Source organism: Polyergus mexicanus, unplaced genomic scaffold (genome assembly GCF_030449975.1).
Source record: "Polyergus mexicanus isolate NDT 795.1 unplaced genomic scaffold, iyPolMexi1.0 SCAF_6, whole genome shotgun sequence".
Lineage (NCBI taxonomy): Eukaryota > Metazoa > Arthropoda > Insecta > Hymenoptera > Formicidae > Polyergus > Polyergus mexicanus.
In genome coordinates, this window is record NW_027223326.1 from 3127396 (window position 1) to 3362736 (window position 235341).

The 235341-nt window shown below is 37.5% G+C and overlaps 5 protein-coding genes and 1 pseudogene across 5 annotated transcripts; 2 read left to right on the forward strand and 4 right to left on the reverse strand.

Annotated features, from left to right (window-relative positions):
* Positions 1-24506: 24506 nt before the first annotated feature.
* Positions 24507-31448, reverse strand: LOC138934010 (uncharacterized). The gene is made up of 9 exons (XM_070297370.1): positions 31399-31448; positions 31120-31224; positions 30807-31033; positions 30680-30709; positions 30531-30605; positions 30381-30455; positions 30231-30305; positions 29682-30162; positions 24507-26210 (listed from the first exon to the last, which is right to left on the reverse strand). Exons 2-9 carry the CDS (start codon positions 31188-31190, stop codon positions 25583-25585), a joined length of 1662 nt encoding a protein of 553 aa, XP_070153471.1. The 5' UTR covers positions 31191-31224; positions 31399-31448; the 3' UTR covers positions 24507-25582.
* Positions 31449-35363: 3915 nt separating this feature from the next.
* LOC138934158 (uncharacterized) lies at positions 35364-36830 on the forward strand. The gene is made up of 3 exons (XM_070297606.1): positions 35364-36105; positions 36279-36515; positions 36802-36830. The coding sequence occupies exons 1-3, from the start codon at positions 35364-35366 to the stop codon at positions 36828-36830; spliced, it is 1008 nt and encodes a 335-aa protein (XP_070153707.1).
* Positions 36831-37709: 879 nt separating this feature from the next.
* On the reverse strand, positions 37710-39002 carry LOC138934195 (uncharacterized). The gene is made up of 4 exons (XM_070297676.1): positions 38722-39002; positions 38374-38645; positions 37977-38284; positions 37710-37913 (listed from the first exon to the last, which is right to left on the reverse strand). Exons 1-3 carry the CDS (start codon positions 38810-38812, stop codon positions 38003-38005), a joined length of 645 nt encoding a protein of 214 aa, XP_070153777.1. The 5' UTR covers positions 38813-39002; the 3' UTR covers positions 37710-37913; positions 37977-38002.
* A 2249-nt stretch (positions 39003-41251) lies between these two features.
* LOC138934025 (uncharacterized) lies at positions 41252-154757 on the forward strand. Its single transcript, XM_070297393.1, has 7 exons — positions 41252-41513; positions 61517-61724; positions 69338-69528; positions 121001-121196; positions 131052-131258; positions 151488-151730; positions 154490-154757. The coding sequence occupies exons 1-7, from the start codon at positions 41301-41303 to the stop codon at positions 154627-154629; spliced, it is 1398 nt and encodes a 465-aa protein (XP_070153494.1). The 5' UTR covers positions 41252-41300; the 3' UTR covers positions 154630-154757.
* A 4473-nt stretch (positions 154758-159230) lies between these two features.
* Positions 159231-161035, reverse strand: LOC138934159 (uncharacterized; annotated as a pseudogene).
* Positions 161036-171853: 10818 nt separating this feature from the next.
* LOC138934161 (zinc finger protein 853-like) lies at positions 171854-172476 on the reverse strand. The gene is made up of 3 exons (XM_070297615.1): positions 172470-172476; positions 172104-172331; positions 171854-171999 (listed from the first exon to the last, which is right to left on the reverse strand). The coding sequence occupies exons 1-3, from the start codon at positions 172474-172476 to the stop codon at positions 171854-171856; spliced, it is 381 nt and encodes a 126-aa protein (XP_070153716.1).
* Between the last annotated feature and the right edge of the window lie 62865 nt (positions 172477-235341).

Here is a 235341-nt window from a genome sequence, read left to right on the forward strand (position 1 = left end):
AGCAGTGGTATCAACGCAGAGTACTCGTGCTTTATATATAAATATAGTATAACTAAATATAATAAAATAACCGAGAAAAAGAGAGAGGAAAAGCAGTGGTATCAACGCAGAGTACTTTTAGAATAACTTTTTTTTTAAAGCAGAATATTATATAATTGTTTTTACTTCTTCTTGTAAGAAGTAAAAACAATTATATAATATTCTGCTTTAAAAAAAAAGTTATTCTAAAACATCTTTTTTAAAGCATCTATTCTTTTCCTCTCTCTTTTTCTCGGTTATTTTATTATATTTAGTTATACTATATTTATATATAAAGCACGATAAATTATGATTTATAATTAGTAGTAAAGCGCAGCGATATATGCTAAAAGTGACAAATATTTTGGCAAAGCATTATTGTTTGCTCCGACGTAACAAACAGTAAGTACCGAAATCTTGCATTTTTTCAGTATCATTTAGATAAAATTCGTGGTTTTGCTTTTTATTTTTTTCAAGACACAAAGTAATTCGTGCAAAGTTAAAATGTAATAATTTAATAATAAAACTCATGAAACAAAATACGGGCGGATACTTAATTTTGCAAATTATAATTCTTTGAAACTCGGTTATATACTGTACATATATTTCAATTAAACAGTAATGATGGAGCGCTTATGCGCAAATGTACGTTTAATCAAAAATTTGAAATTCAATATTGCTTTAATATTTTGTGAACACGTATATATATATCATATCTTTAAATTATTGTTAAACAAGCTGAAAATCATGCAAATTAGAAACTTGCGCATTACTTTCTCATTATTTTATTTTATCTCACAAAACTTAAGCTCCTTAAAGTAAGCGGGTTTTTCAATTTTTACTTCCCTATAGAGGAAACTTTGTGAGCGAAATAAAAAGATATAGAAGATAAAGAAGCAATATGCTATTTTCTAATTTACATACATTTTATTTTTATATAATTATACATTATACATTTACATTGTAGATTATAGATTCTCAGAAATATAAAAACTCATTTAAGAAAAACTTAATTAATTTTATTATAAGAAAAGATAACACACAAGAAACATTGATAAACAGTTGCATTTTAATGACTTGATAGCTGTTTCAATACTAATATTCCGTTGTTAACCAAAACATTTTTGCACGTGCTGGAAATTATCTTCACTTTCAGCGTTTGTGATGATACTCTATTTATGTAAAAAAATTTAACCCGATATCTCAAAATTTGCGAAAATTATTTCCGAGTATAATTACGTATACAAACATTTTTCAAAAAATTCAAAATTTTATAGAAAATGGACTTTTTCACTGATGCTGACTCTGTCACCAAATTCATAACCAACCATCCTTTTATAATAATCTATCCATATAAAAAAATTTAACCCGATATCTCAAAATTTGCGAAAATTATTTCCGAGTATAATTACGTATACAAACATTTTTCAAAAAATTCAAAATTTTATAGAAAATGGACTTTTTCACTGATGCTGACTCTGTCACCAAATTCATAACCAACCATCCTTTTATAATAATCTATCCATATAAAAAAATTTGATCAGATATCTCAAAAATTGCGGAAGTTAAAGGTTGTACAAACATTCCGTACATACATACATACACAGATACATACATTTTTTAGGAATATAATTTTTTGACGTTTTGGAACATTTTGAACACATTGGCATAAAAAAATTCGAAAAAATACTTTGTCACAAAAACAAAGCTTCCTCTATGAGGAAGCAAAAAAGAATAATTATACGTTTTAAACCGCAAAACTTTTTCAAGATCTCAATGAAATACGGTAGAAAAATAAAATATAAATAATTTATTGCATGAATATAAACAATTTATTTCGTGAATCTTTCGATTAATGAACACAGATTCCAAATTTGGACAAGTTACATAGAAATAATCGAGAAATGTTTTGCCGACGAAATATTCTCAACCACATTAATTTTATACTCAATTTTCATCGATGATATATATTTATATACACATTATATTCAATCTTCTTTAATAAAGTATTTTTATATAATTTTCTGACTTAATAAAGATAATAATGATATAAAGATCGTGTCAATAAAATATTTGTCAATGTGTGAGTGTAAAATTCAATTTTACAAAGTATTTATAATAATTTACGCATTACATATTTGGTAACTTGGGCTGTTTAATATGTTTACAGGCTACAAAAATAGACTTAATCTTTTTGATATTGTGCGCCTTGTTCGTAGTTTTAATAATTCCCGCAATTATATCGATAGTACATCATCAATACGTTCTTCGACAAAAGCTCAAAAATATTCCTCAGATCGGTAGATTTCCTTTTGGCATGGCATTTAAATTAATGAAGCAAACATATTATTATATGCTTTTACAAATATATGTTTATATATTTTTAGTAAAAAGTTTAAATGAATTAATAAATGAAAAAAAAAAATGTCATTTACTTTAAATCAGTATAATAATTAGTAAATTTTGTCACAAAAACAAAGTAATACTAAATATCTAATTATGTGCTTATCGTAGAACGCAAACAATGGCTTGAGCAATATATGTTTCATTCTAAAGAAGGTATTTTTATAATTAGGGTTTGGTATGAAACCGTTCATTAATATCTATAAACCCGAATTTTTAGAGGTAATAATGAAAAGAATCTTACTAATAGTATAACAAAATCTTATAGTAAAGTATTGGTTATATTTTTTGCGATGTAAATGTGTGTGTATAAATAGTAATTTAATATCGTAAGAAAACAAAACTTTTTTTTAATAGTTAAATAGAGTAAACTTTCACAAACATATCATTATAAATTATTAAAATGTTTTTTGATCTAATAGAGAAAAAGAATTTTAATCAGTAATACAATTGTTGTTATTGCATATATGTCCATATTTTGCTATTATAATGAATTATTTAATATTATAACAAAATAAAGAAACAAATTTAACAAATAAAAATTTTATTAAATTAAAAATTTGTTAAATTTAACTAATTTAACAAGTTTAATGTTACAACAAAACTTCTTTTTTTCGGTGAAATAGAACAATTTTTGCTGATTCAATTTATTTATTTAAAAATACAAATTATAATTATAATTTAGTTAAAGTAAAATAATTTATTTTTGATAAGTGCTTTTAGCCGTTCATTGTTTTGGTGATTGTAAAATAAACAATAATTTATTATTTTAGAAAACAATATTATTTGTGTGTGTTGTATCGTATCGAATTTGTACGTGCGCAGATAGAGTCGATACATCTTACTATTTATTTGAAAAGACTCTCTTGTTTGATGATTATTTGAATATGTTTATTTGAAAAGATAATTCGCTTGATGATCTTTGCATCTTATATAGGAAGAAAAATATGCAGACTTAGCGGATGATATTTCACATCGCGGAAGTAAATTTAGATCTATAATATTGATAATGAAAAAAAGATTTGGTTGAACAATTAATTTTTTTGTTAAAAATAATTTTGGTAAATTATGACGCGATAATCACGAAATGCGCGAATATCTCGAAAATCATCCGATGGTGGAAACACCTCCGCTCGATCCTCGCGATGCATTTTTCGGCGGCCGCACGGGAAATATCGTGACTCGTTATGAGGTTACGGGTACGGAGAAAATACGATACGTGGACGTGAGCTCTTTGTACCCTCTTTGTTCCCAATCGGCCATCCGGATATTTACGTCGGCGAGGAATGTTCCGCAATAATCGGAAGGGCACCGAATTATAATTTCGATACACTTGAAGGACTCATACGTTGCAGAGTACTCCCACCATGCGACCTATTTCATCCGGTACTCCCATATCGTGTGCAGGGAAAATTGCTTTTTGCTTTATGCCGCAGTTAAGAATTTATTGTTAAATAAAGAGAGAGCACAGGAAAATGAAAAGAACGGAGAAGAATTGCCAAAAACTTCGATAAATCTATGCTTTAGAGCTATTCGTCGTACCGCGTTTCACGAGATCGTAACACGGGACGAAACTAAAGTATGCGCGCCCGTATTACTAAAACGTAGATTTATCGATAGTCGAAATTCGCTACCGTATGGTTATGTATCTGAATAATGATTTTTCTATTTTTTCTCGACACTCTCTCTTTTATTGCTATATTATGTAATATACTTTTGTGTACTTTTCGCAGCGGTGAAAATAATCTTTTTGTAAATAAATATTAAATTATATGTAAATTTTTCATTGTACGATGTTCCATATTCCGCATAATATAAATAATGATGTTTTTTATTTTAAAGCAACCAGGTGAAAATATTTTTCTTCCCTTCCTTTCTTCCCGACGTCTCAGTGACGTCATAGACTCTGCCCTAAGTCTCAGCGTCAATCAGTCTCAGGTACCCGTATATATTTCAAGACCCTTTTCTAACGTCTCCAGCGATGTTGTTACCGTATGTCCACCTGTGCAGCGGGGCTCACCCCCCTCGGACAAGCGTACCCGTACATGCACGCACGTGTTCGTTACCACGTCGTAGCATCTAGTTTATTCTAGCGGTACCTTATCCAATTTTTCTCTTTTCAACAGGAAGGGTGGAAGAGGGCGGGCGACATATAGCGTACATCTTCCCTGGTTTTCCTCTAAGGGGGGCGATGGGACGATGTTGTATACCGCACGATATCTTTCGGTTTTCTCGACGGTCGCCATTTTGTCAGTTGTTGTCTGCTTTCCGTCAGACATCTTGCCCGCTTTCTCCCACGCACTATTTTTTGGCTCGTTTTTCCAACCCGCTTTTTTAAATCGACGGAACCGACGGAACCAATCGGAGGACTGGGCACTATGGGGAGATCCAATCGGACCGTCAGGACTCCTATCTTAGCGCTGGACTATTCTCCACAAATACTACGTTTAACTTCTATTCTTATAAGTTTTCAGCTAGTTCAGCATACTAGGACCCTGTTTGGAGAGGCGGAGGACCCAGGTTCGAGCCCGAGCATGTTCACGCGACCGAAAAAATAAAAATTTAAAAAAATTAAAAAAAGTTTAAGGGAAAATTGTCTCGTAGATGTCCACGAGTCCCCTCCACTCTTTTTTTCCACAGACACCCTTAGGGGGGAGGGCCCCAGACCGTCACAGCAGGGGGTCGGCGCCAGTGGCCGAGGAGTGGGGGTTTGTTTTGACGCCCCATAATGCCCATTATCTACTAAGGTAACATTATTACAACATAAATAATTTTATGAAATATTTCATAGTTTATGTAAAATTATGTCGAAGTAAAGTAATAAAATATCTCATAAATTATTAAACTTTTAACTCATATTTCTATAACTTTTTATGCAGAATATTGTAAAGAATCGATTTATGTAAAAAAAATTGTAGTGTTTCCGTTTAAAAAAACAAGATTGATATTGAAATTTCCGAAGCGCCTTCACTCACAGTCAAACTTATGGCACCATCTTATGACCTCCTTAGAACCGAACAACTTTTGTCTGAAACATTTCTTTCTATGTTGCTTTATTTTTTAGATATTTAGGTATCTCAATATAAATGCCTCACCCTATATATGGCATAAGAGAGGATGTAGAACTTAAAATTGATTGTACAAATGTATAATCATTATATATTTTTACAATATTTATATACATTTATATACAATAATAAATTATTTATATTTAAATAATTATTCATATTTATTTAATCCAAATATACTCAAACGTATATTCAAGAAAAAAAATACAAAAAACAAAAAATTAAATTTCCAAAATTAAAAAATTTAAAGCTAAAAAAAAATTAAAAAGTTAAGATTAAAAGAATAAATATAAAAAAATTTCGTATGCAGAAAAAGCTTAGCACTGTTATTCTAATTAAAATTATGAATAAAATATAATACAACACTAAAATAACTTTACAAATAGCGCTAAGTAACTTTTGCACATGAAATTTTTTTATATTAATTTTTTTAATCTTTATTTTTGAATTTCTATTTTGTTAACTAAATTTTTTATTTTGGTTATTTAATTTTTTGTTTCTTGTATTTCTATTTCTTGAAAATATGTTTGAGTATATTTGGATTAAATAAATATGAATAATTATTTAGATATAAATAATTTATTATTTATATATATGTATTAAAATATTTTAAAAATATATAATAATTATACATTTGTACGATCAATTTTAAATTCTATACCCTCTCTTAAGCCATATATATTTTATCGCATTTTATTTGCCTCTTTATTTGCCTCATATAAATAGAATAGAATACAATGTTAAATAAATAAAAGAATGCAAAATTTCATAATTTTAATATTTTCTGCACCTTAAATTAAATAGATCTACTCTATTATAATAGATCTACTCTAGTTATAAAAAATAATTCAACTGAATATTATACATTATATTTTTCTAGATTTACTTAGCTAGATTTTTTTAATTTCACTTCTTTTTGATGTTAATATGTTAAGTTGTTTTTCCGTGTTATTAATACAGATAAATGTAATTTATAAATAATTTATAAATTATTGAGAAGATAATATTTTTAATGGCAATAAATTTTTGTAAAGGCTGTTTTGGCTGGTTATGATTATAACAAACTTATTCTTTATCTATTTATTTTCATTATCTTATTATGATTTTCCCTTTTTCTACCCGCTTATCCTTTCCTTATTTCTTCTTGTGTTTCTCTCTCGCTCTCTCTCTCTCTCTCTCTCTCTCTCTCTCTCTCTCTCTCTTCTCATACTATTTATTTTTAACCCGTAATAACCACACTAGTGCAAATTTGCATTATCTAAAATTTCTTGCTTCTGGATCTTTCTATCTGCATTCTGTAACGGCCTCCATCCACTACGACAAATATGCCATTACCCTTGGGCACTAACTGTACAATGAGCCGGCGTCATTTGTTTTGAAACCGCTGCAGCAGCAGTATCAAAACTTTGAGGAAATGCTTATTTTCACTAGTGTGGTTTGCACAGCAGCATGTGCAAAGTCAATGCTCGATAAAATAATTAATTTTGCATTTTCGTATAATAAACGAGTAAATTGCATTGAATGTAAGTATTTAAGGGGATCCAAGGCTTGTCTGTTTTACCGACCAAAACGATTATTATTTTGCACACCGAAATCTTTTTTTTAGTTGAATAGAATAATAAATCCTTTTCCACGATTTAAGTACACATCGAAACAAAGATGAGACTTCACGAGTTTATGTTAAAAACGGAAAGAAACTAAAAAATTACAGTTTTTTTATCGGCTTCTGGCGTCAGGTCGCAACAATACTTAATGTAATATAAAAGTTTTGCAATGTGTACGTGGAAAATAAGATACCTCTCCGCTTGGAAATGCCTGAAGGAATATAGGTGAACGTTTAGAAACGTGTTTAGAAGCCTAGTAAAAAAGATTACTGTCTGCAAAAATTTCGTGCATATGTGTATGTGCGAAATCGAGGCTCGAGAGTAAAACAGAGCAGTAGATTAGTTGCGTGATGTCGCGATAGACAGAGCTGCAATCGTACATGACAAAGACAGACATAATCGTACTATCTTCGTCTCTTTCATGTGTAGAGTAATATACATGTACGCACTAACATTATTGCTGTACCTTTCTTCTCTCGATCATACGCTCTGTCTCTTTCTAATTGCTCGCTCGCTATGTACTACGTATCGCTTAGCTTCATGCTCCTCGCATATTCACTTACGCGTTCATTCGCGCTTCTCTCTCTCTCTCTCTCTCTCTCTCTCTCTCTCTCTCTCTCTCTCTCTCTCTCTCTCTCTTTCTGCTCGTTCATTATTGTATTCTTTTATTCCCATTATTATATTCTTTTATTTGCTCAATTTTTATTCTTTCTATTCACGTCTCCCTACATGAAAATAAATAAATTTATTTATTTATGTTTATTTGATACATCATAAATGAGATACACAAGTTATTTTCTTTTTCTATTTAACTATAGTTAAATACAACACATGTACTTACAAAAATACACATAATTAAATACTTTTTCTATTTATGACATACACAATATCTCATTTATGTTGTATAAAATAAAGACGAATAAGTTAATGTATTATTATGTAGGAAGACGAGAATATAGAAATAATAAAAGTCGAAGAAATAAAAGAATATAATAATGGAGATGAAAGAATACAATAAAGAACGAGGAGCAAGCGAGATGACAAACATCAAAGAGTTCCGAAGTCTCGCTCGCGAGGCTCTCTTTATCTATAATATCTCGGGTTACATATCGTTCGTAAAATTTCTGTTTTTCGTATTTTATCAATATCAAAATAATTCTAATAGATTAATGAGATTCTTACGATTAAAATAATACTAAACATAGCATAAATCGGATAATTTTTAATCAATTATGTTATTAAAATTATGATTACTTATTTCATTTAAAATTATCCGATTTATGTCATATTTGGTGTTATTTTAATCACAAGAATCTCATTAATCCATTACAATTATTGTATTTTCAGATATATAAAATGCGAAATACAAAAGTTTTATTTTCTATAGTAAGATGACATATATACGTAAAAGATTACAGATAAAAGGAGTCACGCGAGCGAGGCTTCGGAACTCTTTCATGTTTGTCATCTCACTTATGTTTATATATAGTAGATAAGGAAAGATCCCCGCGCGATGCTGGAGAGTCAACAAAAGCGAAAGCGAAAAAGAATGAAGGAGCAAGCGAGACGACAAATATCGAAGAGTTCTGAAGTCTCGCTCGCGAGGCTCCCTTTATCTATAATCTTTCACGTTAGATTAATATATATAAATTAGAGGATTGTAGATAAATACGCGACAACGCGAAATTTTGTTTCTAATCTAATTTTACCTCAGAAGGATTTTAACTCACTCTCTTTTCTTGATTCCATGTTCTACAATTTTTATTTTATAATACTTTTTGATAAATCTAATAATTTTAGTGTTGTTTTAAGTTTTTTGGTGAAAATTATTTGTTTCATTTTTTGCGATTTTCTTCAAAACGAAGCAAAAACGAGCAAATCTCTAAAGGACTTTTTGTCTTAGTTTATCAGTCCCCTACACGCTCCTAAAGTTTTGACATTTAAATTGGGGACACCCTGTATAACGTATTATAAATGTTTCTAAATTTATATTACAAATATATAAACATTTATATACATACACAATTATATGTATAATATATTTACATATATATATATATATATATATATATATATATATATATATATATATATTATACATGTATAAAATATATTATATATATATATGCATGTATACAGGGTGACCCATTTTAACTTAGGCAGCCAAATAACTCGAAAAATAAGCACACTACGAAAAAATGTTTAGAATCAAAATTTTGTCATTTCGAGGGGGACGTACAATGACGTTAAAATGAGCCCCCCCACCCCTTCCCCTGGGCGGTGAGGGGGAGCAAGTTTGAAATCTTAAATGGGAACCCCTATTTTTTATTGCATATTCGGAATCTTTGGCTAAAAACACATACAATTTGTCTGAAACATTTTTCTCGATTCATGATAGATGGCGCTGTAATCGACGAAATTCAATTTCTTCGATTTCTCTTACTGAGAACCCATGCTTACGATTCTGCAATAAATTAACAATAAAAATACCACGTTTTCATTGTTAATACTCGAAATTAGTCTTAAAACAAACTTCTCATTATTTTTTATTACTCATTAATTACTTCTCAAGAAACTGCTTTTAGCGTAACCTGCCCTTTAGGCAACTTGAATGGTGCAAAGTACCGAGACATTTTGGACTTTCCATCTGATGGAGTTCCTCTAAGTATCCCTCCAAAATTTTGTCCATTTAGTGCCAAAGTCACAAGTGTTTATGTATTTTTTTAACATTTGTACTCTGATAAAATTCTGGTAAAATGGCAAATTATACGCCTACAGAAGTAGTCGATATTCTTATAACCTTTGGCGAATGTGGTAGAAATTACAGACTTACTGCTCGTACTTATGCGGAGCGATTCGCTAAAAGCAGTTTCTTGAGAAGTAATTAATGAGTAATAAAAAATAATGAGAAGTTTGTTTTAAGACTAATTTCGAGTATTAACAATGAAAACGTGGTATTTTTATTGTTAATTTATTGCAGAATCGTAAGCATGGGTTCTCAGTAAGAGAAATCGAAGAAATTGAATTTCGTCGATTACAGCGCCATCTATCATGAATCGAGAAAAATGTTTCAGACAAATTGTATGTGTTTTTAGCCAAAGATTCCGAATATGCAATAAAAAATAGGGGTTCCCATTTAAGATTTCAAACTTGCCCCCCCTCACCGCCCAGGGGAAGGGGTGGGGGGGCTCATTTTAACGTCATTGTACGTCCCCCTCGAAATGACAAAATTTTTATTCTAAACATTTTTTCGTAGTGTGCTTATTTTTCGAGTTATTTGGCTGCCTAAGTTAAAATGGGTCACCCTGTATATAAATATATACACATACACAAATGATCAAGTGATATTTCTCTTGAAAAATAAATGGAAAAGTACATGTCACAATATGAGCGATGTTGAAATTTTGTGTTCAAACTATGCAATAAAGACACATTTATCTTTTACTATCATCGACACGCTTAGATATGCTTCGATATCTGCGAGACGATACAGCAATAAAAATACGCGATATTGTCTCAATTCAATATATTGAACACAATGCAAAAGATTACTTTTTCTATTATGCATATGTTTCTAATAATAATGTATCGGTAATGGCGGAACTAAAAACGTCGGTATTATCGATATTTTTAGTTACGTTTGGATGAGGGCGCTAACCCGTCGGAGTTCGCCCGTCGCTTTAGGATCCCTTTAAGAGGATGCCGGAGCGACGGGCGAACTCCGACGGGTGAACGCCCTCATCTAAATGTAACTAAAAGTGTCGGTATATTACCAACGTTTTATGGTTACATTATCAATATCATTATGTAGAGTAATGGAGTCAAAGATATGTGCATACTTTGGAAAGAACAATAAAATATAAGCTTTTCGCATTGTGTTAAATATGTATAGACAGAAAATATGTTGAATTTCTACTCTATTTCTGTTCTATTGTCTCGTAGAAGCAACGACTTTACATAGATATCTGTTTGTGTCGCATAAATATTTTGAATACAAATCTATAATATTGGATGATTGCATAAATTCGTGCCCGATTTTCATAGATGGCATTAAGTTACTGCATGGCGGAGTTCTATTGTTTTCGTGTGGTAATTGTTGCTTACACCGAATAGATGACGTTGTCTTATGTCAATTTAGCGTCAGATATTGTTCAGATAAGTCCATTTGTGCATAAGAGAAATCATTAAAAATGGAGAACGAAAAGGTGCATTTGCGGCATGTAATGCTATATGAATTTCGAAAAGGCGTGAGTGTTGGGATTGCATAAAAAAATATTCAAAGCGTTTATTTGGACCGCGCTCCTGCTCTCCGAACAGTCAAAAAGTGGTTTGGCAGATTTCGAAATGGTGATTTCAACATGGAGGATCAACCCCGCTCTGGACGGCCTTCTGGCATTGATGATGACATTGTGCATGCCTTAGTGGAAAGAAACCCAAGGATTACAACTGAGGATATTGCTGAGAGGCTGAACATCGATAATTCAACCGCTTTTCGTCATTTAAAAAAGCTTGGATACATTTCCAAGCTTGATACGTGGGTGCCGCATCTCCTGACTGAAAGGAATAAGCTAAACCGCATGACTGTGGCTCTTTTTCTTCTCGAGCGTAACAAAAAAGAGCCTTTTTTAGATCGAATGGTAACAGGCGATGAAAAGTGAATTCTCTACAAAAACGTACAGCGAAAGAGGACATGGAAAACAGCAGCTGAAGGAGCAGAATCCGTAGCAAAGGCTGGCTTGCATCCGATGAAGGTGTTGCTGTGTGTTTGGTGGAATCGCAAGGGAATTATTTACTTTGAGCTGCTCCGACGCGGCGAAATAATCACGGCGGACAAGTACTGTGAGCAACTAACTAGACTCGCTGCAGCTATTCGAGAAAAACGTCCGATTTTGGCCAATCGAAAAGGCGTCATCTTCCACCACAACAATGCTAGGCCATACGTCGCTCAACAGACGCTGCGAAAACTGCAGGAGTTGCAATGGGAAATTCTGCAGCAACCGCCATATTCTCCAGATATTGCGCCTTCAGAATTTTATCTGTTCCGGTCTTTGCAGAATAGTTTAAATGGCAAGAATCTCAATTCCGAGGAAGCTGTCGAAAACCACCTTACAAACTTTTTTCAAGAAAAATCAAGTTCTTTCTTCAAAAATGGAATCGACAAGCTTATAGATCGTTGGAAAACCATTGTAGAAAAGAATGGAGACTATATAATTGTTTAATAAAAGTGTTATCTCTAAAATATAATCTATTGAAGTTTATATTTAAATCGGGCACGAACTTATGCAATCACCCATATGCTCATATATTATCTCTTTTGATTTTATCATAGTATATATATATATATATATATATATATATATATATGTGTGTGTGTGTATGTATGTATGTATGTATGTATGTATGTATGTATGTATGTATATATATATATATATATATACTATGATAAAATCAAAAGAGATAATATATGAGCATATGGGTGATTGCATAAGTTCGTGCCCGATTTAAATATAAACTTCAATATACAATATATGGTATATACGATATATATATATAATCAATTTTATATACAGGGTGATGCAAAACAACCTTCTGTCCTTACAATGTCATATACTTGACACTATTCTAAGACGATTTTTCCTTTGCCAAAATTTTTGTCGAGGCTTAGTTTTTAAATTATAAGCCAAAATAGTTAACGAATTACGGGCCGCGTACGCGAGGCAGGCAGGGGTGGCGCAACTCACCGTCCGATGCTGGTGATTACGTGAGGCGCTCGCTGCGATCAACTGTTTGCTACATACGATGGAGTGTATGTGTGAGAGACAACGTATACGCGTATATACACACATACACATTCTCTCTTTCTCTCTCTCTCTCTCTCTCTCTCCCTTGTCTCTTTTACACCCATCGTATGTAGCAAACAGCTGATCGCACACACGTACTCTCTTTCTCTCTTCTTTATCTTTCTCTTTTATATCCATCGCGTATAGCAAACAGCTGATTGCACACACGCACTCTCTTTCTCTCTCTCTCTGTCTTTCTCTTTTACACCTATCGCGTGTAGCAAACAGTTGATCGCGCACATGCACTCTGTCTCTCTCTCTCTCTCTCACACTGATTCTTACCTTTTATGTAGTAATTCGTTGCCCTCATACGACTCAATAAGTAATACTTCCGTATGCTAGAACGAGTAACTAGCAAACTTTTTTCACTCATAAATTGTACCACTTATTGAACTTTTACGAATTAATCTACGCACTTTATCGATAAATTGAATTTATTAACGATTATAACGGTTAATCACAATCTATCGATTACTACCGATTAATTATTAAAATATCTCGAAGAAAGAAACGCGTTATTCGATGCGGAAACTGCGCGACGACAACAAGCAAGTTATATCGGTACTAGCGTTGCCGGCTGCCGAACAACTGAATGTATCACATTACGCGTGATCGACGCGGACGCGTGTCATCATGTGTCCCGTGATCGGCTAAAGCCTCCGACATTGTAAATTCGATAGTTTCGAAAACATAAAACTATAAAATATGAAAATATAATGACGTATAATAACATCGTTTTTTTTTTAATAAATTCAGTTTATCGATAAAGTGCGTGGATTAATACGTAAAAGTTCGATAAGAGGTACAATTTGTGAGTGAAAAAAAGTTTGCTAGTTACTCGTTGTATCACACGGAAATATTACTTATTGAGTCGTATGAGGGCAACGAATCTCTACATATAAGGTAAGAGTCAGTGAGTGAGAGAGAGAAAGTGAGAAAGAGAGAATGTGTATTTGTGTGTATACGCGTATACGTTCTCTCTCACACATACACCCCATGTAGTAAACAGTTAATCGCAGCGAGCGCCTCACGTAATCACCAGTATGGGACGGTGAGTTGCTCCGCTCCTGCCTGCCTTGTGTACGCGGCCCGTAATTCGTTAACTATTTTGGCTTATAATTTAAAAACTAAGCCTCGGAAAAAATTTTGGCAAAGGAAAAGTCGTCTTAGAATAGTGTCAAGTATATGACATTGTAAGGACAGAAGGTTGTTTTGAATCACTCTGTATAGTATACTCGGATAAAAAAGAAATGGACAGAGAGAAAAAAAATATGAGTGTAACTGAGCAAGTATCTGTATAAGTGCTAAAAGTAAGAAAAAAAAAGGAAATAGTTATATCTTTTTCTGTAGCAATACTTTATGCTCACTAATGTCTAGTGACTGATGTGAATTATCTATCGATACATCATTTTACAGCCATTCCCTTGCTTACTCATTCCTATTCTCTTTGTCTCTCTGTCTCTCTCTCTCTCTGTCTTTATTTTTCTTTTTTTGGCCATATCTTTTTTGTCCATTTATTTATAACAAAAATACTATATGAGTATTAAATATTATGTGCATCATATATGCATCATGTATGTTTATGTGTATACAGTCATTCTAAATTCCATTTGAAGATCAATTTTATATTACAATTTTTTATATAAAAATTGTTATGTTGTTTTCTATTTAGGAATTGCTTTAAAGATATAATTTAAAAAAAAGAAATTTGGGATATTATATTTTTACATAATATTACATTATATTTATATTTGTGTAGACTGCATGGAAATAAAATTAAATAATATCTGCAACATATTAGTATATAGTATACATTAAAACAATTCCTTCTAAAATTATGGTATATAAATATACTAACTTTTTGACCCTTATTCTTTTTAAGTAATGTCTGCGGGCAAGCGTCTCTCGAAAGTTATATTTTCGTCCCAGTATGTGGGGGGACACACTATTAAAACACACTACAAAAACATAACACTCGTTTTTAAATTCAACGCGTTATAATGCGTTATAACAGTTGAGCGTACTTTTGCGGTGACCTCTTGTTACGCGTATGTACACAACACGCACGATTGAGTATCGGCCGCGCACTGATATGATCGCGTGTGCCTGCCTGCATGTGTGTGTGCATGGTACAGTCGATTTATTCCCCGATATATACATACATACTTACATACATGCATGCTACAATATCGCGGAATAATAAAAACAAATGCGCATCTTTATGAACAAATATTCTTTAACCAAATAAAAAAATTACTTTCATATTGATTAAAATTAATTCGATATATAAAATCATTGTTCATAAATATTTTACGACAAAAATTAAATTTCTAAATTTTTGCTTTAAAAAAAGTTCATTTTCTATAAATATAGGCAAACTTATATAAATATGCAAATGTTTGGTAACATAAGAAGATAAAATATATCAAATTTTCTTTTTTCATTTATATATTACTAAATATAACTATGAATAATAATAAATTATCATAAAGATTATATGTATATATGTATATCATGCTCCTCGCACATTCGTTTACACGTTCATTCACGCTGCTCTCTCCCTCTCTCTCTCTCTCTCTCTCTCTCTCTCTCTCTCTCTTTCTTTGCTCGTTCTTTTTATTGTATTCTCTCTTTTCCATTAGTATATTCTCTTATTTATTCGACTTTTATTCTTTTTATTCTCGTCTTCCTACATAATAATAATCATTAGTTTAATCATTAATTTATTCATCTTTATTTTATAGAATATAAATGAGATACTGTGTATTATAAATAGAAAAAGTAGTTAATTATGTGTATTTTTGTATGTACATGTGTTGTATTTAATTATAGTTAAATAGAAAAAGAAAATAACTTATTGTTGTGTATCTCATTTATGCTTTGTAAAATAAAAATAAATAAATAAATTTATCATATAGGGAGACAAGAATAGAAAGAATAAAAGTTGAGCAAATAAAAGAATATAATAATGGGAATAAATGAATAAAAGAATATAATAATGAACGAGCTAAGAGAGAGAGAGAGAGAGAGAGAGAGAGAGAGAGAGAGAGAGAGAGGGGCGAGTGAACGCGTAAGTAAATATGCGAGAAGCATGAAGCTAAGCGATACGCGATACGGAGTAGATAGCGAGCGAGCGATTAGAAAAAGACAGAGCGTATGATCGAGAGAGAAAAGATACTGCAATAATGTTAGTGTGTACATGTATATTACTCTCATACTCATGAAAGAAACAAAGATAGTAGGATTATGTTTTTGTCCTTGTCATATAAGATTGCAGTTCCGTCTACTGCGACATCACGCAACTAATCTACTGCTCTGTTTTACTTTTGAGCCTCGATTTCGCACACACACATATGCACGAAAGTGTTTCATCGTAAAATCTTTTTTATAAAGCTTCTAAACTCACTTCTCTAAGCTCACTTATACTCTTTGATGAAATGCCGAGTGCGGAGTTTACTGATTAGGCACGTGTAGATTACAAATTTGTTATATTAAGTAAATGTTGACGCAGAAGCCGATAACAAAACTGTAATTTTCTCTTTTTTTTTCACTTTTCATATGAAATCGTGAACTCCGCACTTCGTTATTATGTATACTTTAATTATGGAAAAGGATTTGTTGATATCTATAATCAACAAAAAGACTTTGCAAAATAACTAATATTCGCGTTCTGTCGGTAATCCGGCATCCTCTTAAGCTTCATTTAGTTGTTTTTAGCATAAAAATTTACAATTTTGTGTGATTTGGTAAATATGCATATTATCGCCGACTTCACCGATTTCAATGATCTTGACATATGTTATCAAGGACATGACTCTAAGTAACTTGCAAGAAATTTTAGCCATTGCTCGTTGTTTATTACAAAGTTATTAACAATTTAAGTTTATGACTGTTTATGCGAAGCGAGATACGATTTTTAATGGATTTGCAACTTTGAGTGCAAAGCGAGGTTCAATTCATATTGCGAAAAAAGTGGCAGTTATTATCCGCCCCCCCCCCCCTCTTACGAGGGAGTTTCGGAAGATATAACTTAACCCAAACCAAATTTTAGTTTTAAATCAGGAATAGGTTTGGATTAGGTTATTTCTTCTGGAAGTGGAACCTCTCCGTAGGGGGACGGAACCCACTGTTCTTTACGTACACTTTTTAATGCAAAGAAAGACATGGATTTCACATGGATTTACAGCTTTCCACGCGAAGCGAGGTTCAACACGAACCTGTCTAGTTTTTTGATAGTAGAGCCCCCGCCCCGTAGGGGAGAGGCGGAACCCACTGTTTCCATGCCTATACTTTTTAAAGCAAAGTGAGATTCTACATGATGGGTTTATACATGAATTGAACCTCGCTTTGTGTGAAAAGTTGTAAACCCATATGGAATTTCACTTCTCATTAAAAAGTATATGCGTGGAGGCAGTATGTTCCGTCCTCTACGAGAGGGCTCCACTTCCGGAAGAAGTTTTGTATCATTTTTTCTCTATCTTTGAAATATAAACTTGGTAATTCATGCCGAAATATATACAATTTTATGTCGCAAGTATCGATCTGTCACTATCTTTGATTGTTAATAACTTTGTAATAAACAACGAGCGACGGCTAATATTTTTTGCAAGTGACTTAGAGTCATGTCCTAGACAACATATGTCAAGGTCATTGAAATCGGTAAGGTCGGCGCTAATATGCATATTTACCTTTGTTTTTCATAAAACTTTTGTAAATTGACATTCTCTCAATATCATTGAACGGTTTTATGAATAAGTGTGAGACTTTTCAACGAAAAAGTGGAAAGTAAGAGATACTTATTTGGAATTCTTGCCGCGGCAATTATAATCGATTCTTAACAAGATAATCCTTTGAAACGTTTGATTGTACATTCTACAATAGACTTTAATATATTAAATTAATTCATAAATAAATTCCGCTATAGATTATGAATCACTTTTAATGAATCACTTTTTTTGAGAAACCAACATTATTTACAATATCTAATTATTTCATCTATTGCAAGTAATTAAGAGTATATCTTTTACAAGTACAAGCGAGTACAAGAAAAACAATCAGTCATCATCAGTCGCAACAATGTAATTTTGCTACACGACAATGATTGACCATATATGGTCATATAGCTAGAAAAACCCTCCAAAAAATGCTGGAGTTTTCATGGTCAGTTTTACTTTATTCTTCTTATTTTCTGGATAGATTCGCTGGTCAATTTGGAGACAATTTTTTTTCAGCGAAAATTATTGATGTTGCGACATCAATAATATTCGAGTTATAAACGATTGACAAAGAAGGGTTTTTTGCAAACTAAATTTGAGAGTTAAAAGATTAACACATCTACATTCTTCAATTAATTTTATATAGAGTTTATTTTAATAGAATTTTAATTTAAGGCTTAATTACAATGATATATAATATATGTGGCAAGAATTGGAAGCCTGCAAGAAATGATGACTTCTCTCGACATTTTCACTGAGGAAAGATCATCTCCAAATTGGCTGGAGAATCCGCCTTTAGAGAGAAATTCTGAGGTTTTGTGACACCCTGTACATATATCATTGTTTAATATTAACATTAAGCTTGTAACGGGGTTATTTTTCGCGAGCGCGCGCGCGGATGAACTCGGTCGGGATCAGGGCTCGTGAAAAGGTGAGACACACGAAAAGCTTGAGTATAATATAGCGTATTTATTCGCCTCTTTCGGCAATGGTCTATTTACAATATGTGTCGTGAAGCCAGCGCGCGGCGGATGATGTAACGCGTTAGATGCAATTCGCGTTCGTTAGTCGGTGCGCGATGTTCGATGTATCGAACCGCTTAAGATATTCGGCGGCGTACGGCAAAGCCGTGTTTATGTTGACGGCGCGCGAAATGCGCAAGAAACAGGGCGCGGTCGGTCGGCGCGTGTACGGCGAGGCCGTGTTTATTTTGACGGCGCGCGAAATGCGCAAGAAACAGGGCACGGTCGGTCGGCGCGTGTACGGCAAGAACGTGTTTATTTTGACGGCGCGTGGAATTATATCGGGTGATGTGATTACGTATCTCGGCGCGATCATAATTGCTGGATCACGGTACAACCGTGTCGGTGCGTTCGCGTGTTCTTATCCGCGTATTCCCTGGTGGGCGGAAGGAGGCGGCCGGAGATCGAGGATCCTCGATCGGGCGGAGAACTTTCCGTCCCTGCTTCCGTATGCGGATAGAGGATGACTAGCGGGAGTCGAGAAGCCTCGACGGAGCGGCGAACTCGCCGGCCCACGGTCCGTTTAGCGGTAGCGGTCGGATCTTACAAGGGGAGGGCCAGACGTGCCCATTTCAGATTCAAGCGGTGATTTTTCTATGAATAGTCCTTAATGAGAAAGAAATTGTGTTAAAGTTTTAGCGCGCGCTTTTCACGCATTCGCTAAAAAAAAATTATGAAAGATTTTCCAGCACGACTTAACCGCTTCGCGATAGACGATAATCGAAGCGACCGTGTGGCTGAGCGGGTAGCGCTCAGGTCTTGTAAGCGCGGGATCGCTGGTTAGAATCCCCGAGTGTAATTTTTTTTTGTATAATTTTATTTTTTTCGTTCTCAGCAACATTTTAGCATTAAATAAATAAATATTGCGCGAGTTTTTCATAATAACATAAATTGCTTTCTATAAAAAAACAGAAGGAAATGAACAATGTTTAATTTAATCGTAAGAAATATGTTAATTAGTAAAATAATAATTATATTGTAACGATGCATCCCTCCACCGTTACCCGGCCGTCGATCCGCCGGAAGTCCGCCGCCCGACAAACACCGGTCGGGCATAATGCGGAGGCGCCGAGCGCCCATTTTTAAGATATAAAGAAAAGCGTTCAAATTTATAACCGCCGTCAAGACGCGTTTGTTTACCGGGAACCGTCGCCGCGCTCGGGTAACCGTACCGACCGTTCCCGAAACCGCCCGAGTCGCGCGCGGCGGTTCAATCTTAAACAATATGCCTTAAAACAATCAGGCATATTACGCGCACCCGCCGGAGAAAGCGGTATAAATAAGGGCACATTCTCCATATCGAGACCAGATCTTCCGCAACCGCCAGAGTCTGTAAGACGCCTGGAAATCCGCTACGATCCTATAACCGCTCAAAGAGAGAGAAAACGGGGTTGGGAGTACCCAGCCTCCGCCGAGAGTTTGCGGCATCTCCACGAGCGATCCTTCCGATTTATTGCCAAGAGAGGAAAACGGGGTTGGGCGTACTCAGCCTCCGTCGAGAGTTCTCGACACCTCACCCGCATCCGTCCACCTGTGTGCAACGGCAATTATCCAGCGGTAGGGAGTTCCCTGCCGTTGACGGGTGTTCCCGTCGGCCGTTGCACTCCTGCATTCTACGGGAAAATCATCCCCGACGGAACAATACCGCGATACCCGCGAACTTGTAGTAATTCCGCGACCGCCATTACCGCGATCGGAATCACCATTAATACGGCGCGCTAAGTCCCGCTTAAAAGGGGAGGATCTAACCGGCCGCGACATCGATCGACGCAATCAGATCGATACCGACGCGTCTAAGGACCGCCCACCGACCCGACCGAAATTACCGCCCGGTAGCTAGCGGCTCCTGCCGAAATCCAGATCCGCGCAACGTAATCGATATATTCGCGAATCCGCCGAAATCACATTCCGTACCGTGCATATAATTCGGACGCACAGCGACCGACGCGACCGCCACTAGACGATTCCGACATTCACACATACGCGAGGGCGTTTGGCTGCATACACCCGATCACACACACATACTTGCGATATACATTGTAAATCCCACGCAGATATTACTCGCTCGCACACGCACTCGCTCGCTTATCACTCACTCACATGCAAGCGCATACACACCGACACACACAATAATCACACACACACGCACTCACTCTGTATACACACATATATTTAAACGCAATAAATTATATTCTACCTAACGCATCTATCGTTCGTCTCTCGATACCCTTTCACGAGCCCCGGATCCCGACCGAGTTATCCACGACCGCCTCGCGAAAGCGGTTTATTACAATATAAACAACAAATTCACAATGCCCTATAAATAAAAATATTTCGTTTGGATTTCATGCGTTAGAGGTTCACAATTTTGATATTTTTATTATTCCGTTTCGGATTGTTTTTCGTATACCTTGTGAGCAACAGCAGCTATAAGTTTCGAATAGGCGATATAGGGAACCGATCGCCCTGTTTTTACGATCAGTACCATCCGGCATCTTGCACGGGTGTTATTGATTCCACCGATTAATGTATAACAATTTTGTAATATGTCAATATTGACAATAAAAAATTTATATTATACAAATTTGTTTCATTTATTTTCGTTGCTCACAAGGTCAGGTATACAAAAAGCAATCCGAAACTAAATAATAAAAATATTAAAATTGTGAACCTCTAACGCATGAAATTCAAACGAAATATTTTTATTTATAGGACATTGTAAATTTGTTGTTTATATAATTATTATTTTACTAATTAACATATTTCTTACGATTAAATTAAACATTGTTCATTCCCTTCTGTTTTTTTATAGACAGCAATTTATGTTATTATGAAAAACTCGCGCAATATTTATTTATTTAATGCTAAAATGTTGCTGGGAACGAAAAAAATAAAATTATACAAAAAAAAATTACACTCGGGGATTCTAACCAGTGATCCCGCGTTTACAAGACCTGAGCGCTACCCGCTCAGCCACACGGTCGCTTCGATTATCGTCTATCGCGAAGCGGTTAAGTCGTGCTGGAAAATCTTTCATAATTTTTTTTTGACGAATGCGTGAAAAGCGCGCGCTAAGACTTTAACACAATTTCTTTCTCATTAAGGACTATTCATAGAAAAATTACCGCTTGAATCTGAGATGGGCACGTCTGGCCCTCCCCTTGTTAGACCGAATCTTAGATAGCGGCGAACTCTCCGCTTTCGTTTGATAATCGGACTATCGAGGATTTCGCAGGCGGCGAGGAGACCGAGAATGCTCAGCGGAGACTGCGATACTGCGAACGCGTCAATCTCACGCTCCTTCGTTTGTATGCGACTTTCTAGGATCGGTTCTGGTACCGGCTCGGAGCGTACTGCTCGAGAGGATTCAAGAATCGTTCTGGTCCTGAGATGCCGAAATGCTGCCTTTTTATCCCCGAGCGTCTAGCGGTAATTGCGTCGTTCGCCCCCGGGTGGGGATAACGATGCGTTGTTTTCGGCGGGTAATTATTACGGTAAACGCGTCGCTTCACCTGGGCGAAACGACACGGCATTTCGGCGGGTGACGCTCGGGATCTTCCGGCAGCATTCGGCTGTGCTCGGTTTTCCGTATAACGGCGCAACGGCGGCTGTATAACGGCCGTACGGTTGTTTATCGCAACGGCGGTAATTCGAGTATTAAAAAGGGCGCTAGGCGCCTCTGCCAATGCCCGGCTGGTGTTCGCCGGGCGACAGACTTCCGGCTGGTCTACTTGCCGTGTAACGATGGGGGTGCATCGTTACAAGTTTGTGTTTTATTGGCAGAGCCTGCTAACATAATGTGACGCAGATTGATGAAAGAGATTTAACAAGAAGTATCGAAATGCAGATTCTGTTCGATTTCTAATTCTAATTTACTGTATTGCCAATTTGCGTCAAATTGTGTTGCAAATATATGAAGATTTTCTTGATTTCTGCCATCATTTGCTAAGAACCGAACTGGAATCATTTTGTCGACAAAATTTGTAGTAAACGTTGTACAAAATCTATCTATGACTGCTTCGGACAAGTTATATTTTTACCAATTGCACATTATTTATCAATTGATAAATATTTATTTTGATTGTTTTCCCAAAGATGCTGTACCGTTTCGCAAACTATTCTACCGACTATAAATTTCACAATTATGATGCAATTCTTTCCTTATTTTGGACTCTCGATTTTAAAATAAAAATTATAAATTTGTAATTTAGCCACTCTCCAAAAAGTCTTATTCGTCGAATCTTAATCTAAATTATATATATAATCATACAATATATTTTCATGCTATTCAATATCTATATGCTATTAGGATAAGAGTGAAGATTGAGAAAGTTTAAAACAGAAGAAATGCTCGGTCTTAAAAAATATGAAATTCGATTTTAATCACAGACTTCTATATAATATACTAGACTGTGAACTCCTGCTGTGAGATGTACCCAACTTTTATGTACAAAACTTGTATATAGGTTAGAGCGCATGCGCCGAATAAGTTGATGGAATGTGGCTTTCTGCTAGCATGTCAAGTTAAATTATAAAATGTTTGTGGATGAATTGAACTAATGTAAAATAAATTCGATGAAAAATTGATAAAATCACAATAAATACAACAATATTAAAACAATTTGTTTTTTTTTAATATTCATATAATCTCTATTATAAATATAATTTGATGTAAAGATGATGAAAAATATTTCTGCTGTAATAGAGAAAGCATTTGCTAAAAATAAGTATGTTTATTTCTAAATTCCAGTTACATATATAGGATATATGGGACTTTGTGAAATTATTAGAATTTTTATTTTAAATGTTATTCCAGTAAAACACCAATCAACATCAGTAACTTTCCAGTCAGCAATAGTAGTGTAATATAACACATGTTACACATATAACAGTAACATTATTGAGTGAGAAATTATAACATTGATATATATATATATATATACATATTCTATTATAACATATATATATATATATATATATATATATATATATATATATATAATTATAATTCTTTATACACATATAACAGTAACATTATTGAGTGAGAAATTATAACATTGATATATATATATATATATATATATATATATATATATATATATATACATATTCTATTATAACATTGATATATATATATATATAATTATAATTCTTTATTATAAATATTATGCATTATATTTATTATGAATGCTAAATAATGTTTATATCATAAAGACTATAATAATATAAGCAAATTACGTTAATAATAAATAAAAACAATAAGAAATGATAATTATGGAATGCTTTATCAATAATAGGAACATTTTTCTTTCATATTTCATATATTTATGGGTAGTATTTGACAGGTTGACGAAGAAAATTTATTTAAAAAAGTATAAGCAGACAAAATAAACAAATTATTATTTATGTTAAAATGCATGTTTATTTTATTTCGAACAATATTACTATACATAAATAGTTAATTTAAAAAAATGAACATACATCATTGGAATAGTAAAAATATTGACAATATGAAACTAAAAAGTTACTCTTATTTCTAAATAAATAGTATCATATACATTAAGTAATGCAATAAATGTAAATGTCATTCTATACATCAATATGTATTATACTATTCACTTGAAAATAATATTAATTTTGTTAAACAATGTCTCTTTCTAATAGGTTTTATAATTTCTTGTATATAAAATTTTGCAAATGAATGTAGCTTTATATTTATATATTTTGATGCTATCAAAGTAATTAATAAAAGTTTATGTGGAACTTCCAGCAAATCAGTATCATCACATGTTAAATTTGGAAAAATAGTTGCATCTAAAGCTAATATACTTTTTACTTTATTTAAAATTTTCATATTTAAATTATCAATACATAAATTAGTTAAATTAATCGTATATATTTGTATTAAACGTTCGGTGGTTATTATAATTTTATATACACTTGAGGAAGGTTTAATTAATCCACCATTGTTACTAAAGTCTAAGAATTTTGAAAATTCACTGCTATGTGCATAATTATGATGTATTGGAACTGCAATCAAATTGACTGCACATATGTAACATTTAATATTTTGTAATTTTTTAACAATATATCCGCCTATATAATAGATAATATTATCTTGCAAAATTTTCAAATTTTCTGGTATGTTTGTAGAAACTTCCACATCATTATATTCATCACAGTCATTATCATGTTCTATATTATTGAAGAATGAATCCTGTCTCTTTTTTTTCCATCTAAAAGGAAGTATTGAGCCACTGGCATCATTGTCTATTGCAAAACAATTAATATTGTCACTGCATTTGATATTATTACGCAATAATATGTGTCGCATAGCGTATTTAAATTGTAAAACATTTGGATTGTTATTAAATCCATAACGACTTCTAATTTTTCCAAATAGAATCTCCAGATGATCCTGGGAAAATTTATATGTTAATAGATATTTATACGTATCATTTTCATTAAAAATATCAAAAGCAATCTCCAAAATGTGATTGCCAATCCATAAATAAAAGTCTTTCGACCGCTTTTTATGAGACAGTTTCCATCCTTCGTTTTTAAGCTAAACAAATATTCTGTATGTTGCTTTATCATCGAATGTAAAAATTCTAAATCTGCACGCACGATAGGTTTTTTAAAACTTTTTCCGAAGGGGTTTCTAGAATTCATAAAATCAAACAATCTATCAATAACGTGAATAAATTTTATGGTAGCTTTACTACCTTGGAATTCTGGAATATTCTCTGTTCTCAAAAAGTCAATTGCATTAGCAACTGATGCACTTAATGTGTGTGCTGCGTACTTGACTTTCATTTTATTTTGCATATAATTTATACACTGCGAACTAAGTTTGTTTTTAAACTTAAAAGTTAGTTTATTTTGCATATTATATAAATTTATAAAATATTGCTATTTTATATTACCTTCATTGCTTATAAATTCTTTATAGTCTGCCAATGCATTGCGCGCTAATTTTAACATGTGACATGCATCTAAAATTACTCGGACTTTATATTTATCTATTGGATGTTGAAAAGAATTTATAATATTATCGCAAGTATCAGCAAAAATGTTACAGCCAAGTTCCCGTAACGCACCACAGTTAGTGCTTTCCCCATCACAAGTTATTGAACGTACCTTTACATTTGCTTGTGATGTTAAAGTTAATGCTACTTTTATTAATTCTGCTAATACAAAGGAACTCATTCGACATTTAAGGAAATACCCTATTGGCCATTTCCATGTTTCTTTCAGACTTACCAATAGAAACACAAGTACTTCTTTAGCTTCGATGTCATTCCTCTCCATGTGGATGTCATGTCCATAATCGCAATATCCAACAAACTTTTTCTGCTGCTCATTCCATAACAGCTGTTTTCGAATTGACATACTATCAAAAATTAAGCTGCAATCTGTATCTTCTTTTGGAGTACTGTTCTTTAATATTTCTAAAATTTCTTTGTGGAAACCAGGCTCTGCATTTACTGTAGAAGTCCAAGCCCTAAGTGAACTTGGATGAGGTAATGTAAAGTGTTTTCTGTAAAGAAATAATAGTAATATTCAGGGTTGGGAAGTAACGCGTTACTTGTAACGCCGTTACCATTACAGTTACTTTTTTTCGGTAACTGTAACGGTAATGGCGTTACAAATTTTATTTGTAACGGAAAAAGTAACTTCATTACATTTTTCGGTAACGAGTAACGAATTTAACAGTTACTTTTATCGTTACTTTTTTCAAATTTTTTGATTTATTTAAGATATTATTCTTGCTATTGTGCGTGGTAAAATTTTTATCTTAACCGTAAAGCCGTAAGCAAATCGACCAATTAGCATTCTTAAAATGTTGTAAAAATGCTTGAATGTGATTGATCAACTTATGGCTCTTGCAGACCAGTGCGATGACGCGACGCGCGATATCCAATGAGAGCTTTATCTTTTCGGAAAAGCAGAGCTCTCATTTACTATCAGTTCTAAGTACCTTGCAACGAAAATTAGAAAATCTCAATAAATCTGACCTTATAGATTGCCATTCATTAGTTGAAGCTATTCAGCAAGGTTTAAATAAAAGGTAACTTATTAATTTGATTAATACATATGTTATTTAATTTTAAATAAGGATTTAATTGAAAAATATTATTTTATTTTAAACTATTGTTTCAAAAGTATTAATTTCAATAAAACAAACAATGTCGCTTAATTTACTATATTTGATTTTAAATTTCTTACAATATTTGAAACAAAAGAATTAATAATAGCAGCATGTTTACATCCAAAATTTAAGTTAAATTGGTTAACCGGAGAAAAAAGAAAACGTGCTGAAAATTACTTGGAGGATTTATTGGGAATCCGATCAACTGAAAATTCTTCAAATACTGGAAAATCTGACGATCACGATGATTTTTTCATTTTTGAGCAAAAAACGGTGCAAAATGAATCTGAACAAGAAGAATTGCAACGGTTTTTAAAATCAAATAATTGTAATATAGAAATGTTAAACGACTATCCAAAACTTAAAAAACTTTTTATTAAATATAATACAGCTCTACCAAGCAGTGCATCTGTAGAAGGAATGTTTAGCATCGGTGGCTCTGTATTAACACCACAAAGAGGGCATTTAAATGATGATATTATGGAGCAACAAATTTTATTAAAATTTAATAAAGAATTTCGATAAAATTTAATCATTTATTTTGTAATAAACCTTGAATGAAATCTTGCTTACAATTTTTTAAAAGTTTTTCTTATGCAAAATAATTTATTAGTTTGTATTGTAAAAAAGTAACGGAAATTGTAACGACTCGTTACTTTTTAGTAACTGTAACGGTAACGAGTTACTTTTTAAAATTAGTAACGAGTAACGGTAACGAGTTACTTTTTAGAAAAAATAACGGTAACGGTAACGAGTTACTTTTATAAAATAACTTTCCCAACCCTGATAATATTAATATAAACAATATTGCATGATTCTAGTAAAAGTACTGCACATTAAATAATGAACTATATAAAATGATTTGAATCATAAAATAATACACTTTTCCACTTGACGTTATTCTTTATGACATGAATCACATGTTAAAAACATACTAACAAATTAATACTTACCAATATTTCAAATGTAACTAACAATAATAATACACAGTAATAATGTCAAATAATATAACATGTGATTACAGTGATTAAAAATTCAAATTCAAACCTTTTTATTTCATTTTAAACATGAAATATTAATGTGATAATAAATTCTATTAGTGCTTGTATACAAAATGTTAAGAAGAAAGGTCGGAGGACATGCCTGGGTATTGATGTTATATACAGCAATTGTGAATCTGGTTAACAACCCAGTCAGCCAGGTCTGTTCTAACAGATATTGCCAAGTGCTTGCTACAAATTATTGTCAGCAAAAAGGCTACAAATTTGGTACAAAAGTTGTTATTACCGATTAAGCTGGCAGATTGCCTGCAAGAATCAAGCAAAGCTTGCTAACATAACTACACAGCAAATTGGCGGCAGAAACCGAGCAAAGCTTGCTGACATGATTGACATCAGATTGTCGGCAAAAACTGAGCAGGATCTAGAGTGCGCAATCTGATGGCAAATTGGCAGCAAAAACCGAACAAAATCTGCAGCTTATTACAAAGTATTATAAAATAGTTCAGTCGCTTATCGCTATGCGGCGCGTTATCCATTATCTATACCCGTATTCAAATTCTTGTCACGAGTGTATATAAAGCCTACAAAATGCTAATAATATTATAATATATATATTTCTATCAGTTCAATTTTTGACACAATTCTTATACAGGAAATTCAGATATTGAATTGATTTTTTGCAAATTGGACAGATAATTGTTCGATTTTCACTTATTCAAACAATTTCTGTCCAAAAAGATCTTTAATTTTATAAATTAAGTTACTTGAATTTACCTATATGTTTTAACATATTAACATATGATTTTATATAATGTCTAATTATCTAATGGTCATTTTATGACCAAAACTTATCATCATTTTGTTATTTAGGGTTAAGGCTTTAAATCTATTTAAATATATACTTTTATATGAATGGCCAAAAGCTGCAGAATTTGTTCGGTTTTTGCTGACAATCTGCTATCAGATTGTCTTGCGCAGATCTTGGTCGATTTTTGCCATCAATTTGACGTCAAATCATGTCAAGCTTTGCTCGGTTTTTGCCGTCAATTTGCTGTCAGGTTATGTCAACAAGCTTTGTCACCAAAACACAAGCTTAATGCGGACACAGATGGCACTGGATTTGTTACCAAGTTTTGAGCGAATTTGATGCCAATTTGGCAACAATTTGTTATCAAATTGCTTACTGGGAATATATTAGGAAATATGTGCATATTTATGTTCATCTACATCACACATTCAAACCTGCACGTTATAGAGATAGAAATATACATGCAATATGTGTATACATATACATATGTACAAGTTCATAATACTAATGACATTTGACATTATATTATATTTCACGTAATACGATTAATATCTTTGAAAAAACAGTGCAAACATAAACGTTAATATGGAAGACATAAAAAGAAAGAAACCATCTCATTAATAACAGTAGGTAACATTTCAGACAACATTATGAGTCTTAAAGATGTCTAAAAATATACATCTTTCAGACGTACATGTTGTCTGGAATGTTATAGCAAATTTGGTCACCTGCACTACAACGCATTAGTGCATATTAAATACTGCTATACATGTGAAGTTATCTAAAAAAAGAATGATATAAATATTTTGAGTAATTAAAATCCAATCATGATAAATTGTCATTTTATTTAATAGAACATATGTTATTATTTCATCATCAAAGTATTTATATATTATATCATTGCATTCAAATACTTCATAAATAGCAGCCTTTAATATGCATTAGGGTGATGTAATGCAAATGCGAATTCGCTATTAGAAAAAATGCAGACCTTTTACTAGAAGAGTCTAAAAATGCTCATGGGGAAAGGAAAGAAACATGCATACATACCTACAAAAATCATAGGCTTTAGGAGAATGGTAATATAACGTTATTGCAAATTTCTTTACCTCTTCGTTGTAACGTCTGCCGTAACATGCTTTATTTTTGTTTAATTTTTCATTTTGTATAATATATTTAAATGTAGCTTCAAACTCACTACTTAAAATGTCATAAGATTCCTCATGTAATATTTTCTTGCTCTTGGCCTCTTTTAATAAGTCGATCATTTTTACATTTAATCTTTGTTTTTGTCGATTCAATAATTTTACTTTAGTTAAAGCAGCTGTTAATTTATTTTTCATAAAATCCTTTTGCTTTCGTAACAAATGCTGAAACATATCTGCCTGATTTTGTAATTGCTTTATATGGTTATCTCTTAGCGATTGCACAAGAGCTGTCAAACGTTTATTTTCTACTTTGAGAGTTTTAATTTGTGATTCGGAATCATCTGCCTCATTTGTAGGAGCACATTTATTTATATACATAATCTCTACACAAACAAATAATATTTTAGGATTTTTTAAACCAAAATTGTAGGCATATGTACAGAGTACATACCTTCTACGAGGTCAAGTGCAACGTGTGCATCCATGTTGCAAATGCTGGAACTTGTATCTCTTCTTGCAGCCATTTCTGTCAAAACAAGTACTTCGTTAATATTTTCATTATAAAATTCGTAGCATATTAATATGCGTACAAAGTACATACCTTCTACGGGGTCAGGCGCAACGTGTGCATCCATGTTGCAAATGCTGGAACTTGTATCTCTTCTTGCAGCCATTTCTGTCAAAACAAGTACTTCGTTAATATTTTCATTATAAAATTCGTAGCATATTAATATGCGTACAAAGTACATACCTTCTACAGGGTCAGGTGCAACGTGTGCATCCATGTTGCAAATGCTGGAACTTGTATCTCTTCTTGCAGCCATTTCTGTCAAAACAAGTACTTCGTTAACATTTTCGTTACAAAATATATTTGTAGTAAATATATATGTGTACACATACTTTCTTTGCAACCAGTCTTGCCTTGTCCATCTATTAACATTATTTCAAAATTGGAAATTTGAAAATATATATTAATAAAGATTATTTGTATTTAATAAAATATAATATTTATATCATAAGTTCATACACTTATATAAATTTATTAGAGCATTTAATTCTTGCAATGGATCTACTTGCAGCGTTAAAAGTTCTGTTGGTATTGCATTTATTTTTAATCTTTTTCTTTCTTTTCCAGAAAGAAATTCTTTCTTGAAATGCCGTTCACAAATTCTGCTACAAGCAGTTACAGAGCAGTGTGTTTTATGAATAGCTACAGTCCATTTTTCTAATAAAATTTTGTCATTTAATGGAAATCTAAAACATTTTTAAATATTATATTTATATGTATATATTACAATTCTATATAAAACATTACAACATATATATCTCAATATACTTACTTAAAAAAAGAAATTCCACAATTCTTTCTTTGTACACTTTGGCACTCGTTTATTATACATTTTTGCGGCATGTTGACCTAGGTTCATCTCCAATATTTTGATGCGCTGCAATTTTATTCGTTTGCTTTTTAACATTAGGTTATATAATTCTTTTACTTCAAAAAATGCTGCTTTAGTTAAGTTAAAAAAATATATACCTAATCTTTTGATTAATCTTTTATATAAAGAAGATATTTTTTAATTTTAATATAAATTTTAATGTATTATATGCATACTTACTCTTCTATTTCTCTCTCTTCTCTTAAATTTCTCTCTTGTCATATGCGGCCGTATACGTGAATGTAAACAACATTCTTTGTAAGCTTATTTGGCGCATGCGCAATACAGCACTTTAGTACATACTTTTTCGGGACACGAATATACGACTAGTATATAAGAAGCTCGCAGTCTAGTATATTATATAGAAGTCTGTGATTTTAATCGATTAAATTCTGTTTGAACTATGTTTTTTTCAAAATATAATAACTATTGGTTAACAAGTCTTTTGACTCTGTTATAAATAAGCGAGTTATCGTCTCCAATTCCTGAGCGAGCGGATGTACTATACAATATTTACTATATTACCATATTATCTGACCGACATGCCAATATTCAAATTTTGTTTTCAACGATTCATGTGACAATTCCTAAAACGTAAATAAGTTCGCTAAATACCGTCGTAAAAACGGTCAATTCCAAATGATCTATTTATAAACGCACGAAAGTTATTTTAATTTTTTCTTCTAAACTATAATTACATTTTTACCAATGACTACATATACAGTTTTTCAAAGTTCTTAAAAACTTTTTTATAAAAGCCGTTTCTCTCTTTCTATTTTTCGGAATAATGTTACAGTATTATATTATGTTCCCGCTTTCATAAACCTGAAATTTTTAATTGTGCTATCATTACATGCTTGTTGCAGTATGTTTCTTTTGTGTTTTTGGTTAGTTTGGTTGCAAAATATAAAATTTAATGTTTATTTGTTATTCAAGCACTTTTTTAGTTGCAAAGTGATTTTATGCATACTTATAAAGCAAATTGCTGATATATTATTAAAAGTTATGAAATGGCTCATTTATATAATTTAAATTATTTATCATGCAAGGAAATAAAAGGCAATCAAGAGCGGTAATTTGCGCGCATATGTTTTATTACAATCAAATTACATTGATATTTTGACTACGTGATAGAAAAAATCACAGAAAGCATACGTTTCGGTCCCTTTTCTTGGACCGTCTTTAGCGCGATTACAAAGTATATGGAATATATTATATCAAGAATGTGGCAGTAATAAGACGCAGAACAAGAGTGAATCACCCATATTGTCAGATGGTAAATGTTATATAATGTAATTTCGAGACAGAAAGAGAGAGACTGTCCGATAAAATATACTACATTAAAAAATAACTAGCAATATAATTATACCTTTTGAGACGTGCGTGAAAGATTTGAAAAATAAGCTTCAATGGAGAACCATTGTCAAGAAGAATTCTTATAACCAACTCAATATTTTTGGAGTGAAACTTTGGATGTGAAAGTAAAAATGCTGTGTCAATGAGGCCAATAATTGTGCCTCTTTTCTGACAAATAGGATGTTGAGAGAAGAAATTCAGATAATCAAATTACATTGATATTTTGATTATGTGATAGACAAAATCACAGAAGCATACGTTTCAGTCCCCTTTTTTTAACCATACTCAGCGCAATTGCAAAGTATATGGAATATATTATATATCAAAAATGTAGCAGTAATAATACTGTCCATACTGTCCATTTAGAATAATAGTTTCTTCTCTAAACAGTCCATTATATCATTTAGCTTCTTACTTATACCAGATTATGTTTAAAACTTTTCCAACAGCTCATAGTAATATTTCAAATAGCTTCAAATTGGTAGAAAGACTTTCGGAGATTCCCCGAAAAAGTTGGTTTATGAGACCAATCATATATTATATAATTGTTATTTAAAATCATAGTGATATCTAGAAAATTTAATCTGTTTGTTCTTATTTCCAATGTGAATTTTAACTTGGAGTTAAATGAATTGAAAATATTCAATGTATAATCGATTAAAGAAGACGGGACAGCAACATCATCCACATATCTAAAATAAAATAGAGGAGTGAACTTTGATAACCCAAGCGCTTTTTTCTCTAAATCTTGCAGTACAATATTCGCGATAATAGGGAACAGAGAGGAGCCCATGGATATACCAAAGATTTGTTGGTAAATAATACCATTAAATGTGAAGAAAGTTGAATTCAAAGTAAATCTAAGTGCTATGAGAAATTCTGATTTAGAAGTTTTACAATTATCGGAAATATAATTCCATCTATCCGAAACACTGTCATTTCAATAAGTATAAAGAGAAAGATGTCTAGCAAGATTAGACTAAAGTTATCATCAATATGAATCTCCGAAAGTCTTTCTACCAATTTAAAGCTATTTAAAACGTTACTATGGGCTGTTGGAAAACTTTTAAACATAATCTGGTGTAAATAAGAAGCTAGATGGTATAATGGACTGTTTAGAGAAGAAACTATTATTCTAAATGGATAGTATGGACAGTATTATTACTGCCACATTTTTGATGTATAATATATTCCATATACTTTGTAATTGCGCTAAGGATGGTCAAAAAAGGGGACCAAAACGTATGCTTTCTGTGATTTTGTCTATCACGTAATCAAAATATCAATGTAATTTGATTATAATAAAATAACATATGCGCACAAATTACTGCGCTGGGTCTTGATTGCCTTCATTTCCTCATATGATATATTCATAAGAGTTTTGATTAGTTAATTAAATTATTTATGTAATGACATAAGAGTTGAGCAAAAATTCAATCTAATTGACAAATACAAATTACAATTACAATGTAATTCTTAATGCAATTAATAATTATATTTTATAATCGTTAATTATTGCAAACGATTAAATGAAGTAATTGCGAATAGTAATTGTGTACAAATAACAAATACATAATTGTTAATTGATTCAATGTAATTGTAATTGTAATTGTAATTAGAATAAGAGTGATTAAGAGTACGCGTCTTCTAAATAAAGGCACGTATGATTAATATCTTGAATGGAATGGGATCAAGTTCAATACATATTCATGAATCTCAGTTCAATTTAGTAATTAGATTTCATTCTATTGAAAGGAATAGTTTATAAAAAACATATGTATTAAATGTAATTATAAAAAACTTCATATAATTATGAATGAGACAAATTATGAACAATGAACAATTACAATAATAAATGATAGTAGGTACTACCCTAACACAATCTGGTTATATTTGCTGCGACAGTAAAAATGTGGCTAATATAACGTCCTGTCAGCCTTAATTACAGCTATTTGGCAATAAATGTTATTTTGCTGGACTTTTGACTGCAAAAGCGCTGTGACAGTTAATAAAAAGTCAAAAACGCAGCCACAGCTATTTTAGTTGTATTAATAGCTATAAAATCATTGTGACAGCAATCAAAAAAACCAAAACTAGCCGCAGCGATTTTATCTGCATTAATTGGTATGAAGTCGCTGTGACAGCAATAACAAAAGCCAAAATTTAGGCACAGCTATTTTAGCTGTATTAATAGCTATAAAGTTGCTGTGATAGCGATCAGAAAAACCAAAACTAGCCGCAGCGATTTTAGCTGCATTAATTGGTATGAAGTCGCTGTGACAGCAATAACAAAAGCCAAAATTTAGCCACAGCTATTTTAGCTGTATTAATAGCTGTAAAGTTGCTGTGATAGCGATCAGAAAAATCAAAACTAGCCGTAGCGATTTTAGCTGCATTAATTGGTATGAAGTCGCTATGACAGCAATAACAAAACCCAAAATTTAGCCACATCTATTTTAGCTGTATTAATAGCTGTAAAGTTGCCGTAATAGCGATTAGAAAAATTAAAATTAGCTGCAGCGATTTTAGCTGCATTAATGGATATGAAGTCACTATGACAATAATATCAAAAGTCAAAATTCAGCTATTTTAGCTGTATTAATGATTGTAAGTCAAAACTAGTCTCAGGCATTTTGCTACTTTTGAGATAGTACTTTTGAGAAAGTGAATAGTTGACAAGTCTTCAAGATGAAAAGAACATTATTAACCGACTTGCAAAAGTTTAGAAAATTCAAAAAAATAGTACGTTTTACAGGAAAATTGAACATCGTATAAAGAAAGCTGATATTATGAAATCTAATTTTGAAAAAGCTACAACGTTGGATGAAAAATATATCACCTCAACATCAAACTTACCGCGGAATATTGAAAAATCAACAGGAGCATTGGACTCTATTTTGTTTAAAGATTTATCGAAGCACGAAAATGTAAATTTTGACTGTTGGAGCAATTGTGATGCTGAATCATCAGACAATGATGATGTATTTGAAAATTTGAAGGCCGAGTGTATCAATATACGAGAGGCACTAAAAGAATGGGCAGTGACATTTTATATATGCCATAATGCAATAAAAGCATTACTGGATATTTTGATTCTTTCAAAAATACCAAATATGCCTCAAGATCCGAGGACACTATTGGAAACACCAAGAACAGTAGCTACTATAAAGATGGGAAGCGGACAATATTGGCACAATGGACTAAAGACTTGTCTTGAAAAGTGTTTATCTCATGTAGAGAACCCGATGGACATTGCACTTAATTTTAACATCGATGGATTGCCAATTCACAATAGTTCAAAGATGCAGTTCTGGCCAATATTGTTTTCGATACATGATTCGAATATTGAACTTATGATTATTGGAATTTATTGCGGAGAAAATAAACCTCCAACTCCTGATGAGTTTTTAACCCCTTTTGTCGATGAATTGTTAACCATTTTAAATAATGGCATTATCGTCAATGGATATAAAATTAATATACATATTCGATGCTTTATATGTGATACTCCTGCCAGGTCTTTTATTAAAGGTAATAAGGTACATAGAAAATAGATTTATTTAGACAATGAAATAAAATGAATAAAAATATTTATTATTAGAATAATTATGTGCACTGAATATTTTTAAATTATTTTTAATGTGCATTATTTTCTTTTAAATAATTATATTTAGATATTTATTGATTATAATCTTTTTTTACAGGTACTGTTAATTTTAATGGTTATAGTTCGTGTCTAAAGTGTATGACTACAGGTGAATATTATCATAAAGAACATCGAATTAGTTTTCCACGCATAGATATGCCTAGAAGAACTGATGCAACTTTCCGCAACAGAACCGATCCAGATCATCATAAAATGGATACACCTTTGGAAAAACTTCCAATTGACATGATAAAAAGTATTCCAGTATCCGATTCATTGCATTTATTAGACCTAGGTATAATAAAACGGTTATTAACTGGCTACGTATATGGAACCTTAAGCTTGAAAACTAAGTGGTCTGCAAATGTAACTAAATTGGTGTCTGATTTTCTCCTTCGGTGTAGAATGCCAAGCGAAATTCATCGAGTTGTTAGAGCACTTGATTGTTTAAAATTTTGGAAAGGGACAGAGTATCGAACCTTTGGTTTGTACTTAGGGCCTGTTATATTGAAAAATTATCTATCCAAAGAAATATACCAACATTTTATGTTATTTTTTTGTGGTGTTGTAATCTGTTATAGCTGCTCGTACTCAAACTATTTACATGTAGCAGACCAGTTATTTAAAACTTTTATAGAACGTTATATTAAAATTTACGGTATTAATTCTATTAGCAGCAACATACATAATATTTGTCATTTAGTTGATGAAGTAAAGGTTTTCGGCGATTTATCTACCTTCAATGCATATCCATTTGAAAATTGTTTACAAAAAATAAAAAAGTTACTCCGAACGGGAAACAAGCCATTGCCGCAAATAGCTCGACGAATTTTTGAAATTATTAATTTAAAACAAACTAAAAATTATAATAATAATAATTTCCTATTTTAAAAAATAAAAATTCTGGCAACAATTGTGATCAAAGTAAATATAAGCATTTTTTTTACAAAGTCGAATTAATGGACGGATTAACACTAACAAATGAAGAGAGAAACAAATGGTTCTTAACAAAAAAAAAAAAAATGAAATTATTGGTATGAAAAATGCAACGATCTTTGAAAATAAAATTTATATATTCGGTTCATGTTTGAAAGAAGTAGGTAATTTTTTTGAAACGCCAATTGCATCATCTTATTTAAATATATTTTATGCAAACTGCAAGGAATATTTGCCCAAATGGTATGATATAAAGGATATCAAATGTAAATTAGTGGCAGTAGAATATCATAAAGATACTGTATTTTTCCCGCTGATACACACTTTAGATTTATGCAGCAAATCAAATATATGATGTAATTAAACGCTGAACAAAATTGAATAATTTCTTTTTTTATATTATCATTATTATACAACAATATTTCAGAATTATCGTAATAAACATAAATAAACATTAAATAAACTTTTTCTAATCACTTTAAATAAAAAACGCTTTAAATAAAATGTAAAAAGTAAAACATTTTTATAATTTAATAATAAAACATAGCTTTTACTAAAAATGCACAGTGTATATATTATATAAATAAACATTCATCTTATAACAAATCAGAATTTTTCATTATCATTACCATTATTCACTTCAGTAACAACAATAATTCCACCAGTATTTTCAGCTGTTTTTTCCTCTACATTTTCATAGTGATTGTCATCGCATTCAAGGCTATCATTAGCTTCTTCAGAATTTTCATTTTGTTTACTAAAAATAATTATAAGTAATATATATATTCTTGTAAAAATTGTATTTCTAACTCCTACTCACCTCCGTTGTTTTTGAAGCTGCTTACTTCAGCTAACACTGTTTTTAAGAATCCGTTTCAAAAAACCAATGTTATCGTCAATCGTATAACGTGAGTCGGCTAAGTGTATAATTTTATAAATTGCTTTAGTTATTCGATTGTATTTAAAGAAAGCAATTTTCTTCATTTTTTCTACTTTCTTTTTTGTAGAACCAGTCCATGAACACATGGTTAACAATTGTCTTTCAAATAATCGATCCATCAATAAGTACGCTATTTTGTTTCCATCTTTCTTACCAGTCGTGCCTCCGATTTCACTCATCACTTTTATCTAAATAAGCATTAGTATTAGTACTTATTTACAAAATATTGAAAATACTTATTTACGAAATATTGAAAGTATACAAATAAGAAGCTTACAAATGCCAATTCGAATTCTTGATTACACAGATTTTTTTCTAAATTATTAATATTCGATTCTATTGCTAGTGATTTCATTTGTTCTATATCCCTTTCAAGGATTTCGCTTTTCAATGGATCATTTTCAGATTTCTCAATGACGCTGTTGGTTTGATTTTTAATCAGAAGATCGATTAATTTGTCAAATTTGACATGTAGCGCAGATATATCTCGACGAATATGATTTTTCAAATTTTCCAGGTTTGAATTTATTGTGTCAAATTTTTCTTGTACTGAAGAAGAAAACGTCAAAACATATTATTTTTCAATGTATTATACAACATCAAATAAATAAATATTTGAGCGTACTTTGCACAGCGTCTAACGGTTTCTGAGAATTATTCAAGGGCAATGTAGAAATTCCATCATCCTCAATCACAATTGCATCTGTAAATCCCATCGTAGTTTCCAATTCCTGTGAACTTTTTGGAATTTGAACAAAGGTTGGGACACTATCGACTGAATAATTTTCTATATTTTCAATCACGCTTATGTTATTATTTATAATATTATTTTTTGTTATTAAATTATTAAAATCGATATTATCCTTATTCTGGGAACGCTGTATTTGTTTCAAAGAATTCTGCGCCAAATAACTGTAAACAAATATTGTTTTAAGTAATTTTTAAATTTGATTTCGATCTATTTTTCAGGAATATATAGTCAAATGAATTTCGTCTGAAGGTACAGTTTTATACACATACTAACTTACATTCTTCGTCTTCGGTATCATCAAACCGACTTAAATATTTTTCTGCTTTGATAGCAGCTTGAAATGTAATAAAATTCTTCCTCTTCACGGTGCATTTTTGTTTTGACCAATTATTAAAATCTGGTAAAATGCTGTCATCTTTTCGAAGGTTCAGTCCTTTTCGTTTTGGTGGCCAAAATAATTCCATTTTCCTCCCAACTCTCGGGCACAACACATAAATTAACTTGGCCATCTTCAATCGTTTCTATGATGATAAACATTTTTAATCTTTTCACCACACAGCACGAAACGGTAGTCAGTTTTTAGGTTATGGCTGTCATCGATCACGTCGATCACATCAATCGGCGTTGTATATATGGTACATGTGCGCGGTGCGCCATGCACCATGTGCAATAAGTTTATCATGCACATGCACCGTAAGTCGCATGCGCATGGATAGAAAATATAGCCAAAATAGCTGTAATCTGGCTGTAATTTGTATGTCACAGCGAAAATCAAGAATAACGTGACTATCAGTTTTATATTAAATTTAGCATATGTCAGCAATGGTCAGCGGACCCATGCGTTCATTTATGCGGCTCTAAAATTATTATTTAAGGATCTGTGTGTAGTTCTGTAATCACTGTACTTGTGTAGTGGTTATCGATTTACACAAGTTACGTATAACAGTAACAATACTTTATTTGTACTTTAATACACGAATCGAAGTAGGATATATTCTTTGGTATTTATGCGATACTACGCCGGACAAGAACGAGATGATCCCTGTAGTACCCTGTCTCCGAGAAGAAGGAGAAGAAGATAAGATCACTAGAGTCGTCTCTCGCGTTCTCTCTGGAATCGGGCGGAGGTGTCGCCTCCATGTGGCGCTAGTGATTATCCCTAGGGGCCATAACGTCTCGCCACATACTTATATAAATTTGCGTCCGCTCTAGTATACTTTATATGTATGTTATAAATTGTAATAATTTGCAATGATTATTTAATCTTTAAATTTGATTTAAGTTTAGTAAGGCAAAGGTTTCGGGTTGTCAAAGGTTCAATACCAGTTGAAGCCAAAATTTTTTTTTAATACTCTTTTCAATCTTTTCACATAATTTTAAAATTAAAATTTAACTTTCATTGAATATAAATTTACATATGAAAAACATTATCCGTTTATTAGTTTGTTTATCTTTATTACTATCATTGCCGTAATGTGGCTATGACAACATCTTTACGGCAAAATAGTTGTGCAGCCAAATGGCTATGACAACGTCTTTATAGCAAAATAGTTGTGCAGCCAAATGGCTATGACAACGTCTTTATAGCAAAATAGTTGTGCAGCCAAATGGCTATGACAACGTCTTTATAGCAAAATAGTTGTGCAGCCAAATGGCTATGACAACGTCTTTATAGCAATATAGTTGTGCAGCCAAATGGCTATGACGTCTTTATAGCAAAATAATTGCGCAGCCAAATGGCTGTGACATCGTTTTCAAAGCCTAAAAATGTTGTCCCACTTTTGCTGTCACAACTTGATTAGAACGTCACAATGACGTTGTGGCAGTAGCTGTGATAGACAAAAATACTGCAGTTTAAGCTGCGACAACGTTATCGCAGACGTTTTAAAGCTTCATGTGCTACTTGGGTAGTGTCAAAATGTAACTGAAAGTTTATGAAATATACTCCAATCGTTTATAAGTATATACTTCGAAATATAACACTCTCTATGTACAATAAAAATTCTATAGTATGTACACATATACACATCTATATACAAAGAGGAGAAAGAGAGGAGGGAGGGAGAGAGGGGAGGAAGAGGGGATAAAATAATCTTGATTAATTTCAATGTGATATAAAATTAAAATCTACATGCGATATGACATTAAAATAAGAAATAATATTGTATGATAGGCAATTACAAGAACAAGAGTTGTATATATTTAAATTACACAATCGGGGAGACGTGTCACAATCTGCACATGTCTTTCTAGACGTCTCTGAATGATATTTTATGAGTAATGTTAAGCAATGGAACAGATGTAAAATTTTTAAAGCTCTTAATACTTTTATCTCTTTTTCAGATTTTTTAAAAATATTCCTTAATATGATTTTTACAATTTTTGTCTACAGGTATCAATTTGTGGTAAAAAATGCAGGTACACATTTTTATCATTCACATATATCGGTGCACATGATAGATGGACAGTATGGATCTTTTATCGTACGCGATCCGCCACTATCGAATCCGTTTTATAATTTGTACGATATAGATCGTCCAGAACACGTGATGGTTATCAGCGACTGGTTTCATGAATTATCGTTAGAACGTTTTCCTGGTCGATATAGAAACAATCTTGGGCAAATTCCGGAAAATTTTTTAATCAATGGTAGAGGAAATTGGACGGTAAGAAAAATCTCAGCTTATTGGAAACGTGATAAGATATAAGATACCAATTCGAAAATTCGGCAGTTGTAATATTTTAAAAGTTTATCCACAACCAAACTTGCGTAACTGTTTATACAATTATGAAAAATAATTGACACATACATGTCTATTAAGATGAACATAATATATATTACTATATTATAAAATTATTGGCAATGTCCTCATATTTTTCAATGTATCTGGACAAAAACACCGATAATCCAATATCAATTGAATCAATTAAGTATTTTTATTTGAATAATACAAAACGATTTTTCATGTATCAAAGAGTTTTCAGATTTCATATTATGGCACACAACCGGTGTAAACATATTTAGGACTATTGAACAAACTCTAAAAAAATTAAACACTGATTTTTCTAAATGCTTGGTTATTGTAACTGATAGCGCGAAGTCAATAACTTTAAAAATTTCTTCGGCCAAATAAAGTAGCAAGATTTAATATATTCCCCTTTATTTATTACATCATTTATCAATATAGGAAAGTAGTTAAACTGTGTACCGTAATACAGATTATAATAAAAATATTAATAAAATAAAAGGCGATCATAATTTTGTTAATCACAGGAAATGATCCCAGAAATTCCAATACTTTCTCAAAGAGGATAATTCAATTTATACAGATATGTCTCTATACTCAAGTTCGATGGCTCAATGCAGGAGAATTGTGATGATTTATGATTTTATATCCTTCTTCGAAGATTTATATATATATATATATATATATATATATATATATATATATATATATATATATTGTGAACTTGATCTTATTATAGATTAAACATCTTTCTCTCTCTCTCTCTCCTTTAAATAATTTAAATTTGAAGCTGGCAAAGACCAACCATACTATATTATAATAGTTGCTCGTATCGACTCATTCCGTAGGAAAATAATATTAATAAAAGATCACATCATCATTATCTAGAAAAATATATTAGCAATTATGCAGTTTAAGAGCGACCACACAGATTTCAATAGTCTTGATATTCATTATCAAGAACACGGTCCTGAATAACTTTCAAAAGATTTCAACCGTCGCTCGTTGTTTATTAAAAATTTTTAACAAAATAAATCTAATGTGAATAAGCATACACACGCACACAAAAATGCGCGCGTGCCCGCACGCACGCATACATACACACACACAAACTTCTTAAATGTATATGATGACAGAAAATTACGTTCTATTTATTAAACTTATTCTGCTAATAACTTTTTAATAAACAAGAAGCGACGGCTTCCGAAAGTTATTCAGGATGGTGTTCTTGATATCAAAGCATATTGAAATTTATGAGATTGCCCCTAAACTGCATAATTATCAAGATGTTTTTTATTTTTATTTATCTACCGCAAGATTCTCTTTGAAAAATACGATAAACATATGATTTTGAAAAACATCTCCACTTTATCTCGATTCGTCAATAATTTAGTTTGATACGTAATTTTAGTGATTTTAGAATGCTTAGAAAAAATCTAATTCTTGTTAAGAATCCTCGGATAAAGTTCCGAAAAGAGTTTACTTCCGATTTCGATGAAACTTTGTGAAAAGCTTTCTTTCAGATTAAAATAGAAGCCTATAAAGGGAATTTTGGCCACTCCAATAAAAAAGTCATTTTTTAAGAAAAAATGGTAAAAGTATAATAATTGTATATACAGGGTGACCTTGAATGTTCCAGCCAGACTTTGAGATCTTATAGGAAATTTAATTCTGAACAAAAAATTTCCTATAAATATGGGTCGAAGAATTCTTTCTTAAGAAGTTATCGCTGGAAAACCTCTGAAATCGCGATTATTTTACACATTTTTCCAAATATCATAGAAAATGTACGTTTTTTAACAAAAAGAACCGAAATAAAAGTTGTAGAAAATTAAATTATTTTTCAAATAATATCAAAATGATTGTTGTACGTTCTATAGATTTTGATATAATCAGTTTCAAACGTACAAAAAGTGCTTTTGTTATTTATTGTTAGACTGATTAAAGTTGAATCAGGAGGAAATTCGTAAAGCGACTAGATCGGTTATTTCTCAATATCGAAAGTGTATTGGAGCTAGGGGGGGGGGGAGGACATTTTGAGAACAGTCAGTTTTTTCACGTCTTATTCATTTTCTACTATTACATGCTATTTTAGTTTAAAAAAATTAATTTTATTTTTATAAAAGAAAGACTTATTTTTATCATTTTTTCAAAAAATTTATTAGGTTTTATTTTCTTTTCATTTTTTGCTCTTTCTCTGCATCAGACGTTTTTGAGCGATAACTTCTTAAGGAAGCATTCTTCGACCCATGTTTATAGGGAATTTTTTGTTCAGATTTAAATTTCCTATAAGATCTCAAAGCCTGGCTGGAACGTTCGGGGCCACCCTGTATATTGCTACATATGATACTTCAATTAGTATGCAATATAATTTGCTGATATATGTATATGTAAAAACAATATACATATATGTATGGGCTCCACCTTTCCCCCTACACCCTCATCCCGAAAAAAACTAACCTAACCCAATCCATCTTTTTTTTTGTTTTGCCTGGTGCGGTGGGAGAAAATGGCTTTCGCATACCCACGGGCCGGCCTGTGGGCTCGCACTCATTAAAAACTTCTCCCTCAAATGCAATTGCCTCTGATGATGCGGTCATGTCCCAAGATATAAATGTTTTTCAATCGATGATGTGACCCATCTGCGTTTTATTGCGCTCATCCTCCCTAAGCGTCCTTTCATGCACCTATGGTGGCGTATATTCTATTTTAGGAGAAAAAATGATGGTAAGAGCTAAGCCACCTCTATTACTTCACGCGCCTCATTAGCGACAACTCGTGCTTCCGAAATATCGATATTGGGAGAGGTCGGTTCCTATGCCGGCTCCCGGGGCCCCTTCGATGCTGGGGGTCTCGCATTTCCTTTTTCCCTCCGGGTTTGGGAAGGGGCATAACCCCTTGCCCCTAGATTATGTTCAGCCAGCCGGCCAAGGTCCGAACACAACAAACATTTTGCCACGGTCGCGCACTGGACCGTCTGATGGAGTCTCCGCAGCGGAAGCAAAGCCCCAAACGATCCGTCGCCACGGTGCATCGCTACCCAGTCAGCCAGGTCTGTTCTAACAGATATTGCCAAGTGCTTGCTACAAATTATTGTCAGCAAAAAGGCTACAAATTTGGTACAAGAGTTGTTATTACCGATTAAGCTGGCAGATTGCCGGCAAAAATCAAGCAAAGCTTGCTAACATAACTACACAGCAAATTGGCAGCAGTAACCGAGCAAAGCTTGCTGACATGACTGACATCAGATTGTCGGCAAAAACTGAGCAGGATCTAGAGTGCGCAATTTGATGGCAAATTGGCAGCAAAAACCGAACAAAATCTGCAGCTTATTACAAAGTATTATAAAATAGTTCAGTCGCTTATCGCTATGCGGCGCGTTATTCATTATCTATACCCGTATTCAAATTCTTGTCATGAGTGTATATAAAGCCTACAAAATGCTAATAATATTATAATATATATATTTCTATCAGTTCAATTTTTGACATAATTCTTATACAGGAAATTCAGATATTGAATTGATTTTTGGCAAATCGGACAGATAATTGTTTGATTTTCACTTATTCAAAACAATTTCTGTCCAAAAAGATCCTTAATTTTATAAATTAAGTTATTTGAATTTACTTATATGTTTTAACATATTAATATATGATTTTATATAATGTCAAATTATCTAATGGTCATTTTATGACCAAAACTTATCATCATTTTGTTACTTAGGGTTAAGGCTTTAAATCTATTTAAATATATACTTTTATATGAATGGCCAAAAGCTGCAGAATTTGTTCGGTTTTTGCTGACAATCTGCTATCAGATTGTCTTGCGCAGATCTTGGTCGATTTTTGCCATCAATTTGGCGTCAAATCATGTCAAGCTTTGCTCGGTTTTTGCCGTCAATTTGCTGTCAGGTTATGTCAACAAGCTTTGTCACCAAAACACAAGCTTAATGCGGACACAGATGGCACTGGATTTGTTACCAAGTTTTGAGCGAATTTGATGCCAATTTGGCGACAATTTGTTAACAAATTGCTATCTGGGTACTTGACATGTCCAAATGCCAGGCAGCGGTGTAGCACTAAATGGGACGAGCGCGGAACAACTCTAGGACAATCCTCCATTCTTCTACCTCGCCCATGGCGACCCCGCTTAGTCATCAGTTCATACAAATTTGACCTTTGCGAATGAGAGGAATAATCAACTATTGGTTCAATCCCCTCTATGCACATATGTCAAGGTCAAAGTCATTGGACTTGGATTTTCTTTTGTCGATTTTTACGATTTTCAGTGATATTTTTATTTATAGCTTTTGAACCATGCAAAATCCATATATACAACCTTGACAATTATAATAATATCTTGAATATAATTATAATATATCTTGAAGCTACCTGTAAAGTTTCATCCCAATCGGAGAGGTGCCCCATTTGGAAAAACACCCATTGTTTTGATTCTATAAGTTGAAATAAGAGGTGGTGTGATGGGAGCAGTGTACTTAGTCACAGTACAATTGAACACGTTGCAAACGGATACGTTGCAAATGGACACATTGCAATGGACACGATATTTTGCACATGATTCAATTGGACATGATGCATTGGAATACAATAATTTTGGATACAGTTTTTGGAAACGTAAGAAAATGTACAACACTGTCCAAATAAACAGTGTCTAAGTGAACGGTGTCTAAGTGAATGATGTGCATTTTCTTATGTGTCCAAAAGCTACTGTATCCAAAATTACTGTGTCCAAATGCACTGTGTCCAATTGAACTGTGTGCAAAATATTGTGTCCATTTGTAACGTGTCCAATTGTGTTGTGTCCAAGTGAAGGCCACTCGGTGTGATTTCGGAGTGACCTTTTCGCAGGACGGTTGTTTCTCCGCACTTGTCGAGTCCATCCTACCAGAGTTTTTTAACGAAGTAGCCTTGGCTGGTGCGTTCTTAGCGACCCTGCCACTCCAAAGAGTTTCAGAGTAGGGCCTTTTCACCACGGTGAGATGGCGCACTGTCGAAAAGAATGACCATATATCTATCCCGTAAATGTAAACAAACACTTTTTTCATGTCTATTTTACAATAAATACAATGTACACAAACTTCACTTTTCCCAATGTTACTTTATAATATCTGAGAAAAAACATTAAAACTGTGAAACTTTAATTTGTTATGTCTCTTAAACCAATGCCGTCTGCCACTTGATTCTTGCGGGAAATTATTCAGAACACTTTTCTCTACACTATATTTAAATAAACCGATTAAATCGGTGTGATCTTTTATGCATATTTACCAAAATATTAAATATATTTAATTATTCAAAACTTATAAATTTCAGTTCTCGAAATTTTCTAATGTTTGGATTCACATATTTATGCGAATGCTTCTTTTAGAAATTAAAATACACAAAAACCAGACGATGTTCGTGCTTGAGCGATGCATCATTAATGAATTAGTTCTTCGGTAAGACATCTATATCTGATTATCTTTTTTTGGGTGAGCCACACATAACCCCGCCTCGATAAAGCTCGAGGCGGGGTTATGTGTGGCTCACCCCGAACCTAAACAATCGGTCCGGGGATTATCCGCTAAAATCCCTCCAGGTGACCTCTTCCCCAGAGAGGACCCTCACCCGCGAGCATGGGTGAGGCCCCATCCCACTGAGGCCGGAATTTAAAGCTCTGGCCCCAGTATCCCGGCCGTTGGTATCGGGACTTCTGCTGCTTGTTTTGGTGAGGGGAGACCTCCCGTGGTTGTTGTCGGGAAGGTGTGGCCGGGCCCGAGTGCCTCATTCGGACATACCGGGGCTACCAAGCCCGACTCGGCGAGAAACGCTCCAGACAAACTATGGAGCGTGTACCCCTTATGCTCGGGCCCTGCGCGATTGCGGGTGGGATTGGCTGGGACCGGGTACGACTAGCTTCCGGCCTCATTACTCCGCATACGCCCCCTCCCCGTTGCTGGGGAGGGGTCTGTGGGACTTATGTTTCCCATTGCCCCCCATCTCCCCCGAATGTCCGTTGGAGCGATTACCCGCGCCGTTGCAGTTACGTGGCATTGGGGGTTTCCGGATCCGGCCCATAAGCCCCCTCTGCCCCTCACCGCACTATCCTGTCGGGGAGTCGCTTCCTCTCTCTCCCTCTCTGTCCTTTCGCAGCATTACTATCTCACAAAAGGAGGAGACCACCCTCCAGGACCCCTCGCTCTCGAGCATCGCTGCTATGACGCTCGGGAGCGAGAGGTCATGTTCACCAATTCTTTGGACAAGGACACGGCACTCTTCTGCCCACGCTTGGCAAAACTCCAGCATGTGTTGCGCCGTGTCCTCGTCCCCATCGCAATGATGGCAACGTGCGTCGCTCTCGCGCCCGATGCGACACAGATAGGCCCCAAAGCAGGCATGGCCTGTAAATATCTGTGTCATACGATATGACATCTTGCCATTGGCCTGTTCTACCCACTTTACTAAACGGAGCCGAATGGCCTCGATGACGCGCCTTCCCGTGTTGTCTCGGAAATTGGAGAGGTGTTTGTCTCACCTCTCCAGCATTCGTCTCCGAGCTTGGAGCTTCACGGTAGCCCTGACCCTGGCGATCAGCTTTATGCCTAGCCCACCGCGCTGTCGCGTACATACATCGCGTCTATACATTTATACATCTCAGCATACATTTTGGCGTAGCGTTCGATCGGCGGCAATCCTAACACTATGGCTGCCGTGTGCGATACAGTCCTGTACCCGCGGATGACCTTGATGGCCACTCTCCGGAATGTTCGGCTAAGCAATATTATGCTGCGCCTACTGGCCATCACTCCGTATCTGACCCTGGCCCGCTTTTGATGAAATTTTACAGGAATGCAGTACTTATTAAATATAGTCGAATGCCGCAAGTGCAAATATACGGAAAGTCTAGTTTCCCAGATATTCAAATTTTAATTATCTGGCTAAATGGAAAATTTTTTAAATTTTCCTATAAAAAAAGATTAAAATTAAAAAATATTTTGCTAAAATGTTTTGTTCAAGAAAGTAAGCGTTTTATAAAGTATATTATTAATTTTGTTTCTCGAACGTTCTAAAGCGAGACGTTACGTGCGAAGCCTTGTTTTCATTCCGTTTTTGCGGTTTCTTCGTATCGTTCGATTCTGACAAACACCTCGTTGTCGATAGCCGATTGGCTCTCGGAATCGAACGATCGAAATTCCTCATTTTTTGTAGTACCCGTATCAACCAGGACTATTGTACGTGGATCGAAGAGAAGGTTTTTCGTTAAGACACTTCGTCGCAAGCCTTCACCGGGAGCACACCGAACGCCTAACGCTCATAAAGTTATAATTAAACGATAATTCGCGTGTCCGCTCATATCTTGCTGTCGCGTGCGATTACCTAAGACGGTCCGGGAGTTGGTGTCGAAAAGAATAAATACTGTTCAACAAACTAAACCCGGACAACTCAATTACGTCCTATCTCTCCGATCGGCGAAACAAATAAATTCTGTTAATGTGGACGTGTAAATCGAAGGCGCGGCTACATTAAATGGTCCTTCGAGCCGGATTTTGGAAAAACAGATAGTGATTCGGTAATCAGTTCGCGGAGTGCGAGTGAGAACGCTGACACGCTAAGGTAACAGCACTTATAAAAACTATCGCGAGACGGAGACGGTGCGCGATATCAAAACATCTATCCGCATTCCGCTGCCGTAAATAATAACGCGAGTGCATTGAAAGGACTTCCGGGAAAATAAAGTGCGCGAAGTCAACCTTGCATCCCTTTGCATTATTAAAGTTGTGCTCTTAAGCACAACATATCATTATTATTTGCGCCCTGCGTAATCCGCAGTGCCGCGCAAATCTCGCGCTTCTTAGCGCTTTGCACAGCTTAAGTGCAATCTTTGTGCTCTTTAGCACTCCGCACCTCAAAGTGCGTCCTGCGTAATCCGCAGTGCCGCGCAAATCTCGCGCTTCTTAGCGCTTTGCACAGCTTAAGTGCAATCTTTGTGCTCTTTAGCACTCCTCGCCTCAAAGTGCGTCCTGCGTAATCCGCAGTGCCGCGCAAATCTCGCGCTTCTTAGCGCTTTGCACAGCTTAAGTGCAATCTTTGTGCTCTTTAGCACTCCGCACCTCAGAGTGCGTCCTGCGTAATCCGCAGTTACACATAGTTGTCGCACGCTTTAGCGCGCGGCACTGTTAAGTGAAAATTATAGTGCGTCTTCGCACATCCGCGTGCGACGGACCAGTCGTCACGCTTCAGCATCTCTACAACCCAAAGGTGGTGAATTGTTGCTGAAAGGCTTCATCTTATCGGCCTACCATCATGACGGACTCGCTGCAGGGCCTCCTCATCGAGCAATCTATTACAATAAGCTCGATGAAACGAGTGTTCCCCAACTTTAAGAAAATGGGCAAGGCCAACGTCACGCAATACAAGGCGAAGAGTCGACTGGACGCCTTGGAGACATTATGGGAAAGGTGTCAACGTCTCAACGTCCAGCTTCAGCAAATAGCAACGGCCGACGAACAGCGTACAGTCCCATACTTCACCGAGGAGGAATTCTTTACGGCCGAGGACGTCTACCACGAAGCGGCGGACTACCTCGCAGACGTGATAGGTAAATTCTCCCGGTGCGACCCAAATGCGGCATCAACGGTAAGCGACATTTCTTCCCGCGAATTGTCTGGTGCGGTTTCATTGCAATTACCACGCATCCCGTTGCCGAAATTTTCCGGTAATTTCGCGGAATGGGAAAACTTCCGCGGAATATTCGAATCGCTCGTCGCCTCGAAAGAATCGCTGTCGAATACGCAGAAATTACATTATTTAAAAGCCAGTGTCACGGGCGAAGCTGCTGTATTAATTAATCATGTTAAGATTGCAGACGCAAATTACGATGGTGCGTGGAAATTACTTATTGAAGAGTACGATAATCAAAACGCGATTATTCATGCGCATATTCATGCTTTCGCTGATTTGCCTATTATGAAAACGGAATCCGCTGTCGAACTCAAAAGTTTACGCGATACCGTTGCCGCGTCATTAGCCGCGTTAACAAATTTAGGCAGACCTGTTGAAAAATGGGATGACTTATTAGTCTATATTGTTTCGCAAAAATTTAGTCCACGCACACGTAATGAGTGGAATCTGCAACGCGGTAAATCAACCGCATCTCCGACGTATGAAGAGATTCGAGATTTTATGACGTTGCGAATTCGAGGACTAACCGATCATTCTAAGTTAAATGCCGATACTTCGTCTCATAAAAATAAAGGCTCTAATCGGGCCTCGGTGAATAACGTAGCCACCGAAAAATGCTTGAATTGTTCCGGCAATCATAATTTGATGTTATGCGACGAGTTTAAGCGTAAATCCGTCGAACAGAGAACTCAGTTTCTCAAATCACACAAATGTTGCTTTAATTGTTTAAAAGTCGGCCATTTCCCGATCTCTTGCAAGAGTAAAAAACGCTGTAATTTGTGCCGACGAGCACATCATACGCTCTTGCATCGTGCATCAAATATACCAGTACAGAAGATTAGTGAAAATTCTGTTTTGGAAAACAAAACTCTTAACGCTCAACCGAGCGGCTCGGCCACCCCTGAGATAAAGAACGAGACCGCCGTCGCTTCCGTTCAAACGATTCATTCGCCGCTGAAAAATCCGCCGAACGTGTTACTAGCCACCGCATGGGTAATACTGCGTACCATCGAAGGACGTAAATTTAAAGTTCGTGCGTTGTTAGATCAAGGCTCGGCTGTTAGCTTTATTTCGGAATCGTTGTGTCAAACTATGCGCACGAAACGTTCCCGCGCGAGCCTCCACGTACAGTGTTTCGGCGAACGATACAGTGGCGTAGCGAAATCTCAGGTGTCTCTTACTCTCGAGTCTTGTAATGGGCGAGGTTCCTCCACCTTTTCTTTGACTGCTTTCGTATATCAAAAAATTACGTCATACGCTGGCTCAAAGACTAAAACCGTAGATTATTGGCCGCATTTACGGAAATTATCTCTCGCGGATCCGGATCCGTTTAGCAATCATCCGATCCATCTGCTCATCGGATCAGATTTATATGGATCGTTATTAAAGCAAAAGGTAAAACATGGTCCGACCGGCACTCCGACGGCCCAGCTTACTGCTTTAGGATGGATATTATCCGGTCCTACCGGCACTTCTAATTCAATTACCGGTTCCGCGACTTCATTAAATTGCGTAACAATTCCTTCGCTCGATTCTCTCCTTCAAAAATTTTGGGAGATCGAGGAAATTTCTTCCGAACTTCCGCTGTCGGAAGAAGATAAAAAATGCGAACAACATTTTATCGAAACACATCAGCGTGCCGAAGACGGCCGCTATATAATACGGTTACCATTTAAAACCAACCCTCCGCTCGATATAGGAGCTTCGCGCGAAACTGCCGCGCTTCTTTATTCGAAATTAGAACAACGCCTACGAAAAAATCCGGATCTCGCGAAACCCTATCATTCTTTCTTAAATGAATATAAATCTATGGGTCATATGGAATCTGTCTCCGACGAAAATCCGACGCTTAACCAAGCGGTGTATATACCGCATCATCCGGTACTACGCGAGTCTAGCAGCACGACGAAACTTCGCGTAGTATTTAACGCGTCGTGCAAAACGAGCAATGGTTCTACATTAAATAATCATTTAATGACCGGGCCTAAATTACAACGCGATTTGTCCTCAATTATCCTTCGTTGGCGTCAATTTCGTTATGTGTACACCGCCGATATCGAAAAGATGTTTCGACAGATCCGCGTTCATCGAGACGATGTCGATTTTTTGCGGATTTTTTGGCGATCTAATATTAATTCTCCGATACAATCTTATCGATTGCTTACAGTTACATACGGTACTGCTCCAGCTCCGTATTTAGCCATGCGCGTTATCAATCAATTAGCTATCGACGAAGGTCATTCCTTTCCAAAAGCACAAACAATAGTACAAGATTCTATTTACGTCGACGACGTTCTATTTGGCGCCGATGAAGTTCCGTCGCTAAAGGAAAGTCGCGATCAGCTTACGAAATTGATGGCGCGAGGCGGTTTTCATTTACGCAGATGGACTACTTATGTGGCGAATCGCGTATCGGAAGTACAAACTCGGCTGCCGTCGATTAAATGGAATCACGTCCCATCTAAAGAAAATCCAGCGGATTGCGCGTCGCGAGGTTTGTCACCCGCTGAACTCCGCGATTTCAAACTTTGGTGGGCCGGCCCTGCCTGGTTGAGTTCCCCTTCTACCGCGTGGCCGATCCATGATAAATTAAAAGATCAACTTGAAGCCGATCGTCAGATAATCGAAACCGAAACGCGAAATACGATCGTTTGTCATGCTCAACATAATCTGGAGTGGCAATTACCGAACGAAGTCTCTACATGGAGGAGGTTAATTCGAGTCACGGCACGCGTGCAACGTTTTATTAATAATCTAAAATGTCGCGCGACCAATACGAACGTGAATACGACGTGCTTGTCCGCTGCCGAACTCAAAGAAGCTTCCTTGTTTTGGCTCCGTTACGTGCAACAACGTCATTTTCCATCCAAATTCAAGCGTTAAACGATAAAAGTTTACTGCCAAGATCCAGTTCTTTGTTATCGCTTTACCCCTTTCTCGGGAAAGATAAATTAATTCGCCTTGGCGGGCGGATTGACCATTCGTCACTCAGTTATGATGAACGGCACCCTATAATTTTACCGAAACATCGAATTTCGGATTTATTAATCGCTCAAGCTCATAAAGCCTCTCTTCATGGAGGCACTCAATTGATGTTAAGAATTTTACGCCAAAATTATTGGATAATTTCAGCGCGCACCAGTGTAAAATCTCTTATACGTAGTTGTGTAAAGTGCGTACGCGAACGCGCATGTACCTCGCAACAGCTGATGGGGAATCTCCCCCAGCCCCGCGTCACGCCTTCGGCTCCGTTCTCGCACACAGGCGTCGATTACGCCGGGCCGATGAATATAATTCCGTCAGTCGGCCGCGGTCAACGATCCAAAAAATATTATGTTGCCGTTTTTATTTGTCTCTCGACAAAGGCCGTCCATTTAGAATACGTAGATAATTACGCTACTAACGGTTTTCTCTCCGCCTTTCGGAGATTTGCAAGCCGTCGCGGTCTCCCATCCGACATGTACAGTGATAACGGCACTAATTTTCAAGGCGCGGACCGCGAATTAAACACTACCTTTCAGCGACTTGTCGCCGACCCTCAAATACAAGACGCTATAGCTAATGATAACGTAAAATGGCATTTTATACCTCCCTCTGCTCCGCATTTCGGCGGACTTTGGGAAGCCGGTGTCAAAGGATTAAAGTTTCATTTGAAACGAGCGATTGGTTCCCGAACATTATCGCAGATCGAGTTCGCTACGCTGCTGTGTCAAATCGAGGCTTGCCTAAATTCCCGCCCGATTTCCGCGTTACATGATGATCCGAATGACTTTTCCGCGTTAACTCCGGGTCATTTTTTAGTCGGTCGCCCGTTAGTAAGTCCGCCTGAAGAATCTGTTTTAGATATCGATTCGAATCGGCTGTCTCGATGGCAGCAAGTGCGTACGATTTTAGAGCAGATCTGGCGTTCTTGGTCTTCTGATTATTTGCATACATTGCAACAAAGGCGTAAATGGCAAGAAAACAAACCGAAGCTCAAAATTAACGAGCTGGTATTGTTGAAAAATAATTTGGCACCTCCTTCGAAATGGGAACTTGCCCGAATATTAGACGTACATCCGGGAACGGATGGGCATGTCCGAGTAGTTACATTGCGTACTGCCAAAACCACTCTAAAGCGACCAATAACGCAGATCTGTCAGCTACCGATATCAAGTGACACTGGCTCTTAAATTAACTTGCGTTTTCTTTATGCGTTAATAATTAAGTTTGACTTTAATTTTCGTCACGCTGTATATGTACATATATCTATGCTAAGAACGCCCATGTAAATAACCCTATGCTAAGATTTACTGATTAAGTTAATTCATGTATTTCGATGATCTTTATCTGTACTCTTTTCCTATTATTGTATGTTGAAAAATTTGCTGTAGAGCTCTTCGGACCGTCTGATCGAGAATTATCATTAAGATGCCGTGTATCGATTATGTTGGTAGGATTTAACCAGTTATTTCGTAACCTACCCGGTATACGAGGCGAGCGGGATGTTCAAGAAAGTAAGCGTTTTATAAAGTATATTATTAATTTTGTTTCTCGAACGTTCTAAAGCGAGACGTTACGTGCGAAGCCTTGTTTTCATTCCGTTTTTGCGGTTTCTTCGTATCGTTCGATTCTGACAAACACCTCGTTGTCGATAGCCGATTGGCTCTCGGAATCGAACGATCGAAATTCCTCATTTTTTGTAGTACCCGTATCAACCAGGACTATTGTACGTGGATCGAAGAGAAGGTTTTTCGTTAAGACACTTCGTCGCAAGCCTTCACCGGGAGCACACCGAACGCCTAACGCTCATAAAGTTATAATTAAACGATAATTCGCGTGTCCGCTCATATCTTGCTGTCGCGTGCGATTACCTAAGACGGTCCGGGAGTTGGTGTCGAAAAGAATAAATACTGTTCAACAAACTAAACCCGGACAACTCAATTACGTCCTATCTCTCCGATCGGCGAAACAAATAAATTCTGTTAATGTGGACGTGTAAATCGAAGGCGCGGCTACATGTTTTATTTTATAAGTTTATTTGAGAAGGAACCAGGTGGAGTTCTGATTGGAGGTATGGTAGAGGAAAGAAAAACTTGTGACAAGAATCGCACTTCACTTTTAACTCAAGATAACAATTGTTTTGTTTATTTTTATGCCTCTCTCGGGGAGCCCATCCCCCATCACCCCCATCCCACCAAAAAATAAAAAAACCCCAAATTACCAAAGCAAAGCGAAGTCCACCACACAATTATTGTATGGATGGGAAAATGTATGCATAGACGCAGTGAGTTCCGCCCTCCCCCCCTACGGGGGAGGAGAGCTCCACTTTCGGAAGATATAACCTAACCCAAACTTATTTCTGATTTAAAACTAAAATTTGGTATAGGTTAGATTATATGTTCTGGAAGTGGAGCCTCCTCGTATGGCAGAACACACTGCGTCCACGCATAGATTTTCCCATCTATACAATAATTATAGGGTGGACCCTGCTTTGCTTTGTAAAGTATATACTGACCGAAAGATCCGATCATATTTATCAAAATTCAGAAAAGGCCTTATTTCAAATAATGAAACTAAATATTTTCAACAAGGTTTATGTTCGATTAGGACTGTATCCGATAGCGTCTGTATCCAATCGAGTTTGTGTCCGATCGAGTCTGTGTCCAATCGGGCCTGTGTTCAATCGGGATGGTGTCCGATTGCAACTGATGTGTCCGATCGGATCCATGTCAGATTAGATCTATGCCCGATCGAGCCTGTGTCCGATTGGGATTATGTCCGACTGCAAAAGTCTGTGTCCGATCAAGCCTGTGTCCGATCGGACATTTGTCCGAACGGGAAATATTGTCGTGTCCGATCGGTAATGTGCGCAATCGATCCTAATTAATATTAATTATATCAGTATTAGTAATGTATATCAAAACATAATCTTTTTTATTTCGACCAAATTCGTGTGACTCATCATATTATTAGCCGCAAGAAGCTGGAATCTATCTCGTTTAGAATCCTGCGCAATGATTTTCTGTGCAAACGCTCGATGCTCGATGCTGCCATGTAAGCACTTTAACATCTTTTATATAAACTGTTATTTTATCTACTACTCCATCGCATATACGCAAAAAAACCAAGCCCGAACAATAATGCTGCAATGGACTCACATGCATCCTGTGTTTCATTATTAGTGTGAACAAGAAGTAGTTAAGGAAGAGGGAAGGGAGGAAGCAGTGGGCGTGAATCACAAAATCTGGTCGAAGTTGCAAGTGAAGAACGGCATTGGTATAGAATTGTTTAAAATCCTATTTTTCCTAATAATAATATCCTATTAAAAATACCTCATAAAGGTAAAAAAATACGCCAAAGACATATCTAACAAATAACTTATAAAAAATTTTCTCTTAGAAAAATAAAAAATAAAAATTAAATATGGAATCAATAGTTAACTAGCTAAATACTTAAAAGCAATTTAGTTTGTGAGAATTTGTAATTTGAAATAGTATTTGTCATAAAATCAAATTTGTATTTATAGAAATGTTATATACGAATTCTCTCCATAAAATTAAAACGCATTTTATTTTTATTAACGGAAATTTTATTTTAAAAATAAGTTGAATACAAATAAAAAAATATAAAAAAATTTTAATTAAAAAAATAGTTCTTTTTTTGTCTTCAAATTTATTTGGGACTGCAGATGCGCTCTGGGAAAACTTGCAAGAGACAACAAGGTTGCTGTGGTGTGAGTGCCTGGGCATTCTGGCATTAGGGGCAACGAGGCGGCCGACCAACTTGCTAAGGCTGGTTCGGAGATTGATTTGGTGGAACCGGAGCCGACGATCGGTGTCCCCTGCTGCGTGGGCAGGGGGGAGATCAACCGTTGTCTGCGAGATCAATATTTGGCTGCTTGGGGAAGCATAGTCGGGTGCAGGCAGGGTTCTCCTCGGGGATTTTTTGAAGAAGGGCCTCGCCATCTGTATCAAAACTTTAAGCAAACGAGAGACTGGGCTAGTGACTCGCATATTCATAGGGCACGGCAACCTCAACTATCGTCTGTATAAACTGAGTCTCAGTACGAGGCTTAACTGCAGGAAATGTGGTATACGAAGGAAACTAGCCTGCATGTGTTGTGCTTATGCAGCAAATGCTAGGGCGAGGTTTGAACTGTTGGGCTCAGTTTTTCTGATGCCCCAATAGATAGGCAATCTCTCGGTCAGGGTTGTCCTTCTCTTTTGGAGGAAAACAGGTTTGAATTGAGAGGCCGCTTATCGGAGAAACATAATGAACTTTATCTGCGTGCCGTAGGTGGAGCTTTGCTAACTTCGAAGACCGCCCTCCGTTCATATATTTTATTTCTATTTCTAGTGTTTTTTTATTTTCCTAGGGGAAAATTTTTTATAAATTAGTTTTTAGATATATACGTGGCGTATTTTTTTTTTACCTTTGTGAGGTATTTTTAATGGGATATCACTGTTTTTTGTAATTATTCTTAATTTATATTAGTATATAATTTATTATTTATATTAGTATATTAATATATTAATGAAATTAATATCTGCTTTGATAAATAGCAATCGCTTGTGAATCGTTAATGATTAATTGTAATAGAGATCGAGTTTCAGACATTTTTTAATAACTTTCGCGATTGCGTATAACGAGGTATGTACATACAATGATGACACATGGAGCTGTTACCTACTAGCTCTTACTGTACGAATGACAACAAGATGAGACAATCCATACAGAATACAATAGCGCTATATACGCCGCATATCAATACGCGTCTTTGTCTACATATTTGACGGTATGTCAATGCGGCATAGGCAGTGAGGTAGTCCTAAAACTACCGGACTTCCTCTTAATGGCAGATTCCTTAGAACATTTCAAGACAAAAATCCTAATACAAAAATGTCGAGGATATAATAGTTTTTAAACGGAAAGCGATTATATTTTACGAATGATAGGCCTGAGATTTCGCGCGCTCAGGCACGGTGAAATAGTAGACACCTTCATGGTAACATTGATCGACAGCTTTGACAGCTGAAGTTGCAAGTGTGATACAGATTTTACTAATAAATTATATTCTCCATTCATTCATCCAATGGCACTGCAGCCCGTTTCTGGCCCTGGTTTCCTTCAATTTTTCATCCCATCCATCTCTGTCCATTGCCGCATGTTTCCAGTTGCGCAACTTCAACAGTTCCTTTGCATCCTTGTTAATTTCATCTTGCCATCTCTTTCTAGATTTTCCTGTTGGACTCCATCCATCCTTTCCATGAATACTCTTTTAGGGGTTCTCTGCTCTTCCATCCTGACCATATGCCTTGCCCATCACAGTTGAAATTTGATAAACTCTGTCAGTAGTGAGTCTTTGTATAGTTCATAGATCTCAGGGTTGTATTTAATTCTCCACAATCCATTTTCATTGGTAGAGCCGTAGATTCTATTTCCGTAGCATCTTCCGCTCAAATGCATCGATGTTCTTTTTGTATTAGAGTCCATGTTTCACACTCATAAGTGGCTATAGGTCTGATTATGATTTTGTATATTCGGAATTTGTTATTCCTGTGCATGTCTCGTGAGCGGAAGGTACGTGAAAGGGAGAAATAGGCTTTGTTGGCCTGACTAATTCTCCCATTAATTTTTACTTTCTTATCCACATCGCTAGTCAAGTTTATCTCCAAATATTTGAAGTGTTGAAGAAGTGTTTTACAACCTCTAAATTATCCTCCCCTATTGTTACATTCTGTAGTTGCCTTCTTGTTCTGGTCTATTTTATCTTCTAGATGTTTACATCAGATCTATCTCTTCAGATCGATTGTTTAGATCAATATATGTTTCTTTCGCTGCCACCATTGACTTGCCCATTATGATGATGTCGTCCGCGTATGCTGCTATTTGTACTAATTTATTTGTTAATATGTTTGTCGGATTTATTGAATTTTTTCTGATGATATATTCTAAGGCAATATTGAATAGTGCCAGAGCCAGTCCGTCTCCTCGCTTTAATTCTTGTGTGATTTTAAATAGATTGGTCAATTGGTTTTGTATCTGTACCTGCGCCTGTGCGTCATCCATTGTGGGCTTTATTAATTTAATTAGTTTGTTGTATATACCAATTTCCTCTAATATTTCGTACAGTTTTTGTGTATTGATAGAGCCTGTCATAAGCCTGTCTAAAATCCACGAAGATTTGATGGATGTCAATATTATATTCCCATGCTTTTTTGAGGATCTCTTTGACGCTAAAAAATTGATCTATCGTCGATCTATCTGGCCTGGAACCTGTCGGGTATTCTCCAATGGTGTTTTCCGGTTTTTTTAGTAGTTTTTGATTCAGGATATATGTGAATACTTTGTATGTAGTGCACATGAGCGATACATCTCGGTAATTCTTACATTGTAGTCTGCCTCTCTTTTTGTGAATTGGGCATATGATGTTTTTCTTCCAGTTCTCGGGCATGGTTTCTTCCATCTATATTTTCGCTATATTCCCATCCATATTTCCCTTATGCTGATGCCTCCTAATTTGTATAGTTTGGATGGAATTTTATCAAAACCGAGTGCTTTGTTATTTTTCAAGGCTTTAATTGCTTTATTGATTTCTTCAAATGATAGTGCGTCTATTTGTGGATTGTTATGGAGTTCATCTGTGTTTTCTTCTTGTTGTGCCTGGTGGTCTGAGTGATTAGATGCAATGTGCTCCTGTCCTCCCAGGAGCTCCTGTAAATAACTTTTCCAGTTTTGTTTGACGCCTGTTGTGTCGCTAATGATTCGGCCATTATTTCCCTGCTTATGTGGGGTATACATCCTTCTTTTAGTCCCTTTGCATTTCTATATGTTTCTCTAGTATTGAGGTTTTTAAATTGTTCTTCCATTTGCTTCAGCTGTTCGTTTTCATATTTCCGTTTTTTTCTTCTTGCATATCTTGTCAACCTTCTTTCTTGCTTTGTCGAATTTCTCTTTCCTCTCTTTGGTTCTCCTTTGTACATATTTTCTATGTAAGTTGTTTCTAATGTCTATCATTTTTCTACATTCCTTGTCAAATCAAATCTCTTTCCGCCGGTGTTTTTGCATAATTCGTTTCCCGTTGGTTCGTCTTAGTATCCGAAGCTTCTCTGAAGATTTAGAAACAGCTTTCTTTTTTCAGGGAATGGGTTGTTAGCCCATACCCCCTTATCGGAGGGCCATTTCTTCCTTCCTCGTTTGCCTTCTTTGCTTTCCCCCGAGATTGGTTACCCGATCTTCAACAAGCTTATTCAGATTACCGGGGCTCAGCGCTGGGAGGTTAGAAATTGAATAAGAGAGGTTGAATGGCTCCTGCTTGTAAGGAATCATACGTTGCGCATCTCTATCTCATTTGAGAGAGAGAGAGAGAGAGAGAAATTCTATTATCTCTCTCATTTTATCGTTATGTAAGCAAACCAAAGACATTTTCAAAACGGAAAATGGAAGATAGATTATACTTTAATAATAGAAATAGATTCACTAACGATATCTCTAGATGAGGAAATTGACATATAAGAGCCGAGGCGCGATTATTAATGCGTACACTTTTTGTTGTTTAATTTCATCGACAAGTATGTATTAAATATGAATATTTCGGACCGTTTTTTTATCTATCTTCAGCATAGATAACAATATATAAAGATTAAATTCATATTTAAATTTTAACATGCGCAATATTAGTTGTTACAATCAAAAATCAAAATTGGAATTGTTAAATGACAAGCGACACTGAAGAACGACTTATCAAAACCCGAGTAGAGTCTGTGCAAGCTAGTCGACAATGTCATCGTCACGTGTGTTTCTATCAGTGGTCCAAACCGCACTAACTCAGACGCACACTTATTGCATACTTGCCAATGAAATTAAACAACAAAAAGTTTACGTACTAATAACCGCGCCTCGGCTCTTATTTGCCAGTCTCCTTACTTAGATTATGTTTTGTGTAATCGTTTTGTATTTATAAGTATGATCTATTTGATATTTTTAAATCTTCCAAAAATGCTTTTTCTTAAGTTCCTACAAAACACTTTGTTATTATTTATATATTGCTGTTAGAATACTTTGTAGCATCAAATAAACGGGTAAAAATCACATTTTAAATGCTCAAGAGAATTTATGATGCAAATGCAGCAAACAAAATATACTTTATTTGAATAAATACTATAAAATTTTCAAAAAAAAACAGTCCAAGTTTTTAAGTTAACACTATCAACATATACTTCAGCTTTTTTTGAGTGTATTTAAAACTTATTTTTGTAGAATCCTTCATCTGGAGTAAGCACAAACGTTGCACTTTCAATGTTTATGGTTGAAAAGGGCAAACGATATAGATTTCGTATGATTAATGCATGCAGTACAGTTTGTTTGATTGAAGTAAAAATTGAAAAGCATCCTGTGCAGATAATAGCCACAGATGGTGAAAATGTGAAACCAATACAAGGGATAGATGGAATTACTATGGCTTCAGGTAATTTACTTTACATATATGTATATAAATAGTGTATTATATATATATATATATATATGTGTGGATATTAATTTGTATTATCTTAATTGAGAAATTTAATCTAAAAGTTATTTATGTGCAATTGATTTCCTATGTTACAAAAAAAGATCTTTTTATTTTATCTGTTCAAAGTTAGCCCTCCACTTTTAGAATTAACTAAATTTCGAAAGTTGTGCTGAATTGTGTTAAGTTTGTGCTACATTGTGTTTGAATATTAAAAAATAATATAAAAAATGCGGTAAAAATAGAAAAAAATGATTTTTTAGTTCAGCCCCCAGTTTTAATTTTTTTCCATTTTCTCAATTGCACTAAATTGTGCTAACAATAAGTTGTGCCAATAATGTGCTAAAATATTACTTTAAAAAATAGTAAGGAAAGAAATTATAAAAAATAATTTTGGATAATATTATATATAACTAACGTTTATATTTACATCAGTTATCCAAATGCCATATAATTGCATATCTGAGTTATGCTAACCTAGCACAAGGAAGTACAATTATCGATTTCTTCAGAACAGTGATATTAAGATATACTCTTGAGCGCGGCTCGGATTCGCGCTCGGATTCTATGTCGATATCCCATTCGATTTTGTAATTATCCGATAAAGAAAGTATCGCATATCTGAGCTGTAAAACTGTAAATTTTTAACTTCTTTTCCTTTTTTTATCTGATATGAAATTACCACTTTGTTATTATGTGTACTTTAACTCTTCAACTGAATATATGGGTTATTGGCGTTTGAGCCAAAATAACATTTACTTTTGTCGTAACCTGACCAATTTCTCAATAGTAAAATATAAAACAATAAAGTAGCACAGAAAAGATTAAGAAAGAGCTGAGTAAAGCAAAGCATTAAAATTAGGAAAAGAGCCCAAGGAAAAGTAATTGAGAAAGAATAAAGTAAAAAAAGAATATTAATAAAATAAAAATAAGATGGCTCCGGCCAGGGTCACCACACTCCTTCCTAATCAATTAATTAATTAATATATATTGAGCGCGAGATGCATTGACATTCGCTCATTAACATCACTCGCTCGCTCGCTCAACTGCATCTTCGAAAATATTATACGTATCGCGTCCAATTTTTATAACCGCGAATAAGTGAACAGTGTACAAATCTTGTGAAATATACAAATTTATACCCAATATCCGGAAGTGTCTTATTTCGAGCGTGGATTCTAATCCTTTGGGCTTTGGGCGTACAAATCCAAAAAAATCTTTTTCTTAGCGGCTAGAGGCACAACACTTTTATCAGCAAATTATAGTTAAATATATTCAAATTTATATATTATTTTACCTTTAACGCTGATTTATTGATTTTCGCTATTAAAAAAAGTTGTCCAGTTTGACCCTCTTGAATAATTTAACTTCTTTGCGGATATTGATCAGCACTATTTTGTTTCTTGAACATTGAGCCTTAAAATGAAAAATCTTAAAAGGATTTTTTTCTCTTCCGTATAGAAAAAAAGTTACATATTTTTAAAGAAACTCATCTCTTTCTTTCGTTTGTATTCAAAATTTATTAAAAATAAAATATTCAATAAATAATTTTTATCAAAATGAAATCATCAACTACAATGTAGATAGATGTTTCATGATTTTTTTCAGATTTTTAAAAATATTTTAAGATAAAGAAAATAGTGTCGAACTCAAAAGACTCATGTATTCACTGGAAAGGTGTCAAAAAATCGTATTCAGTCGGAGGGTTAATTGTGGAAAAGGCTTTATCAATCTGTATAATCAACAAAAATATTTTCTCTTTTAATTTATTTAATATTCAAATATTATAACTTAATTATTAATTAATAATTGCATTTTATCGGTAAAACAGAAAGTTATAACCGAAAGCATAACATGTCAAAGTGTGCCTATATATGCGAGCATACGTTATAAGCGCAACTAATATCGGATTCTACGAAAGAACATCTCACATATCTTAATTTCACACAGCTACTGCTTTATTAGTCTAGTTTCACACAAAAGAAATTATTCTCCAACACTACATCCTTCGAGATAATGTTATTAGATATTTCCCCGATCAGTATTACTAGACACATTTCGAAAAAGAAAAGATTGATGACTAATCGCTGCTGGAAGAAAATCCATCATGAAGCAACACACCAAGAGGTGAAGGACGTAAAGAATGAAAAGAAAAGATACTTCAGATATACAACTCAAAAACTGGGAAAAGTAAATAATTAAATAAATAAAAGTCAATTTTATTAAAAGATATATCCCTAACAGCACACATGTCCAGAGGACATCCAGAGACCATACAGAGGTTATCCAGAGGATGTTTGATACCGGAGAAGGTGTATCGTTAGGAATATATATATATATATATATATATATATATATAATTTTTAATATATATATATATAAATATATATATATATATATATATATATATATATTAAAAATTAAATACAAATAAAATAATAAATAGAAAATAAAAGTCAATATTAAAATCAAATTAACTAATAAAGGCTCTTATGAATATATTATACAAAAAAAATAAAAGGTTATCATGAGTCAGCGCGGTAATTTGTGCGCAATGTTTAATTACAATCAAATTACATTGATATTTTGATTACGTGATAGACAAAATCACAAAAAGCGTACGTTCCGGTCTCTTTTTTTGGACCATTTTCAGCGTAATTACAAAGTATATAGAATATATTATTTCAAAAATGTGACAATAATAATACACGGAACAAGAGTGAGTGTAGTACATTACGTACATAACATAAATTACATAACATTTACCATCTGACAACATGGGTGACTCACTCTTGTTCCGTGTATTATTATTGTCTTATTTTTGATATAGTATATTCCATATACTTTGTAATTACGCTGGTCCAAAAAAAGAGACCGAAACGTACGCTTTTTGTGATTTTGTGTATCATGTAATCAAAATATTAATGTAATTTGATTGTAATAAAACATATACGCACAAATTACTGCGCTGGCTCTTGATTGCCTTTTATTTTCTTTGTATCAATAATAAAAGATAAATAATTAAATAAAGAAAATAAATAAATAAAGGTTGATACTAAAAGAAAATACTGAGAAATCACATGTTAAAATTATAAAAGCTAAAAGTAAGTTCATTACAATCATAGATTAATACAGTAAGATTTTGTCGGACAATGAATAAGTACAAAAAGAATTCAGCCGTCTTTTAACATATCGAATAAGACAAGGCTTATAGAAAGAATGAAATAAGGGAATAAAGGAGATAATGAGTGGAGGGAGTGGAAAGAAAAGGAAAGGGAAAACTGATGACTACACATACACACAGAAAATACAGAAGAGTAATAAATGAGTCGACCGGTGAAAGATTTAAATCCGGGAATTTTTTAAGAATGGCTGCATAACAATCTTTAAGAAGCTCCATTTCACTCTGCAAATGCAAACCATCAGATTAATGTTATAGCTTAATGTGGATTATTTCTGAAATTTCACGACGGTAGCAATAAGGTTCCTCATCCAAAATAGGAACGTTATTCCAGTCGAAATAGTAATTAAAATTAATATAATGGTCTGTAATGACTAAATGCCGGACGCTATTGCAACTGATGTGGCTACGACGTTTTGAAATTCTAATTTTTAATTGCCTGCTCTGGGTTATATATCGATATATATATATATATATATATATATATATATATATATATATATATATATAAAACCGCAATCATGGCAATCGATTCTATAAATAATATGATGACCCTTTCAAGATGGAAGAAAGTCCTTGTGTGCTTGGATAACTTCTTATTGAGTTTATTAAGACTAAAAACCGATAAGCATTTATTGTATAAATGAGTAGCAGACTTAAATTTACTGAAAACACTAACATAATCAAAACAATAAAAAAGGAGATGAAAGATGGAGAAGTCTTAACGTTTGTCATTTTCATTCCCTTGGTACGTTTTGAGTTTATCAAAATTTTAATCCATGATTTTGTTGTTATAAAAATAAAAATAAGAGGGTAAATATTCTCTAATAAAATATCGTTCAATATCTCAAAATTTCTTTAATACCGCGGATGTAAAAATAAGAAAGCACGATCAATTAGATTGATAATAATGCTTCTTTTCTGTGTAAAAGAATGTTAAGAAAAGAAATTTAAAAATCTGTCAAAACGGCTATTGGATAAAATAATTGTCACATAGTATATTCGTCATAGTATATTCTTAGTGCCAAACTCCAATGTGAATCTCAACCTCCAGTGGAATGAATCGAAAGTGTCTAAAATCTAAAATTAACAATTAGGTGGGAAAACTGCGAGGAAACTGCATAAGAGCCAAGGCGCGGGTATCAGTGTGCGATAGAAATGTCACAGTTGTTCTCTTATCTTGATAAAGATATTTATTTAAATAAAATAACGGATATTTTAAGTAATGAAAGTACCTACGCAGCTGTAAATAAAAATCCGACGAGGCAATTGATCAATGATCTGCATGAGTTGTTGACGAGATGGAAAAGTCACAATTACATTTCGGATATAACAAGCGATTGAATTATACGGATGGCATTTTACCGAGAACCTATGGATTGCCGAAAATTCACAAATCGGACTGCCCGTTCAGGATCATGATCTCCTCGATGAATACTCTTCTACATCCCTTAACTACATTTCTGCATAACATTATTTACAATACTATTCCCAGAGCACATAGCCACATCTCCAATAGCTTCGAATTGGGTCAAAAACTATCAGGCACATACATTGATGACCAATTTAAATTACTATCGTTGGATGTCATCTCTCTTTTTACAAACATTCCATTAGATTTAGCTTCGGATATTTTGGAAAGGTGATGTTTCATTGGAAAAAAAATGTAATATCCCTCGGGACAAGTTCTTGACAGCGGTTTGATTTGTATTTAATTCAATGTATTTCATTTTCAATAAAAAAATATATCAACAAATGTTTGGAGCCCCCATAGGCTTTTTCCTGTCCCATTATTGCGGATATCATTTTGTAAGACTTGAAAAACAGAACATTAGATATGTTTCTTTCAATTTGCCTTTTTATTATAGGTATGTGTATGATACAGCTTTAACGATTCCTTCCTCTATGTTTACTGAGGTCCTAACTATCTTCAATTTGTTTCACTTTCTCTGAGAAATGAATTGAATTATAAATCTAACGACCCACTATGTTATAAGAGAGGAACAATTATTGGTTTAATAGATCGGGCCTTTTCATTGTCACACCCGATATTCCACAAGAAAAAGTTAAAATTGATAATCAACATCCTCCTAGACAATAGTTACTCCTTGGCCTTCATTTTCAGTACGATTCGTGAACGTATAAAATTCTTATTTACAAAAAATCAACCGAGAAATATGACCAGAAAGAACGATCAACCGGAGAAACCGCATTCATTCTTTACGGTACCTTATATTCCAATCTTTTCAGAACAATTTGAACAAGTTTTATACGATCTTGACACGAGATTATTATATGCCGGTCTTGACAAGCTTCATGGTTTTGTCAAAATACAAAAAGAAAAGACTCAATCTCTAAAGATTCATGCAAAACGACTCAGAATATAAAATTTTATATAAGAATTGCAATGCTTATGTCGGACAAACTTGCAGATAGCTAAAGAAAAGGATTTTCGAATACCGAAATCATATACATAGAAACACATTACGTCCTTATTTCATTCTGCGGCAAACATCTGTGCCACCGCGGATGCTGGTAATCTATCCACTAAAGACCGCTCCATGGCGACAGTGGAAGATCAGATTATTAATTAGGAGCAGAAGAGGGGACTGTTTAGGATGGTAGTTTAGGATGGGCTACTTGAAGAGACTTCCATGTATATTGGCGATCAGTCAAAACTCATCGCTGAGTGATTACAGGCGCAAATTTTCAATCGTCTAGTAGTCTAGTATGATTGGACCGCTCTGGAGACGTGCTGGATGTATTGTCTCTCTGTGGCAGTCGACATTGCATCAATTGAACGAGATTCCAGTATACGCTCTGGAGTTGTATATATTATGTTAAAGTGGCATAAGATGTGAGGTCTGAATAGCTTAGTAGTAAGAATAGTTGCCCGGAACGCAAAAGACTGTTACGATTCTCGATACAGCCACTTGTACCTTGCATATTTTTTCAAGTCCACAAATATTATTTTCTAATTATTTGTCGGGCTGAAGAAGTATGTAAATGCCCTATACAGATACGACAGTGCTGCTGCTGCGGATGGATGATTACTTGGTACGTGCCTCCTGTCGCCTTAAATCCCTTTCTCACTTCATTCTTACTCTCATTACAAATCACAGATTTAAGGCCAATCATGAATTTGACTGGGATGGAATCGAAATTTTGGATAGTAAAACTTTGTTCGGTAAAAAACTGGTCTCCGAAATGCTGTTCATTAAACGGCAAAAGAATGACTTGAACTTGCAGAGTGATACGAAAAGTTTACACCATGCATTTGCGACAATAGTAGAGAACTTGTTAAAAATTAAAAAAAAAAAAGATTGATTTGGAAATTTGAGTTTAAATTTAGATTTGAAAATTTGAATTAAAAATTAATTAATCTTGTCACATTTGTCTTTTCCTATTGTGTTCGGTTTTGTGATTTTGTTTATTGACTCGTTTTTGTGACTTGTATTTTCTTTATAATGGAGAACTTGCCAAAAATTCTAAAATTAATCGATTAAGAAACTTTTGAATTTAATTTTAAAGTTCGAATTGGATATAAAGATTAACTTAATTTCCTGCATTAGCCTTTATTTCGTTGTTTTTTGTTTTTTAACCTTTGTTTATGACCATCTTTATGACCGTTATTTTTGTGACCATACCGACCATACCGAATCATTGATATATCTAAAATATAATATATGAGTAAGTAAAAAAAATGGAAGCCTTTGGATTGCGCAATTTTCAAAATCTTGCAAAGTAAGTTCCAGAATAGACGATAGAGAGAAGACCATTAGAATGCATTCAAAAAACTGATACAACTCAAATTATGCAATAAAGATGTATGATCTCATATAAAAAAATGCAATTGAATATTACAAGTGTATAATTAAATAGTAATATCATAAAATATTAACTTTATATTCTTTCTTTTAACTATTTTTTCTGTTATTAATGTAAGAAAGATATAGTTTATATAAATGTATAAATTATGTGCTAGGAGAATAATATAATTCTGAACTTCTTTTAATATACACGTATATAAAAGTGGAATAGACTTTTTAAATATATGTAACAGTGGAATCTCATAATAGCGTACTACAATAGGATCTGGAATGCTATAGCAGGATATCTCCACTCTCTCCAAATTCAGAGCTATAGCAGTCACGTAAGATTTGCGCACGAATATGTCTTTTCAACCATATCGCCGGAAGAAGATATTACGCCCACAAATCTACCCGCTTGGATTGCTACTCCCACTCACGCTAGTCGGGAGTAACCTAGCACGTATGAAAGGGATTCTATTCTTCTTCTATTTTGGGATGCGCTATAATGGGGTTCCACTGTAATATTTTTTATATTCTGCATGTATGCAAATATATTTATTATTTATAATTATATGTAGGTGAACGTGTTGATTTTATTTTGAATGCGAATCAAACTGCGGGTTATTACTGGATACACGTACGAGGACTTGGAGAATGTGCAGAAAGGAATGCAGGAATATATCAATTAGCAATCCTTGCCTATAAAGGTAGTTCTAAATCGTCGTTATCATCGTATCCAGGATATTTTTTCGGTGTATCCAGAAATATTGTGAGTACAGAGAGTTTTACATGTCTAAGAGTTGCAAAATCTAAATAAAATGAAAATATCTATTCTTTTTTCATTCCAAAAATATTTAGAAAATTCTAATGTTTTAAAATCTGGAGAAACATGTTATATTATCAATCACATAATAATTGTCCGTTACGCGCGTGTTGTGTAAGATAATGACTCATATATTTCATACTACTAAAATTAATCTTATTTTCACCATATATTTATGACACGTCCTTAGCTAATACAATACATAAATTTATATATAGGAAAATGTATCGATATGTATCTCTGAATCTCTCAAAAGCAATATATTTACGATAGCGGTCCGCCGTTTGTTACGAATTCATTCGCAATCGTACAGTTTTGATATTTTATGCATTTTATTTTTATTGGATCCACCATTTTTAATTTGGACCATAATCAAAATTTACCCAGAAAATATTTATAGTCTATTCAATTTCGAAATTAAAAAAAAACTTTAAAATCATAGGCAATGTGCAAATTTCTTGAATTAACGATTTTTATTCGAACGTTTCGGTCCAATATTTTATACCATCTTCAGCATTAGAAATAAAATCAACCATGCATGCACATGTCAAGGACACTTAGTAACTCCCCCGACAGACAAGCGCATTCAACCTCCTTCCAATACCCACCACAAAAGTAGACACATTTTTATGGTTTTGGATGATAGGGACCATTGTAATTGTGCATACTATATCCATCGGACGAGATATCGCAAGTCAACGAGGAGCGAGATGCAACTCACAGAAATCATGCAGAAAATAATGTGTATTAGATATCTAGTGGATATTCTCGATGAGTATTAAGGATATCCATAAATATATAGGAAATAGCTATTACACATGCTTTAAATATCCAAATGTCCGCAATACGAGATCTCATAAATATCCATAGGATATGTAAGCCAATATTCACTGAACATCCACGTTAGAGTTTAATGGATATTTATGTAAATATTTATGGTATGTTTGTTAAATTTTAGTCATAAGATGACTATTTAAACGTCCTAAGTTAGGTCTCATATGAGACCGAAAAATAACGTCGATATGTCACATCCATGCGACGATTTTCTGACGTTTGTTTGACGTCAAAACCAATTACAGTAATAATACATAACAATACATATTAATGTATATATATATATATATATATATATATATATATATATATATATATATATAGGTATATTATAGATAAATTAAAATAATTTAATTTATCAAATTAAAAATTTTATTTATATGGAAGTGAATTTGTATCTTAAGTAGATAATAACGCACAATTTTTACTTATTTGGATAATTTCTGTTCGAACAAATGAAAATTGGACATTTGTCTGTCTGATTTCTATAAATGAGTTCAATATTTAAAATTTCCCTGTACCGAATTGTATTAGAAATTAAACTGATAGATATAATTACAATATTATTAGTCGCATTTTGCAGGTTTTATACACGCTCAAGACAAAAAATGGAATACGGGTATAGATAGTGAATAGCGTGCCGCGCGCGCGCATAGCGATAAGCGAATGAACTAGAATCCCAATACAAGTTACAAAATGACTTTATTTAGATGACCATAGGATGTCTTCAAAATGACATCTTTGGCTGGTCTAAGAAATGACATCTTTTAAACATCAATTATTAGTCGTCGACGTCATAGACCAAAAATAGACGTTATTATGTTGTTTTTTGAAATCACGCTGTTACTTAAATATATAGATACACATAAATATCTATAATAGTGAATGGTAATGAATATCTTTGATAGCTACTTGCTGGACATGGATTTATGGATAACACGTAGATCTCTAATAAATATCTTTGGTAGCTTCTGGGTAGACATGTGGATAATACGTTGATCTCTAATAAATATTTTTGATAGCTTTTTGGTGGATATGGATATATGGATAATACGTGTATATCTATTGGATATCTTTGGTAGCTTCTTGGTGGACATGGATATATGGATAATGTGTACACATCCATTAGATATTCTTGCTAGTTATTCGAGAGATATAAATGTTTTATTTATCTATTACATATTTACTAGTATCCATAATAGACATGGACATCAGATAGATATGTAGATATTCACTAGATATCTATTCTATATTTTGTTCTGTGTGAGATACTATTATTTCTATTACATTACTCTATTATTGGAATTACTTATTGTTAGCACCTCGCGTTGATGCAACTGTGCCTCGAACTCGGCTTGCAGTTGCAATTGCTCCTTGCGTAACTGTTGAATTTTTCACAGCGCAGCTTGAAGGGCCATAGTCTTCGTCGGTATATCAATGGTATAAAGCGAGATCGCAGCTTGTATTTTTTTCACAACAGAACTTTAGTCGTCGTATCCTGCTGTTTAGTTTCTATACCCATGATTCATTGTCTGTTCTATCCTGGACAAGCCCCAAAATCTTATGTGTGCAAATCGATATCGATCAATCTCATCACTTTCACACAAACACTCGCGCAGTGGCGCAGTAAGAAAGACAACGCTCGGGGCGGTCTCCCTCCTTACGCTACTGATAGTAGCCAACAAACTAATTAAAAAATAGCAATTTATTAATAAGCAACATCTTTATTTTGCATTTTACATAAAAATTGTTTAAATAAACAGTTTCAATAAATAATTTAATAAATAGTTTCAATAAAATAAGTCTTAAATTTAACAAAGTTTAAATTTTAATTCTGCGGGCTTTAATGTTTGCAAATTCTTTAATAACATCTGAAAAAATCTGTATCATATTTGTTGCGTCTCGTTTAATAGAAAGCAACGCTAGCCTATTTAATCGTATCTGACTCATGGTTGAACGAAGGTAAGTTTTAATTAGTTTTAACTTCGTAAAGCTTCGTTCACAGCTGGCAACACTCATACCCATGGTAAGAAAAATTTTTAAGGCCATCATCATATTTGGGAGTATTTCTGTGAAACCTCATTGAACAATCCATGCAATGTTGCTGCTTACCACTCGACTGCTGGTACAACTGTTTCCTCTTGACCATTGGAACAATTGTTTATAAGTCGTCGCAGCCTTTTTACTTAAGATTTAAGCTTATCGGAATCAATATAGTCATAGATGTTGCGTAGCCCATCAATTTTTTGCTATATATATTTATCGTTACATGCATAAAGCAATATTTTTAAGCTCAAAAATCCAAAATGTCCGTTTAACAAAGTGAGTTGCTGGAAACGTTGTGTAATTTATTATTTCATCAATAAATTCTAACATTTCCCGACGTACCTCCTGCGGCAACAAGCCAGCATCATCTTCTTTTTCTCCTGCCATTCTTTTCTTTTGTCATATGCGTTTTGAATGGAGATTTTCTTTTGCTCACATATTACATCAGCCAATATCTTGTTGACAAAGCTATGTCGATAAACCTTCGGGAAAACCATTATTCAGGAGTCGACCTCGAGATCGCCCAAAACTGATAGAGACGCTCAGACTTGAGCGAGAAGCAGTGTGTAACGCGAATACGTGGATTCGCTGGAGGAATATGAGTTAAAGAAATTACTCACGTGAGCGTAGGTTTTAAAGAACGTTTATTCGAAAACCTGGGGAGCAAGCGACGACACGTATCCCGCATTTAAGATCAGAAATCTTCTTAAGGTCCGTCTATGACTTGCTTTTCTCCGCGTTTCGAAAATCTTGAAGGTCTTCTTGCTAGAAGATCGGCGGTCGGACTCGCAAATCGAAGAAAAACGCAAAAATCCAACCAAACGCGGGTAAAACTTCGGAAAACCAACCTCTATGAAATAATGGGTAAGAATACCCAATTCTTATGCATTTTTGCCTTCTGAATATAAATGTGAAACTTAAAAATGGAGGTCAGACTCGCAACTCGCAAGTCGAAAAGAAAGAACTTCCGAAAGATATAACCTAACCCAAACCTATATCCCCGACGTAAATTATTACTAAAAAAAAATGCATCCTTCGGACATGGGTTGGATTTTCGCGTTTGGTTGGATTTTTGCGTTTTTCTTCGACTTGCAAGTCTGACCGCCATTTTTAAGTTTCATATTCATGTTTAGGAGGCAAAATACATAAGAATTGCATATTCTTACCTATTATTTTATATAGGTGGGTTTTCCGAAGTTTTACCACTATCTCTATTTTCGATGAAAAAATATGTTAAAGTATTAATAGCGATCACCGACTGGTCGAGATCCAAACCATTTGTTTGGAGATATTTCTGGATTCTGTCTATTTTAAACAGTATCTTGCTCTACAAGTGCAGATAGCACAAAAAAGGAAAGATAATTATACTGACATATACAATATCTACATCACCGTGTGTACCAACATTTTCCGATTAATCCATAAGAATTTCCAAAGTATCTAATACATTTGTATAATGAGAACTGATGACCCGAACTGTGTCATGCTTTGCCCTTCAATGTCTCGACTCTTTTTAGAATTACAGGTACTGTTTGTTTTAACACATTCCAGTGATGAGTAGATGCGGAAAAGAACGTATAAATTATCTCTGTTGTTCTGAAAAAAGTAGTCGAATGTACGCCCTGTCCGGCAGCATGAACGCTAGCTAAGTTAAGACTATGATTAATACAAGCAATGAATTTAGCTTTTATATTTTTTATTCTCTGTTGCACTTCATGGTGAATATCTGACATTGTGATAGCATTATCATAGCCTTGGCCGCGACAATTTTCGAGCATTTTAGCAGCTTGCTCTCATCCAGTGATTTTAAAATTATTTCTGCAATTTTCTCAGAAATTTTTTTTCATGGAAAGAAATCCCAAAAATCTCCTTGATTTTTATTTTGCCACTGTCAATCTTTATTAATCGGATTATTTCTATCATTTAATCAATATGTGTAATATCTGGTGTACTGTCAAAAAGAATGACACAGTACTTTGTTTCACGTATTTTGCTTAAAATTTTATCTTTCACACAACGTACAAAAGAATAATAAACTCATTCTGAATATCTAGTGACAAGAAATTGCCAAGCGTTATCTTTCGCTAGTTAGACGAATATATACCAGATGTTCTTTCATGACAAAATCATACTTTTCTATAAATTTTATTAGTTCTAGGAAATTATCAGCACTGTTATTAATATTGTCAACGCTTTCTCGATGACTACGGAGAGTTAGATTTTGCTTGGCTAGAAACATGAAAGCATCCAAGATTCGTTCAAAAATCTTAATCCAAGTCTTAATTTCTTTCTTAATTTAATCTTGAAATAATCAATCAATAATCTGTTCTTTTCGAATCCTAGTTCTAGTTCTTTCTATCTTTCAAAGGATACAATAAAAGTAGGACTATCTTCATATTGCTTTTCTTTTGGATTGAGTTTCTATTATTGTCGAAAGCCATTTCTCGTAAAGGGGTCCAAACTGTCCGTCTTGATCGGAAGTATTGCTGTGACCCTCGCCGATATCTTTTTCTGCGTGCCGCGCACTGCGGCTGCAGCATTCCTGCAATGTCTTCAAGGGGGGCGGTTTCGCAAGGTCCTAAATCCTTGCACGAAGATCTACTCGCCGTTTCATGTGTCGCGCATGACGCACGCAGGTCCTGATTACATCGTGCCAAAGGATTTGCCGTTGGTTGTTTTGACGACTGGCCCCTTTCCTTGAGGATCATCCGAGATTTCCGATAGCTGTTTCTTGATGTTACTTTCCTGATTGTTCCTCCGATGAGGCTTCTAAAATCCGTATTCATACAAAAAGAATGATACACAAAATTAAAAAAAAGAGTTGCAATTAATAACACCTCTCTGGAGATTACGGTATGGCTCTCGTAATTTTTCGTCTGACGCGGCCGTTCAGTTCGCGTTTTGCGATCGGAAAGGGATCCGACGGACGCGCGCGAGACAAATGTCATAATATATATTGTTTCTTTGAAAATAACGAGTGTTTTAAATATTTACCGATTCAACTTTAGCGACAGAGCTTAACCGCCGGTACATACACCGTCGAACAATTAAGTTTCGAGACTTGCTTCGTATTTCCGAACATTTGATCCATTTGTGCCGCCATGTTAGGGGATTATTAACAACTCAATACTCAACACGTGATGTGAGTTTTAAATTATTTGGTTTAATAGTTAATGAGATATACTCACGCGTAGTTGTGTTACAAAATTTTGTTTAAAAATCGGTGTAATGGAAAAAACGCTTGACAACGCGCCAACATCAAATTCTGCGTTAAAGAGGTCGCGAACAGAAACGTTACAAATGATTCAACAAGCCTACGGAGAATCAGCATAAGAGTAACGTTTCAAAGATACAGATGATATAAAAAAAAGAAATGTGAATCAAATTTTGAAAGGGCTTGCTTCAACAGACTATTAAAGCTGCTTTGAGCAATGATGGAGACGTTGAACTAAGTGTGTCGAGTTAGGTGGTGACTATATTGGATATTTGTAACATTTTTTTGGCAATTTCTCTAATTTAAAACAGAATTTAATGTTGGCGCACTGTCAAGCGTCCCTTCCATTACACATTTAAAACAAACAATTTTAAAACAAAATTTTGTATCACAACTTCACGTATATCATTATTAAAAGAAAATATGGTAATTATTATTTACATTAACGGACACCTCACCGATAACCTTGACCTTAACATATGTTGTCAAAGACATAATCCTGAGTAACTGTTCCTCATAACTTAATCGGTGATCATTGTTTATTAAAAAGTTAATAACAATTAAAGTTTGAGAAATAAAACGTAATTTTAACATGAGTTTATAATTTCCACGCAAGAAGCGAGGTCCATCCGCATCAAGACGTTGTATAATTCAAATCAAATTTTCAGAAATAAGTTTGGGTTAGGTTATATCTTCCGGAAGTGGAACCCTCCTGTAGGGGAGAGGGCGGAACCCACTGCGTTCACGCATACACTTTCCCATTCACACAACAATCGTGAGGCGAATCTCGCTTCGCGTTGTAAAGTATATGCGTGGACACAGTGGGTTCCGTCCCCCCTACAGGGGGGTTCCGGCAGATATAACCTAATCCAAATCTATTTCTGATATAAAACTAAAATTTGATTCTTATTATTGATTACGTTATATAACTAAAACCAAATTTTCATTTCGAAGCTTCAAGCTTTAACTTTAAATATCTCAGAAATTATAAGAGATCGCTGATTAAGTTATAAGAAAAAGTTTCTTAGGGTCATGTCCTTGATAATATATATCAAGATTAAGATCATTGGCAAGGTGTCCGTTAATGTAAATAATTACCGGAAATATAATGATAATTTTAAATTATTAATATTTTTTTTACAAATAATATAAATTGCAGTTATATTAGCAACGAAAAATAATTTTATTATATCTAATAGAACATATGTATATATCACATTTAATGTACTTCTTAAATCAATAACAGTGTTATTTTCATAAGAAATTTATGGAGCGGAAAAAAATATGCGACGTATTTGTAACATATTAAACATTTTTGTCAAATATTCTCCAAGTTTTATAAAAAATAGCACACTGTTTTCTTATTCGATTTATGATAATTTAATGAAAAGAACAAATACTTTAATTCTTAAAAAGCGTAAATATGTAAAAGCATAAACAATAATAAAATTTTTTAAAATTTATACCTATGTAATATAAGCCCATATACACTTATTTGCACTGAACCGTGACAGAAGAATGTGTACCAAAATCGTGTACAAAATCATACACTGAATTGTTTATTCAATTCAATATATGATAATGCATACGTGTTGCATGCAGTTATAAATAAAATTATACTATTGCGTCAATGTCACTTTACAGATTACGCGGTTGCATAAGCGCATCTGTTTATTTATTATATTGAATCATTATCTATTAACATTGAACATCTCGTCAAAGATTGTTGATGTTATCAAGGTCACTATCCTGAATAAACATCAAAAAATTTTAACCGTCGCCGTTGTTTATTAAAAAGTTATAAACAAAAAATGTTTCACGAATTACACATAATTTTTGGACATTATGTACATTTAATAGAACTCGCTCTTAGCAGATTCATTTATTTACATGCAGTAAATCGAATGCGTGGGCAGGAGAGGAACTCTGCTCTTCCCCTGAACCTCCTTCTCCAAAAAAACCTAACCTAACCCAATCTTTTTCTGAGAGGCACGAGAGACACATTTTCCGCCCGCACATTTAAATTATCACATTTCAAGAAATGCAAATGCATTATAAAAATATTCCGAATAATAAAATGAACAATTTATTCATCAATAAGTGGCATAGAATTAGTTAATGGATATAAAGAAGCCATTAGTACATTTTGAAAAATTATAGTATTTGTTTATCGAAATTATATTGTCTTTTAAAAAAAAAGTTCAGCTAAGTAATGTTTATGATGTTTTTCTAACATTCTATAGCAGAGGCAAAGCTGAACACATATCTCGCCATAATCGTTCAATATTTTGTGTGTATACCTGTCACAGGATCCATAAAGTTATTTGAATGATTAACCATATAGTGTTCATAATTTAAATCACTCAGACTATTGTATCCTTTTCAAGCATCACTATAAATTACAATTATAGGTACAATACGTTTTTGAATAATTTTATTCAGTGTCTCCATCGAATGATTTTCGATAGGAAGTAAAATACAGCGAGGACTGTTCCATTCGATAGCACTAAAAACCGATTGACCGCGAATTACTCGCCCATAGTTATACTTTCTTTACTAATTTTTGCTTCATCAATCTCTACTATAACTCTGGAACCGGCGTTGCAATAGTCAACCAAATTGATTATTTTCATTGTCTAAACATTAAGAGGATCCCGGAGCGACGGGCGAACTCCGACGGTTAGCGCCCTCATCTAAACGTAACTAAAAGTGTCGGTATATTACCAACGCTTTATAGTTACGTTATCGACAGTATTACGTAGAATAATTAGAGTCAGGGACATTTGCATATTTTACACAGAGCAATAAAACCCAATTTTTTCGCGTTGTGTTAAATATGTGGAGAAAGAAAAAATGTTGTATTTCTACTGCTCTATCTCGTACAAGCAACTTTAGAGCACAGATGTATGTGTCGCATACATATTTTGAACACAATAATATAATATTACTCATATTGACTCTTTTGATTTTGTCATGATGTGCATATATATATATATATATATATTTGTATCGAGGATAGAATGGGCCCCTCCATCGCCCATTCCCGTGAGAACGCAACCATATATATATTTTTTTTCATCTCTCCGATTTAAATTTGCATTTAGGCGTTTCTTTCCAACGATATTTATTATATATATATAAAGGATATTAGCAATATTTGTGTATAATTTTCTACAAGTCACAATTTATGACTTGTTTGCTAAATAGATATAATGGAAAGCAAATAATAATGCAAAATATATTATGCAAAACCGCATCTGGTATGAAATATTTACAACCAGTTCACGAAAAGATCGCTTCTGGGATCAAATATTTCGGCAATATTTAGAGCGCACATGCAAACCGCATCTGGTATGAAATATTTACAACCAGTTCACGAAAAGATCGCTTCTGGGATCAAATATTTCGGCAATATTTAAAGCGCACATGCAAACCGCATCTGGTATGAAATATTTACAACCAGTTCACGAATAGATCGCATAATATATAACACACATATAGTATGCTCGGATCAGAAAGAGATGGACAGAGAAGAATGGGCATAGAGAAAGAGGATATGAGTGTAAGTGAGCAAATGTCTATACAAGTGCCAAAAGTAAGAAAAAAAGGAAATAGTTGGATCTTTCTCCGTAGCAATACTTTATGCTCACTAATGTTTAGCGACTGATGTGAATTATTAATCGATATATCGTTGTACGGCCATTCCCTCGCTTACTCATTTCTATTCTCTCTCTCTCTCTCTCTCTTTCTTTTTTTTGCCCATGTCTGTCTATTTCTTTATAACAAAAATACTATATGAGTACTAAATATTATGTGCATCATATATACATATAATGTGTATGTTCATGTATTGTAGTAATTCTAAATTCTATTTAAAGATTAATTTTAGGTTACAATTTTTTTATACAAATGTCTTTATGTTGTTTTCTATTCAGGAATTGCTTTAAAGATATAATAAAAAAATAAAAAAAGAAACTTGAAATATTACATTTTTATATAATATTACATTATCATACTTATATTTTTGTGTAAACTGCACGGAAAAAAAATTCAATTCTATCTAGCGACATATTAGTATATAGTATACATTAAAACAATTCCTTCTAGAATTATGGTATATAAATATACTAACCTTTTGACCCTTATTCTTTTTAAAGAAAGTCTGCGGGCAAAGCGAGGCAAGCATTTCTCATTACATTTTCACCCCATTATATGATCACACTATACTACACAAACACAACACTCGTTTTTTAAATTCGACGCATTATAACGGTTGAGCACACTTTTGCGGTTATCTCTCGTTACGCGTATGTACACAACCCGCGCGACTCACTGACGTGCGCCCGGCTAAAAGTTGGCGCTGATTGGCCAGATTTTACTCAATAATAACTCTTTTATTAAGTGTTATATGAAAAATTGGTACAGGACTTTTCTTCTCGATTTCATTTGTTCTACCTGCACACGACCGGTGATGCGATTGACGCCGGACACCCTGTATATATATATATAAATTTTATAATAATTTATATATATTAATCTAACGTGAAAGATTATAGATAAAGAAAGCCTCGCGAGCGAGACTTCGGAACTCTTCGATATTTGTCGTCTCGCTTACTCCTTCATTCTTTCTCGCTTTCGCTTTTGTCGACTCTCCAGCATCGCGCGGGGATTTTTCCTTATCTACTATATATAAACATCTTATAAAATAAAAACTGAAACTTTCATATTGTATTTTATTAGTATAAAAATAATTATAATGGATTAATGAGATTCTTGCGATTAAAATAAGACCAAATATGACATAAATCGGATAATTTTAAATGAAATAAGTAATAAGTAATCATAATTTTAATAACATAATTGATTAAAAATAATCCGATTTATGTCATGTTTCGTGTCATTTTAATCGCAAGAATCTCATTAATCCATTATAATTATTTTTATACAGATGAAATGGAAAATACAAGTTTCACTTTTTATTTAGAAGATGTTTATATTTTGTAGATAAGGAAAGATCCCCGACGCTGAAGAGTCGACAAAAGCGAGAGCGAGAAAGAATGAAGGAGTAAGTGAGATGACAAACATGTAAGAGTTCCGAAGCCTCGCTTGCGTGACTCCTTTTATCTGTAATCTTTCACGTATATATGTCATCTTACTATAGAAAATAAAACTTTTGTGTTTCGCATTTTATATATCTGAAAATAATTGTAATGGATTAATTACATTTTTGCGATTAAAATGACACCAAATACGATATAAATCCGATTATTTTAAATGAAATAAGTAATCATAATTTTAATAACATAATTGATTAAAAATTATCCGATTTATGTCATGTTTAGTATTATTTTAATCGCAAGAATCTCATTAAGGCTCCTGAGTAGTCACCGTGAAACTCCGAGTTGACGGTGGCGACATAGGAATAAAGATGCTGCGGTAGGAATAAGAACCCTGTTCAACGACTTATCATATAAGTCTTAACTAGAGTATTGTGCTATTATATTTATGATGCGCACGTTCCTGTGACTAGCAGGGGAGGATGCGACTTTGGGATCACCGAATTGAAAAAGGCTTTTATAGTGTAGTACTCTATTAGAAAAATACTTGAGCAAAGGGATAGAGCGCAATGCTCAGCCATTTCCAAGAAAATGATTTAAACAATATGGCTTTCCATATATCTGGCTCCGTTATATCAATTAGCAAAAAGGCGGTGTAGCTCGGGCATTAAGCGCGTAACTATCACGCATCCAACCCGGATTCAATTCTTGTCTCTGCCACTCTTTTTCTCATTCTTTTTTCATACAATCTAACAACGAATATTTATTCATGTAAAATAAAGTTAATTAAATTAAATTTTTTTTAATTTGCTCTTTCGGAAGGCAATTTTCTTTTAATTTATTCACGAAACTGGGCATAATTTTTGTTAAACTTACAACCTTATTATTTTATGCATTCTACTTGATATAAAATGAAGCAAATAAAACGCCACTATTTGAACATAGTTATAATTTAATACAAAATTACAAACAAATGTGTCAAAACTTATTCATCCTTATTATCACTAACATCAACATTCTCTACAGATCGGTTACAATTATTCGGATGATATACTTGTCGTAATTACTTGTTGTAATTTTGTATTAAATTATAATTATGTTCAAAAAGTGGTGTTTTATTTATTTCGTTTTATATCGGATAGAATGTATAAAATAATAAATTAAAATTGAATAAATTAAATTGAATAAATCAAAAGAAAATTGCCTTCCGAAAGTGCAATTAAAAAAAATTTAATTTAATTAACTTTATTTTACATGAATAAATATTCGTTGCTAGATTGTATAAAAAAGAATGAGAAAAAAATTGCCAGGGACAAGAATTGAACCCGGGTCTGATGCGTGGTAGTCACCCGCTTTAATGCCCGAGCTACGTCGCCTTCTCAATAATCGACCTAACGGAGCTATATAAGAAGGAGTATATAAGAAAATATATTATTTAAATATTATTAAAATCAAATTTTTTGGGAAATGGCTGAGCATTGCGCCCTTTCTTTGCTCAAGTATTTTTCTAATAGAGTACTACACTATATAATAGATATATAAAAGATATATACTATATATATGTTACGTGTTAGCTACAAGTTACCAGCGTGTTACCCATATGTCAGAATTTTTATGCAGCGCCTCACGTTGCAAATCGATGAACTATGAGGCGTGAAAAGTGACGTTTTGGCAGCCCAAATTATTCTTGCGTGCCATTTTGTAATTATTCACTTTATGCTAATGCTGTGATGTGTAACGTATTTGTGAAACTTATAAAATTGTCCGAAAACTAAGCTTAGCAAGTTAAGTATTATGTAAAAAGAACATTTTCTACTTCTTTCGACAGCTGTCAAACTACATGTTTTCCCGTATGACTAGGCTTACTTTGACACTCATTTTATAGTTATTTATTAATTGTCAAAGGAAAAGCTTAGTTTTCGGACAATTTTACGAGTATACTAAAGCGATCTGTAGTCTTGTTTCTTTAAAATATCTTTTTATTTAAAAATGGCACGCAAGAATTCTCAGCGTGTCATTTCTCGCTTCTGACGTCATCATTCCAATATGGTCGCGGCGACTACTCAGGAGCCTTAATTTATTAGAATTATTTTGATATCGATAAAATACGAAAAACAGAAATTTTACGAACGATATGTAACCCGAGATATTATAGATAAAGAGAGCCTCGCGAACGAGACTTCGGAACTCTTTGATGTTAGTCATCTCGCTTGCTCCTCGTTCTTTATTGTATTCTTTTATCCCCATTATTATATTCTTTTATTTCTTCGATTTTTATTCTTTCTATATTCTCGTCTTCCTACATAATAATACATTAATTTATTCGTCTTTATTTTATACAACATAAATGAGATATTGTGTATGTCATAAATAGAAAAAGTATTTAATTATGTGTATTTTTGTATGTATATGTGTTGTATTTAACTATAGTTAAATAGAAAAAGAAAATAACTTGTGTATCTCATTTATGATGTATCAAATAAACATAAATAAATAAATTTATTTATTTTCATGTAGGGAGACGAGAATAGAAAGGATAAAAGTTGAGCAAATAAAAGAATATAATAATGGGAATAAAAGAATACAATAATGAACGAGCAGAAAGAGAGAGAGAGAGAGAGAGAGAGAGAGAGAGAGAGAAGCGCGAGTGAATGCGTAAGTGAATATGCGAGGAGCATGAAGCTAAGCGATACGTAGTACATAGCGAGCGAGTGATTAGGAAAAGACAGAGCGTATGATCGAGAGAAGAAAGATACTGCAATATTGTTAGTGTGTACATGTATATTACTCTCACACGCATGAAAGAGACAAAGGTAGTACGATTATGTCTATCCTCGTCATGTAAGATTGCAGCTCCGTCAATCACGACATCACGCAACTAATCTGTTGCTCTGTTTTACTCTTGAGCCTCGATCTCGCACACACACATATGCACGAAAGTGTTGCATCATAAAATCTTTTTTATAAAGCTTCTAAATTCACTTCTCGAAGTTCACTTATACTCTTTGATGAAATGCCGAGTGCGGGGTTTACTGATTAGGCACGTACAGATTACAAATTTGTTATATTAAGTAAATGTTGACGGCAGAAGCCGATAACAAAACTGTAATTTTATCATTTTTTTTAACCTGTCATGAAATGTTAAACTCCGCACTCCGTTATTATGTGTACCTTAATTGTGGAAAAGGATTTGTTGATATCTATAATCAACAAAAAGATTTTGCATTCCTACTAATATTCGCATTTTGTCGGTAATCCGGTATTTTCTTAAGCTAATAATTGCAAATAATATGAAATTTGCCAAATAATATAATGATATTAATATAAAATTTATTGTATAATTGAAATGTATACGTACTTGTCGATAACAATTAGTCCAGTCGACAACAGATGTAGAAGACATTTGTAATTCTTGTTGTAGAAAGTGTTGTCGTAGAGGCGGCATAATAAGAAAGTATGCAATTTTAATACATGTTTTTTTCATATCCATACGTGACCATGAAAACCACGTAACGTGGAAAGGACTAATTGTGAAATTGCAAGTGAATTATTCTTTGCCTCTTACGTCCTCGCACTTATTTGTAATAGTAATCCGTACATTACAAAAAAAGTTTTAACAAACTGTTACGTATATGTATTACTGTTTGACATCGAGGACACACAATTTCTCGTCGCATCTCTCTCTTTTTCTCTCTCCCCCCTCTCTTTCTCGGTTACTTGCAATTTACACAAATAATACAGGTTTGCGAATTTAGAATATTAAAAATTGTTTAAAATTTATATAGTTTCCTACATAATTTTGTGCGCTGAACACGAATCTAACCACAAAAATTGCCTATCATGTCAGGTTTTTCAGATAAATGGGGTAAAATGGTCCAAAAAATATTGGATTTAATAAAAAATTAGAAGGAAAAGAAATATCATTCAATTAAACTTACTTTTTTTAAATAGTAATTCAGAGGTGGAGGGATGATGAATTTGTACGGTATTGCGTTTTATATCGACAGCCCGATGTTCGATTCGTGGTTGACCTGGAGATGATCCCAAGTGAGGACAGTGGTGGTACAAGTGCCTAACTCGCGAAGCACAGAGTAAGACTGCGTGAAGTTGAAGACGGGAAAAAAGTGTGTCAATGTCTCTTCGAGTCCCCTTTTTATAATTCTCTTTTCGAGATGTATTCTAATTCCAAGGGCGGGAATCTTCCAAAAACTTCAACGAATTGGCATTGCGTAGAAGTGGGGATTCTTCATCTTAACGAATTAAAAATTGTGCTATTGTCCCTATTAGGCGGGGAGTCTCCTACTTTTCGAATTTTTACCTGTGGTGATCGTCGATTGGTGATCTCGATATCAATTCAAGTCTCTTGAGCATTAAATTTCCCTTGCGTATGTGGTCTGATTAGAAAAAGTCTTACTTCCTTATGATTATTTTTATCAATATTAACGCAGCTGTGTTTACTGAATATTTCGTCACAGAAGTTTCGTCATTATTGATTTAGTTGTGTTTGTCAGATATTTTTTTAGAAGGAATTTTATTATCTTTTTGATATCAATTTATTCTTCTGCTGGAAAATTCTATTGCGAGGATATCTACTGATTTTTTATTTACTTTTTAGGCGACCGGCGCGGTTTCGTCACCGGTTTCTCGCGTCTTTCTCACGGTTACTCATAGATATAGATATTAACAAGTGACTAAATGTTTAAAGAAATGCGTGGCGCAAGATGCTCTATTTACCGAACGACTCATTTTTAACACCGATCGATTATCGTTGCCGCAACGTTGCGGAAGGAAGGAATCGTGGAGTCGCCAGGACGTAACAATCGATTAAGGCCTTTTCTGAATTTTGACAAATATGATCGGATCTCTCGGTAAAACTCTTTGTTGTGACCCCAATAGTGATAATCAGTCGGGGGAACCCAATCCTCATCGACCCCACGCCCCCCCCCCAAAAAAAAAACGAAAAACCCCCCCAATATTACCGAAAATTAGGTAATTATGTACTATAAAGTCCACTTCACAACTAAACCAAATTTTAATTTTAAATTAGAAATAGATTTGGGTTAGATTATATCTTCCGGGAGACACAGTGGGTTCCGCCTCCCCCCCCTTACGGGGGTCACCACTTCCGGAAGATATAACCTAACCCAAAACTATTCCTGATTTTAAACTAAAATTTGGTTTGGGTTAGGTTATATCTTCCGAAAGACAAATCTTCTCGTAAATGGTGGGGGGGGGGGGGCAAAACCTACTGCTTGTCCATGCATATACTTTACAAAGCAAAGCGAGGTCCATCTCACAATTGTTGTATGGATGGAAAGTGTATGCGTGAACACAGTGAGTTCCACCCCTCATCTAGGGGGGGGGGGCGGCTCCACTTCCGGAAAATATAACCTAATCCAAACCTATTTCTGATTTAAAACTAGAATTTGGTTTGGATTGTGAGGTAGACCTCCGTTTTGGTAATTTTTGGGGTTTTTCGGTGTTTTGGGGGGTGAGGGTGATGGGGATCGTGCTCCCCCGACTGATTATCACTGTTGGACTCACAACAAAAAGTTTTACCGAGAGATCCGATTATATTTGTCAAAATTCAGAAAAAGCCTTATTTGAAATACAATAATTACCTTAAAAATATATAAAGCATAGGGTAATACGAGCCACGCGCAGTTATTGAGGCGCAAAAATAATTTATTCTGATAATAAAATAGTACTGGTAATAAAAAGTACAAAGTATTTTCGGTCTCATTCTTCGGGCCATTTTCAGTGCAATTTTAACAAATACGGTACAAGTTCCACGAAAGAAATAGATTAATAAATAAGTTAAAGATGGTTATATAAATTAAATTGGTAGAACTAAATAAATAAAGAAAATAAATAAATTTATAGTTTCTCATGTCAAATATAAAATTATGGCTTAACTTCCGTTGTAAATACGCATCTTCAATCAGTTACGCTCCACAGTTGGAAGGCCGGGAAGCAAGAAAGAATTTTTGATGTCTAGAAAGGCAATAGATGGAGTCAAAACAAAAATTGACAAGAGTGACTTTAATAAAAATTACAATTGAAAAATGGGTCACTTATAATTAGCAGTATAAAATAGTTCACAAAAAGAAAATGCTCCATATGTCGGACGGTTAATTAACAATGTATATATCAAGATAAACTCTCGATGACATGTCGGAAAACAATAACGTATATATATAAAATTAAGACTTTGAGAAGCAATGTCCCAAAACATACGCAAATGTAAACATGTATATATACAAATGTATCCAGCAGGCACGCATATACATATACACAAAAGCAAATAATAAAATATTCGCATAAAAACATTAATGCTCATCACAAAAATAAAAAACACCATATCTGTATATTAATATAAACGCATATACAGGGTGAACCAGTAACTCTTGCCACTTCGAATATCTTAGAATCTAGACCTTGCGCTCTCGTTATATAATGGATGATGTGGTCTTGCATAGCGGTCCCCACTTGCTTCCGGAAGCTACCGGCGACTCCGGGTTCTTACGAGTGGTGTCGTGACGTGCCTTACAGGCCCGTGAGACGTCCTACACGAGGTTGCGTGAGGCGAGGTGACTTCGAGATCGGTCTGCGTGCTAGAACTTCGTGTAGTCACTATCCGACTGTAACGCTTGGTTTGACCGGGGTCGGCGTGCCCCGATATACTCGTGCCAGTAGCAGCGTCTGTGTCTGTTTGATTTTTGGCCCTGATGGAGAGGCCGGAAGAGGTGATACCAGCGGGGGTATCGTCCAGGACTTCGGTGGTGAGGTGTACTTTCGGACGCGAATATCCCACGTTTTGAGGTGTCGTGGTGGTTTGTTTTAGCGGCGGCAGTCCGAGAGATATCAGCTTCCAAGGCAGTAAGCTCCAGCTTACTCGCCGCTCTTGGAAGGATTGTGCCGGCAACTTCGGTGTATCGTAACTTCCTGTCCGCTCGTTACCCGGTGACTTGGGCGGCGGTAGTGACCGTTGCTTCCTTCGTTTCTCTGTGGGAGCCAAGACTCCTGAAAAGAGAAAATTTTTTTGGCGGATTGCTCTATACAAATGTCGGCTCTAGCTTGCGAGATGCTCTCGTTGGCTGTGAGCGACGACTCGCCGTCTGATCCCGCTGCGGACCTTTATATTCCAGTCTCATCGGATCCCACTCACAGGCACTTTCTTGTGGCTAACGCCGCGTCGCGCTGATTTCTTGAGGCTGCCGCTAGCTTGTACGTGTTTGTCGCGTGATATCTGCCGCACGGTGCTGGGCGCGTGATCGCTGCTCGTCCGCAGGCTCTCTCGGTTTCGCGGCGCGCTTGTTTTCGGCGGGTTTGTGGCGGAAATCCGCCACATTTATCTATTGCTAAGAAATAGATATGCTCCGGCAAGCATTTAGTGTCTGTCTGCAAATTTACACTATTTTTTTGCCTTTTTATATATATCATTTCAGAAATTAATCATTTATTTAGAAACGTTTTGTTGTCCAAAATTTCCATCTCATCCTAGTTAAAATTATGATTGAACTCCAATCTGTGATTTGTAATAACAAAATGATTCACAATGTTTCTTTTTATATGATTTCATCGTGTTCTTCTCGTATGTAATTGTCTTCTTGTTTGTCCAACATAAGATGCGGTGCAATTTAGATAGTTCAATTTATAGACTATGATGTTCCGAATAGATTTATGAACGATGTCTTTATGCACCCTATTAAAATTTTTCATTTTATTAAGACTAAAATAGGAAAGTCTAACATTCAAATCTTTAGTAATATTTCTGAATTGTTCGGACACTCCGAGGATACAAGGAATCGTAAAATAGCAAACCGGCTCATCATTCCGTTTTTCTTTAGAGTTAACCCTATTAAAATTTATGTTATTAAATAGAGTTTCTAGGCATTCGTGGAAAATGTGGAACAAAATTTTAACGGATAATTATTTAATAAAATTTTAATAACCAAGTCAATATTTTTGGCATGGAAGGTAGGGTAAGAGAGAAGGAAAACTCTATCTATGAGACCAATAACCGTACCTCTCTTTTGACAAAGAGGATGTTGAAATAAAAAGTTCAAGTATCTCCCAGAGAATGTTGATATCTGGAACCAGTCAAAAATAACCTAGTTATTGTTTAGGATTAAAGTGATATCAAGAAAATTTAGTCTATTATTATTACTGACTTCCATCGTGAACTGGAGTCGGGGGTGGAAAGAATTAAAAGTATCAAAGAATATGTGTTTAAAAAAGAAAAAAGGTACAGTATACTACGTCATCAACATATCTCAGAAAGAACGGAGGTTTGGAACTCAATGTCTATAGTGCCCCCGTTTCTAAGTCTTAGAGAACAATGTCGGCTATTATAGATGAAAGTGGAGAGCCCATGAGCGTCACGAAAGTCTGCTGGTAAATAACCCAATTAGAAACACAATATATTAAAGTTAAAACCAGTTTAATAGCTAAAATGAATTCCGATTCGGGAATTGTACAGTTAATTTTAATGTGATCCCATGAAGAGAAACACTATCTATAGCCAAATCGATATATTGGTAAAAAAAATAACTTCTAGAGAAATAAAATTGAAGTTGTCATTAATCTAAAAATTGGAAAGTTTTTTTACTAATTCAAAGCTATTGGCAACATAGCTATCAGCCTTAGGAAAACTTTTCAACATAATTCTGTGCAAAAAGGAGGCTAAGTAATATAGCGGGCTATTTATCGAGGAAACTATTATTCTTAAAGGATAACCGGGTTTGTGTATCTTTGGGAGACCATAGACTCTCGGCAATATTCTATCACTAAAATATAGAGATCTGTATGTGGCCATCAAAATAAACTCAGAATTTTTTCATCTGAATAATATGTCTCGTAAACAAGTAGAGAGTTTTTTGGTCGGATCTTTTTTAATGATGTTATACGTCAGAGAGTCCTTGAAGATGTCCTCCATTTTTCTAAAATATTCATCTTTGTCAATATTAATCATTTGTTAAATCGGTTTATATTTTACGAACAAAGAAAATATTTGTTTTCCAAAATTACGATCGTTTTTAAACATTGTAAGAGCTCTTCGTCATTCAAACGCTGAAACTGAACGCGTATTTCCCATTATTCCAGATGCAAAAACAAGAAAAAGAAATAATATATCTATTGAAACATTAACTTCAATTAGCGTTATAAAATATGCTTTAAGACTTAATGATAAAACTGATCACATTATGGCAATGACATATGAACATCTAACCCTTAAGACAACAAAAAATTTATTTAAAAAATCAATGCTTGAGCGAAAAAGCAACTTAACATTGCATTCACATGACGATGAAAACGAGATGCAACCATAATATTATTATATAATATCAATCAATTATAACATCAATCTATGATTAATATAGAGCAGGTCTGCGGCCGGTTTGCACTTTTCGGCCGATCTTGGCTGGAGCCATCCCCACTCCTTTTGTTTAATAATATCTAGGCTGCTCGCGAAGACGTAAGACGCTCGAACTCAGGGACGATATTAGCTGTAAATCATATGGGGCTTTCGCATGTACCATATATCCGTGCTCTGTTTATTGTTTACAGAGTTATTACGTTTATTATTATTATTATGTTATAAAGTTAAAGAACACTAAAATGAAGAATACATATGTTAATTATATATATATATATATATATATATATATATATATAATATTAGGATCTATATATAAGTTTATTACATAATAAGATGTATATATATATACATCTTATTATGATATATATATATATATATATATATATATATATATATATATAATTTATATTCTTATTTAGTATAACTATATCCGCGACATTTTATTGTCCAACATTTTATCATCCGATATTTTATCATCCTCTACATTTCATCATCGGATTTTGAAAAATATTATATTTTTAAAAAATCTGATTACATTGTTATAAAGTACATTAAAAACCATAAAACTTTTTTTATATATTTTATTCTTTTGACGGTATTTGCTCAGAAACATAGAAACCGATTTTTTTTAAAAAGGTAGTTGATTCCTTTAATAGTTATATGGGTACATATAAAATGTACGTGTCTATTATTTTGATTGAGTTAATAACATATTCAAAGCTCATCAAAATCGGAGACACACTCATATCTTTCCTTGTGAATATTCCCCGTAAAAACTAAGCGGAGGACGGCATTGGTTTAGGAGATATAACAAATTAAAGTTTGAAAATTTTAATGCTTTTTGTTAAGGATTATTAATTGATATTAAGAACAGTGAAGTTTGTGTACGTCGTACTAACTTTCTTATTGATCGAAAAGTTATTCATGGACATATTAAGGTAAATGTTTACGTTAACTTATATCACGGATCGTTTTCATATATTATAGAGGGCACATTCCTAAGTAACACGCACTTTGAATTTTGTGGCGCTCTTTTCTGGTTTTAGAAATATGCAATTTTAAAGTTTCACAGTTTCAATGCTTTTTCTGTTATAAAATAAGTAAAAATAATGTTTATTTACGTTGTATTTGTACAAAACAGATATGGAAAAAGTGTTTATTTACATGTCCGGAAACGAAGCTCTTTGAATTTTCCCATTTTCCATGAGAAGCTAAGTTCAACGCAAACCTATGTATCTAGTTTCTTAATAGTGGAGCCTTCACCGCAGGGGAGGCGGAACATACTGTCTCCATGCATATACTTTTTAATGCGTAAATATAAAGTGGAAAGTTATAAACCCATATAAACCTTACTTCGCATTAAAAAGTATATGCATGGAAACAGTATGTTCCGCCCCCCTTGCGGGGGGGGGCTTCACTATCAAAAGTTAGACATATAGGTTTGCGTTGAACCTCGCTTTGCGTGAAGTAGCAATTGTGAAAAAGTATAATATACAATTTTTTTATATCTTATTAAATGATATTTATTTTATAAATCATTTGTAAGGGGATATACATCTTCCATAATGTTAAAAAATTCATCAATACGTTTATCACAATTAAATTGACGTTTAAATAAAAACGTGTAAACAAAAAAAATTCTTAGCGAAAATATACTGACAGAGATGCAAATGTAAACAAAAAACACAAACACGCAAGTAAGATATAGTGAAAAGATCATAGAAATAAATGCGAAAATTATGATACTTCAAAATCGTATATCTTTGAAACGAGAAGAAAGTGCCACAAAATTCAAAGTGCGTGTTACTTAAGAATGTGCTCACTATAATATATGTAAAAATGAAAACGATCCGTGAGGTGTAAGTTAATGTAAACATTTATCTATATTAAATATCTATGGTGTGAAAAATATTAAAATATTGAATACATGATTGAAAAGGACTGTGCCTCTTCTCCCGCATTCCAACCCTAAAAAATTATAACTTAACTCGTACACACACGCACACACGTATCCAACAATAAGTGGCGATAAAATCGATGAGGCATGATTTATTATGCATCTTTACTATATACAGGATTTCCTAAGAACATTCGGCTAAACATTAATATTATATTCTAGAGATAAAAACAAACAAAAAAATTTAGTAAATATGGATCTGACAACCAACCATTAATTGAACGTTAAAATTTTATTGAACGTTGAATTTTATTTTCCATTTTTTCCACTAAAATTAAATAATTTCAAATTTTTTGTATGTTTTACCCTATAAAATCGTAGTAGCCACCATAAAAAAGTCTCATAGCTATTTGGACAATTTTTTTCAAATTCAGGATAGTTAAAAATTTAAAAAACGTAAAGAATAAATTTTTTATTGTTCTTTTCTGAATCAAAATAAAAAAGAGAAAAATTCGTAATATTTACATTATTTTCACCCATTGCATCATGTCTACACGTTTTTGAAAAAATTTTGGCAATTATATCATTCGATACAGAATTACAGTCAGAGCGAAAGTAAGGTATGTAAGAACGCGAGAGCGAGACTGGGTCTTAGACGCGGGGCGCCAAACCCCGGAATACTTGCGCCGATGTCGGCCCGTTATATCGGCCGGAATTCTCTCTCGGCGTTAAATTACTCGCACCGCGAAGGTGACAATAAATAATATTCCGACAGTAATTCGGGAAATAACTCGATACGGTATCAAACAGCCATAGGCGGCCGTATGGTTCGCTAGAATTTCTTACAAACTATTACACATTTAATACTAATAGGCAGATCGCGAGACACATGCATTCCTGAGTTACGCACAATGTGAGACGCACATCGAATGCTCGACACAGACTCACGCAATCCGCGCGAGAATCGCTAGAAAACTCTTATCGAACACGCATGCGACTTCGAAACGCGACGCTACAAAACTAATATGACGCACTTCACGCTCATACGACCGACAAATTACACGAACGGGACTTAGGCGCTAAACGGGCGAAAATCAACGCAAATATAATACACGCAATCCGAATCTCCAGAGAGACGACACACGGTTTAAGAAAACGCGAGATAATGTCTCAATCCGCGGAAACCGATACTCGAAAGGTCTCGGGGCTAGAATGCTTGACGACGTGGCCGAGACGCGAAAATTTACACCAAAAGAATCGGGCTTAATCCGTACGCTAATGCACCAATTCACGGCGACGATGGCAAAATGACGCAATTCTCGGGCACGATCATGTCTCACTCGATGGATCGGGGGTAATCTCATCGGCACTGGGCCTTCCTCTGCGACCTCTATGGGGGAAGTCGACGTCCTTCCGCTCGCCTCCTCCGTCTTGCACGATCCTCGGGTCCTCCGGATCCTCGCAAGGCCACCGCTCTCGCTTGCTCTCAAAACAATGTAGTCGTCGCTAAGGGTACTGCTCAACACGCATCTACTTGCCACTAACGCCCGCGCCAGTCTGACCCGGGATTGTCGCGATTCAGAATCGATACCTTCGGGCCAGCCGGGGCTGCGCACACGGAGTGCGTATTATCGCGACAAATTACGTGCCGTCGCGCGAGACGGTCGCCGGGCGGCGCGCTCAAGATCGTATCGGGGGCGTGCGCACCTCCGGTTCTGCTACCGATAATTCTACTCTCTCTGTGAGCTCATCGCGGAGCCCCGCCGAGCTGTCTTGATTTGAAGTATTGCTGCGACCGCAGCCAACGTCTTTTCCGGCATGCGGCGTCCCTCCTCGATAGCGCTCGATTCTCGCCTCTCGGGATACCGGTTCCGCACAATCCTGCGGCCTTGCACGAAGATCTACGTGTCAACTTGCGTGGCGCGCATCACGCGCGCGGATCACGATGATTACGCCGTGCCGCGAGTTTTTGCCGATATTAGTTTCGGCCGATGTTCTGCGCATCTTCCCCTGAAGGTCGTCCAAGATCTTCAGTAATGGCGTCTTCTAACGAGGCTCCCAAAATGTTTTCATACAAAACAATAATAAATGAAATTAAAATAGTATAACGAATAATGAATAATCACGCCTCTTTGGAGACTATGGTACGGTTCTCGCAAAATTCAACCTGGCGCGGCCGTTAAACTCGCATTTAGTGATCGGGGAGGAATCGAGGAGAGATATACGAGAAAAACATGGAGATGAGTATGGAAGAAACCAATATTTAATCCGAACGAGGAAAGCGGGAATATCTATGCGAGGTGGACAAGCTGCGGAACCTGAACTCGTTTTTGCAAAGCAAGAATATTACGGAAAGCAAAAGAAAGAAAGCCATGTTGTAACATGACGGAGGTTTTGAGCTACAGAATATATTTTATACAATTCCAGGGACAGATGCAGTCGCAGATATAGAGTATCCATACAAAAAGACAGTCGAGACATTAAAGAGCGTTTTTCAAGTCAAAAATTAATACAATGTATGACAGGTATGTATTCCGTAGTTTGAGACAAACAAAAGGGGAAACAAGAGCATAATTTATTATAAGATTGTGTCAGCAGGCGAGGAATTGTGAATTTAAAAAAGATGCCGAAATATGCAGCCAAATTGTGGAATATTGTACGTCGAATGAAATACGGCGTCACATTCTAGAAAAAAGTGAGATAACGTTGAAGGGAGCGCTTGATATAGCACAGACGATCGAAGCGATAGAAATATAGACGAAAAACTTCGACAGACGGTAGCAAGGTTAACCGACTATAGCAAAGGACAGAACAAGGGGACTGCGGGGAACCGAGAAACCATGTTTCAGATCCGGGTACAAAGAATACATGTACAAAGATGACAAGGGAAAAGAATGAAAAGGGAAGAAAATATAATAAATGCGGAGAAATCGGACATTTCGCGGGAATATGCAAAACGGGAGACAGGGCAAGCGCTGGTAGACAAGGAGGTTGGAGGCAAGTGAGCGTCAAAGAACTGGACGAGAGAGATGATGATGGAGATGACAATCACGCGTTTGGATTGCAGCTGGCGCGTAAAATTTGCGCGTTATGCGGAAAGGCAATAGACGCGAAAATAGGAGGTATCGTTTTAGATCTATTAATAGATTCAGGAGCGTCTTGTAATGCGATTGATGAAGAGACATGGAAATATTGTAAGACAAAGAAAATTGGATGTGTATCCAATAGAAATATAACGGAGAAAATTTACGCGTACAGGCAAAATAAGACACTTGAATTCAAGTTAGGGGAATTTAAATGTAATCTCGAAATCGGGGACAGGAAAACGTGAGCGACTTTTGTTGAATGAAGGGTAAGGAATAATGGGATATGAAACAGCAAAAGAATTAGCTATTTTGCAGATAGGATTAGAAGCGACGATAAATAGTAGGGAAATGAGGTATAAAGATGAGAAGATTTTTAAAGGAATGGGAAAGTTAGAAAACTTTAAATTAGAATTACCAATCAATAGATCGCGACCATCGGTGGCACAACGTAAGATACCATCTAAATTACGAGATCAAATACAAAAACAGATTCAAAAGCTACTAGAAAAAGATATAATTGAAGGAGTAGAAAGTCCGACGGTATGGATATCGCCGATGATACTAATTTAAAAAATAGGGAACTTAGGTTATGTATTGACATGCGAAGAGCGAATGAATCCATAATATGTGAATGATATCCGTTGCCAGTATTAGACGAGATTTTGAATACGTTGAAAGGAAGTAAATAGTTTAACTAATCAGATATTAAATCCATATCACCAGATAGAGCTAGCGAAAGAATCGCGGAATATTACAACATTTGTAACCAATATGTGATTATATAGATACAAACAATTAATGTTTGGTATTAGCTGTGCTCCAGAGAACCATCAGATCGGCGTTGAAAGGATGCAAGGAAACTATCAATTTTACCGATGACATTTTAGTCTGCGATAAATCAAAAGAGGAATACGACAATAGGTTAAAGCAAGTGTTCGAGAAATTAAAAGAAAAAGGTTTAACTTTGAACAAGGAAAAATGTAAATCTAGAAGACAGGAAATTGTATTTATGAGATTCTGTATTTCAGGTATAAGATACCAATCGCTACAGTCGAAAGTAGAGGCAGTGCGGAAGTTTAGAATTCGCAAAACGGTGGAGAAGATTCGTAATATTTTGGGACTAGTAAATTTTTGTGCTGTATTTATTGCTGATTTACCGACTGTAAATGAAACACTACAGATTAACGAGAAGAAATACAAAATTCATTTGAAAAAAAGAGCCAAAAAAATCATTTAGAACATTAAAAGAAAGATTAATTAATGCAAAAACTCTCGAAATATGTAACAAAGAGACGAAAACAAGGGTAATAGCGGATGCAAGCCTTGTAGCAGGCTGTGTATTGACGCAGATGGATCGTAAGAGTAGATGGCGAGTAATGAGTTATGCGAACGGAAGTTTAACAGATCGCGAAAAAAAATATTCACAGACTGAGAAAAAAGCGCTTGCGTTAATTTATGCGTGCGAAAGATTTGATTATATGGTATTGAATTTGAACTAATCACTGATCACAAGGCATTGAAATATATATTTGCAGCAAAGACGAAACCAAATGCTAGAGTAGAAAGGTGGGTGTTACGCCTGCAACAGTTTAAAATAGTGTATGAAAAAAGAAAAACGAAAATAGCTGATGCATTATCAAGATTAAGTATAGATGAGAAGAAGAAAGGAATTATTAATCAAGGTATAGATGTACAATATGAATATTGGGTGACGACAGAAGCCGTGCCGAAGGTAATGACACTAGAAAAGATAGATTATGAATCAGGGAAAGATCAGGTTTTAAAAAATGTAAAAAAGACAATAAAAACGAGAAATTAGCGTAAGCTAGAAAAATCTAGGTTTAGAATAATGAGAAAAAAATTATGTTATAGCACTGTTCTATGCAATAATACTGTTCTGAGGAGAGCGCGGATAGTTATTCCGGAATCGTTGAAACGAGTAATACACCAAATAGCATACGAGGATCATCCGAGAATAATGACAATGAAGAATAGGTTAAGAAGCAAGGTCTGATGAGATGAGATAGATGCGGAAAGAACAGTAAAAGCGTATAAGGGATGCCAGCTTGTACAGAATATTGTACCGCGACCACTGTTGAATTGAAACGAGCTGCCTACAGGTCTTTGAGAAACGATTGCGGTAGATTTAATGGGCCCGATGCTGACAGGAGAAAATATTCTAGTTGTAACGGACTATTACAATATTTCGAGGTACAAGTATTAAAAAGTACAACTACAGATAAAGTGGTAGAATCTCTTTTTGAAATATTCGCGAGACACGGATTTCCGAATACTTTAGTCTGTGACAACGAATCGCAGTTCGCAAGCGGGCGATTTGGGAATGGCTAAATATTAATGGGATTAAAATCGCGCACACGGCGCCGTACTGACTTGAAGCAAACGGGGAAGTAGAAAGACAAAACCGGAATCTTTTAAAAAGGCTAAAAATTGTGTATGCGGAAAATAGAAATTGGCGAGAAGAAATTCAAAAATTTTATTGATGTACAGATTTACACCACATTCAGTTACCGGAGTCATGCCGGCGGAATTACTATTTTAAAAGAAATTAAGAACTATATTACCAGAATTAGAACAGAAAAAATCTAGATGAAGAAGTAAGGGAAAGTAATTGCCTGGAAAAAACTAAAGGATAAAAATTATTATGATAGGAAGAACAGAGTTAAAGAAAGTAATTTGGGCGTTGATGATAAGTGTTAGTTAAAAGGGGAAAAAAAGATAAACTGAATTCAATCCAGAAAGTTTTAAAATTATAAAGCGAAAGAGAAATACAGTAAAATCTACAGAAAAATTGAACGCAAGAAAGAAAAAGAAGGCGAGGAAAACAAACAAAACATATATAAAAGAAAGGGGATTATAAGAGTAAGCGGGTGAGAGAGTAGACCAAAGAGAAACCGGAAAGTACCAGAGCGATTTGAAGATTACCATATATGGTACACAGTATATATTTAAATAATATATATTTAAATATTCAAACTTAACATTAACAGATTTTGTATACGTGTTAAAAAAAAAGAAAAGAAATTGTAGCATATCAGTAGATTAAGATATTTTATGCGATACAATAAGATTTTATTGTAATATTGCGAATTAGCGGTTAAGTATTAGTGTTAAGATTCTATATACGCGCGTAAGACGAACAGATATACAGGGTGTCATGTAAGTAGCCAAACAAAAAGTGGAGATAGATCGGGTCAACCTGAAGCGAAAAGTCCTATACCATTTTGCTAAATTCGCAATAATTATTATGTTATTAATTAAAATGTCTCAGCCAATGAGCGCGTGGGAAGCGGTAGGCCGGAATCGATAGAAATGTAAAATGGCTTACTTGTTTTTGTCTCTTAGCGTCGGAAGTATCAGCTGAGCGAGAGAGGCGGAGTCATGCAGCGAGCGGCGAGCGACACCGCGCCGAAAAATAATTATCACGCATCGAGTGACGAGCGATGTCACCGCGCCGGAAAATAATTATCCTCTCGAATTGTTTTTTCGATGGCAAGACGATGATGCCCTATCATTTCCACACCACCTTGCGGTAGATAACTATGCATACGAGAAGGAGGACGACATTTCGAATTTTTACATTAAATATTGAGAGTGGATTAGGCCTACAGGGGAAACTATTGGATTGAGTAAAAAGTCATTGCGTATTTTTTGTACGTTTTTCAAAGTCATTTATTTATATAAAGAACAAAGATCAATCAATGATATATTTTCCGTTTTGTTCGATAACCTTTTGCCATCTTTCGGTGAGCTTCATAATTCCCCGTTCGTAGAAGGACCTGTCTTTATTGGCGAAAAACTGAACAAGGTGCTGATTTACCGTCTCATCTGAATTTAACGTTATTCCACGCAAGGAGTTTTGAAAAGAGCGAAACAAGTGGAAGTCTGACGGCGCAAGGTCAGGCGAGTATGCTGGGTGGGGCAACACATCCCATCCAAGCTCCAATAATTTTTGACGGGTCGCCAAAGATGTGTGTGGTCTCGCGTTGTCGTGATGGAACACAACTCCTTTACTATCGACGAGCTCCGGACGTTTCTGGATGACAGATTCGTTCAAACTGTCCAATTGCCGACAGTACACATCCGAATTGATTGTTCGGTTCCTTGGTAGGAGCTCAAAAAACACCATACCCTTTCAATCCCATCACACTGAGAGCATAACCTTCCTCTGATGAAGTTCTGCTTTTGAAGTCGTTTGAGGCGAATCATCACGTCGGGACCAAGACCGTTTGCGTTCCACATTGTTGTAAACAATCCACTTCTCATCACCAGTTATCATTCGTTTAAAAAAAGAATCGTTTTTTTCACGTTTCATGAGCATATCGCAGATGTTTATACGCGCCGTTAAATGAACTTCTTTGAGTTCATGAGGAATCCAAATATCGAGCTTGCTTACGTATCCCAGCTTCTTTAGGTGGACGCGAACACTTTTTTGACTGATCTTCAATGTTTCTGCAATCTCTCGTGTCGTGTAACGTGGGTTTGACTTGATCAATGCCTTTATTTTGTCGTCATCAACCTCGGTGGGCCTTCCTGACCGAGGAGCATCTTTGAGATCAAAATCACCAGCGCGGAATTTCTTGAACCAGTTTTGGCACTGACGTTCTTGTAGAGCATCGTCACCGTAAACTTTACGCAATTTTTCACAAGCTTGACGCGCGTTCTTTCCTTTACGGAAGTAAAACAGTAAAATATGGCGAAAATGCACAGTTTGGTCTTCCATCTTCAACTTGTTGTAAAATCTCCAAAACTCAACCAAATCGCTCAATTTTTTTTAGAATGAAGCTTAAACCATCAGCTGTTAAACGATATATGACAAACATATGTGTGAATGACTCTAGTACTGCCAAAACTGAACTAATGCCATCTGTTGCAAAAATACGCAATGATTTTTTACTCAACCCAATACTATAAAAAAGCGCACCAAGCTATCTACCGCAAGGTGGTGTGGAAATGATAGGGCATCATCGTCTTGCCATCGAAAAAACAATTTGAGAGGATAATTATTTTCCGGCGCGGTGACATCGCTCGTCACTCGATGCGTGATAATTATTTTTCGGCGCGGTGTCGCTCGCCGCTCGCTGCGTGACTCCGCCTCTCTCGCTCAGCTGATACTTCCGACGCTAAGAGACATAAACAAGTAAGCCATTTTACATTTCTATCGATTCCGGCCTACCGCTTCCCACGCGCTCATTGGCTCAGACATTTTAATTAATAACCTAATAATTATTGCGAATTTAGCAAAATGGTATAGGACTTTTCGCTTCAGGTTGACCCGATCTATCTCCACTTTTTGTTTGGCTACTTACATGTCGGACACCCTGTATATTATTAAAGAAGAAAGAAATGTAGTATATTCATGAATATGCACGAGACTAATTGTACCGGCAAAAAAAGCACGCGAATCGAGAGACACTGCAGATGACGATAACGGCAGACGATACGTGTGGGGGGAACGAGCAATGACCTGCAATAAAGAGTATTATATTGAAGACGAGCTGATCTATTTGTTGTGCCTCTAGCCGCTAAGGAAGAGGTCTTTTGGGATTTGTACGCCCAAAGGATTAGGATCCACGCTCGAAATAAGACACTCCCGGACGTTAGGTATAATTTAGTATATTTTGCAAGATTTAATACACTTTCACTTATTCGCGATTATAATAGTCGGGCGCGATACGTACGGTACTTCGATAATATTGAGCGAGCGAGTAGTCTGCGAGTCGTCTCTCGCGAGTCGTCTCTTTTTCTTCGGCTCGCGAGGTGCATCTCGCGCTTATTATATCTCTTAATTAATTAGGTCGTTGATTGGGGAGGAGTGTGGTGTCCCTGACCGGAGCATGTCTCGTGCTCCGCTTGTCAGTCTGTCTCGTCAGCTGCTTACTCAGCTTCCGAGAACTTGACCGTGACTTCCTTCTCTTTAGTCACGTATCTTACTTTTACTTTATTAATATCCTTTTATTACTTTGCTCTTTCTTAATTATCTTTCCTTGATCTCTTTTCTAATTTTAATGCTTTGCTTTACTCAGCTCTTTCTTACACTTTTCTGTTTAACTTTATTGTTTTATTCTTTAATATATTAAGAAATTGGTCGGGTTACGACATCCCTCCCCCTTTGGAAAAAGAAAATTAACTATACGTGAATTTTCGTCTACATATTTTTTCGGTATACATTTTTCGCATTTTACAATTGTTTCTTATATTTACTTTATTTTAATATAACATTGCAGTGTTAGTTATCGCGGTGTCGGTTTCTATCTCAGCTGTTCTATTCGATCCGCTTGCGATGCCGTAGATGTGCTCTTGAATTATTTTCGGTTTGCACATCGGATTTATGTTAGTTTCTGATAATTTTTTCTTTTCCGTCTTACATTTTTTCTTAGCGTATGTAATTGCTATTATGGTAATTATTATTATTATTGTTATTCCTGTGCAACTTGAAGCTACGGGATATATAATGTGTCCGTTAGTAGGGAAATAATTGTTATTTAAGTCTTTGTTTGTGTCGTCAAGTCTTTCGCTTAGGTCCCTTAATTCTGTCGGGTTTCTAATAACTTTTCGCAATTTTATCGGTCTAATTTTGTCAAATGTTTTTTCGTTTCGTTCGTTGTGTGTTATCGTAAGATTGTAGTCTGGTAGCTTTGTCTGTACGATCGTTATTATCGCGGGCTTTTTTGTCCGTATTATGACGTCTTGTGTTGTTAGTTTACATTTTTCTTTTAATGTGATTTGTCCGCTTCCTTTTATTTCTATTTTTCGCGTTGCGTCGTTTTTGCACGTTATTTCTATCGGTTTCGTCAGGCGTAAAATATGTTCGGCTATCTACGTCTATCGCTATTAGTGGTTGATTTACCTCTATAAATATAAATGTATTGTTATATTTGTGCGTAGGTAGTGGGATTGCCTTTATTATTTCATACTCGGGGTATGTGATTAGCGGAATCTTTATAATCGTAAATATATTTGTATTATCGTAATAGGCGCTAATTGTTAAGAACTTTTCGATGGTTCTCCAATTTTCTGCGGATATTTGAAATGGGAAGTGTGCTCCCTGCGGTATTTGTGATGCTGTTTCCTTGAGGTTCTCTATGATGCTTTCTATGGGTAGTAATCTTATGTCAATTACTCCTCCTTTCGCGTTGGTCAGATGCGCGATAATGTCCGTAAGATCGTTTGTTAGGTCTTTTATTATGGCATTTAATATTATAAAGTGTTCGTCGAGATCTTCTCGTTGTCCATATCCGACTTCTGCTTGTATCCAGGCTTGTCGCATCTTCTCTGTTATATTTAGAAATTGTTCTTCATTTTCTTGCAGAATTTTCTCAACATTATCCACATGTGCAATTGTTGCGTTTAATATTTTAATCTGATTTTTCATCGCGTGTTGCAGCGTTTGCTGATTTCTTTGCATGAGATTTAATTGCTCTTTTATAATTTTTTTGTCGTCTGCATCCATTGTGCCGAAGAGTGTTTTGGCTATCGTTCCTAGACCGTCGATTAACCCTCGTTTTGTCTTCTTGGGTGCTTGGTACGCGATTTTCAGACGTTTCAGCAGTTTTTCTGCTTGTTCTCTGTCCTTTTCTGCTATCTGTAGCAGGTTATGACAGGTTTCTTTCATTTTTATTTGCAATGGTTTATCGTAGCATAGAGCTCTCGTCTGTGCCATATAGTTTTTTAATTGTTCATGTCGATGGTCCATTGCAGCGATGTCTAGTTTTATCACCATTTTCCATGTGGATTCAATTTGGCTTATCTTGCCCATTTTTTCGAAGTAGATACCCGGCTCATATCTAAATTCTTTTATTTCTCCTTGGGTATCGGGTTTGGTTTCCTTGTAGGTGCTCCATGTAATAAGACTCCTGTAATAGAAAACTCTGTATTATATTATAATATTTCTTAGAATCATGCGGTGCACTTCCTTTTTTCTCTGGATGCATATGCAGCTACTTTTGCTTTTGTCTAGCCCTCTCCATGCTATTTATTCATTCTTTTATTCAGTCTGTCTTTCGACGTCGTCTTGTCTTGAGCGTTTCCGTTTTGTTTTTATTTTATTCATGCGTTTTTCTTTTTCTTATCCTATTTTCTTATCTTATCTTCCTTAATTTTCGATGAACGGTTTCAGTCGGTTTATGTGGACGCGTATGGTTTTCCTTCCCCTTTTTATCGTGTAGTTCACTTCCGAATTCTTTCCGATTATTGTGTAGGGTCCGGTCCATAGGGAGTCCAATTTCTTTGATCGTCCTCGGCGAACTGTTTCGTCGTACAAGAGGACTTTTTCTCCTACCTTAAGTTTAATTTCTTTCGTCTTTTTATCATAGTTTTCTTTGGTTTTTATTTTTTCATTTCTTAGATGCTCTTTTGTCAATCCTCGCCAATTGTGCATTAGGCGAATTCGATTAATAGTGCGTTCTTTTCCTTGATGCCCTCCCACAGGTGCATCGTGATATTCGTATAGGATGCGTCGCTTCTCGTCTTCCGTGTATTCTCGCGTTATCTTCATGTCGGGGCTCTCATCCTCCTCGACGCTGTTGATATCCGCCACGTGTCGACTTAGTGCGTCAGCGTTTCTGTTCGCTGTCCCGGCCTTGTGTATGATCTCGTAATCGTATTCTTCTAATTTTAGCCTCCATCTAATTAATCGAGATCCAGGGTCGGTTACATTAAATAACCATACGAGCGATTTATGGTCTGTGACTATCGTAAATTTTGTCCCGTATAAGTACGGTCGAAAATGTTTAACGGCCCATACTATTGCTAATAGTTCCTTTTCGGTCGTATTGTAGTTTTGTTCGGCTTTTGCTAGTATTCGACTGGCATAGGCTATTGGTTGATCCTGGCCTATTTTTCCTTGCGATAATATCGCTCCGATTGCATAGTCTGATGCATCGGTTGTTACTATGAATTCCTTTCCAAAATCTGGATATTTTAATAAGGGTGCCGTCATTAATTTTTCTTTAAGCATTTCGAATGCTTGTTGTTGTTCCTGAGTCCACTCGAATTTATTTTCCTTTTTCGTTAGCTTCGTTAGTGGTTTCCCAATCTTTGAGAAATTTTCAATAAATTTTCTATAATATCCGGCTAATCCTATAAAAGCTTGGATATCTTTTACTTTTCTAGGCGTCGGGAACTTTCTCACAGCTTCCAGTTTAGATGGATATTATTTAGGCGATATTCCGTTTTCCGTAATTATATGACCTAAATATGTCACTTCTTTTCGTAGGAATTCGCATTTATCAGGCTGTAGCTTAAGCTTATTTTCTCGCAATCTTCGTAGGACTTCGATGAGTCTCTTGTTATGATCTTGTAAGCTCGCTCCGTAGATTACAATGTCATCTAAGTATACCAAGCATTTTATTCCTTGTATGCCTATCAGTATTGAATTCATTAGCCTTTGAAATGTGGCTGGCGCATTTTTTAATCCAAAGGGCATTCTATTGTATTCGTAATGCCCGTGAGGTGTGGAAAAAGCAGTTTTGCCTTTGTCGCCTTCTTCCATCGGAATTTGGTGGTATCCGGATGCTAAATCCAGTGTTGTACAGTACTTGGCGTTTCCCAGCTGATCTAATATATCAGTTATATTCGGTAGGGGAAATGAATCTCCTATAGTTAGATCATTTAATTTTCTGAAATCTACGACTACTCGTAATTTCGGTTTTCCTGACGCATCGGCTTTCTTAGGGACTACCAATAACGGTGCGTTCCACTGACTCGTGCTTGGTCGGATTATTTTATTTCTTAACATTTCTCGGACTTGTCGATTTACTTCCTCTTTATGCTTCTCCGGCAGGCGATAAGGCCGTACGTTGACCGGTGAGCTATCTGCTTGTGTTGCAATCTTATGCGCGACGGTATCTGTGCATGTCAGTGGTTCTCCTTCGATATGCATCACGTCGCTAAAATCCTGGCAGATTTCCATTATTGTTTTCTTTTCTTCTTTATTTAAATGTTGTGTACGTAATAATCGTAATACCTTTTCACTACGCGGAATTACTTCCTCTTTATTTAGCGTTCGTATTACGTTAATTTCTTCTGTTTCGCCTCGTTTGATTTCCTCTATATTTACTTGCGGCATTAGCATTTCGATTGTGTTATCCGTTGTATTTATAATGCTGGCTGCACGTAGGTTCTACCAGACAATTACCTATGAATATTCCTGGTATCGTTTCTTCTGCCTTTATCACGCCTATCGTGTTCTTGTCAGTAGCGACCTGTATTATAGTTTCGCTACGTGGTTTCAGCGTCATTTTTAAATAAGGGTAGAGCTTTAAGATATGCTGTCCTACCTTTAATTGTTTTGTTTTATAATTGCAAGTGGCTTGATGCTTTCGTAGGAAATCAACTCCTAGTATTCCGTCATATTCTATCGGAAAATCATCCTTAACAACGTACATAGTGTGGTTAATTCGGCGCTCTCTCAGAGTTATTGTCGCCTTAAATTTCCCAAGTGTACATATCTTATGTCCCGTTACGCCGGTGAGCGTTATTTTTTCTTCTTCTATTAACGTTTCGCCTTTTAAATGTTTCACTTTAATTAATGATATTGCGGCTCCTGTATCGAATAGTAAATTTATTTTTTCGCGTTTCGCTTCTCGCATTGGTAATGTGACGAGGTCCAATCCTGTCTGTATATGCGGCGTATTTTTGAAGTGTGATACTTGATATTCCATTGCAGGTCGGTGCGATTTTCTTTCGTTCCTTTCCTCCTCATCGCTATTTTGCGTGGAGTTAAATTTCTTTTTTCCTTGCTCGCTATTCTTGCGGTTTTTATTTTCCGGTCGCGAATTATATTGTTTGATTCGGCTCGATTGATCTCTATTGGGTCGTCCGTGTAATAACCAACATTCCTCGCGATCATGTCCGGATTTCTTGCAATAGTGGCAATATTTATTGACCGTGTTTACGCGGGGTTGTCTATCGGGTTTCGGCAATGAGAATCGATTTGTATATCGGCTAGTTCGACAATCTCGGCCGTAATGCCCAATTTTTCCGCATTGTTGACATTGCACGTTTATTTTATTTTCTTGTTTATAGGTCGGTGTGAAATTTATTTTGCTTCGCGTACCGGTCGCAGGTGGTCCTTTAACCTTTTCTTCCGCGCTGGCCGCTGCTATTGCTTCTTGCAACGTAGCATATCCTCGCGATCGAACAATTGTTTTAATTTCGTCCTGCAATCCTATCTGGAAATTCTCTAAGGCTTGTTGTTGTATTATTTCCATTATTGCGCGTTTATTATCTACTGTATGATGTCGTCCTTCCATCATTGATTCGTATAGCTCCATGGCTAATTTGTCTGCTCTCAGTCCGTAAGTTCGTGCGCTTTCTCCGTTTTTCTGTTTTAGCGTATTGAATTCAATTTGTAGATGTGTCGTACTCTTTTTACTCGCATAGCAGACCTCTAATTCATTTTTTAATTGTGCGAAGTCTCGAATTTTTCGCGTTTGGAAATCTAGCATCGCTCTGCCTTTTAATTTCGTGCATAATACTGCTCCTAATAGCGTTACTTCATCTAACGGGTCGATGTGTTCTACTGCATATGTGGTCGCGCTCAAAAATTCTTGTAATTTATTAGGTGATCCGTCGAATTCCGAAATCATTCCACGAGCCTCTTTTAATTGTAAAAATCCGCGTCCTCTTTGATGTCATACATCCTCGGGTGTGAACTCGTATACGGTCTCGGTTCTTTCTCCCGGCGGAGTTCTATGCCCGTTGTTTTGTCGGGATTGCGGTCCTCTAATTTTCAAATCGTATATCTCGGCGTGCATACTTCTAATTTCTCGTCTAATTTCCTCTCTCATTTCCCGCAATATTTCCCTAAAGTCGTCGGCTGCTTCGTCCGTTTTTTTCTGCGGTTTGTGCTGAGCTTGCGCGTTTGATTGTGTCGCGTTTCTGATTGCTTCTTCTTGTAATCGCCTAATTCCCTCATCGATATCTTCTGATGTGATGAGTTGCGATGCGGAAGCGTTTGAGTTATACATGTCTCGAATGCGATAGATTTCGTCGGGGTCAAAGATACTTGAATCGTATGACGTTAGTGAGAATTCGCGGCGGTGTGTTAGTCTACTAGACGCGCTTATTGATGATTCGACCTCAACATCTAGTTCTATATTGTTCGCTATTAAACTGTTATCTAATTCGCCAAATGGAAATTCGCGTTCGATTACAACGTTTGCTCCGAGTTCTGGTTCGGACAAATTCTCGCTTGAATTTAATGCGCTTAGATTTCTTCGTACGTTATCGCGTATATCCCGGAGTGCTTCTACTGCTACTCTTATAGGGTTTACTGCGCTATTTCTAATGGCTCTATTCGCTGGTTCGCTAAATAGCCACGATTTATTCGCTACGCTTTTCTGTGGTGCGTTTCGGTTTTCCGACATTCACGCGTTTACAAATTTTGATTTCTCGACTTACAATAATACGATGAGCAGCATTCTCTCGTTCGATGTCGGCCGTCGGGCGTTGATCGTCGCGTGCCGTTGAGATAGGTCGGTGCGCCTTCTCAGGTTGCGCTTCTCGTTGTCGCCTCGATATACCGGGTGTCTCGAAGTTCCTGCTAGACTTCCTTTTCCCTCGGTTGTAGGTGTCGACTGTCTGACGGAGTTATCCTCGCTGTCTCTCGTTCTGTCGATTCCACGGAATTTTCTGCTTCGTGGTTATGGACCTTTACCGGTGTTGATCTTGTTAGAGCTGGCGTATCCCACCCGCTGCCACCAATTAATGTTGTGCCTCTAGCCGCTAAGGAAAAGGTCTTTTGGGATTTGTACGCCCAAAGGATTAGGATCCACGAAATAAGACACTCCCGGACGTTAGGTATAATTTAGTATATTTTGCAAGATTTAATACACTTTCACTTATTCGCGATTATAATAGTCGGGCGCGATACGTACGGTACTTCGATAATATTGAGCGAGCGAGTAGTCTGCGAGTCGTCTCTCGCGAGTCGTCTCTTTTTCTTCCGCTCGCGAGGTGCATCTCGCGCTTATTATATCTCTTAATTAATTAGGTCGTTGATTGGGGAGGAGTGTGGTGTCCCTGACCGGAGCATGTCTCGTGCTCCGCTTGTCAGTCTGTCTCGTCAGCTGCTTACTCAGCTTCCGAGAACTTGACCGTGACTTCCTTCTCTTTAGTCACGTATCTTACTTTTACTTTATTAATATCCTTTTATTACTTTGCTCTTTCTTAATTATCTTTCCTTGATCTCTTTTCTAATTTTAATGCTTTGCTTTACTCAGCTCTTTCTTACACTTTTCTGTTTAACTTTATTGTTTTATTCTTTAATATATTAAGAAATTGGTCGGGTTACGACATATTCGATCACCCAAATACACTACAAAATGGAAGAAAGGGATGATAATGCCAGTAATGAAGAAGAGAAAAGAGGATGTAGTTGGGGAATATAGGGGGGTGACGTTGATGCCGATTTTATAAAAAAATATATGCGATGGCATTGGCGGAAAGATTAAGATAGGAGATCGAGGGGAAGGGATTGTGTCGCCAAACCAGATGAGTTTCAGAAAGAGGAAAGCGACAATGGACAATATCTACATAGCTATCAAATTACCTGATAAATAGGCAAGTAGAAAGAAGAAGAAGAGAAATGGTGGCACTGTTTGTGGACCTCAAGGCAGCCTTCGACTTAGTGAGCAGGAAGATTATAATGGAGTAGTACAGGCAAGAGGGATGAGGAAGGGGTTAGTAACAAGGGTAAGCGAAATCTTAATATTGTAGAAGCAAGATGTAGAGTGAGAGTTGAGAAGGTGGGGATGGGTTTCTGAAGAGCAAGAGGAGTAAGGCAGGGGTGCCCTCTGAGTCCATTGCTGTTAAATCTGGTATTAGCAGATATGGAAGAGGAAATGGGAAAAGTGAGGTGAGGAGAGGTGATAATAGGAGGGAGTAGGATTTTCTCTCATACGCAGATTTTATAGTCTTGATAGCAGAAGAAGAGGAGTAGATAAGGAGTATGATAGAAAAGTTAGAGAGATACATAAACAGGAACGGTTTGGAAGTAAATTTGGGGAAATGTTACGTTCAGACTCGGGGAAGGATGAGTCAACGGAAGGGCACAACAACTATCTTTTATTATCCCAAAGTTAAACATTTCGTGGCGTTTGGAATCGGGTCTGATGGAACAAACTGACAGGTTTGAAAAGCAAGTAAACGATTGAGTCGCTATTACGCTGGTTATTCAGACGTTCGTTCGGTGGTCCCTTTTTGGTAAGAGAATTTAATCTCTTTTACGTGGGATGGGATCAAGTGCGATCTTTTGACTAAGGGTGGCGGTTAATAAGGAGTTATTTTAATTTTAATTAAAAAATATAAATTTATTTATATTTTTAAAGTAAATGGTAGATGTATATGATTAATAAAAATAAAAATAAAATATTGTCGATTATAATTTCTCGATGAGTGTACGTGTGTGTGTGCGTGTGTTTTAGTTCGCGGGTGTTACATTAATATGGAGGAGAGCCAGAGTGGTGAGGCAAACATTTTATCGTTAACATTAGGGTTCTGATTGGTTAATACAATATAAAAGTATATTTAATTATAGGATAAGAAAAATAAAATCAAAATCAATATATAAATCAATAAATGCATATGTTAAGAATAATTGAAAATATAAAATTGATCGCTCGCATATGTATTAGATTAAGATTAAACTTTCTAAGACTTATTGCCGAAACGGGTAATGATTTTGAAAGAATGAAACATTCTGCAGTTATGAATTGTAATGAATTGGAAAAGAAAAATTATTCAATTAGACTTACGTTTTTAATAGTGATTCAGAAGTGGAGAGGCGACGAATTTGTGCGGTGTTTCACTCTATGTCTCATATCAGTAGTCCGATGTTCGACTCGTGGTTGCTCTGGAGATAATGCCAAGTAAGGACATTGGTTTCACAAGTAATTAACTCGCGAATTACGGTGCAAAAGCACAGAGTAAGACTGCGTTAGACTGAAGACTGGAGAATAAGTGTGTGATTGTGAAATGTAAAAAAAATGTACCTCTTGAATGTCTTACAAGTTCTCTTTTTATAATCCTTTTGTGGAGATATATTCTAATTTTAAGAGTAGGGATCTTCCAAAACTTCAACGAATTGAAATTATGCAAAAGTAGGAATTCTTCAAGATTTTAACGAATTAGAATCGTGCCAGTGTCCTTATTCGGTGAGTGGTGTCACCTATTTTCATATTTTTACCCGTGCTGATCGTCGGTTAGTGATTTCAATATCAGTTTAAAAGTTGCTTAAACATTAATTTTTCCGGGAGACCCTCGCGCACATGGTCTGATCAGAAAAGGGTTTTACTTCCTTATAATTATTTTTGTCGACGTTGATGCAGCTGTGTTTATTAAATCTTTCGTCAAGGAGAATTTATTGTTATTGATCCAGTTGTACTTGTCCGTTAGAAAATTATTATCAGTATTAATGCAGCTGCATTTATTAAACATTTCGTTAAAAGTTCTTGTTATCTCCTTGTTCTTCCACCGGAAGTTCTACTGCAAGAGGTAGCTATTATTTTTTATGTATCTCGAGGAGACCGGCATAGTTTCCATCACCGATTTCCTTGTGTCTTTTCCATATTCGTGGGTGTAGTTACTGACAAATGACAGTGTTTAAAAGAAACGTATGGCACAAGATGCTTTTTTTATTGAACGATTCATTCTTATCACCAACTGACGATCATTGCCGCAACGTCGCGGAAGGAAGGAATCGTGGAGTCGTCAGGACATAACAGAAGATTAAAGTAATGAGGCTTAAGAAGAGGAGAGGGAGAAGGAAGAAGGTGAGCTGGATATAGCGGGGCAAAGTAATCGAAGAAGTAAGGGAATTTAAATATTTATTTATACATTTCAATTGAATGGAGGATAAGAATGTCATATAAGAGAAAGGGTTAAGAGAGCAGCGATGGTGATGGGGCAGATTTGGAGTATAGGAAAGAGAAGTTTGGGAAAGGTTGGAGTAGGAAATTATGGCTGTTTGACAGATTGGTGTGAATGGTGATGGGATATGGGGTAGAGATATGGGGTTGAAAGGAGAGACAAAAGGTAAAAATCCTGAGGTGAAAGGCTTTTGAGATGGTACTGAAGGTGGAAAGTAGGACACCGTGATACATGATGAGGAAGGAGTTGCAAAGATAGAAAATGAGAAGTAGAGTGGGGCGGAGGGCATGGGGTTTCAAAAGGAGACTAGAAGAAGGGAGATGAGGAGAGGTGGCAGTGGAATGCATGAAGGAATTGAGGAAGAGGGTGGAGTGCGAAGGAGCAGGAAGCTGTCAGATTGAGAGAGGGAGAGTGAACTTTTTGGAACAAGAGGAGTGGGGGTTAGGGAGATGGGAAGTTGTGAATAGAAAGAGAGGGGAGGAGATATAGGAAAAAGTGGAAAAAAAGGAAAGAGAGTTGCAAATAGCAGAGAGATAGGAAAAAATAAGAGATTCCAAATATAATGTATGGTACGGAAGAGTGAAGGAAGAAGGTATCTCGGGTTACTTGAAGAAAGGGTGGAGTGAGAGTAAATAGAGGAGGGTAGCGAGATATAGGCTAGGTAATTAAATGAGGGTGGAAAGGTATTGGGAGGAGGAAAGGAAAAGGGTTTATAAATTATATCGAAGTAAAGAGGAAATGTGGGAACACATATGGGAGAGGTGCAAGGCATGGAGAGAGGGGAGAGGAAAGTTGGCAAGAAACGTTTGAAAGGGTCTTGGGGAAGTAAAAAGGAAGGGGAGATGTGGATGAGGGGGGTAGATGAGAAAAGAAAGGATGTGAGGTAGATAGCGAGGGGGAAGGAAGGTTGGGAGAATGGAAGCGTGGAACGAATGAATGAAAGTATGAGTCTATGGAAATTGGAGAGGATGAATATATTATCTATAAACGGAAGCGGAAGTCGATATAAACGAACAGGATTGCGGAGAGAGGGAGGGAAGAGAGAGAGAGAGAGAGAGAGAGAGAGAGAGAGAGAGAGAGAGAGAGAGAGAGAGAGAGAGAGAGAGAGAGAGAGAGAGAGAGTTATAAATAATATACATACTAAGTGTTACTGGTAAATTACTGGTTTATTGTAATTTCCTATTCATAAATATAATATATAATATAAAATGTTACATCATTGTTACGCCGTATTATATTTTACATAGAATTTTGGTTTGTATAGAATTGGTCATAAAATTGGTAATTAAATAAATAAAAAAAATAAATTATAAGTAATTTATAAAATTCGAGATCTAATTTATAGCAAAATTTCGATTTTCTGCTTCAAATAGGTAGTAAATGGACTATTTCTTATCCGTCCAATTTTAAATAATTTGTTTCATATTTTGAATCCCTTATTAAGAGTGTATCAGACATTAACAAGAAGAGATATACTTTGGATCTTATATTAGTATCCATCCTTTACAGGCTTTATATCCATTTTATGGTGAAAACCTGAATACAAGTTGTGAGAGTTCATCTTTCTTGACACCGCGGATTAGGCTCGTCCGTGCCAGAATTCTGGAGAAGGGGGAAACCCAAACTCACTCGTCCTTGGTGAAATAAAAACGGTTTATTCAAACAAAATTATTTACAAAATGGTCGTGCAAGAGTTGTAAGCAGCAATGTTTGTGCAAGCAGAAAAATGTAAGCGGGCGCAGGCTAAACTCGTGTAGCAAGCAAAACTCATGCAGGCGGTGTCTCGGTGATATAAGATACGCGGTGGCGGGATTTACAAGAAGGCGTTATATGCGCTGGTTAACGGCAGATCTTAGATTCTACGCGGTATTTACATGAAGCGGCAGATTTTAGCAGGTCGCGGTATTTACAAGCGGTAGATCGTGGCATTTAGAATCGGTAAATCACGGTATTTACAGATAATGGATAAACGACGGATTCTAGCAGGTCGGTGTTTACAAGAACTGGGTAAGCGGCGGATCTTAAAATTTATGTGCCCTCCCAGCAACCGGGAAGCCCGGCCTAACCACGGAAAGCTCGTAGCCTGGTTTAGCAGAGTCATAGGATTTGCCGTTCCAGCAACCGGGAAGCCCGATCTAACCACAAAAAACCCGTAGCCTGGTTAGCGAAGGTGCGAAATATGCTGTTTCAGCAACCGGAAAGCCCGTTGCCTGGTTTCAGCGGAGTCAGTTTCGGATCTGGTGAGCTGTGTCGGACAGGACTCAGGATTAGGAACTGGTGCCGAAGCGCTCGTCAGGCTGCTTTATATATCTGGCGAAGCATGCCGGCCGGTCTCCCAATCAGCGCATAGTGGCGTGGTCCCCACGGCGTTACAGGTGTAGGCGTTTGGCGCCACAGGCGCCGAGTCTCCTAATGCGAACGGTTGGTCGGTCCGCGAGGCCGTTAGTAACGGTATCGTTACAAAGTTAATTTATCCTAGTTTCGCCGCGTAAGCGAAGGAATATATATTAGGAGTTGCAATCCCGCACTTTTATTTTGATTCCACCGATGACAGTTGAGATGTGTAGCATCTTGCGGGATTTGCGGAATTGTATGTACTATGACCAAAAACAAAATAATGCCAATAGCAACATGATGACAACAAGGCACGCGACGGCGCGATCAAAGCGTGTACTTATCTCGCTCCGCACGCTTGGCGCATCCCACAATTCCACTGCCGGCACCACCACCGCCAATTGTCCAACTCAATTGATACTTATAGTTAGTTTGTTACTTTGTTTAAAAGAAATAAAGCTGCACGTATTTCAAGGCGCGCGTGTTTAAAAGTAATTTTGTTTTATTGTATTGCTGTTAATAATACGATTTACGAAGTTGATTATAAAAGAATTAATAGTAAAGAATCGCATTGTGCAATGAATGGGGAAGACGAAAAGTTACAGTGTGGAAGTGTTTAGCAAAAGAGGAACATTTAAATAATGCTAAATGCCTATTGTGTTCTGCGGTTTTAAAAATAAGTCAACGGTCAAGCAAAGATTTAGTGACGCACTTGAAAAGCAAACATTGTATAGACTTTAAATTAAATTCCTCGTCATCAAATCAACAGATTATATCTGCACCATCTACTTCTTCGATCAGGCCGGACAATGAAAATATCATACCAAAAAAAAAAAAATAATGATTTTTTTAAAAAGAGAATACCATGGAAATGATGATTTCTCGAATGACTGCCATGACGGATTTTCTGTTAATTCTTTCTGCAAATCTTTAGATTTAAGATATTTGTTTCAAAAAAGTGATCAGAAATTTCCATTGTCTTCAAATATAATAAGGTCTATAGTTATTCAATTCTCAGAATCTGTAAAAGTTAATATGATAAATGAAATCCACAAATTGCAAATGTAAAATCAAAAATTTTCATTAATATTCGATGAATGGACATTTCGAAAGAACCGACGTTATTTAAATATAAATCTACATAGTGATAAACAGCATCGCAGTCTTGGCTTAATCAGAATCCAAGGTTCTTCTTCAGCAGAACATTATGTGAATTTGATCGAAGAGCATCTCAAGATCTTCAATATAAATATTAAAGACGATATTGTTGCTATAACTACTGATGGTCTAAACATGATGATAAAAGTTGGAAACCTAATACCTTACTTTCAACAACGTTGTTTTGCGCATGGTATACAACTTGCAATTATTGACGTTCTGTACAAAGATTTAGCAGAAGAGGAGGATCAAGACCAAGGAGGAGCAAGAAGATTTTAAGAAATTCACAATGCCGATCAATCTGAGTCATTTGACGCTGATGAAGGGAATTTTGTAGTGGATTGTACTCCTTCATCTGTGAAGATAGCTTCGGATTATAAAGATCTCATTACAAAGGTTCGAAAAATTGTAAAGATTTTCAGAAAATAACTTACAAAAAAAGATCTCATTTTGCATAAAAATATTCAAGAAGAGCACGGTAAAAGATTAGAATTGATTTTAGATTGTAAAACTCGTTGGAATAGTTGGTAAATATGTTAGAACTTCTATAATGTAAGATTATGCATTAGTAAAGCCTTGATCGACTTATGATCGGAAATCCGATTCTCCGAAACAGAATGGTTTACTATAAATGACTTGAAGAATTCTCTGGAACCAATAAAATTAAGTGTTTAGGTATTATGCAGAAGAGATGCAACGCTTATCATAACCGAAACAACATTGCAGTTTATATTAGAAAAACTAGATAATCAATCTACTCCTCTTAGCACCAAATTGCAGCACTTCGTCGAAGAATCAAACAACGCCGAACGCTGACTTAACTGGAACACTGTTGTATTTACAAAATCCTATAAAATTTGAAAATGACTTTAAAAATCCAGACAATATTACATTCCTGCTTAAAAGAATTATATGTAAAAAAATAAAAAATCTGTTAAGAAGAGTTCTGAGCAATAAACATGGAGAAAAAATTTTATATGCATCCAATACTGCTTCATGTTCCAACAATTTCAACAAAGGCCAAGAACAAGACAAATCTCACACTTTATCTTGGAAGAGAAAATTGAGATGAAATTACAGAAGGAATATTTCAAAATAAAAGTGATCGAATCGAAGATTCTTTCTAAAAATTTAGAGAATATATTAAAAACAGAAATAATTGCTTTTGAAAATGATGATATCAAAAATAGATACCTTTGTATGACATATAAATCATCCAATGACAAGTGTAGAAGCTGAGAGAACATTTTAAATCGCAGAATACATATGTAACGATCTGAGAACCAGTCTGGGAGATGAAAACATTAATAATCTGTGCTTTTTAAGATCATATTTTCAGAATAATGAACAAATTAAGTTTTTAAGGCAACTTTTCTTATTAATATTTTAATTTGAATAAATTAATATTTTATTTTGAAAGGTTTCAATGCTGATTTAAAAAAAAATTTAATAAACAAAATTAAAATTAAGTTTAATTTTACTTTTATAAAAGCTTTTCTTGTTTATCATTAATATTGAGTATAGATTTACTTGACTTGTATTCTCTTTTTAATTAATGATTATTTTAGCGTTTATTTTGCTAATTATTTTTCGCGTAAGAGGTCGGAGGTTAATTTACAAGACGATTATTTCTCTGGTCTACGATTTATATGCTTTTGCCACGAGTATTCAGACGTTTGAGAGTGTTGGTGGCTCTGAGAAGGGCCGGTTATGTAGGCTCTCAGAAGAGCCGTTCAATATGGCGTGCGTTCCCGCCACACGATGGAAGGAGTGGCCTTCGCCTTCCTCGGTGAGCCCTACCTACTTTCCGGAACAAACTGCGGCTTCCGGTCCTGTAGGGCTACGATGCACCCTGCGTGGTCATGGACTGTCTGGTGTTCGGCGGCTCGTCCCGATGGGAGATGCTGCGTGTTCCGGGTCGGTCTGCGTACAGGTACTCTGGATGAACGGCTTCCACTCACTATCCGATTGCGATGTCTGGTCCACCTCGACCGGATATTCCGCCTGCGTGCCCCGGTGTGCACGTGTCAGCAATAAAGTCTGTGTCTCCCTGGATACTGGCCTGGCTGGAGAGGCTAGAAGAGGCGATACCGGTGGAGGTATTGTCTAGGATTCTCGTAGTGATGTGTATCGTTTGACGTGTATGTCCCACGTCTCGAGGAGGTGTCGTATCGGCCGAGTCAATCTCAGCGGCGGCAGCTCGATGAGCATCAGCTTCTAAGACAGCAAGCTCCAACTTACTCTCCACTCTTGGAAGGGCTGCGCTGGCAACTTCGGTTGGTTGTTCCCTCCTGTCCGCTCATTGTCCGGTGACTTGGGCGGCGGTGACCGTGGTGAATACCGTGTCCACTTTTCCGTAGAAGCTAAACTCCTAAAAATGAGAACTTGTGGCGGATTGTTCCGTTTTATACAATGTCAGCTCTAACGTGCGAGATGGCTTCGTCGGCTGTGAGCGGCGACTCGCTGTCTGGTCCCGTTGCGGGCCTTTATATTCCCTTCTCATCAGATCCCACTCATAGGCGTTTCTTCGCAGCTAACGCCGCGTCACGTTGACTTCTTAAGGCTGCCGTTAGCTTGCACGTGCTTGGCGCGTGCTATTAGCCGCGTGCTTGCACGTGTTGGGTGCGTTTGTGTCGAAAATTCGCCACAATTATAATAAGAAATAGCTTTTCCAAAGTGATTCGTGATAATGTACGATTAAATGAAAATATCATTCATTATTAATATTAGTTAATATTGTTAAGCAGAATAAATGATTATTTCTTTGAAAATAATGATTTTTTCAAACATTTTTAATTAAAACCTAAAAATCATAATAAAATCAGTTTAAAGATAGTTTCTTTGGATTTGTTAAAGTTGTTTTCAAAATTTTCGAGGCGAGTTTTAAGTATTATTTTATTATTTGTTACAATTTTAAAAACTATCTTTTATCTTTAAAAATGTTGCGAGATTCCGCGGGATCCCGCGGGATTGACAGCAATCCTACATTAATCCCGCAGGATTGCAACCCCTAATATATACATAGCTAATATATATATAGAAATACTATATTGCAATACTATATTGAAATAATGTTTTGTTGCATTATGTTGTAATGTTGCAAAATAATATGTATAATATATTCGAATTTTATATCATATAAATAACTTGTGCGTTATATCATTTGTTATTTCCACGTTATATTACTGCAATAAACAGTGTTTACTGAGTAATTTAACCTAAAACATATTAACTTAAAATAAATTCGCTCGGTAGTTTACCGCACGCGTACACCCGCATCTACTATAAAATTAATTTATTCTATCTTAACTATATTGTTCACGCTGTAGACATTTAGGATAGATCCGTACCATAAGAGGCGATCTGGAAACATATGAAGGACCGAATAATCACATTATGTCTCTTTCTTTTGATGTATAATGGGGACTGGTACGAAAAGGTGAAGGCAAAACGAGCATGCACATGTATTCCCCTCATTTGCTTCTATCTCTGCTACTTTTACTTAAGCAAGAACAGAAATAATAATTATGGGAATTGTTGTCCTTTATATGTTTCTACACTGCTTCTCACGGCAGGGGCAGGTCTACCCTATATATTCATAGTCCACGTTAAGCTTTTATTTAGGTGTTTGCATTGTAGACGACATCACATTCACGCACAGATCTTTAATAACATTATTTAGGAGCCATGATTCCTGGATAAGTACTATTTCTCTTTGCATTACAGCCGTATCTTTGGTTAAGGTTATTGCGGCATTTTTGTTGCGATGTAGGTAGGTCTATCATGAATTAAGCCGATTTATCTTGCACCTTCGTCACATTAACTTTTCCTTATTTTCTTTGTGTTTCTATCGATCAACCTGACAACTTTTCGAGTCGTCCCAGAGAAGAGTCCAAAATTGCAGGCTTTGAGAGCCTCTAGGGAAGGATCACCTATCAAGATGGCAAAGTGGATACACATAGTTCCCCTATGTTTGCTTTTCCGATCCAAAATCCATTCTATAGTTGTCAGAGCCATGTTTTATTTTTGCGGAGCTTTACAGCTTCCTTTGCTGACATGTCTGGTTCCATCACATACACTATTACTTGAAAACGGCTAGGTGGTTCATCGGTACATAATGCATTTTGAGCCAATCTATCGAATATTTATTAATACAGCTTAAAATAATTGCATTGTTTTTTTTCTGTACACCGACAAAAGTGGGAGTGCTCTTAAGAATATTGAAAATGCGCTTTTTGATTAATTTCTTGATTATAATCTTGATCATAACCATCTTCGATAAGATCTAGTTATTTATCAAGATACCCTTCTAATATTAGCGCTATCCTAATATCCTCATGTCTGAACATAGGTCACCCGCCTGACCATCACCACTTTGAAGTTTTTATATTCGTATTTGAGAATGAGGTTTTTTTAAACTTGGGTCTCAGCCTTCGCCATTTCCTTTAGAAATTACTTTTTGTAGTGACGTCTGACAAGCGCTACTATATCTGACATAGGTTTTTAGTGCAAAGATTGACCCCGCATTTGCCGTGTCTTGCGGTCGTTTCATTCCTGAGAAATTTATGCTTTGAGTGCTTTCTTTGAATTTCGAGAATTGATTTTTCTTTGTGTATATTTTGGAAGCGCTATCGCGCGATTTCATCTGGGTAGAACCGCGAATACCCGAAAATTGGCTAATATTCCTGGAGGGTGTCCGAGAGGTACTATTTGTGACGCAGCGCCCCCTGCATTATGCAACTTTCAGCTAACACCATGATTTGGGGAGTCCCTCTTTGTTTTGGTCACGCTCAATATCTCCATTATATTTTTGAACGAATGACTCTACACGTAACCAAGAACCCTATCACCATGCCAAAGGGGACATAATTGAGTGGAAATTTTAAGGAAAATGAAATAAAATTTTATCTCTCTTTTCTCTTTCTCTTTCTCTTGTAACGCGGTTACTTTTCGCGAGTGCGCGGATGAGCTCGGTCGGGATCAGGGCTCGTGAAAAGGTGAGACACACGAAAAGATTGAGTTAAAAGGTATTGTCTTTATTTGCCTCTTTCGGCAATGGTCGATTTACAATAAGTTGGGTGATGTTAGCACGCGGCGGATGATGCAACGCGCTAGGTGTTCGTTATTCGGTGCGCGATGTTCGATGTATCGAACCGCTTACGCTCTTCGTACGGCAAAGCCGTGTTTATTTTGATGGCACGCGAAACGCGCAAGAAACCGGGCGCGGTCATTCGGCGCGTGTTCATTTTGACGGCGCGCGAGACGCGCAAGAAACAGGGCGCGGTCGGTCGGCGCGTGTACGGCAAGGCCGTGTTTATTTTGACGGCGCGCGGAATACAAGGGAATATTAGGCGACAGGTATTTCGGCGCGGTGAATATAATTCGCAAGTATCGTAAAACGGGTTGGATCGCTGTCGCGGGATTATGCGCGTATTCCCAGTGGTAGGGGGAATGCGATCGGAGATCGAGTACCCTCGACCGGGCGGAGAACTCTCCGTCCCTGCTTCCGTCCGCGGAATCGGGGATAGCGCGGCGGAGTCGAGAAAACTCGACGGGGCAGCGAACTCGCAAACCCACGGTCCGGCTGGCTGGAGCGGTCGGATAATAGACCGTAATCTAGGAGAGCGGCGAACACTCCGCTCTCGTCGAGTTGGTCTGATTTGTGTGAGGATTTCGAAGACGGCACGGAAACCGAGAATGCTCGGCGAAGGCTGCGAACACGTCACGTTCCGTCGTTCCTGCGAATTTCGGGATCGGTTCTGGTATCGTATCTAGGAGCGTACTGCTCGAGCGGATTCAGGAATCGTTCTGGTAATGAGATGCCGAAACGCTGTCTTTTAATACCCGAGCGTCTATCGGTAATTGCGTCGTTCGCCCCCGGGTGGGGATAACGACGCGTTGTTTTCGGTGGGTAATTACGGTAAACGCGTTGTTTCCCCTGGGCGAAACGACGCGGCGTTTCGGCGGGTGACGCTCGGGATCTTCCGGCAGCGTTCGGCTGTGCTCGGGCTTGTCGTATTACGGCGTAACGGCGGCCGTATAACGGTCGTACGGTTGTTTATCGCAACCGCGGTAATTTAAGTATTAAAAAGGGCGCTAGGCGCCTCTGCCACTGCCCGGCTGGTGTTCGCCGGGCGGCAGACTTCCGGCTAGCTATGTGCCGAGTAACGATGGGGGGTGCATCGTTACATTCTATTTTATTTTTATAACATTTTCTTTTTAAATATATCTCAAAAATTAAAAGTTATCCTTTCTGAATTTAAAATGCTATTGACTTATTGTTAGACTTGTACTCTGTAAAATATTATCAATGTAATATATTTCAAATATATTACATTGATAATATATCTCAACAGTGTTACCAAAATAAAGAATGTACTTTTTCATATATATAATTACTTTTTTATATATAATTAGATATTAATTATTTACAATTATATATTACTTTTAATACATAAGTACAATATAAATATATTATGTTTATAAAAGATTATTAATTTAGTTTCGTAAACATTTCAGTTTAATCCACCGAATTCTACAGAATGTGGGAATGGCTTTTGTGTGGATCAGTTAACCAAAATCTACCTTCCTGACGAAAATATAATACCGTTATATCAGAAACCAGATGAATTAATTATAATGTCTTTTAATTTTTTTAACTACAGTGAGCCGTTATTATTTAACTCCAAAAATCAAGAATATAAACATTTCTATGGTAAATATTGTTGCTAAACTATAAGACAACAAAGCATCATAGCATTTTTCTTGAATCTATTATTGAATATTTTATAATCATTTCTTTTATTGTAATTTCTATAAAATATTGATATTTTTGCTAAAAAAAGCCTAAGATAAAAAATATTAATATAGCTATTATTTATTAATTATTAAAATGCTTTTAGTAATACTATCATTTTTGATGAGATAAAGTACATTGAATTATATAGTAAGTATATTTAATGTTTATTTAATGTTTTTAATATTTAATGTTTTTAATTTTTTTTAATGTTATTTAATGCTTTTATATATTTTTTAGAAATATATATATTATGATTTCAGTACATATCAATGATTTAAAGTAGAACAGGAATTAAATGTAACAACAATTGCTATATGACATATCATTCTCCCCTTTTTATTTTCTTTGTCTTCTCTTACACTGTTCCTTTTTTTCTATTGTTTCGTTCGCTGCTTACGAGTGAGAGAGATTATCGCAAGATCCGGAGGGAAACACAGTTGTCCTAGCATTCAATCGAATTCGCGATTATGCCGTCGGAAGCGCGTTCGAAATGGAAACTGCCGGAACATACGTTGATTGACACGCCGAAATTTGTGGAGTGAAGGAGCGGACTTGTCGTGTGAAGGAGTTAACAGATGACTATGATGATATGATTGAACTCACGAAATGACTGTTTTATTGCTTGCACAGATCACAATTAACAATTTATTGTACTTGTGGAACAATCATACAAAGCAAGTTTATTTACAACAAGTTGCACGCGATGTGCAACGTAAACGAGAACCGCGGAGATAGGATCTAGAAAAGGAGATAGGAGATAGAAACCCTCTCGATGCACAATCTGCCGGATTTTCGTGAGTCGACACGTAGCACCATTGAACATCGGGAATTCGAGTTTGGATATCGGCAAAGCGATTCGAAACAAAAGTTTTCTATCGCAATGGATGCGATGTAGCCATTGTAGCCATGATAGACAGTAGAATCGACAGTAGAATCCATCCAACAGCATGACGTAATTGCTTTTAAGCTCAGAGATTCTCGAATGTACCCCATGATGCGTGCCAAAGGAACTATGGCTGAAAGTTCGAGGCAAAGGACACTCATAGTTTTAAGCGGCGCAACTTTTGATTTGGCGGTGAATAAGCGGATGGTGAATTCATCGGATAAAGATATCACTCGTATGTACACTACCGCGGTGTAAGCAACGGTTGACATCTGTGAAACCGTGGCATCAGTGAATCATGGAGCTCATAATGAACGGTATTGGAACCGTGGTCCATCTGTCCATCTGTGGTGATCTGTCCATTATGGAATTTGTAATCCGTTTAAATGCGAGAGGTTGCGATATATTGTTTCCCATCGATTAATGACAGAAAAGGGAATAGCATTATCCCATTTTAATTTTATATGCCATAAATTTTGCATAAAAATTTTTGCAATGACTGTAATCGGGGTGAATCGAATAATTTCGCGATTGTAGAGTATAATATGTTTTATACGAGGCACTGATTCCGATAGAAACATTCGAAATTGGAATGAATCGGGAATCCACGATATGTCCAGAATACTTATCATCGAACTGTACAATTTTTTTATAGGCGAAACCGTGATCCTCCAAAGGAATATCTTTGAGTAACTCCAATTTATTACTAGCCCATTTTCGGAGGGTGAGTCCTCCGTTGGCGAAGAGATTGTATACTTGCTCTCGTGAGTGACACAGTAAAGGAACGTTTTCAGCGCCGAAAAGAACGTCGTCTACATAAATGTTATCCTGCAAAATTGGAGCTGCGAGCGGAAAAGCGTCACCATCATTATGCACTAATCGTTTTATGAATCGAAGGGTCAAAAAGGGCGCTGATGCTGTACAGTGATTAAGTGATTTAATACCGCGGTTAAGTGATAATCCCGTATTTCATTAGAATCGTTATTACACCATAAAATGCGCTGATAATCGCGATCGCGTGGATCGATTAAGATTTGTCTGTATATTTTTACGATATCGACAGTATAGATACATTTATGCTAGCGCCATCTCAGTAAGACCGCAATTAAATCCGTTTGCAATTTAGGACCGGTAAGTGTGAATTGAGAGAAGTATCATTCGTCGTGATGCTTAACGCGTTGAAAACTACGCATAATTTTGTTGTCGAGCTTGATGTGGTATGTATACGATTTGCGGTTCAGCGCTGGAGGCGCTACGAGTGTCATATGTCCAAGAGTCTCATACTCCACGAGAAAATTCGAGTATTTCCTTTTCAATCCTGGAATTAAATTAAGCCGCAGATTTAGCGCGATCAGTCGATGCATGGTAATTGAGCGCCACTCGCTTATTTCAATGGGAAACTTCTTCTTGAAAGAAAGACGGATTACATATCTCCCGTCGGGAGCTCGTGAGTGAATCGACCAAAAATATATCTCATACTTTTGTTCTTCCGGAAACAGAATTTGTGGCAGTTCTTCTACTTCCCAAAATATTAGAATCTCGTTTTCTAATGAGCAATGAAGAACAGTGATCGCATGAGACAGCGAATTTTTTGCGGATACGAGTCTGGAAATGAGCCACCCTAAATGTGAATTTTACGCTATGGCTACCTGGCCTGCCCCTTGCGAATGCCGTTCAAAATTATACGGATATACAAATTAGCTCCAATAATGAGCTCGATCGGTTCAGAACCGGTCGGATCTTGCGAGTCAGAGGTCACTCAAATGTTTCCACTCGTAAACACTCTGCGCACGGCGAGGATTATATTTTGTGAGCGATGGCAGAATAAAGGCGACCGTAGAGAAAATCGGCTCGGACCAATCTCGCGGAGAAATTTTGATGAAAACGATATCTACCGGCATCCGAACAGTCTACTGCGGAAGTTGTGGTGAGCCTTTGCGTGCGGCGCAATCCTGCGAGGACAATGATTCTCGCGATCCAATCGCGCAGCGTCAAATCATATGACTCTATTATCTAGCAAGGATCATAAAATGTTTTCACTTTTTAGGAGCAGACGAATTATTGTAATACGGTTGTTTATTTCAAAATTACGATGGCATCGCTTGAAATCGAGTTTCGTGTTTCGCGACGGGATGGCGCCATCAATCTGATTTTATTCATTAGCCGGTGCGGTCGAACGTTTCATCACGCGGAATCCGCAACAACTGTCTTTGTCTTTCTCTTTCCCCACTATCCCCTTCTCTTCTATTTTCCTCTTTTTTTTTCTTTTCTGGTTGATTTTTTATTTAAAGGAGATATATTATCATGATAGCTCATGGTGATAACTCGTTTCAGTATAAATAATGTTTAATATAATGTACACATATATGTATCGTTATATTATATAGACACATATGTATCGTTATATTATATACATTGTATGATTGGTTATATCATTAGGAAGAATTATTATGGCGTGAACGATTATAGATAAATGCTGTCTATGCTAGATAAATTGCAATAAATCTCTGCATCCACTTTAAAAATAAAAGTAGATGCAATTTCCATATTTTAAATTAATTGTTTTCTGGATCGAATTATTTTTCTTGCGTTGTGTCTTCTTCTATTACTATATAAGTTTGATTTATAAATATACATAGTATTTTCTATTTTTACTTGCTTTCTGATCTCAATTAATTACGCATGCAATTGTTTTCAATGAATGTGCCATTATTATAAGAACGTTGAGAAAAAAAAAAGAATAAAGAAATTAAAAGAATTAATTTTTCCACTGAAGTAATTGCCAATAGCATTATTTGTCTACATCACATTGCCGGAAATCTCAATTGCCGATATATACAGGGTGACCTACGTAAAGTATTACAAGCTAATAAGTCTAAAAATATTTGTCAAATCAAAAAATTGTTCATGAGAAAGTTTCATGTTTTCGAGGGGCCTTTCTAGCTACATAAACATAAAATTGTCCCCGGCCCCCCTGTAAAGTAGAACCTCCTATTTCTTATTGCATATTTTTAGCTTATCTCGAGATTTTCAAAAAACTATAATAAAGTATTTTTTCATTAAGTACTTTTTGAGTTATTTTATATCTTAATCTGACATATTTTGATATAAAAAATAAAATATCTCGTAAAATATTTAGTTTTCGACAATCTTTCTGTAATACTTTTATGTACAGAATAATGAGACAAATCAATTAGTCTAAAGAAAAAAACAAATAATTGTTTAAAAAAATATATTGCAAGTAATTACATACTTTTTCTTAAAAACAATTATTTTTTTACACTAATTGATTTGTCTCATTATTCTGTAGATAAAAGTATTACGGTAAGATTATTGGAAACTAAAAATTTTACGAAATATTTAATTTTTTATATCAAAATATGTCAGATTAAGATATAAAATAACTCAAAAAATACTTAATGAAAAAATACTTTATTATAGTGTTTTGAAAAGCTCTCGAGATAACCTATAAAAATATGTAATAAAAAATAGGGAGTTTCATTTAAAATTTTAAAGTTACTTTCCGCTCCCTTTAGAGGGGGAGTGGGGGAAATTTTATGTTTACATAGTTAAAGAGGCTCCTTGAAAACATGGAACTTTCTCATGAACAATTTTTTGATTTGACAAATATTTTTAGAGTTATTAGCTTGTAACACTTTACGTGGGCCACTCTGTATATGTATAATTTCAATTCCTTATAAAATAGTTATCTATAAACTGTATTGTGCATTATTATTGTTCCGCATTCATTTGCATCTTGATGTTATGATCTTGCTGTGTCTGATTAATTCAAAGTTGAAATAAAGAGAGATTCCGATAATTTAGACGATATGATATAAAAATGTCTTCTAAAATAGTCAAGGTTTTTGCTATTATGATCGCACCGTTTCGTTACGGATTCCGTTTGATATTTTTGTGCAATTTCACTCGATGCAGATTTGCATACTTGATGTCCAAGAAATTTTAATAATTTTAATTTTGAATTACAACAGCCACAGCCTTCGGCCATCCAGATCTTTACAAAAAAGTTCGGTAATTATTTGTTATAGCAGACCCAGTTCCAATGACGTTACCCTTGACATATATTGTCAAGGACATAATCCTCATTAATTTTTTCTTATAACTTAATCGGTGGTCATTGTTTATTAAAAAGTTATTAACAAATAAAGTTTGAGAAATAAAATGATAAAACGATGACTAAGATTTTGTTTGAGTTATGTTGTATAACTCAAACTAAATTTTCAGAAATAGATTTGGGTTAGCTTATATCTTCCGGAAGTGGAGCCCCACCGTAGGAGAAGGGGAGGGGGGCGGAACACACTGCGTTCATGCATACACTTTCCCATCCACACAACAATTTTGGGCTGGACCTCGCTTCGCGTTGTAAAGTATATGCATGGAGACAGTGGATTCCGCCTCCCCTACGGAGGAGGCTTCTTTTCCGGAAGATACAACCTAACCCAAACCTATTTCTAATTTAAAACTAAAATTTGGTTTGGAATATGTTGTATAATCCAAACTAAATTTTCAGAAATAGGTTTGGGTTAGGTTATATCTTTCGGGAATGGAGCCCCTCCATAGGAGAAGGGGGGGGGCGAAACTCATTGCGTTCGTGCATACACTTTCCCATCCACACAACAATTCTGGACTGGACCTTGCTTCGCGTTATAAAGTATATGCATGGACATAGTGGGTTCCGCCTCCCCTACTCAAATCAAATTTTCGTTTCGAACCTAACTTTAATTTTAAATATCTCAAAAATTAAAAAAAATGGCCGATTAAGTTATAAGGTGTCGTAACCCGACCAATTTCTTAATATATTAAAGAATAAAACAATAAAGTGACACAGAAAAGTGTAAGAAAGAGCTGAGTAAAGCAAAGCATTAAAATTAGAAAAGAGATCAAGGAAAATTAGGAAAGAGTAAAGTAATAAAAGAATATTAATAAAATAAAAGTAAGATACGTGACTAAAGAGAAGGAAGTCACGGTCAAGTTCTTGGAAGCTGAGTAAGCAGCTGACGAGACAGACTGAAAAGCGGAGCACGAGACATGCTCCGGTCAGGGATACCACACTCCTCCCCAATCAATGGCCTAATTAATTAAGAGATATAATAAGCGCGAGATGCACCTCGCGAAACTATTCGCAGGCTATTCGCTGACTACTCGCTCGCTCAATATTATCGAAGTACCGTACGTATCGCGCCCGACTATTAAATCGCGAATAAGTGAAAGTGTATTAAATCTTGCAAAATATATTAAATTATACCTAACGTCCGGGAGTGTCTTATTTCGAGCGTGGATCCTAATCCTTTGGGCGTACAAATCCCAAAAGACCTCTTCCTTAGCGGCTAGAGGCACAATAAAGGAAAAGTTACTTAGGATTATGTCCTTCACAACATATGTGAAGGTTAACGTCATTGGAACTGGGTACGCTATAGTAAATAATTACTCAGTGCTGGGGTTTACTTGCACATTTCGACCCGATTCCGTGGCTCACACCTTTTGCCTCCCACTTACTGCGTTAACAACGAGTCGTTAGATACGCGTAACTAAGGAGCATGGCGCTTCGTCTCCGGATCGTCCGTATGAAAGAATGTCCAAATATAATAATAAGCCAATATTTTTCTAAATGCACCGCGAAAATGTTCAAAATTAAAAGTTTTTTTAATATTTTATATTTTATTGATATAAAATTTTGAAGAAAAATTTATAATTTTCCTAAGTTTAAAACAGAATTTAATATTTGCTTTATTGTTGTGTTTTTGTAACAACGTCCACCAAAGTACTGTCACTATAATGTCAACAAGTTTTGATTGCGTCGTCTAATTTCGTTGAAATGTTAACAGTTGATAGCTCAAACATAAGACTATCAAAAAAATAATGTCCAATACAAAGCGCTTATATTGTCGTTAACAAAAACTCAGTGCGGTTATTGGGTGTAGTTCCGAAAAGTATTCACCTCCGATTTTTTGAAACTCAGTATTCTTACGTATTTTGATGCGCTGATTACGAATATAATAGTGAAAATTGGCGACTATTTGATTTTTATGGTGAAAACCGTGAAAAACCCATAAAAATTATACTTTTTTACGCTTATCTCAGTAAATACGGAAAATCATGATATATCTTTTAGACAAAAGTTTTAGATCTCATACAGATAAACATTTTATGTCGTACTTATTTTTACCGTACGAGTGATAGTTTTCGACAAAAACGATGGAGTCTGAATCTTATATCTGTCTTCCTATTTAAACATGAACTTTACATACGGGGTGTAACAGAGCGCACGTATCAACCGTTTTTTGAGAAAACAATGCATTTTCGTGAAAATGTTTCATGCAAAAGTTGTAGAGCTCTAAGTGATGCATTATATAATAATATTAGTATGACCTTGAATAGCACCGTCAAGGTCATATAAAAATCATTTTGAATTTTTTAAGCGGAACCCCTATTTTTCATTACATATTCTTATAGCTTACCTCGAGAGCTTTCCAAAACACTATATTAAAGTATTTTTTCATTAAATAATTTTTGAGTTATTTTATATTTTAATCTGACATATTTTGATATAAAAAATAAAATATTTTGTAAAATATTCAGTTTTCGACATATACCTAACCCAAGGAGATCTAACCCTTCCACCACTTCGTCGCGCGCCTAGCAACGCCTAATTAGGAAGTCTTTTCACGCCGCGCGCTTGTGCAAGGCATGGATTGACCCATCTTTTTAATTTTTAATTTTTAATTTTTATTTTTTACTTTTTATTTTTTATTAATTTTCTCAATAATTATTACGAAAATCGCAAAATGGTAAAGGACTTTTCTTCTCGGTTTGATCTGCTCTATCTGCACATGACTGATGATCCGTGAATTATGGGACACCCTGTATACCAATTTTCGTAAAATTCAAAGCCCAAGTTTAGACAATATACAGAAAATTCGAGTTTTTTCAGGAAATTTTGGGGAGCTGTAACTCAGAGGGGATGCGTTTTCGGACACATGTTCATAAGACAATTTTACTTTATTTTGACCTGTAGAATATGCTTCTTTTTTTCTACTATCAATTCAGAAACATCCTGCATATTGTATACATATAGTATACATATAAAGGGTATTCCATGACTCAAGATCCATACATTACAGGCGTGTTATTGAAGTCATTTAGAGTTGAAATTGTTTAATAAATATACGTCTATAAATGCTTCTTAATAGAACCAACTATTGAAAGTTGATGTGAATATTTGAAAGAGGAAAGAAAAAAGTCATTTAATTTATCTTGTTTATTTACAAATGTATTACAAATTCTGTTCAAAATTATCTCCTGCAGATTTAATACAAAGTCTTGTCTTGCATAAAAGTGATCTAACAGCTCGCTTCACCCTCCACCATGCTAGGAAAATTTTTTATTTGCGTTGTCGCATCCATAATTCTGTTGAATCTACAGGAGATAATTTTGAACAGAATTTATAATACGTTTGTAAATAAACAAGTTAAATTAAATGTCTTTTTTAATTTCTTTCCCTTTTCAAATATTCACATGAATTTTCAATGGTTGTAGTTCTGTTAGGAAGTATTTACAGACATACAATATATTTATTAAACAATTTCAACTCTAAATGACTTCAATAACACGCCCTTAATGTATAGACTTCCAGTCATAAGTAAAAGAATTAAATTTTTTAAATTATAATCAAATATAAATAATGACGATACTTTTAATAATCAAATATAATAATGACGGTACTTTCAATTTGTCTGATTTTCTTTTGCTATAATTAATAATTTTAAAAATATTTATAAACTAAGCATCTTTCCCCAAGTTAACGCTTGTGCACAATCATATATTTTTATATATTTTTAATTATTATTTAATATATAGTTTATAGATAATTGAGATTATCGACAATATTGACAATGCAGTATGGATAAATAATGCTGTTTTGCAAGCAAAATCCGCTTCTTTGTATCGGATACATTTTTATTAATAAACGCAATAGTATTTTATGCTAAATATATAGTATAAACATATATAATCTTATAAAAGTATGTTACAGCATCTTATTTCTAGAATGATATTAGTTTATATAACAATAATTTAAAAAAAATTAATTAATCTTCTCATGTAATACAAATTTTTTGCAGAAATATCATTGTACATATGTATTTTTCTGCTTGATTTATGCATTCTTCAGTTACCTGATTGAATTTGTGCTATTCACTTAATATTCAATTAATTACTTAATAATTAGCGAACTTGCCAAAATTCATCAAGCAGAGGAGACTGTTAGTGTAGTTGAAATCTTTCAAGCTAACTTGATTCTTCCTGACGATATTTCTAATGCGATACTGATCGCAATGCACGATATGATAACATATAACCTCCCCTCTCTATATTTATTTTTTAATATTTTGTTCTTTCTTATTAAGAAAGACAATAAAAAGGTAAGTATCTTGCTCATGAACAAAAATTTGAACTTTAAACAAAGTGTTGAATTTAAAATAGTTACCTCTAATTCAAATATAAACTTGGACATTTGGGCTTTTTCTCATGTACTACTGATACATTCAAAAAGTTGGAATATTATTTAGATTTGTTGGTAATTTTATTTTGTATTTTATAAAAACTAGGTGTTATTTAGAAAAAATGTTTTTCTTATTAATATAAATAAATAGTGCAAGTTTTCAACCAATTTATGTTTCAGGAATTTGAATACACACGATAATTTGTATATATTTAACTTACATTATTTAGCAGTATCCATTAATCCATTTTGATAACATCAAAATTCTTCATAAATATGCAAAATAAGATTGCCAACAAATTTGAAAAAATTATTTTTTAATTCTATATCCGATAATAAAGGAGGATGTCAAATTTTAACTTTTTAGTTTCACCAACCGGATCTCATTTAGACAGCTTGGTCGCCAATATTTCATATAAAAATCCATCAGCACCTCTTATTTCACAAAATAACGGATATCAATTTATGTGTGGAGATCCTTTTGTGCCATCTACGTGCACAGAGCCATGTACTTGCGCTCATGTTTATCATATCCAGTTTGGAGCACTCGTGGATGTGATGATCTACGATGAAAGTATGTATTTAAAAAAGACATCAAAGATGTAAAAAAAGCATCAAGTATATCTTGTTCGCGGATCACAATTAAAGTCCTTTACAAAAATAAAATCTGCTCAGAGCTAAAAAAAACACAATTCTTTACAAAAATTCTTAGAAAAATTTTAGAAAAATAAAAAGAAAAAGATTTTCTAGAGAAAACTTTAAGCTTTCACATTAGAAAATTGGAAATTGTTGCAAATTTTGTTGGGGCACGCGACAAATTCACAAAGAAGAAAAGAAAAGAAAATTTTCCATTTTGTCCAGCTCGTAATTTTCTATATATACAAATTTTCCCAAACTTATAGAAATTTAGAAACAATAATGAATTTTTAAAAGTAGAGATTTTAAGCCAAACCCATTTTTTGAAATTTAAATTCGTTCATTTTTTAACGATATTACAGGTGGCTGAGTTTTGCCTATTTAAGAAAAAATTAGATGTTCTTTTAATTTTTGAGAGTTTATATTAACCAAAATTATTTTTACAAATGAAATTAAAAAAATATAAATGTGTGTGCTATTATACTATTAAGTGAAAAATTAGCAAATAAAAGCCAAGGCGCTGGTATTAATGCACAAACTTATTATTGTTAAATTTTAATAATAAATGTGTATTAAAATGTATATTTGGATCATTTTTTAGTCCATCATTAAATATAAAAAGATTAATTGATATTTTAGAATTTGACATATACAACATTTATGATTACAATTAAATTTTAAATTAAAATCGATAATCAGAAAAGAAGACTCATTAGAAACCGCGTAGAATCTGTACAAATCAATGGACAACATCTAAATGCCATCGCCACATGTATATTCATCGATGATTTACAACAGTGCTCGGATTTATTTGCACATTTCCCGATTCCGTGTCTCACGCTTATTGCCCCTCACTCACCGCTCGTGCGTTAGCGACGAGTCGCCAGATACGCGTAACTAAGAAGCGTGACGCTTTGTCTCAGGAGTGTTTATATGTAAGAATGCCAAAATATAATAATAAGACAATACTTTTTTAAATGCACCGCGAAAATTCTCAAAATTCTAAAATTTTTTCTTCAATATTTTATATTTCATTGATATAAAATATTGAAGAAAAACTTTTAATTATAGAGAAGTATTGTCTTATTATTATATTTGGGCATTCTTATATACGGATGCTCCTGAGATAAAGTCTCGCACTCCTTAGTTACGCGTATCTCGTCGTTAATGCACGAGCGGTGAGTGGGAAATAATAGGCGTGAGCCACGGAATCGGGCCGAAATGTGCAACTAAATCCGAGCACTGATTTACAATATAATGATGATTATATTATAAAAAACTGACAAATTAGAGCCAAGCACGGGTATTGATGCGCTTATTATTGTTAAATTTTAGTAACAAATGTGTACTAAAAATATATTTCGTACCGTTTTTTGGTCTTTAGCACAGATATAAATATATAAAGATTACATTGTAACGGGGTCACTTTTCGCGAGTGCGTGGATAAACTCGGTCGGGATCAGGGCTCGTGAAAAGGTGAGACACACGAAAGATTTAGATATTGTCTTTATTTGCCTCTTTCGGCAATGGTCGATTTACAATAGTGAGCGCGCGGCGGATGATGCAGCGCGCTAGATGCAACGGGCGTTCGTTATTCGGTGCGCGATGTTCGATATATATCGAACCGCTTATAATATTCGTAACCGTGTTTATTTTGACGGCACGCTAGACGCGCAAGAAATCGGGCGCGGTCGGTCGGCGCGTGTACGGCAAGGCCGTGTTTATTTTGACGGCGCGCGAGACGCGCAAGAAATTGGGCGCGGTCGGTCGGCGCGTATACGGCAAGGCCGTGTTTATTTTGACGGCGCGCGGAATATAATGAAATAGCAGGTGATAGGTATTTCGGCGCGATAATTATAATTCGCTAGTATTAATATGGCTCCGATCGTGATCGCGGGATTAATCGCGTGTTCCCAGTGGTCTGGGAATGCGAGCGGAGATCGAGTACCCTCGATCGGGCGGAGGACTCTCCGTCCCTGCTTCCGGTCGCGGAGTTGAGGATAGCGTGGCGGAGTCGAGAAAACTCGACGGGGCAGCGAACTCGCAAACCCACGGTCCGGCTAGCTGGAGCGGTCGAATGATAGACCGTAATCGAGGAGAGCGGCGAACACTCCGCTCTCGTTGAGTCGGTCGGATTTGTGTCAGGAGTTCGGAGACTGCACGGAAGCCGAGAATGCTCGGCGGAGGCTGCGAACACGTCAACCCCACGTTCCGTCGTTGCTACGACTGTTCAGGATCGGTTTCTGGTATCTCGGAGCGTACAGCTCGAGCGGATTCAGGAATCGTTCTGGTGTCTCGGAGCGTATTGCTCGAGCGGAGTCAGGAATCGTTCTGGTCCCGAGATGCCGAAACGCTGTCTTCTTATACCCGAGCGTCTATCGGTAATTGCGTCGTTCGCCCCCGGGTGGGGATAACGACGCGTTGTTTTTCGGCGGGTAAATTACGGTAAACGCGTCGCTTCCCCTGGGCGAAACGACGCGGCAATTCGGCGGGTGACGCTCGGGATCTTCCGGCAGCGCTCGGCGATGCTCGGTCTTCGGCGTAACGGCGGCCGTGTAACGGCCGTATAGTTGTTTATCACAACCGCGGTTTTGAGAGATTAAAAAAGGGCGCTAGGCGCCTCTGCCACTGCCCGGCTGGTGTTCGCCGGGCGGCAGACTTCCGGCTGGCTACGTGCCGGGTAACGATGGGGGGTGCATCGTTACAACATTGGTATTCTAAAACTTGAATACACAATATTTGTACAAATTAGTGGACAATGTCTAAACGCCATCGCCACATGTCGCCACATATCCGTCGGTGGTATACAATATAATGACTAATGTTGACCGGTAATACGGTCACAAAAACAATGGTCATAAGAATGGTCATAAATAAAGGTCAAGAAAACAAAAACGGGAGGAAGGCTAATGCGACAAGTTTAGTTAATCTTTAAATCTGTAACGCGGTCACACACCTCAACGCTCGGATCGGCTCGTTGATGTCTGGGTTCGAGAGAAGGAAAGATTCAAACTTGCGAGAACATGTGTTAGGTAGAAATACTGGTTTATTCAGAAAATATCATATACAAGCAGGGTGGTGTGCGGGGCCAAGCGGTTGTAGTTAGCGTACGGCCGGCGGCGAGCTAGCTCCACGGCGTGGAGCGGTGTGCAAAGCGGCTGGTGCATGCAGGCTGCGCGGCGTGCCTCGGACGGCGCGGTTTAGCGGAGACTTAATGTCTACGGCACGTATATTACAAGTGGGCTTATGATTAACTTACTTCCTACGGCGCGGTTACGTAGTCGTCCTCACCACCGAGGCCGTAGTCGCTGTCGGGACCGTCGTGGCCCCGACAGCTACCGTGGCCGGCATCACTGCCAAGGCCATCATCGTTGTCGGGACCGCCGTGGTTGCCGGGGCCACCGTGGCCGTCGTTCCCTCGGATCCGTACTGTAATAATTAACAATACATGTTAGATGCACACATAGATATATATAAAGCATATAATTACTAATTAATATTTATATGTATACTTACAGAGTTGTTCAGGTCCGACATAATTTTGCTGCCAGTCTCGCAACTTGCAAGTCGTACTGTAGTTGACCGTAGTACTAATACGTACGAGGCAGCGATGCCAGAAATGAGACGCGGCTGCGTTGATACGAAGATGGAGTCACATTCGTATACACTCAGCGCCCATCAGCGCAATACTGAGTTCACATGGATGTGGCTCTTCTTTATGTGCGTAGGCTCGTACCGCCAGGCAACGAATAACCGCGAACCGTGTGAACGTTTGCGGCACGCAAAATCGCGCGATAGTTTTCCGACGCGCGCATTTCCTATTTTTCTGCGGTTCAATGACATATTGCCCATAAAGGAATTTATATAATAAAAAAAAACATACTTATCGGACGACAAAACTAATACATTTTCAAATTTTATGAAATTAGGCTCTCATGTGACATTACAAATTTCAAATAATCGCGGGCTAATAAGAGCCAGAACGCGAATAGTAGTGCGTTAGTTTCATAGAAAAATAAGTTTTCTCGCTTTTATTTATCCAGGGGAGTAAAGGAGGGTTTATTATAAATCTCGAATTGAGATTATTTTTAAAAATCTTGGTATAGCACCAAGTAAATTTAGTGCCCTGTGCACATATTCAGTTTCATAGAAAACTTATTTTTCTATGAAACTAACGCACTACTATTCGCGTTCTGGCTCTTATTAGCCCGCGATTATTTGAAATTTGTAATAATACATTTTCAATTTATTTTAGTATATAAGGAAAAAAAATTGTACTTACAGTCTTGCGTGAGTCTTGCAACGAATGAGACAGTCTTCCAACTCATATAATTCATATAACAACTATTCAATGTAATATATATTAAGTATAGGAAATATGAAGTACATTTCACTTTTTGATTTTGTGTCGACATTCTACATTTATCGACTGTTACATGAAGACAAGCAATATTGCTTTATTCTTGGTGCAATCGATTTTCTATTTTTTCTCTTATTTTTTAAATAAATTAAATTAATTAATGAAAACTAATATTTTACAAGTAAACATTATAATATATTAATACTATTATAATATTAATTATCTCATTGAAATGCGGAGATAGATATATGTATCATATGTGACACACCTACATTAAAAATATTAATGTATTATACAGGGTGATCCGAAACAAGTATAATGTTCCTGAAAGATCGTATTTTTGAATCAATTCTAAGACGATTTTTCCTTTACGAAAATTTCGTCTGAAACTTAGTTTTTAAATTATAAAAGGAAATAGTGAGCGAATTACGAGACGAGTACAGAAGATACGCAGGGGCGGCGCAATAGACCGTCCGCTGCAGGCGCTTACGCGAGGCGCTCGCTACAGCTAATCGAGCGCTACAACGTACTCGTCCAGTAATTCGCTCACTATTTCCTTTTATAATTTAGAATCTAAGTTTCAGACGAATACTTCGTAAAGGAAAAATCTCTCTTAGAAATCATTTAAGAATACGATCTTTTGAGAATGAACGATTGTTCTAAATCACCCCGCTACAAAGCTCGATCAGTAGTTAGCTATACGCGATGAGTGTGTGCGTGCGTGCGTACGTGCGTGTGTGCGTGTGTGCGTGTATGAGAACGTATACGCGTATTACACACGCACGCACGCAGGCACCCACGCACCCACGCACGCACGCACGCACGCACGCACGCACGCACGCACGCACGCACGCACGCACGCACGCACGCACGCACGCACGCACGCACGCACATCTGAATAATATATATAGTAAATATATATAGAATAGAATATAAACATCCTGTCATAAATGTATAAAATATTTTCATACTTATTTATAGAGAAAAATAAAATATTGCAAAAGTAATTTGTTATGTGTAAAAACAAAACAAAACATCGCATTACATATAAAAATATTTTATATTCATGATAAGAAAGAGATATATGTATTTTATAATATGTTTATTATAAGAGATATGTGAGTTTGTATTATATACCTGATTTAACTAGCCACAAGTATCACAAAGAATTTTGCAGCTTCAACTTTTTATAAATGAAAGAGTGCTACGTTATATAATGTTGCAGTCTGGAAAATTTAATTTATACCTGTCAAAAGCTATTATGGATAACTGCGAACAGTTATCGATATAGACATTCATATCAGTTAATATAGATATACACATCAAGAATACATATTTGAGTGCATTTGTCAAACGAATGTCATATATTAATTAAAGTGAATTGTATATCACTTATGAATTTTTAATCTAATTGATACTTATTTCGTTGCTTGTTAGTTGGTTCATAATAACTTTTCATTTATTTATTGCTTTGCAAGATACGAGCTACTATCTTTATTTTATTTGAGTGTCATATAGTTTGTCATATAGTTATTTATCATGCATCATATGCAGCTACAGACTAATATAAATAACTTTGGTAAAACGCAGTCTGTAAGGTTAAATTTCTATTTATTTTTTAAAATAATTTATAAATATACATTTATTTTTCAGTAGAACTAGAAGAATTTTCCAAGCTGTTAATAAGATTTTGACAAAGCCTGTGGCAAAATGTTTATTGCAAACCAACATATTGTAATCAATTCTTGTTGTGATGCTAATGCATTGCTTGAAATAGAATATAATAAAACTATTGAATATAATATAATATAATAATGAATATAATAAAACTATTACATGGTATTTTTTCTTGTGTCAGAATGCTATTTAGTATATACATATATTTAGCAAATATTATAAAATTTAGTATTAAAACTGACATTATCGATAATTTTGTTGTGTTTAGCACTGAGACAAAGATTGGTTACAATATATTGATTTGCAATAGACGTGTTGTCGCAGACTTTGTCAAAATCTTAACAGCTTGAAAAATGTTTTTAGTTCCATTGAAAAATAAATATATTTATAAATTTATTATAAAAATCTATAAATTATTTAAAAAATAAATAGAAATAAAAATAAAATAAAAATAAAAATTTATAAGATTTATACATATTAATCTTACAGACTATGTTTTACTAATGTTATTTATACCTGTAACTGCATATGATGCATGACAAATAACTATATGATGACAATCATTTGACAAATACATTTGAATACTGTATTCTTTTTTACATATCTTTTGCTTTTGATATATAATAAGAATACAAGACAGATTAGTTAGATAATTTATAGCATAACACAAGCATATAGTAATATATTTTAATTCTGATTATAGTAATTTTTTTAGAAAAGAACGTAACATTTATCACTTTTATAAAAGTACTTGATTTGTTTAATCTGTCTTGTAGATATGTAGCATACACATCATTTTTACACTAATCGCTTGTGCTGTGTATACCTGACTAGCTTGTCGTAGATACGTAGAATACATACATCATAACTTATAATATAATTTATATATTATAACTCATATTATAACTTTATATATAATTAGCAAAGTTTAATCTTAAATATTTAAAAAAAGAAACGTTTATCTACATTTATCAGTTTCATATCAATAAAATTAAGATCTTAAATATTTAAAAAAAGAAACATAACATCTATAATATTTTAATTTATATTTAAATTGCAATATAAGTAATAATATAATATAAATTATATAAGTTATGATGTGTATATTCTATATATTTACGAAATAGATTAGTTAAGTAATTAATTTATAGTACAGCACAAGCATATAGTATCAATCAAAGAAATAAAAGAGTTGCTTTTATAATTCAGACATATAATAGATGTATTCATTTAATCTGATTGCAAAAATAAGATAATATATAACACACAGTAAAAAAAATGATATAATTGCTAAAAAATTACTTTTTTTTTTAAGTGAAAAAAAGGCGCCAAGTGCACGCGCACAAGTGCCTTTTGTTATGAAAAAACTTTTATTCAAAATAGTGTTATTTCAATTTGTTGTGAAAAATTCTTATACAAAATAGTGTTATTTTAATACAAAAACACTGTCATATTCAAACTAAAAAAACTTTCCAAAATAGTTGTTTTAATATTCTACAAATATAGTGATATAAAAGTATTGCGCCAATTAATAAAAATTTATTTTATAAAATTCATTTATTATTATTTCTAATATTAAAAATTGCAATGTGATCAAAATAATAGAATATATTATATTTAAGTGAAAAAAATTTTTTATTCGAAAGACAAATTTAAGTATCAAATAACTTTCCAACTAGAGAAAAACTTGGCACTGTTAAATTCAAAATATAAATAACACGTTAATTAGATTAGCATATATTCAATTTAGCCCTTATATTCCACTATTTTGATCACATTGCAATTTTTAATATTAGAAATAATAAAAACGAATTTTGTAAAATAAATTTGAAGGATAATTGCTCGTCCACATGGTAACTAGCGCCTTATATGTTGCGCATGCGTGAGTGGCGCTCCGCGGGGGGCACAATTTGTCTGGTCATTTGGCCATCTATGTTACATATTTCTTATGTTCACTGTACGCGGTTTTTCTTCGCTCTCGTTGCCTTATGCTGTTGAGTACGTTGTACGTGATCTATCATATAAGAATAAAAGCTTTTTCATATATAATATGCCTGTAATCCATATACCTCTAACAAATGGGGCCCAGAACGTTTAAGGGCGTAAAAGGAAAAGCGTGTAATATACTCTAAAAGTTAAAAGGTGACAGAAGTTTCAAGTAGAAAATTCCAAAAGAAAAAAATGAGTATTACACAAAATAAAAGCGAAACCCTGAGAATTGAGAAGTTGTCTGATAGGAATTACCGAACATGGAAAACCGAGATGAAGTGGTTCTTAAGAGGTAAGGGACTACTAGATTATGTAAAAATTATCGGAAAAATTGAGTTAGATGATCAGGCCACCGCAGCCGAGAAAAAAACTTACCAGATTAACGACGATAAAGCAATGGCGGCCATAGGTCTAAGTCTCGAGATAGATCAACAGATACATATAAAAGATTGCAAATGTGCAGCTGAGACATGGCGAACGCTCGAACAAATCCACGAACCTAAATCGAGAGTAAGAATCATGCAACTAAAAAAGGCATTTTATCATTTACAAATGAAGAGTGAGGAACATATGTCTTCGTATGTTGCGAGAACGAAAATCGCGGCAACTAACCTCAGAGATGCAGGTGCCGAAGTAAAAGATGAAGATTTAGCGTACGCAATATTAGCTGGACTCCCAGACAGTTATGAGAATTTGAATATGACACTAGCAAGCTTACCGGATAATAAATTCACATCAACGGAGGTAAAAAGAGTCCTGTTAGCATAATATGATAGACGACAATTCAGACTTGGCGATAAGGCAGAATCACCGAAAGAAGCATTGATCGCGAACAAGAAGGCCGAGGAGACAAGAGCCAAAATAGCAGGTAATGAGAAAAATAAATCATTTACTTGTTATAATTGCAGGAAAGTTGATCACCTTGCAAGAGACTGTCGTTCAAAGAAAGATGGAATTCACAAGAAATATGGCACGAAACAGAAAAAAGACTACGATGCATTTCTTATGTTCTTAAATAATATAGAGATCGAAGATTCTTGGATCTTAGATAGCGGATGCACACATCATGTATGTAAACAACGAGATTGGTTTACAAACTTTCGAGAGATGGATTCAGAAGTAATTAATACAGCAGCGGATCCGAGTAAACAGAACGGAGCGACGCTACGAGCCAAAGGTATAGGCGATATTTTTCTAAAAACGTACGTCGCTAATGTAGAAAAGGGAATAGTTCTACGAAATGTCTATTACGTTCCAAATATTAGAAAGAATTTGATGTCGGTATCACAGATAGAAAGAAAAGGAAAAGAACTGTTAATAAAAGATGGAAAAGTAAAAATCAGGAATGCAGAAACTAAGGATATCATGTGCGATGCATATAGACAAAATGACTTATACCTACATCTTAAAGGTTGAAATAGATCAAAACGCGATGAAAAAAACATTAAAGGAAGCTAATGCGGTAAAGATTGATGACAACGATTTATGGCACCGGAGATTTTGTCACGTTAATAATAGCACAATAAAGAAATTAGCAGACACGAGTCGCGTTGTCGGATTAGATAATACGAAGATGGATTTACGATACATTTACATGTACGGCGTGCTATATCGGAAAAGCTACAAAGGTCGCGTGTAAGAAATTGAAATCAAGGCAGACAAGAGAAATATGCGAATTAATCCATTTAAACCTATGCGGCCCTATGCCCGTGAAATCAATAGGAGGTAGTAAATATTTTTTAACGTTCACAAATGATTTTTCGAGGAATGTTACGGTTATATGCATAAAATCTAAAGAAGAGGTTAAAACTTGCGTACAAAATTACATTACTCGAATAAAACGCGAAAGGGATAAGAAAGTAAAAAGATTTCGAACAGACAATGGCCTAGAGTTTTGTAACCAGGAGTTATCGATGTTCTTCAAATCTGTTGGCATTAAACACGAAAAATCAAATGTAAAGACACCACAAATGAATGGAGTCGCCGAAAGAATCAACAGGACCTTGTTAGACTTGACAAGAGCAATGCTTAAGTCGGCATGCTTACCACAAAAATTTTGGGCCGAAGCAGTCACCACAGCAGCATATATTAAAAATAGAATATGTCATTCAACAATTAACGATCAAATTCCGTTCACAGTATGGAATGAAAAGATACCAAGCGTGCGACACCTGAAAGTTTACGGCTGTCTAGCATATGCACGATTACCTGAACAAAAACGAAAGAAACTAGACGATAGAGTTGTTGAATGCATATTTGTCGGTTATGCTACTCAGACAAGGGGATATCGATTATGGTGTCCACAAAAGGGAGACGTTATTATGACAAAACATGTCAGGTTCGCAGAAGATAAATTAGGATACGAATAAATCTACAAAGAAGCGACACAAGAATTCAGATATAACGAAGTTTGATCTGGCGATGAAGATTCGACTACAGAAGAAATTGATATTACGCGTGAATCAATATCATCAGATAAACAAAAGAGAAGTGTGATCCAACCATCCGAAGGAATAGAAGAAGAAATTCCTGATAAAATGCAGATAGTGGGGGTACAAGATACAGAGGAAATTCCAAGAAGAGGTAGGCCAAAGAAGAAAGTTCGCAATCCTTATGGAAGAGGGGGAAAACCTAAGGAAGTCCAAGGTATGAGAGGAAGAAGGAAGTTCAACCGAGCGGAGCGACATAGAAGCGAATCTAATAGAAATAAATGAACCGCAGAACATCAATGAAGCGTTAGCCTCCCCACAAGCTAAACACTGGAAATATGCCATTAAAGAAGAATTAGATAGTCTAACACTAAGAAAGATTTGGAAGACTACTCAATTACCTGAAGAAAAAAGGTGTATTGGATGCAAGTGGATCTTCAAATTAAAAACGGATGCCGACGGTAAAATCACGAGATACAAAGCCAGATTAGTAGCACAAGGTTTCATTTAAAAAAGGGGAATTGATTACGATGAAACGTATTCACCCGTAGCGAATTTTTCAGTGATCAGACTATTGTCAGCGTTATCAGTCGTTATCGATCTTGGAGATGCCGCAAACTCTCGGCGGAGGCTAGGTACTCCCAACCCCGTTTTCTTTCTCTAAGCGGTTATAGGATCGTAGCGGATTTCCAGGCGTCTTACAGACTCTGGTGTTTGTGGAAGATCTGGTCTCAAGATGTAAAACGTGCCCTATTTATACCGCTTTTCGGCGGGTGCGCGTGCGTAATATGCCTTAATGTTTTAAGGCATATTGTTTAACGGTGAACCGCCACGCGCGACTCGGGTGGTTTCGGGAACGGTCGGTACGGTTACCCGAGCGCGGCGACGGTACCGAGTAAACACACGTCTTAACGGCGCTTACTATCGGAACGTTTATTATCTCTTAAAAATGGGCGCTCGGCGCCTCCGCATTATGCCCGACCGGTGTTTGTCGGGCAGCGAACTTCCGGCGTATCGACGGCCGGGTAACGGTGGAGGGATGCATCGTTATATCACCTCACCGGTTTATTATGCCTGAAATTAGAGGCATAACGGTCATGCGGTTTTCGGCGTGTTTTCGCTCGCTGTTTTTTTTTTTTTTTTTAATCAAGGCGGCGGCGGTATCGGAGTTCACCGGTCTTCGTGAACCTCATCACCCAGTGCCCCTGCGGTGATCGGATTTTGTATTTCCTGGCGACGTGTACGGCAAAGTGGGGCATGTCGAATATGACGCCGGGTTCCACCTGAACTCGGATCGGTGGCGGCGGTAGCGGGCCGGTCGGCATTAGGAGACGCGGCGGCTGGTCTTTGCCGGCCCCGGTCTCCTCGGATTCCCGCGGTCGCTTGCGGGTTGGAGTGCTCGCTGGTCGTCGCGAGCGGGCAGGCGGCGGTGGTGGAGCCTGCATTAATTGCTTCATTTTTCGTTGATTCACGCGATCGGAGCGTTGAATCAACATCCCGACCTTTGGTGGCCGGCTGTGTGGTCGGACGGCTGGGCCGGTCGGCGAACGGTCGGTCGTCGGCGGTGTTCCGTCGCCGGTTCGGCTTGTGTTCGGCGGCGGCGGTTGAGCCTGGAACGCTGGCTCGTCTAGGAGCTCGTTGATTGCGGCGAGGATGCTCTCTGAGTCGCACATCTTTGCCTTCTGAGACGTCTCCTCCTGGATTTCGGCGGTTTACTCTTCCCCGGCGGTGGTGGGGGTATCGTCGTCTTCGTCTTCCGAGTTGTTGTTGTCGCCGTCTGTTTTTGTTTTCGCGACTTTTAAATCTTGAATGTGTATATGTCTATACCATTTCTCCCGTTTGCTCCTCAGGTCAACGATTACCGGCGAGACGATTCGGCGAACTTCGAGCGGCCCGATATATTTCGGCGCGAGTTTCGCGTTGAAATTCTCGGCTTTTCTCGACAGCGGGTGGTCTTTCTTCCACACCCATTCACCGATGTGCGGTCTCCATTCTCGGCGCCAGAGATTGTAATATTTCTCTTGTTGTTGGAAAGCTCTCGCCAGTCGGATCCGGACGATCTTATAGGCGTCGTCCAGCCGTTCTCGCGTGGTATTCGGCGACGTTCTCTCGGTGGCTGGTGCGATGCGGTACGGCGGTACGAGCTCTCGCCCGTGATTTACGTAGGCCGGTGTATATCCGATGGCGTCGTGGACGGCGGTATTAAATGCGAACTGAAATGCGGTCAGGTGTTCGTCCCAGTCTCGGTGGTCTTTGTCGACGAATTCGCTGATCATCGTCTTGATCGTCCTGTTGGTCCTTTCCACTGGGTTGCAGTGCGGTGCATAGGCTGGTGCGGTCTTATGCTGGATGTTAAACGCCCGTAGTCGTTCGGTAAATTCTTTTGAGGTGAACTGAGTGCCATTATCCGACAGGATGGATTCTGGTCGGCCGTGTCTGAGTATTATCCTCTCGGTGATGGCCTTCGTGACGGCTCTGGCGGTGGCTTGGCGGAGCGGCGTTAATTCCACCCATTTCGAGAACCTGTCTTGCATCACGTAGAGCCACGTGTGGCCCTGCCGTGAGCGCGGCAGTGGCCCTACGAGGTTGGTGGTGACTTGCTCCCAGGGTCGTTGAACGTCGGTTGCGTGGAACTTTCCGGCCGGTTGTTGCTGGGCCACTTTGTGCTTCTGGCAGGTCTCGCAGGTCCGCACATATCCAGCAATGGCTCTGAACATCCCTGGCCAATAATAATGCTCGGCGATGCGCGCGATGTCTTGGCTATGCCTAAGTGTCCGGTCGTTGGCGCGTCATGTCCATTCCGCAGCACCGTGTGCCGCTGTTCCTCTGGTACCCATTCTTTCCACTGTTCCTCTGCTGCGGTCTCCTTGAAATCCAGGGTGTGCAGGATATGACGGAACAATTTCCCTTCGGTGATTCAGTAGTCTGGTCGACTGGCTGGCTCGCATTCGACTTCCGCGAATATTCGTCGGTACCATCGGCATCGGCGTGCGGTCGCGACGCAAAGTTCGGGTTGTCGCGACAGGGCGTCAGCAACACGGTTGAGCGTGCCCTTGCGGTACTTGACTTCGAGGTCATATCATCTGTTGGAGCTCAAACAGCCACCGGGCGAGTCGCCCGGTGGTAGCTTCCAGGCGCTGCAGCCATTTTAATGACTGGTGGTTGGTCAGCACAGTGAAGGAGTACCCCTCGAGGTAGCCCTTCATGCGCCGAATGCCCCATACGACCGCGAGGCATTCTAGCTCGGTAGCGCTATAATTTCGCTCGGCGCTGTTCAGCGTTCGGCTCGCATACGCGATTACGCGCTCCCCTTCCTCGAAGTACTGTGTCAACACGGCTCCGAGGCCGCTGGTGCTGGCGTCCGTTTGCAGCACGAACCGTCGCATAAAATTCGGGCAGGTGAGTACCGGAGCTGAAATAAGCGTCCGTTTTAATGCGTGGAACGCTTTCTCCTCGTCGGCGCCCCACGCCCACCGGGCGCGTTTCTTGGTTAGTCGGGTGAGCGGTGCGGCAACGGTCGAGAAATTCGCGATGAAGCGCCGGTACCAGGACACCATCCCCAGGAATTGTCGGACTTATCTCACGGTTTTCGGTTCGGGCCAGTTAGCGATGGCGCTGACCTTGTCGGGGTCCGTTCGTATTCCCTCGCGATCAACCACGTGCCCGAGGTACTTTCACAAAATCTACATTTCTTCGGGTTGAGGCGCAGATTCGCCCCGCGTAGTCGGCGGAACACTTCGGTTAGTAACTGTAAGTGTTCCTCGAACGTTTTGTTAATTATTATGATGTCGTCTAAGTAAACAAATACGTTCGGCTCGAGGGCTGATGACCGTGTCTAGTAGTCGTTGGAAGGTGGCTGGTGCGGAATGCAATCCGAACGGCATGACCGTAAATTGATACAGCCCTCTTCCGGGTATCGTAAAAGCGGTGATCGATCGGCTGGCTGATTTTAGCGGTACTTGCCAATATCCATTCTTCAGGTCGAGCGTTGACAAGTATTACGCGCCCCGTAGCTTGTCTAGTGTCGCGGTTACTTGCGGCAAGGGGTACACGTCCTTCTTCGTGGCGTCGTTCACCTTGCGGAAGTCTATACAAAACCGGTACTTTCCGTCTTTCTTTTTCACTAATACTACGGGCGAGCTCCAAGCGCTCTTGGACGGTTCGATGACGACGGCGGCCTTCATCTCGGCCACTTCGTGGTCTATAACGGCCTGCATCGCCGGGTTTCGCGGTCGGTATCTTTGTTTGATCGGCGTTGTATTCTGAAGTCGTATCTCGTGTTGTATGCGGTCGGTCGGTCCCTGGATGTTTGTGAATTTCGCCAGTTCGCGATCGAGAAAACTTTTCAGTTTGCGTTCCTCGTTTCCGGTCTGCAGCGCTAGGCCCCCCGTGATCCCGTGTAGCGGTGGGGTGTTTGCGCTGGGCGTGTATCGCGGCGGGGTGAGGTCGATGCCGGTGCGTAACCAGAGGTCCACGCCGATTAATACTGGGCTTTCGAGCGTCGGCAGGATCGTGAATTTATGCCAGTAGATCTTGCTGGTGATCCGGACAGCGTGATCGTGCCGATGGTGTTAGTGGTCTCGCCGTCCGCGAGTTGTACCTCCCCTTCGTGTTGTGTGACCTCGTGTCCCCATCGTTGTGCCAGGCTAACCGTCCTGGCGTTGACGAAGGATACCTCGGACCCGGAGTCGAGTAATGCGTCGTATCGGTCTCGGTTAATCTGAATCCGCAGGTGTGGCCGTAGCGTGTATTTTATGCAGGGCCCGGGGCGCCGGCCGTCGTGGCCTCGGCCCGCTCGGCGTTTCCCGCCCACTGTAGCGTAAGAATGCCGTCCTTGCCACATTGTGAACAGAATTTCCGCGGTGGGCGCTGGCAGTTAAATCGCGTGTGACCCCGCTGTTTGCACCGCCAACAACATTCGTCTCGGTTGTATGTGGCTGCGACAGTCGGAGTCGCCGTTCCCTGGCGGTTGCGTCGGGCTTCGGTCGCGCATTCGACGTCGATCCAATTTGGTGGCGCGCGCCTGCAGATCGCCGACCTCTCCTGTTTCGTCATACGTGATAAACCACTTGAGTTCCGGGCGCATATTTTGATACACTCGTTCGTACTCTTCTTCCGGTGTGAATCCGCCGGCTCGTCGCATGAGCGTTAAGAGGTCGGCCACGTATCGTTTAAACTTTTCACCGGTTTGTTGACGGCGGTCGGCGGCTTCGCAGCGGAGGGCGGCCTGGTACCGGCGGGGCAGGAATTGTGTCCGGAACGCGCGGTCAAAATCCCCCCAGGTTTGCCAGCGGTGGCGGTGGTTGCGATAACATCGTAGGGCGTCTCCCTTGAGTAGCTCGGGGAGTCCGAGGAGCATTGCGGCCTCGGGGTATCGGTGTCCGGCCGTGAGCTCCTCGAGCCTTTCCAGGAAATCAAATGGATCGCGCCCGTCAAAATGACAGCCCCATTTGCGCATCTGACACAGCACTTCGGAGGTGGCGGGGGGCGCGGGGATCGCGGTCTTGGTCGGCGTCATAATGCGCGCGGGTATGCCCGTCGCAGTTGTGGGCTCGTCGCCGTGTGTCCCGAATTCTTCGGGGTGCGCCTCGACGTACGCAAACATCCGCCGTCGGATGTCGTCGAGCGTACCGGACGTGTCCACACCCCGGCTGACGGTTACTTCGATTAATTGCGCTTTGGGTAGGTTGTATATCCACCCTTTCATTTTTGCGTCACATTCTTTTCGTCTCGCTTAGATAGGGTTCGTGTCTCGATACGGTCAGGTCAAAACGGTCCCTGTTCGGGCGCCAATGTAATAAACCGCTTTTGCGAGGCGGTCGTGGATAACTCGGTCGGAATCCGGAGCTCGTGAAAGGGTATCGAGAGACGAACGAAAGCAACGTGAGGTAAAATATAATTTATCGCGTGTAAGTATGTGTGTATACAGAGTGAGTGTATGTGTATAAACGCTGTATGTGTGTGAGCGTGTGTAGTTGTGTGCGAGTGAGACGATAGGCGAGCGAGTGCGTGCGCGAACGTATGATATAGAAGTATGATTCAACAATGTATCAAGAGTATGTAGGTGATGCGAATGACGATGTGTGGGTGTCAAGATGCACTCGTGTATGTGTGCAATGCGGAATCGGTTAGCGGTGCGGTAGTGTCGGTCGCGGTGCATCCGATTTACATGCACGTTTGCGCGGCGCGGGGCGCGATGTCGGCGGTTCGATATAATATCGATTACGCTAGCGGATCGTGATTTCGGCAGAGGCCGCTAACTATCGGGTGATAATTTCGGTCGGGCCGGTGGGCGGTCCTTAGACGCGCCCGTATCGATTCGGGTGCGTCGATCGATGTCGCGGCAGGATTAGATCCTCCCCCTGAGCCGGACTTAGCGCGCCGTATTAATGGCGAGTCCGATTTCGTAAATGGCGGTCGCGGAATTACTGTAGGTTCGTAAATAGCGTTTTGTCGTTTCGTCCGGGATAGTCTTTCCGTGGAATTCAAGAGTGCAACGGCCGACGGGAACACCCGTCAATGGCAGGGAACTCCCTACCACTGGTTGATCGCTGTTGCACTTAGGTGGACGGATTTGTGCCAGGTGTCGAGAACTCTCGACGGAGGTTGAGTACGCCCAACCCCATCTTCCTCTTTCGTATAAGATCGGAAGGATCGCTCTTGGATGCCGCAAACTCTCGGCGGAGGCTGGGTACTCCCAACCCCGTTTTCTCTCTCTTTAAGCGGTTATAGGATCGTAGCGAATTTCCAGGCGTCTTACAGACTCTGGCGGTTGCGGAAGATCTGGTCTCGAGATGTAAAAGGTGCCCAATTTATACCGCTTTTCGGCGGGTGCGCGTGCGTAATATGCCTTAATGTTTTAAGGCATATTGTTTAACGGTGAACCGCCACGCGCGACCGGGTGGTTTCGGGAACGGTCGGTACGGTTACCCGAGCGTGGCGACGGTTCCGAGTAAACACGCGTCTTAACGGCGCTTACTATCGGAACGTTTATTATCTCTTAAAAATGGGCGCTCGACGCCTCCGCATTATGCCCGACCGGTGTTTGTCGGGCAGCGGACTTTCGGCGGATCGACGGCCGGGTAACGGTGGAGGGATGCATCGTTACATCTGAGCAGTTATAGATTTCTCTAAAAGTAGGATCGAAAAGAACAGAACGAGGCATATAGATATCTCCTATCATATTGTAAAGGAGAAGGTCGAGGATGGGCTACTGGAATTGTCATATATACCATCTAACGAAAATCCAGCAGATATTATGACCAAGGGATTAAAGCGAGTCGTTCATAATCACTGCGTGACGATGATGGGCATGGACGCAAAATGGGGGATTGGAGGATAATTGCTCGTCCACATGGTAATTAGCGCCTTGTACGTTGCGCATGCGTGAGTGGCATTCCGCGTGAGGCACAATTTGTCTGGTCATTTGGCCATCTATGTTACATACTTCTTATGTTAACTGTACCCGGTTTTTCTTCGCTCTCGTTGCCTTATGCTGTTGAGTACGTTGTATGTGATCTATCATATAAGAATAAAAGCCTTTTCATATATAATACGCCTGTAATCCATACTAACAAAATTTTTATTAATTGGCGCAATATTTTTATATCATTATTTTTGTAGAATATTAAAACAACTATTTTGTAAAATAGTTTTTTAGTTTGAATATGACAGTGTTTTTAAAATAACACTATTTTGTATAAGTTTTTTTTTATAACGAAAAGCGCTTGTGCGCGTGCACTTGGCGTCTTTTTCCACTTTTTAAAAAAGAAACGTAATTTTTTAACAATTATCGTTATACACACAATCCATCCATATTGTTGTTAGACGGGTCGGGTTTTTTTGCACATGTATAACGAGTTTAGCATCAATGAAGTATCTTCATAAATAAGAAGATATACCATTAATCGATCGTACATGAATTTTCAAAAATTTTTGTGATTTATGGAAAAATGTAAAATATATACATATATATGTTCACATTTTTCTTCAAATATTGAAAATTCTTACGGGCATCAATAATATAGCTTATATAATATCTTATATATTAATGATACATCTTTTTTTTCATAAGCCGAAGTTCTACGGCATGTGGTTTGTCACAACTTGAGGTTTGCTTAGGCTTGTCGATATGTATGCCCTACGAATTAGCAAGCAACGAACTATGACAAACCGTATAGGTCCCACGGCGCATTGGCTCTAATTCAAGGCTTGTTTGTGGTCTTCAATTTGAAATGGATATCAAACAAGAAAAGATCATGATCTATCTATGAAGTCTGTTAAGTCTATACAAGTTAATAAATCGAACAATGCAATGACAAATGATCGGTGGTCGATAAGTCTTTTGATTCGCGGTCTATTTACGGACTCTTAACGAGAAGGACGAGCCACGAACTGCGAGCCACGAGCAATAGCGAGCTATTCCGATCTCATGGCGCGTGATGTAGATGACACGGTATAGTTCGCTAAGATTCGCCGAGCCCCCTACGCGTCGTGGAATCCCGGTTATAAAAATACTTCATCCGCTGCGTTCGCCGCACATGCGCCAGTCTGTTTAACAACACTGCCCATCCATATCCGCTTCATGGCAATAACTACTCATGACATCAGTTTTTTTTTACTATCTCACAGAAACAATTAGGAATTTATTTACATTTACAATTTATTAACAAATAATTTATAGTGTAATTTTTATATTTATATAATAATTTATACATATTTAAATATACATACGCATAATAATTTTTTTTGTCTTCAGTAAAAAGTTATAATCTGTTACAATTAGTTACAATAAAATATTTCGTAAAATATTCAGTTTTCGATAATCTTACTGTAATACTTTTATGTACAGAATAATGAGACAAATCAATTAGTGCAAAAAAAAAAATAACTTTAAAAAAATACATTGTAAATAATTTTCTTAAAAACAATTATTTTTTTATATTAATTGATTTGTCTCATTATTCTGTACATAAAAGTATTACGGTAAGATTATCGAAAACTAAATATTTTACTAGAAAACTAGATATTTAATTTTTATATCAAAATGTCAGATTAAAATAATATTTAAATAATATAGATATAAAATAACTCAAAAGTACTTAATGAAAAAATACTTTATTATAGTGTTTTGAAAACGTCTCGAGGTAAGCTATAAGAATATATAATAAAAAATAGGGAGTTCCATTTAGAAAATTCAAAGTGATTTTTATATGACCTTGCCGGTGCTATTCAAGGTCATACTAACATTATTTTATAATGTGCCACTTAGAACTCTACAACTTTTACATGAAACATTTTTCACGCAAATGCGTTGTTCCCTCAAAAAATTGCTGATACGGGCGCTTTGTTACACTCTGTATAACAATTACTTTCTGACAACATAACTCTCGTTCTGCATATTATTACTATTATATTTTTGATATAATATATTCCATATACTTTGTAATTGCGCTGAAGATGGTCCAAAAAAGGATCAAAACGTATGTTTTTTGTGATTGTGTCTATCACTTAGTTAAAATATCAATGTAATTTGATTATAATAAAACATATACGCACAAATTATCGCGCTGGATCTTGATTGATTTTTACATTAATATATTATTCGAAAAAGCTACTTAATATGAATTGAATAATGTAACATATTAGAATACATATATAATAAATTATTATTGTTATTAATTACAAGAAAATCAATTATAATGTGTTACAGGACCTTTACAGGATTTAAATCATCCATTTCATTTACACGGTTATAGCTTCTGTGTAATGTATGCAGGGCAATTTGTTAATGCACTTAATAAAAACGATATAACAAATAAAGATGTAATGAAAGAGATGGAAGCTCATATGACACGTTTACAAAATGGTTATTATACACATTGTAGTCCTAAAGATACCGTAATTGTACCAAATACTGGTTTTATCATCTTACGTTTCAAGGCAGATAATCCAGGTTGACATAATTTCTCTACATATACAATTATATTTTATAATTTTTTAAAGAGCTTATATTATTATAAATTATATAAAAAATTACAATTTTGAAATTATGATTTTTACTAATAAACTGTACATAAAATATACAGGGTGTCCCATTTTAAAGAACCCACTCAAATATCTCAGAAACACTGCGTTAAATCGAAAAATGTTTCAAACAAAAGTTGTGTGGCTTCAAGGGGGCCATAAGATGCTGACAATGATTTGACCTTGGAAAACTATTTGAAGGTCATGTGAAGGTCAACTTTAAAATCTTAAATGGAAATTTCCATTTTTTATTTAGTATTCTTGTAGCTTATCTCGAGAGCTTTCCAAAACACTATAATAAAGTATTTTTTCATTAAGTACTTTTTAAGTTATTTTATATTTTAATCTGACATATTTTGATATAAAAAATAAAATATTTCGTAAAATATTCAGTTTTCGAATTTTACCGTAATACTTCTATGTACAGAATAATAAGACAAATTAATTAGTGCCAAAAAAAGAAATAATTGTTTAAAAAAATACATTGTAAATAATTTTCTTAAAAACAATTTTTTTTTATACTAATTGATTTGTCTTATTATTCTGTACATAGAAGTATTACGGTAAGATTATCAAAAACTAAATATTTTACGAGATATTTAATTTTTTATATCAAGATATATTTTTATATCAAATATATCAGATTAAAATATATAATAACTCAAAAAGTACTTAATAAAAAAATACTTTATTATAGTGTTTTGGAAAGCTCTCGAGGTAAGCTACAAGAATACTAAATAAAAAATGAGGGTTTCTATTTAAGATTTTAAAGTTGACCTTCACATGACCTTCAAATGATTTCCCAAGGTCAAATCATTGCCACAATCTTATGGCCCCCTTGAAGCCACACAACTTTTGTTTGAAACATTTTTCGATTTAACGCAGTGTTTCTGAGATATTTGAGTGGGTCCTTTAAAATGGGACACCCTGTATATATATATATGCAGCGTGTTTCAGAACAACCTTCCGTCCGTAAAATGACGTATTCCTAATACCACTCTAAGACGATTTTTCCTTTACCAAAATGTGAATTAAAGCGTAATTTTTGAGTTATAAGCAAAAATAGTTAGCAAATCACGCGTCTAGTACAGAAGGCAGGCAAGAGCGGAGCGGCGCGCCGCAACTGACTGTCCGACGAGTGATTAGCACCGCATGAGTCGCTAACTATTTTATTTTATAACATAAAATTATGCTTTAAATAAAATTTTGGCAAAGAAGAAAAGTCTTAAAATTATGTCGGGAATACGTATTTCTTAAAATAACGTCACTTTAGCGAAAGTTGTTCCGGCTCGCCGGTCGTCGGACGCTGCAATCAGCTGAATGCTACTCGCGATGTGTGTATGGCGAAGTGTGTGCATAAAAGAAAGAAAGAGAGAGAGAGAGAGAGAGAGAGAGAGAGAGAGAGAGAGAGAGAGAAAGAGAGAGAGAGAGAAAGAGAGAGGAAGAGGAAGGGAAGAAGGGAAAGACAGAGAGACGTTTATACACACGCACGCACGTACGCACACACTTTTTTTCTCCCTCTCTTCCTCTCTTTTACACGACACTCATACACTCTCTCATTCAGTCACTCATTCACGCACTCACTCACTTACCTGCTTATTCACAGCGTAGCGAATCTTCATACTACGTATTGTTGTTAACTGCTGTACGGTTATTATTTAGCGATGTACCGCGGGGACTGCGCGATCACATTGTTACGTTGCCTAGCGATACGAAAAACGCGACATGTACCGTGCAAGTTTACGACATGCGTGTGGCGCATGGCGCGTAATTGACGCAAAATAAGACGAACGATCTTCTAAAACCTTCGCATTACGAATGCGATAGAAAACATGAAATGCATAATGATGCACTTAAAAAAATTAATTATTTATCATAATTAATAACTATTTGTGAGTGAGCAGGTGAGTGAGTGAGTGTGTGAATGAGTGACTGAATGAGAGAGTGTTGAGTGTTGTGTAAAAGAGAGAAACAGAGCAAGAGAGAAAAAGTGTTTGCGTACGTGCGTGCGTGTGTATAAACGTCTCTTCCTCCTTATCTCCTTCCTTTCCTCTTCCTCTCTCTCTCCTCTCTCTCTCTCTCTCTCTCTCTCTCTCTCTCTCTCTCTTTCTTATTCTCTTTCTCTCTCTCTGTCTGTCTCTTTTTTTCTTTTACGCACACATTCCGTCATATACACATCACGTGTAGCAATCTGCTGATTGCAGCATCCGACAGCCGGCGATCCGGAACAACTTTTGCTGAAGTGATGTTATTTTAAGAAACACATTTTCCTGACGTAATTCTAAGACATTTTTTTCTTTATCAAAATTTTATTTAAAGCATAATTTTATGTTATAAGATAAAAGCGACTCATGCGGTGGCAATTGGACGGTCAGCTGCGGCGCGCCGCGCCGCTTCTGCCTGCCTTCTGTACTCGACGCATGATTTGCTAACTATTTTTGCTTATAACTCAAAAATTACGCTTCAATTCAAATTTTGGTAAAGGAAAAATCGTCTTAGAATTGTATCAGGAATACGACATTTTACGGAAGGTTGTTCTGAAACACTCTGTATATACATATATATATATATATATATAAGTATAAAAATTCCTTTAATGCAATTTTAAATTAAACAATCTTTTACTCTAAGTTTTATATTTTCGCACTTTGAATAAATAATCGATCAGGAATATTATTTATTTTTCAGGCTGGTGGTTCTTTCATTGTCATTTTACATGGCATACTGCAACCGGAATGAATGTTGTCTTACATGTTGGTACATCGTATGATCTTCCACCTGTACCACCTAACTTTCCAACATGCAACAATTGGATACCACGAAATTAATTTATTAAATTCTATAAATGAATCAAAAATTTAAATAAAAGTTTATTCTTAATATTAATTAAATTTTTAATTTTCTTGTCAGTTTCTTGAAATGTATAACATATGTAAAAGATGTGAATAAATAATAAGCCAATAAATATATTGATGCATATCAGTAAAAGTTGTTTATTTATGTATTAAGGTATTGTTCGTAATTAGCCATATAGCGGCTAAATTATATTTATTGTAACGCGTGTATTATATAGCTTTCGCACTCTGCTGAATGATATCGCGTAAAACTCGCGCGCTCAGTTCTGTACACTTATGATCGACTCAGACATATCCGTGCCGTATCCGTGACGTATCCGTGCCGCATCCACACCCATCAGTGCAAAATATTCACATATTTCCGTTCAGTACGTCTCAGAACGTCAAGAGAGAAAGATGAATTTTTCAATCGAAGAACTTGCAGTAATTGCATTAATTTTAAATGAGGAAGGAACCGTTTTACGCAAAAAAAGAAAGCGTAAGTGGATCAATGAAATTTGTAAAAAAAGAAAAATTGAAGGCAAATCGCAACATTGTATAAAGAATTAATAGACGATGAAACTAAATTTTATCAATATTTTCGGATGTCTCAATGGTTATTTCATACATTATTAGAAAAAATAGAATCTGGAATTATAAAACAAACGACATATTTTGGAGAGAACCATCCAAAAGAACGACTCGCTGTTTATTTAAGGTAAAAATAATAATATACAGGGTGTTTCAGAACAACCTTCCATCCTTAAAATGACGTATTCCTGATACGATTCTAAGACGATTTTTCCTTTACCAAAATTTGAATTGAAGCGTAATTTTTGAGTTATAAGCAAAAATAGTTAGCAAATCACGTGTCGAGTACAGAAGACAGGCAGGATCGACGCAACGCGCCGCAGCTGACCGTCCGACGTGATTATATACCACCGCATGAGTCGCTAATTATTTTATCTTATAACATAAAATTATGCTTTAAATAAAATTTTGGTAAAGAAGAAAATGTCTTAGAATTACATCAGGAATACGTATTTAAAATAATATCACTTTAGCGAAAGTTGTTTCGGATCGCCGCTCATCGGCCGCTGCAATCAGCTGATTGCTACACGCGATGTGTGTATGGCGGAGTGTATGCGTAAAAGGAAGGAAGAGACAGATAGATAGATAGAGAGAGGGGGGGGGGAAGAAGAAGGGAAGGAGGGAATGAGAGAGAAACGTTTATACACACACACGCACGTACGCATACACTTTTTTTCTCGCTCTCTTTCTTTCTTTTACATAACACTCATACACTCTCTCATTCGGTCACTTATTCACGCATTCACTCATTCACCTGCTCACTCACAGCGTAGCGAATCTTCATACTATGTATTGTGCACAATTATTATTTAGCGACGGACCGCGGAGACTGCGCGATCACATTGTTACGTTGCCTAGCGATGCGAGAAACGCGACATGTACCGTGCAAGTTGCGACGTGCGTATGGCGTGTGGCGCATGATTGACGCAAGATAAGACGAACGATCTTCTAAAACCTTCGCATTACGAATGTGGTAGAAAACATGAAACGTATAATGATGTACTTAAAAAAATTAATTATTTAACATAATTAATAACTATTCCTAATTATAATAAATAATTATTATTTTAAAAAGCATGTATTATACGTTACTTCGTTTTCGAAATTATTGTATTCACGATGCGAAACTTTCATTCGTAAAATGGTAAGAATAATGTAGTTAATAAATTACATTTGGGAAAATTTATTTTTATTCTGCTTAAATCAGATGTTCCAATGTTAAAATGTATTGGTCGTATGTATTGGTGTATTGTATCTATTAAAACACATGAGAGCTTGCATTAGGATGGATAGCGGGCATTTCGAGCATCTGCTCTAAAAATTTTTTTTTTTAATCAATTTGCTCTTTTTCGTGACCAATATATTTTAACGTTGGAACATTTGATTTGATCAGAATAAAATAAATTTTTCCAAGCGGAATTTATTAATTACATTATTCTTGCGATCTTACGATTGACTGAAACTTTCGCAACGTGAATGCAATAATTTCGAAAACGTAATAACGTATAATACATGCTTTTTAAAATAATAATTATTTATTATAATTAGAAATAGTTATTAATTATGATAAATAATTATTTTTTTTTTAAGTACGTCATTATACGTTTCATGTTTTCTAGCGCATTTGTAATGCGAGTTTTGCAAGGTTTTAGAAGATCGTTCGTAATGCGAATAATGCAAAGTTTTAAAAGATTGTTCGTCTTATCTCGCATCAATCACGCGCCACACGCACGTCGCAACTTGCACGGCACATGTCGCGTTTCTCGCATCGCTAGGCAACGTAACAATCCTGGGCACTGTGTGGCTACAGTGCCCATTGAAGGCCGCTAAAAAGATAGCGGCAGCCCGGGCCATCCAGATAGGATGGTCCCGGGCACAAACGGAGCTGCTGGACAAGCGCCCTCTCCAATGCTTTAAATGCATGGAGAAGGGCCACGTCCAGCAGCACTGCAGCAGCCCCATCGATCGTAGGGGTTGCTGCTATAGATGCGGCGAAGCGGGGCACCTGGCGCGCAACTGCGCGGGAAAAGTCAGGTGCCCGGTTTGCGCGGAATTGGGGCGCCCGGCCGACCACAGGGTGGGGAGTGCTAAATGCACCCCCCCCCCAAGAGGCGGCCGGGCAAACCGCGGGAGCCCCTCCCGTCGACGCGTGCCGCGGGAACGTCTCGGCCAGTTAACCTGGCCGAGATTACCGCGACGCCCGACACCCGCAAGCGCGGGGCGGGCGATAGGGGGACCCCTACGGAGGCCCCCAAAGAAAAACGGCCCCCACGGGCCCGGCCGGCGGCGGTCACGCCCCCCACTTCATTGGCGGAGGTGACAATGGCGGAGCCCAGGGACAAGGAGCATTACATATCGTAATGAACGTCCCTGGGCATCCTGCCGAGAGTTAGCGGGAGCGACTCCCCTGGCGGACGCCGGGGAGTTCGCGACCGCGGAGGGATAGCCGGGGGATCGGGGGGGGAGCGCGGGGAGGGCCCATTATGGGCAGGACCCGCGAGCCCCCCGCACCCCCTGGCCAGAGGGCGCGGCACGTCATAATGTGCCGCGCCCCACGGACCCCCCGGGGCGGGTCGACGGGAGCCGGGGCCACTCTGGCCCATGGCGATCCCGGAAGCCCGCCCCAGACAAGGGGGGGGGGGCGCGAGAGGTGGGGGCCGGGCCACGACTGGATCCGGCCTCAACGAACACCTCCTGCGCTAGCGCAGGGCCCCGACGAACTCGGGGGGCGTCCGCTGATTCGCCGCGGACGTCACCCCCGAGGTCGGGCCCGGTGGTCGGAGCCCAGGTGGGGTACCTGGGCCCGGCCACGCCCCCCCCCGGGGACTAACACCGGAAGGGAGGCGAGAGGGGTGGTGGTCCCCCACTCGCCCAGCTAGACTAGCCGATGCCCACGTCATAATGTGGGCACTGGGGGAGGGCTAAACTATTCCCCCAGGGGGCAAGGCTAGTGGGCGGGGGGCCTCTCTGAAGTAATGCATAATGCCAGTTCCCAGAGAGTCCCCCCACACGCCCGGGAAGATCACCCGGAGGGGTTTTAGTGGGTAGTCCCCGGCCGTTTGTTTAGGCCGGGGTGAGTCCCACATAACCCCGCCTCGAACCCCATCGAGGCGGGGTATGCGTAAAAGCATTTCCCCTCCGTTACAAAAAAAAAAAAGGCAACGTAACAATGTGATCGCACAATCTCCGCGGTCCGTCGCAAAATAATAATCGTGCAGTTAAGGACAATACATAGCATAAAGATTCACTATGCTGTGAGTGAACAGGTGAGTGAGTGAGTGTGTGAATAAGTGACCGAATGAAAGAGTGTGTCAGTGTTGTGTAAAAGAGAGAAAGAGAGCGAGAAAACAAGTGTATGCGTACGTCCGTGCGTGTGTATAAACGTCTCTTCCTCATTCCCTCCTTCCCTTGCCTTCCTCTTCCCCTCTCTCTCACTCTCTCGCTCTCTCTCTCTTTCTCTCTATCTATCTATCTATCTATCTGTCTCTTCCTTCCTTTTACGCACACACTCCACCATACACACATCGCGTGTAGCAATCAGCTGATTGCAGCGGCCGATGAGCGGCGATCCGAAACAACTTTCGCTAAAGTGATATTATTTTAAATACGTATTCCTGATGTAATTCTAAGACATTTTTGTCTTTACCAAAATTTGATTTAAAGCATAATTTTATGTTATAAGATAAAATAATTAGCGACTCATGCAGTGGTAATCACGTCGGACGGTCAACTGCGGCGCGTTGCGTCGATCCTGCCTGTCTTCTGTACTCGACACGTGATTTGCTAACTATTTTTGCTTATAACTCAAAAAGTTCTTGAGTTATTGAATAGTTTTTATAACTTGAATTAAAAGCAGAAAATTCAGCCGACCATGTATGTGTTAAATTTATTGTTGGAGAAGTGGCTGGTGTAGAAGTAGATGGTGGAGTTGTATAATTAGGTGATGGGGAAGGTGATAGTGATAATGATATGAAAGATGATGTTTCCAGAGGAGTTGCATATTTTTATCGCATATGTGTGATTTGATCCATTTCTATTTCTTGCACTATATTAAAAATTTTGGATCTTGCTATATTTAAATAATATAAACTTAAAGATTTCAAGGTTGGTGTTAATTCATCATAAAATGCATCAACTGGATGAATTACACATTGGCTTATTTTTTCATTCCGCTCTAGCATGTATTTCATCAAAGTAGCTGATGTTGTTTCGGGACTCTTGAATTTTGATTTTGTGCTCTCCACTTTCCTTTCTTTATAAAATTGTGATGATGATGATGATGATGATGATGATTATAGATTTAAAATGGCAACATCATCAATATTTTGGTTCAAGTTTTCCACATTTTTAACAGGTTTTATGGTTTTTGATTTTGTGATATTCTTGCTTGGTCTCGATCGTTTTCTCCACTATCATCATGTTTATTATCATCATTATGTTGATCTTTGTCATTTTCATCGTTTAAAAATTTCTCTGCCTTGTTTAAATTACTTTTAGATTCTCTTTCTTTCATAGAAGGTACTAAAAAACTTAACTGATCTTCATATTTATATTTCTTGAATTTTACTGCTGCTTGTCCACTTTTGGTTATTCGCTTTTTTAATGATTTTCAAAAATTATCCCGAATATTATTCCATTGAGCTTTACATGCAGCGACTGCAAAAAATTATTTTTAATTGTTCAAAAACTGATAATGAAAATTTTTTAATTATGAAATAACATTACAGATTTTTGGCTACCGGAGACTCATTGCGAACTATTGCATTATAAAATAGGTCATAGTTATAAAATAGGTCATTCAACAGTATATGATATTGTTATAAATACTTGCAAAGTAATATAAAAGGCTTATGCTTGAAATGATGTCGCAACCAACAGAATCTAAATGGAAACAGATAGCAGCTGACTATTGGAATCTATGGAATTTTTCCAATTGTTTAGATGCTTTAGATAGGGGACACATGATTATTCAAGCTCCACCTAACAGTGGATCTGAATTCTTCAATTATAAAAATCATTTTCTGTAGTACTGTTAGCTTTGGTTGATGCATGTTATAAATTTGTAATTGTTGATGTCGGCTTTTTTGGAAAGAATAGTGATGGAGGCGTTTTATCTCATTCTGAAATGGACAAAGCTCTCGAACGCAATATGTTTAATGTTCCTCCAAATGAGAATTTACTAGGAACAACAATAAAAGCACCAGACATTATTGTTGGTGATAAAGCGTTTCCACTCAAAACTTACTTAATGCGATCATATCCTGGTAAACAATTAGATGATAATAAAAAAAGAATTTATAATTATCGTTTATGTCGCGCAAGGAGAGTTGTGGAAAATGCATTCGGCATTCTTACTCAAAGATTTCGCATTTATCAAAGGAGATTACAATCAAAACCAAAAAATGTTGATTGGATAATTCTTACTACATGTGTTTTGCATAATTATATAAAAGATTCAGACAAAAGTATGATTAATGTATCCAATGATTCTGTTGATCGTGCAAATGCTGACACAATACGTCAAGATATTCCTGCCTGAGGTGGAAATGCTACACAAAAAGCCTTTCATGTTACAGATTTATATAAAAATTTTTTCAATTCATCAATAGGATCAATTCCTTGGCAAAATGAAAAATGTTAAATATTTATGTATTTATAAATCAGTAGTTATAATTTCAATTCACATTACTATTGACTTATTTTATTGGTTATTATTTAACATACCTGGTTGTTTCAATTTCTTTGGTATTTCAGCCCACTTTTTATCTTTATAATTTCCATTCAAAAAGTTTCTCATAATCGCGAACATATTCTATTAATTTTTCATCATCCATTTTAAATTATAATAAAAAAAATTAAATTGCACAAGTCCAAATGTATAGCTAATCTGCTTAAAATTTTTGAGTACTCGGAGGATTTTTTCTTCTACGTTTCAGTGTTTTGTTTGAAATTGTTCAGATGTCACAGTGCCGTCATGATTCCATGCCATTCAGTGAAAATATGGGCGCAGATCACTGTCTACGTACTAACACTGATACGGACGGCTGGATACTGATATGAATACTGAAATATAAGAATACTCTAATATAAAATTATAGAAACTTATTTTCATCAGTGCACGGACGTGCAACGGCACGGATACGGCACGGATACGGCACGAATATGTCTGAATCGACCTTTACACACGTATCGATCTGTTATCTGTTATTGATTTTTTCAAGTTAGGTGATATTGATTTTTACTGCACAGCTGATTTTATTTTGTCATTTCCTATGTATGTGTGTATTACGCTTTATAAAATAAAATCAGCGGTACAGTAAAAATCAATATCATCTGATTTGAAAAAATCAATAACAGATGACAGATTGGTACGCGTGTAAATGTAGCTACGAGCTTGAACGCGCAAGTATTACGCGGTATCATTGGCAAACTTTGATTGCTTATAACTCAAAAACTATTGCAACCTCAAAATTTTTATATTAGAATTTTTGATTCTCTTTTACCTTTAGAATACGCTAATAAAGTATTATACGGAGGTTGTAAGACATCCTGTATATTCCAGATAGCCAAATCTGTCAGTATTGTAAATTGTATGCTACAAGAGAAGATGCGTGGGTTCGTGTAAAAGTTGCTGACTAGTAGTCAGCAGATCTCAGATTCGAATACGTTCGAATCTTCTCTCCCATATATCTCTTAAGAAGTTAGAAAAAGAGTATATAAGTTATTCTTAATAAAAATAAGCTGTATGGAATTTGTACGAGATAATTAGTAGATTGAAAGTACTCAAGAATGCACCTACGATGCGTCCTTAAAAAAAATATATGCTACATATTATGTTTCCAAAACTTTGACCAGAAGTTAAGCATGGTTTGTCGTTTTAGCGAAAACGTAGCAAAACAAAAAACAGATCTGTGTGATCATGATATGCTAGAAAAAATGCTACAAAAATTAAATTTGAACTTTGCTAACACAAAAATAATAAAATTGGAGTTCATTGGTACAATACGTTGAAAAGTAAATAAACCAAAACTAAGTATAGGAGGTTCGATATAATCAGGCTGAGACCCTGACATTATCTCTGGACAGCAACCTGGAGTGAGACAACTTCTTAGACAAAGCAGTTGCGGATTGCTTTGATTAAAATTTACGCGATAAATCACGAAAATCACTGAAGGGTCGGTTCGAAAGGGCCAGATTCGGTTTAGTGCTAATGATAGGCAGAAATTATATTACATTTGTGCAACATTAATTGACAGAAAAGGAGATTATTTGGAAACTGGTATTTTTGTTGAAACTTGTGTTTTTATAAAAGTCACAAAAGACATTGAACTTGTTTAATATTAAAGTGTTTATTCTACTTTATTTTATACTTGATACTAAGTCGATACATGATAGAGTTAGACATATAGCATATCATGTGATTTATTTTCAGTTAAAAATTATCTTTTGTGTTTATGTGTCCATAATATCCTCATTTGAGTTTTTTATTTTGTTTAGTTTTATGCAAAACGATGCATAGGGAATGTAGGCGTGTTAAAAAATAGATCGCTTTTGTTACTTTTATATTTATCTAATTTTATTTAGGAGACTATAGAAGTAAAGAACAAATACGCAGAATAGCTAAGCTGGAAATTCCCAAGCTGGTAAGGTATTGTTTGCATATAGAGTTTACGCATTTATTTTAAGTACGCCGTATCATTTTATTTTATATTCATTTTAGGTTTGTTGTAGCCCGAAAAGGCTATACATTAGTTATTAGTTATACATATATTATTTTATATATTATATATATTTATATTTATCTATATTTTATATATTATAAGACATTGCTCAATGTGTAACGCAAATACATATCACGTTACAAGCGTTGACCGCGCGAAGCACTAACAAGACGAGCCATGCGCGAAGCCCGAGCCATCACCACAATGCAATTACCCCGATAGCGAAAACGCAAAAATTAAGGCAAGCGGAATAAGGAAATTGCGAAAATGCGAGCAAAGAAGTCCGAACTTGCTTAGCTTGTCCCCGGATCTTGGCGCCAAAATCGAGCGACATGACCATACATGGTTCTGTTGCTAAGCGATCCCCTCCCGGGAAACCAAGGGGACACAATAAAAAGATCTATCGCTAATAAGCGGCGGTCTCAATACCAGAAGTATTACCGGGCAGTTAATATCGTTAATCATACTGGACAACCTTACGGGCAGCTATTCAAGTAAAGCCATGTAGTCGACAGAGATAAGTTATGAAAGATCGAGGAGTGAGTCTCGCGACCGAAACTCGACTCCAGACACGCGCACGTCAAGATATCCGCTCTCGCGATACGCGACGCGAGCTAACGTGCGGGGAAACATTGTAATAAATCCAATTTGTGAATAAAATAGATCTATATATTTCTATCCCGACTACAAGAATATTATCTCCATCAACAATCAAATCGGTGAGTCTCTTGAGCGGGGCCCAAATTCCATCCCTTGAACGATCCCAACTATCGTGCCTCTTCGGAGGCATAACAGATTATATTTCTTTGATCTTTATGCGAATCAGAAATCGAGCATGCACAGCGATAGACGCAAAATGATCTCTCTATTGTACACATTGGAAATTATTTATAATCCATATAGGAATGATCCGAGAACCACTTGTAACAGAAAAAAATATTAAGAATAGTTTCTTAAGTTGCGAGCCATAGTTCACAAAGGTCAACTTTGTTGCCCTTTCTCCCGTGTCCGAGCGTTCGTGATGGGATCGTCCCAATGGAAAATTACCGTTTGGACACGGCAATATTTTTCTATTGGACACAGTCCCGATCGGACACAGTCTCAATTGGAGATATTTCCGATTAGATACATATGGTTGCAATTGGACACAGTTCTGATCGGACACAGTCCCGATCGCGCACAGTCTCGATCGGACATAAGCCTTAATTGGACACAATTTCACGCGAGTTTGTAATTTGCCGTGTGAAGCAAGGTCTACTCCACATTAACAAGTGCTTTCAGTGTGACGAGATTTACAGTCTGTTTGATAAGAGCGTATCCGGTAAAACTTTTACATGGAAACTGTTCAACGGAAAATTCCAACAGGAGCCGGTAGAAAGACCGTTCGCCTAAGATACTTTGTAAAGATAGCTTCAGTTATCATTCAATCTTCGTGACGAAAAAACGTATTTCGCCATGAGTGCTGCATACGCATCGCGATTCGAAGACGTGTTTTTCTGTACACATCCAAAAGGACCAATAATGTCGCGTCAAGCGGCTGCTAAATATATGAGAAAGTTTAAGTACTTATTTGTAAATAAGTGGGTGAAACGATATACAGAAATAAAAAACGTCGATGACTTACCGGAATGTGGCTCTATGCAGAAAACGACAAACAAAAAGGACAAAATGATTCTGCGGATGTTTACGAATAATACTCGTCTATTGTTACAAGCCAAACAAGCAGAATTGAAGAAAAAAGGACTAAATATATCATATGATACGATAAGAAGACGTCTAGGTGCTCATAATGTGAAATATCGAAGCACAGTGAAGAAATCTCTACTGTCCGAAAAGCACGTCAAAAAAAGAATTGCTTGGGCGTAAGAAAATATGGATCATGATTGAGACAATGTAATTTTTTCCGACGAAACGTCCTTTCGGGCAGATACTTCTATCACTCGAACCTGGTGTATACCAACTAATAGATTTGTCCAATAGACCGTCAAACATCAACATAAAAGTGCACGTTTAGAGCTGCTTCTCAATGCAAGGATTTGGCACTTTGCATATTTTCACAGACTACTTAAACGCTGCCAAAATTTATAAGAAGACTTTATTACCATCTGCCCAAAAATGGTTTATATCGAAAAACGAAAAATGGGTATTACAGGAGGACAATAACCCTAAACATCGAAATCTTCTTTGTATCGCATGAAAATAAGAAAATGACGTTGAATTACTGGATTGGCCATCACAGTCACCGAATGCAAATCCTATCGAAAATGTTTGGTCTTGGATGAACCTTAAGCTTCATGGAAAAAAAATTTGGAAGATTAAACAGTTAATTCAACAAATGAAATTTATCTGGAGATCTTATCTACCTAAAGAATATGCTATAAAATTAGTTAAAAATATGCCTCGGAGATGCCAGGCAATTATTGAGAACGAAAACGACTGGACAAGTTATTAATAATAAAGTAGTGCTCGGATTTAGTTGCACATTTCGGCCCGATTCCGTGACTCACGCCTATTGCCCCCCACTCACCGCTCGTGCGTTAGCGACGAGTCGCCAGATACGCGTAACTAAGAAGCGCGATGCTTTGTCTCAGGAGCGTTCATATGTAAGAATGCCCAAATATAATAATAAGACAATACTTTTTTAAATGCACCACGAAAATTCTCAGAATTCTAAAAGTTTTTCTTCAATATTTTATATTTCACTGATATAAAATATTGAAGAAAAACTTTTAATAATAGAGAAAAGTATTGCCTTATTATTATATAGGCATTCTTATATACGGACGCTCCTGAGACAAAGCGTCACGCTCCTTATTTACGCGTATCTGGCGACTCGTCGCTAACGCACGAGCGGTGAGTGGGGGGCAATAGACGTGAGTCACGGAATCAGGCCGAAATGTGTAACTAAATCCGAACACTGTAATAAAGCATCACAATCCTTATCAAATAGTATATGTGTATTTTATTTCAAGTCATTACAATAAACTTTTTATCGAGTTTTGCCGGACATGCTCTTATCAAACAGACTGTATAATTATACATTTCAACATGAGTTCGTAATTTTTCGTGCGAAGTGAGGTGTAACCCATAGTGACAGATGTTTTTAGTGTTATGAAGTCTATAATTATATTGTTCCACAATATAATTTGGGTTTTTATAGTTTTTTGTCTGTCTGATTGGGACTGTGTTTGGTTGAGACTGTGATCTTATCGGAAAATATCGTCGTGTCCGATTAATAATGTACGCAATGTTACGGGACTCACTCTTCGTGATCTCTCTATGCCTTTTTATAGTATTCCGCAAATATATGGAATCTACAGTTTAATGCTGTTTCCGAACGGTCTAAATTAGAGAAGTTTTTCTTGGCGAGATATTCTCGATGGTTTGCCATTGCCTTTCGAGAGATGGCGATCGAATATATTTGATGTTTCTGGCTGTTTTTAAACCTGAGCCCTTCGAGAGAGAGTAGATGCACAACTCTATGCGCCATGATCGCACACAAAAAAATCATTGTAGACAAAAAATTAAAACAGAAAAATGTATGAAATTAAATAATTAAAATTTTAATGATATACCTAGATAAAAATTATGTGATTTATGTCGTGATTAATATCAATTAATCCCAAAAATGTCATTAATTCATTAAAATTTTTTTCAAATCGATAAATGTGAAAAACAAAAGTTTTATTTTCTATCGTGACATGACATATATACATAAAAGATTAGATAGAAAGAACCTCGCGAGGGAGACTTCGTAGCTTTTTGATGTTAGTCATCTCGTTTCCTCTTCATTCGTTCTCGCTTCCGCTTTCGGCGACACTTTAGCATCAAGGATTTTTCTTTATCTATAATATGTGTACATTTTATAAAATAAAAACTAAAACTTTTAGAGTGCAGTCAGCACGTTACTACGCTGCAGATACAAGCTACTGTTATTACTACGTATGTATACATTGTAACGTGACGTTTTCCTCGTCCGTCACAAAGGCGGATGGTGTGCGGGTCTTCGTTCTCTCGGCTTAGACAGAGAGAACGGCCCGAGCGCGAGTTCGAACGCGACCCGGCGATTTTTGCGATTTCTCTTTTTGGCGATTAAGTAAGTTCTAGCGTTAAATGACGGTGGATAACGGAGGAACGCGACGGGATCTTATTCGGTGACAGCAGAGGGCACAAAGATTTGACACCAAGGACGAGAGAAGACCCGATTCAGCATACGGAACATGCCAGGTAATCTTGTCTTTCGTACTAACATGATTAATTACAACAAAGACTGTTTGCTGTCGCTCTCTGAAAAAAATCGCTGCCCACAGGATCAGCAAGGAGACAAAAAGGGAAGCCCACTTCACATACCCCTAGTATGGGAATCCTGCCGCAGAGATGTGACTGCGCCCGACGTACGAGCCCGACATTCCGCCCTGAATACGATCCAAGATCGATGGGGAATTCGAGAAAGGGGAACATCAAAAGTCAAGGAGGGATATAAAAGGGCCAGGCTAGCTTATATGCTGCCGAAAATATCTCTCTCACGTCCAAAAAGAAAACAGCAAGAAATAAAGAGATCCGATCAAAGATCCGAAAGATCAATACAGCAAGGATTGCAAGGACCAGTAAGACCACACGGTCCTGAGAACCACAGGTGACCTAATTGTATATTACATTTGTGCCGGCGTATCTCCTGCGCGCTTTCCGCTCGTCACTGTTCGGCGGATCAGCGTGCGAGACGGAGGCCTATCACGGAGATCTACCGAAAGAGCGGAAGTATAGATGGAAACTGGTCAGATTGACGTCATCCCTTTGTAAGCCAATTCGAGTACGGTTCGGATGAGTCGCGCCATGTAATCGCTGCCGTAAATTAACATTCATTTTCTGGATTTTTTTGTCGCTATCATGTTTCTTAAGAATAAACAGCCGACAACGAAACGATTCATCCGATCCTCTTTATCGCGTAGTTACTCTCTCTCTTGGAAATCTTGCCGCTGACAATCATAATTGTGTTACGTCCGGTGAATCCCACGATTCTTTTCTTTCATAAAACTCAGATAGATAATATTCTTTATTGATTCCCCAAAGGGGTTACAATTTTCCATACAATCTTCTACATACTCTATAATTTCTTCATTTCTCTCCTCGACCCCACTCCTCTTTTCTACCCCGCTTAATTTTACCCTCCTCTCTTCTCCCACCATACCTTTCTCTCCTCGTCCCTTTCCTTCTCATCTACCCAGATCCTCCTATTGCTTATTACCGCACTTCTTCCCTTCCTTTTTTCTTCTTTTTCTCTAACAGTCTCATCTTCCTCTCTTCCATCGTCAAATCCTCATCTACTCCTATTCCCCATGCTCTCCTAATCTCATGTTCTTTCCGTAACGTTCCTCTCTTTCTCCTTCATTCTCCATTTCTACAATCAAAATCTTTCTCGGCCATCATGCCCTAGACTTCCTTTCTTCTCTTTTCCGGCTCTTTTACTCCTCTTCATAGCATATTTCTTCTCCTTCTCCTTCTTCTCTCTCGCTCCTCACTCTCCCTTCTCTCTCTACTTTTCTGCCTTTCTTTCGCTAGACCTTTGTTGACTTCCTTAGCTCTTCCTCTTCTCTCATCTTCCTCTTCCTTATCCATCTCTCTCCTTGTCTCCCTTTCTTCTCTTCTTCCCTCTTCTATGTCCCTCTCTTCCCTCCTGGTCCCCATTTCATCCTTCTTCCTTCTTTCCTTCTTCACTTTACTTCACTGCACCCCTATTTTCTTTTTTTCTTCTCTTGCTCCCGTTTTCTCTGGTATCTAGCTTTCTTCTTTCCCTTTTCTCCTCCTTTCCCCTTTTGTCTCTCGTCCTCTTTCCTCCTTCCCCCCTCTCCTTTCTCTTGTCCATGCTTTTCCTCTCTTTCTTTCTCCTCTACTTGTCTCGCAATCTTTCTCCGTGTCTCACCAGGCTTTCACTTCCTCCTTCTTCCTCTTCCTTATCCTCTTCTCTCCCTTATCTTCCTCACTACCTCCTGTCTTCTCCTTATCTCCTTTTCCTTTCCTCTCCTATCTCTCTTCTTCCTCTTCTCTTTTCTCTGCCTTTCTCCTTTATTTCCTCTCTCCTTTTTTGCTCTCCTTCTCTGTCGTTGTTGTTGACCTTCCTCTCTCTTTTTCTTCTCTCCATAGTCTTAATTCATTGCTTATTCCCCTTACTTCCTCCACTAGTTCTTTCATCCACTTTTCCATGTTTTCCGTCTTTCTTCCTTCCGTCTTTCCTCTCGTTTTGTTTCCTTCTGCTCTTCTCATCTTTTCTCACTCACACTCTTACTTCTTCCGTCTCTCTGCACTTTAACCTATCAAGCTCTACTGTCCGCTTCCTCTCCCTAACCTAGCTTTCGTCGTACTATTCTTAATTCGCCTGACCTTCCTTTCTCCGTTCCTCTCTTCTCCCTTTGACTCCCGTTTCCGTGTTCAACCGCCATATGTTCGTTCCACTTTCTTTCAACTGCGCCACCTCCTATCATGCATTTTCCCTCTCAGCTCTTTGCCACTTGTCCTGTTAACCTGCTCTGCCTTATCCGCTTCTACTCTCCTCCTTACCGGCCGTCTTTCCGTCGTTTCCCAAATGACTCTCCTCTTCTTTCACTTTCCATCTTCTCTCTCTTTGCCCGATCTTCCTAACCTCCAAACCGCTCTAATCTTTGCATCCTTCTTCTATCACGATCCTTCACTCCACATATCTCCCTTCATTCACCTTACTGCATCTCCTCCTGCTCCTCACTTTTGTCCCTTCTGATCTCTCTCACTTCTCTTTATCTTGTCTCTTTCTCCTTTTCTCCACAAGCACATTTTCTCCCTGCCAGACCCATCATGATCCTCCCAATAAATAAAGTATAACTGTCACGTATTTATTATTACATTTACTAGTCACTTGTTTACTGTTACATTTACTTCCACAGAAAACAGTGATTAATACCTTGAAGTGACTTGCGATAAATCCTTTTTTCATTTATAACATTATCGATACTAGCGTATTTTTTGAAGCATCCTACTACGCGAAACTTGTTTTCCGTATAAATATCTTCTCCGAAGCTTACTGTGCGTTCGTTTCGTTCGCGAATTCTTTCCGAAAGAATTTGATTTGTTCGTTCGCAGTGCGAGAAGGACGAAATCTTATTCCAATGGATCCGAACGGACTCTTCTTTCATAAAACTCTTTCACTGATATAAAAAAAGAAAAGTCCCATTTGACTATGTTGCTTTTGACCTCAGACTCTTTTGACCACGTTACTATTGACCACGTTGCTATCAGTGATGCCAGAATTGAGACGCGAGCAACATGCAACCGAGGTGGAAGGGATAACACACACAAGCGCAAACCGCGTACGTGTGAGCTCGGTGCTTCGGCTAGCTTCGGATAGCAGAAGAAGACAGATATACTGTTTTCTGTCTCTCTTCTTTCTATCAAGCCGGCAACTATAGCGACGGACGTCCGGCCGACGGCGACGAGCGATGTGACTCGCTTTTCGATTCTTTATATACATGAGCGTTAAATGTGTTTTTTTACAGCCTTTTTATGTCATATAATAAATGTTTTTTCCAACTTTCCTTCCTACATTATATATTAAATGATTTTTCACGCTTTCGATATTATATATTTATATTAGACTTATAAGAGAAAATACATTATTATATTAAAACAATATTGCCTTACTTAATTTTTTTTTTATTTATGTATACTGCATATAAAAGTATTCGAGTAAAATACTCGAAGATTGAACATTATATTAAATATTTCATATTCTACATACCGAGAAAAAAAATAATTTGATAGTAAAAAATTTTATTTTACTCGAGAAAACTATTTATTCGGTGAATTTTAATAACATTTTTGTTTATATTTAAATCTTTAAGTTTCTTAAGTAAAATATATTTATTTAGTAAATATGAAATATATTTTTCTTATCAAAACCAATATCTATATTATTAAAAAATATTACTTAAATGAAAAGAAATTATACAAAGATAAAAAATGAATATTGTTAGAACAAATCAAATAATTTTTGTTAATAATATACTGGAAGAATAAAAATATATATATTATGCAAGCACTTTTATATATTTAAATAAAAAAAAATATATTAATTAAAACAGTATTGTTGTAATGTAATAATGTATTTTCTTATAACTCTGGTATAATATATAGTATTAAAAGGCTGTAAATATATTTTTAAATTGAAAAAATAATATTTGCAATTGTAAATATATTTAGAAAGCATTGCGGTTTAACTTAATAAAATAAATAGTAAACTTTGAAAATAGTTACAAATTTCATTTATACAATTCGAGATATATCATTTATATGGGAATTAAACTCCTACTTTTTGTGCTTCAAACAAACAGTTTACAAATATTTACCGTGCTCAATTCTCAATCAGTTTAATATTCTGAATCTTGTATTGGGCTTATATCAGATATAATCAGAAATTAAACTGATTGAACACTACTACGCTTTAAATCTTACATTACTAGCCAAACCTTGCAGACTTTATATTCATTTACAAGAAAATACATCATCTAACGAAGAAATTAGTAAATCGTTCGCATATTTAAATGAAATGAATCGATTTTTAATAACAAAAAATCTAATTGTCTAAGATACATATTTGATTAAATATTATATATTGATTAATATTATGTATTTGGGATGGCTTTACATAATGAATGGTGCTTTTCCACACCACCCATGGGGTATTACCAATGGCGCGTTCGGTTTTTTAAAGTGTACCTTCGCCTGGAGCCCTATTATACCACTGTATGTTATATATTATATTGTACCAAGGACAAGAAAGATAAATGATAAAAATGTGGGGTAATAATAATTAATCCCAAAATTATTTATATTTATTTTTTATTATTCTTAAGATTTTTAATATTTAATATAAAAATTTTTTACAATGGTGAGGCCACTTCTGCCTCTGCCTCTTCCGCGGCCGCGGCTGCTTCCAGGGCCGTCTCTACTGGCCTGGCCGCCACGTACGCCCCATCCTCTGCCCCCTCGCTGGTTGTACCAGCGAACTCGCGATTTACCGCGACCTCTTTTTTTGTCTTTGTCTGAAAAATAAACATATACATTTATAAATAATAATTAAATTACAATAATCATGCATATAAATTGATAAGTTAATAAGAAATAATTTACCATTTTTATTATTTTTCGGCGGCTGTTGCTGCGGCGGCTGTTGCACTTCTTGCGGCTGTATTTGCTGCTGTTGCTTTTGCATTTGCTGCTGCTGCTGCAGCAAATATTGCAGCTGTTGCTGTATTTCTCCCTGGATTCTTTGTTGATGCAACAATTGTTGCATCAACTGCTGCATGTTGCCACCTTCGTTTTGCAGCACCAATTGCGGCATTTCTTCATTAATTTCTTCTGCAAAATATAAAATATCTAAATAAAACTTTGATAAATAGATTATTATGTATAATTACAAAGAAGAAAAACCGAAACTGAAACTTTCTTAAACTTTTCTAACAGATACAAATAATAATGATTTAATTTACTACTTACGAGACATGATATGTTCTATGACAGCACGTTTCTTAGTGAACTGAAGTATTCGGTATTTTTTCATTTGTTTCGTACGCCGTGCATTTGTTTCATATGCGATCTGTTGTTTCACAGCGCACGGCGCTTCTGTGAGATAATTTCGTTGCTTTGTACTTGCGAGTCAACGTATTTTTTGATACGTGTCTGGTGAAGTCTTGATATCTAAGAAGCTGAATCAATTCTGATTGTGACTCCCTATTGTTTATTGTTTATCTTTTACTTGATTCATTCTTCTTTAATTCTTTGTTTCTGCCTATCTTTTGCTGTATATAAAAATGTGTGATGAATTAAGAAAAAAATCTAAGCGAAGCTTTTCAGAAGCTTGGCTTAGTGATAATAGAATTAAATCTTGGATACGTAAAGTATCTTCTGATGATAGTTTTTATCATTGTATTATATGTAATAAAAATATTTCGTGCAACACACATGTTTTAAGACATGCGGATTCTGCGTGCCACAAAAATAATATGAAAGAAAGTACATCATTATTATTAAATGCTAACAATAAGAGTTTAAATAAAAAATTAACAGAAAAACATAAATTTAAACAACAATGGCTAGAGATCGAATTATTTAAGCCATGGCTACGCGAAGTATCACATGACAAAAATTCGTTTTTTTGCTCATTTTGTAATAAATCTATGATTGGTTGTTTATCACAAATTTATCGTCATGCAGAATCAATAACACACATAAAAATATGTCAAAATAATAAAACAGAAACAAAGAATATGGATGAAAGTATCAACATGACGGACGAATCACTTTTGTCATTTGAAGAGCGAAAGAAATCAGCAGAAATTCGATATGCCGCGTTAATTGCTGATAAGAATGTTTCGCATCAAACGGCAAAAGAAATTCTTAGTTTTTTCCAAGAAGTAGGAAAAGATCGTAACGTATTGAAAAGTATGACCATGGGTCGAACAAAATGTAAAAGTATAATTTCCAATGTATTGTGTCCGGTTGATTAGTAACATTCAAAATACGGAATTTACAATTTTTATTGACGAAACTGATATTAGTAATGAAAAATGGATGACGTTTCTTGTTCAATATGTTGATTCTGAAACATTAGATATTCGTACGCAATTAGTTAAATTAATTAATATTGATGCGAGAAATAGCAGCGCGGAAAAATTATTTAATGCATTTAAATGTGAAATGTGGAAATTAAACATTCCATTTTTAAATACTGTTGCCCTATCATGCGACAATGCGTCTGTCATGATAGGAAAATATCTATCGTTCAAAAAAAAGTTACAAGAAGTTTGTAAAAACTTATTAACATTTTCATGTCCATGCCATTCCGCTGGGGGACCGCAACGGAACGGTAGGCGCGGGGGCCGCGGAGAGGGGGGAGGGGGATCGCGACGAAACGGGTGGAGCGGGGGTCGCGGAAAGGGGGACGGGGACCGCGTCGAAACGGTTGGCGCGGGGGCCGCGGGGAAGAGGAAACGCACGCGTCCGCGAGTAGGTGTGACGGAGATAGCGCGAGGCGTTCGCAATGTGTAAGAGAGGGATAGCATCCGCATGCACTTGAGAGAGAGATAGCGTCCGCGCATGCACGTGGATGATACGGCGTTCGCAAAACGATGTGAGAAGGATAGCGCGAGGCGATCACAGGCACGAGGGAGAAGGATAGCGTCCGCATTGGTGTTGGAAAAGGATGACGTTCGCGGGAGAAAGAGATAAAGAGAGAGATAGCGCGAGGTATGCATGTAGGAAAAGGAAAGAAGGTTCAGAAATAATCGATACTTTAATTATAATAATAATAATAAGTTTATTTAATAATTGTGTGTATAATACAATGTGTGTGTGTGTGTGTGTGTGTGTGTGTGTGTGTTAAAATAATAATAATAATAATAATAATAATAAAAATAATAAAAATATATATATATAGGCGGCGCTCCTTCTGAAACAGAAAAATAAAAGTCATATTAATATAAAATTTAATTTTTAATATTTAATATTTTTTAAAAATAGATACTTACAATTAATTTTTAGACCTCTTGTTCGGAGGCTCGTCTCACCGTTCCTCAACGTTCTCCTCGTAGGGGTCGACCCCGAAGAGACGTCTCATCTCTATGTGGAGACTGTCGGGGCCATTATCCTCCCACACATCCTTGCGGAACTCGCGCTCATGGCGTCGCAATATCCGCGCAAACTTGCGGCGTTCTATATTCACGAATCCCGGGATTTCTATGTCTATTTTACTATCATACTGTAAAATAAAATTATAATATATTATAAATAATTAATACAACGTAAAATAAAATATGCTCCTTACTCTCTGGTATACAACCAAATTTAAAAGGGCTCTCAGCAGCCCCATCACCAGGTCTTGCGCCCACCACGACGCGTTGTAGCGTCCTCGGCACAAAACACCCTCAATCAGTGACGACATATTAATCACTTTTAACTTAAATTTTTCTTCACGCTTTTCACCACTCACTTCCAACTGACTATCAAACACTTTGTGACGAACATACCCGGATAGACATTGTTTGAATTAAACATTTTAGAGTAGGACTCCTACTGTAGGAGATGTATCACTTACGAAGAACGCTTACTCTCAGCTCTTGATAAGAAGACAAAAGGTAGCACACGTTCCCGCGGACAATTGTCTACAGTCTTTTAAATATGAATAATATATTATTATAATATGTATATCACTATCGAACGGCTATTGAACAGCTATCGAACGGCTTTTGAACAGCTATCAAACTGCTTTGAACGGCTATCGAACGGCTTTAAACGGCTATTGAACGGCTTTGAACAGCCATTGAACGGTTATCGAATCGTTATCGAACGACTATCAAACGGCTATAAACGACTATTGAACGACTATTGAACGGCTAACGAACGACTATTAAACGACAAAACAATTATTTATACACCATTCAAATATTTAAAGTCTATGTGCATATACTGAAATGTAACATCTGTAGCCTGATAAGGTGGCTGACGCCGCTATCTAACGTCACGTACTGAAATTTAATACTCGCATACTGGGATAAGAAAGAGGAAAAGGGAAGAATAAAAGAGAATAAAATATATTTTAACAATAGTTTATTCTAAATAATGTTTGGGTGAATCTTTATGATGATTCGTCCACCAATTGAATATTTTAAATACATTTTGCAAAGCACAATTTTTTAAATGTTTTTCACAGCGCATAGTATTAGTAAGATCTAGCTTATTTAACAAAGTGATATCTTCATAGTCCGCATCCAAGGTCTCAATAATAACGTCGTTTCTCGCATCATCGTCAAGTATATCGACCAGCCATTCTTGTTTTTCGCATCCTTTAACTTACACGATAGAAGATGCTCCATCTTCCTCTTCCGTCGCACCCATCACAGCTTTCGTAATCAAACGCCTAGCGAAGCTGTATGGAACGCTTCCATCCTCCCATTGAAGTCCATGGTGATGTCCGATTAGCCATGAAGCTTGGCATCTCTCAGATTTTGTAAGCGCACGCCATGATACGGGACTTGCAAAAAAGTAATGACAGAGAACAGATCCATTTCTCAATATCGCTACTTCCTTCACGATAAAGTTTCTCCCGATAATGAATCCCTGCAGATCCACAAACGTTGGCGCGATCATGCTGATAATATTATTGCACGATTGCAAGAACGATGTACGACTGTTGCCGATCGTCAAAATCTCAATTTTTATATATTTTGACATTGGAGGAGATATTTGCTGATTTAGGTAATTTTACGAACTACGTTCGTCAATGGGCAATATTCGACAACGCGATCGTGCAAGATGAGACAATAGGCGGTAGTATTTGTCGGTATATCCTCCTTGCACTCAAACTCTAATCTCACGTCCACGGTGGAATTTTTGACAGACTCGTTTTGTCGCGAGCAATCGATAACCGCGAGAGGACCGCAATGTAAAAACTTTGAAATGTTTAGCATATCATCATTATCACATCCGTAATAAAATTTGCGAAAACGAGAGTACATATCGAACAAGAGGGCGAATCTATTTTTATCGAAATCTAAATTCAAATCATCGTAGGGATAAAATTCCGAGTTTAGATAGAGTTTAACGTTGGTCAATTTGCAGTCGTCGAATGTAGTAATATCTTTTGACACAGCATTTTTTCTGCCAGTCTGCAGCGCAAAGATCACGTATCGCGGCTTCTCCAGCTGAGAGGCGGCTTTCACGGTCCAGGAATGCTTGATCGTATTATGCAATAGAGGAAATTCGTATAGATCCCAAGAGCGAAAACTGATATTCAAGTATCGCCCGCTTTCCAACGCGCGCAGCAAGGATAGTTTATTGACCTCGCTCAATATTACATGTGGCATTGTATCTTGAATAATTCGATATCAGCTTCAGCCGAAGCATGTCCAAATATGCAATTGTTGTCGTTGCGCGAACGTATCAGAATTAATTCGTGATGAGCGTTGATCACAATTCGCTTATAATCTTCGCAAAAACCCAATAGTATGTTTAGCGGCACTCAAAAATTGAAGTAAGATTCAACAGCATTATGTGACATATTCCACGCAGCATTCCCCAAGATTTTACCTTTCTCGGTTGTTAGAGAGATATAGTTTTCAATCGTGGAAGTTATTCCAACGTTTCTGTTGCGGTCAATAATATTTATCGGTACTTCCGATTCGTGCCATTTCCGAGGCTGTAATATACGATTCGACGAGAATCCCAACAACGATCCAACGTTGCCCGGTTTACTAAAATTTATTCTATAGACACATTTGATTTCACTTTTTAGCGTATTATGATTAGCGCGAAGCGTTATTGGATATTCATCGTGTTCTTCGCCATTAACAATATCGTTGGAATCAACCACGCATCGATGTCGTAAAATTGCATGTCGGAGATATTCGTTTATAGCGTGTAATTTGTACGATCCCTCGGGAATCGTAATTTCCTTATGGTCGTTATCAAAATAAAATTTATTATTCCAAGAATTCACGTTCGATATCGTATGATACGTTTCAAAGTCCGTTAAACCAAGCTCGTAATCGCCATCGTTTAAATCTATAGCCGGAAAGTAGCTTACAGCAAGCGCGCTACTCTTGCCGGTCAACGTAAGTGTGAGTGACATGCTGGAAAACTGTCAAACGAATACTGAGTCGCGACGGTGAATTGTCAGGTTTTAAATTCATATCGATCATCGACCGTTTGAAGAAATCGAAAACACAATTGTCCACAAATACTTTGATTATAATTTTGATAGACCGTGTGATTGTATTCTATATTTGCAACATTCTGTCCAAAATATCGCACTAATTCCTTGGGCGGTCGCAGATTTCCAAAACTATCAAAATATACTACACGATCTCCCCTCTTTGCATACGCAACCCAATGAGTACCGGAACCATCAATGTCATCCAAATAGACGATACCGCTCTCATTTCGCCGTACACCGTTTATCGGTAAATTATTACGCATGAAAACACCTCTAAAAAATTGTATGCGCATACGTCTTGCAAGTTGTTCCAATTGTACATTGGTTGTTACACCGGCAGGCATTTTTATTTTGACATTTTTTTTCTTGACCGCTGTTGAGAACCCTCGTCCACGCTTGTATGAAGCGAGATAAAGTCCGTGACCTTCCATGGCGCGATTATGACGCTGCATTTCTTCGAGCTGACATTGCGTCGCCTTGCTATCGTTCACCGCCTTCGCGATTCCCGCTGCTCCGCCAGCCAACGAACCGAGAACTCCCAATAATGGTAAAATTGGTAAGATACCACCGCGCTTCGCTATAGGAAGTATTCGTTTTTTTGCAGTCTTTTTCTTCATCGATGATTTTGTTGTTTTCAGCCCCATACCGAATTTTGTCTTTGCTTTCATAGCCGCCCAAACAGCTGTAGCGGCTGCTCTTTCTCCAAGAGTCGAATCTCTCGCGGTAATACGCGTTCGCGCTTTCGTGGCGAGTATATTATCCGCAACGTGTCGTTGACCGAGATCCTTGCTTCGGGAATAAGCTATGTCGTGCTCGCGACACGCGGCATCCAATGGATTGATACCACGATCGCCTCTAGCCAATCGTGTTTCTAAATGAGTTCCCGGTCCGCAAAACTGATAGCCTGAAATATGCAATTCGATAGGAAGTGCGTTTATCGCACGATTTAACAAACCGCTACCTCTTATAATTTTTGCTGGAATTTGTCACAATTTTTTATTAACGCTGTTGGACCGTCGAAATGTGTTTGCTGCCACGACAAATTATAATGTCGCGTGCATCGACAATACTGTTGAACCTCTGAGTCAGCTTTTATATGTTCGGGAAGCTTGTCCCACAATTGTTCCACGTAGCTACCAAAGTCTCGCAGTAAAACAATCTTGGGGATAATCTGTAACTGCTCGGTGGTAAGCTCGAGAATATCGCTGTCAACCGATAGAAGAAGAAACATTTTTGAGATTGAGCGGTTTCGATTTGGTGCGTCTCTATAAATAGGGCCCCGATGGCTCATTTTCCAAAATCTGATTTGAGATTCGCGAGAGCAAACATGCGGTTCGCGCGACAAGCGACGATAATCAAAGTGATAAATTTTGACGATAAAACACGTGTAATGTCCGAGAAAGGAGTACGCAAGCATGGATACATGCTGCCGACTACTATACGCGGTATCATTTCCGTCCTTCGAATTGCGGTAAGACTAACGTGTTGATAAGTTTGATAGAAAGTCAACACGGTGTACATTTCGAGAATGTGTATATTCGAAATCGCTTCAACAACCGAAATATCGATACTTGGAAAATTTGCTATTATCGATCGATGAAATTGGTTATTTTACATTCTCTAATAAGTGACGTTATTCCACCGAGTAAGGCGCTTCCGTATTCCATTTTTATCTTTGACGACGTGGCGTGCGATAAGCAAGATACGATAAGAGAGTACTTTGCAATGGGTCGACACTCGAGCGTCGACTGTTTCTATCTTTGTCAAACGTATGCCAAGATACCCAAGCATCTTATACGGGACAATGCAAATTTACTGATTTTATTTAAACAAGATGGTACAAACTTGAAACATGTATACAACGATCATGTAAATACTGACATGTCTTACGGCGATTTTCGCGCATTCTGTCAGAAATGCTAGCAACACAAGTATGGATTTTCAGTGATTAATAAAGACAGTTTACAGACTAATGGACGATATCGAAAAGGATTTAACGATTTTGCAATACCGTAAAGTGGTTAGTCGCTATCGATACATCGATCGAGCAACGTCCAAAAATTTTCGTCCGAGCGCAACATGACGACGACGATTGACAGTGGCAATCGTGAGAAGATTGCGAAAGAGATTGTAAAAACGAGCGAATCAATCCGCAAAAAATATCGTTCTTTAAAAACTGGTCAAATGGAGGAAGACGGCGCATTGGAGAAGCACTTTAAACCAATTATCGAACCTCTAAAACAACTTGTCGAAAATACAATCAATGTGGAATCTAATGAAGCAAAAATCGAACCATCGAGTATGCTCGAAGACCAGCATCTTAAAAAAGAGTCTGGAACAAAGCGAACAAGGTCAAATATATCATTGAACAATTCGCTAATAACTTCTACTCCAAATCAATCGAAACGTAAGCGAATGAAACAATTATCGAATGTGGTTACTTCTACTCCGATAAAAGATGTACAATCGAGTCAAATATTGCACGAAAGATTGTCTCCGTATGTGGAAGAAATTTTCGAAACCACGCCTGAAACGCTTATGACATCGGTTCAACATCTGCTATAAATGTCCGAGGGTCAAAATACATTGCGCACACATCTGGGTCCACTAGGGCAAAAATATGTTGGAGCTATTTTGAGTCAAGATAAAAATAACAGTATGGATTATGTTGTAACGACGAAGTCGTCACTGTAAATATATGTAAATACATATATGTATATAACTCCGCATACCTCGTTTCCTCACCCGGCTATACCGATCTTTTTTGCGTATAACATTCTTTGTGCTATCTCGCTTGCACGTACGCCGCTCACGCTATCTCACTCGCACGCACGCCGACCACGCTATCTCGCTTACCCCTTCGCGGAACCAACTCCTACCAACGGACCGACAACGGATAGTGGGGGCACCGGCCGGGTATATAAGCCCGGCCGGCCGAGACATCAGGACCAGATCCCATCCTGCGATCCGACACCCAACACCGACCTAACCAGCTACCTCTGGGGGCTAAGGCTTTTCTTAGCTCTGCCGAGTTTCCTACCGGGTTTCTCCGGTTCCTCGTACCAGCCCGGGCTGAGGTTTTCTCAGCCCCGCCGGGTTTCTCCGGTTTCCATTGCAGGCGGAGCTCGACGTGACACTCGGGCCTGCCGGCAATACCCAGCCTCACCGTAGTGATAAGTCGCCTGTAGATATCGTGCCGTAGTCTTAAGCCTGTTAGTTATAACTCCACTAGTTTTAACAGCGCCGTAGAAATAAGCTCGCTAATAATAAGCCCGTTAGCTATAAGTCCGCTCGTTCTAATCCCGCTAGTAATAAGCCTGTTAATGATAAGCCTGATAGTTATAACCGCGCCTGTAAATAAAACCGCCGTATAAATTAAGCCGCGCTACCGCCGCCTGCCGCCTTGCGCGTCCTGCCGCTTACCGCTTCGCGCCCGCCGCTTTGCACGTCCGCTGCACACCGCCCCGCGCCTGATATCAGCTTCCTGCCTACCGCACGCTGACCGACACCGCCTGGCCCTGCACGCTGCTTTGTATATATTTATTTCTGATTAAAATAAATTATTTTGTCTACCTATACTGTGTCTACGCAAGCTTGAATCTCCCCTCCTCTCGAACCCGGACACCGACGAGCCGATCCGAGCGTCGAGCGAGGTGACCGCGTTACAAATGGCGCCCAAACAGGGACCAGTCCAGTAGAGACTCCAGCTTGCGTACGCACCCCGATGAAAATCTCTTGGATATACGCGCTTACAAAAGCCCAGCTCGTGACTCTTCTAGTCAATCACGGCCGCGATAGTACCGGTAATATCGATATCCTACGACACCAGCTGCGACAATTCGTAACCCAGAACCCAGACCTGTTCCCCGAACACGACACCGCCGACATGCCGAACAAAGGGGAAGCAACGCCAGGCCGAGCCGAGCCGATCCCTGACCGTACCGAACCGACATCACCCGACCCCACCGCGGTTCTAGACCGAATGCGCAAATGGGGCCTGTCTTTTGACGGCAAAGATCCGTTCGCGTTCCTCGAGCGGATAGAGGAACTCAAACGATCCTACCGCTACGCGGACGAATTATTCCTCCTAGGGCTGCCCGAGATGTTGCGCGGAAATCTCCTGCTATGATATCGCAACAATTACGAAGACTGGACCGCCTGGGACGCCTTCTGCACAGCCTTCAGGTTGAAGTACCTCCCACCGGACTACCAAGACCAGCGACAAGACGCACAGGCCAGGAAGCAAAGACTGGGGGAATCTTTCAACCAATACGCCACGGACCTGCTAACGATAATGAGACGCGCTGGAGGCTACACGCCACAAGAGAAGGCCCGCTTGGTATATACAATAATAACCTGCACTCCAGCTACCAGCTGTACATTCGGCCGGCGGAAGCCACCAGCATCACCGACCTAAGCGCCCGAGCACGAAAAAGTCCTCCGCCGGCAAAAGGAAGAACAACCACCGATGCGGAGCATACCCAGCTCACCGATCGCGACCGCCGCTTACAGCAGAGAAGAATGCTGTTGGCGATGCAAACAACGAGGCCACACCCGCCTCGACTGCAAGCGGCCACCACGCAAATTCTGCTCCCGCTGCGGCAAGGACGGCGTGTTTACCCGAGACTGCCACCTGTCGTCGGAAAACGGCATACGGGCCGGGGAACCAGCGATCGCCACCCGTCCCGACCAAACCACATAAGGTTTACGCCCAGGTCGCACCTAAAGATCCGCCTGCTCGGTCGACGCCTATGGGCGCTGCTCGACTTCGGCTCCGAAATGTCCTTCGTGAGTCCGACTATCGCAAAACGAGCCACGTACTATGGCCATCCCCCTCAGGGGGTCAACCAGCAGATCAACTTGGCTGACGGCCACCGTCCCGATTACCCATACGGTTGACCTGCCGATTGTTATTACCAAGCGAACTGTGACACACACATTCCAAGTCATGCCAAACCTGAGTGGACTGGTGCTGATAGGCATTGACCTCTGGGCCAAGCTCGGGATCGCACTCCCGGCACCTCCGGGTCCAAGCACCAGCACCCAACCAGCGGTCTACGAAATTTCGACCGGGTTGACACCACGAACCCCGGATGAGGACCGGCGGCTAAGGGAGTTCCTGGACAAGGAGCTGGCCGCGTTCGACTCAATACGCGGCCCCACAGACCGTATCGAGCATCGCATCCACCTCACCACCAATCAACCGATCAAGCAACGATACTGACCGCGCAACCCAGCCATGCAAGCCGTGATAGACCAAGAAGTCCAAAAGATGGAGGAAGCCGGCGTCATCGAACCATCACGAAGCGCCTGGAGCTCCCCAGTGGTGCTCGCCAAGAAGGACGGTACGTACCGGTTTTGTATTGACTTCCGGAAGTTGAACGAAGTTACGCGGAAAGATGCGTACCTGCTATTGCACATTACGGCAACGCTGGACAAGCTCCGGGGCGCGAAATATCTCACGACGCTGGACCTCAAAAACGGGTACTGGCAAGTACCATTGGCACCCGAGAGCCGACCTGCTACCGCCTTTACCGTACCGGGCAGAGGGCTCATGCAGTTCCGAACGATGCCATTCGGTCTACACTCGGCTCCCGCCACGTTCCAACGCCTATTAGATGCCGTCTTGGGTCCCGAGCTCGAACCTCACGTCTTGGTCTATCTGGACGACATTGTGATAGCCAGTCCAACCTTCGAAAACCATCTCGAACATCTGGCCGAGGTCTTCCGCCGACTGCGAGCCGCCAAGCTCCGACTCAACGTCGAGGAGTGCCACTTCTGCCGAAATAGCCTCCGCTATCTGGGACACATCATGGACCGGCAGGGAATCCGCACCGACCCGACAAAAATCAGCGCAATCGCTAACTGGTCCGCGCCTACCAACTTGCGGCAGGTCCGCCAATTTCTCGGTCTCGCCTTGTGGTACCGACGATTTATAGCCGACTTCTCCACCGTCACCGGACCGCTAACCAGCCTCACGTGCAAGAACGCACGCTAGGCGTGGACCGAAGCCGAGGACCAGGCCTTCCGGCGCATCAAGGCGGCCTTAACCTCCGCGCCAGTCTTAGCGTGTCCCAACTTCGAGCAGCCCTTCACGCTGCAAACTGACGCCAGCACGCACGGGTTAGGAGCTGTGCTAACACAGCAGCTTCCTGAAGGGGAACGACCACAACTCGTTCCCCTTCAGGAAGTTGCTCGTACGCGAGCAGGACGCTGAACCACGCCGAGCGCAACTACAGTGCCACCGAGTTGGAGTGTCTCGCGATAGTCTGGGGAATACGACGGATACGAGATTACCTAGAGGGCTACCGCTTTACGGTATTAACCGACCACCAGTTCCTGCGGTGGCTACAGCGACTGGAAGCCCCGTCCGGCAGACTCGCCCGCTGGCTGTTCGAGCTGCAGCAGCACGACTTCGAGATCAAGTACCGTCGCGGTTCCCAGAACCTGGTTGCCGACGCGCTCTCGCGCCGACCGGAGGTCGCGGCCGCCCGACCAACATCCCAATGCAAGTGGTACCAACAGATCAGCCAAGGGGTACGAGCCAGACCAACCGACCGACCCGAGTACCAAATCCAGAACGGCCACCTGTACCGACACATCCTGCACGACCTAGACTTCCGGGAAATGGCCACTGGCGAGCAATGGAAACGATGCGTTCCCACACAGGAACGATCCGCCTTGCTCCAGCGCTACCATGACGCTCCCACGTTCGGCCACCTAGGCACCGCCAAAACGATAGCCCGCATCGCTCAGCAATACTATTGGCCGGGGATGTTTCGGGACATTGCGCGGTACGTGCGCTCATGCACCACCTGCCTGGCCCACAAGGCGTCGCAGCGTTGACCGGGCGGGAACCTTCGCGCTACTCTCGTCACCGCCCCGTGGCAACAGATCGCTATCGACCTGGTCGGGCCTCTCCCCGGCTCAACCCGGGGACACACATGGCTCTTGACCATGCAAGACCGCTTAACAAAGTGAATCGAAGTCACCCCACTGCGAAAGGCCACGGCGGCCAATGTTACTAAGGCCTTCATCGATCAAGTGATTTACCGCCACGGGTGCCCCGAGAGACTGCTGACCGACAACGGGACACAACTGAAATTGTCGCAGCTGGTCAAAGTATTACAAGCCTTTGGCATTCAACACCGTACCACGCCGCCGTACACGCCGCAATGTAACCCGGGCGAACGAGCGAACCGTACGATAAAAACCATGATCGCCCAGTACGTAAGAAAAAACCAGAAGGGACGAGCATGTACCCGCCCTTCAGTACGCCTTCAACACCGCCTGGAATGAGGCGACCGGGTACACTCCTGCCTACCTTAACCATGGCAGAGAGCTGGCCCGGCCGCACCCCGAAGACCGGCAACACCAGAGAGCCGCCGCCGCACCAGAAACAACGGAGCGACATTTGAGGGGGGCGCACGAGATCATGCGAATTCAGCTGGCATTTCAGCATTTCAGCACCAGGAGCGCCATTACAACCTACGGCGACGAAGCTGGCAGCCACGAGTTGGGGAACTCGTGTGGAAAAGAAACCACGCCCTCTCCAATAAGGCCAACGCGTTTAACGCAAAATTAGCCCCAAAATTTGTAGGGCCCTTAGACGGATCGTGTCCCCGGTAATCGTGGACCTCCGAGATCCACAAGGACGCTGGCACCGCCACGTCCACGTTCAGGAGTTAAAAGAGCACCCGGACCAGACCGAGAGCGGTCAAGACGAGGATGGAAATACCCCCGACGAAGCGAGGGCACCACCCCCGAACAACACAGCCGTGGCGCCGGCCCTGGCCGAGCGCAAACGCCGGTACCGTCGAAATCGGCATACAACCCCCGGCAAAATCGCGACCGCCGTTAACAACCGCCGATAGATACGAACATCGCCCGGTAAGGTTGCGATCGCTAGTAACGACAAGCGATATGCGCGAGTACCGCGAACAACCCGGGGTAAAGATGCGTTGACCGACCGCGACCGGTGAACATATAAACCGAGAACAACACCCACCTAGCCGCGACAACAACCCGCGCCGCACCACCGCGATGGGTATAAAAATCCGCGAGCAAGTAAATCGAGCGATCAATCGATCGACAGTCACCATGCCGACACGCGAAGAACGAGCGCAGCTAGAAGCGTTATTCGGGAGGTGGTCATCCGACAGCAGTCTGTCGGATGTGTCGGAGCCACCTCCCACCAAACCACCACCGAACGGGGCAGCGACACCACCGGCCAACGCCGCCCGACGACCCCCACCACGAGTGGGGACGTCCATTCAGCGAGGCGACGCCGAAACCAGGAGGAAGATACTCCTCCTGGCCACTCCGCCGCCACCACCGGACCACCGCCGGAAAGGCTGCGAGCGACCATCGGCCCCAAGGGCCACCCACTCAACGGCGAGGCCGGCCCCGACACCTGCCGCCCGCCGACTCGCCGCCGAAGACCGACACGCAGCCGGACCGCGAACGACGCCATGCGCCGCCACAGCGCCGACGATCCGGCGACCAGCAACCGACGGTCAACAGCGACCTATGGGAGTCCGACTGCCCGAGCCGACCACGGTCCACCTAGCATCCGGGCGGGCCATCCGAGTGCCCCATTACGCCCGGCATGTCGAGCGCCGGTTCCGGCAGTGGACTCCGGAGGGTCAGTGGGTCCTCCGCTTCAACCACGACGGGACCCTCCGGAGCACTCACTTCAACCCGGCCACCCAACCAGGCTGCACCCACACGGGACACACAAAAGGGGGGGGGGTGATGTAACAACGAAGTCGTCACTGTAAATATATGTAAATATATGTAAATATATATATGTATATAACTCCGCATACCTCGTTTCCTCACCCGGCTATACCGATCCTTCTTGCGCATAACATTCTTCGTGCTATCTCGCTCGCACGTACGCCGCTCACGCTATCTCACTCGCACGCACGCCGCCCACGCTATCTCGCTTACTCCTCCGCGGAACCAACTCCTACCAACGGACCGACAACGGATAGTGGGGGAACCGGCCGGGTATATAAGCCCGGCCGGCCGCGACATCAGGACCAGATCCCATCCTGCGAACCGACTCCCGACACCGACCTAATCGGCTATCTCTGGGGGCTAAGGCTTTTCTTAGCTCTGCCGAGTTTCCCTAGCTCTCGCTACCTTAGGGGCCGAGGTTTCTCTTGGCCCTACCGCGTTTCTCTGGTTCCTCGTACCAGCCCGGGCTGAGGTTTTCTCAGCCCCGTCTCGTTTCTCCGGTTTCCGTTGCAGGCGGAGCTCGACGTGACACTCGAGCCTGCCGGCAATACCCAGCCGCCCAGCCTCACCGTAGTGATAAGTCGCCTGTAGATATCGCGCCGTAGTCTTAAGCCTGTTAATTATAACTCCACTAGTTCTAACCGCGCCGTAGGAATAAGCTCACTAGTAATAAGCCCGTTAGCTATAAGTCCGCTCGTTCTAATCGCGCTAGTAATAAGCCTGTTAATGATAAGCCTGATAGTTATAACCGCGCCTGTAAATAAAACCGCCGTAGAAATTAAGCCGCGCTACCACCGCGTGCCGCCTTGCGCGTCCCGCCGCTTACCGCTTCGCGCCCGCCGCTTTGCACGTCCGCTGCACACTGCCCCGCGCCTGACACCAGCTTCCTGCCTACCGCACGCTGACCGACATCGCCTGGCCCTGCACGCTGCTTTGTATATATTTACTTCTGATTAAAATAAATTATCTTGTCTACCTATACTATGTCTACGCAAGCTTGAATCTCCCCTCCTCTCGAACCCGGACACCGACGAGCCAATCCGAGCGTCGAGCGAGGTGACCGCGTTACAATGTTTACGGTGTTAAATTTTGCAACGAAGGAATGATGCTTGGTGATAAAATTTTTGATGTGGATAAAGATGACAATATAATTATCGGTGGAATAAGATACGTGGGAACACCAAGTCTCTATGAGTTGATTTTCAAGAGAATACCCGACGGTGACGTATACAATGACGATGATAAAATTAAATACAAAAATATATTACTGGCGACAAATGCGCATAGACGTGGCAATGATATGCGTAATCCAGTGTTAAGTAACAAGGGATACAAGTATAAAAATGTAATAGCGCCATTAATCTCTATTAAAAAAGCTGGAAGAGGTATAAACATACCGCATGTTATGACGTTAAACGATAATAAGATCGATTACGTGCATTGGAATGATCCCAACGAGTTGGTAGATCGCTTGCGATTGCTGGAAGCTTCGCGTCAAGCCGGCAACAATGAAAATAAATATACATATAATTTTAATTTACAATAAATATACGTAATTTTTTATTTACAATAAATATACATGATTTTTATTTACAACGGTATTTTGTAATGTTCCCACGGTAGCGTGTCGGTGGTTTCGGGTACGATATACCGCTTGTCATCGTACGGACTTAAAGCAATTTTTGTCTCGCGAATAGTGTATACTTCGTGTAATTTAGATCTTATACAAGACTGTTGACGCGTCATTTCAATCTCTTCGTTCAAACACCGCGTGTAATCGTTGAACGTTATCGTTCTCGCGACGACGTTACTCTTGACGCCTTTCACCTTTTTTGTGTCTTTCTTACCATCTACTCGCAACGCGTACATTTTTGCCCTAAGCCCGACAAATTCGGTCATGATGGCGCCATTATTTTCATCCTTCATTAGACCCGGTATCTTTTTATTCGCGAACGGTATACCGTACACGTTGTCCACCGCATAATCGCTGGTATCGAATCTGTCGACGTTGCTCTTTATATTCTCATATACATCTTCACACTCGATGTGATATATGAGACTGTCGGTGTCAGTGTACATGACTTTACATTTCTCTCGATACATAGGTATCATATAATCGTGGTGAAACTCGACAAACATATCTTGGATATGTCGAGTATACACATACCCACGTAGATTGGTTTATTAAATTTCACCTCGAGATTGCACAATTCAACGGCGATCAGATCAAAACACGCTTCTATTATGAAAATTTGGTTTTGCGATCATCGCCTCTGCGCCATATCTTTCATCCCAATGTGTCACGAGCTTAATATTAACGTGATTGCGCACATTTTCCATCGTTTTGCCAAATACCGCATTATTCATTAATTTATATAAATTTTTTTCAAAATCATTTTTTGCGAGTGTTCGGAATTGTGTATTGAGTTCGATATAACTGCGAAGCCATGGAGATTGCGAAAACTGTAATATTCGATGTATTTTTGTAACGCGAAGTCCGTGTCGCGTGCATTACTGCAGGTTGCGGTAATGTATTACGTAACGTTTCTTATTGTATAAGGTTGCGAGCAGCTTATCCTGCCGCTTACCAGGTGGTTTGTCGCATGTCGGGCAAAACGGTAGGTCAGTGTGCGCATCGTGAACACGTTGCGGGTACTCGAAATCGACTTCAAGGATGTAGCCTATAGGCGAATCGAGCGCGATCGATGATGTATCAAAATCGGATACGTCGTCGACCCATCGAAAATCTGCATAGGGCAAGGGTTGACACATTGCCCATCCGTACAAATTATTTACATCAAAGTACGTGAGATACGTTGAAGGTTTCGATGGATCGTACGACTGCATATACTTGTTATTAGCATGTGCGTATCTGTTGGAACATTGACTCAAACCACTGCGTATTCCGCGTTCGATAAATAAAACCATGTCGATATCCGTAAGCAATTCGAATGTAATATTTGTATGCTTCAACATGGCGTCCCAGTGTATCCGGGAAGAATGTAGTAGTACGCGGAGTCGAGCCCATAACTTTTAATACAACTCTCGCGGAAATTTTCAAAAATGTCTGTTAATAACAAGACCAATTTCGAGATACAAGTCGCTATATTCGCCCAGCGTTCGAATGGAGAACCGCTCCCACACGTTCTCGGCGTGCGCGTAATCGCTCTCGGAAATTGTGTTACCGGTCAAGAAACTGTAAAATGATTCGCGCGGTGGTAAACACGTATCTTGCAACCTGTCGACGCAGTCAATATATTCGTACGGAAAGACGCCCTTCCGTGTTAATAAATTGAAATTGTCATTCGATAAATTTTGAAATTCAGATTTTAAAATTGTGTTTGTCTTTATTCAAGAATGATGCCAATTTATCGAGACTAGCTGTGAGAAATTTATACGAATCGATAAAACGCAATTTAATATGATGTTTTGATTTCTCTTCGGTAAGTTTAACATTTTTCGTAAATGATATATATTTTTCTTTTGTTATCGGAAGTAACTTGATTTCCCCTTCGAACGCTGTTGCTATTTCCTTGATAATGAAGTGCGTGTCGTAACCGGATAAATTATGAAAAACTATTGGAATGCAAAAAGAATCTTTATAATTTAAATTGCAATTTGAATGCGCGGGACCTCTATATCGCTCGGTCAGATGGCAATGATCGCGTACGCGTGTATCGTCAATCATTTGTACAAATGGTTTCTCGCAAATGTGACATTGTGTCGCGCTATGAAAATTTTCTCATTCATCAGATGTTAAATTTACCATGGGGACATTAGCTGATAAAATAATTTTTACACGTTGCGCTAAATTCTTCTAGTTCTTCGACGAACCATGATATGCAATCGATATCGCGACGGGAATGATACGTGGATAACGAATCATCGTACGAACAATGTACATAATATGCTAAGCTAAATACTTTATGATGTTGGTAGTTTCTCTCTTCCTCCGTCTTCTCTAAAACGCACTCCAGATCGGCGTACACGACGAAAGGAAGCCGCTCTTTCTGATTATAGTTGTTGAACGTGAGCCACTTGTCCTTATCGCTCGGTAATCGGATAGCGCACTCGTTCATCTCTCGACAGTCCACCGTATGTGATTGTAACTTGTCGTTCGAGCCAAAGTAGTGCAAACATCTGTAAAAGAAATAATTTTTAATTTTTGTTCAAAGATTTCTGCAATATAATTTATTAAATATATACGTACCGATTGCAGATATATTGTCTTCGTTTGCCACAACTCAATTGCGAGCTCACGAGGCGGGATAGATTCTTGATCCACGCGAAATGTCCAACGTTGTTGTCTTCAATGTACAACAGGTTGACGTGTTTGTCTCTTTTTAGCTCACTCAGACGTATCGGGACAATGTTCTTTTCCTCGATACTATATACATTGATTGAGATATTGTTGGCAAGTTCGAATTTTTTAATTTGATTCACAGTCACTGGAAACTCAATGTCCTGGAGATTCAGCACTGTCGTGTAATGCGGGTACGAAGATTCCCAATCCGCGTTTCTTTCGGCTGGATATAGAGCGGCGACCACAGACCACGCGAAACACGCATTGTCATTAGATTGCACGTTGATTATCGCTCTCTTCATCGTTATTTCTCGCGGTAATTTTATGTGGCATCCCGCGCGCAATGGATTATATTTATTTATATTTACACTTAAATCGAGTATTCGCGATAATACCCACCCGCTATCGTGTTCCTGAAATTCTTCGAGCGATGCTAGAGTGGGCTCGACAACGCGCCGCTCGTACCATTTGCGTAAATCGGATGTGCGAAAGAGTTCATAGTTTCTCGTATTGATACTTTTATTTGCGCGTTTATCACCCGTCACAAATTCACCATTGAACACTGTATTAATTTTCACATTAAAGTGTTTTTTCATCATATTTTGCACGTGTTCGAGCACAATGTCTTTGGCATCCTCGAAAAATTGACGAGGCTTGATGTGATTATGATTTATAACCGCACCAGTCAATATGCGGCTCTCAAGCGCCGTATCGATCTCTCGCCAAATCAATCCGTGTTACCGCGTGCTGCATCCTGCACCCGCGTGTACAAAACGCGTGCGTCACGAGTTCTTCAATCCCTCGAATCGTGCGATTCGGGCAATCAGCGATTGTCGAATCCCAATCGATAATCATGAACGTTTGATTCGACTTTGCTCTTCCAATGATTCGATATATTCGTCGCATCGTTGCTCCCACGCAACGTACTCCTCTATCGAATTCACCCTTGCAGATTGCTCGCGTAGATTTCGTTCGGCATTGTTTTCCGCCATATTTCTAATTTTATGCCAAAAATTTTTGCTAACAAGATGTGCTTATTAACAGCTCTTGTCTCGGAACTCTTTGCGAAAATACTGACAGGGTGTGCCTGTTTACCATGATTTTATATTCTATCTTGATGTCTCTTTCCATCATGTGTATCAACTAAATCTTTATTTCGCGATTTGTCACGTACATTTTGACTAATGTCGATTATTGCATTTTTGTCGCCCAGAGATGATGTCAAATCTCAAGTATCGCAAAAGTTTCAAATTACATGCAGCTGTCCAATGTTAGTGCAATTTAATCATGAGGATTATCCTTATATTTTAGGATTTTGTCATGTTTTGACACGCGCGTTTGAAATCTGATATCTATGGGTGATGTCATTGCGAAGCAGCCGCACATCGGCGCTTGAAAATTTTATATTACGTTGCATTTTTGTGCATTCGGCTAAATCTCACACCTGGTGATGATGTCATCGCGAAGCAGCCGTATATCGGCGCTTGAATGGAAAAATTGAAAAAAATATCGCGTCATCAATAATCCCCACCACATTGCAATTTTGCAACGCTAATACATATTTTAAATATGTTCAATACGTTCAGTATTGCATCGACCACTTGTGTGTGGAAGGTTCATATAAAAATGTATCCCACTGAAGGGAGCCGCATGAATTATTACGTTCCGATTCAAGATGCTGATGAAACTTTACCGTGTAAGAAGAAGAAATGTAACAAGTAATTTTAATTAACTTGAAGAATTTTTATACTTTTTAAATATTTTTATACTTTTTAAATATTTTTATATTTTTTAAATATTTCTATAAATAAAATTTTTTTACTCTCTAGCATTTCATCCGAGCCTCGTCGCGCGGTTCGTATACTCGGAAGACGATACGCCTTAAACCCGACGTCGTACAAAGATTTGGACATTGAAATAAACGTTGGAGCTGTATTTTGCGTGGAATTAGTTCTCGGCGATAATCGAGGCAATCAAGTAATATTGCCTTTTGAAACGTGGGAATCGCTAATGCAGAAACGTGCAGACATTGAACGGTTTCTACAATCAACTGAAATCCCATTGCGGATTCGAGATTTGACATTCGAAGTGGTTAAAATATCTGCTTCAAATATTATAAAAATAGGATTATCCAATAATTCTTTATATATGTGTAATAAACCGCTTTCGCGAGGCGGTCGTGGATAACTCGGTCGGGATTCGGGGCTCGTGAAAGGGTATCGAGAGACGAACGAAAGATACGTTAGGTAGAATATAATTTATTGCGTGTAAGTATGTGTGTATACAGAGTGAGTGTATGTGTATAAACGCTGTATGGGTGTGAGCGTGTGCGCTTGTGTGTGAGTGAGATGATAAGCGAGCGAGTGCGTGTGCGAACATGTAATATCTACGTATGATTTACAATATATCGAAAGTATATGTGTGAGGCGAATGATGATGTGTATGCGACAAAACGCACTCATGTATGTGTGAGTGTCGGAATTGGTTAGCGGTGTGGTCGTGTCGGTCGCGGTGCATCCGAATTACATGCACGGATGCGCGGTGCGGAGCGCGATTTCGGCGATTCGATAAAATATCGATTACGTGAGCGGATCTGGATTTTGGCAGAGGCCACTAACTACCGGGCGGTAATTTCGGTCGGGCCGGTGGGCGGTCCTTAGACGCGCCTATATTGATTTGATTGCGTCGATCGATGTCGCGGCAGGATGAGATCTTCCCCCTTGAGCGGGACTTGGCGCGCCGTATTAATGGCGAGTCCGATCGCGGTAATGGCGGTCGTGGAATTACTGCGAGTTCGCGGATATCGCGGTATTGTTTCGTTGGGGATGGTCTTCCCGTAGAATGCAGGAGTGCAACGGCCGACGGGAACACCCGTCAATGGCAGGGAACTCCCTACCACTGGATGATCGCCGTTGCACTTAGGTGGACGGATGCGTGTGAGGTGTCGAGAACTCCCGACGGAGGCTGAGTACGTCCAACCTCGTGTTCCTCGGTCGCAGAAATTCAAAGGATCGCTTTCAGAGATGCCGCAAACTCTCGGCGGAGGCTGAGTACGCCCAACCTCGTGTTCCTCGGCCGCAGAAATTCAAAGGATCGCTTGCAGAGATGCCGCAAACTCTCGGCGGAGGCTGGGTACTCCCAACCCCGTTTTCTCTCTCTGTGAGCGGTTATAGGATCGTTCTGGATTCCAGGCGTTTTACAGACTCTGGTGGTTGTTGCGGAAGATCTGGTCTCGAGATGGAAAATTTGCTTTTATTTATACCGCTTTTTCCGGCGGGTGCGCGTGCGTAATATGCCTAACTGTTTTAAGACATATTGTTTAATGTTGAACCGTCGCGCGCGACTCGGGTGGTTTCGGGAACGGTCGGTACGGTTACCCGAGCGCGGCGACGGTTCCCGGTAAACAACGCGTCTTAACGGCGGTTATAAATTCGAACGTCTTTCTCTACATCTTAAAAATGGGCGCTCGGCGCCTCCGCATTATGCCCGACCGGTGTTTGTCGGGCGGCGGACTTCCGACGGATCGACGGCCGGGTAACGGTGGAGGGATGCATCGTTACATATGAAACCGCCAACTCTATTCTATTTATTCGATTTTGAAAAATGTATAGATCATATGTATTACTGGTTATGCGAAAATACGCATATTGTAAATGAAAAATTCAAACAATTTGTAACTGTTTTACAACAGAATAATATCGCTAATGTATGCGACGCTGCAAAAACTATACATGAAAGTGATATGTTTAACAGCGAATCGCTCATAGATTGCCAGCTATTGACATATGCTGTAAATGATATTCTTCACGAGGCTTGTAATAAATAAGTTATTTTACTAATTATCTGTGAATTTAATTATTTATCCCATCCTTTATGTATGAATTAAAACTGTGTAATAGATATGCACAGTCTGCAAAATTTAACTTGCGGACGCTATCTCTCTCTCAAGTGCATGTGCGGACACTATCTCTCTCTCAAGTGCATGCGGACGCCATCCCTCTCTTACACATTGCGAACGCCTCGCGCTATCTCTGTCACACCTACTCGCGGACGCGTGCGTTCCCTCTTCCCCGCGGCCCCCGCGCCAACCGTTTCGCCGCAGTCCCCTTCCCCCTCTCCGCAACCCTCGCGCCTACCGTTCCGCCGCGGTCACCCTCCCCCCTCTCCGCGGACCACGCGCCGACCGTTCCGCCGCGGTCCCCCTCCCTTTCCCGCGTGACGTCATACCCTCCTCCCCGCGTGACGTCACCCCCCCTCCCGCGTGAAGTCATACCCCCCCCCCGTGACGTCATACCCCCCGCGTCGCCCCCCCTCAGAAGACCTGTGTTAGAACCCGCATAATATCACTACTGCTTGCATCCGGATATTGCCAAAATCGAGCGACACGACACACAGCCTTGTCGCTAAACGACAAGGGGAGTTAATAAAAAGGTCCACCGCTAACGAACGGCGGGCAGTCTTCATCATTAATTAATATTACGCGGGTAGTCACAGTAACTATCAAACGGGCAGTCTTGATTACTAATTACCACAACGCGCGCAACCTTTATTCTTAAACGCAGGTAAAATCGCGAGCAGTCGCGAGTGTCAAAGCGAGTGTCGATAATTATCGTAATATCGAATAGCCACGCAGTCGGCAGAAGAATATACGTAGAAGCGAGAAACGAGTCTCGAGACCGAAACTCGACTCTAGATACGCGCACGTTAAGATATCCGCTATCGCGACACGCGACGCGAGTTAATATGCGGGAACATTGTAAATAAGCCAAGTCACAAATAAAGCTGATATTTATCCATTTATTTAACGTGGAAAGTGTCTGAATTATTTAACTAAAGTACGTGTAGTTCTCAGGCGGAGCCCGAATTCCTAAATTCCTTCCGGCAAGCGATCCCATCTACCGTGCCTCTCCTGGAGGCACAACATTATTTGGTGGCAGCGGTGGGATCTGCCGCGGCATCGCCAGGACTCAAGACCTGCAAAAGACACGGTTGTGTTAAAAAGCGAGCACGCCAACCATCAATTCAATTGAAGTTGACGGACGGAAGCAGCAGCTAAGCCTTCCCCAAGACCTACAAAGCACCCAGGGTGTAAACAGGACAGGCACGCCAGCGCACGTAAAACGTAAGCTGATGGAGATCACAATCGACGGAACACAACGCAAGGACAACAGAATGAGCATCGCCACAACAGCTGTAGCAGAAACGTGAGCCGCCAAGCATCGCGACCTACGATAACTCTACAGACAACACACCGACGCCGGACAACGACCGCCGTACGACGAGCATCATCAGCCGTATCAGCCGCCGAGCGAAGGACTGCAGCGTCAGCAACCTACTGACAGCGAGTGATCATGCGAACCGTTATACTATTGTAGGTCCGCAAAAATTTAATAAATATAACTGCGTGAATGTCGGAAGGTTTTAATATACCGAAACCGATTGCGAACTGATCATGGTTACTAAGAGAACCAGCCCGACGAGCGATAAACATAAGTTTAACATCGCGAGAAAATTTTGATAAAACGCGAAGAAACTTAGAAAACCAATACTCGAGTGAAAGCGACACCGAGTTACCGGATAACGTCGTCACAGAACGCGAATTTCCGTTTAACAATTTTGACGAAAGCCTACTCCCGCGTAATACGACTGACCCCATTGACAACACTCAGCGCGAGACTAGACGTACGCGACCGTATATTAGCAGAACTTCAAATAGAGTATCCCTACGACGCGAATTTTCGTTAACTTCCTACGAGAGCGATCTATTCGATCCGGAAGAGATTTATAGCCAACAAGAAAATAATATGGCCGAATCGCGAAATCCGCAAGAACACACTCCCGCGAACCCGCCACAGAGCGCGGTAGACGAGGAAATAGAAAAAATGCGACGATCTATTCATCAAATGGACCAAAATATAGTGGAGGCTGATCACACACTGCCCCACGAGAGAAACCGCGAAGAAAGAGGAGATTATACACAGAACATCTACATTTAAATGAAATACGCGCGGACATTAATTTGTTAAACCGACGAATGACGCGACTAGAACACGCACACGCACAACTACCCCGTCATACGGATACTCGCAGGGAAAACGATAACAATGCGTGTAACGCCATAATGTACGGGCGAAACGACTGCGATATCAGAAACCGACGAAGCGTCGCTCCAAATTACCTGCCGTTAGCGGAAACAAGAAAAATGATCCCCGAGTTCGACGGAACCTCGCGACATAAACTATTAGAATTTCTAAATTCATGCACGTATGCCGTTCAAGACATACATCCCGCGGATGAAGAATCTTTAATCCGAGCAATTTTATATACAAAACTAAGAGGAAAAGCCATGCAGGATTTCGAGACACGAAATATTCGGACGTTCGCCGAATTAAAACAACAACTCGAGACTTGTTACCAGTCTAAACAATGTACTACGCACTTACAAATCGAGTTCAATTCGTTAAAACAAAAGCCGAATGAAACTGTGCACGCTTTCGGACAACGTGTTGACTTACTAGCGATGAAATTATACGATTCTATGATTGAAGGAAAAGAAAACTATTCACTATCAAAACGCACGATTCAACACACGATTAAAAAACAAGTGTTAATAAACTTTCAAATCGGATTACGCGACGAATTACAAATACTCGTACGCGCGCAATGGGCGCGAGCGCCGAAGAAAAACTCAGACCGGGAACGACGAGAACAAATAGTTTTGTTAATAAAAATAAAACTGAACCAAGTTACTCGCGAAATAATCGAGGTTCGAGCCCGCAATGCTTTAAATGCGGAAAAAACGGACATTACGGACGCGACTGTCGAAGTAGCCGATACGCGCTCCCGAAACCGGAAAAACCCTCAAGCATAAACGCGATAAATAAATACTGCGCACATTGCAAAAAGACAGGACACAGCCGCGACGAATGCTGGAGCCTAAACGGGAAACCGAAAAATAGTACAAATAAATTAAAAGTCGGAAATCAGCAAAAAACGCGCGACGAAAATATACGCGACCGAAGGAAATCGCGACAACTAAGAAAGAACGCAGATAGCGCAAGTACAATAGCAACAGCGAAGACGAGCAGAAAGAAGCGAGAAAGAGACAACCACGACCTGCATCTGAGTATCGCGTTACGCATATTAAAGATATGCCACGCGCACAGAAATAAACGGGCTTATTGCGAATAACATTACCAATGCGACAAGCAAAAGACGAAAAAATACAGATGTTGTACGGATCAGGATCGACCATCTCATTGATAAAATTAAAACATTTAAAAGACGACACATTAATACACGAAGATAAAATCGCGCTCACAGGCATAACCGGACATAAAATACACACCATCGGAAAAACGTATGCCACAATCAAGATAGAAAACCATAAGGTAAAACATGCATTTTACGTGGTAAAGGACGACCTTCCGATCGAATATGAAGGAATACTAGGAATTGATTTCCTTCGACAACATTTGATGTCCTGCGATTATAATAAAAATCAATTAAAAATAGGAGACGCCGTATTAAAATTCCATTCGCTTAACAAAACGATTCTAAAACCGCGCAGCGAGACCATCATAAAAGCGACAACAAATCAAAATCGAATAGGAATAATACGAGCCGAGGAAACAGCTCCAGGAATCTACCTTGGAAACTGCTTAGTAGAACCTAGAGATTATATGTGTCCCGTTAGCATCATAAATACAACCGATACGGAAATCGAGATACAGACGCCGAGCGTCACCCTCGAAGACATAGAACGCGAAATCGAATCTAAAATACATACGGTAGAAACAAGAAAAAATATTAAGTATACTAACTCGAGACACGGACAAATCTGACAACTACTACGCACGCAACATTTAAATACGGAAGAAAAACAGGCACTCCTACGGATATGCGAAAAATATTATGATACATTTCAGTTGGACGCAGAACCACTGATGTGCACCGCGACGGTAGAGCACGAGATAAACAAGCGCCCTGACACCTCGCCGGTGAACACGAGACCGTATCGTCTTCCCGAGAAGCACAAGACGGAAGTAAATAAACAAGTGCAAGAAATGCTAAAAAACGGCATAATCCGAACAAGCGCGAGTCAATGGAACGCACCCTTACTGGTGATACCAAAAAAGGCCGACGCATCCGGAAAACCTAAGCTCCGAGTAGTAGTAGATTTTCGGAAGCTAAACGATTTAACAATAGGCGATTCATTTCCACTGCCCAATATCACCGATATACTAGACCAGCTAGGAAACGCTAAATATTTTACTACACTAGACTTAGCGTCAGGATATCACCAGATATCGATGGCTGAGCAAGATAAACAAAAGACAGATTTTTCGACACCCTACGGACACTATGAATTTAATAGAATGCCGTTTGGATTGAAAAATGCGCCAGCAACATTCCAGAGACTGATGAATTCAATTCTAACCGGAATGAAAAGACTTAAATATCTAGTTTATTTAGACGACATCGTCATATACGGATCGAGCCTAGGGGACCAAAATAGAAGACTCAAGGAAGTACTACAAAGACTCCGAGAAAATAATCTAAAATTGCAACCAGATAAATGCGAATTTTTGCGCAAAGAAATAATTTATCTAGGTCACAATTTTTCGGAGAACGGAATATCTCCGGATCCGTCAAAGTTAACGGCAATAAAAGAATTTCCGACGCCGAAGAGAGTAAAAGATATACAATCTTTCATAGGACTAGCCGGATACTACAGAAAATTCATAGAAGATTTTTGAAAAATAGCCAAGCCACTGACGAAATTAACAAAAAAAACGAAAAAATTCGAGTGGACAATGGAACAGCAAATTTCGAAATATTAAAAGAAAGATTAATGACTGCGCCAGTGCTAACGTACCCAGATTTAAATCAAGAATTTATAGTGATCACTGATGCTTGCGACTATGCAATCGGAGCAGTCTTGTCACAAGGCAAAGTAGGTAACGACCGGCCAATTGCTTAAGCTAGCAGAGTTTTATCACGAGCGGAGCAGAATTACAATACAACAGAGAAAGAATTACTAGCAATTTTATGGGCTGTAAAACATTTTAAGCCATACATATACGGTACGAAATTCAAAATCGTAACCGACCACAAACCATTAATCTGGTTATTTAATGTGAATGATCCCGGATCAAGATTAATCCGATGGAGATTAAAACTCGAAGAATATGATTATGAAATCATTCATAAGGCCGGACGAGCGAACGCGAACGCCGATGCACTGAGCCGCAATGTAATAAGAGAAGCGCATAAAACAGAAGAGGAAGAACGAGAAATCCTCGCAATAAAAGAAGAAACAAACTCCGACGGAGAAAAGATATACGCGGAAGAAGACAAGAAACAGATATTATAATATATGAATATCATGATGCACCCATAGGCGGACATCAAGGAGTTGAACGCACGATAAAAAGAATCCGCTTAAATTATAATTGGCCAGGAATAACGAAAAATGTAGAAAAATACATTGCAAAATGCGAATTATGCCAGAAAAATAAATTATCGCGAAAAAATAAAGTACCGTTAATAATCACTGATACGCCTACTAAACTGTTCGAAAAATGCGCATTAGATATTGTAGGACCGTTAACAGTTACAACAAACGGAAATAAATATCTCTTAACATTCGAAGACAATTTAACGAAATTCAGCAAAGCGATACCGATTCCAAACCAAGAAGCGAACACGGTCAGCAAAGAATTTGTTACAAAAATTGTACTTGAACACGGAATACCGGAAAAAATTTTAACGGGTCAAAGCACGAATTTCCTCAGTGAAATATTTAAAAATACATGTAAATTATTAAAAATAAATAAAATACAGACAACTGCCTATCATCTGGAAAGCAATGGCGCGTTAGAACGATTGCATCGAACTTTACCGGAATATTTAAGACATTACATAAACGAAGACCAGACAGACTGGGACAAATGGATACCGTTCGCAATGTTTACATATAATACAACGCCACACACAGCTACGGGGTATACATCCTTCGAATTAGTGTACGGGCACCAAGCGGATCTACCTACGTTATTGACGAGACCGCCTATACCGACATATAATTACGACGATTACGCGCAAGAATTGAAAGAAAGATTAAGGGCAACGAGTCAGCTCGCAAAAGAGCATATTAAAGAAGAAAAAATTAAAGCCAAAAAACAGTACGACAAAAGTACTAGAGAAATAAAATTTAAAGTCGGTGACAAGGTATTAGTACACGACGAGACGCTCCGACGCGGACGATCTAAGAAACTTGAATCCCTATGGACCGGACCATACGTAATAATCGAAAAAAATTCAGACATGAATTATACAATTAGGAAAGGAAGAAAAGCGGTGCGCATGTATACAAATAAATTGAAACAATTTATAGAAAATTAAAATAAGAACTTACTTATTCGTCGCTGGAACGATCGATTAACCGCATCCGATCCAAAGTGCGACGCATCCGCTCGATCGTAGTCCGACCTCGCCCTCCAGAGTTACGGAAATTAGGGCGGATATAATCCAAAAAAGCACTCCTTCGAGTGCGTACAGGCACACCCAGCCATAGCCTTCGCAATAACAGGATGAAGCCATCAGGAGAACTATAACGAGGCACCCAAAAGGCATCGTCGAACCCATCGTCCACCATGTTCATATTAGTCTGAGGCACAATAACTAACACCGCACCATCACCAGTATTATCAACCTCGCCCTTCAAAGAAGGGAAATAACAAGAACGATCGACTAAATTTGCGCAAACCATGGTAGTCGGACACTCAATAAAACGCGACTGAATAAAAAACCACGCGATGCTAAAAGCTAGCAAGAAGAAAGCTTAAACTCTTAAAATAAGAGCCGATAAGACGGTTATATGAAACATTTTAATATAAAATTACAGGATACTCGTCAGCTGGAACAGCCGACAGGCCGAGAGTAGCACGGGGCAACAGGAAACGGATTTACCTTACAAAATCCAAGAATTCCTACACAACCCTGGCATATATTTCAAGAAAATCGAACAATTGCAACAAGCCACAAAAACGTGGAAATTAGTTATTAAATTAGATATAACAACGCTGAACGACAAAGCATGGCAAATAAACCAATACATCCAACAAACCAACGAGATGTGCGAACAAATAAAATCGGAATTCCACCATAAACGTACTTGCGATAATCTAAAAGAAATCGTAAAAAACAAATCGAAACAATTAACAAAATTGATGACTCTAATAAATACGCTATATAAGACATAGACGAACGGACGTAGAGGTCTCATCGACGGAATAGGCGAAATAGCGAAAACATTGTTCGGTACAATGGACGCGAAAGATAGAGAGTTAATAAATGAACAATTAAATCTTCTACAAAATAATCAACAAACCATTCAACATGTCGCGAAAAATCAAATAAAAATTTTAAATAGTACAATAGTACATCTAGATAAACTAGAAAATATATTAGACCATAACGGTAAATTATTAAATCATTATGTTCGAGAATATAGTACTCGCGAAGAAATAACCGAACATTTTACGGTAATCATCGAGATGATAACAGATTTAATTCGAGACGCGGAAGATGTAGAATATCTTACGTATGTACGCAAGGGCACAATGCATCCCGTACTAACACCTATTAGCGACATTATAACACATTTAAAAGAAGCAGCTATCCAATTACCTCACGGTTTATATTTTCCTTTCGAAATATGAAACGACGAATGGTTAGCATTAGAAGAATATATTAAAATAACTGCATGTGAAGGATTAATCATATTTACTGTATTGCGATTCCCGCTAATCTCACAACCAGCATACGATATAATAAAGGTAACCCCATTACCTACTTATGATCATAAAAATATATTTACGCACGCGGAAATAAACCACGAAATAATCGTAGTTAATAAAGAAGGATTAACATATATCATAATAACTAAGGACGACTTAAAAAATTGTATCCAAATAAACTCTAGATACATATCAGAGGAAACGCAACCAATACACCGTATTAATCCAAACGCGCCGTGCGAAATACAGATGTATTTGCAACAACAAAACGAGGCTTGCAAAAGTAAACATGTAATTGCGACAGAAACGATATGGATACCGTTGCGACAACCACTTACTTGGTTATACTCAACTGTACGCGAACAATCAATAATAATTTAATGCGAAAATTATAACGAGATTAGAAAAATAATTAAAGAAACAGGGCAAATCACCCTTTAAAATAAATGTAAATTAATAACAACGGAAACGACGATCCAAACAAAGGAAGTCATACAAGGTAACGAAATAGAAACGTATTTACCGGAAACTAATATTACATTTAGACGAAACAATACAGACATACTAGACATGAAACAACAGAACATCGTTCAGAATTCAGAATTAACAGAATTAAAAAATAAATTAAAAGAGATAAACAACAATTTGCAAGACAATAACGACAAATTCTTCACACAAAAGTAATTCGTATATCCTATGGCGACAAGCGGAATAACCACAGTTATTATAATAATATTAATAATTTATATAATTACAAAAAATAAAAAGAAATATACGAAACGACCGTCAGTCAGGATATACGAAGAAGACGAACCACGTAGGTCATACGGATTCCCAAGACCCATACTAAAACGTAGTTTAAGCACACGATTTTAGAATAAGAAACGATTATAAATCATATTATATACGGGAAAATATTGTACATTAGAATAAGAAGAAATAATTTTTTTTTGCGAAAAACGTCACGTTTACACCTCCGTTTTCCTTTTTTTTACGGGAGAGGGATGTAATAGCCCGAACAGGTTATATACTATTCTATTCTAGATATACTATTCTAGATATATATTATTTTATATGATGGCATTGCTCAACGTGTAACACGAATACAGATCACGTTACGAGCGTTGACCGAACAAAGCGCTGACAACGCGAGCCACGCGCGAAGCCCGAGCGACCGCGCAATCATTTCGTTGCGAAATAAAAAAGAATAAAGAAATTGCGAAAGTGCAAGCAAAGAAGTCCTACTTAGAACTTCTTAGCTTGCAGCCGGATATTGCCAAAATCGAGCGACACGACACACAGCCTTGTCGCTAAACGACAAGGGGAGTTAATAAAAAGGTCCACCGCTAACGAACGGCGGGCAGTCTTCATCATTAATTAATATTACGCGGGTAGTCACAGTAACTATCAAACGGGCAGTCTTGATTACTAATTACCACAACGCGCGCAACCTTTATTCTTAAACGCAGGTAAAATCGCGAGCAGTCGCGAGTGTCAAAGCGAGTGTCGATAATTATCGTAATATCGAATAGCCACGCAGTCGGCAGAAGAATATACGTAGAAGCGAGAAACGAGTCTCGAGACCGAAACTCGACTCTAGATACGCGCACGTTAAGATCCGCTATCGCGACACGCGACGCGAGTTAATGTGCGGGAACATTGTAAATAAGCCAAGTCACAAATAAAGCTGATATTTATCCATTTATTTAACGTGGAAAGTGTCTGAATTATTTAACTAAAATACGTGTAGTTCTCGGGCGGAGCCCGAATTCCTAAATTCCTTCCGGCAAACGATCCCAACTACCGTGCCTCTCCCGGAGGCACAACACAATCTTCTTCTGTTGTTGTGCCTCTCCGGGTACAACGGGATTTTCGGGGATGATCCAAGGGTTCGGTTCGTCTTAGGAGTAGGGACTCCGAGTCTCGAGAAACACGAGGCAAAGATTCCGTGCAAAGAGATTTATTTGTACAGCTTACGTATCGTAGAGTTCGGTTCGGTGACGCTTCGGCGATGTAACAGTGTCGGCGCTTGCAGGATCTCACAGTTTCTTCAAGTACACGCGTCACCACTTAGTTTCGGAATACGGCCTCGAGGTACTCGTTACCTCTCTTTTTATGGTCCGAAAGTAGATGGTTTTTCGGTATTAGGTCGCGATGTCTTAATTGCATATTGCAACGAATTGCATATCTTGCATTTAATCGCGGTTTTGGGAGCGCGCGCAACAGCTTACAAAGTGCTGAATTTGCGCTGTGCTCCTTTTTTACTTTCATAGGTCGTAATTACGTTATTCGATTTTGAGTTACGACATCCCTCCCCCTTTGGAGGAAAAAACGGAAGGGTAGTGACGTTTTCTATTTGAGACTGTATGGGAGACTCTGTTTACAATTCTTTCTTATTCTATGCGTGGTGTACGTTTACAATTTTTGTGGGCTCGCCATAATACTATTACTATGATACTTATTATAAGTATTGCAAAGCTGCCTGATATTGGGTATATAACTTGCTTTTGTAAGAATGGATAATTGTTAGTTTTATCTAATTCTTTTGTTATCTCCTGCAGTCTAATGCTTAAATCCATTAATTCATTCGGATTTTGTATTATTTTCTTTATTTTTACTGCATTAGGTTTTGTTGGCGTGTTAGGTCAAATTTGAAGTTTGATATATTATATTCCGGCAAATATGTTGGAAGATAGGTAGTATCTATTACTCCCGATTTTTATTATCATATCAGCCGTTACTAATTTGCAGTTATTTATTAGTGCAATTCGCCCTGTTCTAGAAATTTTTATTCTATTTTCTTGTTGGTTTTCGCAGCTTATAGTTATAGATTGTTCGGTGAGCGTAGAGTACAACCACGAGTGTTAGTTAGTCAGCGCAATCCATATAGTATGGTTAGAATGAATGTATCTCGTATTACAAAATCTTTTGTCCGCTGCGACTTGTAAATACGCTTAGATTTCGCATAGTGAATCGTCGTTAATATGATATATGGGTCTATTCTGTTCGCATATATAATGATTACTTATTTCGATACATTTATCTAAATTATTCTGTGTTGTTGTTAAATATTTTTGATTTTTGCTGTCGATAGCTATAATGGATTGGTTTATTTTTACGAAAGTGAATAAATTTCCTTGACTGTATATAGATAGAGGTATTGCCTTTACTATATTGTATTTAGGATGAGAGATTAGTAGAAAGCGTAAGATAGTATATATATAGGGTGTGTCGTAATAAGCGCTAATCGTTATAAATTTTTCAATCATTAGCCAATTGTTTTCGAAGATACCAAAGGGAAAATGTAGTCCTTGTGGTACTTGTAAGGTAACTTCCTTGAGGATATCTATAACTTGTTCTAATGGGATTAATCTAAGATGTACAATACTTTTCCGTCCTTTATTGCCATTAGATGTTGTATTATATCCAGTGATGCCAGAAACAGGTCCCGCGGCTCACGGCTCAGCAATGGAGGGGATAACGCACCCAAGCGCGAACCGCGTACATGTGCGCTCTGCGGTTCGCGCTTGTGTGCGTTATCCCCTCCATTGCTGAGCCGCGGGACCTGTTTCTGGCATCACTGCGGCGGGGTCGATCCCGTTTTGCCTCTAACGATGATTTAAAAGGATTGCTCGTTTAAGATGCCGCAAAATCTCGGCGGAGACTGGGTATGCCCAACCACGTTTTCTCTCTCATAGGATCTTTTTAAGGATCTACGATATTCTCCAGGTGTTTTACTGACTCTGGCGGATTGGAAGATCTGGTCTCGATAGGCGAAAATGCTCTCTATTTATACGGGTTTTTGGTGCGCGCAGCTGCGTAATTCGCCTATTGTTCTAACGGTATTTTCTTCATAGAACCGGCGCGCGCGACTCTGGTGTTTTCGGTATTGGTCGGTCGGTACCCGAGCGCGTCACCGGCTCTTGACGGTTACGCGCGCTTAACGGCGATTAGATGTTTACGTGCTTTGTCCATCGTTTAAAAAATGGGCACTCAGCGCCTCCGCATTTTGCCCGACCGGTGTTCGTCGGGCGGCGGACTTCCGGCGATTCGGCGGCCGAGTAACGATGGAGGGTAATGCTTAGGTGCATTGTTGCATCACCCCCCTCCGTAACTAATGCCTGAATTTTGAGGCATTCTCCCACGTTCTGTTTACGTGCCTCGCTCGCGACTGATCCAGGCGGCGGCGGTATCGTAATTCTCCCGTCTTCGAGAAGCGCATTATCCAATGTCCCTGCGGTAAGTGGATTTTATATTTGCGGGAGACATGGACCGCGAAGTGGGGAATGTTGAATAACGTTATAATAATTCTGTAATAATAAAACATAACTTTATACAAACAGAAAACTTCTCATATCGTATGAAACATAATAATCTTATAAACTACGAAACATAAAATAAAATCATATTTGGTATAATCATATTTAAAAAATTGCACTCGAAATAATATAAGATAATTGCATTCAAAATAATATAAGATAATTGCACTCAAAATAATATAAGATAATTGCACTTTTCTAAAAATAATCTTTTATTCGATTTGAATATCTTAAAATGTAAAGTTTTGAGAAATGTTTTAAATTATAATAATGTTTGGAGCTTACTTTTCTTTACGTTCATATTTCCTAAATAGTAATTAGTTTTTAACTTCCTATAATTGTTCAACAATATATTTGCCAGTACAATTTTTGCGTGAGTATAATCACAAATACATGTATCATTGAGTACGTTGGAAGTTAAATGATTTCTGGTTAAACTTTCTGTAACTAATTTAATTAGCATTTGCTGTTGATGTGTAACACTCAAAAAAGCATTTTCATACTCATTTGAAATTAAACATTGCATAATACCGTATATATGTTGACCAATTAAAAATATTGTATCAGATGGAATTGTTAGATTGTTTTGTTGTGCCTCCGGAGAGGCACGGTAGTTGGGATCGTTTGCCGGAAGGAATTTGGGAATTCGGGCTCCGCCTGAGAACTTTATTTAAATAATTCGGACACTTTCCACATTAAATAAATAGATTAATATCAGATTTATTTGTGGTTTGGTTTATTTACAATGTTCCCGCACTTTCGCTCATGTCGCGTATCACGATAACGGTTATCTTAACGTGCGCGTGTCTAGAATCGAGTTTCGGTCTCGAGACTCGCCTCTCGCTTCTTCGTGTATATTTCTGCCGACTGCGTGGCTATTCAATATTATAATAATTATTGATATTCGTTTTGACACTCGCGTTTGTTAGAGATATTACTCGCGTAAAGGAATAAAGATTGCCCGCGTAATATTAATGATAAAGACTGCCTGTTTGGTAGTTACTGTGATTACCCGCGTAATATTAATTAATGATCAAGACTGCCCGCCGTTCGTTAGCGGTGGGCCTTTTTATTAACTCCTTTTGGCTACCCGGGAGGGGGTCGTTTAGCGACAAGGCTGTGTGTCGTGTCGCTTGATTTTGGCAATATCCGGATGCAAGCTAAGAAGTTCTAAGTAGGACTTCTTTGCTTGCACTTTCGCAATTTCTTTATTCCTTTTTATTTCGCTTTTAAGTAGGACTTCTACGTTGCATTTTCGCAATGTCCTTCTTCCGCTTGCCCTGATTTCCGCGTTTTCGCAATGAACTGATTGCACGGTCGCTCGGGCTTAGCGCGTGGCTCGCGTTGTCAGCGCTTTGTTCGGTCAACGCTCGTAACGTGATCTGTATTCGCGTTACACGTTGAGCAATCATATAAAATAATATGTATTGAGAATAGTATATTTAATAATTCGTGTATAGCCTGTTCGGGCTATAACAGTTTAAATCTGAAAAGTATGTGTTACAAGTTTCATAATTCTTTGATTCAACAAATTCGTAACATAAGTTACAGTGTAATCGATGTTTAATTTTAAATGCAACATATCCACAAATGTATGTTAATGCAAGATTATCAGTATCGACAATATCTATAAAATTATGATCAATTTTTGAAAAGATAGTATAATCATCTATTATGGAATTATTAATTACATCATCTGTAGCTACTGTTAAAGCATCAAATGAGAATGCAACTAGATCATATTTCCCTGAATGAAGGCCTAAAATACTTTTAGTCCTCAACTTTTTTTCAGATTCAATAATTTGAATATACGATATATGATAATTACTACCAGAAAGCTGTCGATAACGACTAAATCTATTTTCTAGTTTGTCAGTTTGTAATTTCCCAGGCAATACATAATCTACATTTAATTGATTTAATGAATATTTAATAAAATCTATCATTACATTCACATTCTGATAAAGTGCATTAAAGGTATCTGTAGTTAAAATATGATTTAAATTCAAACCTTTCCAACAAGTTAACCATGACAAAAAGAAAAATAATGCGATCATCATTTTTATTAGTAAAAGCTGCTTCCAAGGGATTTTTGTGAACTAATTTTAAAGAATTTTTAATGTTGACTATGGTTTACCATTATAATATAATTTCTAAAAATTTTGCTTTTCCCGATTCAAAACCGTATTTTTGATTGACAGCAGCTAGTGTACTTTCATGTAAAACGTTATTTACTAAACTCATTTTTTGTCTATCTAATGTACTTGGAAAAACAGTTTTAAAATTTAATTTAGATGCCAACTTAATTAATTGATTACATTCTTTACGAAACAACTTTCTTATATCTGAAAATTTTGCAACTAATATTTTATCACGGTCATAGAATGAGGGAAATACAAAAGATTTTTCAGCATCTTTCTGGCAAAGCCAATTATTTCTTATATTCTTAAATATATGTATGTACACTGTCATATGATAAAAATGTTTTTAAGTATTTGAAAAATCATAAGTGAAATTATTATCAAAATTTGACAACTTTTTAAACATTACACAATTCATTCTGTTATTATCAGTAATGATCGCAATAATTTTAAAATCACAAGCTGTAACCAACTTACATACTTCTTTTGTATAAAATGTTAATTCATTACCATTCATATTAATAACTGGTATCAATGATACAATTTCTTTGAATGATCCAACATATCATGAATGCTATAATAGTTTTACCCTGCTTAAAATAATGGATAGAAAATGATAAGATTGTATTAGATTAAGCCTGAATTTGAATGCAAATGAATAAGGTCTATATGTTATGAATATTATAATGTATAGACTTTCTATAATATTTAATAATATTTTATAATATCTCAGATAGTTATCGGATTTTAGTATGAGAATTCACATAATAAAATTATCATTACTAATCATAATTTGATATTTTGTGTTCTTTATTATTTCTTCCTGATTAGTAATCTATGTATATCTATCATGAAAGTAAGAAATGCACATGCTAACCAATTCAATAATAGTTTCTCAATGAAAAATTTATCAAAATTTATCCGAATTTATCATTCGGTATTTGCATCAAAATGAATATGTATATTTATGAAATTGAAACTATTGCAGCGTATCGGACATTTTATGATAAAAGATGTAAAAATAAAGGCTCTCTCATTGAATTGAATTCATTGAAAACATTGCATGGAATTTTTAATGGTAATTTATCATATCTAATCGTAAGAGGATATTTTGTGTTCTCTGTCATCTTTTTCTGATTAGTGATCTAGGTATATCTATCATGAAAGTAAGAAATGCACATACTATCCGATTCAATAATAGTTTCTTAATGAAAAATTTATCAAAATTTATCCAAATTTATCATTCGGTATTTGCATCAAAATGAATATGTACATTTATGAAATTGAAACTATTGCAACATATCCGACATTTTATGATAAAAGATGTAAAAATAAAGGCTTTCTCATTGAATTAAATTCGTTGAAAGAATTGCATGTAATTTTTAATGGTAATTTATCATATATTTAATCGTGAGAGGATATTTTGTGTTCTCTGTCATTTTTTCTAAATAATAATCTATCTGAATACTTATTATATTAAAAGTAAGAAATGCTCATGCTATCTGATTAAATACACATACATTAATTATCATTCAAAATTTTGTTAATGTATTTTGTAGGAGAAAAATGTGTATTTATAATAATGTTATAAGTTTTAAAATAAAATATTTTTATATTAATATATAGCTTAAAATAATAAAAGATATCTACAAATAATTTGTAGTTCAAAAACTTAGGAATCGGTAATAAATAAATTATATTTCTGTATTTTTTTACCAAGAGACATATGGTAGTGTCTGGCGTCAATTCACGCGTAATAAAAAGTTGCGCGCAGCAACGGCAAGATGCACCGTATCTTTACGCGAGTCTGAAAGTTGAGAGTATCCGAACTTATCAGATCTCAAATTAACCACTGAATAACGGATCGAGTAATATAGGCTTAATCGATAGCTTATTTTGAGTGTGAATTATATTTATATAATTTTCTTTAGAAAATGTCTTTATATTTTGCTTTACGTGCTCTTAAGAAATATATCACGGTGCAAAGTCTGAATTATAAAAAAATTATCTAGTTTCGGTCGTCGTCGTCGAATAAACCCTCAATGCGCATGCGCGAGAAAATGTAGGGTCTGTTCCTTATAGCTGAACTGGCTGCACTAGTTTAGAGTTCATCTTTTTCTCTCCACATTGGAAGAAGAAAGATAAACTCTGAACCAGTGCAGCCAGTTCAGCTCGGTTCAGCTATAAAGAACAAACTGTTCGAGCATTCGACTCCATATATTGGGCGCGTTCCACTTAACGACCGCAACGCTCTCGAGCATCATCTGTCTTTGTTTAACTTTCGGTGAACAACAAGGATAAAATGATACCGTGAGCGTTGCGGTCGTTAAGTGGAACGCGTCCATAGTAGTACTTTGTGATTATTGCATGATTACTGTGTAATGGATATGGAGAACAATAACCATATCTGGTGCCAACTTAATACAAAGAAGAAGAAGATTAAGCCAGTCACACGCATTTTCCGTAATCGCAACCGTAACATAAGAATCCTTTAGTGCCGGTCTACAATAGGTGATTTAAGCTCTAAGCCTTAAGAAATTGACTAATCACAGTCGAGTATTCTCTTCATACTTGATTGTGATTGATCAATTTCTTAAGGCTTAAGGGCTTAAATCATCTATTGTGGACTGGCACTTAAGGCAATGGCACATAAAAAAATTTTAATCGTAACCGTAAGGTCGTAAGCAAATTAACCGCAATCATAGTTCAAACATTCTTATTATATTTTAGAATGCTTGATTGTGATTGATCGATTTGCTTACGGCTTTACGATTACGACTAAATTTTTTAACGTGCAATGGCTTTTACATTACGGTTACGATTACGGTTACGGAAAGTGTGTGTGGTCCGGCTTAACTGTGTGTGCTCAAGAAGATATAGGTTAAGTGTACAAAACAAGTATGCAGTGTTTATCATCATCCATTATATACTATTACTATGTGAATATAATATTGCCCGCTTTTATAAAAATGTTATTATAAAAATGTTATTTATAAAAAATACTTGTGGATCTCTCAGGTAATTCAACGAACCAAGTTATAAATAAATGCATATATTATTATATTTAACTATTTTTGTTATAGACGTTGTATCAGAATATTTTTAAAAAAATCCGACTGTTCCACAAGAACAAATTGGCTTGCCTTCAATTGGATATGAAAATAAAGCACGAAATGAGGTAATAATTGAGAATCCCAGATTTTTTGTTAATTTTAATTATGCTACAAATGTTATATTGCTAGATACATCTTGGTTTTGATGTCTACATACCCAAATCTTCATATGATAGTGTTCTTGTGATTTCTAAATCGATACCACAATTTATAAAAAACCTGGCTGTTGCTGTTTTTGGAATAAAATTGCTCAAAGAAAGTACTGTAACAGGTACTGTGTCAAACAGAAAGAAAAAATCAAAAAATATAGATCCTAGACCTCCATTAGATCCAACAAAATTAAAAGCCATCAGAGGTAATATTTTATTTTAAACATCAAATATTTTTTTCCATCAATATTCTTTGTTCCTTCATATATTTTTTTTCATTCTAGCTACAGTCAAACATTATTTGATAACTCAATACGATCTAGATGAAATTTCAATCGATTTTGAATTACAACAACTTGGATCGCATATTGCACATAAAATATGTGAACTTAATAATAATTCAAAATCTACGGGCTTAAGAATTAAAACTACGTCGCTATGCACTACAGAAATACTCAATGAAAATAACATTTTTGCAGAAGTACAATCTGATACAAATATTTCTGATAATAGTGAAACTTTACATGATCACACGAAAGTAACGCTGAAAAAGAAAATGAAGAGAAAAATAATGAAGAAAAAGGAGATGAAGAGAATGATGAAAAGGAGAGTAATGACACTAATCACGATACTGATGAATCTGAACTAGTGGTAGCAAGTAAAAAACGTCAATTTATAATCATAATTTTTAAAATGGAATTCTGTTTATAGTTTCTTTATATCTCAACGGCTTATTTTCTAGACGCCTCATATATAAAAAAGAGATTAAAATTTTTTATTTTATAGATTTTATTAATTTTTTAAAATATGGAATTTTTCTTTTCTTATGGCAACTATTCCAAAGATTTGTGATACTAGAAATTAGAGCTGAAAATTCGAGATTTGTTTATTTGATTATCCATGATTTTGTTTATTTGATAACTGAAGTTTGGATTCGCGGATTATTTGCGGATAATCCGAAATTTAATATCTGAATAGTATGTCCGAATCTATTTGATATAACTTTAACTTTTTTATTTTAATCAATATTTATATTTTTATTTTAACTTTAATTTTAACCAATCTTTATATTTTGAAATTAGTTTTCTTTTTAATTTCTTGTAATGGACAGTTTGAATATAAATTTATGAATTTGGATAACTATTAGAGATAACAAGTAACAAACATTTATTTTTTATTTAGATTGAATTACATATATTAAAATATATGAATTATAATAATAATAATAATCTTTATTGTTCCCCTTGGGGTTACAAAAACATACAAAAAAAACAACGCAAGATATCCTTTTAATTATACACTACACGCTTAACCTATCTCGCATTCTTAACCTAGACTCCTTAACCTACCTACCTAACACACACACACTCGCAACTACGCTGTCTTAACTCTACTTACTTCTATGGACCTCCGTTTCCGTTCACAATGTCACACTCTGCCTCATCTACTCTCTCACTCTTCCATTCATTCTTCCCTTCCCCCCTCCTCTCTTCCAACTCTCTCATCCACCTCTCCCCCTCCCCCTCCTCCCTTAAAACCATCTCCACATTTTCTTGCCACACACCTTCCTTCCCCCAATCCGTGCATTCCTCCCAAACATGTTCCCATGACTCCAACTCTCTGTCGCACTTCCTGCATTTCCTTCCCTCCGCCCCTTCCCAGTATCTCCCTTCCCTCATCCCATTCCTCTAAGTCTAAATGTTGCTACCCTTTGCCATCTGCTTTCTTCCCATCCTTTTTTTAAATACCCTGGCACCCCCTCCCTTTTCACCCACTTATACCACCTATTATAAGCCGACCCCCATATCCTCTTCCATCTTTCCTCTTTCTGTAACTTTCTTTCTCTTTCAATCACCTCCTCACCCCTTAGTTGCCCCATTTTCCTCAATTCTATAACCTCTTCCATTTTCCACCCTCTTTCCTCTATAAATCCCCTCCTCTCCTCCTCCCAGCCTTTCGCCTCTTTTCCCTTCCTAATCCTTTTCTTCAATTCTTTCCAACACTTCCTAGCCAGTTCTTCCCCCTTACCCTCTTCCAATTTCTTTTCAAAATTCCACGCTCTCATGCCCTCCCCTTCAACAAATCCCTCTGCAATTCTTCCCTTACCATATATCCCGACGTATACCTTTCCACTCCTAACATCCACTTCAAATACCTGTCCTGCAATTTTTCCACCCTCTCCCTCTCCTTCCAACCCCACACCTCCACCCCATAACTTACCATCGACCATACTAGCTTATCAAACAACCAAACTCTTTTCCCCCAATCCCCACCAAACCTCCTTTTTCCCAACCCCTACACCTGACCTAACAACGCTGCTCCCTTCCTAACCCTTTCCCTTACATGTGCATCCTGTTTTCCATTCGACCTCACCGTATATCCCAAATACTTAAATTCCCTCACCTCCTCCAACATTTTCCCTTCCACAACTATTTTATTTTCTTTCATCTCCCTCCTCTCTTTCTACATCTCATTACTTTAGTCTTCGCCACATTCACCTCCAAACCCTTCCTGTCCATATATCTCTCCAACTTTCCTAACATTCCCTTCATTCCTTCTTCATCCTCCGCCAACAATACTATGTCATCCGCATATGCCAGTGAGTACACCTTCTCTCCCCCCAGCCTGACCCCACCTCACCCTCCTCTCTTCAACTCGTCATTCACGTCCGCCAACAACAACGTAAACAAACATGGACTCAACGGGCAGCCCTGCCTCACCCCCCTCACCGCCCAAAACTCTTTTCCCTCCCTTTCCCCCACCCTCACCCTACTTACCATCTCCCTCAATACTTCCCCACACCTCTCAATCAGACACTCCCTTACTCCCCTTGCCCTCATCGCCTCTATTAAAGCCCCTCTATCCACCGAATCAAAAGCCGCCTTCAGGTCCAGAAACATCGCCACCATTCTACCTCCTTCCTCTCCCACCTGCCTATTAATCAAATAATTGAGCACATATATGTTGTCTATCGTCCCTACTCCCTTTCTAAACCCCGTCTGACTTGCCGGTAATAAACCCTTCCCTTCCACCTCATTCCTCAACCTTTCCGCCAATATCGCTACATAAACCTATACCCTGTCTACTCTATCCCCCTCCCCTTTTTTCAATATCGGCACTATTATCCCCTCCCTCCATTCTCTTGGCCACCCTTCCCCTTTCCAAATCCTTCTACACACTTCCCAAATCCCCTCCTCCACCTCTTCTCCTCCATACTTCCACATTTCATTAATCCATCCCCTCCCGCCGCTTTGCCATCCTTTAACTTCCTTATCACTTTTCCAACCTCCTCCCTTCTGATTTCCTCCTCTTCATCCTCCTCCCATCCCCCTTCCTGCCCCCCATCCCCCTTCCTGCCCCCCATCCCCCTTCCTGCCCCCTTATTACCCTCCATTCCATCCCTCCCAATAGCCCTCTAAAATAACCATTCCTCCATTTCTATCCTCTCATTCACTCTCTTCTTGTTCCTTCTTTCCCTATTTATTATCTTCCAAATCTGCCCTTCCGTTTTCACCTTCCTCACCTCTCTCTCCCATCTCTCAGCTTCCTTCCTCTTCTTCTCCTCACAAACGACCTTGTACCTCCTCTTTTCCTCTCTATATTTATCCCCTGTCCCCCTTCCCTCCTCCATCTCCTTAGCTCCCTTCTGACCACTTCTTTCCCCTCCTTACATTCCTCATCCCACCATCCTTTTTTCACCCCCTTTGCTTTCCCTCCTCCGCATTTTCTAAAGCTCCCAACGCCCTACCTTTCAACTCCCGCTACTCCTCTTCTATTCCTTCCTCCCTTCCCTCCCTTTTCCCAAACTTTTCCCTAAACACCTTTCTACCCTCCATCGTCCACACTCCTCTTCTCACTCTGCCCCCGCCTCTTGCTCCCCTCCCGCTTTCATCCCAGCTCAACCCCCTTATCCATATTGTAAGCGGATGATGATCCGAGTCCACCCTCGCTTCCACCATCAATTTCTCTACCCCTTCCCTCGTTCTTTCATCCCCTACCTCGTAGTCAATTACCGATTCCACCCTTTCCCCGTATACGTCCATTCACCTTCCACGTCCCCCTTTACACATTTCCATTCAATATTGACCACCCTAGTTCCACCAGGAACTTACACAATCTCTTTCCTTCACCATTCACTTTTTTATCATTCGAGTTCCTGCACTTTCCTTCCCCCACTTCCTCACTCCTTCCTCCATTCCTCCCCCTTCCTCACCGTCCTTGCATTGAAGTCTCCTCCTATCAACACTCGCACTCCCTCCTCTCTTTCCTCCATCCATTCCCTCAACTCCTTTAATTTCTTCTCCATATCCGTATTCACATATATCCCCACTATTCTCCACCATTCCCCTAACCATACTTTACTTGTCATTAACCCTTTGTTATAGCCCGAACAGGCTATACACGAATTATTAAATATATTATTCTAAATACATATTATTTTATATGATTGCCCAACGTGTAACGCGAATACAGATCACGTTACGAGCGTTGACCGAACAAAGCGCTGACAACGCGAGCCACGCGCTAAGCCCGAGCGACCGTGCAATCAGTTCATTGCGAAAACGCGGAAATCAGGGCAAGCGGAAGAAGGACATTGCGAAAATGCAACGTAGAAGTCCTACTTAAAAGCGAAATAAAAAGGAATAAAGAAATTGCGAAAGTGCAAGCAAAGAAGTCCTACTTAGAACTTCTTAGCTTGCATCCGGATATTGCCAAAATCAAGCGACACGACACACAGCCTTGTCGCTAAACGACCCCCTCCCGGGTAGCCAAAAGGAGTTAATAAAAAGGCCCACCGCTAACGAACGGCGGGCAGTCTTGATCATTAATTAATATTACGCGGGTAATCACAGTAACTACCAAACAGGCAGTCTTTATCATTAATATTACGCGGGCAATCTTTATTCCTTTACGCGAGTAATATCTCTAACAAACGCGAGTGTCAAAACGAATATCAATAATTATTATAATATTGAATAGCCACGCAGTCGGCAGAAATATACACGAAGAAGCGAGAGGCGAGTCTCGAGACCGAAACTCGATTCTAGACACGCGCACGTTAAGATAACCGTTATCGTGATACGCGACATGAGCGAAAGTGCGGGAACATTGTAATCAAGTCACAAATAAAATAGATATTAATATATTTATTTAACTGAAAAGGTGTCATTTTAAACAAACAACAACAAGTGAAGTTCTCAGGCGGAGCCCGAATTCCCAAATTCCTTCCGGCAAACGATCCCAACTACCGTGCCTCTCCGGAGGCACAACATAATTTGGTGGCAGCGGTGGGATCTGCCGGGGCATCGCCAGAACTAAGTAAGACCTGCAAAAGACACGGTTGTGTTAAAAAGCGGGCACGCCAACAATTAATTCAATTGAAGTTGACGGACGGAAGCAGCAGCTAAGCCTTCCCCAAGACCTGCAAAGCACCCAGAGTGTAAACAGGACAGGCACGCCAGCACACGTAAAACGTAAGCTGACGGAAACTACAATCAACGGAAGACACCGCAAGGACAACAGAACGAGCATCGCCACAGCTGTAGCAGAAACGTGAGCCGCCAAGCATCGCGACCTACGATAACTCTACAGACAACGCACCGACGCCGGACAACGACCGCAGTACGACGAGCATCGTCAGCCGTATCAGCCGCCGAGCGAAGGACTGCAGCGTCAGCAACCTACTGACACAGCGAGCGATCATGCGAGCCGTTATACTATTATAAGTCCGAAAAAATTTAATAAATATAATAGCGTGAATGTCGGAAGGTTCTAATATACCGAAACCGATAGCGAACCGATCGTGGTTACTGAGTGAACCAGCCCGACGAGCGATTAAATTAAGTTTAGCACCGCGAGAAAATCCTTATAACGTGCGAAAAAACTTAGAAACTCAATACTCGAGCGAAAACGAGCCCGAATTACCGGAAAACGTCGTCACAGAACGCGAATTTCCGTTTAACAATTTTGACGAAAGCCTACTCCCGCGTAATACGACTGACCCCATTGACAACACTCAGCGCGAGACTAGACGTACGCGACCGTATATTAGCAGAACTTCAAATAGAGTATCCCTACGGCGCGAATTTTCGTTAACTTCCTACGAGAGCGATCTATTCAATCCGGAAGAGATTTATAGCCAACAAGAAAATAATATGGCCGAATCGCGAAATCCGCAAGAACACACTCCCGCGAAGCCGCCACAAAGCGCGGTAGACGAGGAAATAGAAAGAATGCGACGATCCATTCACCAAATGAACCGAAATATAGTGGAGGCTGATCACACACCGCCCCATGAAACAAATCGCGAAGAAAAAGGAGATTATACACAGATAATCCACATTTTAAATGAAATACGCGCAGACATCCATTCGTTAAACATACGAGTAACGCGATTAGAGAGCGCGGACGCGCAATTACCCCGTCATACAGACATTAACAGGGAAAACGATAATAATGCGTTTGAAACAACATATGGGCGAACGGGACGCGATATCAGAAATCGACGAAGCGTCGCCCCGAATTATCTACCGTTAAAGGAAGCGAGAATAATGATCCCCGAGTTCGACGGAACCTCGCGACATAAACTGCAAGAATTTTTAAACGCGTGCAAATACGCTGTTCAGAACATAAACCCCGCAGACGAAGAATCGTTAATTCAAGCAATCTTATTTACAAAATTAAAAGGGAAAGCGATGCAGGACTTTGAGACGCGAGATATACAAACGTTCGACGAATTAAAGCAGCAACTCGAGACTTGTTACCAGTCGAAACAAAGCACGACACATTTACAGATCGAATTCAACTCGCTAAAACAAAAGCCGAATGAAACTGCGTACGCTTTCGGACAACGCGTTGATCTACTAGCGATGAAATTAAACGATTCGATGATCGAAGGACAAGAGCATTCCGCATTATCAAAACGCACGATTCAACAGACAATCCAAGCGCAGGCATTAATAAATTTCCAAATTGGGTTACACGACGAATTACAAGTGCTCGTACGCGCGCAGCGATATACGACGCTCCAAGAAGCGATAACGGGCGCGAGCGCCGAAGAAAAACTCAGACCGGGAACAGCGAGAACAAGTGGTTTTGCTAATAAAAATAAAACCGAATTTGGTTACTCGCGAAATAGTCGAAATCCGACACCGCAATGCTTTAAATGCGGAAAAAACGAACATTTCGGACGCGATTGCCGTAGCAGCCGATACGCGCTCCCGAAGCCGGAAAAACCCTCGCGAATAAACGCGATAAGTAAATACTGCTCGCATTGCAAAAGAACAGGACACAGCCGCGACGAATGCTGGAGTCTAAAAGGGAAACCGAAAAACAATACAAATAAACTAAAAGTCGGAAATCAGCAAAAAACGCGCGACGAAAATATACGCGATCGAAAGAAACCGCGACAACAAAACAGAAACGCCGATAGCGCAAGTAGCAGCAGCGAAGACGAGCAGGAGGAAGCGAGAAAGAGACAACCGCGACCTGCATCTGAGTATCGCGTTACGCATATTAAAGATATGCCACGCGCAAAGAAAAAGACGGACTTATTGCTAATAACATTACCAATGCGACAAGCGAAAAACGAAAAAATACAGATGTTGTACGATTCAGGATCGACCATCTCACTAATAAAATTGAAACATTTAAAGGACGACGCATTGATACACGAAGATAAAATCGCGCTCACTGGTATAACCGGACATAAAATACATACCATCGGAAAAATGTACGCCACAATCAAGATAGGAAACCATAAGGTAAAACATGCATTTTACGTGGTAAAGGACGACATTCCGATCGAATATGAAGGAATACTAGGAATTGATTTCCTTCGACAACATTTGATGTCCTGCGATTATAATAAAAATCAATTAAAAATAGGAGACGCCGTATTAAAATTCCATTCGCTTAACAAAACGATTCTAAAACCGCGCAGCGAGACCATCATAAAAGCGACAACAAATCAAAATCGAATAGGAATAGTACGAGCCGAGGAAACAGCTCCAGGAATCTACCTTGGAAACTGCTTAGTAGAACCTAGAGATTATACGTGTCCCGTTAGCATCATAAATACAACCGATACGGAAATCGAGATACAGACGCCGAGCGTCACCCTCGAAGACATAGAACGCGAAATCGAATCTAAAATACATACGGTAGAAACAAGAAAAAATATTAAGTATACTAACTCGAGACACGGACAAATCTGACAACTACTACGCACGCAACATTTAAATACGGAAGAAAAACAGGCACTCCTACGGATATGCGAAAAATATTATGATACATTTCAGTTGGACGCAGAACCACTGATGTGCACCGCGACGGTAGAGCACGAGATAAACAAGCGCCCTGACACCTCGCCGGTGAACACGAGACCGTATCGTCTTCCCGAGAAGCACAAGACGGAAGTAAATAAACAAGTGCAAGAAATGCTAAAAAACGGCATAATCCGAACAAGCGCGAGTCAATGGAACGCACCCTTACTGGTGATACCAAAAAAGGCCGACGCATCCGGAAAACCTAAGCTCCGAGTAGTAGTAGATTTTCGGAAGCTAAACGATTTAACAATAGGCGATTCATTTCCACTGCCCAATATCACCGATATACTGGACCAGCTAGGAAACGCTAAATATTTTACTACACTAGACTTAGCGTCAGGATATCACCAGATACCGATGGCTGAGCAAGATAAACAAAAGACAGCTTTTTCAACGCCCTACGGACACTATGAATTTAATAGAATGCCGTTTGGATTGAAAAATGCGCCAGCAACATTCCAGAGATTGATGAATTCAATTCTAACAGGAATGCAAGGACTTAAATGTCTAGTTTATTTAGACGACATCGTCATATACGGATCGAGCCTAGAGGACCACAATAGAAGACTCAAGGAAGTACTACAGAGACTCCGAGAAAATAATCTAAAATTGCAACCAGATAAATGCGAGTTTTTGCGCAAAGAACTAATTTATCTAGGTCACATTATTTCGGAGAATGGAATATCTCCGGACCCGTCAAAGCTAACCGCGATAAAAGGATTTCCGACGCCGAAGAAAGTAAAAGATATACAATGTTTCATAGGACTAGCCGGATACTACAGAAAATTCATAGAAGATTTTTCAAAAATAGCCAAGCCACTAACGAAATTAACAAAGAAAACGGAAAAATTCGAGTGGACAATGGAACAGCAAAATGCTTTTGAAATATTAAAAGAAAAATTAATGACTGCGCCAGTGCTAACGTATCCAGATTTCAATCAAGAATTCATAGTGACCACCGATGCTTCCGACTATGCAATCGGAGCAGTATTGTCACAAGGAAAAGTAGGTAATGACCGACCAATTGCTTACGCCAGCAGAGTTTTATCGCGAGCGGAGCAGAATTACAATACAACAGAGAAGGAATTACTAGCAATTGTATGGGCTGTAAAACATTTTAGGCCATACATATATGGTACGAAATTTAAAATCGTAACCGACTACAAACCATTAATCTGGTTATTTAATGTGAATGATCCCGGATCAAGATTAATCCGATGGAGATTAAAACTCGAAGAATATGATTATGAAATCATTCATAAGGCCGGACGAGCGAACGCGAACGCCGATGCACTGAGCCGCAATGTAACAAGAGAAATCCTCGCAATAGAAGAAGAAACAATCTCCGACGAAGAAAAAATATGCACAGAGGAAGACAAGAAACAGATATTATATGAATATCATGATGCACCCACAGGAGGACATCAAGGAGTTGAACGCACGATAAAAAGAATCCGCCTAAATTATAATTGGCCAGGAATAACGAAAGATGTAGAAAAATACATCGCAAAATGCGAATTGTGCCAGAAAAATAAATTATCGCGAAAAAATAAAGTACCGTTAATAATCACGGATACGCCTACTAAACCTTTCGAAAAATGCGCGTTAGACATTGTAGGACCGTTAACAGTTACAACAAACGGAAATAAATATCTCTTAACATTCCAAGACAATTTAACGAAATTCAGCAAAGCGATACCGATTCCAAACCAAGAAGCGAACACGGTCAGTAAGGAATTCGTTACAAAAATTGTACTTGAACACGGAATACCGGAAAAAATTTTAACGGATCAAGGCACAAATTTCCTCAGCGAAATATTTAAAAATACATGTAAATTACTAAAAATAAATAAAATACAGACAACTGCCTATCATCCGGAAAGTAATGGCGCGTTAGAACGATCGCATCGAACATTAGCGGAATATTTAAGACACTACATAAACGAAGACCAGACAGACTGGGACGAATGGATACCGTTCGCAATGTTTACGTATAACACGACGCCACATACAGCTACGGGGTATACACCCTTCGAATTAGTGTACCAAGCGGATCTACCTACGTCACTGACGAGACCGCCTAAACCGACATACAATTACGACGATTACGCGCAAGAATTAAAAGAAAGATTAAGAGCAACGAGTCAGCTCGCAAAAGAGCATATTAAAGAAGAAAAAATTAAAGCCAAAAAACAGTACGACAAAGGTACTAGAGAAATTAAATTTAAAGTCGGCGACAAAGTATTAGTATACGATGAGACGCTCCGACGCGGACGATCTAAGAAACTTGAATCCCTATGGACCGGACCGTACGTAATAATCGAAAAAAATTCAGACGTGAATTATACAATTAAGAAAGGAAGAAAAGCGGTGCGCATGCATACAAATAAATTGAAACAATTTATAGAAAATTAAAATAAGAAACGATTATATTCATATTATATACGGGAAAAATATTGTATATTAGAATAAGAAGAAATTTTGTTTTGCGAAAAACGTCACTTTTACACCTCCGTTTTTCTTTTTCTTACGGGGGAGGGATGTTATAGCCCGAACAGGCTATACACGAATTATTAAATATATTATTCTAAATACATATTATACACGTTAAGATATCCGTTATCGTGATACGCGACGCGAGCGAAAGTGCGGGAACATTGTAATCAAGTCACAAATAAAATAGATATTAATATATTTATTTAACTGAAAAGGTGTCATTTTAAACAAACAACAACAAGTGAAGTTCTCAGGCGGAGCCCGAATTCCCAAATTCCTTCCGGCAAACGATCCCAACTACCGTGCCTCTCCGGAGGCACAACACCTTCCTTATTTCTCCTCTCCCTTTCCTTTTCCACCTTTAACCCTACCCTTATTCCCAAAATCATTCCCCCCATCGCCTTTCCCTTCTTATTCTTTCTTCCGGCCCACTGTACTTCCCACACATATCCCCTCGGCATCTAATCCCTTACCCTCTCCCAGCTTTTATTATCCACCCACGTTTCACACAATATCATAACATCCCACCCTTTCAGCCCCTCCCAGAAATCTCTATCCTTATTCTTCAGGCCCGCCACATTCCAAAAACCCACCATATACCTACCCTTCCCCCTCTCTTTTCCTCCCCTTCCCACTCCTCTCCTCTCCCCTTGCCCCTCTTTTCCCTCTCACCCTCTTCTTCTTCCCCTACTATCTTTCTTTCCTCCTTGTCCTCTCCTACTCTTAATCTTCTCCCTGATCTTTCCATCCTTCCCCCCCCCCATCTCTTAGCTCCTCCTCTCCCTCATCCCATTTCCACCATATACCATTTATTTGCACTTTTCCATATTCTACCCATACTCTCTTACCTTTTTCTCTCTCTCTTCTAGCCATACTCTCTATCAACCATCTCATCCTTCTTTCCCTCCATGTTAAGTCATAATCCAATCTTATATCTATGCCCTTTATTTCTCCTTTCTTTTTCATTATCTCTTTCTTCTTCTCCACTTCATCTATTTTCACTATTGCCGTTCCTTTTCCCCCCTCCTTACTTCCTAAGCATCTCACCTCCTCTACTCTAGCCTCTATCTTTATCTCTTTTAAGACTTCCTCTACCTTCGCTCTCATCTCCCCCCCCCCTTCACTCCTCTTACTATAATATTCCTCCTTCTCTCCTCTCTTTCCTTCATCTCCATCCTTATTTCCATTCCTTTAATTCTTCCCTCTAATTCTCCTCCTCTTACCTCCCCCTTTTCCCCTCCCCCCCTTCTCTAAGTTTCATCTCTTGCCATTCTTTCTCTAGCGCCTCCACCTTTCCCCTCATTTCTTCTCTCACCACCCTCTCTCTCTTCCCCAATTCCTCCATCTGTCTTCTCACTATCCCCTCTATCTCTTCTCTTAGGTCTTTCATGTACCCCCTTAGCATCTCCCTTATCATCTTTCTATCTTTCTGCATTTCTTTCCTCATTTCCTCCTTCACTCCCTTTAACCCTTCTTTTAATTCCTTTTTCCATTCCTCCTTCATTTCCCTCCACCATTCTATCTCTCCTTCCCCCCCCCCTGTTAATCGCCTCACCTTTTTCCCTAGCCTACCCTCCCCTACATCTTCGCCCCCCTTTTCCCCTGCCTCTCTCTCTATCACTTCCTTTTTTCTTTTCCACATCTCATCTAAACTCCCCGTGCTCCCCCTTCTCACCTCCCCCGCCTTCAATAATTCTTTTTTTGTCTTCTCCTCCATCTCTTCTTTATTAATCTTTCTGAATTGTTCCTCTATTCCTGTCGCCTCTCTACCTTCTCTATTGCCCGTGCTTATTCCCCCACCTCTTTCGCCTTTGCCTTTATCCCTGCGCTCGCCTCTCTTCCTAACTCCTGTATTCCTTTCTCTCCGCTCTACCGCCTGTCGCCACTCCACCTATTTCACGCTCCCGGTTCTTCAACTCTCGCACCACGTGACCTTCTCTCTCTCTCTACCTAACCTTACTCCGCTCTACTCTATCTTTTTCGCCTCCCTACTTCGATCACCTTCTCCCGTACCTCCACCCTTACTTCTCCACTTTCCCCTCACCTCATTCTTCGCGTGCACACCTCTCACTCTTTCACTCACTTTCCTGTCTCCTCACTTTCTCTGCCTTTCACACTGCACGCTTTCTACAATACTCTCTCTCGCCCACCGGAAACGGAAGTCTATATGAATTATAAGAGTATAGTATTATATGCAAAGGAACATATAATACTATACTCTTATAATTCATACATTTTAATATATGTAATTTAATCTAAATAAAAAATAAATGTTTGTTACTTCTACTTGTTATCTCTAATAGTTATCTAAATTCATAAATTTATATAGTCTATTAAATCTATATATGAAATAAGGAAAATTATATAGAGAAAATTTATGTTGCTTTTGTATAAAAATTTATTCAGGTATAAAAATTTCAAATTAAAAGATGTACATGAGTATAGAAATGTATATGTCTTATATTTTGAATAAAAAAAATATTTATTTTATATCGTCCTTTGAACTTTTTTAATTAAAAAACAAGTAAAAATTTTATATACATACATATATATACATATATATATATATATATATATATATATATATATATATATATATATATATATATATATACCCAGTAAGCAATTTGATAACAAATTGTTGCCAAATTGGCATCAAATTCGCTCAAAACTTGGTAACAAATCCAGTGCCATCTGTGTCCGCATTAAGCTTGTGTTTTGGTGACAAAGCTTGTTGACATAACCTGACAGCAAATTGACGGCAAAAACCGAGCAAAGCTTGACATGATTTGACGTCAAATTGATGGCAAAAATCGAGCAAGATCTGCGCAAAACAATCTGATAGCAGATTGTCAGCAAAAACCGAACAAATTCTGCAGCTTTTGGCCATTCATATAAAAATATATATTTAAATAGATTTAAAGCCTTAACCCTAAGTAATAAAATGATGATAAGTTTTGGTCATAAAATGACCATTAGATAATTAGACATTATATAAAATCATATATTAATATGTTAAAACATATAGGTAAATTCAAATAACTTAATTTATAAAATTAAAGATCTTTTTGGACAGAAATTGTTTGAATAAGTGAAAATCGAACAATTTCTGTCCGATTTGCAAAAAATCAATTCAATATCTGAATTTTCTGTATAAGAATTGTGTCAAAAATTGAACTGATAGAAATATATATATTATAATATTATTAGCATTTTGTAGGCTTTATATACACTCATGACAAGAATTTGAATACGGGTATAGATAATGAATAACGCGCCGCATAGCGATAAGCGACTGAACTATTTTATAATACTTTGTAATAAGCTGCAGATTTTGTTCGGTTTTTGCTGCCAATTTGCCATCAGATTGCGCACTCTAGATCCTGCTCAGTTTTTGCCGACAATTTGATGTCAGTCATGTCAGCAAGCTTTGCTCGGTTTCTGCCGCCAATTTGCTGTGTAGTTATGTTAGCAAGCTTTGCTTGATTCTTGCCGGCAATCTGCCAGCTTAATCGGTAATAACAACTCTTGTACCAAATTTGTAGCCTTTTTGCTGACAATAATTTGTAGCAAGCACTTGGCAATATCTGTTAGAACAGACCTGGCTGACTGGGTATATATATATATATATATATATCTGTTTCATCTGTTTCAATACAATCCAATCCGTACAACATGAATTGAATCCTATATTATTCTATTTTTCAACTCTGTATACTATTCTATAAAATTAATGAATATTTATATATACAGGGTGTCTCAGAATTCGCGCATTCGGAATGCACAGCGTGATTGTCCGTGCCAAAAGAAACAACTTTTTTCTCTGACAAAATTACGTCTGAACAATACTTTTTAAATTAATTTTAAGTTAAGGAATGAGCACACACACACACTCTAGGTTACGCATGAATCAGGGACAGCGCGTGAACGTGTTGTACGCTATTTTATTATTTCGTTAAAGATTTTATAAGAATTATACATGATATCTAAATATCGGTATTTTCGATACAATTTACTTAATAAGAGAACATTTTCTAATTGATATCACCGAAGCAACGATTGAAAGTAAAATAAGTAGATTAGATAACACGTGAATAATTTTGATCCAAGATTATTGTTCCAACATTCTAAAAATGGAACAATAATCTTGGATCAAAATTATTCACGTGTTATCTAATCTACTTATTTTACTTTCAATCGTTGCTACGGTGATATCAATTAGAAAATGTTCTCTTATTAAGTAAATTGTATTGAAAATACCGATATTTAGATATCATGTATAATTCTTATAAAATCTTTAACGAAATAATAAAATAGCGTACAACACGTTCACGCGCCACGCACGCCGTTCGCGCGCTGTCCCTGATTCATGCGTAACCTAGAGTGTGTGTGTGTGCTCATTCCTTAACTTAAAATTAATTTAAAAAGTATTATCCAGACGTAATTATGCCAGAGAAAAAAGTTGTTTCTTTTGGCACGGACAATCACGCTGTGCATTTCAAATGCGCGAATTCTGGGACACCCTGTATAAAAGCAATATTAAAATTTATTATTTTCAGTCTCAATATAGCTTTTATATATATAAATAATTCATTAATCCTATAGAATAGTATAAAAAATTGAAAAATACAATATTATAGGATTCAATTCATGTTGTATTGGATTGTATTGAAACATAGATTGAATACAAGAAATTTTAATATTGTTTCACATATATAAATATTAATCTTATAGGGCAGCAAAGAAAGTTGAAGAATAGAATATTATAAGATTCAATTCATGTTGTATATTGGATTGTATTGAAACATAGATTGAATACAAGAAATTTTAATATTGTTTCACATATATAAATATTAATCTTATAGGGCAGCAAAGAAAGTTGAAGAATAGAATATTATAAGATTCAATTCATGTTGTATATTGGATTGTATTGAAACAGATAAACTGAATATAACAAATTTTAATATTGTTTCATATATATAAATATTCATTAAACTTATAGAATAGCAGGGGGAGTTGATGAATAGGATGTTATAGGATTCAATTCACGTAGAGTTTGTATGAATTGGATTGTATCACATTGGAATATATAAATGATTGTGCTTCATAAATTCTCATTGAATAACATGTGTAAATGCTGATTATTTGGATAGGATAACATGAAAATTTGAACAATGTTATAGAATATAATATAATGTTTGTATGTAATAGTATTGAATTCATTAAACTGCTATTAATAAATTTTCATATAGATTTACATTCACGAATATTTATTTTTTATCAAAGATTAATATTGGTTACTATAAGAAAAACATAATAAGATTTATCAGAGATATATGTACAGAATAATATAGCTTTGCATAGATCATGCATAATAAATTTTCTTATTGGTTAATATATTGATATTTTTGATTCGTATTGGAAAACATTAGAAAAAAATAATCAATATAAATGGTAAATTTATCATAATTTTGCATTGCTGGTCTATTGAAACAATGTGTAGAATAGGGGATTCAAAATCACGAATGATTCGGATAGTGAAGTTTTTCTATCGTTTTCTATCCACCATTTTAAGCAGGGTAGCTGTAGATGTATCATTACAAGCAAATCCACTGAGAGAAACATTTTTATATTCTATGTTTTGTTTTATATAGATTTCATCAATTTGTAGAATTACATATTTTTCTTTTTCATTCAATTTACTAACTAAAGATCTTAGAAAATATTCATTTTCATTAGGCTTGTCAATAGCAATATGCGTTGAAGAAGACAATCGTTGAAGAGTTCTAGGCTGGGGTAATGTAAGAATTGCATTTTTTCGTAAAGCAGAATAATAATTAGAAGATTGTGTATATATTAAGAAAAAACACAAAGTCATGTGAATTGAATATTGAGAGCGTGTTTTTCCCTAAATAATAACTTAAATTGCTCAATAATAAAATTTAGTTTATTAACTTTTTCATTATCATTTTCTTTATCATTATCATTATTGCTGACAAATGATTAAAGTCTTTGCAAATGAATATTAGCAGCAGCTACTAATGAACATAAATCCGCATTATCTCATTTCCATATCTTGATAAAATATTTTCTATTTGTGACCACTTGTTTAATTTTTTACCATTGTCCAGAATCCAGTTCAAATCTTTAGAATCCATAAAACTACCATTTTTAAACACTTTAACCGATAAATTATTATTAACTTCAATACATACCTGAACTTTAGGTAAATCAGTGAACTCAACCTTATATAATACTATTTTATGACTATAAATTTCATGCTTCCAGTTTATCATATTAATTTTGTTTTTAAATAGTTGTTAAAATGCTTCATAATTTAAAATGATATCACTTTGTAACCATTCCTCGGTTTTTTCTTCTTGTTGCTTAATTAAAGCCCGTCTTTTTATTTCAGGATCTTGTCAATTTGTTGTCAGTGATTTAGACAAATATTTTGGCAAGTTCGGAAATAATGTTGGAATTGCTTGAGGAAGTAATATAAGTCTCTTTCTGGAAAAAGATCTTTCTATACCACTCTCATCTTTATAACTTTCTTCCTTTGAAATAAATGTTCGTTTAAAATGTTTATCGCAAATCACAGTTTGTTTACCTGATATCCAATCTTTACAAGGAATATTTTTTAATCAACTTTTTCGTAACTTTTCTTCTTTTGAAAACTTGAAAACGGACACATTTTTCTTTTCTAATTCATAATTGCTTTTACAACCTGGAATGCAGCATTTATCAGGCATATTTTATCTACAAAAAATAAGATAAACATATAAAACAATGATTTTTACCGTGTCATTTACAATTGAGATTAGGACAATCACTTAAAGAAATACTCACTTTTCTGATAATTTTCTCTATTTTGAAAACTAAATATCACATAATAATTTTTATCAGAACTGTATTCACAAACTATGTTTGCATAAATACAAATAAACACTAAATATAAGAAACTTTGAGCAATTTTTATCACACTTATTCTTGGTACGAACAGATCTTTTCCGGCCGGCATGCAATGTTGCTAAATTTATGTTGCCGCGGTCTGGAAATAAAGATGGCCGTGGCGTATTGCACAGCACCACGCGATAGCATTAGTACGTATTAGTCAAATTACCGCCTGTGTGTCCGCGTGAGTCGGCTTATACTCCGCGATACATACATACTAATACGACATGAATACGAAAGAATGTGACGCTTGTTTTTATAACATAATAACTCAAAGTATTATCTAATTGATTTAAAAATTATTCTTATCTTTAAGAACAAAATATTAAAAATTTTTTATTACTTTCGTACATCTGACTTAAAAAAATTTTGTTTGTTATCGAATATATAAAATAATCCTGTTCTGTAGTTTTACCATATAAATTTTTAATGTAATTAAATTTAACTATAATTCTTAGATGTTTTAATAATTGTAAAAATATTAATTTTTTCTGTCAATTTTGATTATTCTATATATTCGATAATAAACAATTTTTTCCAAATCAGATTTATAAAAGTAATAAAAAATTTGGTAATTATGCATATTAAGACCCCACCCCGCAGGATAGTAATGTTGACATATGTTGTCAAGGTTATGACTCTGATCAACATTCCAAAGGTTTTAGTCGGCGGTCGTTGCTTATTCAAAAGTTATTAACAAATAAAGTTTGAGAAGTATCCCACGTAATTTTCGAACGTGTATAAAAAAATAGTGACCTTGACATAGCGAAAGTCGTGTTGTAAAGTGTATGCGTGAACGCAGGGGGTCCCCTCCCCTACAGGGCGATTCCATTTCCGGAAGATATAACCTAACCCAAACCAAAAGAAAAGGAAAACTTTTCTAGAATTAAACTCATAATAACGATGTGCGGGCGCTTAATTTAATATAAAAATCCCAAAAAGTTAAATAATTACAGTTTTTTTATCGGCCTTGCATCAGGTCGTAACAATATTTATTTAAAATAAAAATTCTGCAAATTTAAATAATCGCGGGTTAGTAACAGGATGGTAGTGCGTCAGTATCATCGAAAAATAAGTTTTCTATAAAACTGATTATGTGCACAAAGCACGAAATTTACTTGGTCCATACCATTGATATCTCTCATTCGTCTTATATGTAAATATCTATTACTAATAACGCCACCTTTCAACCGACATGAACTAACAATTTAAGAAATTAAGGCTTTCAAGTAATATCACAAATTTAAATAATCGCGGACTAGTAAGAGCCATATGCGAATCGTAGTACGTCAGTTTCATAGAAAAATAAGTTTTCTATGAAACTGATTATGTGCACAGGGCACGAAATTTACTTGGTCTTATACCAAAATTTCTAAAATTAATCTCAATTCGAGATTTATAATAATCCCTCTTTATCCCCCTGGAGAAATGAAGGCGAGAAAAATATCGGGGCGAAGTCGCTGAATCGGGAATCGAACCCGAGGCTTTCGCTTGCCAAGCGACTGTTCTTATCTCTAACCCAATGCTGGGATTTATTTGCACATTTCGGCCCGATTTCGTGGCTCACGCCTATTGCCCTCCACTCATTTCCCGTGCGTTAGCGCAACGAGTCACCAGATACGCGTGACTAAGGAGCGCGACGCTTTGTCTCACTAAGCTATTCAGGCCTCACACCGATACTTCTCATTCGCCTTATATGTAAATATCTATTATTAGCCGTCTTTCAGCCGGCGTGAACTGACAAATTAAGAAATTAAGGCTCTCAAGTGATATCACAAATTTAAATAATCGCGGGCTAATATGAACTATACGCGGATAGTAGTGCGTCAGTTTCATAGAAAAATAAGTTTTCTATGAAACTGATTATGTGCACAGGCTACGAAATTTACTTGGTCTTAGAATTGGACCTTGGTTCTAAAATTAATCTCAATTCGAGATTTATAATAAACCCTCTTTACTCGTTATTAATGATAGATATTTATATATAAGGCGAATGAAAAGTATCGGTGGTGTGGGGTCTGAACAGCTTAGAACAGTGCTCGGATTTAGTTGCACATTTCGGCCCGATTCCGTGGTTCACGCCTATTGCCCCCCACTCACCGCTCGTACGTTAGCGACGAGTCGCCAGATATGCGTAACTAAGGACCGCGACGCTTTGTCTCAGGAGCATATATAAGAAGTCCATATATAAGAATGCCCAAATATAATAATAAGACAATACTTCTTTATAATTAAAAGTTTTTCTTCAATATTTTATATCAATGAAATATAAAATATTGAAGAAAACTTTTAGAATTTTGATAATTTTCGTGGTGCATTTAAAAAAATATTGTCTTATTTATTATATTTGGGCATTCTTACATATGAACGCTCCTGAGACAAAGCGTCGCGCTCCTTAGTTACGCGTATCTGGCGTCTCGTCGCTAACGCACGAGCGGTGAGTGGGGGGCAATAGGCGTGAGCCACGGAATCGGGCCGAAATGTGCAACGAAATCCGAGCACTGGCTTAGAGGTAAGAACAATCGCTCGGCAAGCGAAAGACTCGGGTTCGATTCCCGACTTAGCAACTTCGCCCCGATATTTTTCTCGTTTTCGTCTCTCCAGCGGAGTAAAGGTTATTATAAATCTCGAATTGAAATTAATTTTAGAAATCTTGGTATAGGACCAAGTAAATTTCGTGCCCTGTGCACACAATCAGTTTCATAGAAAACTTATTTTTCTGTGAAACTGACGCACTATCATCCGCGTATGACTCTTACTAGCCCGCGATTATTTAAATTTGTGATATCACTTGAAAGCCTTAATTTCTTAAATTGAAAAATTCTGCAGTTTGTTCGTGCAAAAGATATAGTACCCGCAAATGAGCTAACATGGAAGAACAATATTACACCGACAGAAATCAGCTTAGAAGCCTGTGTAAAAAGATTAGTATATGAAATTATTTAGTATACATGTATGCGTGCGGAATCAATGTCGAGGAGTAAAACAGAGCAATAGATTAGTTGTCGGATAGCGTGATAGATGGAGCTGCAATTCGTTGAGCCGATAAAAATAGCCATAATCGTACCATCTTTGTCTCTTTCATACGTGTGAAAGTATACATGTACGCATTAACTTATTGCAGGTTTTCGTATCTTTTTTCTCTCGATCTTACGCTTATTCTGTCTCTTTTTAATCGCTCGCTCACTATGTATTGCCACAGTATATACAGTAGTGCAACTCTCCCGATTTTGTATTAGTCAAAACGGAATGCGCATGCGCGAAATAAGTAAGTTGACCAATAACGCTATCTGGACTTTTTAGGATCGTCCCGATTGCGCACATTACCAAACGGACACGACAATATTTCCCGATTGGACACAAACCCGATCGGACACATGTCCGATCAGACACAATCCTGATCGAACATAGATTCGATCGGACACCGATTGGACACGTACTGTTGCAATCGGATACAGTCCTAATCGGATACAGGCTCGATCGGACACCGACCCAATCGGACACAGTTCCGATCGGACACATATGGTTGCAATCGGACACCATCCCGATTGGACACAGCCCTGATCGGACACAGTATATCAGAAATATATAGATTTGGGTTAGGTTATATCTTCCGAAAGTGGAGCTCCTCTGTAGACGGAGGCGGAACGTACTGCCTCTTCGCATATACTTTTCAAAAGGATGCCGGAGCGACGGGCGAACTCCGACGAGTGAACGACCTCATCTAAATGTAACTAAAAGTGTCGGCATATTACCAACGCTTTATAGTTACATTACCGATATCATTATGTAGAGGAATGGAGTCAAGAATATGTGCATACTTTGGGAAGAGCAATAAAATATAAGCTTGTCGTATTGTGTTAAATATGTAGAGACAGAAAATATGTTGAATTTCTACTCTATTTCTGTTTTATCGTCTCGTAGAAGTAACCACTTTACATAGATATCTGTTTGTGTCGCATACATATTTTGAATACAAATCTATAATATTGTTCTGATATTATCTCTTTTGATTTTATCATAGTATATATATATATATATATGTATGTATGTAATATATGTATATATGTATATATGATACATATACCCAGGAAATATCGAATATATCTGTCATATAACAAATGTAACATGTGCACTTTAATTATGTACATGTTATATGTATAACAATCATATCTTGATTTGCTGGATTACAATTTATGCAGTACAGTTCGAGAAAATTGAACTAAATATATTATGTATAATATTTATATTAAAATATATTATATATGGATGTAAATATATTATACATATAATTTGAATATGATGATAAATCTTTATCATCGACAGTATATCGGTATAATCGATATGATTGAGGACTAATGAGTAATATATAACCTTCTTCACTATAAAAATGAATGTTTATATATTCTTATGACATAAGTATGCACATATTAAAAGTTACATTTATATAAATATTAATATAAATATTTATAAATGCAAACACATAAATACTCTGTTCGCAAAACATTGCAATAAAAATTTTATGATTGTTACAATATTTTGGATATTTATAATATACAAAGGGCTCCTTCATCGGCAATTTTCGTAAGAACGCAACCAAAATATTTTATTTATTATTTTCATATCTGCGATTATAATTTGCAAACAAGATTGAGACATCTTTTTTTCTGACCAATATTGTTACGAGTATCAGGATAGATTTTTTTAATCATAAATTTTTTATCATTTTAAAAAAGGCAGCAGTTTATTGCTTACTATAATATAACAAAACCGTTTCCTCATACTCTTTACATCCTTGGAGTATTTTTTCTCATAAGGATTGCCTCCTAATAACGAAGATGTATATATTTTTTCTCATTAGCTACCAACTTGTATATACACAAATTTATAGACTATTATATACACGAAATTTGGTGCCATCAAAAAAAGAAAAAAATACATCGCCAGGAATTACAATAATAATTCCTTCCAATAATTTGTAAGCTTTTATTACTATATATGATTGCTTGCAATCATACGAAGGAATACCAGATATTACACACTTACAAGGGGAGGGCCAGACGTGCCCATCTCAGATTCAAGCGGTGATTTTCTATGAATAGTCCTTAATGAGAAAGAAATTGTGTTAAAGTTTTAGCACGCGCTTTTCACACATTCGTAAAAAAAAAATTATGAAAGATTTTCCAGCACGACTTAACCTCTTCGCGATAGACGATAATCGAAGCGACCGTGTGGCTGAGCGGGTAGCGCTCAAGTTTTGTAAGCGCGGGATCGCTGGTTAGAATCAGTACTCTGCGTTGATACCACTGCTT

Coding starts and splice junctions, on each gene's coding strand:
- LOC138934010 (XM_070297370.1), bottom strand. CDS start 31,190: ATGCCGCAAAAATGTATAATAAACGAGTGCCAAAGTGTACAAAGAAAG. Junction 31,034..31,119: donor TGTGGAATTTCTTTTTTTAA/GTAAGTATATTG, acceptor AAAATGTTTTAG/ATTTCCATTAAATGACAAAA. Junction 30,710..30,806: donor TCTAATAAATTTATATAAGT/GTATGAACTTAT, acceptor TAATGTTAATAG/ATGGACAAGGCAAGACTGGT.
- LOC138934158 (XM_070297606.1), top strand. CDS start 35,364: ATGAAATCTAATTTTGAAAAAGCTACAACGTTGGATGAAAAATATATC. Junction 36,106..36,278: donor TGCCAGGTCTTTTATTAAAG/GTAATAAGGTAC, acceptor CTTTTTTTACAG/GTACTGTTAATTTTAATGGT. Junction 36,516..36,801: donor ATTGCATTTATTAGACCTAG/GTATAATAAAAC, acceptor AATCTGTTATAG/CTGCTCGTACTCAAACTATT.
- LOC138934195 (XM_070297676.1), bottom strand. CDS start 38,812: ATGGGATTTACAGATGCAATTGTGATTGAGGATGATGGAATTTCTACA. Junction 38,646..38,721: donor ACCGTTAGACGCTGTGCAAA/GTACGCTCAAAT, acceptor TTTCTTCTTCAG/TACAAGAAAAATTTGACACA. Junction 38,285..38,373: donor AAGAATTCGAATTGGCATTT/GTAAGCTTCTTA, acceptor ATGCTTATTTAG/ATAAAAGTGATGAGTGAAAT.
- LOC138934025 (XM_070297393.1), top strand. CDS start 41,301: ATGATAGATGGACAGTATGGATCTTTTATCGTACGCGATCCGCCACTA. Junction 69,529..121,000: donor TCGGTGTATCCAGAAATATT/GTGAGTACAGAG, acceptor TAAACATTTCAG/TTTAATCCACCGAATTCTAC. Junction 151,731..154,489: donor TTTCAAGGCAGATAATCCAG/GTTGACATAATT, acceptor TTTATTTTTCAG/GCTGGTGGTTCTTTCATTGT.
- LOC138934161 (XM_070297615.1), bottom strand. Junction 172,000..172,103: donor GCCGAAAAATAATAAAAATG/GTAAATTATTTC, acceptor AGACAAAAAAAG/AGGTCGCGGTAAATCGCGAG.